The sequence below is a fragment of the Equus quagga genome, chromosome 10 (assembly GCF_021613505.1).
Source record: "Equus quagga isolate Etosha38 chromosome 10, UCLA_HA_Equagga_1.0, whole genome shotgun sequence".
Taxonomy (NCBI): domain Eukaryota; kingdom Metazoa; phylum Chordata; class Mammalia; order Perissodactyla; family Equidae; genus Equus; species Equus quagga.
Genome location: NC_060276.1, coordinates 82256142 through 82544499, shown reverse-complemented (window position 1 = coordinate 82544499; position 288358 = coordinate 82256142). Strand labels below are relative to the sequence as shown.

Sequence of the window (288358 nt, the reverse complement as noted above, 5' to 3'; positions counted from 1 at the left end):
GTGAGAGGTTTTGATTATCGTTCCTGGGGACACCCAAACGAGGTGTCCAGGGTAGGGATGTGAGTCAGGACTTTCCGGTAAGAGTCACCTATTTCTCCCTCACTCCTTTTTTTGCAGGCTTCTCAAAGTCAACCTACCCAGCCCAAGAAGGAAGCCAATAAGGAGTTTGTTAAAGATGTTTCCAAGAAGATAAACAAGAATACACCTGCTCTTGGGTTGGCCAAAAACAGTGAGATGAATGTGAAAAGGTGAGTAAGAAGGGGCTCAGATGGCATTGTTTTATACGGTAAAGGAGAGCACGATACCATCCTTTGGATGGTAAAGGATGCATGACATCCTTTTGACTCCCTTTTGTCTCCATTGAGAACATGTTTAGTGAGCCACAGTGGTGATTACTACATTAACCCTGGTTGCTGAGGTGGGCCCAGCTGTGGTTGCTGAAGTGTTACAGGCCTCCCCTCTCTCTCTTTTTCTATAGTGTGTGTTGTCATTGAAGAATTTGCCAAAAGATCTTGTGCTCATCTTTTCTTTCTTTTAGTAGTAATTGTCTCTGTTTGAGCTATCTGTGCTTGAGAGTGTGGGGGCAACTTAACTTTTCTGGGGGATTCTCAGCGCTGGTTGATAGCTTGTCAATCTGCTTATTCCGTTAGAAGCTTTAGGGGAGATTTGTTCCTTGTTACTGGAGAGGATTACTATCTCCCTAGGCCAAAGACATGTGTTTTCCAGCTGTTGCAGGAAACTGTTCACAGGTTCTGCAAGCAGATATGAGTATTCTCATCTAGGATTGGAAAAAGGATTTACCCCTAGGAAAACTTTTGTTGGAAGAAGAGTTAGAAAGTGGAGTGAGACCTTTCTATATCCTCTCTTTATTCCAGTGGGAATTACTTCTTAATGGAAGAATAAAATAGACTGGATAGGTAGCTATAGCAGGGCTAAGCATGGGTTCCAAAGGGTAAGGGGAAAAAGTTGGAGGACTCCAGAAAATTTACATGCCAGATCCACAAGATATTTTGCTAATTACCCAGCAGAAAGAAATCAAAACAGAAGATTAGCATTTAACCCTACTTGATTTCTAGCTGAAATGGAATTCCTGGGATTTGCATGTATATTTTAACCTTAATTCCATGCATTATTTTCATTTGAATTTCTTTCATCATTTTGACTTTAGCAGGGAAATCCTCACAAAATGCCATAAACATTCTTGCCTTCATTCAGGGTTCAGTGGAATGAACCCTAATAATAGCACTAGAACTAGTAGCTAACATTTCTTTAGAGCTCACTATAATCACACATTATTCTAAGTGAGTTTTTCGGTAACAGCTTTATTGAAATATAATTCACATACGATACAATTCACCCATTTAAAGTGTACAATTCAATGGCTTTTAGTGTATTTGCAGAGTTATGTAGCCATCGCTACGATCAATTTTAGAACATCTTCATCAACCCCAAAAGAAACCCTGTACCTTTAGCTATCACCTCTCAACTCCCTCATCCTCTTCAGCTCGAGGCAACCAGTAATATGCCTTCTGTCTCTCTAGATTTGCCTATTCTGGACATTTCATATAAATGGAATTATACAATGTGTGGTCTTTTGTATCTTCACTTAGCATAATGTTTTCAAGGTTCATCCATGTTGTAAGTAGATATCAATACTTCATTCCTTTTTATTGCCAAATAATATTCTGTTGTGTGGATATATGATGCTTTGTTTATCCATTCATCAGTTGATAGACATTTGGGTGGTTTCCACCTTTTGGTTATTGTGAATAGTGCTGCTATGAACATCTGTGTACAAGTTTTTGTTTGAGCACCTATTTTCAATTCTTTTGCATATATACCTAGCAATGTAATTGCTGGGTCACATGGTAATTTTATGTTGAACTCATTGAGAAACTGCCAAACTGTGTTCCACAGTGGTTGTGTTATTTTACGTTCCTACCAGTAATGTATTAGAGTTTCCAATTTTCCACATCCTTGGCCACTCTGGCTATTTTCTTTTTTTGTGCTGGCTATCCTAGGGGGTGTGACATCCTTGTCCTCCAAGAATTGAGTGACCAACTTATTCTTGTTTCCTAGTACTTACCCAGTTTTAATACTGAAAGTCTTACATCCCAGGAGCCCTCTCAGTCTCAGACAAATAAGGACAGTTGGTCACTTTATCAAGGAAGCCTACTCTGATCACCTCAGGCTTATAAGAAGCACAGAGAGTTAACTTGCCCGAGGTCACCCAGCCAGTAAGTGGAGGAGCCAGGATTTGAATCCAGGTAGTCTAGCTCTAGAATGCATGCCATTTATCATAACTAGACTATCTTTATCATAACTAGACAATCTAAAAGTTCTCATCAGGAGGGACCTGGAACCTATCTGGTCAGGAGGACTCTTTTGAGGCACTTCCTTTTTTTTTTCAACCATTCAGTGGGTTTTAAAATTATATTCATAGAGTTGTACAGCCATCACCACTACCTAGTTTTAGATTAGATACCCCTCACAGAGAAACTTGTACCCACCAGCAGTCCCTTCCCTTTCCCAGTCCCCCTTTTTACCCTCCTCCTTGCCCCTCCCCAGCCCACCACCAATCTACTTTCTGTTATGGATGTACCTCTATTCATATGTCTATTCTGGATGTTTCACATAAGTGGAATAATGTGATATCCAGTCTTCTGGAGGCACGTACTCTGTTCAGACTGATGATTGTATTTGCCTTCAGTCTTCTCTCTCTTCTTATTCTGACTTTTAGTTTTCCAGTGATTTGGTCACACTAGGTTAGTTGCTCTACTTGGACATGAAATCCCATTCAAAACAAAGCTTGCATCTGATGCATGTGAACAAATGTCTGTTTTAGTCTTTTCTTTACCTTCACCAGGAAAGTATCTCATGAGTAGCCTGGGTAAAGGGAATGTGGTTAGATATCACCAATATTAAGTACTAGCTCACCTTTCTTTTATAAGCCTCTTATAAGCCTTTCTTATAATCCTCTCTCATAAGCCTTCAAACAGTATTAATTTAAACCTGCATTTTACCAGATGCCTGGTTCTGATAGACAAAGACGAATAAATGCATCTAGTGAGGGAGACTGATATATAAGCAGATAACTTATACAATGTGGTAAGTATTATAATAAAAGCCTTTGTATATAAATAAAGGTAATAAGTCATATATGAGAAAGCATATCATGAATTTCAGGGGAAATTTTTCAGAAAAGTATTGGAACCTAGGCCATAGAAACCATATAGTGTGCTACTTAGTTGATTCACTATGGTACCCATTGATTTTTACCCTCTAATCTGTCTCCTGGGGTTGAAGCCCCTTTCACTTCCAAGCCTTTGGTAAATATAGCAACAAGGTGAGATGGTAGGTGAGGATTCTAGGAACTACATTCTTCTTACTCAGACATTGTTTCCTTTACAGGTATAAGCTGGAACCCTCACCACTAGTCATCTCTACTACCTTGGTACCAAACGTTATGCAGAAACAGCTCATTCTGGAAACATCCACCATCTCCAAAACACCCACTACTGAAGAGGCATCTCTTTTCAAAAAGCCATTTGTTGTAAAAGAGGAACCCACTACTGAGGATACAGCCCTCATCAAGAGGTCATTATCTTTAAAAAAGTGCACAAATGAGGGGGAGGTGTCTCTCTTGGAGAAGCCACTATCCTTGCAGGAGGAGACTGACAGTGATGATGAGTTTGTTTTAGAGCCAAAGACTTTTGGGAAAAAGCATAAAACTGAAGAGGCAGCCATCACCAAAAGGACATTATCCTTAAAGAAGATGCGCACATATCAGAAGGAGGAGTTGGTCTCGCAGGACATCAGCGTTGAAGAGGATTCCTCTGTGGAGCTGATGAACTTTAGGAAGAAGCCAAAAATGGAGGAGGCAACCTCCACCAAGAAGCTGTTATCTTTAAAGAAGAAGTGTACCACTCAGGGGAAAGTGTCCCATATGAAGAAACCACTAGTATTGCAGAAGACCACCTCTGAAGAGAAGTCAGTCATTAAGGAGCTGTTGTCCTTTAAGAGAAAGCCTACCAGTGAGAAGGAGCCCCTTTTCCAGGAGCCATCTGCATTGCAAGAGAAGCACACCACTGAGCAAGAAGTATCCATCTTGCGGAAATCATTGGCCTGGCAGGAGAAGATGGACACTGAAGAAGAGCCCCTCTTTACGGAGCCATTGGCTTTCAAGAAACCTACCACTGAGGAGCCAAACCTCATCAAGAGGCTATTATCTTTAAAAAATAAGTGCACTAGTCAGGGGAAGATGGCCTACTTGAAGAAGCCATTGGTATTGCAGAACACCGCCTCTGGAGAGAAAGCACTCATTAAGGAGTCATTGTCTTTTAAAAAAAAGGCTACCACTAAGGAGGAGTCCCTCTTCCAGGAGCAGTTTGTGTTGCAAGAGAAACACACCACAGATGGGGGGATGGCCCTGTTGATGAAGCCATCGGCATTGCAGGAGAAAAACGACAGTGAAGAGGCATTTCTTATGGAGCCAATTTCCCTTAGGAAGAAGCATACTACCAAGGGGACAACCCCCACCAAAAAGCCATTACCTTTAAAGAAGAAGTGTGCCATTCAGGGGAAGATGTACCACTTGAAGAAGCCACTAGTATTGCAGAAGACCACCTCTGGAGAGAAGTCATTCATTAAGGAGCCATTGTCCTTTAAGAAGAAGCCTACCACTAAGGAGTCCCTTTTCCAAGAGCCATCTGTATTGCAAGAGAAGTGCACCTCTCCAGAGGAGGTGTCCATCTTGAAGAAGCCCTTGGCCTTGCAAAAGACTCCAGCTGAGGAAGAGTCACTTTTTAAGGAGCCTTTGGCTTTGAAGAAGAAGCATACCATTGAGGAGGGAACCCCAACCAAGAAAATATTATCTTTAAAAAAGAAATGTACCACTCAGGGTAAGATGTCCTGCTTGAGGAGGAGGAGTCCACTTCAGGGCACCAGTGAAGAGGAGATCCTCTTCCAGGAATCATCTGTGTTGCAAGAGAAGCACACCACTCAGGGGGAGGTGGCCCTCTTGAAGAAGCCATGGGCATGGCAGGAGAATATTGACAGTGAAGATGAATTTCTTATGAAGCCGGTTTCCTTTAGGAAGAAACATACCACAAATGAGGCAACCTCTACCAAGGAGCTGTTATCTTTAAAGAAAAAATGCACCACTCAAACAGTCTGCCAAGAACTGCTGGACTTGCAGGATATGACTGGCAAAAATAAGGATTCTTTCTTTATGGAGGCAATGTCATTTAGGAAGGAGTCTTCAACTGCGGAGGCTGTCCTCACCAAGACACCATTATCTTTAATGAAGAAGCAAATTACTCAGGGGAAGATGTTCCCTTTAAAGAAGCCCCTGGTCTTGGAGAAGACCACCTCTGAAGAGGAGTCACTCTTTGAGAAGCTGTTACCTTTTAAGAAAAAGCCTACAACTGAGGAGGAATTCCTCTTCCAGGATCCATCTGTATTGAAAGAGAAGCACATTACCCTTCAGGAGGTATCCCTCTCGAAGAAGCCATTGGCCTTGCAGGAGAAGACCACCACTGAAGAAGAATCATATATTAAAGAACCATTGACCTTGGAGGAGAAGCCTACCACTGAGGAGGAATTCCTCTTCCAGGAGCCATTTTCATTGCATATAAAACCTTCCAACAAAGATGAGTCCCTCTTCTGGAAGGCTTTGGCCTTGCAGAAGAAGACTGATACCAAAGAGGACTCAGTGAAGAACCTGTTGGCTTTGCAGGAGAAATGCACCACTGAAGAGGAATTGCTTTTCAAGAAACCATTGATTCTGAAGGAGCTCCCCACTGAGGCAGCAACAAGCATGGAGAGAGAATTATCTTTAAAGAAGAAGCCCACTGCTCAGGGGGAGGTGTTCCTCTTTGAGAAGCAGTTGGCCTTGCAAGAGAACATTTCCAATGAAGAGGAATCCCTTATTAAACAGCCACTGACCTTGCAGGAGAAGCCTAGCTTTGAAAAGGAGACCATCCTGAGGGAGTCCTTGGCCTTGCAGGAGAATCCCACAATTGAGGAGGAGGCTATGCTGAAGGAGCCCTTGGCCTTGCAGGAGAATCCCAGCAGTGAGAAGGGGACTCTCTTCAGGGGGTCCTTGGCCTTGCAGGAGAAACCCAGCAGTGAGATGGAGGCCCTTTTCGAGGAGCCAGTAGCCTTTCAGGAGAAGCCTACCATCAATGAGACATCCAATTTCAGGGAGATATTTTCCTTGAATGAAACACTCACCACTGGGAAGGAGTTGTCTTTCAAAGAGCCATTGGCCTTGCAAGAGAATCCCACCCACAAGGAAGACGCCTTTCTCAAAGATTTCCCGATCCTTCAAGTTGAGACCAGCCCACATGTGTCCAGCACTGCCCCTGAAACCAGACTAGGCATGTCCAGCACTGCCACTATGTCTAGTGTGGGCAAGTTCAGTAGCACAAGCAAGTCCAGTGCTTGTGAATCCAGTTCCAATAAACCTTTCTCATCTCAGGGCAAGAGATCACAGAAGGAGGTATTCTGCTCTCTTTTTTCTTACATTAGATGATGTATTCTTTGTTGTCCTGGAGGTGGCTGCTAGCAAAGAGATTTATTTTGCCTTCCTAAGCAACTGAGCTAAACATAGTAAGCTACAGTAAATCAAATTGGCCTTGTAGAATATCTTGACTTCCTGATAGGCATAGTGATACATCCAAGCAATGAGAAAGTATTTATTCCAGGAATACCCGCAAGAGTCTGGAATACTGTATACATATATTTGGGCTTTGCAGTAATGGTTAGACAATGTCTTTCAGGAAACTGCCTTTCTTAGTAATTGCAATCTGTATTACAGTAGGCTTCAACCAATAAAGCTCACAGAGATATCTCCCAAGGAAGATGGTCTTTAAGTTGTAAATTGGAAGGACAAAGGAATGAGATTTGGCAGGAAGGAGGAGAAATACCCTCTTGTAGGCAAAACAACCTGGGTAATGAGGTAGAAGGGAGGAAAAGGCTACCAAGAAGATGAATTGGGCCAGATCAAAGCATTGGGACAGAACAAGGGACCAAAGAAGACAGGTGATATGTGCTGAAATAGTAAAATAAGATTTTCTTGGAGAGTCTTTAGGTTACCTGTAAAAATGGTGCCTGTTTCCTAGGGCAGAGCAGGAGTACGAGGACTAAGCATTTCTTGGCCACTCAGCAGTATGAGGATTGCAGGGCCAAGGGGTGCTCTGTTGTGACCTAGGATATATGAAGCTCGAGGAACCTTAGCAGAAGACGACAGTCAGAAGAAAGGAATCATCCTTTATGTGAATGTGCTAAGCTTTCCTTGGAATCTTTCTCCTCCTAATGTGTCTTTTTGGTGATTTCCAAGCAGATGACCCCAGTGGAAGATATTGACAAGGACCACAATGATCCATTTTTCAACTCAATATATGCCAAGGATATCTTCAGTTACATGAAGGAGAGAGAGGTATGTAGGTGGCTGGGAGTGGGCAATGATTTCTAGTTCTCATTTCTTCGTCACTCCATCCTACAAATGCAAGTTGAAAGGGGAGGTAATAACGATGATGAAAATAATAGCAGCAACAACTGATGTCTACTGGTAGCTTACTGTGAGTTATACATTGTGCTAAGAGATTAATAGACATTATCTTAATTCTCCCAATAACTTCATGATGGTAGGTATTATTATCTCCTTTGAATAGTTGGAGGAAACTGCTCAGAGTCACACAACTAGTGTGTGGTAGAACTGAGATCTGGACTACAGTCTGATTACCTTGAAGACCATAAGCCTGCTGCACCTCTAATTGCTGAGGAGACAGTCTCAGACGCAAAAATGATCAAGTAGTCTCTTTCTGAGTGGCTACTCTTAGAGATCTTTTCCCTTCTCTATGTAAGTTTCTGGCACCGTATGTAGAATCACACCCTTTCTTTCAGCTCTCCAACCTGGCGAAATTTTCTTGCTCCTTTGAAATCTGCTAGTCTCCTTTACCAGTAATATTCATCATTCCAAAATTTCTGTCTCTTTCAATGGAACAGATGGGACCAAGATTATCTAACAACTAGAATTTTAGCAGGCCATGTTTAGTGGAGAGAATATCTCATCGTCTCTCTAGAGACATAGCATTTGATTAGCTGACTCCAGAGCCCATACTCTCTCTAGTATACTTTGGAGGAAGTAAGAGAGAACTTTGATGTAGTAAAAGTGTGGGCCTTAGCTCCGCAGTATCAGATTCACTTGGGATCCTGTTAGAAATACAGAAATGTAGCCCTACCCCAGACCTTCTAAATTAGATTGTGAATTTTAAAGATCTCCAAGTAGTGCATATGCATGTTAAAGTTTGAGAAGCACTGCTCTACATAGCATGGTATTGTGCTTTAGATGGAATTGTAAAGGAGGGGCAGAACCTCTTTGGTATTCGGCTATAGTCATATGTATGTTCCTGCCCATATTCCGTATTCCCCCTGGACTCCTCAGCATCCACCCTGACACTTGAATATCATGTGTGTCCATTTCCCAAGAATAACTGGAACTTGTCCGGAAAAGGATAAGGATACTTTGATCTGCTCCTATCTGATACTATTGTCTGAAAATAATGAGTTAGAACTGTTAAGAAGTTAATTATGTCGTTACATTTTTTTTTCTGAGATATTAGTTGCAAATAGTTTTTCTTAAGTTACAGCTTTTGAACTACAAGGAGAGTTTATTTGTTAACATTTCTTTCTTATTACTGCCAGGAAAAGTTCATACTTAAAAAATACATGAATAGGCAGACTGACATCAGCAGTGACATGAGGGCCATTCTTGTGGACTGGTTGGTGGAGGTACAGGTAAGCCCGGCAACTGCAGCTTTAAGGAGCTGCTGTTCTCTCTTGATTATTCACAGAGCATCTCCGGGTGCCAAACACGGTAAAAATTTACTGGGTCTACAGAACTGAATAAACCATGTTCCTGCTTTCAGGGAGCTTGTGATCTAGGGGGCAAGATAAGACATACAGACAGATAAGTACGATACAAAGTAGAATACACTAAGTGCCATAAAAATGATATAAATAAGATACTGTGAGAACCCAGTGGAAAGAGAGATTATTTCTAGAAAAGGCAGTGATGGTATGGTAGTTTAATCATTTTCAAAATCTTCTAAAAGTCTACCTACTGATTTGGATAGGGGCCAGTGACAGTCTTCCAAGCTTTGGGTGGGATGGGTAATAAGAAGGACAGTGTGGCACCAGATATGGCAGTGGCTATTTGTCCAGAGTTGGATGTTGAGGGAATACTGCTATGAATACTTAATTATCACTTTACACTAAGGAAAGATAGCCCAAAATAGTACCTGGCACATAGTAGGGAGTCAGTGGATATTTGTCGAATGAATGGAATTGAATGGATTGCTATGGAGTTAGCAAGGAAATACAAGGCATAGTCTATGCCCAGCAGAGTCTTACTATATAATTGGGAAGAAAAGGTAATCTAGTTTAATATCCTTTAGGTACCAGAGGAGTGGTTCAGGCCCACTTTGGAGTGACAGACCAGAGAAATGTCATAGAAGTGGTATATTTGGATATCAGCAAAGCATGAAAATGTCCCTCATCTTATGGAAATGATGAGGAATAGTAAATTAGATAAGAGTAGAATTTGGCTAGATCTTAAGTAAGTGAAACTGATCCCAAAGATTGCTGATCATTACCAAGCTAGAAGGAGATTTCTAGTGGACTACCAGCAGACTTTGTCCTGATCAATGTTTTTATTAGTCATGTAGATGAGAACAGAGAAGATCTACTCATCAAATTCACAGATGGCATGAAACTGGGAGTAGGGATAGGAAATAAATGGATAACAGAGATGAAATATTTCTACCAGCTGGAATGATGAACGAATCTTTTTGAAAAAAGCTTTTGTTATTTTTATTGCACAAAAATTCACATTTATTTATTTATTTAAAAAAAAATTTTTTTTTTGAGGAAGATTAGCCCTGAGCTAACATCTGCTGCCAATCCTCCTCTTTTTGCTGAGGAAGACTGGCCCTGGGCTAACATCCGTGCCCATCTTCCTTCACTTTATATGTGGGACGCCTACCACAGCATGGCTTGCCAAGCAGTGCCATGTCCACACCCGGCATCCAAACTGGCAAACCCCGGGCCGCTGAGAAGTGGAACATGCGCACTTAACTGCTGTGCCACTGGGCCTGTCCCAAATTCACATTTATTACAGTAAAGTAAGAAATTATAGTTACCCATGATCCCACAACCCACAACCACTGTTAACATTTGTGTGTGTATATGATCTCCCTGCTTTTAAAGTGGTGGTTATCTACCAGGGGTACAATTCTAAAGCAAAGATGACACAATCACAGATGCCCAAGTCCCATCCCAGACTTATCAAATCAGAATGTGGGGTTGTGGCCCTGGCACACATATTTTTATAAAGCTCCACAAGCCATGCTAATGTATACCTTTTGATAAAGAATCACAGTTCTAGAAAATATATATAGTGTTGTTACAGCTTTAATTTTTAAATAATCAGACAGTAAAATTGACTTTTGATATACAGTTTTATGAAATTTTAACATTTGTTTTGAAAAATACGTTCACAAGAAGTTGCCAAAAATAGTATAGAGAGGTCCTGTGTACCCTTTACCTAGTTTCTCCCAATGGGAACATTTTGCATAATTGTAATATATCACAATCAAGGTCCATAGACCTTATTTAAATTTCCCCAGTTTTAAATGCACTTACTTGTGTATGCATTTAGTCTGTATAATTTTGTCACACATGTAAGTTTTGTAAGCACCGCCACCACCACCACAGTTACGACACAGAACTGTTCCATCCCCAGAAAGATCCCTCGTGTTACCCTTTTATAGCCATAGCCATCCCCCCTCACCTCACCTTCCTGTCTCTGGAAACTCCTAATTCTCCATCTCTATAATTTGGTAATTTCACAAATGTTATATAAATGGAATCATATAGTATGTAAGCTTTTGAGATTGACTTTCATCACTCATCATCATTCCCTTGCAATCTATCCAAGTTGTTGCTTGTGTCAATAGTTCATTCTTTTTAATTGCTGAGTAGTATCCCATCGTATGGATGTGCCACATTTGTTTAACCATTCACCCATTGGAGGACATCTGGATTGTTTCCAGTATTTTTTTTTTTGAGGTAGCATTGTTTTATAACATTATATAAATTTCAGGTGTACATCATTATGTTTCAACTTCTGTGTAGATTACATCCTATTCACCACTGAAAGTCTAGTTTCCATCTGTCACTGTACAAATATCCCCCTTTATTGCTTGCACACTCCCCCCACCCACATTCCTCTCTGGTAACCACCAATCTGTTCTCTTCTGTCTATGTGTATGGTTGTTGTTGTTTTATCTTCCACATATGAGTGAGATCATATGGTATTTGTCTCTCTTCGTCTGACTTATTTCACTTAGCATAATACCCTCGAGGTCCAACTGTGTTGTTGTAAATGGCAAGATTTTGTCTTTTTTATGACTGAGCAGTATGCCATTGCCTATATATATTCACACATACCACACCTTCTTTATCTATTGATCCCTTTAGAGGCACTTAGGTTGTTTCCAGGTCTTGGCTATTGTGAATAATGCTACAGTGAACATACGGGTGCATATATCTTTTTGAATTAGTGTTTTCGTGTTCTTTGGATAAATACCCAGAAGTAGAATAGCTAGATCATATGGTCGCTCTATTTTTAATTTTTTGAGGACTCTCCATACTGTTTACCGTAGCGGCTGCACCAATTTGCATTCCCACCAGCGGTGTATGAGGGTTCCTTTTCCTCCACATCCTTTCTAACACTTGTTATTTCTTGTCTTTTTAACATTAGCCATTCTGACGGGCATAAGGTGATATCTCATTGTAGTTTTGATTTGCATTTCCCTAATAATTAGTGATGTTGAACATCTTTTCATATGCATGTTGGCCATCTGTATATCTTTGGAAAAATGTCTGTTCATATCCTCTTCTTTTTTTGACCGAGTTGTGTTTTTCTTGTTGAGTTGTATGAATTCTTTACATATTTTGCATATTAACCCCTTATCAGATATATGATTTCCAAATATCTTCTCCCAATCAGTAGATTGTCAGTTGGGATGTCAGAGTTGTGTTCATGCTTTTGCTGCTGCTACCAGGCTCTGAGCCGTGGCCGGGTGCCCAGGATCATGGGGCTCTACCTCTGCTGCTGCTCTGCTCCCCATGGCCACAGGTGCTGCCATGGCTGGCTGGCTGGAGTTGCACATGCACCTCTTCTGCTACCCACTGGGTTCTCTGGGACTGGCAGCAGCTAGCTCACCGTGGCCTGGGGTCCAGAGTCCTGGGCACTGCCTCTACTGTTCCCGTATTTTGCCTCCTCTTGTGCTCCAATCCACCCATCTTCGTATGTACCAATGTGTGGATCTCTCTGGAGTCCTGATGCCTTGGGCAGTGTAGCCTTTGTTTGGTTATGGATGTTTTATTCTGTGTAGATTGAAGAGGAGAGAGAAAAGGATCCTCTCATGCCACCATGATAATGATGTCACCATTTCTAGTGTTTGAGGCTGTGAAAAGAACTGCTATAAACACTCATGGACAGGTTTTTATGTAAATACAGTAGTCCCCCCTTATCCACGGTTTCGCTTCCTGTGGTTTCAGTTATCCAACAATATTCAGTTATTCAGTTGGTCAGCCATGGTCCAAAAATATTAAATTGAAGATTTCAGAAATAAACAATTCATAAGTTTTAAACTGTACACTGTTATGAGTAGTGTGATGAAATTTCACACTGTCCTACTTCATCCCACCTGGGACATGAAACATCTTTTTATCCAGCATATCCACGCTATATATGCTGCCTGCCCGTTAGTCACTTAGTAGCTGTCTTGGTTATCAGATGGACTGTCATGATATTGCAGTGCTTGTGTTAAAGTAACCTTTATTTTACTTAATAATGGCCCCAAAGCACAAGAATAGTGATGCTGGTGATTGAGATATGCCAAAAAGAAGCCATAAAGTGCTTTCTTTAAGTGAAAAGGTAAAAGTTCTCAATAAGGAAAGAAAAAAAATTATATGCTAAGGTTGCTGAGATCCATGGTAAGAACAAATCTTCCTTCTGTGAAATTGTGAAGAAAGAAAAAGAAATTTGTGCTAGTTTTGCTGTTGCACCTCAAATATGTATATAGGAAAAAAACATGGTATCCATAGTGTTCAGTACTATCTGTGGTTTCAGGCATCCACTGGGAGTCTTGGAACATATCCCCTGTGGATAAGGGGGGACTACTGTATAAGTTTGCGTTTCTAACATCAATACCCAGGAGCGGGCTTGCTGGGTTATGATAAATGTATGTTTAACTTAATGAGAAACTGCTACAGAGTGACTTACCATCTTGTGTTCTCACCTGGAATGTATGAGAGCTTCAGTTTCTCTGCATCTTTGCCAGCACTTGGTATTGTTAGTATTTTCTGTTTATTTTAGCCATCTAATAGGTGTGAAGAGGAATGTCACCATAGTTTTAATTTGCATTTCCTCCAGGGCTAATAATGTTGGACATCATACTTATTTGTCATTTATAAATCCTCTTTGGTGAAGTTTCTGTTTAAGTCTTCTGCCCAATTTTAAATTGAGTAGTTTATTTTCTAAGTGTCAAGTTATGAGAGTTCTTCATATGTTCTGGGTAAAAATCCTTTATTGGATGTGTGATTTACAAGTATGTCCTACCAGTTTGTAACTTTTTTATTCTAACCTGTGTCTTTCAAAATCTTTTTAATTTTGATAAAGTCCAGTTTTTCAGTGTTTTCTTTGTGCATTATGTGTTTGGTGTCATGTCGAAGAACTTTGCCTAAACCTAGGTCATGAATATTTTCCACTGTATACATATTTTTAAAGATTTCTCTTTTAATTTTTTGGGGGGAAGATGAGCCCTGAGCTAACATCTGCTGCCAACCCTCCTCTTTTTGCTGAGGAAGACTGGCCCTGAGCTAACATCTGTGCCCATCTTCCTCTACTTTCTATGTGGGACGCCTACCACAGCATGGCTTGACAAGCAGTGTGTAGGTCCACACCTGGAACGCGAACTGGCGAACCCCAGGCCACCGAAGCAGAACATGTGAACTTGAGTGCTGCACCACTGGGCCGGCCCCTATTTTCTACTACATTTTATCTACAAGTTTTATAGTTTTAACATTAAATTCATAATCCATTATGAGTTAATTTTTGTACAACTGGTGAGGTTTTTCAAGTCACAGCTCATTTTTCTGCATATGAATGTCTAACTGTTCTGACCCCAATTTGTGGAAAAATATACTTTCTCCACTAAGTTGCTTTTGCACCTTTGCCAAAAATCATCTGGTCTTATTCGTGTGGGTCTATTTCTCTATATTCTGTTTTGTTCTGTGTCTATCCCTTTGCCAATATTGCACTGTCTTTATTTCTATCGTTTTATGGTAAGTCTTAAAACTAGGTACCATGATTCTCCCAACTCTGTTCTGTCTTTTCTTTTTCAAAATTGTTTTAGCTATTCTAGTTCCCTTGCCTTTCTATGTAAATTTTAGAATCGATTTGTCTATATCTACAAAAAACTCCTGCTGGGAGTTTGATTGGGATTGAGTTACATTTTGTGCAGAAAAAAGTTAACATAACAAGCCTCAGACTGCTATCCTTAGACAGACCTGTTTGCAAGGCTGGCCCTTGGCTGGCATCTGGGAACTTGACTGGTAAACAGTTCCCTAAACTGCTGTAAAACCCTCCCTAAGTGATAACTGTGCCTCAACTCTTAGTGCAAACGATGTGGTTTATCCTGAACACCTGCTTTCCTTCTGGGAGTCTGGAAGGTTGGTACACACTAGGCAGAGAGTGTTTACATGACCAACCTTGGGCACCAAGTCATTTAATGAGCTTCCCTGGTAGACAACACTTTACCTGTGTTGTCACAACTCATTGTGGGAGGAATTAAGTGCATCCTGAGGACTCTACTGGGATAGGACTCTTCGAAGCTTGCTTCTGGTTTTCTTCAAACTTTGCCCATGCTTGTTTTCCCTTCACTGATTTTGCTTTATATCGTCTGCTCTAATACAATAATACAGGGGCTGTTCTAAAGGAGAGTCCATTGGGGGAAAATAACAGTTCAGGTTGGCAACGGCTTCTCATTGGCTGAGCTGCAGCATTTCTCATTGGCTGGGATGTCACCAGGTAGGCAACATCATAGCCATGAGTATGACTATATGCTGAGTCTTGTGAGTCCTCCTAGGAATCACTATACGTGGAGGTGGTCTTGGGGACCCCCAAAACACATCTATAGGTGAATTTGAATAGAATTGACATCTCTTCTGTGTTGAGTCTTCCAACTCCTGAATGTGGTATGTCTCTCCATTTATTTAGGTTTTCTTCGATTTCTTTCTTTTACTATATGGATCCTGTATATATTTTGTTAGGTTGATACCAAAATACTTTCTTTTTTTGGAGCTATTGTAAATGGTATTTTTTTTAAATTTAGGTTTCCATTTTTACATTGCTACTATGAAATATTGGTATTTGTGTGTTGACCTTGTATTCTATGAACTTGCTAAAACTCACTTATTCTTAGGAGTTCTTTTTTTTTGGTAGATTTCTTGGTGTTACCTACATAGACAATTATGTCATTGTGCATTTATTTTTTCCTTTCAAATCTGTTTTCCTTTAATTTCATTTTCATGTTTTATTGTACTGCCTAGGACTTCCATTATGATGTTGAATAGAAGCAGTATGAGTGGACAGCCTTGCCTTGTTCCTGATCTTAGGAAGAAAGCAGTTAGTCTTTCACTATTAGTATGATTTTAACTGTAGAGTTTTTGTAGACACCCTTGTCAACTTAAAAAGCAAATTCGCCTATTTTACCCTCAAAGTGAGTTTGTTCAGGAATAGCCAAAAGAATTGCAATTCAGGATGTACACCCTATGGTGAACCATAGGCAAATCTGGAACTCAAAGTAGGGGAGCTTGCTTTTATAGAGAAAAGGGGGAAGTGGGGAGGGGCTGTTCTAAAGGAAAGTCCATTAGGGGAAAGTAACACTTCAGGGTGGCAACGGCTTCTCATTGGCTGAGCTGCAGCACTTCTCATTGGCTGGGCTGTTACCAGGAAATCTTCCCTCAGTAGTAAAGTAGTTGTACTTCCCATAAAAGATGCAAGTGTACATCTCTTCCTGTTTGGTGTAATTGACAATGTATGATAAGGCATGAGAGCTCCCCCTATAGGCCTTCCCAATTCCAATTTAGTTAAGATTTCTTTTGTTAATTTCCACATTTTCCCCATTGATCAAGATCTTTCTCCAAAAGCATCTCTGATCAATAGGCAGGTTCTCTGTGCATAGTGGTCTTGTCCCTAAGTGCCAGGAAGGATCTTTCCTGGTTGAAATGTTTCACATTGGAAGGGAATTACATAATGATTGGAAACTATATAGGCCACATTTTGGTAACAAGGAAGGTTAGGAAGGAGAACTCTCAGGCATTTTCCATCTAAAGTCTATATTTCTCCAAGGTTGTAGGCATTGGAGATCATCTCAAAGTGCTGAGCCAGCATCACCTTATTGGGCATGTCATTTTTACAGAGGTTCAACAGGCAATAGGCACAGAACTTCACAGCGAGTATACAGAATAAGATTAAAAGTAATACTATAAGCCCAGTTTGCAGGATGGTTCTAAACCAGGAACCCAGACCTGAAGGTAACCAGATGAACAAATCAAAAGACAGTGGATTGTTAGATGCAATTTGTTGTAGCCAATGTGCTTTCTCTCTAATCTTATGTAATTGGGTTTCTACTTCCCCAGAGGCATTTATCCATGTGCCACAGGAGGTGTTTGCCACTGCACAGACACCTCCTTGTTCAGCAAGTATATAATCAAGGGCTATATGACTATTCAAGACACCCTGATAAATGAGTTAAGTGACCATTGCTAAGCTGAAATTGCTTTGGCTGTGGAGTTGGCCAACTCTTCTAGAATCAGGGAGAGATTCCTGATTATTTGTTTGTTGGCACTCACTCCAATCCATGGGAAGAAAGCTCTTCCCATGGAGGCAAACCCAGAGTCATGTATGCCTCCTGGAAGTTCTTGTTTGGAGTGACTGCAGGGATTCAGTGGGAGAGACCAGTGAGAGGTAGATTCTTGTTTATACAGAGACAGTGAGTACAGCAAGGGCACACTGTCCTTGTATTCTCCAGCTATCAAGGCAATGACTTGCCCAAGCATAAAGGCCATTACTGAAACCTCCACAAATGAAAATGTAATCAAGGTTGTACATAAGGCTCCTGCATAAGTGATACAATCGATGGACTTGTTCATCGGAATAGAGGCATTAGCATGATATAACCAAAGCTCACATACTATGTTGTTACATACCAAGAGGTTGCCTAAATATATGGGTATATGGAGAAATTTACAGATGGCCTGGGTTATGTTGGCTGCCCCACAGAATTTTTCATACAAATATTCAAAAGATCTTATTTTCCCCTCCCAAGGCTGGGTTAAATTAAAACAAGAAATGAGTTTAGGTGGACTTAGCACCCTGAGTTGGTAAAATGGGCCCAGCAGAGCAATTTAGACAAAACAGCATCTGGAATCCCAGTGAAACTACTTATAGGGTTAACTAAGGGATCATTACTGTCTTTGACAGATGGAGGTTTCTGATGGCAAATCCAGTAATCAGAGGGGTTTCCCCCTTATGCAAGGGACTGGGAAATCTGGACAAGGGCATTGTCCTTCCAGGAAAGAGAGGGAGAAAATAAAGTAAGAAACAACAGTGGGAAGAGGGTATACAGGCCTGGTCCAGTCATCTTGGGAAAGCTGTCTGCCTCAGAGGTCAGCTGCTTCTCTTCCTAGTCAATTTGGTTTGGAGGTCTCCAGCATTTGTTCAGGACCAGATGTCAGATGGAGCCTTCTTTGCCTGTGAGAGGTGTACCCAAGGCTCGAATCCCTGAAGTTTGACTGCCATCTAGGTAGTGAGGAGGGCCTAGTATAGTCCCTTCCAAGAGATTTCAAGGGCAGTAAAATTGGAAACATCAGTTTGGAGTATTGTATTCAGACATTTAAGGAAACTGGAAGAATTTAGGATCCAGTCCAGCTTTCAGGTATAACAAAAGCTTAAAGACAATTAATGGATTAGAATTTAATATCTACAAAGGTGCAAACATAATTTCTCTCTCTACAATAACCCCCTTTTTAAAATAAAGATAATCATAGTAAAACTAATTTGTTTTTATTAAACTTGGCCTGATTATTTATATACATCCAGCCAGAATAGTGATTGACCATATAAGCTCTTTTAAAAGATTCCTTTGCTGAAACCTTGTAAACAGGGCACTAGGCCAGTTTTTCAAGCAGTTCCTTAAAGCCGTCTGGTCATTTCTGAGTCTATGTACATCTTTCATGAATATAACATTCTAGCCAAAGCCTTGGTAATGTAGCCAATATTTCCAATTGTGTCCTGCTACAAGGAGAACAGACCCTCACTGAACCCATGCAAATACATACAAATGTTATCATGAAAAGAATACTTAGGAGTTGCTGAATTCCGAAGGGGTCAGGCAAAGAGAAAAAGATAAATGTTTCAACCCTTATTGCAAAGATACACTTTAAAAAATTGCTGTAAATTATAGAATAGCTTAAAGGGGAGGAAATAAAGGGGTCCTTTACATCTGGAAAACAAAACATTGAAGCAATGAGTCCTTCATTTGAGTTCCCAAAACTCCCACCCAGTTCAGTGTTATGATCTTAAAGTTATCAAACCTGTGTTCCAGAGTACTTGTCAAAGTCTTTTTCATGAATCTCTTTGAAAAAGAAACATATTTTTAAAAGCATCAGAGTAAAACAATAACTGTTTGTAACTGACAAAAGGCTTTTTTTTTAAAAAGGCAATGGGTAGGGGCCGAGTGGCTAAGTTCGCACCCTCCACTTCTGCTATCCAGGGTTTTGCTGGTTTGGATCCTGGGCGTGGGCATGGTGCCTCTCCTCAAGCCATGCTGAGGCAGCATCCCACATGGCACAACCAGAAGGACCTACAACTAGAGTGTACAACTATCTACTGGGGGACTTTGGGGAGAAGAAGAAGAAAAAACAAAAGATTGGTAACAGATGTTAGTTCAGGTGCCAATCTTTTTTTTAAAAAAGGCAATGGGTAGGGGCTGGCCCCGTGGCCGAGTGGTTAAGTTCGCGCGCTCCACTGCAGGCGGCCCAGTGTTTCGTTAGTTCGAATCCTGGGCGCGGACATGGCACTGCTCATCAGACCACGCTGAGGCAGCGTCCCACATGCCACAACTAGAAGAACCCACAACGAAGAATACACAACTATGTACCGGGGGGCTTTGGGGAGAAAAAGGAAAAAATAAAATCTTTAAAAAAAAAAAAAAAAAAAAAAAAAAGGCAATGGGTAAATACAATTGACAAGAAGAATTTGGGTATTTTTGTGACACATTTTAGACAGTAACTGGAATCACAGGTTATAAAATTATATTAGGACATACCAGATTTTTAGGAATTTAATACAATTTCTAGAACACATGTTAGTAACATTCATCCATACAGTATAACCTAAAAAGGTTTATCACTTATTCAACCAAGCTTCTTATGTAATTTGACATACCAAATAAGCCTAATTAATGTAATATCTCTTTTTTTATAAGGAGAGGGAGTAAATCTTTTGAAATGTCCAGGTGCCCTCTGGAAAATCCCAAAGTTACATCCAGGTCGAAAAGATGTCATTTAGAATTTGAATATTTTAGGAAGCTTGTCAAAAATATCAAAAGGTTTAGACACTTGACCAAATAGGATCACAGAGCATTAGGAAATAATACTTAGGTATCTACTTAACCAAAGTAACGATAACAGGTTTCAAAGGCAAATACAAAAGGTTACATAGTTGTAAGCAAAACTTAACTCCTTCAATACGAAGATGATTGCATTTTCCTGAGTAATTAAAGACCTGGTAAAGTTATAAAAAACAACACAGGAAATTATTTTGATAAAACATAAAATCTCTGTTTTCTAGGTGTATTGCTTAAAGGCAAAGAAGCTTTCACAGTCTGTTTTACCAGCAGACTGATAGCCCAGGAAACCTTGTCCTTTCTTCAGAGAAGAAAGCTAGATTTTAATTTTGCATTGGCTTATTTTGATATTAAAATTTATTCATTCCAATCTTAGCCAGAACTGACCACTCATAAAATTCTTTTCCTAAGATTCTTTTCTTCTACAACTTTCTTTTTACAACCAGATTTTGTCCTATGTTTTCTTCTTTCCTATTTTGAAATAACCAGCCTCCCTTTAGGGCAACTGTCCCTCTGAAGTGTTATGCCCATTTGTACTTTTACCATACTGAATGAAAGTGATTATCTTCTATAATCTTAGCAGCATAGGATGTTATATTTTTTGCCATCTGATAATTGAAAATTTTTACTGTGTTATTTTAGGTTGATGTACAGGAACATTTGCATTTAAGTGGTCAGGTCTATCTATTCTTTCCTTTATGGTTTTAAGATTTGTTTCTTGCTTAGAAAAGTCTTCTCCAGTCATAATTATATAAATGTTCCTCTGAACTTTTTTCTAGAACATTTATAGTTTCGTGTTCACATTTAAATCTTTATCTGGAATTTGTTTTGGTGTCAGCAACAATACACCTTCCCCCAATCATTATCCGCTTATTCTAATACCATTTATTGGTTTTCATTATCCACTGGTTTGAAATGATATCTTTAATCACATATACTTGGGTTTGTTTATGGTCTTTCGAATTCTATTCTTCGGTGTGTTTGTCTATTTTAACATCGGTAGTATGCTGTTTTTATTATTATGGCTTTGTAATACATTTATTGCCTCTTTTTACAAAATATTTATGATTGTCCTTACACATTAATTCTTCCAGGTGAGCTGTAGAATAATTTTGTCAAGTTTTCAAAAATAGCCCAATGGGATTAGTTCAGGGAGAACTCATGGATTTCGCAGTGTTGAACTTTTCAAGCCAGTTGTATTGTGTTTGTGTAGTTACTACATCTTCTTTTATAATTTTAAGTTTTAAAAGATTCTCTTTATATTGGTCTGACTGACTTAAAAAGGTTTTTCTTGGGGATTGAAGAAATTTTTTTAATGTTATAGGTGTTATCCTTTTTCCTTTAATTTTTAATTTATTGCTGATATATTGGGAAAGCAATTGATTTTTTTTTCTGTATTTACTTTGTATTCATCTACTTTGCTGAACTTAGTTATGGTTTATTTAATTTACTCTTGAATTTGATGTGCTTATACTTTATTTAGAATTTTTGCTTCTGTATTCATAAGTAAGGTTCCTTTCTAAGTCTTTGGTGAAGGGTGCTGTCTTTATTAAGTTGTGGTACCAGGGTTACCCTAGCTTATTGATATAATTAGGGAAATTTTCCTACAGTACTAAGTTTAACACAGGAATTATATTTTCCTTGAAGAACTTGCCTATGAACCCATAGATGCCATTTATATGTGTCATTCTTTGATAACTTTTCTAATAACATTGATGGCTATTGGTCTACTAAGGTTTGAGTCATTTTTATAGTTATATTTTTCTAAAAAATTATCCATTTCATGGATATTTTCATAATTATCTTACATTTTACATGATATTCTGTTATGATCCTTTGTAATTATTTCTTTTCTCATTCATAGTGTTGTGTGTGATGTGTTACCTTGCTCCCGTGTGCTTGAGTGCATGTACATGCTCTCTTTTCCTCAATTTTACTTGCAAAAGATTCTTTCAGTCCTCTGGTCAAAGAACCAACCCATGGAAAAATGTGTAACTTTTTCTTTTTAAAAAATTCATCAACATCTGCTTTCATCGTTATTATTTTACTAAGATTTATTTTGAATTGTTTCTGACTTCATAATAAAAGTTCCAAAGCTATAAATATTCTTCTAAGTAAAAGTTCTGACCTTATCCCATTAGTTTTGAAAATTGTGTTGTAGTTATTTTTTCTCAATAATCTGTAATTGCAATTTTTATTTCCTCTTTGACCTAGGTTTTATTTTTTTCTTTAAGAATAGTGCTTAGTATGTTTTTCAAATGCTTTGCTTTTCTTTAGTTGTTTGGTTTATCCTTTTATTGCCAACTTCTAGATTTATTGTATTGTGTATGAAGAATGTGACCTGAAAGATAATTTCTGCTTTTCTTAAATTAATGAGATTTTCTTCATGGGTTCAGATATAATGGGTTTTTATAGATGATTCACTCGTGTTTGAAGAAAATATGTATTCTCTATAGGGCACAAAGATCATTATAGCAATTAATTTTGTCTTAATAATTATATAATTTATATGCTAATTTATTTTTTCTGCTTAACTTATCAAAGTCTAAGCAGTGTGGTAACCATTCACAATCATTGTTATTTAGTTAATTTCTCCTGCCATTTTTTCACCCCCTCCATCCCGACTTAACATCTCTGCCCCATACAATTTTTTTGAACTACAAAATTAATATGTTTATAATATGTGTGTATGTATTCATATATATTTGTGTATGTGTGTTTGTGTATGTATATGTATAAAATCAATAACTCTTTTCCTCTATTCTTATTGTTCAGAAGTAACAACTACAAATAGTTTAGGATATATCCTTCCTGGTCTTTTTGTGTGTGTCTTATCACTTTTATTAAGTTTTTGACTATCATTTAAAAAAAATCTTAAATTATATGAGTAATATATGAATGCAGACACATACATGCATATATTCACATATAAAAATACAGCTTTATAATGAGTGTGGGCTTTATGATACTTTTGTTATATGAATAGGTCATGCTGTACACACTGTGGTGCAACATGCTCTTTTCTCTTAAGTCTTAGTAATCTTTCTATATAAGTATAGACCTACCTCATTCTTTTAGACTGCTGCATAATATTCTATTATATGGATATAGTTATTATTTAATTACCCATCCCCTTTGGTGGACCTGATCTACTAATTGCCCCTCAAATAAGATAACTTGCATACTTTTAGTTTATTTCTTCCTCTATTTTTAGTCAAATAATCTAAACTTTTAGATCCAGATTATTATTGTTTAATATATTTTGTTGTTAGTGCTGTTGAGTCAATTCTGACTCCTGGTGACTCTGTGTACAACAGGGCCTGGTCTTTTTGCTCCATCCTCTCACCTTCCCATGTTATATCAGATAATGCTCCACTGCTGTTCATAGGGTTTTCATGGCCAATTTTTTCAGAAGTAGGGGGCCAGATCCTTCTTCATAGTCTGTCTTAGTCTGGAAGCTCCACTGAAACCTGTCCACAATGGGTGACCCTGCTGGTGTTTGAAATATCGATGACATAGCTTTCAGCATCACAGCAACCTGCAGCCGCCACAGTATGAAAACTGACAGACAGGTGGTGTGGTTTCCTGACTGGAAAATGAACCCAGGCCGTGGCAGTGAGAGCACTGAATCTTAACGACTAGACCACCAGGGCTGGTCATTTAGTACGTTATGTTCCCTATGAATAACTATTTTTTACATTTCTTGATGTAGCTCTGTTTTCCTTAATTTGGTCCAGTATATTGTGGGTCCTTTCAATCTGAAGGTTCAATCTTTCCTTGCCTCAGAGAAATTTTTATCTATTATTTCTTTATTATTTCTCTTCTGCCTTCTTTCATTTAGATTGCCTGTGTGTGTGTGTGTGTGTGTGTGTGTGTGTGTGTGTGTGTGTATCTCCAGAATCTATTCTCCTTGTGTCTCAAGTTTTATATTCAACTCTCTTTTACCTCTCAGTTCTGGGAGAATTTCTTAAAGTAGCCTTTGGAATCATTGGTTTTTATCACAATCTGATATACTGTTCACTGCCTCTATTACTTTTTTAATTAAGTAATTGCTTTTTCATCAGAAACCAATCTTTCTGGATCCCAAAGTGTTCTCTTTTCATAGATTCAGTGTCCTCTCAGATCTTGTTGAGAGTATACTTTTTGAAAAGTTTATTCCAGTTCTTTGGAGTGAAAAGGTTTCATAAGTAGGTGCTTGCTCTGGTCCCTCGGAACATTTCTCCTTGAAAAATCACTTGTTCTTTTTCATACACCTGGTTGATTTTCTGTTTATTCATCTTTGTGGAGGGTGGTCTTTGAGTTTTGGACTTTGAGATGGGTTTTGTCAGATTTGTCTCTTAGTCTGAAAATAAGAGTAATCTTTATGTTTTCTTTATTTTTGACTTATTTATCACTTTCCTTTTGTTTATTCTTACCCACCTCCAGATAAGGAGAATAGTTGTTATGATGAATTGGAAGAGCGTACTAGCCAAAGGCAGTCATGATGGAGAGAACTTTGCTACTATACTGAAAAGCCTCTTGTCCACATTTGGTCTAACTGCTTAAAGTCACCTGGAGCGCTGCCACTCTTCTCTAACTGGCACAAAGATAGGCTCTTCATTTGGTGCCTGATGGACAGAAAACCATATCATATGAAGAACAGTTAGAGGAAGTCAAGATATTTGTTCTAGAATGGAGATTTATAGGAGACATAATAACTGTCTTCAGTGGCTGAAGGGCTGTCACAAGAAGGATTAAACTTGTTCCAAATAGTCCCAAGTGGTGAATTCTGTTGGAAGAGTACTGTCTTAAATTCAAGGAAAGAGGATTGCTATAACTGACACAGCTGCTGATTTAAACATTTATTGACTCCATATGTCAACCATTCATTCAGATATTACCCGCACTTTTAGATGTTACCGTTTGATAATAATGTGCTGCGTGGGTGGCCGAGTGCCTATGGGAGATTCTGGAAGGAGGCTGTACAAGCACTGGCTTTGTCATTTGCTCACAGAGGCATCATCCTCAGAGAACTGCTGCTTTCCCTTCCTAGCCTCATGTTTTTTGGTAATTATTTGCCCTCAATTTCTTGATACTTAAGGTGGTAGTCATTACCTTTCATCTGCGTGAACTCTCCCCATCCGTTTCTTGTGACATTCCTTTGGAAAATCTAGTAGGCAGAATAGAATGTCCATATCCTAATCCCCAGAACCTGTGAATATATTACCTTACATGGCAAAGGGAAATTAGACTATGGAATTAAGATTGCAATCAGCTGAATCTAAGATAGGGCGATTATCCTGGATTATCTAAGTGGGCCCAATTTAATCACAAGGGTCCTTAAATGTGGAAGAGTGAGGAAGATAGTAATACAATGTGAGAAAGGCTCGGCTGGCCCTTGCTGGCTTTGAAGATGGAAGGGACCGCAAACCAAGGAATGGAGGCAGCTTCTAAAAGCTAAAATCACAATTCTCCACTAGAAACTCCAGAAAGAAACATAGCCGTGCTAACACCTTGATTTTTTTTAGCCCAGTGAGTACTATTTTGGACTTCTGACCTCCAGATCTGTAAGATAATATGTGTTGTTTTAAGCCTCTAAGTGTGTTGTAATGTATTACAGCAGCAATAGGAAACAAATAAAGACAGATTTGTAAGATCCAAGGCCGTATCCCAGGAACAGGAAGAACAGCTTCTTGATATTTCTGTTATTCAGAAACTTAATGTATTTATGCTGAACCAATATCTTCAACCATCTTTTGATAATAATTTGCCTATGCAAATATACATCCATTTCTCTAATGCTCCTTATTGATCTACTTTTTGGTCATCTAGGCTCCAGTCAGTAAAATTAGCCTTATTGTAGTAGTAGCCTTCTATACACAGGGAGGCCCAATGAAGTAAGTGGAGCTTACAGGGAGCATGATTTCCACTCATTAGGGAAGAATTTTCTGTTAAAACCACTCAAAGAGAGACTGGGCTGGCTGTATTTGAAGGTTGTGTGTCAGAAATCGAACAACTATGTGGTGGAGACATTAAAGGGGGGATTCGTGCGTTTGTTGAGGTGTTGAACTAGAATCCTAAGAACCTAAGGGGCTGTGAGGAAGAAGCATCACTGAGGACTGGGTAGGACCTCTGTGTACAGTGCAAATTGTGCCTACACTCGGCCTCCAGCCAAGGCAAAACCAGGCAATGGAATCCAGTTCATAGTCTGTTTGCCAAGCTGTGCATTCTGGCTATGAGGCTGCTATGCCCTGAGGCAGGGGCACCTTTTGCTAGTTCATATAAAGGTATTGTCCACTTGATAAGATGTGTGCTTGTAACACTGCATTCACCCGAAGAAGGCAACTTTTTTCTTATTTACCCCAAGATGCTATATGGGCCAGCACTAACTCTGGGACTAGGGCTATAGGAGATGGTTTCTTGGAGTTGGTGAAGGCAAGACAAGGATAAATAAGAGAGAGAAGGGAAGAAGAGTTATACTACTAATGCTTTAATCTCATTCTGGCTTCTCTAACCCCTCAGCTCACTTCCAAATAGTGCTATTGGTACTTGATTCCAGTCCATATATTCTAATAGCATATCTAGTTGGGAAGATAAACTAATGAATGAATAAACTAATAAGCAAGTCTCTGTATAAGGTAGTAGTGTTTTGTGCCAGTCTCAGCCTACTGATAACCAACGTTGTGGCTGGACCGGCCCTTGTGGTTCTCATTATGATTGCAAGACACCCTTCAGCAATAACCATCTGGAAACTTTGAAAAAATAAAGGTTTGTTACTTACAGGACATGGAAATTACACAGCACACTTGAGGCCACACAGTGAGGTTGCAGGTACAGAGAGAGAGAGAGAGAACGAGCTTGGGCTTTTGCTTTTATTGGGGTCAAGGGTGAGGGCCTAGGGTTTCATGGGCTCACTCTTTATTGATAAATTTAAGGCATAAGAGTGGGAATTTAAAGCCTGGAAAGAGAAAAAACAATATACCCAAATGATCAGTTATGAAAACCGACCAAGATCTCTAGAACAAAGGAGCTTCATTGGTGGGAGTTGGCCTAGCTCTTTACCTAGTTGTGTGGCTGGCAACGTGTTTACTTGAGATAGCCATGTTTGAAGTGGATGCCTTGGCAATCAAAGCTTAAGTCAGGCACTTGTGTTACAAAAAGAAAAAAGCCAGCTGTCAGGGTTTACACTACAAGTAGCAAATGGGGAAAGCAAGAATCTAAGTATTGGAGATCAAAGTGAGAGGGTGTGTTTACTCAAGGTACTCACAGAGAAGCTGGAGAATCTCTCTCTGGTTTCTAAGACTGGTTACCCATGGAAATATGTAGGGCTAGATAATACCAGGGTCTTAGCTGAAGCAGTTCCCGTATTCATGGAAGAGTCCCAGCTGTCCAGGTCTGGTAGCTCCTCTGTCCTTAATGTCACAGACCAGGTAGTTAGATCTATCTGGATGTGGCTTTGGAGCTGAACAATGTGTAGATTCCTTTCTTGTTTGTGTATTCTTCCAGATGACCTTTGAGATGAGTCATGAGACCCTGTACTTGGCAGTGAAGCTGGTGGATCACTACCTTATGGAGGTGATGTGCAAGAAAGACAAACTACAACTCCTTGGTTCCACTGCTTTTCTGATTGCAGCAAAATTTGAGGTGAGCCTGAGACCATGGGACCTGGAGAGAACTAACCAATCAGGTTTCTAGCTAAGCTGGATATATATGTGTATGTATATCTGTGTGCGTATATGTATGCAGGTATATATGCATGTATGTACACAAATATATGTATATAAACGCATATACACATACATGTGTATATACGTTTGCATATATGTGTACCTATGTGTGTGTATACAATTACATACGTACATGCGCACAAATAATTTTTCCTACCAATTGTTGGTCTTCCCCAGCAAGAAAGTTGGTGGTGGGTGGCAGTGGTGGTGTGTTTGTTTCCTGGCATCAACAAGGTTCTTCCCTTTCCTCTTTGAAGATGTGTGTATGTGGGCATGTGCCTAATTAAATGGGTCGTTCTTTTTAAAGCTTCCTTCTGGTCCATAATTCTTTGTCTTGGCCCCCTTTTTTTGTCCACTAGCTCCATCTGGTGGTCTTGAACTACATATATAAGAAAGCATCTCCAAACCTGGGCACTGGAGACATTTAAGAGAAACTGGCCAGGTGTAGATGGTAGTGAGTTCAGGTGAAATAGTTATTTCTGCAGTATCAGTATAAAAGCAGGTAGCTGGCCTTTCCTTCCTAACTATAATCCATCTAATTTCTCTTATTCTTTCCTCTTGCTTAGATGTTAAATGATCTTGTTCAACTCTCATTTTTCCTTCTGATAGGCTAGCTGTATGAAACTTTAGGGTTTAGGAGCAGAGAAGTAGCAACTTTTACTGAGTTCAAAGAGATTTAGAACTGTGGGTTTGTTCTGTGCTCCCTCGTTAGCTCCCTCCCCAGCTCCCAGCTCTATCCCTACATCGCATTTGGCCTCTGTCCCTCCTTCACTCACTTGGCGCCTACCGCGGTCCTGAACCTCTCTCCCTAACTCCAACTCTCCCTCCTTTGGTCCCTATTTGCCTCCCTCTCTCCCTCCCTCTCCTGCTGCCCTTGCTTCACTTTCACAAATTGCTCCCTAGCTCCTCTTTTCCCTCCAGCCTTCTCTCATCCCTCCCTCCGTCTTCCATCCTTGCTTTGTTCACTCGCTCACTCCATGCTGGGCTTCCTCCCTTTCTCACTCCTTCTCTCCCTCCCTCCCTTCTTCACTTGCTCTCTCGTTCATTCCCCTGCTCAATCCCTTCCTCCTTCACTCACTGGTACCCTTCCTCCCTCCTTTCCACCTTTGTTCCATCCCTCGCTCCTTCTGTGCCTCCCTTCCTCATGATCCCGACCCCCCTCCCCTTGCTCCTGTCTGTCCCACTCCATCCTCCTCCTTCCCACCTTCCCTCCTTTCCTCCCTCCCTCACTTTCTCTCCCCTTCCCTTGCTTACTCTCTTTTTTCCTTCTCTTCTTAACTCTTTTCCCTCTGTCCCTCTGTCCTACCGTTTCTCCCTCTCTCCTTTACTCTTCCCTCCCTCCTCCCCTTGCTCTTCTCATGCTGTGCTCCTTCCCTCCTCCTTTGCTTCTCCCTACCCACCCTCTGTCCCTCCCTGCCCTTTTATGCTCATTCCTTCTCTCCCCTTCTTCTTGTTCCTTCCCTCCCTCCCTCCCATCCTGGCTTCCTGGTACCCTGGCATCGATGACTCCCTCCCACCCTAGCTCCCTCCCACCCTCCTTCCCTCATCTCCTTTTTCCCTTGCTCCCTCTCTCTCCTACCTCCCTCCCTCTCCTGCCCTCTCCCTCACTGTTTTCCTCTCTGGCTCACTTCCTTTCCTACTCACTTGCTCCCTGGTTCCCTTGCTCCCCTCCCTCCCTCTCTTGAGAGATCCCTCTCTTGCTTGCTCCCTTCCATCCTTCCTTGCTCCCTCTCTTCCTGGCTCTCTCCCTCCTTCTCACCCTCCCTCCTTCCCTTCCACGCTCCCTAGCCTCCTCCTTCCCTTTCTCCCTCTCTCCGTTCTTCCCTCCCTCCCTCACTCCCTCTGTCCCTGGCTTATTTCCTTCCCTGCTCACTTGCTACCTGGTTCATTCTCTTGCTTTCATTCCCTCTCTCTTCTTCCCTCTCTCTTCCCCCAGCTCCTCCCTCCGCTTACCTAGGACCATCCTTGTAGCTTGAGCAAGTAATCCATGCCTCAGCCTCAAGGGGGCTTAAAAAGCAGCTGGGGGGCCCCTGGACAACGGAGAGCAGGAGGGAGGAGAAGAATGTGAGGGGCACTTCTTAGCAAATCTTGGAACAGGGAGCACCTCTCCTCTAGTTGCCAGGACACTAAGCTTTTTGGAGAAGGGGTGTCTTCCCCTCACAGGATTAAGAAGTATAGAAAGACTTTGCAAGGGGAAGTGTCGGGGTGGTATGAGAAGAGGAGAAAGGAAGGAGCCTCTGGTGAGTAGAGCAATGGAAGGGAGAGTTTCTTGCCCTGGTGTTGCCACTAGGTTGCTGTGTGAACTTGAACAAGTTACTTCCTCTCTCTGAGCCTCAATTTCCTTGCCTGCAAACCAGAGGGTTTTCCAGTCTGTGATCTGAAAATAGAGAGAGAGAGAAAGGTGTGGGAAGAAGGCTGAGGTGGGCAGTTAGATGCAGCTAGAGACAAGATTTAGGGGTCTTCCTGCCTCCTTGTCCTCTTCCCAAAACCAAGGTTTAACCTGCAGAGGGCAGGACATGAGAAGATGCTTCCAAAGAGGGGTTCTTCTCCCCCTTGGCCTGGCCTGGATCTTCCTAGTCTAGCCCCCATGCACATTCACCCACCCCCTGCAGTCCTCTTTCTCTGCTTGAGTTCCCTCTGTGCCTGTCTGCTTCTCTCTCACTGCCTGTTACCCCAGCAGTGCCCCCACCCAAACATTCTCCTTCATTCCATTGACTAGGACACAAAGTATAGGCTTATTTTCTATCTCTACTCCCCTTTCCGTGGTCTCCTTCCCTCCTTTCCCCTAGAGCAGACCTTAGATTTCCCCACTGCTCCCAGTGCCTGTGCCACTTATGCTGCTTTCAATGCTGTAAGAATCCACCCCGAGAGGCTGTATCCTCTCTCCAGTGGTGCAGTTTTTAGACAGATCTTTCCTGTCTTTCTGATTTTGTTTTCCAGATGGGCCACTCAAATCAATGAGAAGCCAGCTCTCAGAGCTACTCTGAAGGTTTATGCCAGGAAATGTTATTGCCTCCTAACCTTCACCCCTCTCCCCCTCTGCCTTTCGTCTCTAAGCAGAGAGGAGTGGGCTGTCTTTGCCTGGTTTTCACTGCCTTTCCTCTCCACCCATAGGAGCCCTGTCCACCTTGTGTGGATGACTTCCTGTATATCTGCGATGATATTTATCAGCGAAATGAGATGCTCACCATGGAAATCAGCATCCTGCAAACCCTCAAATTTGATATCAACATTCCTATCGCCTATCATTTTCTGCGCAGATATGCTAGGGTAAGAGGGAGGAGGTGTATCTTCATTCTCCCACTGCTGGGTTAGTCCCTTCCATCCCCAGAGTAGCTGCCTGAGTGGTGGGAAAAGGGAAAGCAACAGCTGGGCACAGGGGAATTTCTTTTTCAATCCACCCTCCTATATTGGCAATCTTTCTGAAGCATGGAGGGAAGAAAATTGCAGATTTCCATGGTGTATCTATGAAGTTTTGAGGTGAGGGCAGAGTAGGGGAGGGGAAGAAGATTCTTTGATTAGGAAGGACAGTTGGGAAGTTTGAGAGGGATGCTGGCAAAGTTCTCTTCCTTCGCCTGAGTATTGGTTACAGGGGAGGTTCCTTTATAATTATTCATTGTGTTCTACAAGTGTGTGTTGTGTACTTTTCTCTATGTGTGTGTTATAGGTTATAATTTAAAAAAAGATTCAAATCAGAAAAGGGAAGGAGTTCTTTTGGAGCATGAAACACCTCCTAGGGCAGAACCAGGTGCAAAGTTAACAGTTGCAGGGCTGTGGCTCTTCAAAGAAAGGGGAGATGGGAGGGTACCATAAGCATACTTGATACCTTGGTTAAAAACCCTAAAGGTGGCAAATCCCATTGCCAATTTCAGAATGCCCCCTAAAGATTCTGTGCTTTTGTGGGTAGGGTCCTTAGTGTGAGTCATGGTGGCAGGAGAGGTTCATTGTTCAGGGACAGAGTCATTTAAGCCTGAGGTGAGATAACTGGAGAGAGTGGGTGCAGGGGATCTTCTGCTTAATGCCGGTTTTCTGAATTGATTGCTGAGCCAGTCTTGCTGCCTTTAGTGTGTCCGTACCAGCATGAAGACACTGACCTTGTCCCGCTTCATCTGCGAGATGACCCTGCAGGAGTACGACTATATCCAGGAGAGGGCTTCCAAGCTAGCTGCTGGCTCCTTCCTCCTGGCCCTCTACATGAAGAAGCTCGGACACTTGGTAAACACTTGCTGAGGGCATGGGGCAGGGATTTAAAAGCACAGGGTTGACTCAGGAGGAAGGTGTAAATTACAGCCATGCGAAACTTAGTAACAAAACTGCCTGTACCCACAGTTGTGAATTCTTTGACATCTTGACATCTTAGGGGCCTGGCTGCCAAAAGAGTTTCTACAGCAATGGTTTTGAAGTATTTTATTTCATTTTTCTTAGTCACATTACCCTTTATTCCAAAGAAAGCTTACCTGAAAGACCAATGTTACAAAACAGACTAATGTAGAATTATTCTGGTTGCAGCAGGGAGTCGGGTAGGCCCACTTCTTACCTGACCCCATGTCACTCCGGCCCCTTGCAGTCCCCTCAGCAAGATTGCCCCCTGAGGGAGCTCATTGGAACAGCGTTTGAAAAGCACTGACCCAGAGAACAGAGTAGTGGAAACAACTGTCCACATATATAATGGGGGACTCAGAGGTATACTGTAGTGCTCTTCTCTGAAGAGAAAGGCTCCCAAAGCCCCCTTCCCCAATACAAATAAAACTCCTATTTGATGCCTTTTCAATTTTATGAAAAATTGTGAATAAAAGCAACTTTAGAGAACTATGAATTTTTACTGATGTGTAACATGCAATCCAAGAAGAAAAAGTATGCTCACAAATGAGCATATTCTTTCCAACTGCTCCTAAGCCCCTCCAGTGTAGAAATCTCATAGACCCACTATTGATGGGGAAAGCTCTGTGTGCTGAGAAAGAATCCTATAAACAGTTGTGTGAACTTGAACAAGTCATACTGAAATTTCTTGGAGAAGAGAAAGCATTCAGTAAATGGCAGTGGTGATGATGAAAAAGAATAAATAATAATAATGGCTAGCATTTATTGAGTGCTTCGACAGTGGCCTAAGCACTTTGTGTATTAACTCGTTTAATCTTCACAACATCCCTATAAGATCAGTACTATTATCCCTATTTTACAGATGAGAAATAACTGCCCATATTTTGCTAATGAGAGACAGGGCTAGTCTTTGGGAACTAGGAGTGGTGGTCAAAGTATATACTTACTATATAATCAGAATCGATGCGGGCCATAGCTCTGAAGCCATGGTTTTGGAGGCCCCATGCTGAGTCAAGTTTTGACCCTTGGATCCTGGAAGAGTCTTTTTAGGTTCTGAGGGGGACAATTGAGAGGCTTGGGGCAGCAAACTGCTTGCTAACCAGTATAGAAATATTTCAATGTTTTAACACTTGGCATGGCTGTACCAGTGAGTATCGGCTAAATATTGGCCCTGATCTGAACCCAAGTTCTGGCTCTACAGTCCTCTATGCTATATATACTGCTTCTATAGATAAGAAAGTCTTCACAGAGGAGGTGACTTTTGAGTTGGGTCTTAAAAGATGAATAGGAACCTGTGAGAGGAGACATTCTAGGTAGAGGCAACAATAATTGAAAAGACGTGAAGGCAATAAGTAAAGAATGTGATGTATTTGGGGCAGAATAAGGCATTTCCTGTAGTAAAGCAGAGGATATATTAATGGAGAGTGATGAGAGATGAGACTAGAATGGAAGGGTATGGTCAGATTGTGAGAGACCTTTGATGCCAGGCTAAGGGACCCACTTTATACTAAGGCATTGGAAGTTTTTTAGGCATTGGAAGTATACTAAAGCATTGGAAGTCTTTTAGGAAACCCACAAACATACTCCTGTTTGTGGGTTTTGGAAATAGTATTGGTATAGCGGTATAGAAGGTGTATTAGATGAAAGAGAGTGTTAAGGTGGGAACACCAGCAAGTAGGCTTTCATAACAGTCAATGTGAAGCATTGAGGCCTGAACCTATGCAGTGACAATGGGGCTGTTAATCTTATTTAATGCACTCAATATAACGTGTTACCCCACGTGATACTCCCCTGCTCAGCATGCCAATGACAGCCCTTTGCCTGTGGCAGTAGTTTCCAGTTTTCGTTAGAGCCCTGGGATTCCTGCAAAAGTATTTCAGAGGCCTTGTAAAAGGTAAAGGGACCCAAATTGATGGGCTTCTAGCCACTACCCTCAATTCCAGGTAAGATATTTGAAAAAAAGGTGTTCAGGGAAAATAAGACATCTTTAGAAAACCACTGCCTTATAGAATAAATCTCCCTTTGTCTACCTGTGGAGCTCCCACTTGACTTTCTCCACCCATTTCAGATGTTCCCTCCTCTACGAAGCTTTCTGTGACTCTCCGAACCAAAGGTCATGGGTCCTGCTGCTCTGTTTCTCCAGTGTCCCATGCTGTCTTCCATCATAGCACTTTCCACACATTTTTTTAGTTATCTCTGTGTATGTCTGTCTCCCCCAACTAGACTAAAGACTCCTCAAGGGCGGGAGACTTAGCCTTCTTTGTATTCCCAGCATCCTACACAGGGCTAACTCATTTAATCCTATCATGTAATTACTGTAATGATCCACATTTGGCAGATTGTGAAACTAAGGCACCAAGAGATTAAATAACTGGCTCAAGGCTGGAATTTGAACCCAAGCAGTTTGCTTCCAGAACCGTTGCTCTTAAACATGCTGCTCTATTGCTTCTGCTATATAACAGGCATCCTTAAAGTCGAATGAAAAAATAAATGTATGGAATGATAGCTGTTAGAGCCAGAGAGGAGGAGCAGTCTTAAGTCCCTGTTGGCTGTTGAGTTGGGACCTCAAGTTTGGTCTGATGTTTGCCTGGACATTGGCGCTTGACCTGAGAGTGAGTAAATTACAAAGTCAGTCCTGTTCCTTAGATTTTTTGGTGGACTTCAGCTTATGTGAATACCTACAGCCAGGGCTAATATCCAACTGGTACATATAGATATAGCCATACCACTAGTTTGCAGCTGGAACCTAATCTAGGTAGTACCCTATAATCATTTGTCAGTGTCTATGCTGTCTAAGTCTTTAAGATGTTTGACTACCTGCCCTACCTATACCATGGGTACGAAGTTTGGATATAGGATGGTAGAGACAGAAGAAGGGTCTGCTTTCTGTTGTAAAAGTCACTGTTAATGTTACTTCTTCCAGGCTCCTACCCTGGAGTATTACAGTGGCTACAAGACCTCTGATCTTCACCCTTTGGTCAAGCAGCTCAACACTCTGCTGACTTTCCGTTCTTGTGATAGACTCAAGACTGTGCATTCCAAGTATTCTCATCAGTAAGTACCAAGCTCCAGGTGAGGCTGGGTTTGTTCTCAGTCATGGGGAAGTGCAGACTAGCCTCACTTAACAGAAAAGGAAGATTCAGGTACTTTTCACCTTACTTTCTGCTCCAGGGTTAAAACAAGATAGGGAACCAAGAGCTCTACGTCCCACTTGCATGGAGCCTGCTTGCTTTAGCCTATTTTACACTGAGCAGACGCCTCTTCTTTTTACAGGGTCTTCTTTGAAGTCACCAAAATTCCCCCCTTGGACATATTGAAGCTGGAGGAGATTTTGAACTACTGCTAATTCTGAGGCTGAGGGCCTGGCACTCTGGCAGCAACCACCAGAGCCAGGCAGGCATGTAAATAGACTGTATTTATTCTGTCCTTGAATTTGCCTTTTAATCACTTTTCTTCATTTTTACTCTCTGTTTGTCTTTTCCTAAACCCTAATGTTGTAAATATTTGGTTTTTTATGAAAGAGAAAAAAATTATTGTATTTAATTAGAAATTTAATAAAAATTTAATGTTTATTGTTAAAATGGCTCACCTCCCCTCTAATTGCTCAGGATCCCCATGCATAGCCCAAAGATGTTTTTTCCTGCCTAGTAAAGGCTGTGCCTCAGAGTCTAGCTTATCCAATTTCCTCTTTGTTTGGAGGCTTTCTCTTCACAGAAGAGGAATAGGGCTAGGTATGAATTGATGGATGAGTCTGTACAAGGAGCATCGTTGCAGGGGGTGGGGTGCCTACTCCAAGGAGAGAGAGCCCTACTTGACAGACAGGCCTCACTGTTCAGATCTGGGGCAGCTGGGAGCGTGGGCCAATACCCTTTAGTCCCCATCTCAGGTTGCTTGCTTTCTTTGCCTTTTCCTAGATGGCGAATAGGTGGGGATGAGGATTTTTAAAAATTAAAAAAAATTTTTTAATGGTTTTTTGGTGAGGAAGATTGGCTCTGAGCTAACATCTGTTGCCAATCTTCTTTTTTTTTTTTCTCTCCAAAGCCCCAGTACATAGCTGTATATCCGAGTTGTAAGCCCGTCTAGTTCTTCTGTGTGGGATGCCACCACAGCATGGCTTGATGAATAATGTTTAGGTCCACACTCAGGATCCGAACCAGCGAACCCTGGGCTGCCGAAGCAGAGCACACAAACTTAACTACTATGACCCTGGGCCAGCTCCCAGGGATCGGGAATTTAACCCAAATGTAGCCCTACTTTCATAGTTACTTGGTTGTCTAGAATCTAAATTTGAAAAAACTGCTTGGAGTGGTGTGCTGAAATCTCCTTTGGCACTTATCTTCTGTCAAGAGGAGAAATTTCCATCTGTGAAATCAGTGACATGTCCCGTGAGTGCAAGCATCAATCACTTGCCCACTCTTTCATTCATAAAGCCTTAAGGAGGTTCTACTCTCTCTCTCTATCCTATCATTGGGATGATGTGTACTAGTACAGCTATCTCAATTGTTAACAGAGGGCTTGAACATCCTCTGTGCCAGTTGATGAAGAGCCACTGCCTTAATCTTGCTTCTAGGACCTCCCCACAATCTAGCAACTGAAGCAAGTAATGTCTGTCACAGCAGACCTCTAGGACTTTAGTCTAGTACTGGGGCTGGCAACTGTTCTGATTGGTCACTGGCCTTTTGTTACCACTTGTCAAATATTTTGAATATCAGTCCTGAGGGTGGATATCTGGTGGAAGGGACAGTCAATGGAGAAGTTATGGGGAAAATACCTCCCCAATTCTGGCCCGAGACTCTCCATGCTAGTCTGGTCACATCACCTTTTCTGACTGGGGACAGGAGGGAGAGTATGCCAAGGCTTTAGATTTCTTAGTGCTTTCTTTCTCTTTGTGTCACTTTCCCATTCCCCCCTCCCAACTTGCTTTGCCTTGACAACCAGACATCAATGGGTTCCTTCCTGCCCCATTCCACTGCTTTGCAAGATGACTAAAAGGTACAGCCAGCGAGGTCCAAGCTGCTTGGCAGTGTTTTGGCTGGCACAGCCAACTTTGCATAAACATGCTAAAAGCACTGGGCTGGAATCCCTCTTGCTGAAAGGAAGTGTCCTGTACCTGCTTTTTAATTCTGGAGCTTCATCAGGGGAAAAAAGTAACTAGTTTGATAATCCGCCACCCCCTCTTTTCCAACCCTGTTGTTCTTTAGAGATGCTAACGGAATTGTCAATCATTTTTGTTATTGTTGCATATGTCTAAAAATTTATTTTACACTCATCATTACTTCAAAATTGATAGCTATTAGATGTGGATCTTGTTATTTAGTGCCTTATTAAGGAAGCACCTCTATTTCTATCAAGAATTTATATTTTGATGACTCTAGTTCAAAATAACTGGGTTTCTTTGTAACCTTATGCGTTTTTAACAGTTTTATTGAGATATAATTCACATACCATACAATGCATGCATTCAATTGAATTGCACACTTTGAATGGGTGCCTTGTTTGGTATGTGCTTATATGTTCACAGAGTTGTACATCTATCACCACAATCTACTTTTGTAACATTTTCATCACCCCAAAAAGAAAACCCATACCCGTTAGCAGTCAGTCCCAGTCTCACCCACCCCCTCAGCCCTAGGCAACCACTAATTTACTTTCTGTCAGTATAGACTTGCCTATTCTGGACATTTCATGTAAATTAAATCATACAATATAGAGGCTTTTGTGTCTGGCTTCTTTCTCTTTCAAGGTTCGTCCATATTGTAGTATGTGTCATTACTTCATTTCGTTTTATTGCTGAATAATATTCTATTGTATGGATATACCACATTTTGTTTATCCAATCATCAGTTGATGAAAATCTGGGTTGTTTCCTCTTCTCTGCTATTATGAATAGTTCTGCTATGAACATTTATGTATAAGTTTTTGTGTGGACATATGTTTTCATTTCTCTTGTATATATCCTTAGGAGTAGAATTGCTGGATCATGCCCTATTTTACATTCCCACCAGTATATGAGGGTTCCAGTTTCTCTGCATTCTCTCTAACACTTATCATCATCTGTCTTTTTAATTAGAGCCATCCTAGTGGGTGTGAAGTTATATCATGTTGTGGTTTTGATTTGCATTTGCCTGATGGCTAATGATGTTGAGCATTTTTTTCATGTGCTTTTTCACCATTTGTGTATCCTCTTTAGAGAGATGTCTATTCAGATTCTTTGCCCATTTTTAATTGGGTTGTCTTTTTATTATTGGTTGGTAAGAGCTCTTTATATATTCTGGATCATATATATGATTTGCAAATATTTTCTCTGATTTTATGGATTGTCTTTTCACTTTCTTGATAGTGTTATTTGAAGCATAAAAGTTTTTAATTTTGATGAAGTCTAATTTATCTATTTTTTGGATACTTTTTTGTGTCATATCTAAGAAACCAATGCCTAATCCAAGGTCATGAAGATTTACCCTCATGTTTTCTTCTAGAAATTTTATAGTTTTAGCTCTTACATTTAGGTTTTAAATCTATTTTGAATTAATTTTTGTATGTGATGTGATGTGGTGGTCTAACTTTATTTTCTTGACTGTGGATATCCAATTGCCCCAGCAGCATTTGTTGAAAAAAAGTTTACTTTCTTGGGGCCGGCCCCGTGGCTGAATGGTTAAGTTTGCACCCTCTGCTTTGGTGGCCCAGGGTTTCACTGGTTCAGATCCTGGGTGCAGACCTGGCACCACTCATCAGGCCATGCTGAGGTGGCATCCCACATGCCACAACCAGAAGGACCCACAACTAGAATATACAACTATGTACTGGGGACTTTGGGGAGAAGAAGAAAAGAGAAAAGGGAAAGATTGGCAACAGATGTTAGCTCAGGTGCCAATCTTTAAAAAAGAAAATCTTTTAATTAAAAAAAACTATACTTTCTCCACTTAATTGTCTTGGCACCCTTGTTGACGATTAATTAGCTGTAAATGTGAGAGCTTGTTTCTGGACTGTCAATTCTATTCCATTTACCTATATGCCAGCTCCACACTATTTTGGTTATTGTAGTTTTCTAGTGAGTTTTGAAATCAGGAAATGTGAGTTCTCAAACTTTGTTCCTCTTTTTCAAAATTGTTGTAGTTATTCTGGGTCCTTCACATTTCTATGTGAATGTTAGCATCAGCTTGTCAATTTCTAAAAAGAAACCTGGAATTCTGATAGAGATTGTATTGAATGTATAGGTCAATTTGGGGAGTATTGCCGTCTTAACCATATTAAATCTTCTACTATAAACGTGTGTTTTGTGTTGTCTCAGCCTGCTGATAACCACTGTTGTAGCTGGACTGGCCACTTAAGAACCTTCTGGTTCTTATTATGATTGTAAGATGCCCTCAGCAATAACCATCAGGAAACTCTGAAAGAGACAAGGTTGATTACTTAGGTTCTGGAAATTACACAGCACACCTGGGGCCACCCAGCAAGGTTGAGGGGAGAGAGTGTGTGCAGGTGGGCCTGGGGTTTTGCTTTTATTGAGGTTGAGGGTGGGGACCCAGTGTTTCATGGGCTTTACTGGCGAATTTAAAACATAAGAGCAGGAATTTAAAGCACAGGAAGGGAAAAAGCAGTGGGCCCAAACGGTCAGTTATCAAAATCAACCAAGATCTCTGAAACAAAGTTAGGGGGGAGGGGAGTGGCTAGCAATGTGTTTATTTAAGATAGCCATATTTTAAGTGGGTAAATCAGACACTTGCATTACAAAAAAGAGAAAAACCAAGTGTCAGAGGCTTACACTACAACATGGTATGTCTTTCCTTTTATTTAGGTCTTTAATTCTTTTCAACAATGTTTTATAGTTATCAGAGTATACGTTTTGTATTTCTGTTGTTAAATTTATTCCTAAGTACTTTATTTTTTTTAAACGGAGCCATCAGTCTTGATCATTTTCAGTTTCTTTTTTTTATTTTATTGCAGTAACATTGGCTTATAACATTATATAGCTTTCAGATGTACACTGTAATATATTTTGAATTCTGTGTAGATTACATCATGTTCACCACCCAAAGACTAATTATAGTCCATCACCACACATGTCAGCCTAATCATGCCTTTTGCCCTACCCCCTTCCCCTCTGGTAACCACCAATCCAATCTCCATTGCTATGTGTTTGTTTGCCATTGTTTTTATCTTCTACTTATGAGTGAGATCATACAGTATTTGACATTCTCCCTCTGACTTATTTCACTTAGTATAATACCCTCCAGATCCATCCATGTTGTCGCAAATGGCCAGATTTCATCATTTCTTATGGCTGAGTAGTATTCCATTGTGTATATATATATATACCACATCTTCTTTATCCATTCGTTCCTTGATGGGCGCCTAGGTTGCTTCCAAGTCTTAGCTATTGTGAATAATGCTGCAGTGAACATAGGGGTGCACATATCTTTATGCATTTGTGTTTTCAAGTTCTTTGGATAAATACCCAGCAGTGGGATAGCTGGATCATATGGTAGATCTATTCTTAATTTTCTGAGGCTACTCCATACTGCTTTCCATAGTGGCTGTACCAGTTTGCACTCCCCCAGCAGTGTACGAGGGTTCCCTTCTCTCCACATCCTCTCCAACACTTGTTTCCTGTGTTGTTAATTATAGCCATTCTGACCGGAGTGAGGTGATCCCTCATTGTAGTTTTGATTTGCATTTCCCCGATAGCTAATGATGTTGAGCATCTTTTCATATGCCTGTTGGCCATCCGTATATCTTCTTTGGAGAAATCTCTGTTCAGATCTTTTGCCCATTTTTTAATTGGGTTGTTGCTTTTTTTGTTGTTGAGATGTATGAGTTCTTTGTATATTTTTGATATTAACCCCTTATCTGATATATGGTTTGCAAATATCTTCTCCCAATTGTCAGGTTGTCTTTTCGTTTTGTCGATGGTTTCCTTTGCTGTGCAGAAGCTTTTTAGTTTGATATAGTCCCATTTGTTCATTTTTTCTTTTGTTTCCCTTGCCCAGTCAGACCTGGTACTTGAAAATATGCTACTAAGACTGATGTCAAAGAGTGTACCACTTATGTTTTCTTCTAGAAGTTTCATGGTTTCAGGTCTTACATTCAAGTCTTTAATCCATTTTAGTTGATTTTTGTGCATGGTGTAAGGTAATGGTCTACTCTCATCCTTTTGCATGTGGCTGTCCAGTTCTCCCAACACTATTTATTGAAGAGACTCTCCTTTCTCCATTGTTTGCTTTTGGCTCCCTTGTCAAATATTAGCTGTCCATAAATGTGTGGGTTTACTTCTGGGCTCTCAATTCTGTTCCATTGATCTGTGTGTCTGTTTTTGTGCCAGTACCATGCTGTTTTGGTTACTGTGGCTTTGTAGTATATTCTGAAATCAGGGACTGTGATATCTCCAGCTTTGTTCTTTTTTCTCAGGAATCCTTTGGCTATTCGGGGTCTTTTGTTGTTCCATATAAATTTTAGGATTCTTTGTTCTATTTCTGTGAAAAATGTTGTTGGACCTTTGATAGTGATTGCATTGAATCTATAGATTGCTTTAGGAAGTATGGACATTTTGACGATGTTAATTCTTCCAATCCAGGAGCACGGAATATCTTTCCATTTCTTTGTGTCTTCTTCGATTTCTTTCAACAATGTTTTATAGTTTCCAGTGTACAGATCTTTCACCTCTTTGGCTGAGTTTATTCCTAGGTAGTTTATTCTTTTTGTTTCAATTGTAAATGGAATTGTATTCTTAATTTCTCTTTCTGCTACTTTGTTGTTAGTGTATAGAAATGCAACCCATTTTTGTATGTTGATTTTGTATCCTGGGACTTGACTGTATTCCTTTATTTTTTCTAAAAGTTTTTTAGTAGATTCCTTAGGGTTTTCTATATATAAAATCCTGTCTCCTGCAAAGAGTGACAGTTTTACTTCTTCTTTTCCTTTTTTTCTTTTTTTTCTTTTTTCTTTTTTATTTTTTATTTTTATTTTTTTAAAGATTTTATTTTTTTCTTTCTCTCCCCAAAGCCCCCCGGTACACAGCTGTGTATTCTTCGTTGTGGGTTCTTCTAGTTGTGGCATGTGGGACGCTGCCTCAGCGTGGTCCGATGAGCAGTGCCATGTCCGCGCCCAGGATTCGAACCAATGAAACACTGGGCCGCCTGCAGCGGAGCGCGCGAACCCAACCACTCGGCCACGGGGCCAGCCCCTCTTCTTTTCCAATATCGATCCCTTTTATTTCTTTTTCTTGCCTGATGGTTCTGGCTAGGACTTCCAATACTATGTTAAATAAGAGTGGTGACAGTGGGCATCCTTGTCTGGTTCCTGTTCTTAGAGGGATAGCTTTCAGTTTTTCTCCATTGAGAATGATACTTGCTGTGGGTTTGTCATATATGGCCTTTATTATGTTGAGGTATTTTCCTTCTATACCCATTTTATTTAGAGTTTTTATCATAAATGGATGCTGTATCTTGTCAAATGCTTTCTCTGCATCTATTGAGATGATCATGTGATTTTTATTCTTCATTTTGTTAATGTGGTGTATATCACGTTGATAGATTTGTAGATGTTGAACCATCCCTGCATCCCTGGAATGAAACCCACTTGATCATGATGTATGATCTTTTTAATGTATTGTTGTATTCGATTTGCTAGTATTTTGTTGAGGATTTTTGCATTGATGTTCATGAGTGAAATTGGCCTGTAATTTTCTTTTTTTGTGTTGTCCTTGTCTGGTTTTGGTATCAGGATAATGTTGGCTTCATAGAATGAGTTAGGAAGCCTCCCCTCTTCAATTTTTTGGAAGAGTTTGGGAAGGATAGATATTATGTCTCCTTTGAACATTTGGTGGAATTCACCAGGGAAGCCGTCTGGTCCTGGACTTTTATTTTTTGGGAGGTTTTTGATTGCTGTTTCGATCTCCTTACTGGTGATCGGTTTAATCAAATTCTCTACTTCTCCTTGGTCCAGTTTTGGAAGGTTGTATGTTCCTAAGAATTTATCCATTTCTTCTAGATTATCCAATTTGTTGGCATATAGCTTTTCATACTATTCTCTTATTATCTTTTGTATTTCTGAGGTGTCCTTTGTAATTTCTCCTCTTCATTTCTGATTTTATTTATTTGAGCCTTCTCTCTTTTTTCTTGGGGAGTCTAGCTAAGGTTTTGTCAATTTTGTTTATCTTTTCAAAGAACTAGCTCTTGGTTTTATTAATTTTTCTATTTGTTTTTAGTCTCTATTTTGTTTATGTCTGCTCTGATTTTTATTATTTCCTTCCTTCTGCTGATTTTGGGATTTGTTTGTTCTTCTTTTTCCAGTACCTTTAGATTTACTGTTAGATTGTCTATTTGGGATTTTTCTTCTTTGTTGAGGTAGGCCTGAATTGCTATAAACTTCCCTCTTAGAACCGCTTTTGCTGTATCCCACAGATTGTGGCATGTCGTATTTTCATTTTCATTTTCATTTGTCTCCAGGAATTTTTTTGATTTCTCCTTTGATTTCTTCATTGATCCAATTGTTGTTCAGTAGCATTTTGTTTAATCTCCACATTTTTCTGGCTTTTCTGGTTTTCTTCCTGTAGTTGATTTCTAGTTTCATACCTTTGTGGTCAGAAAAGATGGATGGTATTATTTCGATCTTCTTAAATTTATTGAGACTTGTTTTATGGCCTAATATGTGATCAATCCTGAAGAATGTTCCGTGTATAATTGAAAAGAATGTATATTTTGTGTTTTTTGGATAGAATGTTCTATATATATCAACTAAGTCCATCTGGTCAAGTGTGTCACTTAAGGCCAATGTTTCTTTACTGATCTTCTGTTTGAATGATCTATCCATTGGTGTAAGTGGAGTATTAAAGTTCCCTACTATTATTGTGTTACTGTCTATTTCTCCTTTTATGTCTGTTAATAATTCCTTTATGTATTTGGGTGTTTCCATGTTGGGTGCATAGATATTTATAAGTATTATATCTTCTTGTTGGATTGTTCCCTTTATGATTATGTAGAGCCCTTCTTTGTCTCTTGTTAGTTTTCATTTTAATGTCTATTTTGTCTGATATAAGTATTGCTACCTCTGCTTTCTTTTCTTTGCTATTTGCATGGAATATCCTTGTCCATCCTTTCACCTTCAGTTTGTGAGTGTCTTTAGGTCTGAAGTGTGTCTCTTGTGTGCAGCATATATGTGGGTCTTGTTTTTTTATCTAGTTGGCCACCCTATGCCTTTTGATTGGAGCATTTAGTCCATTGACATTTAAAGTAGCTATTGATAAATATGTATTTATTGCCACTTTGTTACTTTTTTTTCCCAGTTGTTTTAGTAGTCCTTCTCTGTCCTTTTCTTTTTCTCTCTTCCCTCGTGGTTTGTTGGCCTTCTTTAGTAATATGTTTGATTTCTTTTGTCTTACTTATTTGCTTACTTATTATAGGTTTCTGATTTGTGATTACCATGAGGTTCCTATATAATGTTCTATGTATATAACAGTCTATATTGAGTTAGTAGACTCTTTAGCTTGACCTCTTTCTAAAAGTTCTACTTTTTCATTCCCACATTTTATGTTTTTGAAATCATATCTAATCTCTTGCTTTGTGTGTGTCTATCCATTACCCTCTTATCATTGAAATAGGTAATTTTAGTACTTTTGTCTTGTAACCTTATTATCTTCACAGGTGGTTGATCTGCTATCTCTACTATATCTTTACCTTTACCAATGATTTTTTGCCTGTTTTTTTTGATAATTTTTTTATCCCTATTTGTCATCATCACTTTCCCACTTAAATAAGTCCCTTCAGCATTTCTTGTAGAACTGGTTTCTTGGTGATAAACTCCTTTAATTTTTGCTTGTCTGGGAAGCTCTTTATCTCTTCTTCCATTCTGAATGACAACCTTGATGGATAGAGTATTTTCTGCTGTAGGTTTTTTCCTTTTAGCACTTTAAATATGTCATGCCATTCTCTTCTTGCCTGTAGGGTTTCGGCTGAAAAGTCTGCTGATAGCCTTATGGGCTTTCCTTTGTATGTTACTTGTTGCCCTTCTCTTGCTGCTTTTAGGATTCTCTCTTTATCTTTAATTTTGGACATTTTAATTATGTGTCTTGGTGTGGGCCTCTTTGGGAATATCTTTTTTGGAGCTCTCTGTGCTTCCTGTACTTGGATGTCTGTTTCCTTCCTTAGGTTTGGAAAATTTTCATTTATTGTTTCTTCAAATAAATTTTCTGCCCCTTTGTCTCTCTCTTGTCCTTCTAGGACACCTATAATACGATTGTTAGTGTGCTTGATATTGTCCCAGAGTTCCCTTAGACTGTTCTAATTCTGTCTAATTCTGTTTTCTTTTTTCTGTTCAGCTTGGCTGATTTCCTCTAGTCTTTCATTTAGCTCACTGGTCCGTTCTTCTGTATCCTGTATTCTGTTATTGAGTCCCTCTAGATAATTTTTCATTTCCAGTATTGTATTCTTTATTTCTGATTGGTTCTTTTTTATATTTTCCAGTTCTTTGTTGATGAGCTCACTGTGTTCATCCAGTCTTCTCCCAATATCTGTGAGCATCCTTATGAGATTTTGTTTGAACTCTTTGTCGGGTAGGTCACTCATTTCTGTTTCATTTAGTCCATTTTCTGGGGTTTTGTCCTGTTCCCTTGCTTGGAATGTATTCTTTTGTCTCCTCATTATGCCTCTTTCTCTGTGCTTATTTCTATGTATTAGGTGAGTCAGCTGTGTCTCCTGATCTTGGAGAAGTGGCCTTATGTAAAAGATGCCTTTTGAGGCCCAGCATTGTGCTTCCCTCTGGTCACCAGTCCAAATGATCCAGGAGTGACCCCTTTGTGTTTTACTTGTGTCCTTCTGCTGTGGCAGGGTTGCTCTTACTGCAGGTACCAAGGGAGTCTATTCTTTCCTTCCCTGGCCAGCTGTTTGTAAATCCAGTTTGGGGAGCCTCAGCACCATTTACTACAAGGTCTAAGAGCACACTCCTGTTGGAGTTTTCCTGTTAATTGGGTAGGTACCCATTGTAGCTGGTTGGTAGGCTCAGGGGCTTACAGTTGCTATAGGCCTCAGGCCTACAAGGCTGTTGTAAGTTCTCTTAGGAGTGCAGCTGAGTGGGCCTGGCCCTAGGCACAGGAGCACTCAATTGTTTCAGGCTTTGGAAGGTGGGGCTGATCCTTTTTCTGGCTATTTGTGAAGCACAGGTCTTCTGCTGCTGCTAAGCTTCACCCCCTACAGGTCCACACACACCGTCAACACAGTCCTGGTCCATGCACACTTCCCAACCCCCTGGAGCATACCCCAAGGCCCCACTGCAGAGGCTCCCACCTCTCCACCAGTGCCCCACACAGTTCACCTGGTCCTCACACAGGCCCTGCCCCACAGAGGAGGACACACTTCCCTGCCTGTAGAGGATCAAGGCACCCAGTCAATGCAGGCCGACAAGTAGCCTGAGGGCTTGCTGTTGGGTGGGGCCAGTTCCTAGGGTGGGCTGCCTGCCCTGGCTGAACTGGATTAAATCTGCACTCTAGTGGGTGTGGCAGACCCCTGGGCTAACAGGCCAGGGGAAGAACCTCAGTGGCATCCACCTGGGGTCTGTCAGCACGCCTGTAGCAGGTCAGAACAATGGCCCTCCCTAATGTCTCAGTCTCTGGAGAGGCCCCTCCTCTCACCAAGATGCCCCCAGAGCCCACCAGGTGAATCTCTTTTCACCAAAGGACTGTCAGCCTTCTCTCTGGTGATTTTAGGTTGCTGAGATGGGTGAGTTTGTGCATGGGTCCTTTAAGCCCCAGGTCTTTTTGGCTTTCATCCAATAGCTTTTCTGGGGGTATCCCCACTGCAGTTAATAGCCAGTGAAGCCAGGTAGTAAGACCCTCGTCTCAGTTGTGCTGAGTCTGAAGGATGCTCATAGCAGTATTGGCACCCGCTCCAGACCTCACTCCTCCAGGGAGGGCTGCCCACCTTAGGCTGGCTTCCACCTGCCTGGCTGAGAATCTCTGCCTCTCCTAAAGGTGGCTTTTTTTCTCTACAGCAGGAATTTCTGCCTCTTCTGCCTTAGTCAGGACGGTCCCTTGTTGTGGGGGTTGTTTTTATCCAGTTTTCAGTTTTCTTTTTTTCTTTTTTCTGTTGTTTAATCTCCCAGTATTTTGGGGTTTTCCAGCAATCTTTCTGTTATTGATTGATAGTTTAGTTTCATTGTGGTTTGAGAGTAGACATTGTATGATTTCTATTCTCTTAAGCTTTTTTAAATTTTTTTAAAGATTGGCACCTGAGCTAACAACTGTTGCCAATCTTCTTCTATTTTTTTTTAAAGATTGGCACCTGAGCTAACAACTGTTGCCAATCTTTTTTTTTTCTGCTTTTTCTCTCCAAATCCCCCAAGTACATAGTTATATATTTTAGTTGTGGGTCCTTCTAGTTGTGGTATGTGGGATGCTGCCTCAAAGTGGCCTAATGAGCAGTGCCATGTCCATGCCCAGGATCTGAACCAGTGAAACCCTGGGCCGCTGAAGCAGAGCACGTGAACTTAACCACTCGGCCACGGGGCCAGCCCTGTTTTCAGTTTTCTATCCAGGGTAGTTTTTCAAAAAGTATCTGTAACCTGGTTGTGTTCATGGGAGATGAGTTCAGAGTCTGCTTACACTGCCATTTTGATGAGATCCCCTCACTTTCAATTTCTTGCTTACATATTTCAATTATGGCCTTATAAGAGGGTGACCTCATTAATTCTTGGTGATTTTACCTCCCAAATATTTCTTGATTTGGCATTCTCATCATAATCTCTACCACCTTTGCTCAGGTTTGAGATCTCATCTATTGCCTAGATCTCTACAGTATTTTCTTAACTGGTCTCCCTGTCTTCAATCATGTTCCCTTCAAATCCATCCTCCATACAACCACCAGAATGATTTATTTAAAATTCAATTCTAGATTACAGTCCTGGGTAAGATGGTTAAGTGCCTGACAGTCTTTGTTTCTTACTGAACACAATCATTAAACCTGGACAGAATGCATGGCCCAGCTATTTGAGAATTCTGAAAAGTAAATAGCTGCAGGAAGATTGGAGAAGAACACCAGAATCGGAGGAACAAACAAACCAGTGGTGAGTTTCCTACTTTTTCCCCCACGTCTTGGATTCCTCAACCTGAACTTAATGCAGCTGGAAACCTGGAAGTGAGCAGTGTGGTACAGACAGAGAGGTCTAGGAGAAGCCCTCTTGTTCTGGCTTAAGAAGTGAGATGGTGGAAAGTCCCCCATTTTTTCTTTATTCCTCTCTTATCTCACATCCCAATCCCTGGGCAGTCAGGCAGTGGCAGCAACAGTGGTAGTAATGGGAGCCTTCAGGAACCAATACTCTTGGGAGAGGATCCTTAATCTCTATTTGATGGAACTGTGGCCACAAGAGGGCACAGCTACCACTGTTGCATTTTTGTCTCTCTCTCCTCCCACTGCTTGCCTCCAGTGTGACACAATTGCAGAAGTGAACAATTTCCACTGAGAGGAGTGAAAGGGAAGTCCCAGGAATTAGGAGTGTAATGGGGAGGATGTGAGGTAGGGGCTCAGGAAAGTGACCCCATGAAGTTTTTTTATGAGTTCCTGGATATGCACCACTAACCTGTGCATGTGTTGATCAGATCCTAATTAGCATACCAAGAATTTGAGAACTGAGCTAACAGGCATCCATCTAGTTTTCAGATTGACCACTTAGTGAAACACACACCAGACGGATCTGAATAACACTGCAAAGTCTTTAAAAACTGAACTGACATTGGACCATCAGCCCATAGAAGGTTGGTGGGAATGTGTGGCCTGAACTTAATCAGATTGACTGGTAAAGCAAAAATATGTTTTCCATACAATTTAAGCAAGACCTAGAGCTTTATAATGTCATATTCAAAATGTCCAAGATATACTCCAGAATTACCAGGCATTCAAAGAACCAAACATCTCAACTTGCATAGCAAAAGACAAGATATCAGTGACAGAAGGATGTGGATGTTGCAGTTATCTGACAATGACTTTACATCAGCTACTGTTAAAATCTCAAATGAACAGTCGCAAACACTCTTGGGACAAATGTTAAAATACAAAGTCTCATCAAATAAATAGAAGATATAAAGAAGTAGAAACCAAGTCGCAACTTCAGAATTGAAAAATACAAGTGAAATTTAAAAAAAGAAATTCGCCGGATGGACTTAATAGCAGAAGTGAAATGTCAGAAGCAAGAGTCAGTAAACTTGAAGGTAGGTAAATAGAAATTATGCAATATGAACAACAGAGAAAAAAGATTGGAGGAAAAATAAACAGTGCCTCAGGTACATGTGGGACAACAATAAAAGGTCTATCAGTCGTGCCATTGGCATTCCATCAGGAGAGGAGAAAGCAGTGCTGAAAAAAATCTCTGAAGAAATATGGCTGAAAAATTCCCAAGTTTGATGAAAGACACCAACTTATAGATTCAAGAAAATGAGTAAATCCCAACCAGGATAAACCAAAAGAAACCCATAGATAGATGCATCATAATCAAACTGTTGAAAAATAAAGACAAAGAAAAAACTTGAAAGTATCCAGAAAGAAAGGGGAACAACAATTTGAATGACTGCAGATTTCTCATCAGAAACTGTAGATCAGGAGGAGGCAACACAAAGTTTTTCAAGTGCTGAAAGATTCATCAACCTAGAATTCAATATCTAGAAAAAATATGCTTCAGAAATGAAAGTAAAATTTAAAACACAATTTCAGATGAAGGAAAACTAAGAAAATTCATCGTAAGCAGACCTGCTGAAAAAGAATTGCTAGAGGAATTTCTTCATATGGAAATGAAATGATACCAGAAGGGAAATTGGAATATTTGGAATGAAGGAAGAACAACAAAACTGGTGAATACTTGGGTAAATATAATAGACTATTTTTCTTCTCTTGAGTTTTGATTGAAAACAAAAATTACAACATTTTCTGTTGAGATTTTCATTGTATGTAGATATAATACATAAGACAATGACAGCATAAAGTGGAGAGGGTTAAGGGCCCCATATGCTGATAAGGTTTTTACAGTGCAATTCAATTGGTAAAATACTGATTCTAAATAGGCTACAAAAAGTATGTATTTTGTATCCCTAGAGTGACTACTAAAAAAATTATACAAAGTGATGTCAAAGTCACAATAGATAAATTAAAATTATATATTAAAGTGTTCAAATAATCCAAAAGAAGGCAGGAAAAGGGAAAGAGGAATAAAAATCAGAGAGACCAAACAGAAAAGAAATAGTACAATGGAAAACCTAAATCATGTCATATCAATATTATATTAAGTGCTATAAACACATCAATGAAAAAACAGAGATTGTCAGAATGGATTAAAAACACGACTCAACCATATGCCACCTATAGAAACTTCAAATATAATTATATAGATAGGTTAAAAGCAATAAGATGGAAACAGATACCATTCAAAAACTAATCAAAAGAAAGTCGGATTGGCTATATTAACATCAGACAAATTTGACTTCAGAGCAAAAAAATTGCCAGGGTTAATGAGGGACATTATATATTGATGAAAGTGTCAATTCACCAAGAAGACATAACAATCCTAAATGTGTTTGCTCCTAATGACAGAGACCCAAAATAGAAGAAGCAAAAACTGACAGAGCTGAAGGAAGAAATGAACAAATCTACAATTATAGCTTCAGTAATTGATGGAAACTAGCTGACAAAATTAGAAAGGATGTTGAAGAAATGAACAAGCCCATCAATTGACTGAATCCAAGCGACGTTTATAGAATACCCAACAACAGCAGGAGTACACATTCTTCTCAAGTACACATGGAACATTCCCCAAGATAGACCGTATCCTAGGTCATAAAACAAGGCTTAACCAATGAAAAATCATTGAAATCATATAGAGCGTGTTCTCTGACCACAATGGAATTAAACTAGAAATCAATAACAGAAGAATAATCGTAAAATCGCCAAACACTTGGAAATTAAGTAATACGCTTCTAAATAATCCATAGGTCAAAGAGATATCCCGAGTGATTAGAAATATTTTGAACAGAGTGAAAATGAAAATATAGTATATCAAAATTAGTTGAATACAGCAAAAAGCAGTGACTTGAGGGAAATTTACAGCATTAACTGCTGTTATTAGAAAACAAGAAAGATCTGAAATCAATAACTTAAGCTTCCACCTTAAACTAGAAAAAGAACAAAAGAAACTCAAATCAAGCAGAAGGAAAAAATGATAAACAGCAACAATCAATGAAATTAAAAAAAAAGAACAGAGAACAGAGAAAAACAACAAAACCCAAAACCGGTTCTTTGAAAAGATCAGTGCAATTGATAAATTTCTAGCCAGGCTAAACACATTAATATGAGAGAAGATTCAAATTGCCAATATCAGGAATGAAAGAGGGGAAATCAATATAGACCTCACATTCATTAAAAGGTTATTAAGGCAATACTAAGACTAACTTTATGCACATACATTTAACAACTTAGATGAAATGGACCAGTTTCCTGAAAACCACGAACTACCAAATGTCATCCAAAATAAAATAGATAACCTGAGTAGTTCTATAGCTAATATAGAAATTGAATTCATAGTTAAAAACCTCCCCTAAAGGAAATCTCCATTACCAGGTGCTTTCACTGGAGAATTCTACCAAACATTTAAGGAAGAATTAACACCAATTCTACACAATCTCTTCTAGAAAATAGAAAACACTTTTCAACTTATTTTATGAGGCTAGCTTTACCGTCATACCAAAATCAGACAAAGACAGTATGAAAAAAGAAAATTGCAGTGCAATATCCCTCATAAACGTAGGTTCAAAGATCTTTTGCAAATCCAATCCAGAAATAACATACCACAAACAAGTGAGGTTTGTCCTGGGAATGCTAGACTGGTTCTATATTTGAAAATCAATCAATGTAATCAACCGTATTAACAGTTCAAAGAAGAAAAATCATGTATCAATGGACACAAAAAAAGCATTTGACAAAATTCAACATTCGGCCATGATAAAAATGATCAACAAACTAAGAATAGACGGAAGCTTCCTCAACCTGATGAAGGTTGTCTCCAAAAATCTACGTTGTAACGTCATATTTAATGGTGAAAGACTGAATACTTTTCCCCTAAGATTAAGAGAAAGGCAAAGATGTCCATTCTCACCAGTTCTGTTCAATGTTTTACCAGAAGTTTTATCCAGTGCAATGAGACAAGAAAAAGAAATAAAAAGAGTACAGATTGGAAAGAAAGAAATAAAACTGACTTTTTTTGCAGATGATATGATTATATGTGTAGAAAATCTCAAAGAATCTACAAAAAGCTCCTAGAACTAATGTGCTTATTTAGCAAGGTCACAGAACACAAGGTCAACACACAAAAATCAATCATATTTCTATATCGTAGCAATGTAGAAGAAAATTAAAACTTTAAAATACTATTTATAATAACTCCCCAAAATGAAATGCTTAGACATAAATCTAATAAAACATTGACAAAATCTGTGTGGTGGAAACTACAAAACTCTAATAAAAGAAATCGTAAATTGAAAGACACTGTATTCATGGAATGGAAGTGTCAATTGAGTAAAGATGTCACTTCTCAAATTGATCTGTAGATATAACTCAATATCAATCAAAATCCAAGCAGGATTTTTTTGTAAATATAGGTAGACTGATTCTAAAATTTACATGGGCAAATGAACTAGAATAGCTAAGACGATTTTGAAAAAGAATAAGGTTGGAGGAATCACACCACCCCATTTGAAAACTAACTATAAAGCTACAGTAATAAATATGGTTTGGTATTGGGAAAGAGAAGGAGAACAATGTAATAGAATAGAGAGTTCAGAAATAGACCTACACATTTAGGGCTGTTTGATTTTTGAGAAAGGTGCAAAAGCAATTCAGTGATAAAAGCGGTCTTTTTAGTACATGGTCTATTGAACATTTGGACATCCTTATGCTAAAGCATGAACCTTCATCTAAACCTCATTCGTTATACAAAAATTAACTCAAAATGAGTCATCGATCTAAAATTAAAACATAAAACTATAAAATCTTTAGAGGTCAACATAAAAGAAAATCTTTGTGACCTGAGGTTAAATTAGGGTTTCTGAGCAGCAGCACTATTGACATTTTGGGCCAGATAATTCTTTATTGTGGGAAGTGCATTGTAGGATATTTAGCAGCATCCCTGGCCTTTACCCATTAGATCCCAGTAAGCACTGCTCCTCCAAGTTGTGACAACCAAAATGTGTCCAGACATTGCCCAATGTCGCTGGATGGCAAAGTCACCCTGGTTGAGAACCACTAAGTTAGAGGAAGAATTCTTAGATGTGACATGAAAAGCACCCTCCATAGAAGAAAAAAAATGATGAATTGTTTTTATAAAAATGTAAAACTTTTCCTCTGAAAGAAATTGAGAGAATGAGAAGACAAACTATGGACTGGGAGAAGATATTTGTAAATCATATATCTGACAAAGAACTTGGATCTGAGATATGTAAAGAATTCTGAACACTCAACTAGTGAGTAAATGAAAAACACAATTACAAAAACTTCACCAAAGAGGATTTAAGTATGACAAATAAGCACATAAAAAGATGTTAAGGGGTCAGCCTGGTGGCACAGCAGTTAAGTGCGCGTGTTCTGCTTCAGTGGCCCGGGGTTTGCCAGTTCGGATCCCGGGTGTGGACATGGCACCACTTGGCACGCCATGCTGTGGTGGGCGTCCCACATATAAAGTAGAGGAAGATGGGCATGGATGTTGGCTCAGGGCCAACATTCCTTAGCAAAAGGAGGAGGATTGGCAGCAGTTAGCTCAGGGCTAATCTTCCTCCAAAAAAAAAAAAAAGTTCAACATCATTAGCTGTTATGGAAATGCTATGATGAGATGCCACTAAACACCCGTTAGAATGGCTAAAATAAAAATTACTGAATTTCAAGAGCTATTAAGGATGTGGAGCAAGTGGAACTCTGAAACTTTGCTGTTTGGGATGTAAAATGGCACAGCTACTCTGGAAGATAGTTTGGAAGTTTCTTATCAAGTTAAACATGCATTTACCATATAGCCCAGCAATCCCACTTCTGGGTATTTGTCCCAGAGTAGTGAATACAATAACCTGTAAATGAATGTTTATAACAGCTCTATTCATGGTTGCCCAAAACTGGAAACCTAAAGATCCTTCAATGGGTAAATGGATAAACAAACTGGTAGAGTCATGCAATGGAATCCTGTTCAGCAATACAAAGAAACAGTATCGATTCACATGACAACTTGAAAGAATCCGAAAGGCATGCTGAGTTAAAGAAGCTGGTCTCAAAAGGTTACGTATTCTATGGCATTCTTGAAAGGACTAAACTGAAGGGATGGAAAATAGATCTGTGGTTAGAGGTAGAGTTAAGGTGTGGCTAGAAAGGAATGATAGAAAGGAGATTTATGTTCTGGGTCCTGAAGTGGCGGTGGTTACACGAATGTCTACCTTCACTGAATTATACATCAAAAGAAAAAAAAAGATTTTATTTTATGATAATTTAAAAAACAGACACATTCAATTCTGATGGTCTTTCATTCGCTTACAGGATGGAGTGTAAACTTCCTAACATGAATTAGAGGGCCCACCCCGGTGGTAGCTCCTCAACAGCAAGTCTGCTTCCCTCATAAAGCCTAAGAATGTAGTTTTTATGGGCGTAGGCTGAAATGTGGTTCTGAAGGTCACAACTGTTTTGTCTCTAAGTTAGAGACAGTTTTTAGTATTTGAAAGGCAAGGATACAGAAGATCTGAGTTCTCACTTTGGTGTTGCATTTTTTGGAATCCTGATCTAGTACAGTCTCATTTGCCCACCTATTAAATGTGACTAATAACTGCCTCTCCCAGTCACTGTTAGGGCAGAAATTGAACCTTTTTTTTTTTTTTTAAAGATTTTATTTTTTCCTTTTTCTCCCCAAAGCTCCCCGGTACATAGTTGTGTATTTTGAGTTGTGGGTCCTTCTAGGTGTGGCATGTGGGACGCCGTCTCAGTGTGGCCTGATGAGTGGTGCCATGTCCGCACCCAGGATTCGAACCGGTGAAACCCTGGGCTGCCGAAGCAGAGCACGCGAACTTAACCACTTGGCCACGAGGCCGGCCCAGAAATTGAACCATTTTTGATCCCAGGCATCACCAATTTTGTCTCTGAACGGAATACTCCTTCCCACCTCAAAACCTTCTGGAGGGAGGAGGAGTATGTGATGTGTTAGGGGAGCAGTTTATATTGTCAAAAGTTTCTCAAGGTGCTTTTTGCATTTATGCATCTATTTTTTTTTTAAGATTGGCACCCGAGCTAACAGCTGTTGCCAATCTTCTTTTTCTTTCCCTTCTTCTTCTTCTTCGCCCCAAAACCCCCCAGTTCATAGTTGTATATTCTAGTTGTAGGTCCTTCTGGTTGTGCTATGTGGGACGCTGCCTCAGCATGGCTTGATGAGTGATGCCATGTCTGTGCCCAGGATTTGAACCAGCAAAACCCTGGGCCACCGGAGTGGAGCGTGCGAAGTTAACCACTCGGCCGCAGGGCCGGCACCTATGCACCTATTTGGCAGTCTGGGCTGTACTCTTCTACCTCACTTCACCTCCCTAGTAACTAATTCATTTTGTTGAATCTGAATCCTGCAGAGAATTGGCTTCTAGAACAAGTGCAATGGCAGGTATTTCCTAAAAGGATTGTCCTGAGTTGCAGGTAAGTTTTAGAGCTTTTTGTGGCAGCCCTTTTAGTGTTATAATCACCCTGATGAAGAGCCTTGGCTTGTGCTGCTGCTGTCCTCCCTCGCCTGCCATCCCTACATGCATGTGGCTTGTTTAGAGCTTGGATGACCACCCAAGCCCACCCCTTATTTCCACCACCATTCAACTCCCTCCATGCCAAGTTAAATGATGAGACATTGGTGTTGATTACATTTATCTATTTATTAAAATATTTTAAGAAGCAAAACTTTATTAACTTTGAGGACCGGTGTTCCATTTTGGGGGGGAGGAGGAATAGGCACACTTTGTGGACCTTTTCTTTCGGCTTTTTTCTATTACCCCATAACTGCCCCAGCTTCCTCCCCCAACCAGCCCCTGGCCCTGCCGCTTATTTGCAGGGGCCTCTGAGGAAACAAAAGAAACACAGAACAGAAAACAACATGGATTACGGATTAGCAAATAGACAAATGCAATTCCACAAACCATATAGCCAATTGAGGTTCTTTACAGGATGGAATGGTGCTAAGGGGTTTGGTTGCTTTGATATTAGTTTCTATCTTTTATGAAACTAAAATTCTTCTGCTTGTGTCCTGAGGGAGGATGATGTTGACCCCAACTGTTTCTTCTGATCAACATTTAACCTAATTTATTAAGTTGAAAATCTTTTCCATATTCTTCCCCTGCGCTTTTGGACACAGCACAGGTCTTTTTTGGAGAGGGGACTGATAACTGCTGACCTGTATTAACACCAGAAGCAGTTGGTGGCAGTCCAAGTCCACTGGTGTTCTCCTTCCCCACTGTTCTTCTGGCCAGGAATTGCCCACCTAATCAATTCCTCAGAAAGTGCTACCAAAGATGCAACCAAACCCCAGAACTTTGGCTCTTAATGGCATCTCTGAACATAATTGAAATGGATATTTGGTGTCTGGTCCCATCACCTGAGCACTGGTATTACTGCAAGTACTTAACAATGATGTCCTGAAAGGAGCTTATGCTTCTAGAGGCTAAGCCAACTCCTTTGAGAAAGAGATTCCCCACATCTTGCTTTATTTCCAAGCTAGTACATGCAAGAACAGGTGCTAAGCAAGCTGTCTTTCTTTTTGGGAAGCAACTGGTACATAAGCAATTTAGGAGGTAACCAAGTGACTTAGCAAACCACACCTGCTCCTGGGCCTTATTACTTATCAATTCCATAAGTTGACTCCAGCCCCAATCCTAGTGGTTTCATTCAATATCATTCTGACTCAGGGTGGGACGACAGGGTGGGTGAAAGGGAATACAGATGGTACAACAGAGCAACAGTAGCATTACAATGTACAAAGATGTATAGCAAGTCAGCAAAGAAAGCACAAAAGATGGAGTCCTATTACAGTTTACTATCATTGGTGATAAAAATAATTACAAGACACAGCCCTGCTTAGGCACTGCCAAGATAAGGCTACCTACCCTCTCCCAGGACTTCCTTCTGTTTCCTTAAATTTGCTCATTTAGAAATTTTCCATTTTGGAAAATGTTCTACTGAGGAAAATGCAACTTGGTTCCCAACTCTGTGAGTGTGCGTGCAGCCGCAGAAGAGCCAAGTCGGGCTGCCATGATGACCTTGCTGATTTGATCTAATACCTCCTCCTGGGAAGAAAGAGTGATGCAAAGAAAGCCAAAGTACATAGCAACAGCACACTCCCCACTTAGATACGTAGAAAAAGTTAACATATGCTGATGCTTAATTAAATTGTAAATGTTTTCTCTCATCTTTTTCCATTAACTTTCTTCCCTAGTTGTAGAGCTAGGACTTCTTTGTTTGTTTGGCATAACAACCAGACGTTTGGGGACTATCCCCTTGTTAGTATTTTTCTCCTCACCCCTGCAGAGGTGGAACACAGGTGGCTGGTTTAAGTGGGCTAGGCTGGTGGAGTTCCAGAGTTGAGAACCAGTGATTGAAGTCTGGATTGTGCACCTCGATGGACCAGCCATTGGACTGAGTCAGGTAACTGAGCACGCTGAGTTTGTCTGAGAAGTAGGGAGAGGCCAGTTTTCTGGCTTTCTGTTAATAAGTGGGAAGGGACACTTACCCAAAGGAATGAGTTGGGGGTAAGCGGTGGGGATACAAGGCAGACCAGAGAGAACCTGTCTGGACACTGGAGTTTGATTAGATTTCCCTGACTGGGAGCAGGCATTCCAAAAAAAATGCTAATTGGGATTTGGAGCAATTTTGGCCTAGTTTGTTTTCATGAGAAATTTGGAAGAAGAACCAGGGGAAAAGCAGAGGCTTTTAGCCTCCATTTTCCCAGGCCCATGTTCTTTCTGGTCACTTTCAATGTCCCTCTGTACTCAAAGGAAAGGAGCAAGATGGGAGATTCAAAGGTGATTTGGGGACTGACCCAACCGCTTGTCCAGAAGATGCAGGCCAAGATGGGGCTTGTGGGGAAGGGCCTGGGCTGTGACTTGCATCTAAGTCACAGAGTTCAAGGCCTGATTGCTCCATATAGTCTTTTTACTGGGGAAGGGGACAGCACAGGCCGGGGCAGTTGCTGATGTAGAGTCCAGGACAAATAGAGCAAAAAGGGCAGCATGCCAGCTTAGCTCCTTTCTCTAGGGCATTGGTGTTTTTGTTCCCCTTTCCATGGCCTGGCTCAGAATTTTAAGGGGGCGTCAGAATCAGCTGGGCTATAGGTGGATCCCAACCACTTCTAAGACACTGAAAATGCACCAAAAGATTAGAAGCTCCACCAAGAACTAGGGCAGTTGGTAGAGGCATATGTTTGTATGTGTAGGGTAATGGGGGTGGGGGATGGGATAAGGGTGGGGAGGGATTCCTTGGTTAGCACAATAAATTATAGGGTCACTTAGATGTCGAGTTGTATTTTCAGTTCTTAAAAAATATATATATTTATATATACATCTTTATGTCTCTATACATAATCTATACTGCAGCACAGCGGCAAAACATTTAGTTAAAAAATCCAGCAAGAATTCAGGCAAACACTCCATGGAGGCATGCAGGCTAGGATCAAGGCAGTAGGAGCCTATATGGTTGCCATAGGAGTGAGTTCCAACCAATGGGCCCACCCAGCCACCAGAGCACCACCTGGACATATGCGAAGACATACATGGACACATGGAAACACATGGAAAAACAAAGGGTTTGCAGAGAGAGCGGTCATCCCGTGTACAAGAAAAAATTTCACATGGTGATGATTGTAACAGATAAGTGGATAAGCCCCCAAGACCTAGTTCTCATCTTAATAAGCCAACTAGAAGAGACCTCCTGAAGTTGCAAGTTGCAACTGGCAGGGATTAGGGGAGAAACACAACCAAGCTTGGCTGCCCTGACCCTCTTCTCATCTCCCTGAGAGTATTTCTTTCTTTCATTCATTCCCAAGCATCAACAGTTTCTCTGCCCGTCAGAGAAAACCATTCACAAACTCCCTAAAGAGGTGAACTTCCTTGAATCCTTTGTAGATCCCAGGCCATTCATAAAGAGCTTATCCCAATTAAATACTGTGGTTGCTCAAGATGCACAAAGAGAAGAAGAACTGAACAAGACAACTCGAAACAAGAATCTTTGGCCAATGAGAAAATGTAAACCTCTAAGGAGACCTGATTGAGTCCAGGAAAAATGCATTAGTGTAAAGAATTGGAGGATCTTTCTTGGTGGTGCTCATTTTTTTCTGAAATAATGTAGTCTAGCCTGTATTGAGGTTTCAAGAGTTTCTAAACATTTTGAGTTCTCCTTCCAGCTTTCAAGGGCTACAGTTGAGATCTTGATGACATTGGAGGTTCATCATCTTTTGCTTCATCTTCACGATTTCTGCGATGCCACAAATTTCCTTCAGAGAGAAAACAAGTATAGACATAATGAGGTCAGCACATTGCCAGATGCCCAAATGTATGGACCCTAAAGAGAGCAAACAAACAGTCCGTTAGAGGACAGACTGGTTTGTTCCTATTGTACCAACCATTTCTGAACCATCCGAGAAAACTAGCTGTCACTATGTGAGCCAAACACAAATGAGATGAGTTCTCAGAACCTGATAATCCATGGAACTGCTATTGATCCCTTTAGAATCTTCAGAAAATGTCTCAAATACCATGGTCTCCCACCTGGCAGAATCTTAGGGAATCAAACCAGTTGAAGCAAACTTGAGGAAACACAGCTTGGTCCAGGAGATTCTCTTTTGGCATCTGTGCAAACTCTCACTTCCTCAAAAACAAAACAAACCACCACCCTCCATCCCTTTTCCCCCATGTCCACTATTGCTATATCTCTCAAGTTTCCAGGTTGTCTAGGCCCAAAATTTAGGAGAGCCCATTGACATCAGAATTGGCATAACTGACAACTCTAGGAGAACCTTTTGAGCCCCACTGACATATCAGTAATGCTTAAGTCCAATTCTGAAGAAGGGATGGAACCAAAAGTCAAATAATGAAACATAGAAATTTTGCATTTCCAGGGACTTACTATAACAGATAGGGAATAAACGTGTTTAGATAAGTCACGTAACCTGTTTCTGAGCCTGTAGGTGCTCAGCACTGACACCCCCAACCCATCTCAAATAATACTGCTTTCTGGAGCAGGGCCAAAAGCTTGTAGTTGAATTTGACTGGGAGAGAGATCTAAGGATCACTATTTTCTTATACCTTATCAACTAAGGACAAGAGTGGGTCAGGCAGAAAAAAAGTAACTGCCTGTTCTCATTTTTCTCTTCAGCTGTCTATATCAGAGACCACACAGCAAGGTTCCTTCTCAGGTTCTCCCCATACCAACGTCCATATCACTTTCTAACTCACACTCTGTCCTAGAGACTGCTTGGCATTGCTTAAGGTTAGCTCCCAGCTTGCCTCCTCCTCCCTCCATCGCCACCATACCTGGGAACATTTCTAACGGGAGCTTTAGGTCTCTAGGAGGTACCCAGGCTGCTGGGGAAATCTTCATGACCCCTATCCCTGTGGAGGTGACTTACCAATAAAACTCCGAACTCTTTGGCCTGATTTAGGCTTGTCTTCCTTTTCTAGCTTCTTCTTCCCCAATTTGGGGAACTTAACTTTCAATTTTCTACTGTCAGTGTCTGAAGACTTTTCCTGGAAAACCACAGCAAGAGGAAGGTCACAATGTTAGTTGCCTAACATTCAGAAACAATTCCTAGAGGCCTGGCAAGATGGTGAACAAGGATGACTGCAGAAAACAGGCAGATCTGCTATCTATCCAGCTGTGGGAGACACCCCTAATCACTAGCCCTGTGACCTAGAATGGTAACTAATCTTTATCAAGATCTGTGCTAGGTGCGTTGCTAGATGCTTTAATAAATGCTCGCATATAAGCCCCAAGACAACCTTGGAAGGTGGCTATTATCCTCTCTACTTTAGAAATGAGGAAGCCGAGGTTCAGAGAGTTCAATTATGTCACCTGAGGTCATGTGGCTAGGGATTAGGGTGAGATTGCTAGGGTCACTGCTAGCCCATATAGCACCTCTGCATGAGTTAGAAAAAAGCACCCCTTCCTTTAGACATACGGTTTGGTGAGCCCCAACTCACTCCCTTGGCCAAATACCTTCAAATAGGGAAGAACCTGCCTCCCAGGCCACCTGTTTCCCTATCTGAAATGCAAAGAGGCTTCTCTACACATTGCTGTTGATTATGGATGTGGGTGGGTTCTCTGCTATACAAATCATGCAGGCTCTTTAATTCCAGCTGAGCCTCCCAGTCCTCTCGCTCATTCTAAAGTGTCTTGTTTTACTACTGGTCTCAGTAAAACATAATTCCAAGATGAACTTCATTGCCAGAAAGCCCAGCCAAACACATTCCAAGAAACTTTGGGCTTTTCTTCTCTTCAAGATGATTTATCCCTCCGATCTCTTCCATTAGAAGAAGGGTGTAAACCTGTCCTCCTCCTCTTCCTGCTCTGACTCCCACTTACCCTCTCTCCTCTATGCTACGTACACTGGCCTTCAGAATCGCCTTTCAGAAGAAACCTAAAGGAAGGGCACAGGACCTTCTTGCTCAGCCTAAGCCTTGGAAAGTCCAATGAACAATTGATTTCCAAACTGCTTTTCCCCACCAAAGTGGATCTGAATCTTCTGTGGCCTTAAGATGAGCAAGTTTGGTGTCAAGTGAATGAGCAACATCTTCCTGGCTTTCTTTGAATCCACTCTGCCCTTCTTTAGAGCCTCAGTCCTTCATCTTTATGGATATACTGAAGTCCAGAAAAGAGATTATGCCCTAGGTCAGGCAGACTCATATATTGAGACCTCAGGGCATGAACTGTTTGTCTCATTTCTCTCAATATCCAGCCCATTCACGTAGCTCAGGAGCTTGATGAGATATAGCTGAACTGAGTAATAATAGAAAGGGGGTACTACAAGAGTTTGCTTCCTTTTCTGCATAACAGCACGTTTTCCTTCCCCAGAGGGCTACTGATCAAGATCAGCAAAGGTATATGAGAAAGTTATTAAATCCTTTAAGACCTGAATTTGTATACGGCTGTTTTTCTTAAATGGTAGCCTGATTGGTGCACTAGTCCAAACATGCCTGTAAGGCTTACTCACGTGCATATAAGTGGTGTATGGAGCCAGAAAACAGGTATAATGAGTAAGGGAACCAGAGATTCCTACAGGTTGGAATGAGAAGTTCCATGGTGGAGAGAGATAAAGAAAAACGCTGTCAGACCATAGGGGAATAATTTACCTAGTGACAGGTGGACATCTTTGGGTCATTCGATTTATGAAATGAGATTATGTTTTGATCACAGGAAAGCACTCAGAGTTGTCCACAAATGACAGCGTCCCTACAGCTGCATTGGAGCCACTGCTTCCATGCTTGATTTTCTTTTAAGCCACATACCTGCTAGGGGAAGGCACTGAGAGAGCCTGATATCCTCCCAGGGGGGTGGGAGGGGCAGGAAGCAGCAGGGAGAGGTGATATTTGGAAGATTTAACCACCAGTATGGTCTGGGCACCAACCATTAAGAACAGATGTTGGCTGTAAACAACTGGTATGGCCATAATGGTAGTTACCAAATGAAATTCAGTCCTGGCAGCAGATACTGAGAAGGGAAGGGGAATTGTGGCCAGGAGAACAGCACAAAAAAAAAAACAATCTTGCTCATTCTTTCCCAATCATCTCCTGCCACGGAGTGTTCTTCTTTCTGGTTACTTTCCCATGGCCATCTAATTTTTCAGTGTGCTTTCTTCCTTGTCCTGTCTACTTATGATGAGGACATGGGAAGAGAAGTCTCCATCAAGCTCAAGCTGAAAGCCACTACTGGACTCCCTCTGTTACGTCAGTCACTATGTCCTGGCCCACACTGGAAGGTAAAGCACCAAGGAAGAATCCCTCTTCCCCTTTATTTTTCAATCCCCAGGTCACATACCTCTGGAACAAGGATTGAACTCATCCAGTCAATCTTGGATAGCTTTTCAAACTCCTTATTCATGGCATCCAGGGCGGTTTGTAGTGTGGCCTCATCCTCAGCATTTCTCAGCTGGTGAAGACAGGAAAAAGAGTGAGTGTCCAACACCTAGCACCCTGCCTTCATAGATTCTTGCCTTCTCCCCTAATCCCAGTCCCTGCTAGAGGCCATGAGATCACAGGGGGCCAATTTGCATCTCCTTTGACCTTGGGGTCATAGGAAAGTGTAGCCAGCTCTTTTCTTTCCAACAGGCAGACCCAGGAAACAACCAGATGGTGAGGCTTTCCTTGGGGCTGGGTGTGCTCATAGTTTGGCCAGCAGAAAGGCCCTTTGACCAGTGTCAACTAACACTGAGTTATACCCCTACAGCTTAGGGTCCAGGACAAGGGTCCTACCCTTGACCCTCAAGTCCCTGCCGGCATCTAAGTGCCCCCCCCCCTAAATAACAGCTACCAATTTTCGAGCACATACTTTATGCTAGGCACTGTGCGTAAATGATTTCATCCCATCTTCCCAATAAGTTTTCAGTACCTTACAAGGTACTGTTGTTCTCATTTTATAGGTGAGAAAACGGACTTAAAGAAATTTAGTGCTCAAGATCACATGGCTAGACAGAACTCATATGTTTAATTCTATAGCTAGCCTCTAAACCACATTGTCGCAGAAAGGATATGTGGGGTGGCCAGATGCTGGGGAGATCTTTACTACACAGTTAGCATAATTCAAAGGCTGCTTTGTGAAGCAAGGAGAGGGCTAGAGAGAGAGTGGCTCAAAATTTCCCTTCCTGGCAAAGAGGGGTTGCCTCCCCAGGCTGTGCGTTAGCCCCTAGTTATTCACTCATTAAGAAATGAGTTCCAGATGACTTGTCTCACAGGTTCAGGAAACATAGCTTAAGCATTCCCTAGTAACTCCCAGCACCCACAGGATGAACTATCTATAGTCCATGGGAGGCTTAAAATAGATTCTTCTGGCACCATCTCCAACTCAGACAAACCAAGTCCTAGACCAACAACATAGGTGAGATAGTTCATGTTCCAGTAAATACTGAGCTTGGAAAATAGATGCATGCTGATATCTTGAGCCCTAACTTGGCCCACCTAACTTGGCCTCACTTCTCCTCCATGGCATGCATTCTACTTTCAATCTGGCACTTATATGGCTTCTTGCTGTGCATGGGCCACTTGGTACTCCAGCCGTAAATGAAGCCTTGCCAACTGTCACAAACGGGTGGCGGGTGGATAAGGTTAGAAGTTATGTCCAGTCGGGTTTGGATATGAGAGAGAAATAAGTCAGTGCTGACGAATAATCTCTTACTTTTGTTTTACAACTAATGATTTAGGACAGTACAGAGTAGCCCAGATGCACAGGACATTTGTGTGCACATGGCGATGGGATGGGGGAGAGCGGATGTCAGGTAGAAATGACCATCACTTCAAGGTAAGAAAGGAAGAGCAGGAAGTCCTTAGGGGCATAATTGCCAGCAATGCTCAAAAGGGGTTTGGTAGTCAAACCCAAAGCCACAGAGAAGAAAGAGCAAATTGGTGCCCTGGAAAATGATTCCTAATCATAAAAGGAGAGGAATAAAATGGATTCCTAATGACTTCCTATTTGGCATCTGGAGACTCAGGCTCTGAAAAATAGTAGGTTGGTGGGCCTGAGTCTCATGCTCTATTCTCTTGTCCTGGCTCCAATAAAGACCTTGTCCAGGACTCTTATCTGAGGTAAATGTGCAAATCGACTCAGAGGATTTTGTTGCTCATTTCTTGGTTTCTGTCCCAACATATCACTGTCCCAGCATATTTATTTGGCAATGAGATTGCCAAATAAGGAAAGCGGAAGTTACTGGGTGGGATTTCCTTCATCATAAGTCTACATCCCTCTGCCAACAGTAAACTTCTTACTGTCCCCCTCCTTCAAGAGGAGGAATAACAACACCCAAATGAAAGAAAACTTATCTCCATGCCACCTCCGTGACATAGCCTTTCTGGTCATTATTAGTTAGCTGCTGTCTGCCCCCTGGCCTCATTTGGACATGTGCATGTGTGTGGGGTTCCTTATCATGTCCTATATTGTGTGGTGTGTACTCAATTTGGGTTGTTGGCTGGTATGAATCAATATTCAGGCCATGAGCCTCAAGAAATCTTGAGTGGCAATGAGAGGCCAAGCTCTTATATTTCCTGCTGCCCAAACCAGCAAGGCCATTGAGCTCTGCCTATATATAGAAGGTACTTCTGTTGCTGTTGTCTGAGGCTGAAAGACTCTAGCTTGGGGCTCAGATGCTGGGACAGCCTGGCCTGATTGCCTTAGCCACTCTGCTGCCTGTGCAAGTGGAAAAGGGGAGTAGATGCACTTCTCGCAATGTCAACTCAGAAGCCTCTCTTCAAATAAAACTTAATTAGATGAGAGGCAAGACTAACACCTGCCTCAGGGCCTTAGCAGCCAATCCAAGAGTGGGGTGGTCATGGTCAGTTGACTCATCAGAGCACTCACCAAGTGTGCCTATGGGCTTTGCATTATGAAGAACATGCAACTATTTTTGTAGCTCGAAAACTGAGCCTCCGTCCATTTTCCCTACCACTAATAAAATCTACCATCTATCGAGTTGCTACTGTGTGCCAGCCACAGCTAGGCACTTACCATACAATAGTTTGTTAATCCTCACAACAACCTGGAGAGGTAGAGATTACAATTCCTCTTTTGTAGATAGGGAAACTACACTCAGCAAGGTGAAGTTACTACACACAGCTAGTATTATGGATTCAATTGTACCTCCCTCCCAAAATAAAGATATATTGAAATCCTAACCCCAAGCACCTCAGAATCTGACTTTACTTGGAAATAGGGTCATTGCAGATGTAATTAGTTATTAAACTGAGGTCATACTGGAGTAGGGCAGGCCCTTGATCTAGTATGACTGGTGTCCTTATAAGAAGATGGCCATGTGAAGACAGAGAGACACAGACAGAACACCACGCGAAGATGGAGGGTTGGAGTAGTGCATCTACAAGCCAAGGAACACCAAATATTGCCAGCAAGCCACCAGAAGCGAGGGAGAGTCAAGGAAGGATTCTTCTACAGGTGTCAGAGGGAGCGTGGCCCTGCTGACACCTGGGTTTCAGGCTTCTGGCCTACAGAATTGTGAAACAATACATTTCTGTTGTAAGTCATCCAGGCTTTAGTACTTTGTTACAGCAGCCTTAGGAAACTAATACAGCAAGTAAGTGGCACATTTGGGATTTGAATGTAGCGGTCTCCAACTTTTCTCACTATTTCATACTGTCTTCCCACATGGTGAGAGAGGTATGTGGAAACTTGGGAGATACAAAGCAGTCAAAAGAGCCCATCCTTTTCTTCTGAAGCTGTATTAGGTATGATGAGAACATCCTACTTTTGATTAGCCTGGTCTTGACCCAGGAGACATTTGCCAACGGAGAGGGAGAGACTTTTCTTCAAGGATATGGTAGTCCCTATGGATTAGCATAACCTATGAAGCAATACAGTTAATGACAACCCTGGGTGAGGATGACACAGCGGGGACTGGCAGGTAAGCACCTGGCCAAAATGCTCCTACATGTCTTCCAATGCCCTAGAACCAAGCATAGATCATGACCATCTTCAGATGGGATACGTTGCCCTCCCTTGTTCCAACCCCCTCCACTCACCAAGTTTTCATCCAGGAAAGCTTTGGTGTCATCGTAGAGCCCTTTAAGACTAAATGTAACATCTACTGCGTCATTTCTGTTTAGAGTCTGAGAGGAGACGAAAGGAAAAGAAAGGAAGGGAAAGACAAAGACAGAGGAGTTTTTGGTTAGTAAGCATGCAGCTGGCTTCTCCATGGGAAGGTAGGAGCAGGCTAGTAGGATGTGGCTGTAGGTGAAAAAGTAATATTCAAAATATAGCACGACTCGTACAGCATGGGCATCAACCAATCAGAACTGATGCCAGCTGTCAACTACTGGTACAGTTGTATTGGTGTGTCCTATGAAGTGGCACAGCACAACTTGGCATTTGGCATCATTGATTGAATGCTGTGGGTATAGGGAAATAAGAAATATGCAAACCAGAGAGTAAATTTGAGGCTACTTGCTGCCACTAAGCTAAAACCACCTTTCCCATGGTAGGTGGCATTAGGCCCAATTATCTTCTTCTTGAAACTCCAGGCCTCCTTGAGCTCCAGATCTCCTCCAACTAAGATCAGGCCCAGAATAAATAAGTAACCCATATTCTAGGAGACCCTGACCCTGTATGCGGCCCTTTTGTATCGTTTGCTTAGTATTAAAGTTAGTTTATAACAGCATCACTTAAAGCTTGTGGCAGTGAGTAAAGTCAGGGGACGGCACATTTAACATCAAGTATCCTAATCTGGACTTTTTTCTCAAGAGGGAAACCAAGGCAGCTTGGAGCTCAGGTTTCAATTAATAGGTGTCACCTTAACAGGTTATACAGGGATCCACCTGGGATGAGGAAGGGCCTAGGCCAAGTTTCTCTCCATTCACTGGCTATTTCTCCCCCGAGGCCAGTGTGGTAGATGGCTATCAGAGAAGAGAGCTAGCTCTCAGGCTGATGAAATCTGCTATGGGATTCCCCCCGTAGCTACTCTGGACCTGTAACAAGTCAAGGAATACCTGCCTTCCCCTCCACTCTATCCATTAGTTTCCTGCCATGTCATTTTCCCAGTTTCTCCACCCAGCCTCTGGCTCCCCTTCCTTCTCTTTTATCCCCTTTCCTATTTGATTTGACTCTTTTCCTTTATTTGCCCCTTCTCCCTTTACCTCAATAGGAGTGCAGGAAGCTGCACCTGCCTCATTGCCACTGTCTTGGCTGTGAAATATATCATTCAAGATGTTAGCACTGGCATTCACAGAATCCATGAGGACAGACACATGCTGGTGGACCTTGCTCAGGTCAGTAAGTCTGTAATAAAGCAAGGACGATAGATGAGTCTGGAGTTCTGAAGGACTTCTGGCCTAGGGTGCTGGTGAGGGTTGGAGTAAAGGTAGAAATGAAAACCCTGGGTCCCTGAATTGGATTCTTTACTCCCTCCTGTTATTTATACTTGTCTCTAGGTAGCCACTTATGCCAGAAAATGTTTCTACTCTTCTCTAGGTATTCACCTTTGTCCATCCTTGTCTCACCTGAATTAGATACTGTGTGCTTCGGGAGAGTGGGAGGCCAGAATAGAGGAGGGCAGCTAACTCCAGGAACTCCAAGGCCCTCCTGATATTTAAGGGCAAGGATAAACATTCTCAGTCCTGTTGGGTCACGGGCAGCAGGAGGACATCAAAGTTCATCTCTGGGCCTAATGGGAAAGATCCAAGCTGCCTTATTGCTGAGCACAAAGACTATTTCCGGCCTGGATTGCCAGGGTCCCTTTTAATCTTTAGGGCTCTGGGCAAGACTCCTTTCTGAGGCAGAGCTCCCCAGTAGCCAATAGACACAAATCGGCTTCTCTCTATCTCTTCTTGGGATTCTCAGCCCTGTATCTGGGCCAGTCTACTTACCTGCTGATGAGATTTTCTGCAAGCTGAGCTAAGTGCTGCATCTGGGCATACTCCTCATCAGAGAGGCTATATTGAGATTCCTTGGAGTCCAGCTGGGGTTGAGAGGCAGCTTGAATTTCAGTATGCTTGTACTCCCACATTTTCATTGAGTTCTCAAAGTCCTGGAGGTGAAAATAGTGGCAGATTCCAATGATTGCTGTAGCATTGTTGTAGCTAAGAGGGCATGTGACAGATCTGTCTATGAGTCTGATATTTGCAGGTATAGTGAGTAAAGGGGAAAGATGGCCCCATCCATCCCCCCATACATCCATCTACACACCTATACATCTATCCATCATTTTATTCAATGTCCCTTTCATACTAGGCACTTTTAGTTTTAGTTTTAGTTGTTGTTACTGTGCTGAGTCTTGGGACAATGTGCTTGAATCAGACAGATGTCTGCCTCCCAGAAGCTCCTACATGAGGGCATCATGATCAGTAAGAGAATGGACACCTTTCATACTCCTTTCTTTGCCAAATTTAGGCAATATGTTGTGATGGATTTTAGAGCCAGACATATCTAGTTTTATTTTGAATCATGCTTCTGTCATTTACTAGTTATGTGACCTTGAGCAAATTATTTAACCTCTCTGGTCCTCCTTTTCCTCACCTGTAAAGTGGGAATAAGTGTATCTACCTCATAGGATTGGTGGGAGGACCTACTTGAGAGAATATATGTAAAGTGCCCAGCATAAAGTAGGCAGTTTATAAACTAGACTCCCTCTCCCCTCTCTGTTGCTGTTTCTATGGACTGTCCACAGGTCAGAGTGGAAGAAAGTCTCCAAGACTGAGCATTTGATCAATAATGTCTCCTTTCTAGCTTTAAATGGTTTAGCTGAAGTGGATGAGATTTGTGAATGCAGCATTTTAGGAACCTTAGAGGAACCTAAAGACCATATTCAGTGAAGAATCTCTTGTTGAAGGAGCAGATTTACCCATAACCACCTGAGGCCTTTAGCTCACTGTGCAGTGGCGGGAGGAGGACAACTCTGTTCAAAACCACAGGAGAGAGCTCTTTGTCTCACTCTCTTGGACAATGGTTTGCAAATGTCAGTATATATCAGAATGTCTCAGGGAGCTTGTTTACAAATGCAAGTTCCCAGGAACTACCCATCCCCAATCTGATTCAGTGAGCCTGATGTGAGACCCAGGAATGTGCATTTCTAACAAGCATTCAAGGTGACTCTGATATAAGTAGCATGCACACCTCCCTCTGAGGAATTCTGCTTGACTGGAAGTATTCAGTACTCAAGTGACAGCAGTAGATGAGACAATGTAGGAGCCCAAGATGAGACTTCCCCTTCTTACCCGATCTCTTGTCAGCATCTGGGCAACATTCTTGTATCTAATCTTGATAAGGCCTGGCCTCTGAACCCAGGCCTCCCCATCCACCTGCACTGGGATACCTTCTTCACCATCAATGGTTATCATCACCTCACGGCACTGCCAGAGAAGAGGAGGAGGCAGAATGGGGGAGAAAAATGAGGCAACTACTCTAGACCAATCTGATAATCTCTCAGTCATGGCCTTAATGTATATCTGAAGCAGGACTGGCAGACTGTGAATGAGATTATCCCAGAGAGGAAACACCTGTTTCCTATGGGCTTTTTGCTCCTTTGGTACCTACTGCTTCTTACTCCAACCTCAGCCAGCACCTTGCTGCCCACCAGATAGCCTCCCCCCTCTGCCCTGCCACTCTTATACCCAGTTACTTCCTGAGACTACCCCACATCCTGGATTGTAGCCACAGTGCTCAGCCTCTTTCTCGTGCCCACCCAGCCCTTGCCTACCTGGGCAATGCGATGATGATGCAGGTTGATGATACGGGACATTGCCATCTGTACGGAACCAAAGATTGCCACTACCTCCAGCTTCCCATCATCTATCGCAGGAGCCTCATATTCCTGAGGAGGAAGAACTGTGTCATATATCCCACCCTTGAGAAGCCACACCTTGTCCATCACAAGCGAGTATGCTTTGGAGGCTCCTGGTGAGAATTTTTTAGCTCATGAAGAGTGGAGAAACTACATATTAAAAGCGGAAAGATGAGGCCAGGAAGACAATCTGGGAAAAGGGCACTGAGATCACAACTCTTAGCTGGTTCCCTCCCTGACCAATCCAGCATCATAAATCCCCAAGGCCAGTCCCACTGGCCTCATGGCCTTCTTGGGTGAGCTCAGAGAAAAGGGGCCATGGCCAATTTTCCAGGAGATTTTATTGACAGACCTCTTTGGAGAAAAAAGCCTGGCCTGGGTAACCTTTCAAGGATCTGTCAGGCCTGAGGAGTGTAAACTTCCAAGTCCAGGCAATACCTAAGAATTGATCTGATCCCTCAGGTCTTTGGTTGATTCTTATGATCTGGGATGGTAATTGCCTTAAAAAACCTGATCATATAGCTGCTGCTAATAAAGGTTCCCAGTCCACCTCCTCTTCTCCCATTGTCCACTTCCTACTCCAGCCAGTCCAGCTCTCCTTTCTGAGAGACCTTAGAGGGGTCAAGCCTTTCTCTTTCCCTGTCCTCTGTTCCATACTCACTGTGGTTGCTGTGCTGCTTCCCCAAAAGTTGACACCTCCAGCGTAGCTGGTAATGTTGAGCACTACAATGCCTTGCAGGTTCGGCAAGGAGATGGCTTCTCCATCACACTGAAAAAAAGAGTAGTTCTCATTGGCTGGCTCTTCAGATACCAGTGTGAAGGGACATTTGCAGAGATGGGGGAAGGGCTCTGGCTTCTCTTCATGCTATCATTTTCTTATCCATAAAATAGAAATCTATCTTCATGCCTTCCTCCTATGTGCTTTCAATGAGGATCAGAGTTAAAGCTCGAGGAGAACCAAGGATGTAGGGGAAAGTTGATTCCCAAACTCATCCAGCTACGTTGGTAATGTCTCAGGAAAGATTACCCTCTTTTCCACTAACCTCCAGGCGCACTCGTTCTTCCAGTTTCCTGTAAGAGCGATGGAAAAGTTCCTTGCTTCCCAGAAGGCCATACCACATCTTGTTCTTGATGCGGCTACTACAGGGAAATAAAGGTAAAAAAAAAAGGTAGTCAGAGGGTGAATAATATAAAGATAAATGGATGAGGGAAAGCAAGAGGAACACCATCTTATTCCTCAAGTGCCTTCTTATAGAGAGGAGTTATGTTGAATGGTAACTGGACACAAGAGAGGATGCTAAGATAGTGCAATTGGTATCCCCATGCAAACATCTGCTGAAATGGGTTCCTGGGCCCCCTAGAAGCTTCAGTGTCCCATCGCTTTGCCACTTTTCCTTACTGCTTATATTGGTTCAGACTTGGAAGAGAGAGGCTATATTCAGAAAGCAATGCTTATAAAAAGCTGTGAGCACAACTGACTGGTACATGCCAGCTACCTTGGCAAGTGCTACTCCAGGAGCACAAGATTTCAGATGCTTGGAATCAATTTCATTTGAAACATAAGACTCTCAGACTGCAATTTCTTTCTTATTTTTTTTAAAGATTGGCACCTGAGCAAACATCTGTTGCCAATCTTTTTTTGTTTTCTTCTTCTTCTTCTCCCCAAAGCCCCCCAGTACATAGTTGTATATTTTAGTTGTAGGTCCTTCTTGTTGTGCTATGTGGGACGCTGTGTAAGTGCGGCCTGATGAGCGGTGTCATATCAATGCCCAGGATCCGAACTGGTGAAACCCTGGGCCACTGAAGTGGAGCACGTGAACTTAACCACTCGGTGACGGGGCCGGCCCCAAGACTGCAATTTCTTTGAAGCATAACTTTTCTGCCAAAGTGGAGGGATTTTCCAAGACCTCTATATCAAACACTTAATTCAGTGCTATAGAACAGAGGTAAGCTTCCCTGGTAGATTGTAGAGGAGGAGCCAGTGGAGAGAATATGAGACAGGCAAGGATATCAGGAGACTTGAGGTGGAAGTGAGAAGGACAAGGTCCTGCTGACTGTAGGATCTCTGATAAAAACAGGCAGGGGGCTTACAATCACAGGCTGAATAGAGTTTACTATGAGCTTTTAAAGTACAGCCATAGAAATGAGTCGCCACAGGGCATGAGTTTTGAAATGTAAAAAGGCTAGCACAAAATTATTTGGACCCTGTTTGAAACCGTGAGTTTTCTGGGCACTTTAGTTTCCTCATCTATAGAAATAGTTTAGTTATATGGAAATGCAAAATATGTAGAACAACCAAAACAATTCCAAAAAAGAAGAAAGTCGGAAGACTTTCATCTCCCAATTTCAAAACCTACTGTAACGCTACAGTTATCAAGACAATGTGGAACTTGCATAAGATAGATACATAGATCAATGGGACAGAAGTGGAAGTCTAGAAAAAGATCTTTACATTTATGGTAATTGATTTTTGACAAGGTTCCAACACAATTCATTGGGGGAAAGGATAGCTTAAAAAATGGTGCTGTGATGGACAGCTAACCTTTGACAAAGGAGCCAAGAACATACACTGGAGTAGGGGAAGCCTCTTTAATAAATGGTGCTGGGAAAACTGGACAGACACATGCAAAAGAATGAAAGTAGACCATTATCTTTCCCCATGCACGCACATAGACTCAAAATGGACCAAAGACTTGAAGGTAAGACCTGAAACCATAAAACTTCTGGAAGAGAATATAGGCAGTACACTCTTTAATATCAGACTTAAAAGGATCTTTTCTAATGCCATGTCTACTCAGACAAGGGAAACAAAAGAAAAAATAAATAAGTGGGACTTCATCAGACTAAAGAGCTTCTGGAAGGCAAAGGAAACCAAGATCAAAATGAGAAAACAACCCACCAACTGGAAGAAAATATTTGCAAATCATATATCCGATAAGGGGTTAATCTCCATTATATATAAAGAGCTCACACAAATGAACTACAAAAAAACAAACAACTCAATCAAAAAGTGGGCAGAAGATAGGAACAGACATTTTTCCAAAGAAGACAGACAGGTGACCAATAGTCACATGAAAAGATGCTCAACATCACTAATCATCAGGGAAATGCAAATCAAAACTACACTTAGATACAATCTTACACCCATTAGAATGGCTATAATCACCAAGACAAAAAACAACAAATGTTGGAGAAGTTGTGGAGAAAAGGGAACCCTCATCCACTGCTGGTGGGAATGCAAACTGGTGCAGCCACTGTGGAAAACAGCATGGAGATTTCTCAAAAAATTAAAAATAGAACTACCATATGACCCAACTATCTCACAACTGGGTGTTTACCCAAAGAACTGGAAATCAATAATTCAAAGAGACTTATGCACCCCTATGTTCATTGCAGCATTATTCACAATAGCCAAGATGTGGAAGCAGCCCAAGTGCCCATCGATGGATGATTGGATAAAGATGTGGTATACATATACAATGGAATACTACTCAGCCATAAAAAAGACAAAATCATCCCATTTGCAACCACATGGATGAACCTTGAGGGCATCAGGTTAAGCAAAATAAGCCAGACAGAGAAAGACAAACACCATATGATTTCACTTATATGTGGAATATAAACAAACTTACGGACAAAGAGAATAAATTAGTGGTTACAGGGGGAAGGGGGGTGGAGGGTGGGCACAAGGGGTGAAGGGGCATACTTATATGGTGTATGACAAACAATAATGTACAACTGAAATCTCACTATGTTATAAGCTATTACGATCGCAATAAAAAAAATGGTGCTGTGGCAATTGGATATCCACATGCGAAAAGAAGAACTTAGCCCCTTATCTCATACAATACACAAAAATTAACTCAAAGCAGATCATAAACTTAAATCTAAGAGCAAAAACAACAAAAATTTTAGAAGAAAACCTAGGAGCAAATTTTTAAGACCTTGGGTTACGCAAAGATTTCTTAGATATGGCATCAAAAGCATGATTCATAAAAGAAAAAAAAATGATCAATTGGAACTCAACAAAATTCAAAAGATATTTTGTATTTCAAAAGATATCATTAAGAAAATGAAAAGACAAGCAACAACAAAAAAAGACAAGCAACTGGGAAACAATATTTGAAAACCACATATTTGGTAAAGTACTTGTTCCTCAGCCTAGGTCTGCTTTGAGAAAGAGGTTCTGGTGGTAGGTGGTAGGCCAGGGGTAGTGGTGAGGGGGAAGGGCGTGGGGTCATGCTTCCTTTTACTTGTAGTTTCAATTTACCACAAGAACTCTGAGGTTGCCTCAGGGTATGTCTGTAATACAAAAGTACCAGAAGGGGCCAAGCAGGCCAACACTGGATGGGATAAAATCAATGGGTTCAGGGGAACCAGGTTAGGAACACCGAGAACCAGTAGGACGATCTTTGATATTTTGCAGCCTTGCCAAGCAAAAACAGACCTGAAACCACTACTAGGACCTGGTCAAGCTTTCACAGGCAGTACAAAGATAGGTAATTTGCTGAATCGAGTCAATGTAATCTGTTTTCCATAAGAGTAACAATTAACTGTGTTTATACAGCAATCCACAGTTCTCGCTATGAAGGCAGCTCCAAGTTCAGGATGCCAGTGCAGAGTCATCACAGACCAAGTCAATATTTGGGGCAAGCCATCCCAGTAGGCTAACATTGGGATCGATGTATTTTACTTCTAAAGGACCTCTTTCTTTCTGTTGCTTGTCTGAGAGTTAGGGGATGTAGGAATACATATGTGTATTGTGATTGTGTGTTTGTATGTAGGGAGGGAAGTTTCTTTTCCTTACTTGTATTGTCCTGGGTGTTCATCTCTTCTGGTGTTGAATTCCAGAGAAATTTTAGCATCCAGTCCAATTCCAAAATAATTGTTCATGACACACCTTTCTTTGAAGCGTCTGAAATTAGCCAAAGAGAAGAAGAGGACAGACATTGGTGCAGGAAAGAAGTGCTGTTAACATTGGGCTGCAGACTTCATCTGCAAGATCGAAAACCACTGAGAGAAGCCTCTTCTACGTTGGGCAAAGCCTTTATATTCTTGAGAAGCACATGTAGATATCCTATTGTGTTAACAACTAGCTTGTTAGCTGTAAGAGAGGGCACCCAGTCAGTTGTGAAGCTTCAGTGGGATTGGGACTCATAATAAAGAAGTTATCTTTGGAGGCCCTCAGATATGAGTGGCCAATATTTTCTCCACATATGGAAAACAGAGTCACTGACTCTAAAAGAACTTTTAAGTATCTCAGATAAAACATATGATGAGAGTAAAGTCTTCACTACTGTTTTCAGAGATGTCTGAACTCCTTTGTAGCACTAAGGGAAAAGATTGATAAAAAGAAGGTAAACATATATATACAAGAAAAAAAAGTGCCAAGCAATTTTTTTTTATTCTTTTGCATGCATCTTGGGTGTCAACATCAAAACCAGTGGTGTGCTGGAGCCAGTTCACACGAGTTCATGTAAGCTGATTATGTCTATCACTTCCAAAGTCTGCATTCAATGGCATTATATCAGCAGCTTGAAATAGGCCGTGGTGGAAAGGTTTACACCAGGAATAAATCAGAGCTTTCCCCCCACCAGACAGCTGGCTGTTAAATTTTTGCCAGCACACCATTGATCAAAACTCCTTAGGTAGGTTCATGGGACCTCAGACATGATCTTAAGCCAATGACGAAGTGGAGGGGAGTGGGGGTTGGAGATAAGAATGAATGAGAAGCTGCAGAAAACTTAATTTCTAGTTGTGCCCTTCTTTTGAGAAACTGAAAATGGGTACAGTTTAGCTACTCAATCACAGGTAATTTTTTTCATTCATTACTAAACTGATCCTACATCTCTCACATGAGATTTGCCTCCCTTGACCACAGTCCAGAAATTGGGTTTTCTCTAACTGATGTCCAAACTGATCTTTTTAATGGAACTCAAAATGAGTTAAAGTGGTGGAACTTGGCTGCTGGAAATATTCTAAAGAGGTAGGGCTAATGAGCCAGACTTCTTTAAATTTACTACCTAGTCGTTTAAATGCCCGTTTATTTTTTAGCACCTGCAATCATTTACTGTTAAAGGCAACCGTGGAAAAACAGGTCCTTTGAAATAACAACAGCCAACATTTATTAAGTGCTTATAATAATAATGACAACAACAATAACTGTTAACACATATAGCATTTTACTGTGGGTGCCCAGAACTGCTCAGTGCAAGTACTTTGCATATATAAACTCAATAAATACAACAAACCTATGTGCCAAGTTCTACAATTATCTCCATTTTATACGTGAGGAAACTGAGGCTCACATTGATTGAATTATTTGTGTAAGGTCACACAACTAGTAAGTAGAGTCAGGATTTGGCTCTGGGTATCCTTAGACTATTCTCTTAACCAAAGAAAAGAAGAAGCCATACAAAGGTGATAGCGCTAAATACTTACATAGTTTCAGGTGTAAAATGTAAGTGCTCTAAATTGAGGTTATCTAGGTCCTCCCTTTTAAGAGAAGATATAGAAGTCATAGTGCCACAACGAGAACCTAGACACAAAAGAAATCACCTTGATGTCAGATACAGACAAGAATGCCCTTCTCCCCCACTTGTATTTCACCCTATTTTCTCTATGGAAGCAGGGTCAAGCTCAATGACTTTCTCCTAGATAATATTCAGTGTTCTCATTCCAAAGAGGGATCATCTTGGATGACAGGAACTTCCAGTAAGAGAATAGTAAGGCTGGGCTGCTTACTTGCTGGCAGTGAAAACAGCTTCAAATCTTGGATTTCATCAGGCCAGCCTTTCCAAAGGACCTAATGGGGTCATTACTCCTGGACATTGGCATGGGATCACGAGGTCTCTGGGAAAGAGGAAGGGATATCTACCACAGAGTAGGATTATGGCTAAAGGAAAACGCATGAAAACACACCTTTATTCTCTGGGAACTAGAAGACAGTGATGAAGGCTAAAATAAGAGAAGAAGAGAAAGATCCTTACCATGTTTTGGGCTCGTCTGGTTAGTATCTTCTGAGTCACTTTCCAGGAATAAAGTTGAAGTAAAGTTCTTAACCGATATTGTCTGTCGACTTTGCTCATCTAGAACTATAGAGAAAAAGAGGTAGGAAGGAAGGAAGGGAAGGAAGGAAGGAAAGGAAGGAGGATTGGTCACATTTATTGAGCATTTCTTGAGCATCTCTTTTGTTTAGTTAATGCCGTTCAGTGTGTGGGTAGACAATGGAGACAATTTGACCATCACTTCCCCTCCATGATGCTGTTTGTAGTCTCAGCTTTTTTACAGTTTTGCCCCCATGTCTCTTCATATCTGTGTCTGAACTTTCTCTATTTTACTGGTTACTCTTTTTCTTTCACCCAGTAAATGTGCTTATGGGTTGAAACTCAGGGCCAGGGTAGGGGGAGCAGGGTGGGAAATCCTCTGCTCTTCTACCTCCATTCTCATCTCTTTGTTAATTCATTTACTCACACGACTTTTGTTCCAAACTTGAGCCTCTAGGACCGTGCCATTCTTTCACTCAAATGTCTCAGCCATACCCAGAATATTTGAGAAGTCTCCTTCCTTTCACCAGTTCTCATATGTTGTATAACTCAGGTTCTCAGCATGTGCCAAAGCTCATAGGTTCAATCTCTATCCTACCAAGGATGCCTTTCTCTGTAACCATGACACAAGCTGCACTTCCAAATTTGACTTATGTATTGATGGAGCAGGCTGAGGGTTGGTTATAACAAGGTTATGGCTACATCAGATTAATCTGATCCCCACTATTTGGAAACTAACTACAGAAATTGAGGCAAATTGACTGTTTAATTCTTCCACAGTGCAGAAGGGAAGTTTCCTTTCTTTCTTGGAAATTTGGCTGAGGTTATACCTAAAGGTACCAAGGCAGGAGAAGGTACCATGGCTAAAAGTCATGCTGTATGGACTTCTTCTCAATTCCAATAGCTCATGCCAAACATACTTGGTCTTATACCATCTTCTGATCTGTTTTTCAAAGAAGCACTGTGGGGAAGAAGTGGGGACCAAAATGTTAAATTAAGAAGTTGGAGGAGTTGAAAGAGTTTTTTTTTTTTTTTTTAAAGATTGGCACCTGGGCTAACAACTGTTGCCCATCTTCCTTTCTTTTTTTTTTTTTAAGGATTGGCACCTGGGCTAACAACTGTTGCCAATCTTTTTTTTTTTTCTGCTTCATCTCCCCAACCCCACCCTGTACACAGTTGTATATCTTAGTTGCATGTCCTTCTAGTTGTGGGATGTGGGACACCATCTCAATGTGGCCTGACGAGCGGTGCCATGTCCGCGCCCAGGACCCGAACCCAGGGCTGCTGCAGCGGAGTACGCGAACTTAACCACTCAGCCACGGAGCCGGCCCCAGTTGAAAGAGTTTTCATACTGAATTAGAAGCTTGCAGATTGTCATGAGTTGTGGGAAATGGCAATCAATTCTGAAGCTGCCAGGACCACTCTCTGGGCCCTTGTGCCTGATTAATACTGTGCAAGACATGCAGAGACGAACATGATTTTCTTTCTAAAATAGTCACAGGCTTGGTGGTTGGAAGGAAACAGGAGCAGGTAGAAAAAATTCCATGGCTGGTGGTGGAAGCTGACAAATCTTTGAGCCAGGCCACTTAGCAGCTATAATTGTTTAGGATGAGTGTTAGTTCCAAAACTAAATGAGTAGCAAGAATTGAGCGCCTGGGATGTAGGAAGAGTCAAAGGGGAAGTTTATCAGGACTGAGGCTTTTCAAATCAGCAGAATCTGAGGACTGACTTTGGATGCCATATGAATGCAGGATCTTGTCAAGTTTTGGTAGTGAAGTTAAATAGCAAACCCAGAGTAAGGGAGACCAGTAAACCATCCACTGGAACCTTCTCTTTCCCTTGCCTCGATCACCACAACCCTGGGACTCTTACCTTGTTCAACTTGGAATATGATGAGCTTCAAGGATTTCTGGAGATTCTGGGCCTTTGTGGCCAGCTCCAACTTGCACTTGGCTATGTGGTCTATTTGAGGGACGAAGGGCTCTCCATCTGCCTTGCCACTGTCTGCACTTCCTGTAGCACTCTTCTCAACTGCTGCCTCATCAGCCAGGACATCAATCAGGACACTGAGTTTATCATACATTAAGTCACTCTATACAGGGAGGAGGGAAACAGGGCATTGTTATGAGGGGCCAGTGCCTGAGAGGACAGAATGAGGAGCCTGGGTGGTATGGGGAAAGGGGGAGAGGGGTAGTGGTTGGCCAGGAACACTGAGCATAGAAAACTACATTGTGGGAGATGAAAGTCTGGGGAAAGAAGTACTTGGGCAGATGTGATGAGATAATCAAAAGGTGTTAGAGGATCAAATAGACATTTGTTTCTGGGCAGCTGCAGGCATCAATGTATATTGCCGAGTCTTTCTTGTCAGACTGGCTTGTAAAATGATATGCAACATGGAAAACTTGAGGAAAGAAACATTTCTGGATTGGCATTTTCATGGGCATGCTCCTATGGATGCGGATGTGCCTCTGCATGGGTGCCTGGTGTCTATTTTTGTATGTGTGTATGTTTGGGGATATACTGCATGATTATGGCTTGATTCCCAGCTCCATCACTTAATAGTTTGTGTCCTGAGGCAAGTCAATTAATGTTTTGTACTTCTATATTCTAGGGCAGTTGTGAGGATTAAATAAATTAATATATTAGAAGTACTTGGAAAATTCCCAGCACAAAGTAAGTGCTATGCAAGTGTCAGCTGTTGTTGCTCTTGTTATAGAGGCGAATATGAGTGTATTTCTAGCATACGTTTGTTTGTACATATTTTCAAGCATGTTCTGGTACACAATCATGTGTGTATATCCTTGGTGTACCCTTGTGTCTAGGTGTAGGCAGATGCTTAGGTACATGGTACGTGTATATGCATGCATGATGCCACTCTCATTTGGGGAAAGATGGAAATTCGATGAGGTTGGACTTTCCCCATCAGGGAGGCTTACCAGCTTCTCCTCCTTGCCTTTCTTTCACAATGCCCAGTGAGAGACACATTTGCTTTTATTAAAAAGAGGGCCCTGGCTCCACAAAGAGCACAAGACAAAAAGGAATGGAAACTTACTTTCAAAATCACAGACTCTATTGCTGTATTGTTCTGTTTTATCTGACTCCAGGCCTTTACAATATCAACCACAAAATCTTCCACTGCTGAGCACAGGAATCTGGAAAGATAAGACAGATGGCACAACATGACACGGACTGTTGAGGTCCAGAGCCTTCTCTCTTATAACGTCATCAGTCTCCATATTTCTCTGCCTCATTCTCTCTGTCTCTTTCCTGATCTCTCCTCTCTCCCTTTCCTTCTCCCTCTCCTCCCACTCCTTCTCCCCTCTCTTTGTTTTTTTCTGCTTTTTCATGTACATATGGTGAAATATGCATGTACTCAAGGGAGTTTAACTACAACTTCTTAGTCCTAATTCTGAATTTCCAGAAAAGAGAATTCAATTGATTCAGCTTGGGTCAGGATTTTACCCTGGGTCAAATCAGCTATGGTTCAATGGCCCAGCTAAGTTAGTACAAATATAATGACATTGGGAGGACTGTCCCCGTGGGGAGAGTTTCTCAAAGGAGAGTGTGGTAGACTTGGCAGGAGAGTCCCAGAAGGGATGAATAAACCCACATATTGAGAAGGGGAGAATATGTTGCTCAGGCTATGAGAAAGCAACTGTAGTAGGCACTACAGAGAGCTTTCCCGGTATCAGATGGAAACCAAGGTGTCCCTCCTGTAGGGAGCTATGCTATGCTATTGAACGGTGTGGAATGTTGTGTTTCCCTTCTGTAACCCTTCTTCCAAATCTCTGGCTTGCAATTTTGTTTTTTTGGAGCCCTCACCCCAATCTCATCTTCTTTTCCTAAACTTTCATTCAGGAGGTTTGAGTTGGGAGAAATACAATTTGGGAAAGTAAACATATACTTTCCTTGGCCTCAACACCTCAAGCTATCAAAATGAACCCCATCTCTGACTGAGGAGCCGCACGTGAGGGGTAAAAACACACCTCGAAGTTTGAGAGCCAAAGGAAGACTGACCTGGTTGCAATAATCATCTCTGTGGGGTACTTGGCCTTCAGGATTTTGTCCAACTCAATGGTTGCAGATTCTAAGTGCTGGATGGCAGCAGCCTAAGGGGAAAAAGAGTGTTTCAGCTCTGGAATCTTAGCACCGTAACATAGTGTGCCGCCCATTCTCACTCCTTCATTATTTGCTACTAACTCTTTATGAGAACTCAACTGTCTCTCAGGAAATAATCACAATCAAAGAATTCTTGCTGAAGATCCCCATAGATAATCTTAGATCTGTGGTCATTCTAAAAATAAGAGCTGTCTATTGTTTCCTCTCATTTAAATTATTACTCGAAAACATATGAAGGAGGTACTGTTTGTTCCATGTTTCAAATGAATGAACAATCTCATATTACACGGCCAGTAAATAATAGATCTGGGATTCAAACCCACATCTTTCCAATGCCAGAGTGTCACCTCTTATATAATAATATTAGTAATAATAATAATAGCATCCACTTATATAGTACTTACTATGTGCCAGGCTCTATTCTAAGCTAAAAATACATACATATATATATATATATATATATCATGTAGTCCTTATAACAACCCTATGAGATAAGAATTGTTATTATCCCCATTTCACAGAACAGAAAACTGAGGCACAGAAAAGGGGGAGCTGATAAGTGGCAGAGCCTGGACTCAATTCCAGGTTGTCTGGCTCTTGAGTCTGTACTCTTAACTAGGACTTCTACTCCTCCCTCTCCATCACCTCCTACATTCAAACATCTACCAAGTCCTGATGATTCTCTCTTCAGCGTGTACCAAATATGTCCACTTCTCCTTATCCCTGTTAGCACTTCACCAGTCCAAATCACCATCATCTTTTGTCTAGACAATTACAATATCTCCTATCTTTTCTCCTTGCCTCTAGTCTTTATTCCTTCAATTGTTTCTCCACATACCATGGAACTCCTCTGCTTAAAACCTTCCTATTAGGTAGCAGAACAGAGAGATGGATAGATACATGATTTTAAAAAATAGACTGAAATATTAATGGTAGAATCTACCATGTAAAATTTCCTATATGTTTGAGGATTTTCATAATAAAATAAGAAAATAAACCTTCTACAATTCTCATTGCTCTTAGGATAAATGTTCAAACTTCCTACCACGGTTTACCAGGTCCTTCCTGGCTTGGCCCTGATTACTTCTGTAGCCTCATCTTTAGTCACTCTCCCTGCAGACCACCTCCTTGGCCACTTTGCCTCAGACATTATGAATGTATTTCAGTTCTGTGACTATTCCATGTTCTCTCCTGCCTTTGGAACAACACACACTGCTTCAACTGTCTGGAACAGGCCTCCTCTTTCTTATTATCCTTGTTAACTCCCTCTGATCCTTAAATCTCTTCTAAAATGGGGCGTCTTCTGAGAAGCTTTCCCTGATTTCCCCCACACTGAGTTAGGCACATCTGCCAGGTGTTCCCACCCCCACCCTACTTCCTTATATACTAACGCTCATACTACTTTGTTAAGACTATTTTTCTACCAGTGCAACTAGACTATGAGCTCCATGACGGCAGGGACTATGTCATTCTTCTTTACCAACTAGCATATAAGAACCACTCCTACGACAGTCACATAGTAGTTAATCTATAAATATTTTCCATAAATCTTTTGAGTGAATGAATAAGTAAATGGCTGAATGAATTATATCCCCAGTACTTAACACACTGCTTGGTAAATAGCTGCTGACTGACATGTCCCAAGTCCTCAGTTATCTCAGTCTCATCAAGCCCATGGACAATACAAAAGCTTCTCTCTGGGTTTGGCTATTATTTCACTGTGTAATAAAGATGTTGGCCTGAATTACAGCTGGGTGGTAGTTACCTCAAATCGGGGTACATCCATTTCAACTTGTCCTCTTAGCAATGGGGTTTGTCTGGGAGTCTCACGGATCATCACACTCCATCTGAAATAAAGTTAGAAGACAGATATTTAGGGCTCTGTTTCATCATAGGCTGGCTTCAAATGTCAAAAAAGAGCTCAAATGTTTATGCTGTGGAGAAAGATACGTTGTAGGGGATGCCTAAGCTATCTCAGGCCACCTGATCTCAAGGTATACTACAAGAGGTGTCTCTGCTTCACGACTTCTCCAGGCCAGTGTGATGGAAAGAATCCCACCACAGGGTTCTCAGAGAGCAGTGCTTCTCAACCAGAGGTAACTCTCAAGATCACCTGAAGTGCTTTTGTAAAATACACAGACCAGGGCCGCACCCAAGACCTACTGAATAGGAATCTTTGTGGTAGGGCCCAGCTTGGTAACTTGAAAAACCTTCCAAGGATAGCCTTATGGGCTTCCATAAATCAAATACTATGCCCCAGCATAGAAAATCTTTCTTCTCAGAAGACAGGATGGCAATACTTTCTCTTCTCTAGAGCAGAGATAATCTAGGCTAATTGTTTATGAACCTTCATATTTTTGAGTTTCCTTGAGAACCTGATAAAGCTATAGAACAGTTTCTATACTATTCTAGAATAGAATAGAAAGATAGAAACTTTCTCAGGAAAAAAATATGCTTACATAGACTATTAGCTATGCAATTTGAAGGAGGTTCACAGGACCCTTGAAATTTACTCATGAGGCACCTGCTCTAGGATCTTTTAAGTTTGAAGAGGGGCTTCAGTGATGTTTGAAGGATACATGGTAGACCCTGGATTCCTAATAGACAAGGGCCCCTAAACCACCCTGCACTAAAGCCATAAAGGCAATGAGGCTCTGTGAGGGAGGTTAGAACATTCCTGATTGAGGAGATGAAACTGGGAGTAATGGATGTGGGACTGGAAGAGGCACAACGGCCTGATCTTTTAGCCACTCACCTGTCCAGAATCCTCACACTAGCCTGCTCCACTCTGCTGAGGATGTTCAGAGGCGACTTGTTTTTGTTCCAGGATGCACCCCAGCCTAGGACACGGGCCAGATCATTGCCGGTTCCAAGAGGGATGACTGCCAGCTGACACTGCAAGAACAAACCAGGCACTCATTCCAGACAGTCCTACCAAGATCCATCCATAAAAGAACCCAGATGGTGCTCTTTGGGAAAGATTGTGGTCTCAAAGCCAGTGGCAATAAGGGACTTCTGATCTTAGGAAGTGTAATAGGAAGATGTTTGAAGTTGAGTGAAATTTTCCCTAAGGTGTTGGGCCCCATTCCTGGCAATACAGAACCTACTCACTAAAGAGAAAAGTTGCTGGAGTATGCCAATATTTATAGCCATGCTTATAAAAGAGAAATATAGCCACAAATTTCTATCTAGGCTTGGCCAAGGAGGTGAGGTGCCTCAGGAGACAAAACTACTGGAATCAGAAGAGCTGGGGGCTACCTAGGTAGAGGCGAGAGAAGTAGAGGAAAGTTTCTGCTACTCTTGAGATTCAGGGAAGAAAAGCAATGGCCTCGGGAGGGATAGGAAATTGAGGGCTGAATGCTGCCTGAGGCTACTTCTTCTTTGCTTGCTTCTATCCCCTTCAAATCTTCACTTTAGGGCTTGGGGAATAGAACGCTGGTCATTTTTTCTGCTAACTCCCTCATTTCTCCTTTCCACAGATAGACAACCAGAAAATGGTCTAGGTGAGCAGGGTTAGATTGGGAATCTACCAGTCAGGTTGACTATGAAACCAGTGGGAAACATGTATTTTACAGACAAGGATAGTGAAGACCAGGGACTTCTTGGGATGAGTAGCTACACATCACCAGTCTCCCTAGCAACGGCTAAACTGAGTCAGCTAGGGACTCACCCTTTCATGTAATCCGAAGGCATCAATCAGAGATAAGACCCAGCTCACGCTGCCATCTCCACCACAAACCACAATGCGAAAGCGAGCAAAGTTCTTGAACATGCACAGCCTGGAAGGAAGAGGGGGAAAGGGAGTCATTTAATGAACTCCTGGGTTTTACAACTCTTTCCTACAATGTTCCAGGACCCAAGGACTGCTGCTTCTGTACCCTGCTAACAGGCTATACCTACTTTCTTTCCTTTAGCCCCTATCTCTCTGTGTACCTAACATCACAAGCAATGTTCCCACAGGCAATCCTGGAGATGAGAACCTGCCTCAACCCACACTCTTCTGTGCTCAACCTTGCTGTGCAGTCTACTAGTAACCTAGCCAAATCTACTTGTTGAGGCCTGGGAAGAATGCCTTGCATGGTGGCCAGTGGGCTCACAGAAACCAGGGCTGAACATCCAGATGGTTCCCAAATAAAACAGGCCTGTAGTAGAGCTATATCTGCTTGGCCCCAGAAAAAAGAAAGGGTAAGTGACAAGAAAGGTGGACAGAATTATTCATTTGCCTCCTCCTCTGAGGTCAGGAGACATAATTTTACCTCTTCCAACCTGAAAAAGTAGAGCAAATCTGGGCTTGAAAGGATACCTGGGAGAGGGCTAAAAGTCCTTCAACAAGCCAACCCAAAATGCTCTGGAGTTGTCTGTCTGTGTCCTGACTTAAGAAAATAGATCTTTCCTGCCCAGGTACTAGAACTAATTCCAGGAAGCCTATCTTTGTCTAGAAAGTATAGAGGGAGAAGTCCCTTCTACATACCCAACTATATCCTTTACCCCATGCTTACCCCGCTTCAGGTCCGCCCTTCGACAGGTCAAACACTTGAGATGGGTTAAGGTATTGCTTGAATTTTCGGAGGAAGACGATCCCTTGATGATCGCCACTTTTGGAGTTAATGAAGATGAGAAGGGGACATGAACAGGCTGATGACCAATCGAGACTCCAGAAGTCTGAAGATACTACTAATTGGCCTGATACATGCACACGACAAACAGAAAAAGAAGGAAAAAAAGAAAAGGGCCATTGAGATGGAAACAAGACATGACTTATCATCAAATTTTGCAAAGATTTTTTTAACCAGTTTTATTGAGGTATAAATGCTATACAATGAACTGTACATATTTAATATGTGCAATTTAATGAGTTTAGACATTTGCAAACACCCATGATACCATCATCACAATCAAGGTAATAGACATATCCAACACCTCCCAGAGTTTCCTTGTGTGCCAGACTCCTGAGACTGAGGAACAGAGGGGAAGTCAGGACAAAACCCAAAGGAGCTTTTATTTTTAAAAATCAGCTGGCCTTTGCCCAGCTATTGCCAGGCAACCAACATTTGCTTAGCAACTACTACCTGCTGCTACTACTGCTGAGCAACTACTACTGCTAAGGGTATAGCTGCTGCCCTCAAGCTGGGGAGACAGACTCATACACAAGAGTATGTTGGAACACAAGGAATAAGGAAATTGGTGCCACAACCAAGGATGAATAAAATGCTGAGTGGAAATTGAGCAAGGAGAAGGTTGAGAGCCCAGGAGGAGGATCAGCACACCAATTAGTCCTCTCTGCCGGGGATACCTCAGTTCTCACAATGAGAAGATACCAGGTCTTTAGCCAGGAGCTAATGACTAAACGTATCAATGTGGGGTGAAGCAGGGAGCTTTAATAACTCCTTTAAGGCTCTGGCAGAGCAATCCAAGTTATCACACCAACTTTCAGGGGAAACAAGACTATCGGGAAATTGTCTGAACAAGAGAGAGGCTTTTAATAATCCCCGACACTTAAGTTCCCCATAGAGAAGTGGAGTTAAAGCAGTCTAAACTGCCAAAGCATGTCAGCTTGTGCTGAGTCTTAAAGTCTGTTGGCAGGGAGACAAGCAGTGAGCAATGGCCCCCTAGGAGATGCTAGACAAATTGTGAGCCCCTAAACCTTGTGAGCTTGTGGCTTGCCAGGATGTCCCAGCAAAAATAAATGCAAAGGGCAAAAGGTATGTGGTTTGCTCCTGAATGGTGTGGGTCAAGGGAGGGAGGTGGGTTGAAATGTCCCATTTGTTGTAGCCTGAGTGAAAGGGAGCCTGAAGGAAGACCGCTTACTTGAGCAGATTTCATGGCTGTTTTGCCTGGAAAAATCTAAAGCAGGCTTCCTCTATGGGCCAATTTCTACTCATTGGTCATTAAAGCTTGAAGGCATCCTAAGCCAGCTAGCCAGTGATGCACCAAATCTTCAGGGCTTGCCAGGACTCAGAGCTACAATGGGAGCCTGCTGTGTCCCTTCCGTAGCATTGCTTGGAAGTAGTTACTCTCCCTGAACACATTAACCAAAAGTAGTACCCTTTTCAACATTTTTTTTTTACAAAAGGTAATATGTTAACACAATGGTAGTTAAGACACATTAATTAATTCATTCAACAAATATGTATTGAGGGCATTCTCTGTGCCTGTCCTTGTTATGTTCTGAGAACACAGTGGTGGACAAGATAGAAACAATCTCTGCTCTTGTGGAATTTATATTCTAATGGAGGCAGGAAGACTATAATAAATAAATAAATACAATAATATGATATGAAGAAAAATAAAGCAGGGAAAGGGGACAGAGACTGAAGGGGATGTTATTTTAGGGTGGTCAGGGACAGCTTCTCTGGGGAGGTGATGTTTGAGGTGAGATTTGAATGAAGTGAGGAAGTGAACTGTACAGATATTTTGGGGAAGAGTTTTTTGGGGCAGGAGGAAGAATAAGTGCTGGGACCCAAAGAAGGGAGGCTGTCCGGGGTGTCTGAGGACCAGTGAAGAGAATAATATGTCTGTTGTGGAGTGAGGGAGAGTGGCAGAAGATGGAGTCAGAGAGATGGCAGGGACGAGATAAATGAGAAGATGTTAGAGGAAGCAGTTCAAAAATTAGGGTGAGGGGGCCGGCCCCATGGCTGAGTGGTTAAGTTCGTGCGTTCTGCTTCAGGGGCCCAGGGTTTCGACGGTTTGGAACATGGGCGCGGACATGTCACCGCTCATCAGGCCATGTTGAGGCGGCGTCCCCAATGCCACAACTAGAAGGATCCGCAACTAAAATATACAACTATGTACTTGGGGGATTTGGGGAGACAAAGCAAAAAAAAATGATTGGCAACAGTCATCAGCTCATTAGCTCAGGTGCCAATCTTTAAGAAAAAAAAAATTAGGGTGAGACTGTTCAGTATGGAATTGAAACATTAGGTAGGGGTCAGGCCATAAGATATATGAAGAAAATAGTCAAAAGGTGGTATCTTTTTACGTGCTTGCTCCCCTCCCAACCGACAATGCAGGCCCCAACTCATGGCCTGGCCCTCGTCTTATGTCCCCTCGTCTTATGCCTCCTTTGTTTCAGAACTCGATTCTGCTCTGCTTCACTTCCTTACTCGGCAACCTCCTGTTGACACCCTGTAGGTGAGCATGCGACTTTGAGTATGTAGCCCAATTAAAAGATTCATGGAAACGGCTTTCTGCCAACATCTGGTGGACCTGTGAGGTTTGCTTGGAAGCAAGGACTCCCCCTGCCAGAGGTCCTGGAATAGACCTGTCCATGCCCTTAATGTTTTTTTAACAGTGTCAAAGGCCCTTTGGGTTAGTCCCTTTCTAAAGGTGAGGGAGCAGTAGCAGTGAGACCAACTACTGTGAGCTATCTGGGCTCCAGTTTCCTTTCCTGGCTGCCCTCCAGGTTTATTCACTAACCTAGAGCAAACATCTTCACTGCTTTGGGTATCTGCAAAATGGGCTATTCAAAAAACTAACTTGTTTCCCAGTGTTAGATAAAAATAAACTAGGTGTTACGCTGATGAGAAAAGGAAATGTAAATTGGCTCTTAAAGGTGAGCAAACTTAGTCAAAATAAGAAAGATACTAATTAAAACTAGACCATGGTACCATTTTTTCTTGTCTAGAAGATTGGCAAAAACAGAAAAAAATAGATAACACATTTGATTGAGGAGGCCATGGGGAAATATGCACTCTCATACACTGAGGATGGAAGTGCAAAGTGACAGAAGCCCTATAGTGGGCAATTTGACAGTATCTATGAAAATTATGAAGGCATATGCATTTTGACCCAGTAATTACACTGCTGGGAATTTCTCCTATAGATGTATATGTAAAATCATACGTATGAGGTTGTTCATTGCAGCACTGTTTGTAACAGCAAAAGACTGAAAACTACCAAATTATCCAACAATAGGCGACTGGTTAAATGAATTATGGTGTATCTATATAATGGGATATTTTTTAGCTGTAAAAAAGAGTGAGGAAGCACTCTATTGTTGACACAAAAAGATATCCAAAATATGCTGAGAAGGCGGGAAAAAAAAGCAAAGTGCAGGACAATGTGTACAGTGTTAAAAAGAGGAGGGATAAGAATATATATTTATATATCCTAGTATATAGATGAAGAAATACTAGAAGGTATTCGATAAACGGCAGTAGTCAACTGTTTGTGAGTGGGGATAGGGTGGGGCTGTAGGAGATTAAGAAGATCAGAGAAAAGATAGCAGAAAGCTTTTTTAAATAAATACTGTGGGCCTATGTGTGTTTCTATTTTTTTTTAAAATTTGAACCATGTGAATATGTTAACTAGTCAGGAATTGAATTAATAAATAGGGAAAATTATGCTAATGCTATCTGTAAGTTAAGGAGCCATGAGGATGTAGCTGAAATAATTTCTAGATCTATTTGGAAGCTTGGAGCGTGGGCTGCTTTCTGCAGTGTAGTTCTACAAAAAAATGCAGCTGTGTGCCACAGCTCGTTGTCCTTTAGGTGTATTCACTGACCTAGAACAAACATCCAACTTCTTTGGGTGTTCATTTATTCACATGTATAATAGCATCATGTTGCAATGATAAATAAAATAAACCAGGGTGGGGAGAAAGCTGCTGGATAAAAAGAAAATTCTGTCATTAAGGCAACTTGAACTTCAGTGTCAAACCTAATTTTGTCACAGATGAGAAGACTAGGGGAAGCAGTGCTGGCAGAAGCCATTCCCAGGAGAATACAAGGGCAGCCCCATCTAGCATTTCCCCCAGAATCAGAGAACATCTGAATTTGAGTAGGGCCAAGTTTGTCAAGAGAATCTTATCAACAAGGTGACAAAAATGGGTGGCATTGTGGGCTGGAATGTAGTAATATTAGGCAGATTTATAACCAGATAAGTAATCGTGCCTACAAAGTTGTTTTGAATAGGCTGGTGTTACCTGTACGGGAGTGTCCTGTACCATGCAATTATTTTAATCAATTCAAATGGAAACACAGAAGGCTAGCTTGTCAACTTTGAAGCACCTAAAGCTGGAAGGAGAGCTACCGGATGACAGAATCGAGATTGAAAAAGGACCTCAGTGGGCAGATGGGCCAAAGTCAACAAGACGAAAAGAGGATAAATGTGAAGCTTGGCCTTTAGGCTCAAGGACATAAATTGCAGCCGAACAGGACAATAGGAACTTGGCTTGGCAGCATCAAGTGTGAAAGGGGCTTAGGGGATTTAGTTGACTTTAAGCTCCAGATGAGTCAACAGCCTGAAAGAGCCTTTCAAAAAAAGCTCATGCTTCTTTGAGCTGCATTAATATAGCCACAGTGCCCAAAACTAGGGAGTCAACAGTCCCTCTCGAATTTGTTTAGTTCATACCACAGAAATGCTGCATAAGGTTGGCTTACTGTTCCCTCTCCTGTATTTTAAAATCCTCTTTTACAAATATTAACTCATTTAACCCTCATAACGCACCTGGTACAACTATTATTCCTATTGGCAGAAAACAAATGATAGATGAGGCACAGAGAGGTTAAGTAACTTGTCCAAAGTCACACAGCATCAGCATCATCATCTGGGGATTTGTTAGAAATGCAAATTCTTGTGCCCTAACCAGGGCACTGATTCTGTTGAATCAAAAGTTCTAGGGGGTAGGGCCTAAAAATCTGTGTTTTAACAAGTCTTCCAGATGATTCTGATGCATTCTTACATTTGTCAACCACTGCAATACACTATTTTGCTTTCATATGAATCAGGGATGTTGTCTTAGTCATCTCTTATTCTCTAGATTGCTCATCACTGAGCCTTACATATAGGCAGTATTCAGTAAATGTATTAATGAATTCATATAACAAATCTTGACTATGCATATACCATGTACCCAGGTCTGAGTTAAGTGCTAGGGGTACAGAGAGTTCACAGTCTGGAATAGGAGACAGACATGTGATGAGCTATAATATGGTGTGTTAGGTGCTCTGAGATATGTGTTCTAGGTTTATAGCAAAGTAAGTAAGTAATTTGTCTGGGGAAGTGGGGAGGGGCAATTACAGAAGCCTTCAAATAAGAGATAATGTTTCATTTTGTTCTCACCCTATAGGATGAGAGAAGGAATTTACCAAGCAGACTGGGCAGGAAAAAGGGGTAATTAGAAGGCATTCTCAGAAATTAGATTCTGTGGACTTAATAAATGAATGAGTTAATGGATGAGTGCTATTCAACAATGGCAAGTGCTTCCTCGGAAAGTCATCAGCTGGATGACTCCACTCTGGATGCTGGAGAAGGGATTTCCTAGCTTGGCCAGAGGGCTTGGACCAGATCATCTTTAAGGACCTTATCATCTCCAAGATGAGGTGGGACATCCCAACAGGGAAACTATCCATTAAACAGCATATTTGCCTAGGCCAAGAAGCCAGAAAGAGTCAAGAAGATAGGAAGGTCTTAGAAAACTTTCTTAAGAAATCACAGGGCAAGTAATGCACGATAGAAAGGAAGGGCTCGCAAAAGTGAGATTCAATTGGATCAAGATTGCAGATGATTAGGAGGAAAGACTAAAAGCTAACTCATGGCACATTCGATGAGACACTACACAAAAAGAATGGCTTAGCTCAGGTGCTTCTGAGCAATAATGTTATGTCATTGGTAGAAAGCAAAAGAAAGGAGCAGTGCCATTAGTTGACAATCTATAACAAGAATAAGAAGTGATATAGGATAGGAGAAGATAAACTGAAAACAAAAACCAAAATTCCACAAGGACAGGAAGCACAAGAACTTGTCCAATTACAAAGGAGAGGTGGCAGACCCTTAACACCTATTTGGGTTGATTTGTGAGATGCTGAGGTAGGCATCCTTCAGTTTACTCAAAGACATCTTCCCCCTGAGGGGGTGAGAAAAGTCTCAGATTTAAGACTAGGTTGACTTTCATTAGTAGTCTGAGTTTGCTCGACTGACTAGCTTGCTGTTTTTCCTCTTCTACCAACCCCATCTTCCCCCTAGTCCCTTCCTTCGCCTATCCAGTCAAGAATCTCTTATTTACCACATCATCAATCTCATCATCTCTTTAGTCAACTATCTGGTAGGTAGCTATATGTGGATAAATATTTGAGTATATCTGAGTATAATATATGTATGCATCCGTGAGTGAGGTTAGCTTTGTGTCTGTGCATGTCATTATGGGGACATATGAGTATGCTTGCCTGCAGAAACCTATGTGATGGCTCATTCCATGTACCAATGTCTGTATCTGTGTTAGGGTTGCAAAATGAACTGGAAGAGACTAGAGTGGCTCTGAGTGTGTGTACATATGTGCACACATGTACACATGTGCTATGTCTAATTCTAAAACCATGTTTTAACAGCTAGAGGAGTCATCATCTCCTTCTGTTCTCTGAGAAAGGAAACTTTATATTCTTCTTTTTTTTCCTTTCTTTGCTTCCAGCTAACACTGGCAATGAAGTGGGCAGCAAGCATCCATTTGGGAATAATTTTTAAGTCAATGAAATGTTGGTTCTCAAATCACTTCTGGGCCAGTGGACATCTCATATGTCAGAGATGGATACATTAGCATACTAGCAAAATATAGATTAAACATTCCAAGAAGCGTTTGAACTTTCCTCCAGTAAGTGAAACTGGTCATAAACAGAGTGAAGCTAACACAAACTGAAATTAGCAGGCATTGTATCTCTTCACTGGCTTAGTGAAACGGTAGCATGTCAGTTGGTAAACATATTAGATCTCTAAATTTCTTACTGTTAGTGAAATAGGCCAGGTCTTTTTAGCTGTGCTATGTGATTTTGATCTTGACAGCTCTCATTCTTTAATAATGAATAATGGGAGAAGAAAATGAACAACTCAATGGTAGAAAGGAGAGTCTCAGAAGAAGCAAAGAAAAAGTGGAGAAGGAGATATGAACTAAAAAAGGCATCATTAGCAAGTGCTAAAGAGTGAATTATCCCTGTGGGGGTCTACAGTTTTCATTATGCTAGAAGACTTGGGATTTAGTTCTGTGGTCCTTTTGGGTCTATGTTTCTGGATAGTTAGGCCCTTTACATATTATCACTTACCCTCACAATGTACAGTATCATTCTCATTTATAGATGGGGAAAGTAACGCTCAGAGAATGTAAGTGACTTACCCAAGGTCACCTAGCTGGTAAGTAACTAAAATTCATGGTTTCCTAGACCTTGTTTTTTTCCTTACACGATGCTGCCTCCATGTCTTATCCATTCTTAAAAAACAAACACAAAACTAAACAATACGTCTCTCTCCTTTGCCCCTGCTTCCTCTTTTCTAATATCTCTAGACCTCCTCATAGAAGACTCCATACAAAGTTTACTCTTACTGCCTTGATTTTATTACTACCTCCTTTCTGTGCAACCTCCTACATACAATTGGTTGACACTCCTAACATTTTCTGATCTCCAAGTATCTCTATCACTCCTTTTGTACTTATCATATGCTACTTTAATTTGTCTTGCCATATTATATCAATATCCTGGGTCCACAATAACCATAAGTTCTGGCAATGCTCTTGGATCTTTCTGTAACCTTCAAACACCTTATGAATAGAGTTCTCAATAAATCACTGCTGTCCAGGAATTGACAAAGCATCAATGGGGTGTATTGGGGCAATGATCATGTTAGTTTCAGATTTGGTGGCAAGCTTGGTGTTAGTTTCTATTCTAAAAGTAACATGACTTGGGTCTTCATGCAGTAAACAAACATTTCATAGATTATCTAGTGTCTGAAAATCAAGAAAAAGCTGAAATTAATTCTGATCATTCAGAAACAATTGTGACAGAAGCTACAGAGAACATGCCCACATACATATACACCATAAACATCAACATTCACCATCCCAAAGCTCTAATGAGAAAGATGAGCTCTCTCTACACAGATGCATACTCCTACTTCCCAGAAATGTTGATTGTGGAGGAGAATAATTTAATCACAGTCCTTTTCTCCAGTCTTTGCACCTTCCCCCCCTCCTCAGTGTATTTGTGAGGTTACAGTTTAGCAACTCACCATCTCCTTTAGGGTCGCTGAGGGCAGTGGGAGGAATGACTGATGTTCGATGACTTCCAAAGCAGCATTCCTTGGAAAACCGTCTTCGGCAGTCATCATGCACCTGAAACGACAGAGAAGAAAAGAGAAAAAAAGGAGGGGAGAGAGAAAAGGATAACATTGGTTAGTCTTGGGTTCCAATTCCAAGACTTGAGTACTCAGTGTTCAAATCTCCCTTTCTGAGATTTGATGCCATACACATCCCCCTTACTCAAACTGGACACACTCTCTCCACCTTGAGCCTACACCATCCCTGAGTGTGGTCTCTGAACTCTGTTCCTTTCAAAGGTGGTTTTCAGAAGATACTCATCACAGGCACTGAGAAGACACCAGTCCTAAGGCACAATCTTAGTGGCCTACAGAACAGAGAATTTACTTGCAGTAGAAGAGTGCTAATCCTCATAACATGCTATTTTATACTTCAGTCCTTACAAGAATTGTGTGTGGTAGGGAAGACGAGTTCATTTTAGAAATGAGGATATCAAAGCTCAGAGAAGTAAGAGATCTTGCTCAAGGTCAAACAGCTAGGAAGTGACAGAGCTGAGACTCTGCTGCCTTCTCCACTAGTGGCCATTCTTCCCAGATTTCTGACATCCTCAAACAACACTTCCTGGACAAGTACGCAGTTTTTAAAGGACATGAACCTTGCCTAATTATGCAAAAGCAATTAAAAGAGAGCCAGAGGACAACCAGAGTCTTCTTTTTTTTTTATTGAGATGTAATTGACATACAACATTATGTTAGTTTCAGGTGTACAACATAATAATTCTACATTTCTATATATTGCAAAGTGATCACCACAATAAGACTAGTTAACATTTGCCACCATACATAGTTACAATATATAGTTATATGATAGTTCTTGTGATGAGCACTTTTAAGATTTACTCTCTTGGCAACTTTCAAATATGCCATAGAGTATTATCAACTACAGTCACCATGCTGTATATTACATACCCAGGACTTATTTATTTTATAACTGGAAGCTGGTATATTTGGACCCTCTTCATTCATTTTGCCCACTCTCACCCCCCACCTCTGGCAATCACCAATCTGTTCTCTGTATCTATGAGCTCAGTTTTTTCTAATAAGTAAGATCGTATGGTATTTGTCTTTCTCTGTCCGACTTAGTTCACTTAGCGTAATGCCCTCAAGGTCCATCCATGTTGTCACAAATGGCAAGATTTCTTTTTTTATGGCTGAATAATACTGTGTTGTGTATACATATATACACCACATTTTCTTTATCCATTCATCCATTAGTGGAAACTTGGGTTGTTTCCATATCTTGGCTATTGCAAACAATGCTGCAATGAACATGAGGGTGCATATATCTTTTCTAGTTAGTGTTTTCATTTTATTCAGATAAATACCCAGAAGTGGAATTGCTGAATCACATGGTAGTTCTATTTTTAATTTTTTTTATCCATATTGGCTGTACCAACTTACATTCCCTCCAACATGCACAAGGGTTCCCTTTTCAACATATCCTCACCAACACTTGTTATTTCTTGTTTTTGGTAATAGCCATTCTAACATGTGTGAGGTGATATCTCATTGTGGTTTTGATTTGCATTTCCCTGATGATTAGTGACATGAAGCACCTTTTCACGTACCTGTTGGCCATTTGTACGTCTTCATTGGAAAAATATCTATTCAGATCCTCTCCCCTTTTTTTAATTGGATTGTTTGGGTTTTTGCTATTGAGTTGTATGAGTTCTTTATATATTTTTGATATTAACCCCTCATCAGATATATGATTTACAAATAATTTTCCCCATTCAGTAGGTTGCCTTTTCATTTTGCTAATGAATTCCTTTGCTGTGCAGAAGATTTTAGTTTGATGTAGTCCACTTGTTTATTTTTGCTTTAGCTGCCTTTGCTTGTACTGTCAAATTCAAAAAATCATCACCAAGACTGATGTCAAGAAACTTACTGCCTATGTTTTCTTCTAGGAGTTTTATGGTTTCAGGTCTTACACTCAAGTCTTTAATTCATTTTGAGTTAATTTTTGCATATGGTGTAAGATAGTGGTCAAATTTCATTCTTTCACATGTGGCTATCCAGTTTTCCCAGCATCATTTATTGAAGAGACTGTTCTTTCTGCATTGTATATTCTTGGCTTGTCATAAATTAATTTACCATATATGCATGGGTTTATTTCTGGGCTCTCTATTCTGTTTCATTGATCTAAGCGTCTGTTTTTATACCGACACCATACTGTCCTGATGACTATGGCTTTGTAATATAGTTTGACATTAGGGAGTGTGATGCCTCCAGCTTCCTTCTTATTTCTTAAGCTTTAGCTATTCAAGGTCTTTTGTGGTTCCACACAAATTTTAGGATTGTTTGTTCTACTTCTGTAAAAAATGCCATTGGAATTTTGACAGGGATTGCATTGAATCTGTAGATTGTTTTGGGTAGAATGCACATTTTAACAATATTCATTCTCCAATCCATGAGCATGGAATAATTTTCCAATTACTTTTGTCATCTTCAATTTCTTTCATCAATGTCTTATAGTTTTCAGTGTAGCAGTCTTTCACTTCCTTGGTTAAATTTATTCATCAGTATTTTTTTCTATTTTATGCAATTGTAAATGGGATTGTTTTCTTTTTTTGTTTAAAGATTCTATTTTTTCCTTTTTCTCCCCAAAGCCCCCTGGTACATAGTTGTATATTCTTCGTTGTGGGTCCTTCTAGTTGTGGTATGTGGGATGCTGCCTTAGCGTGGTTTGATGAGCAGTGCCATGTCCGCGCCCAGGATTCGAACCAACGAAACACTGGGCTGCGTGCAGCAGAGCACGCAAACTTAACCACTCGGTCACGGGGCCAGCCACGGGGCCAGCCCCGGGATTGTTTTCTTAATTTCTCTTTTAGATAGTCTGTTATTAGTGTCTAAAAATGAAACAGGTTTTTTGTATCTGATTTTGAATCCTCTGACTGTATTGACTTTGTTTATTAGTTCTAACAGTTTTTTGGTGGATGTCTTTAGGGTTTTCTATATATAATATCATGTCGTCTGTAAATAGTGACAGTTTTACTCCTTCCTTTCTGATTTGGATGCCTTGTATTTCTTTTTCTTGCCTAATTTCTCTGGCTAGGACTTCTAATACTCTGTTGAATAAAAGTGGTAAGAGTGGGCATCCTCGTATTGTTCCTGATCTTAGAGTAATAGCTTTCAGCTTTTCACCATTGAGTATGGTGCTAGTTGTGGGCTTGTCATATATGGCCTTTATTATATTTAGGTACTTTCGCTCTATACCCACTTTGTTGAGTTTTTATCATAAATGGATATTGAATTTTGTCAAATGCTTTTTCTATGTTTATTGAAATGATCATATGATTTTTATCTTTCATTTTGTTAGTGTATTGTATCACATTGATTGACTTGTGGATAATGAACCATCCTTGCATCCTTGGAATAAATCTCACTTGAACATGGTGTATGATCCTTTTAATGTATTATTGAATTTGGTTTGCTAATATTTTGTTGAGAATTTTTGCATCTATCTTCATCAGGGATATTGGTCTGCAATTTTCTTTCCTTGTAGTGTCCTTGTGTGGTTTTGGTATCAGGGTAATGTTGGCCTCGTAAAATGAGTTTGGAAGTATTCCTTCCACTTCAATTTTTGGAAGAGTTTGAGAAGGATTGGTATTAATTCTTCTTTGACTGCTTGATGGACTTCAACAGTGAAGCCACCTGGTGCTGGACTTTTGTTTGTTGGAAGGTTTTTGACTATTGACTCAATTTCCCTACTAGTAATTGGTCTGTTCAGACTTTCTATTTCTTTGTGATTCAGTCTTTGTAGGTTATGTCTTTCCAGGAACTTATCCATTTTTCTAGGTTGTCCAATTTGTTGGCATATAATTGTTTATAGTCTCTTATGATCCTTTCTGTTTCTGTGGTATCAGTTGTAATGTCTCCTCTTTCATTTGTGATTTTATCTATTTGAGTCCTCTTTTTTTTTGCTTGGTTAGTCTAACTAAAGGCTTTTCAATTTTGTTTATCTTTTCAAAAAAAACAGGTTTAGTTTTATTGATCTTTTCTATTGTCCTTTTAGTCTCTGTTTCATTTATTTTCACTCTGGTCTTTGTTATTTCATTCCTTCTACTAACTTTGGCCTCCATTTGTTCTTCTTTTTATAGTTCCTTGAGTTAGGTTGTTTATTTGAGATGTCTCTTGTTTCTTGATGTAGGCGTTTATCGCTACAAACTTCCCTCTCAGAACTGCTTTTGCTGCATCCCGTAAGTTTTGATATATTGCATTTCCATTTTCATTTGTCTCACTGTATTTTTTGATTTCTTTGTTGATCCATTGGTTGTTCAGTAGCATGTTGTTTAATCTCCACATATCTGTGCATTTTCCAGTTTTCTTCCTGTAATTGATTTCTAGTTTCATATTATTGTGATTGAAAAAGATGCTTGATATGACTTCAATCTTTTAAAATGTATTAATATTTGTTTGTTGCCTAACATATTACTTATCCTGGAGAATGTTCCATGTGCACTTGAGAAGAATGTGTATTCTGTTGCTTTTGGATGGAATGTTCTGTAAATGTCTGTTAAGTCCATCTGGTCTAATGTGTCATTTAAGGCCAATGTTTCCTTACTGACTTTCTGTCTGGATTATCTATCCACTGATGAAAGTGGGGTATTAAAGTTCCCTACTATTATTGTATTGTTGTGTATTCCTCCCTTCAGGTCTATTAGTATTTGCTTTATATATTTAGGTGTTCCTATGTGGAGTGCATAAATATTTACAAATATTATATCCTCTTGTAGGATTATTCCCTTTTCATTATGTAATGACTTTGTCACTTACTACAGTCTTTGTTTTAAATCGATTTTGTCTGATATAAGCATAGCTACCTCAGTTTTTTTTTTTTTTTTGGTTTCCATTTGTATGGAATATCTTCTTCCATTCTTTCACTTTCAGTCTGTGTGCATCCTTATACAGTCACGCATCACTTAACAACAGGGATACATCCCGAGAAATGCATTGTTAGGTGATTTTGTTGTTGTACAAAAATCATAGAGTGTATTTACACAAACTTAGATGGTATAGCATACTACATACCTAGGCTACATGGTATAGCCTATTGCTCCTAGGCTACAAATTTGTACAGCGTGTTACTGTACTGAATACTCTAGGCAATGTAACACAATGCTAAGTATTTGTGTATTTAAACATATCTAAACAGAAAAGTTACAGTAAAAATATGGTATAAAAGATAAAAAATGATACACCTGTATAGGGCACTTAACATGAATGGAGCTTGCAGGACTGGAAGTTGCTTTGGGTGAGTCAGTGAGTTTGTGATGAGTGAATGTGAAGGCCTAGGACATTACTGTACATTATTGTAGACTTTATAAACACTGTACCCATAGGCTACACTAAATTTATAAAAAATATTTTTCTTTCTTCAATAATGAATTAACCTTAGCTTACTATCACATTTTTACTTTAGAAACTTTTTAATTTTTTAAAAATGTTTTGACTCTTTTGTAGTAACGCTTAGCTTAAAACACAAACACATTGTACAGCTGTACAAAAATATTTTCTTTCTTTATATCTTTATTATATAAGCTTTTTTATATTTTTAAAATTAATTTCTTTTTGCTTTTTAAACTTTTTTATTAAAAACTAAGAGACAAACACACACTACATCCTAGGCCTACATGGGGTCAGGATCATCAATATCACTGTCTTCCACTTCCACATCTTGTCCCCCTGGAAGGTCTTCAGGAGAAATAACATGCATAGAGCAGTCATCTCCTATGTTAACAATGCTGCACTCTTCTGGAATACCTCCTGAAGGACCTGCTTGACACTCTTGAGGAAGTGTCACTCTTTTCAGAAATATGTCCATGGTGGTTTGCTTTGTATGTTTCTTTTTTCATAATAGATTTGTTTGTAAGCAGATAATGCACCATGAACATTCCTCTCTATTAATGAAAACCTTTCAGCATTGGGGACCACGTTTTCAAACTTTTTAAGGAGCTTGTTGAGGTCTGCAAAAGCTTCTGCTAAACCCTTCATTGTGATTTTTCTTGTAGGTTCTTCTTTTTCTGTTCCTGAAGTTTCCTTTTCTCTTCCCTTACAATTTCCTTTTCTCCTGCCTCTTCTTCAACTTTGCATTCCTGTTCCAGTTCCAACAACTCCTCATTAGTCAATTCCACAGAAACCACCTGTAGGAGTTCCTCAATGTCATCCTCATCCACACCCGAGTTAAAGATTTTTGCCATCTACCACAGCCTTGTTGATTTTTTGCAACCTCCTCATTCTTGGCAAGCCCTTTGAAGTCATGGATGAACCTCTTGAGTATCTTCTTCCAAATGCCATACATACAGTCTTTGGTGACATCACCCCAAGCCCAAGCAAGGTTCTCAATGCAGTCATAGATACTGTTATACTTCCAGAGTTGCATCAGTGTCTTCTTGGTGTCTTCCTCAGTTGCAGCAATAACCAGAGCAAAAGTCCTTCTCAGGTAGTAGGCCTTAAAAGCTGCCGCAACTCCTTGATCCATTGTTTGGAGGGAGAAACACGATTTTGATATTGGGTGAAGATCATCAATTAAAGGAAAACGTCTGGGAGCATTAACAACAATAAGCAAAATCTTGAAAGTTACGTCAGTCTCCAAGCAGCAGTTCTCTATTTCATTGGTATGGCAATACAGGAGGGCATCTTGGAAGAGGAGCTGTGTCATCCCTGACTTCTTATTGCTCCTGTAGTACACTGGAAGTGTGTGCTTATTGATATGCTTGAAGGCCATGAGATTCTCACTGTGCCAGATCACAAAGAGTTTCCATTTGTAGCCTGCAACATTGCGCCCAAGCAAAATTGTTATCTTCTCCTTAAAAGCCTTGAAACTTGGCATTGACTTGGCCTCCTTATAGATGAAAGTCATTTCAGGCATCTGTTTCCAGAATAGGGAGGTTTTATCTATGTTGAATATTTGCTCTGGCAAGTAATTTTCCTCACAATCAGCTTTTCTAGAGTTTCCAAAAATTTTTCAGCTGACTTCACATCAGCACTTGCAAACTTACCACTCACTTTCCCATTATGTAATGAATAATGATTCTCAAATTGTTTAAACTACCCAGAGCTAGCAGTAAATTCAACATTATAGTCAGGTCCAGTCTTTTCTTTCAACATTTCAATAAACTTTTTGCTTTGGCCATTATCATCATGGTGCTGAGATTGATATGCTTCTGTGTCTGGTCTTTAATCCAGGTCATTAGAAATTTCTCCACATCTAGAGAAGGGAACCCTTGTTCACTGCTGGTGGGAGTGCAAACTGGTGCAACCACTATGGAAAGCAGTATGGAGTATCCTCAGAAAATTAAGAATAGATCTACCATATGATCCAGCTATGCCACTGCTGGCTATTTATCCAAAGAAGTTGAAAACACAAAGGCATAAAGATACCTGCACCCCTATGTTCATTGCAGCATTATACACAATAGCCAAGACTTGGAAACAACCTAGGTGCCCATCAAGGGACGAATGGATAAAGAAGATGTGGTATTTATACACAATGGACTACTACTCAGCCATAAGAAATGATGAAATTCGGCCATTTGTGACAACATGGATGGACCTTGAGGGTATTATGCTGAGTGAAATAAGTCAGAGGGAGAAAGTCAAATACCATATGATCTCAATCATAAGTGGAAGATAAAAACAACGACAAACAAACACATAGCATTGGAGATTGGATTGGTGGTACCCTAGGGGAAGGGGGGAGGAGGGAGGGCAAAAGTGGTGATTAAGCTCACATGTGAGGGGATGGACTATAGTTAGTTTTCGGGTGGTGAACATGATGTAATCTACACAGAATTCAAAATATATTATGATGTACATCTGAAAACAAACAATAAATGAAAAAAAGAAAAAAATTATATTAAAAAAATAATAGAAGTTTCTCCACATCTGATAGAGGCCCTTCTCAAATTTTTGTTAGTCTCATTGCCTTCCAAAAAGCAGATCCTTTAACAGCTTCCGTCACTTTGTTCCTATTCTTCAAGATTGTAGCTTTGGTGGAATGGGACATGCCTGACTCACAAGCAATAAACCATTACTGATTTTCCACCTTTGTAATCCTTAATCACTATTAATTTTGCTTCCTGGTCAATCACTCAATATGGCCTCTTACTGGAAACGTTAACAGTGGATTTTGTACACTTAGGGGCCATGATGAATGAAACCACATAAGATTAAATCAAGCATAAGAGTAAATGATGCAATCAAGAGACATAGTAAACATGAGATGTATGAGCCTGCTGCCTTCATAACATGGCATACTATTTTATAGTAAACCTTTTTTATAAATAGAAAGAGTACATTCTAAGATAATAACAAAAAGTATAGTATAGCAAATACATAAACTAGCAACATAGTCATTTATTATCTTTATCAAGTATTATGTAGTTTACATAATTGCATGTGCTATACTTTTATATGACTGGCAGTGCACTAGGTTTGTTTACACCAGCATTACCAGAAACTCTTCAGTAATGCATTGCACTATGATGTTACAATAGCTACAACATCACTGGGTGATAGAAATTTTTCAGCTCCATTATAATCTTATAGACCACTGTCATATATACGGTCTGTTGTTCACTGAAATGTCATTATGTGGCTCAGGAATGTATCTGAAGTGAGTCTTTTGTTGGCAGCATTTATATAGGTCTTGCTTTTTTAACATTCAGCCACCCTATGTCTTTTGATTGGAGAAATTAGTCCATTTACATTTAAAGTAAATATTGATAGAAATGTACTTATTGCCATTTTGTTAATTGTTTTCTGGCTGTTTTGTGGTTCCTCTGTTCCTCTGTTCTTCTTCTCTTGCTCTCTTCCTTTCTGATTTCATGATTATCTGTAGTGATATGCTTAGATTCCTTTTTGTTTCTCTTGCGTTTACCATAAGCCTTACATATAACAACTTATATTTATGAGTATTTTAAATTTGATAACAACTTAACTTTGAGTGCATTCTAAAGCTCTACATTTTTACTCTCCCAACCACATTTTATGTTTTTGATTCCACAATTTACATCTTTTTATTTTGTGTATGCCTTAACAAATTATTGTAGTTATAGTTATTTTTACTGCTTTTATCTTTTTTTTAAAGATTTTTTTTTCCTTTTTCTCCCCAAAGCCCCCCAGTACATAGTTGTATATTCTTCATTGTGGGTCCTTCTAGTTGTGGCATGTGGGATGCTGCCTCAGCATGGTTTGATGAGCAGTGCCATGTCCACGCCCAGGATTCGAACCAATGAAACACTGGGCTGCCTGCAGCGGAGCGTTCGAACTTAACCACTCAGCCATGGGGCCAGCCCCCAACTGCTTTTATCTTTTAACCTTCATACTAGTGTTATAAGTGATTAGTCCACCATCTTTACAACATTAAATTATTCTGAATTTTACTATATGCTTATCTTTACCAGTGAGAATTATACTTTCACATGTTTTCCTGTTACTAATTAGTACCCTTTTATTTCGGCTTAAAGAAGTCCCTTTAACATCTTTTATAAGGCTAGTCTAGTACTGACGAACTCCTTTAGCTTTTATTTGTCTGGAAAACTCTTTACCTCTCCTTCAATTCTGAAGGACAACTTTGGCCTAGTCGAGTATTCTTTGTTGGAAGTTTTTTTCTTTCAGCACTTTGAATATATTGTGTCACTCCTTTCTGGCCTGCAAAGTTTCTGCCAAAAAGATCTGCTGATAGTCTTATTGGGGTTCCCTTGTACATAACAAGTTGTTTTTCTCTTGCTGCTTTTAAGATTCTCTCCTTGTCTTTAAGTTTTGACATTTTAATCATAATGTGTCTTGGTGTTGATCTTTTTAGGTTCCTCTTATTTGGAGCTCTCTGGGCTTCCTGGATCTAGATGTCTTTCCTTTTCTGGTTAGGAAATTTTTCAGTCACTATTTCTTCAAATAAGTTTTCTGCCTCTTTCTCTCTCTCTTCTCCTTCTGGGACCCCTATAATGCACATGTTAGTCTGCTTGATGTGGTCCCATAAGTCCCCTAAGCGATCTTCACTTTTTTTTATTCTTTTTTTCTATTTGCTGCTCTGATTGGATGAGTGCTATTGCCCTGTCTTCGAGTTCACTAATCCTTTTTCATGCTTCATCTAGTCTGCTTTTGATCCCCTCTAGTGTATTTTTCAGTTCAGTTATTATATTCTTCAGCAATCTGACATACTTGGTACTTTCTTATATTTTCTCTCTCTTTGTTGAAGTTCTCCCTGTGTTCATCCATTCTTCTCCCAAGCCCAATGAGCATCTTTATGACTGTTAAAGACGGTAAATCACTTATCTCTGTTTCATTAAGGACTTTTCCTAAGGTTTTATCTTGTTCTTTTTTGGGAACATATTCCTATGTTTCTTCATTTTACTTGACTTTCTGTGTTGATTTCTATGCCTTAGATGAAACAGCCACCTCTCCCAGTTTTGAGGGAGTGGCCTTGTATAGGGGATGAACCTTATCATTCAACCCTGCCCTAGCTTTTAGTTGCTTCTCAAACTTTTGTGATTGCCCAAGTGGCCTATTTTATTTTTAGTGGCTCCCAGTGTTTAGGGTGTCCCAAGACCTGTCAGCATCCCAAAGGGGAGGATCTCAGTCAGCACCTAGATACAGGCTGACTGGAAACAAGATGCTTAGGCAGCAACTTTTAAAGCATGCAAATATATACAGTCCTGTGGGACTGCAGGCATAAGTCCCACTGGCCACCAGAGCTGGGTGACCTAGAGTTGTGTGGCAGTCACAAAAACTGGGGCACCAGACAAGTGTACAAGTTCCTTTCTGAGAGATGCCAGTAACTTGGAGTGAGTCAGAGGGAGAGCACAAAGATGGGGTCTGCCAGCCTCTGTCTCCAGAGAGCACCTTAGTAGGCTCCTAGATGTGTGCCAGAACAGAAGCCTGCCCTTCAGGCTGAAGCTCCAGGACAAGCAAATAGGCCTCTTTCAAAGAAAGACTGGGGGTGTGTCTCAGTCTGCTGTGTGTGCTGTGCCCTGGGGGTGGTCACTGGCCAAGAACTGTCTCTCCAGTTGTTATGGTCCCATGGGAACCAGTAATGTAAGCCCTGCTGGGCAACATAGCCAGGCAATCAAGAATTGTCCCCTTGGGCAGTGGGCACACAAAATAAGGGCACCAGACATAAAAACCAGGGCACCACATGTGTGTGAGTCTCCCCTCCAGGAGTTACTGGCGCTCTGGAGCATGGCAGCAGGAGAGCACAAAGATAGCACCTGCTCTCTGAGGTCTCTGGAAAGGATTACAGTTGGCCCTTATATGTGTGTTTAATTAGAAAGCTGACCCTCAGGCTGCAGCTATGATGATAAGCTAATAGGCCTCTTTCACAGAAAGACTGGGCTTCTCAAACTATTGCTTCTTGCTGTGCCCTGGGGATGGTAGCCAATTAAGAACTCTTTCTCCATTGGTTACAGTCCGTGGGACATGTAAGCCTTAGTCCTGCTGGCCACCAGAGCCAGGCAATCTATAGGTGTTCCCTGTCAGCAGCTGCAAAAGTAGGGGTGCCAGTTGAAGGTACAACCTCCTTTCTGGAATATACCAGTAAGCTGGAGTGAGGCAGAGGGAAAGTGCAAAGATGATGTTCACTGGCCTCCATTCCCTGAGAGTATCTCCATAGGCCCCTACATGTGTGCCAAACCAGAAGCCTGTCCTTCAGGTCAAAGCTCCTGGACAAGCAAATAGGCCTCTTTCATAGAAAGACTAGAGATGTGTCTCAGCCTGCTGCCTGTGCAGTGCCCTGGAGGTGGTAGCTGGCCAAGTACTATCTCTCCAGTTGTTACAGTGTTGTGGGACTCAGAAACTCCAGCCCCAGTGGTCACCAGAGCTAGGTGATCAAGGAGTGTCTCCTGAGAGGCAGCCACAAAAACCAGGGCAACAGACATAAAAACCAGTGCACCAGATGCATGTAAAACTCCCTTCTGGAAGATACTGGTGCTCTGGAGTGTGGCAGAGAGCGAGTACAAAGATGGCACTTGCCCTCTGAGGTCTCTGGAAAGAATTACAGTTGGCCTTTAGATGTGTGTTTAATTAGAAGCCTGCTCTTTCAGGCTGCAGCTATGAAGATAAGCTAATAGGCCTCTTTCACAGAAAGACTGGGCTTCTTAGACTGTGCCCTAGGAGTGGTAACTGGTTAAGAACTCTTTCTCCATTGGTTTCAATTCTGTGAGACCCATGAGCATATGTCCCACTGGCCATCAGATCCAGGCAATCTAGAGGTGTACCCTGGGGGAAACTGGAAAAATCAGGGCACCCAAGGGTACAATCTCCTTTCCAGGAGATGCTGGTGAACTCAAGCAAAGCAGGAGAGTGAAAAGATGGTGACCACCTGCTGGAGTGAGGCAGAGGGAACCAGAATCTTCTAAGAAGAAGCTCATACTTTTGTTTCTTCTTGCCTAGAATAATCAGTTTGAGAAAAACATCTAAAAGGCTAGAAAGTCTAGATCAGGGTTTCTCAACATCTGCACTACTGATATTTTGGGCCAGATAGTTCTTTGTGCTATCCTGTGTATTGTAGAAGGTTTAGCAGAATCTGAAGCCTCTGCTTACTAGAAACCTGCAGCACAATCTCTCCCCCAAGTTGTAACAATCAAAAATGTCTCCAAGGCCAGCCCCATGGCCTAGTGGCTAAGTTCAGTGTGCTCTGCTTTGGCAGCCCAGGTTTGGTTCCTGGGTGTGGACCTATACCACTCGTCTGTCAGTGGCCTTGCTGTGGTGGCAGCTCACATACAAAAAGAGGAAGATTGGCAGCAGATGTTAGCTCAGATGAATCTTCCTCAGCAAAAAAAAAAAAAAAAAAAAGTCTCCAGATATTGTCAAATGTCTCCTGGGGGGCGGGGGAGGCAAAATCACCCCTAGTTGAGAACTGCTAGTTTAGAGGCATGGTTCTATTGTAGCTAAAGAGCATGGTTTTTGCAGAATTATGTATGAATCAAGACTTTTGTACTGGCTGCATGACCTTGGGCAAATCACTTCACTTTTCTGAACCTCACTTTCTTCATACGTAAATGGGGTCAGTGAGGCCTGGTTTAGTGTTGTTGGAAGGATTAAATGAGATCATGTATATAAAACACCCAATAAATAGTGGAAATAATAATGTGTTAATATTATTAACCATTATTAATTAACAAAGATTACAAATTCCTAGGAAATGATGAATGAGGAAGAGAGAAGTTTTCTTAAGGGTAGACTCAACTTATTTCTTTAATTGCCCGTACTGTCATAAGAGAGTTCAGCTTTTTCCATCTAGTAGGCCCCACCAATTAAGAACCATGAAAGAGTCTTAATTTTTTCTCTCAAAGACTCCATAGCCAGATTTGGAAAGGCAGGATACTGAGCTCTATAGAATTTGTGGAATGTGTATGATCTATTTTGGGGTAAGCGTCTCTGAGATTTCTGTCTATGTATATGCACAGTCAAGCATGAATCCACCCCTTAGAAGTCAAGTTCTCTAAGTTTCAAGAAGATGAGAAGAGTCTTACCGTAGAATTACACCAGAGACATCGGAAGTCTTGAAGTCTTTGGTAACTGCCACAGTTCTCATGACATACTGCACACTGAGAACTGATAGATATGTTTCCTTCTACCCATTGATGGGGCATAGTCTTCTGAAGGGAGAAAAAGATAAGAGGTACAAGTTAGAGATATAAGGAGAGGAAGGGCCAGCTGGAATAACTGTACTACCCAGTGGAGGCCATTAGGTAACCCCAAGGAAGTTCTTCATGGTCCTGCCCTCCCCTCTCCAATGCTAGTGACCAATGACAGGCGGGAGTGGGAGGCTTTCATTATTCTAGATTGGTTGGATCATGAGCCTGGGGAAGAAGCCTACTTGGGTTGTCTGGAGACAGGAAGAGGTCTTTCTTCTGCTGTCTGTCCTGGCTGAATGGGAAATGGAAAAGGGTGATTGTGAGAGAGCATGGTTGGTACTCACTACTTCATCTGCAGGCAGGAGAAGGTCATCAGTGATGGACAAGGTATTCCACTTGCAGTCTTTGCTTGCTCTCAAAGCACATAATTTGTGAGACTTAACTTTGCACACTGTGAAAAGAGGAATTAAAAAGATGGATGTGAAACCAGTGACAATAAAGATTACAATTCCCTTCTCAAAGCTGCTCTGAAAGTTAGAACCTAGATGCATCTAAAAAGTTCTGACCCACTTCCAAAGGCATCTTTTCCATATGATTCAGTTCCTTTTTATTCTTACTGGCTAAATTTCTTACTATCCAACTTGAACGGAAATTGATGGTAAGAATGAGGTGATTTCTGTTTTTCCAACCCTTGTTGCTGTATTGTTTGATCCTCCCAGACCCAAACCTCCATTTTGATTCACAAGAATTCCCCCTTATGCCAGTATCATCCCATCTCCTTTCCTCAGTTTATTGTGTGTCTGGGTTAACCTCACACTACAGTCAGTGACCTAGTATGAATCAGTGATACTAAAGCCACACGAGCTCCTTCGTCCCTATCTCCTCTCACTGAGCTCTACTTCATAAAGGAATCAGAAAGTTACCTTCACAGATGATAACATCTCTAGATAAGGCAGGAATGCCCTCCCGACAAACATTGCAGTGCTGGGTCTGAGGGCTGTAGCTGAAGTACCAATAGTGCATTCCAACAAGGAAAGGGTTGTTTTCTGCTGCAGGTATCTAAAATAAATCAAAGAGGAGAGAGAATAGAGAGTCAATCATAGAGACAGATTTGGGAAGGCCAGACAATCTGCTGCTAAGGCTGAAATGGCCACCTATATAGGTGTCAGAGCATATGAAGAGGAAGAATGAAAGTTGGAGCCAATAGCTAACAAATCTCCCACCTCTATTTTTTCCTAGTGGTTTGGAAAGGGAAAAAGAATAGGGGGATAGATCCTGGAATAGTAGCTTAAGGCAGGAGCAGTGATCTTTATATGGCTTGGCCAAACCCCTGCATTGGTTTAGTCTAAGCTAAACTAGTTCTGTTAGTCTTGGCCTTCGCTCTCTTTGAGTAGTCAGCAAAGAGTAACTTGGAAATTCAGTGATATCCAAGTCCTCTGGCCAGGCAAAAAAGAGAGGAGGCAGGGCACTGACTCTGGGCTAAGGAATGTTGTCAGGCTTTAGCTACCTCCTGGAGATATACATTCCCCTTCCTGGCCCTACTGCTGCCCGGTGAGCAGAGCATTGCATTACCCGGACAACAGTTACATCTCTGGGACTTCTTGCCCAAGCATTCTTTTCTGAATACCATGCTCTGGCTGCCTATAGCAGTTTCCTAGTTAATCAATTTAATTCATTCAAAATTCATTAAACAAATATACACTAAGTAACAACTATGTGCTCGGCACTTTTCAACCACTGAGGCTATAGTGATGAAAAAGACAGTCTTTGCCCTCACGGAATGGCATTCTGTTTGGTGTCTTTTTCATGGTATTGAATTTGACATTTACTGTTAACCTGCCTGTAAATGCTGCATTTGTTTATCACAGCCTGACTCTCATGACTGTGGAACAGGCACAGGGTACACCGGAAACTAGTTTGGGGACTGAAAGGAGAAGGGAAGGGGTGGGCACCAAAAACTCCACAGCTTGTTCTGGGTGTGCATTCCACAGGACTCTTCTACCTTTTCTCTAATTCCTGTGAATGTTTGATTTTTTTTCCTTCCCTGCACTCCTCTGGAGTGTATACATAGGTGTACACATTCAGCTTTTTATTCTTGATGTTATAATGGGTCGGTTGTGTAAAGGCATGATAAGATTTTAAAAAGAACTATATATCTTCCCTGAAGCCAGCTGACAGTGGTCCATTAGAGAGAGAGAGAACTGTTGAGGGCTCTGGCACATTAAGTGTTCAACTTTGATCAGTTTGCATGAATTAGCCATCTAAAACGTAGCCTGCACACAGCGCTCTCTGATCCCTTCTTCCCCCTCTGGCATGCTAGCTATGTGCTAAGCTGCTGTTGGATTGACCAGGAAGCTTCTGGAAGGAAAAGCTACTTTGATGAGCTAAAGGCTTACCTGGTCTGAGATCACTTTGTGATTGCAATGTTTATTGTATGCTGAGACCCTGGCAAAGTTCTAAGAAGATCAGAGTAGAGGGTGGAGGGTCCTTAGGGAGTGACAGAGTCTTGGCTTTGGCACTCTGAGCTCCTAGTACCTTTCTACTTCCCAAGCCACTGGATTATAACTCTACAAGTACCTTCCTTATAACCCCCTTCCGTCCTCCAATAATTACTAAGAACCTACTTTGTGTCATCTACGAAGTTAGATGGAGATACAGAGATGAAGAGGCATAGTTCTTCCCCTCAAGGAGCTCAGAGTCATAGCTCATGGAGGAGACAACTTTTTAAACAGATCATTCCAGTATAGAGCGACAAGTCAGCTCTCCTAGAATGTGCAAGGTTCTACAGGACAAATGGAAGAAATGAAGAACTCTGCCTGGGTAGAATATTGAATTTCATGGTCCACTTAGCTACAGAATATAAAAGAATATATAAAATGGACATTGTTCTGGTTCAGCAGTTGAGAAGATGGGATTTATATTTCTTACATGCATCCTATTCTATAAGGAAACTGATGCATCCAACCCTGGATGAGTATGTGTTATATGATGAATTGTGTTCCCCCCAAAAATATGGTCAAGTCCTAACCCTGGTACCTGTGAATATGACTTTATTTGAAAATAGGGTCTTTACAGATGTAGCCAACTTAAGATGAGGTCATAATGGATTAGAGTGGGTCCTAATCCAATGACTGGTGTCTTTATTAAGAAGGGGGAAATTTAGACACAGACACAGGGCAGAGTACCATATGGTGACAGAGGCAGAGATTAGAGTGATTTGTCTACAAGCCAAGGAATGCCTGCAATTACCAGAAGCTAAGAAGAGGCAAAGAAGGATCCTCCTCTAGAGCCTTCAGAAAGAGCATGGCCCTGCCGACACCTTGATTTTGGACTTCTAGACTCCAGAGCTATGAGAGAATAAGTGTCTGTTGTTTTAACTTAACCAGTTTGTCATAATTTGTTATGGCAGTCCTAGGAAACTAATACAGTATGTCATTACAGACCTGTCTAGTAGTTGACGCAGATTAAAAGTCCATTTCGAAGACAGATGGAAAGCTGTGGCATGTATATAAACCACTGATCTCTGAACGCTAAGGAAGGCAGTTTGACTTAAGGCTTTCAGTGTGTGGTTGTTGGGTTTTGTATTTGACTTTCATCCTCTCTAAACTACTTAGGTGAATACGTTCATGCAGAGACCATCACTCTAATCAGATTCTTTCCTGTTTTAGGGCAGCTAAGGCTATTTTCTGCATCTCCAGAATCTCTTTCAGGATAATCCAAAATCCAGATAGGCACATTAATTATTTGTATATTAGTTAAAGGAGATCTTGTTGGTCCAGGTGTTTTGTAAACTCTAAAGCATTATCCAAATGTGAGGACTTAATAATATTAAGTATTTGCAAAGGGCATAAAAGTCTCAGATGAAACATCTCATAAAGCATAAAATCTTCTAAAGCTGTATTCCCTTAAAGGTATCTTGTTTGTTGTGGCTTATGTGATGAAACGCTGTGTTTAGATAAAACAAATTCAGAGGTTTGTGCTGTAACTGGAACTCAATTGCTTTATTATATCAAGGTCTTGAGAATTACAGAATGTCAGGGCCTCCCAGGTTGGCCATCGGTAGGGTGACCATATCACCCAAATCAGGACACTTTCAACAGTGAAAGGGAAAGCTATTAGAAGGGAAAACCGTGTTCATCCCAGCGAATCACTATCCATGGAGATGCTATGCATGAGCTGGAGAGTCATTTAGCCAACTTGAATGTATTTGTTGACCTATAAATCTAGTTGTTTGGCTTAGTATCACTTAGTTGTCTGTCAGACTACCCCACAATCACAAGAGGTGAGGACTAGAGGAGAGAAAGAAGGTACTTAATTAGGCAGAATTTAAGATGTCTTTCCAAGGGCATGGATTAAAAGTTAAGAGATCTAAGATGTCAATTCTGCCACAATAAACTGTGTGATTTCAGGCAAGGCAACTGAACTCCTCTGAGGTTGAATTTTCTCATCCGCATAATGAAATCTTAGACTAATGAGCTTTTCAAGTTGAAAGGAATGCTAGACTTCATCTAGCCTACCCACTAAAAAAACTAATTTCTTTTTTTAAGTAAATTTTAAAAATTGAGGTATATTTGATAATTAAAAATTATATATATTTAGTTTGATGATTTGATATATGTATAGTGAAACAATCACCACACTTAAGCTAATTAATATATCCATCACCTCAGATAGTTACCACTTTCTTTTTTGTGTGTTGAGAGCACTTAAGATCTTCCCTCTTAGCAAATTTTAGTATGCAATAAATTATTGTTACTTATAGTTACAGTTTTGTACATTAGATCCCCAGAACTTATTCATCCTGCATAACTGAAACTTTGTACCCATTAACCAACATCTCCCCATTTTCCCCTCTCCTCAGCACTTGGTAACCACCATTCTACTCCCTGCTTCTATGAGTTTGACTATTTTAGATTCCACACATAAGTGTAATCAAGCAGTATTTGTCTTTCTGTGTCTAGCTTATTTAATTTAGCATAATGTCTTGCATGTTCATCCATGTGTTTGCAACTGGCAGGATTTCTTTCTTTTGTTTTTTTTTTGGTGAGAAAGATTTACCCTGAGGTAACATCTGTTGCCAATCTTTCCTCCTTTTTTTTTTTTGCCTGAGGAAAATTAGCCCTGAGCCAACATCTGTGCAAATCTTCCTCTATTTTTTGTATGTGGGATGCCTCCACAGCATGGGTAATGAGTGGAGCAGGTCTGCACCCAGGATCCGAACCGGCGAACCTGGGCCTCTGAAGAGGAGCATGCAGAACTTTAACCACTTGGCCACAGGGCCGGCCCCAGGATTTCTTTCTTTTTTAAGGCTGCACAACAATCCAGTGTGTGTGTGTATGTGTGTATGTATGTATGTGTATATATATATATATCTCTCACATTTTCTTCATCCATTCATCCATTGAGGAACATTTAAGTTGTTTCCATATTTTGGCTATTGTGAATAATGCTGAAATAAAAATGGGAGGACTGCTATCTCTTTGAGATCCTGATTTCATTTCCTTTGGATATATACCCAGAAGTAGGACTGCTGGATCATATGGTAGTTCTATTTTTAATATTTTGAGGAACCTCCATACTGTTTTCCATAATGGCTGTACCAATTTATGTTCCCACCAACAGTGCACCAGGGTTTCCTTTCTCTCCATCCTTGCCAGCACTTATCTCTTGTCTTTTTGATAACAGCCATTCTGAAAAGGGTGAGGTGATGTCTCATTGTTGTTTTGATTTGCATTTCTCTAATGATTAGTGATGCTGAGTACCTTTTCATGTAATTGCTAGCTATTTTTATGTCTTCTTTGGAAAAAAATGTCTATACAGGTCTTTTGCCCATTTATTTTCATTTTATTATTTTTTTTAGGAAGATTAGCCCTGAGCTAACATCTGCCACCAATCCTCCTCTTTTTTTGCTGAGGAAGACTGGTCCTGAGCTAACATCCGTGCCCATCTTCCTCTACTTTATATGTGGGACGCCTGCCACAGCATGGCTTGACAAGCAGTGCCTAGGTCTGCACCTGGGATCTGAACCAGCAAACACTGGGATGCTGAAGCACAATGTGTGAACTTCACCGCTGAGCCACCAGCCTGACCCCCAGGTCTTTTGCCCATTTAAAAATCAGATTATTTGTTTATTTGCTATTGAGTTGTAGGCATTCCTTATATATTTTGGATATTAACACATCAGATATATGATTTGCAAATATTTTCTCCCCTTCCCTAAGTTGCCTTTTCACTCTGTTGACTGTTTCCTTTGCTGTGCAGAAGCTTTTTAGTTTGATGTAGTCCCATTTGTTTATTTTTGCTTTTGTTTCTTGTGCTTTCGGTGTCATATCCAAGAAATTATTGCCCCAACCAATGTCAAGAAGCTTTTTCTCTGTTTTTTTTCCCCTAGTAGTTTTATAGTTTCAGGTCTTATGTTTAAGTCTTTAATCCAGTTTGAGTGGATTCTTGTATATGGTGTGAGATAAGGGTCCAACTTCATTCTTTTACGTATGGATATCCAATTTTCCCAATACCATTTATTGAAGAGACTATCCTTCCCCCATTTTGTGTTCTTGGTACCCTTGTGGAAATTCAGTTCACTGTAGAAGTGTGGGTTTATTTCTGTGCTCTCTACTTTGTTTCATTGGTCTATATGTCGGTTTTTATGCCAGCACAATACTGTTTTGATTACTATAGCTTTGTAATACATTTTGATATAAGGAAGTGTGATGCCTCCAGCTTTGTTCTTTCTCAAGATTGCTTTGGCTATTTGGGGTCTTTTGTGGTTCCATATGAATTTTAGGATTGTTTGTTCTATTTCTGTAAGGAATGTCATTGGGATTTTGATTGAGATTGCATTGAATCTGTAGCTCGCTTTGGGGAGTATGGACATTTTAACAACATTAATTCTTACAATCCATAAACAAGAGATACCCACCTATTTATCTATGTCTTCTTTAATTTCTTTCATCAATGTTTTATAATTTTCAGCATATAAGTCTTTTACCTCTTTGGTTAAGGTGATTCCTAAGTATTTTACTCTTTTTGTTGCTATTGTAAATGGGCTAGTTTTCTTAATTTCCCTTTGGAATAGTTTGTTGTTTGTGTATAGAAACCTGATTGATTTTTGTATGTTGATTTCGTATTCTACAACTTTACTGAATTCATTTGTTAGTTCTAACAACTATTTTGTTGAGTCTTTAGGTTTTTCTATGTGTATGATCATAACATCTGCAGAGACAATTTTACTTCTTCCTTTCTAATTTGGATGCCTTTTCTTTCTTTTTCTTGATTAATTGCTCTGGCTAGGATTTCCAGTACAATGTTGAAAACAAGAGGTGAGAGTAGGCATCTTGCCTTGTACCAGATCTTAGAGGGCAAGCTTTCAGTTTTTTTCCCATTGATTATGATGTTAGCTATGGCTTTTCATATATGGCCTTTATTATGTTGAGGTAAGATACTTTTATTCCTATTTTGTTGAAGGTTGTAATGATGAATGGGAGTTGAACTTTGCAAATGCTTTTTCTGAATTTATTGAGATGATCATGTGTGTTTTTCTTTCATTTTGTTAATGTGTTGTATCACATCGATTGATTTGCGTATGTTGAACCATCTTGCATCCCTGGGATAAATCCCTCTTTGTCACGGTGCATGATCCTTTTAACGTGTTATTGAATTTAGTTTGCTAGTATTTTATTAATGATTTTTGCATCATGTTTATCAGGGACACTGGCCTGTAGTTTCCTTTTCTTGTAGTGTCTTTGCCTGATTTTGGTATCAGGGCAGTGCTGGCCTCATAAAATGAGTTTGGAAGTGTTCTCTCATCTTCTATTTTTTGGAAGAGTTTGAGAAAGATTGGTATTAATTCTTTTTTAAATGTTTGGTAGAATTCACCCATGAAACCATCACGTCCTGGGCTTTTCTTTGTTGGGAGATTTTTGATTACTGATTCAATCTCCTTATCTGTTATTGGTCTGTTGAGGCTTTTTATTTCTTTCTGATTCAGTTTTAGTACTTTGTTTCTAGGAATTTATACACTTCTTCTATGTTACCTAGTTTGTTCACAATAGCTCCTCATGATCCTTTTTATTTTTGAGGCATCTGTTGTAATGTCTCCTCTTTCATTTGTGATTTTGTTTGAATCTTCTTTCCTTTTTCTTAGTTAGCCTAGCCAAGGGTTTGTCAATTTTGTTCATCTTTTCAAAAAAAAAACAACCTCTTAGTTTTGCTGACTTTTTATAATTTTTTTCTACTTGATTTAGTTCTGCTCTAATCTTTCTTATTTTCTTCCTTCTGATAACTTTGATCTTAGTTTGTTGTTTTTCTAGTTCTTTGAGGTGTAAAGTTAGGTTGTTTATTTGAGATCTTTCTTTTTTTTTTAAAGATTGTCACCTGAGCTAACATCTGTTGCCAGTCTTCTTTTTTTCTTGTTCTTGTTCTTCCCAAAACTCCCCAGTACATAGTTGTATATTCTAGTTGTAGATCCTTCTGGTTGTGCTATGTGGGACGCTGCCTCAGCGTGGCTTGATGGTGCTAGGTCCATGCCCAGGATCCGAACTGGTGAAACCCTGGGCCACCAAAGCAGAGTGTGTGAACTTAACCCCTCGGCCACGGGGCAGGCTCAGAGATCTTTCTTTTTTCAATGGAGGTGTTTATTGCTATAAACTTCCCTCTTATAACTGCTTTTGCTATATACCTAGGTTTTGATATATTGTGTTTTCATTTTTGTTTCTCTCAAGATACTTCTAAAACTCCCTTTGGATTTTCTCTTTGACCAAATGGTTGTTCAAGAGTATACTGTTTAGTTTCCACATATTTGTGAATTTTCCCATTTTCTTGCTGTTATTGATTTATGTTTCATTCCATTATGGTCAGAAGAGATACTTGGACTGATTTCCATTTTCTTAAATTTTTAAGACTCATTTTGTTACCTAACATGTTATCTATCCTGTAGGATGTTCCACATGTTATTGAGAAGAATTTGTCTTCTGTTGCTGTTGGGTAAAATTTTCTGTATATGTCAATTAGGTCCAGTTGTTCAATAGTGTTATTCAAGTCAGCTGTTTCTTTATTGATTTTCTATATGCATGTTCTATTCATTATTTTAAGTGGGGTATTGACGTCCCCTGCTGTTATTGTATTGATGTCAATTTCTGCCTTCAGATCTGGCATTATTTGCTTTATATGTTTGGATACTCTGATGTTGAGTGCATATATATTTATAATTGTTATATTTTTCTGTTCAATTGACACTTTTGTCATTATATAATGTCCTTCTTTGTCTCTAGAGACAGTTTTAGACTTAAAGTCTATTTTGTCTGATATAAGTATAGCCACCTCTGCTTTCTTTTGGTTACCATTTGCATCTTTTGGGGCCGGCCCCATGGCCGAGTGGTTAAGTTCACGCACTCTGCTTTGGTGGCCCAGGGTTTCACCAGTTCATATCCTGGGTGCGGACCTAGCATGGCTCATAAAGCCATGCTGAGGTTGTGTCCCACATAGCAGAACTAGAAGGACCTACAACTAGAATATACAACTATGTACTGGGGGGCTTTGGGGAGAAGAAGGGAAAAAAAAGATTGGCAACAGATGTTAGCTCAAGGCCAATCTTTAAAGAAAAAAGAAATATCTTTTTCTACCCCTTTACTTTCAGCCTATGATGTCTTTAATTCTAAAGTGAGTCTTTTGTAGACAGTATATTTCTGGATCTTGTTTTTTATCCATTCAGCCACTCTACACCTTTTGATTGATAAATTTAATCCATTTGCATTTAAGATAACTATTGGTAAGTGAGGACTTACTATTGCCATTTTGATAATCGTTTTCTGTATGTCTTGCAGTTGTTTTGATCCTCTCTTCCTCTCTTGCTGTCTTCCTTTGTTATTTGATTATTTTTTTTTATAGTGATTTGCTTTGGTTTTCTTCTCTTTATCTTTTGTGTATCTATTAGAGGTGTTTTTATTGTGGCTAGATTGAAGCTTGTGTAAAATATCTTGTAGTTATAACCTTCTATTTTAAGTTGTTAACAACTTAACTTCGATAGCATATAAAAATACAACATTCTTATTACTCCTTCCCAACATATATACTTTGTGTTCTTGTAGCCAGAGTTTGCTACTTTTTATATTGTGTGTCCATTGACAAATTTTTATCTACTAACTTTTATGTTAGGGTTAAAAGTAATTTATGCAGCACCTTAACCATTTTACATTAATCTGTATACATCCATATATTTACGTTTATCTGTGAGATTTATGCTTTCATATGCTTCCATGTTTAGCATATTTTTATTTCAATCTGAAGAACTCCCTTAAGCATTTCTTGTTAAGTAGGTCTAGTGTTGACAAACTCCCTCAGTTTTTGTTTGTTTGGGAAAGACTTTACCTCTCCTTCATTTTAAAGAATAATTATCAAGGTATAGTATTCTTGGATGTAAGTTTTTTTCTTTCAGTAATTTGATTATATCATCTCACTCTTTCCTGGTCTGTATGGTTTCTTTTGAGAAAACTGCTTATAGTCTATGGGGGTTCCCTTATATGTGATTAGTTGCCTATCTCTTGCTGCTTTCAAAATTCTCTCTTTGTTTTTGAATTTTGACAATTTAATTACAATGTGTCTCTGTATAGTCTTCTTTGAGTTGATCTCATTTGGAGATTTTTGAGCTTCACGAATCTGGATGTCCATTTTCCTCCCAAGATTTGAGAAGTTTTGAGCCACTATTTCTTTAAATAGCTTTCTGCCCCCTTTCTCTCTCTCTCTCTCTGTCTCTCTCTCTCTTCTCCTGGGACTCCCGTAATGCATATATTGGTTTGTTTTTCTTCACACATTTCTTTCTTTTTTTTCCATCTGACTGAATTTTCCCCCTCTCATCTGAATTTCAAATGACTTGTTTGCAGATTCTTTCTTCTGCTTGGCCAAGTCTGTTGTTGAAGATCTCTATTGCATTTTTCATTTCGTTCATTGCATTCTTCAGCTTCAGAATTTGTTTGGTTCTCTTTTATGATTTCTGTCTTTTTGTTGAACTTCTCATTTTGTTCATGTATTATTTTCCTGATTTCATTGAGTTCTCCATCTTTGTTGTCTTGTAGCTCACTAAGCTTCCTTAAAGCAATTAATTTGAATTCTTTTTCAGGAAATTAATAGATCTCTATTTCTTTGAGGTTAGATATAATAATTTCTAGAAAATTATTGTAATTCTTTGGTAGTGTCATGTTTCCTCAATTTTTTGTCTGTTTCTGGTAGCCTTGTGTTGATGTCTGCACATTTGAGGGAGCAGTCACCTTTTCCAGACTTTGTGGACTGTCTTCAGGGGTAAAAACTTTTACCTATAGGTAGATGTGAGGGTGCCAACTGAGTTGGATATGGCAGCTCCAGATCCAGGGTGTGTAGAAGCAGTTCTGGCTTCAGGGAGGGCACAGCAGCATAGTCTCTGTGGAACTTCATCAGCTGAGGCCAGTGCTGGCAAAGACTGAAGGGGACCCCAGTGGCCAAAGCTGTGGGTTTCCACAGTGGTGGTAAAGGCTGTTGGGTTCCTTGGTGGTGAAGGCTGCTTGGTCCTCCTGGTCTCCTTTTCCTTCACAGGTGGAAGTCATTGCTAAGGGCATCCCTCTTGTTGCTGGGTCCAGCACATGGGCACACGTGTGGTAGCAGTGGTGCCATGATCAGGGTTGCAAGTGCATTTTGGGGGGCAATGGTGTTGGTATCTGGGGTCTAGGCATTTGCAGAGTGGCCATAGCACCAGGGTTGGAGCTTGGGGGCATCTAGGAAAACTGCAGTACCTGGGACTTGGACACAGGTGCATTCATCACAATAGTGGCCCTAGTGTGTGAGGCATGGAGGTATGCTGAATGGCCATGGAGCTTGGGTCCAGGCTATGTGTATGGTTGCAGGAGGGGGGTTGTGGCTCTGGTCGGGGGGGGCAGGATGCAGTGGCAGGAGCATTGGTGGGGGGGCAGGCAGCAGCACGTCTCCAGTGAGAGTGCAACAGTGGCAGTTTCTCTGGAGGGTGCTGCGGCAGCTCTTTCACGGTGGGGTGGGTGGGGTGTCACAGCAGCATGGACTCCAGGCAGCTCCATTAGTTGGGTTCAGCATTAATGAAGACTTTAGGGCACCTCCACTGTGAAAGCTGCATGTGTCCACAACATTGACAAAGTTCTGCTTGAGTCCTCTTGCTCTCCTTTTCCATTGTGGGGGAAGGTCAGGCCAAGGGGATTTCTCTTGGCCTCAAGCTCTGCCAGTCTAGGGGACGGGGCAAGGCAGGTAAACTGTTTACTATACTTTTCTAGGTGGCCTTTCTGTCTCTGTGCTCCATAGAGTTTCTGCAGCTTCTTTATTTTATTTTGAAGCTCTCTCAGAGCTCTTCTAGTTGGCATGTAGCTGTTTATTTCTTGTTTTTATTTTTTTCTCGGGGAGGGGATGAGCGATGGGATCTCCTAGTGCACCATTTTGCTGATGTCACTATGAAAAATTAATTTTCTATACAACATTCTCAGAAGCAGTTGTTTAAATAGTTTGCTTTAAATATTTCCAATGATAGGGAGCTTTCTATCTCAAGAGGCAGCTGATGCCATTCTTGCAGCTCACACTAAATGTTAGAATGTTCTTCTACTAGGCCAGAGACTAAGACAAAACTTTCTGAAATTTAGAGCTTTAGGGACACTGAATGGACGTTTTTGCAAAAAAACTTAGTTCCCCATCTTTGGAAGCATTCAATATGGTCACGCACTGCATAATGATGTTTCGGTCAACAACAGACCACATATACAATGGTGGTTCTATCAGATTAGTACCATATAGCCTAGGTGTGTGGTAGGCTAGACCATGTAAGTTTGTGTAAGTACACTCTATGATGTTCACACAACGACAAAATTGTCTAATGATGCATTTCTCAGAATGTATCCCCATTATTAAGTGACACATAACTATAAAGTCTACATGACCTTATCTAAATATGTTTCAGAATCTAGAATCTGGAGTCTAGATGACTTTTAAGGTCCATTCCTGTTTCCATAGTCAGTGGTTTCATGGCAATTCATTAGAAAAAGCTAATATTTTAATCTAGTCTTCCAAGCAGCTCCTATATCCAATTTTCTCCTTTTTATTCTTTAATTCTCTCAGGCTGAAACCTTTCATCTGCCTATGACCCCTCTCTCTTCTTTGGCTCTTTCATATATTTAGGTTCTCTCCTACCCTCAACTCAGTATCTACTACTTGTCTTCCTGTCTTCCTTTTCTATCCTCATTCTGGGACTTAACGTTGTCTTGCCTGAATTAATTTATAGCCTACTCTATGATCTTCTGGCCTCCAGTTTTTCCCTTATCTAATCCAGCTTGTATTTCTAAAGTATCCCCTTGATAAACTCACTTAACTTTCAAATCCATAATTAAATTCTACTTTCATCATATTGCAGTTCTTCCCCACTCTTTATCCTGGCATCGATAATCCTCCACAATCAGGCCCAACCTACCTCTCCAGACACACTTATTTTAATGCACTTTCCCAAACTTTTTTAGTCAAATGCAGTCCCCCTTTCACTCTGTTCTGAAAAGCTTCTGTTTTTATGTTACTCAGCTTTTGCTTATATCAATTTCATTGCTCAGGACTTCCCCCTGCCCCTGATCAATTCTCTGCCACCAACAAAATCCTAATCATCTTTCAAGGCCAGTCTCAAGTCTCTGCTCTATTAACTCTTCCCAGAGGACTCCAGCCCATACTTATCTCTTCCTCCTCTGAACTCCCATACCACGTTACTGTCTGTTTCCTTCATTTGGCAATCAATCATGTACTGCCTTGTAACATCTCTGAAAGCTGTTATTTATCTTGAGTACTGTCATTTAACTTCTTCTTTTGTGTATATCTTGTCTCCCCAACTACCTAAAAAGCTTATTGAGGCCAGGAACCAAGGCTACACCTTCTTTTGTACTCTATGGAACAGTAGGGGCTCACTCTTTGACATGTACTGACTAGTTTCCAATAGTTTATCCAATTACTTTGTAGTGACTTTAATAGACCACTAATGCCATGATTAATCTTCCTTCACCCTATGTCAGGCATTGGTGGTGACAGAGGATAGAAGAGACCATTAAAGATAAGGTACATATGAGAGAAAGCATATTTGACTCTTTAAGCCTCAAGCAAGATGAATTGCTAAGATGTTGGTGGTAAGACATTTACTTATCAGCTAAAAGTATTCCTTAATAGATTTAGGTTCCTAGAGCAGCTCCACAGAGCTTGTGATTACAACCTGAAACTCACAACTTCTCCAAGAGAGTAAACAGGCAGATTATTATTTTTTTCCTTTCTAATTTGTGCTGGTAGTCAACACCAAGGTGTTCAGCTCAATTGAGTCAGGAATGGCACATAAATGATGTGATGGCTTTCTCTAGAAGTTTTTGCATTCCTGGACTAATAATTAAAATTCAAAATATCCTATGTGACCTTTCATGCCAAATTGAAAATGTGTGATTCATAAGAGGAGCTCCATTTTGGATAGAGATAAGCTAAAGGAAGGAAAGGGATGGGGCTACAGGGCGGGGATTGAGAGGAGCATAGAAGGGACAACTTTTTGTGGCTACCTCTAATTCTGTGCCATAGTGGCCTCATTATGGGTAGGTGAGAGGGACAGGATGTGCTTCCCCATCAGGAAAGGAAGAAGAAAGTAACAAATGAGTGAAATGCTGAGTGCTAAGTCATGTAAAGACCATCATCAGATTCTAAGCAAAAAATCTTTCAATTAAGCATATACAATGTGGGCCTGGGAGAGGCCTTAATGACATATGGAGAGGTACCTGGGCCCCAGTTCAGTCAACTTGTCATGTATTCATAACCATGAGTAGCAGAATGTTAGTTATGAGTTATGAAACTAAGTGGTCAAGAGCCTGAGAAGTCCTAGGAGAGTGAGGACAGTTGATTTTTCTCCATGGCATTGTTTTCACTTCTAAAACCCATTATTACCAAGCCACATTCTACACGGCTCCATCTCAAATGCCTATAACAATCCTCTATCCTTTGCTAATTATTTAAGACATCAGGATCTTTTTGAGGGTGGAGTCATCTTCCCCTTTATCTCCAAGACCTTCACAGCAGAACTTATCTTTAGGATGAACCATGTATCATTCCCTTTCTAAACCATGGCTCCAAGATTACCCTCAGATTCATTTATTCATTCAACAAATATTTATTGAGCCTTTACTATGTGACAGAACTGCTCTAAGTAAATAAATGACAAATATCCCTTTCCTCTTGAAACTTACATAACTTCTAACTGAGGTAGGTCTAAGAATAGTGGGCTGAAGGCACAGCCCAGAGTTTAAATGGTGGCACAGCTTGTTGCAAGGGGCAGTGGCCAGGGGTTTGGTATTGCTAAGGAGAAAAAGAACTCTGCTAAGTTTTTGGAGGATTGCTCCTTGCTCTTCCCTCTACACTTCTTTTGTGGTAGACAGTGAACAGAGAGGTAGAATTGCATAGTGGTTAAGGACATAGGCTTTGGAGTCACACAGCCTGGGTCCAAATCCTGGCTTTGCTACTGAGCAGTTATCTCATCTTGGTCTAGTTCCTTCTCCTTTGTGAGCCTCAGTTTCCTTAGCCGTTACTGTAGTCACTCAGCAGACCCAAGTCAAGACTGCTGATTGCAGCTTTGCTAGCACAAGAACATCTAAATTAGCTGCTCACATACATCTTAAGTGCCTCATCCATTGGGCATACAGTGCCGTATACATATCAAGTGGACATGTGCAGAGGTATCTAAACCACATACTTACCAAAGTCTGAATCTAAGTGAATTATTCCTATTTATAAATAGTTCTAAACAGGTTTCCTAATGATATTTATCTATAGCTCCTGACCAGATGGTCTCTGCTTCCATCTTATTATTTCCCTGTTTGAAAGGTGGCTTAACTAATGCAATCAATTAAGGGTTTACGCCTGAGAGTTGTGTGGATTCTCTATTATTTCCCTTACCTTACGAATTTCTCCCTGTTGGACAGTTTTTATGACGTTAATCCATTCTTCCATGTCTTTCCGGTTGGGTGCAGCCAGGGTAACTTTTCGTTGTGGTGTGATCACCTAAACAGAAAGTCACATTATTAGCTGGTTCGCACTCCACAACTTTGCCCCCAAACAGAGCCTGTGAACTCTCCATAAAATTAGACGGATCTACCAAGTACAATCCAATTCACTTCTTAAATGTAAGACAGAAGTTCCCAGAGCAACACGCAGCTCCTTAGATACCCACCCAAGATAATAACGATAATAGTAATAGATAACACTTTAATTGCACTTAGTATGTGCCGGACATTGTTCTATTGCACTTTGTGTATATTGTTATATTTCAATCCTCATTACAACCACATAGGATGGGGATTATTATTTTTCTCACGTCATAGGAAAACCAAGGCAAGGGAGTTAAATAACTTGCCCAGGGTCACCTAGCAGGTAAAAAGCTAATCAGAATTAAAATCCAGATTCTTCGGCTCCAGAATATATGCTCTTAAACACTAATCCATGCACCCACCTATTACTCAAGTGAGGTTGCCTGAAAATCCTACTTGCTTACTGCTACTCTGTCTACTTAAAAATGGTGAAAGGGTATGTGCTTCATCAGGGTGTGCCTCTTTCTGTTTGGAGGAGAGTGAGAATGGAAGGAGGAATCTAAAAATCCAGTTTTTTTTCTTTATATGGACAGGGACTACATGAAGAGAATTTTATCACCGTCTCTGTTAATGCTGCCTGGTGCAAGAACCTGGGCAGGAATAATGAGAAAACCATGCTGAGGGTCTAGCAGAGGTAGACCATGCTCAGGACTTGATCTTTTCCCAGAAGGTAGGAAGGAACATGGATAGCTATAGCATCAGTCATTGCTTCGATGGCCCTACTTGCCTTTACTACCAGCCCCCTAAAACTTGGAGCTAGAGCTCACCACACTAACAAGCAATTTCTTTCTCCTTTTGCATGCGGCACAGCATGATTCTGTGACAGATGGGAAGAGAAACTAATGGGAATTGTGATAACAGCTACTCCTTTGGTCTAAGCCCATTCTTGTGTGAGGCTGATGAACAGTACCTCTGTGTTGTAATTAGGCTAAGGGGCAACCCAGCCCTTGGGATTTCTTTGTAGAATGGAGACCAAAAACATTAGCCTGGATGCTCATCACCCAAAAGTTAAGCTTTTGGGGACTGGGTCAACAGAACCCCCAGTTTTACCCTGGGTCAGTGTGGTGTAATGAGAGAGAAATGAGAGTAGGGCCCCCTTTTTATATTCAGCTGCTCTCCTTTCAAAAGAGAATGGAGTGTGGATCAGCCACTGAAGCATGGTATTAGGCCTGTAGCTCTAGTCTGCTAAGTACAACCCTCTTCCTACCTGAAGAGGAACCCCAGTCTCCATAACCCACCCTTGAGGCTGAGAGAAGACAGTTCTGGGAGGAGGTGGGTAGGAGAATTCCTAGGCCAATGGACTTGCTATTTTTCAGTGAGCTTTTTGGTCTGGATTCACTTGAATGACCAAAGCCTTATGACATTTCAGTAGTGCCAAGCCCTTGAATACTTCCCTAGAAAATCTTCTGCTTTCTTTGAGCTACTCTCATCAGTAATCTCAGCACAGGGTAGCTTTCACTTTGGATTTAGGTTCTTTTCTACCTCATCAAAGGAAAGGAGGCCAAGCAGCTCAATTATCCTGATATTTTCTACAACATACTAGCAGTCTCTTGAAAGCCTTCCAATGATACTCTTCTAAGTCACCTTCACCAGGAGGATTGATTTTTGTAATAGTCACTCCTCCCACCATGAAATCAGTTTAGCTTTATATCAGGCTGGTAATAAGGAACAGAGCCATCACTTTTTTTCCCCATCAGCGGGCTGGTAGAAAATGTTTGCATGAATAATCTTTAGCACTCGTTTGCAATGCTGCTTTAAGTGGATTTCTATACATGCTTTGGAATCAAAGCAGACTTGGGAAAGCTGAACTCCAAAGAGGCAACATGTGGGTATGGCAACCCCCTTCCCAGCTAGCTTCCACCCCTGCCCATTCAGTCATTCCCAGTCTTACGTACACAAAAACTGTGGTAAAGGTTTCTACAGCTGCTTTCTGCCAAGGCGACCTGAGACAGATCAATTGTTTCAAAGCGTGCAAACTGGAAAGATATAAGAGGGAGAGGGAAAAGAAACCATTTGGTTAATGAGGCAAAGAGACACTAAAGGTACACACACACACACGCATGCACACTAATAGGCATTTTTGGCAGTCATGATCCAATCATTTCTTTGACTTGAGTGCTGGGACTTATTTAGCATCGTGATTTTTGATGATATATCACGTGACAAACAAAAAACAAACCAAACTAGGCCAAAACACGACTCTTCCCAAAACCTTTATGTGGATTTAGAGGAAGGCTTGGGTAGTTCAGAATTATTCAAAACTAAAGATCCATGCTGGCGAAGACAATGGGATGTAGTCTAGCTAGGGGCCTAGCGAAGCAGATAGGAGTTATTAGCTCCTATTTTATTGGCCAGCAGCCTTTGACTTTGGTACTAGGCCCATCCAATTTGCGGCCTGTGTTTTCCTAATACACTGGCTATAGGAGGTAACATCCAGCCAGCAGCAGGAAATCAGTACTGTGGATACAGACAGAACTGGCTTCGCCGCTACACAACCTGTGCAGTCATACAGGGCCCTATGTTCAGAAGGGCCCTACACTCGGTTTAATGCTCTGCTGTTGCAATCTTGAAATTCTTAATAATTTTATCTTTAAACATGTGTTTTGTAAGTAAAGTCCAGTGGGACAATGGATCATGAACATGAGCAGAGGACATATGCACAATATGCATGTCCATTCCATGTCCTGTCACTCCATTTGCACTCGGGATGCCCATGAGCATAGAATTCCAGTGGACTCATGATGTGTGGGAGTTCAGTGAGACTCAAAGCAAGTATAAAGTAAGCACGTTGCATCTATGACCGAGCAAGTAGGGGAGGTGACAGCCCTGAGAGGCCATACTTTATGCTGGAAACAGAACTTGCTTTAAACACGGGAAGAAAACAATGATGTTCTAAGAAACACGAACAACCAATGAACCCTAGTGTATTCTTTCTTACTTATGTTACTTCCATGTATTAGCCAGCTATTTATGCTGAAAATGATAACATTGGAGGAAAGAGAAAGATAGGGCAACCCATAGTTCCTTTTCCTTTCAGGGAGTGTTGGTAGAATGTGTAAGTATCAAGATGTGAATAAAAGCTGTCAAACCAGTCTTGTGTACTGCTGAGAACAAAATATATACACATGTATGAGCTACTAAATACAAATTATATGATTTTGGTGGTTTTTCATGAGTTAAATGCTCTTATATTTGCTTTTAAAACTGGCATTGTACAATATACGGATGAATGGCAAAATTGCTAATAACAAAATTTTATTTTTTCTTTACTTGAATGACATTTAATAGCAAATAAAAGATGTCACAGGGCCGGCCTGGTGGCGCAGCGGTTAAGTTTGCACGTTCTGCTTCGGCGGCCCGGGGTTTGCCGGTTCGGATCCCAGGCGCAGACGCCATGCTGTGGTAGACATCCCACGTATAAAGTAGAGGAAGATGGGCACGAATGTTAGCTCAGGTCCAGTCTTCCTCAGCAAAAAGAGGAAGATTGGTGGCAGATATTAGCTCAGGGCTAATCTTCCTCAAAAAAAAATAAGATGCCATGACAAATAACTGCTTTACATTTTAGTATCTTTCACTTTTTCCCTGCATTTTCATTTTGTACTGGGCCCCGCAAATTATGTAGTTCTGGGTGTTAGAAGCTAATTGAGGAATCTATGAAAGGGATGGTAAAGAGGAAGTGGAAAGGAGAGAAAAGTGTCTTTGGCCCAAAAGGGCAAATTAAAGGAAAAATAAAAGGTTTCAACTTCCACCTTAATATTTGCCAATGTGTCTTTACCTGTTGGCCCATCTCCCCACAAAACATTTCCTGGCACCCACTCACTAACTCAATTGACAAGATTATATATATGTCATATAATATATACATATATATGTATATATTCTCTTACCGCAGGATGGTGTGCAAAGCAGAGCCTTTGTCCTCGAACCAGAAAATATCTAAGCTTCCATCTCTTGAAGGAGTTACAGTTCTTCAGCAGAGGTCCTTCTTTCAGTATTTTCTGAAAGATAGAAGCATAGCAATGTGTAATTAGATCAATTTGCAAGACCATATCACTTGTTCTCTCAGTTGAGAAGATCAGATATCTGGAAGGTTCTCTTTCTGTCACATATCTGAGACATGGCCTGAGGGCCAGGCAGGAATACAAGGAAGTTAGCTCAATCAGAAAAGGCATTGGTTACCCTTGGATAACACATTCAGGATGAAACAGTCTCTAAGTTTCTTAGGATACATGGCCCAGGAACCATGGAGAACATCTCCATTGGTGGTAGGGGGTAGGAAGGAGGGACATGGACACAAATATAAGAACAACATTCTTAGGAAAGAACAAATGGTAGAGGGAGAGGCTGAGTCCCGTAGAGGCAGATATTTGGGAAGTCTCCAGGTTGTAGCTCTAGACAGGGCCTTCTTGTCAGCTCTTTCAGAGTGTTCCTTTCAGAATATTCAGTTGGATCATGTCCCTTCCCTGCTCATAAGCCTCCAATAACTTCCCAACACTTTTAGAACCACATCCAAAGCCTTTGCCACAGCCTCCAAAGGATTCGCAACCTGGGGAGGGAGCAAAAAGGGCACCAAAAAGGAACTACCTTCTGATTATTTTCTTTACATATCTCATAGCCTGACCACTGATTTTTCAGTTATTCGTCGAACAGACTGACTCTAACGAAGCATAGAGTCTACTTACCATTTTTACCATTGAGAATTGAGGAAGTTCTCAGTCACATTTATAGGATACAAACCAACATGCAAGACTGCCATTTGGGAGAAGTACTCACACCCACCAAGGTGGAACCAAACCCATACTAATTGGACAAAGAGCCAGACTTAGTTTAAGTCACCAAATCAAGGCTCTATCTACCATGAATTCCATTCATCATCTAAATTGGAATTCACCATTGAGTGGTTGTAGAAGTGTTTTGCTTGGCTCACCTAGCATTTTCCAAAGTTTTTAATTAGTTGATAATATTAAAAAGGCAAAAGATTTCATATAAAAATCCAAGTTTCCTATTTCTCTAAAAACAATCAGGGGGACAGCCTGGTGGCATACTGGTTAAGTTTGCAGGCTCCGCTTCAGTGGCTCAGGATTTGCAGGTTCAGATCCTAGGCATGGACCTACACACCACTCAGCAAGCCATGCTGTGGTGGCATCCCACATACAAACTAGAGGAAGACTGGCACAGATGTTAGCTCAGGGACAATCTTCCTCAAGCAAAAGGAGGAAGATTGGCAACAGAAGTTAGCTAAGGGCCAATCTTCCTCACCAAAAAAAAAAAAAAATCAGAACATCTGGTAACAGATCTATATACTCACATGGCAACAATCTGCTGGAATGAAGTAGCAGCAGCTCCCTTCAAACGGGGCACCTGACTCCAGAAGGCATTTGAGTCTGAGACCCTGACCTAACAGTCCTTTGCTACTCTCATTCTCCCAAATATACACACATCTATTACACTCTGTTCAGTTCTCTAACCAATAAGATAGTACTAATGGACAGAACCTCTGTATGTCAATTGAAAAGTCGGTTCACAAGCAATCAAAGTTTACCTGAGTCTTCTTCATAACTTATGGGAGTTTCAATTTTATTGTACCAACCTTGAGATGCTTACAAAAGAATGGTGCCAAGGAGTCAAGACAAAGAGTACAATAAGATCTTACGGGAAGGGGGAAGGTGGCAGGGAGAGTGAGAAATTATATTTAAATTGTTGAAATTGAGTCATCAATGAGAAAACAACTCTTGTCTAAGCATTGTGATTACATCACTCTTTCCTTTTTCTGGTCAAGTGGCCTATGGTATACATTTTCAATGATTTGATTTTCTCTTTCCTAACCTTCTCACATCTATGCCATGTATTCCATACTAAGTCTTCATGATACCTAGGCAGTCACATTTACCCCTTTCTGCTAAAGACTCAAGTTCAAAATTTCAACTGCTCCAACTTTGTATGACTGAAGCCACACCCATTACTTCTGCCCCTTTCCCAAGTTATTCTACTTTGTCAGTTACTAAACACTTCTCCTACTGGTCTTATCTTGTCATATCTGGTGTCCCGTGTAATAGCTCCTTTTACAGTTTTTGGCTGAATATTTTTCCCTTCCTTCCACTTTTAGCTTAAAGCTTCCCTTAACTTCAGCTCTCCTCTCTTGTTCCCTTCATGGGTGGGATAACGGGATGAGGCGGTAATTAACGATGAGATGAGGAGGGGGATTTGTTCCTCCAGAAAATTCCCAGAACTCTGGGCCTTCTGGTTCCTTCAGAAAATTCCTTTCCCCTGGTGATTTGAAATACTGAAATAAGTAGAATTCAGCCTCTTTTCCCAGATACTTCCTTCCATCAACCCTTAGTGATGATCACGCTTTAATTCCACTTCCTGGTACTTAAGAAATGTTCTCTTTTCTTCCCTTACCTGTGCCTTGCTAATAAATGACATCCCGTTATCCATTCAAGGATACAGCAAACCAATTAATTAATCTATTAATCTGAAGATACAGCAAATCATCAAAACTTTCAGTTCTCATTCCATGAACCTAGCATTTATCATAGTCAAGAAAAGAAAAGAAAGACTTCATGGTACATCTATCGTTGGACATAGTGCTTCATTCATATTTTCTGAGCTCCTACTATGGACTCTACCTTTTGCTAGGTGCTTTGGGACAGCTAAAGAAGTTATAGGCACATTTCCTATCTCAATGATATGGATAGTGGGAGTGGAGGGGGAGGGACTGGTAATTCATGTAGGTAAACACAAAGTCATGTGAGCTCAGAGAACTATTTGAAAGAGTGTTGGATCTTCATGTTCCATGCCCTAAATGTTTACCTTCTGGTTCAAATGCAGGCTTTTACCAAGACAGTGGCTAGCCACTCATGCATCCTGTCACTGGGTACACTAGCCACATCTCAATTATCTTGTCTCTGTCCCATGATATTAAACTAGACACTTTGAATACATTAGCTTTAAGTATAGGGCTGTTGACCCAATGCCAGTAGAAGGCTGGTTGGTAACAGAAGAGTCAACAAGTCCCGATAGGGAAACCGGAGAGCCTAAGTCCAGTTGCTACTAAGTTCTAGGTGATTGTTATGACTGAATGCTGACTAGTGTTATCGACTTATTCCATTTTTCAAGACAAGCTGGCAATCCAAGCTAAAATTTGTGTGAAGCTTTGTAACACTAAACTGTTAGCAAATAATTAATTAAAAAAAAAAAAAAACCTACGAGAGCCAAACAAAACATGTATGCAGGCCAAAGTCTGTCCACAGGCAACCAGTTTGCAGTTTCTGAACTATAGCTACTGTCACTTTCTCTAGACAACAAAGTGAGTGAGTGGTGGACTCCTAGCATCAGAGGAGGTTGAGTATATGAGTTCAGAGTTTGTGTGCGAGGAACCTGTACATCTGAGATAGATATTACCAAGTTGGGTTCAGATAAATGTTGATGTGATTTATGTATAGTAGGGAGAAAGGTTAGAAGGCCATATAACAGTTTCTTAAATTTTAAACACAGGCTCTATATCATCAACTCTGAACTTCTACAAATATCCAAACCTGGGTTGGGAGAAGGTAAAGTTCCTGTAGTTCCTTTCCTTTTAAACTCTGTCCTTCTTTGGGAGAAACTTACCTACTAACCCAATCACTATTTCTAAATAAACCATTGTTTCTTTAAAAACCCAATAAGCAGTCCCTAGAAGCCTGTTTGACCAAGCAGAAGCTAAAAATCACTCAATCAATGGGTTACCTCAAGTCGATAAAATATGTGCATGCAAACGAATCTTTACCTGCCTGAGGCCACTAAACTTAACAAGGACGTGAGACAAAAATTGGAAGAAACAAACACATCCTGCAAAGGGAAGCGTTGGAAGGAGAGCCCTTGCCTGTCCCGTAAGAGGATTTGCTTCATGCCTCTCAGTTCCTGGCTTCTTGCAGATAACATCATCTCATTGCCCCCTCACCACGACCATGCAGAGTATCACCCCCAATTTCTAGACCGAAAATCTGAGGCTTGAGCATTTGTCGTTGCTTTGCTCAAGGACTCACAATTACAAAATGCTGGTAGGCTCTGCACTTTTTCCACTACTCTACCCATGACAAGAAAACCGGGAGTGCCTGATTAATTAGTATGTACATCACAGAGTGAACACACTACCCCACAAACTTTGTCCTAAAAGACATGACCATAGATAGCTAAGAATTAAAAGATGTTCTGTGAACAGCTCTGAATACTCAGTACTAAAACTGTTAATGAGCTTCCCTCTAAGAGGCAAATGGTAATCCATGGTGGGCTAGAGGGGAATTCTCCTGTTTTTTTAAAGTGACTAAGATTGACTAGAAGAGTAATGAGAAAACACACGTATACAGCACTTTGCAATTGATAAAGTGCTTTTACTTTTGCTGTTGAATCCTCCCAGCAGCCCTCTGAAGTGAAAGGTAGCGAAAGGCCTCTAACTCAATTCTGCCCTATGAAAGACACACTGAACTTCAGGTCTTTGAGTAGCTTGCCCATAGATTTTTATTTCTAAAACATTATCAAGACGCTTGAAATTTTTCCTCTCAAATAAGATCATCAGTGTTTGTTCAGCAATTTTGAGATTTTGCAGCATCTTAGGGTTGAAATATTTGTTAGAAGAATGCATCCCTAATGTTATTATGAAAGGCAATAAGGAACAGGATTTTATACGGGAAATTGTGCTCGGTGGGCACCTTTACAGGCACGCAGCTGTTGTATTAAGTGGGCCACACCTGTAATCCTCTTGGTCCAAGCTGCCACTTTCTTGTAGCAATATTTGTGATGCTGCAGATAGGAAGAAGTTAGGACGGGTCATAGGAGCCTTGTACCTACTGAAATGCCATGTGACCCATCTGATGATTCTTAAACCAGAACATAACGCAGGCAGGCCTCCTAGTCCTTCCTGCCAGTTCTATCTGACATTAAAAAGCAAATAACACTGCAGTCTCTACTCTTAAACTCTCAAGGCTGGCTGTTTTGTAGTGAGACTGAGTGTGGTGCTGAGTTCAATCACCATAGAGATCAATGGGCTCCATTCAAATCCAAGAACGAAGGACTTATCGAAGCATAGGTAATTCAGGTCCTGAGTACAGCATTCACGCAAAATGTTTTTGCCTAAACTGTGGCAGCCTTTGCAGAGAAAGCTAGAGCTTTGGAAATCTCTGCTTCAGTTTCTTTTTGGATCCTCTTTGATAAGCCAATTGCCAAATCCATTACTCCGAGAAGCTCCTGCACCCAGCACAGGCGATCTCTCTCCCCCATGCTCTCCAACTCAGCATGTATAAATTAATGGCCAACAGTGAGGGTAAGCATTTCCCTTGCCCCCTATTTATAAAATATCTACTATAAAATATCTCAACAGGGTGTGCAAAGCACCCCAATTTCCTATATATAATTAACACCTGCCTGCTGCTTAATTGGGAAAGGGCAAATATAGCTGCTGCTGTGACCTTTTCCTATGCTCCTACAAAATCCCCAAAGATTCTACTATCTGCTACATCTGTTTTGCTACAGCTCAGTGGGTTTTTGATGGATGTGGCTTTGGGGGATGCTTTTACCCTTTCCTAGCAGAAGGAACTCCTATTGCATAGCCAAATCGAGTTCCACCCTTATCCAATCAAAAAGCAGGCTAGTATCATGACATGCTCCACTACCTGTTATTAGCTGGCTGCTCTTCTGTTTTACTTTCTCATACTGTTCTTGGGAGGGAGGCTGGATCAAGTTGGGGAAGGAGTAGGTGATCGCTCCTCAAGTGAGAACCAGACTCCCACTATGAGCACAGCAAGGGGAGCCAGCTTTCTGCCTATGTCTCCTTCAATCCAAAAACCTGAAACATTTATTCTCTTTGCTTTGGGGGCAGGGGTGATGAGAAGAAAGCCGTTTCCTAACACAGGCCTGCCAAAGTTGATTCAGAGCAACAATGTTTGATTTGGTTAAAATGCAACTCCGGGTGCTTTAGGCTTTAAGAAAGGCCAGGCCCGCCCCGCTTCACTGAAAGCTTTACATTCCCCAGGGTCCTGTTGACGTGGCAGGAGTCAGACAGACTGGCTCCAGCACTTACTAGCTGTGTGACCTTGGGCAAATCACTTAACCTCTCTGAGCCTCAATTTCCTTGTCTGTTAGATGAGGATATCTCACAGATCATGTACCTGCCACTCTGTAAGTGTGAGTCTCTTGTGAATTGTGGAGGCAGGGGCTTGTGCCACAGCTCCACTCATCCCACTACTGGGAGCTTCCCTTCCTGGCACTAGCAAGCCTGGCTGGCTAAGGGCTGCAGCAGGAGGGTGAGGAATACAGTGACCAACTGTCTCAATTTCCCCAGGACTTTCAGTGCTAAACCAGGAGAGTCATGGGCAAACTGAGACCTGTTGGTCACCCCAGCACTGAGGATCCAGGTCTTTCTACTGCTCAGGTTCGCAAGGGCTATAGCTGCAAATTTCTCCCACTGCTTCCTGTGCTTAGGAAGAACTATAAAGAATCATCCATGTCCCTACTTTCTGTTGGTGAAATGAAAGTTGAGAATGACACTACGTTTTTCTCTGAATTAGGAAAAAACTTTAACTAGTTTTTGTGTATCATTCTAAAGATATTTTATACACATACACATATATACACATATATTCTTTATTTTTCAGATAAATCATAGCATTCTATGCACCTTTTGTTTCTTCCTTTCTACACTTAATATATTATGGAGCTCTTTCAATACTGACACATACTGAGCGGTCTCATTTCTTTTTACAATTGCATAGCATTCCACTGTATGGAGGTAATGTGATTTATTTAAACAGTCCCCTATTGATGGACAGTGGTTTAAAATTTATTCTATTACAAACAATATCGCAATGACTCTCTGTATATACATGTCATTTTGCACCAGTGTGAGTACATTGATAAGATAAATATCAAGGGTTGGTGACTTTAAAACTAGTCCGCTGGGACCATAGGGCCTAAAAACATATGTTTTCTCAAATTTCTCTGCTTTCTCTCCCTTTCCTTTTTTATTATTGGAGTTTCCTAAGAAGGGTAAGGACCACTAATTGCTTGGGGGTTGGGGAAGAGCTGAACAATTTGGACCCAGCCTGACAAAGTGCAGAAAGCAGTAACCTGGCTCTTGGTAATTGCCCTGGGACTAGCAGCAGCCAGGAAGGGGGAAGAGCTCAGCTCTGTCCTCCCAGACTTACTCATAGGTTTGAATGCTGGTTTTGCTGCATTGAACTGTACAGCCTTAAACAAGCCATTTCACTGCTATGAGGGACCACTGGTAACTTGGTTCAGGGTAGGAATATAAGCTTTGGTCTATGTAGTTCAAAGTTTGTGCTCTTGCCAAAAAACTGCCTTTTAACTTTCAGAGCTAACCTTGACCTTAGCAATGAGTAATCTTCTCCCTCCCAACCCTATTAGAGATGATGAAAATAAGGCCCCAAGAGGGGCTATACTTACCCAAGTCAAACAGCAAATTAGTGGCAGAACCAGGACTGGGCCTCAAGCCATTCTATTTCAGTGGTGTGGAGAATCCTCACTGACCTCCTGAATGTGAGTGAAGGTGCCCTATAACCACAGCCATTGAGTTTGCTCTGTATTGGCAGTGCCTCCCGGAACATGCGTATAGTTTTGGGGACTCCAGCAGAACAGCAGGGAAAGAGATGTGAGGAGACTAGCAGGAAGATGGCTTGACTCCAAGAGTTGGATCAAGAGGACAGGCTTTGGAAGTCTGGGGAGAAAAGTGGCTTAGGGAAGGCTTCTTGCAGAAGGTTGGCTTTGCTCTGCAAATGCAGGGAAGATTAAAGGTGTCAACTAAGGGAAGGAGGATTGTGTTTGGGTCTTGAGGGAACCAAAAGCTTGGAAGAGGAAATCCAGTGAAAGAAATGGTGTAAGTAGAAGCTTAGCTGAAGACCCCTATCACTACAGCAGCAGTTACTGCTTGCGTAGGAAAGGAAGTTTCGTGGTCACATAGTCTCTAAAGGAAAGATACCAGGGAATCTTGGACCCTGGTCTTCAACTTAACCAAGATCACAGAGGCCAAGACACCAATTATCTTATCTAGTGCTATCAACTTAGAAAGAATGACAAAGCATGCGTGCTTCCAGCTGCCTTCTTCCGCACCCTTTCACCGGACCATCAGTTGCCAAAGATAGACAGCTTCTTCTAACATTCTGTGGATGTTCCTTCTCTCAGGGACAATCCCCCCCACTGCTTACAGCCCTGGGGTCCCACCACCAAGCCACATGCCTTCTTTATCCTAACCGCCTACTATGAGACCATTGGTTTCTGTTCTGACTCTGGTGATGTCCGCATAGAAGCAGCCAAGGCAGCAATTTCTTCTGTGAGTTTCTCTGCAACCATCCCTCTCCAAAGGAAGACAGTTGTTTCTAGCTGACAAATGTCTGCTATTTGCCCTTGGTTTACCTGCATTATCTCATTTAACACCCACAGCAATAATCTTGTGAGGGAGGTGGAGAATTTGAGGTTTAGAGAGGTTAAGTGACTAGCTCCAAGTCACAGTAAGTAGCAGAGCTGGGATTTAAATCTAGATCTGTTTGCCTGTACTGGCCGGCCCCTCCAAATACCAAGCATCTATAGGATGGTGGTTATCACAATGTGGCTTGGGTGTCAGATCCAACTTGGGGATCACTTTGGTCTGCTTATTTCTTCCCCCAGGGGCCACTATTTCACCCAGCAGGAAAAGCCATGGACCAGTAACGTCTGCAGATTTCTCACTAGTTTAGCTGAAGGAGACTATGTACTTCAAATGACTTCACAAACTCAAAGGAAAAAAAAATCACAGTTCTTTGGAGAGATGCCTGAAATGCCATAATCCCATGTTTTGTATATTTTGATACTTTGTAACGACATGCTCAATCATGTGTAGAAGCTCCTAAACCTGGGCACTTCAGCCTTTAGGGGTATTTTTTTTTGAGGGAGATTAGTCCTGAGCTAACATCTGCTGCCAATCCGTCTCTTTTTGCTGAGGAAAAGTGGCCCTGAGCTAACATCCGTGCCCATCTTCCTCTACTTTATATGTAGGACACCTGCCACAGCATGGCTTGACAAGCAGTGCATATGTCTGCACCCGGGATCCAAACCTGCGAACCCTGGGCCGCTGAAGCAGAATGTGCACACTTAACTGCTGCGCCACCGGGCTGGCCCCCTTTAGAGGTATTTTTAAATGCTAGCAACCTAAGGTCAAAAGGAACCTTGCAAATGTGCAAATATATAGCTCATTTGGCTATAACTCACTCAAAGAGCAAAGTGATAAAGACTCAATCTGTGCTTTCTGTGCTTTGGTCTTTAAAAATATCTGTCCCTTTCCATTCATGACTTCAATGCCTCTAATAATGTGGCTGTGGTGAGCCCAAATCATCTAACTGTGTGCACTTGAGGAGTTGGGAAGATTGTTTTATTGTCAAGTTGGCCTCCTACAGACAGCCATCTGAAGGCATGCACAGACCTAAGAACACTTTCACTAATAGGTCCTCTGCGGATGAAGTGGTTAGATAATAAAGAGTGGATGCATGAGTTTGCATTTTTATTTTTTCTCAGCCTTATGAAGTGGTGTTGACAAGAATCATGAGGTTGGTAGACAGAAACTGATGCTAGAACCAGTTGCTTCTGCTAACCTCTTGCAGCAATAGTGGTCTAGGGAACATGAAATTCACTAAATCACTAGAGTATGTAGGGCAATGAGAGACATGTGTGCGAGCAGGGTGTGTGTGTGTGTGTGTGTGTGTGTGTGTGTGTGTGTGTGTATGCTTGTCTGCCTTGTCCCAACACTGGTGGGTGAGAGCAGGAGCAAGGTCTCAGGTAAGGGCACCTCATGGGTGGGATTGTCTTGGGGATAGGGTGAGGGAAAAACCCATAGGAGATTCCATTCAACTCCTAAAGCTATGGGTGACCTTGCTGCCTTTGAGTGGAGGACTGTCCCTGGCTGAGCAAAAATTGCCTCACCTGGAGGCAGGAGGTGTGGTAGTTTGACAACCCCCCAAGCCAAGAGGGAAAATGGAGGGAAGAGATGTGATTGCAGGAAACACTGACCTGTCAAGGAAGAGACTGTGTTGTGGGCCTTTGTTCCAGAGAAATTACTGGCTGGGTAACAAAGCTGAAAAGCTGTGCCAATTAGTAAAAGGAGGTCCCCAGGGACAAGCTTCCTGGAGTAATAATAAGATGAATCGCTAAAAGCTGGTGAGTCTTTACTATGTGGGAAGCACTGTGTTAAATCATGTTACATGGGGTCTCTCATTTGATTCCAATAACAACTATAAAAGGTAGATGCCATAACAATTTTCATTTTATAGATGGGGAAACTGCGGCTTGGAGAGATTGGGTAACTTCCCTAATAGGTTAATAAAAGGCAGAGTTAAAATCTCTCTTGGAGTTTTATGGACATGGAAAACCAGTTATTCCCTCAGTGAAAGAAAAAAAGTCAGGTTTAAATCACTGGTCTTATTGCAAATTATACTCTACTCAATGTCAGTCAACAGAAGGAGGCAGGACTGGGGGGAGATTGGTGGTGTGAATCACAACTATTTGGTTCCGTTTTGTTTTTGTTATTAATATTAAATGCTAAAGTAATTACAGTAATAATCATTGTTTAATTTACATAGCACTTTCTCAGCTATAAAGATCTTGAAGATTCCCACCTGGCTCTGAAGGCAACACTGGGGAGTAGATGAGGTAGATAACACTATTTTTTCCAGATAAGAACACTGTGACTAAAGGAAGTGAAGTAAATGACTTGCCCAAGGTCACTATGTGATAAATCTGCTCTGGCCTCCTGACTTCTGGAACAAGGCTCTTTTCACTACATTTTATGTTTTCTGTGTTGTTTGATATCATTTTAATTCATAGTCTGTATCTTAAAAGCCTAATTTCCCCTTTTCGTCCATCTTGCAATATACTCTCTGCCACCACTGCTGGTAAAGAAGTATGGCATATTCAAGTGTGCCATTGGCAGGCATCCTCGCGGTTAATGAAGGTAATACCATGATGGGCCCAAAGGGAAATTCTTCTTTGACCTGAATGGATCCTAGTAACAATAATGAAAAATTAACTTGGCCATGCAGCTACTGCACAAAAACATTCTACAAGGATCTTACTAGGAAAGACTGAGAGCAGTGCTGCTACTGTTGCTTCCCCCTCCCAGGGGCTGCTTCCCACAGCTTCTTCAGATCCTTTACACTCAGACCAACCGATACCCTTTTCATACTTTTGGACCTTCGTTTATTTCCCTGTGGAAACACCATCCAGATCTGCATCCTTTTCCAACTTCTCCCTGCAGAAAAACACCTAGTAAAACTACACGCCCCTCTCTAGCCAGGGTATGTTTAAGGGATTAAGACTGCTCAACTCCTAAATAGCTACTAACTACAGCAATCAAATTCTAACACCCACTGGCCAGGGCTTAGAGCAAAGCTGACTGTTACCATCTGGATTTTGTGCTGCTCAACTCTTGATAGCCTATCTAGAAGGGGCCACCAGAAAAGTACAAATGCACTAAGGGAGAGGGAAAGAGAGAGAGAATGGAAGAGACCGGTGCTACTGTAACTCAAGCTGACAGGCCTGGAAGTGGGGAGAAGCAGAGGAGTAGAAAAGAATTAAGAATAGGATGAACACGTCACGTTGGAGGGGTGGCAGCAAACAGTCACACACTTGTAGATGACAGAAGATGCTCATTTTCCCACTGGTGACACATTGGATTTCCACTGGTTCTGGAATCATCTCTCAGTCACCATTTCATCGGCTCTGAGATTGTGCCCTAATCAACATGTGCGGTTATCTGTTCAAAGTTGCTGGAGAGAAGGCAGCTCTGACTAAAATGGGAAGAGAAAGATTGTCAGCTGAGATCTGGAAGACAGCTAGACCCGAATCACACAAAAAATAAACAGGAGGCAAAATTGTCCTCTGAGATTGGGAGGGGGCTGTCCTTTAATTTGAAGCGGGGCCTAAAACACTAGGATTGTTTAAGAAAGGGAAAGAGCAGGGGAGATGGCAGGGCAGAGTCCAGTGTGACACAGACTTACTAATAGCAATATAGGCACACCAAAATTGATACACAGAGAAATATGGAGACACAGCTAACACCTCTTGTCCCTTTCACCCCTCCACATATATGATAAAAAGTAATGTTCTGACAGACACAAGTTTGATTTCCACATCTTTTCTGAAATGTCCACTATGGTTAGGCATCCTGCTAGGCACATTCTCTACATTATTGCTAATACACACAACAATACTGTGAGGTAAGTATTACCAGCCTCACATGATAGATAAGGCACTAAAGCTCAGAACAGTCAATTGACTTCTCCAAGACCACACACAGTTACAAAGGGGATGACTTTGAACTGAAGTCTGTTTTATCCCAAATCCTAGATGCATTTCTCCTTATTATACCATACACATTGCCTCTCTCTCCTGGAAAGTGATGGTTGATTTGAGGTAAGAGATATGGTGGATAGTTTGCAAAACCACAAGAGATCTGAATGATCCAGCTTGTGAATTTTCACAAAAACATTTGTACCTTGGCGCAGTATGGGCAGCAATATAGCACCTGGGAGAGACAGTGGGCTTAACGGACTCTGAATTCCATGGCGTTGGGGCTCCAGCAGTAACCTGTTATGTTAGCAAGTCACGCCACTTCTCAAGCTACCATCTCCTTGCTAGAAACTGCAGATAAAGATGCTAAAATTTGGCACTTGCTTCATCAAGGGAAGACCAAGACATAATAGAAGAAATTATTAATATTGCTCAGGTCTGTTGTCGTAAAGTAGCCTCCCACCAAACTAAAGACCGCAGGGATAGGCTCTGGGCCCAGGAAAAGAATTTACTTCAAAACTGAACAGGTCAGAAAGACAAACTCAGCATAAAATTCTCTTGGTAAATCACAAATACGTGTCATAGCCGAGTTTTGTCTGATGGGCACAGTGCCCAGAGTGTCACAACTTACCCATAGTAGGTACTTGATGAATGTTTATAAAGTGAAATTGAGTAGGAGAAAAATTCACCTGGGGAGGACAATGAGAAAGGATGTCCTTAAATGTTCAGGGAAAGGGTGTTCTCAAATGTTCGTATCAATTGGCTCCTAAAAGCCAGTTGCTGTTGTAGGAAACAAACGAAGATTCTTGTATTTCCAAGTATATATATTTAGGCAAAAGCCAACTTAGTACAGTAAAAAGGAGTGCATTTTGGAGTCAGATAAATCTGGCTTTGAAACTCAGCTCCATCAGTTATTAGGTGTGTGTCCTTGGGCAAGTAATTTAACTCAGCATTTTTTTTTTTAAAAAGATTAGCCCTGAGCTAACATCTGCTGCCAATCCTCCTCTTTTTGATGAGGAAGACCGTCCCTGAGCTAACATCCATGCCCATCTTCCTCTACTTTATATGTGGGACACCTGCCACAGCATGGCTTGACAAGCGGTGTGTAGGTCCGCACCCAGGATCCGAACCAGCAAACCCTGGGCTGCTGAAGCAGAATGTGTGAACTCAACTGCTGTGCCACTGGGCTGGCCCCCAAACTTCAGCATTTTTATCTGCAAAAACATATATAGTAATGACACTCAACTCTTTAAGATCAAGAGAATGCATGAAAGTGTTTAGCGCCAAGTAGAAATTCAATACATATTTCTTCTTTCTTTCTGTGGATTTGGTGGCAATATTTTTTGATCCCTAAATTGGAACAAAAGGCTTGTTAAGTGTGAGTATATATGTAGTTGCAACAGGGTATTGAGGTGTCAATTTGAAATCACTGTTTTGCCTCAAATTTGTGAGCATAGGTTTCATACTAATAGTCCAAGCTCAGTGGGTCTTTACTACCAGAGGTTAGGGTGCTTTTGACTTTTGTGGATTAGTCCATACAAGCACAGACTCTCTCCTTCCCATGAGTAACAGAGCAGGGATCACTGGGAAAGGGAATAAAGACTATAAATAGAAAAGCAAATTTAATCTGTAGAAGAATTTGTGCCTGCTGTCCCCATAAAGATACTCAGTGCTGGGATTTTTGAACTCTTCTTCCCAGAACCAGAACCTAGAGCATCAAAAAGGCTTCTGATTATAGGTATGAAGATTTAAAGTTAAGGTAAGTTACAAGAAATGTTCTATTCCAGCCTGGAAAAGAAACCAGTGTTATAACAAGTGGTGATTAGAACAGTTAGGATTAGTGAATCCAGGTGTTTGTATCTCTTTAAACTTAGCACATAGACATTTCAAATCTAATCCTCTCCAATATTTATATTAAAACAGCAAGGCAATTCTTGAAGGACCAAAAGGATGGCTGAGTTGAAAACATCCTCTTCTGTTGTATTACATTAACCACACCTATGGGAAAGTTTCAAGAGCTGCCTTAATCTGCCATAACCAGGGCACCACCATTATCCTGGTGGCAACTTATTCTACTGACAGTATATCCTAATTCCAGGCCAATTATCGAGGAGATAATGATTAGCTTTTAGATGTCTAAACTTGCAAACTCAAAACCAGTTAGATGAAATAAAGGTAAATATCACAAGATCATTTTCCCACATAACAAACAACCAAGTGCAGGTTATTATCATACCAACTAACAAGACCTACAACTTTACTGGACAGAATCCAGAATACTACAACTATCTATATAACAACTTCTGCAAAAATTCCAACCCCTTCTTACTCTACTTTGCCATTCATGTGCTTGGGCTTTCAAGGGAACTCTAAATGTACAGATACACAACAAAAACTGGCAAACGCATCTTCTCATTTTATCTATGCACCTTTCAAAATGTTTACAGTGGACTTCATAGTCAACAAATCCATCTCCTTGCCCATGGTTGTATGAGATGACAATATACTTAAGCCATCCCCTCCAAATGGCTGTTCTTTTCTTAAATTTCCTTCTCCTCCTTTTACCCTCATTTTACCCCAGAGAAAGGAAATGCTCATTCTACCTAGCTCTCAATTCTGCAGCAGCAGCTGAAGATTTGCTCTACCAACATGAGACCAGTGGAAAACCAAGAGCGGAGAAGTGAATGTAGAGTAGGTGGAGATTGCCCATGCCAATGAACTCTCTCTGGTTATTACAGAGAAGTAAGCTATAAGGGAACTCCCTACAATCTCTGTGGTTTTTCAGATGGACAGAACTCCCACCTTGGCATTCCCAACTGATGGGCTTTTTGATTTCTCTAGGTCTTTCTCACCTAGAGACATACTAAGACTCTTCTCCAGGCTCATGATTCACTTAACTATTTTTTAGCCAGGAATAGCACCTTACATAATGAGAAATAACACAGGAAATGTGAACTGAAAACCTCATAAACCTTAAGTGTGAAAAGGGACAATCTTTCTGACCCCCGAATGTGTAAAGCATATGCACATACCATATCCTCATCCAAGGACCCAGAGGTGCCTTGGGATGCCCTTTGGTCTATCTCACTTTCCTAATTGAGTCCCACATATACATGTCCTCCAAAAGGCATGTTCAGAGCTAAGAGGACATGTTGATTGATGGCTTGAAACTAGGGTGGGTATATAGATATTTGGATGAAAGAAGGTAGTTCTGGAGTGAATGGACGGGAGAATCAAAGAGAGAAGTGGTAGTCAAAGGAAAAGATATCAGTGAAGGGATATCAGGAAGGCAGAATTCAGTACGTAAAACCTTTTCCTGTACGGAAAAAAGTGTCAAGCATACATTTTCCATGAAGTTTCAAATATTTTACACATTCTGCCTAATTTATCCTTTCAACATCCCACAAAGGCAATGAGGAAATAGGTTATCATCTTCATAACTCATTGCTTCAATAGGTACACTTAGAGAGTGCTTTTCCTTCTTCAAGCTTAAAGTACAGCAAAACCTCATATTTTCTCAATAGCATCTATTTCTAAGAATGCCAAAATGTGTTACAGATCATGTTCATTTTATATTATTGCCACTTACATGTTTTTTGCAGAATATATGTGTGGATATATATTAGCCTAGGTATAAACCTTTTAGTAAATTGATATAAATAAATAAAAATGATACTATTTTCCTGGGCCAAAATGCTTTCAGGGCCTCACTGAAACAATTCAACAAAGGATCTTGGTAAAGTCCATTGATAACATTCTTTATTCTCTTCTTGAGTTCTGAATTCTAATGTAACCTACAGCCCCAAAAGAGGCTTCTTGACTCAAAATGCTTAATTCCCTCAAGGTAAATGTCACAAGGCCATCTCTCCACATAATAAACAACCTAGAACAACTAAGAGCTAAGAAACATGTGAAATACACATTTTTCAAGTCTCAGGCCAGGCATTCTGCCTTAGTTGGATACTCTGCTTGAGTCTAAGATGTAATGCTATCTATTTTCGGAATGGAGTATGAATTCACTCAGGCTTATATAACCATATTTAAGTGAAAACATAAAACACATTATAAAAGCCAAATATAAGTGCATTTTGATTAGTCATGCCACAACTGCGGACTGATTGTCACAAAATCCTAAACAAACAACCCTATTAAATTTGTCAATTACAGGTGAACATTGTGCTATAAAACTCTGGGTTCAGGTGTGTTCAGGTACCTCCTCCCATTTCCACTATCACATCCCCACACCAGAGAATTGCCAATTTTTTACACTAAAGGTCGTACTTTTAAAAATAATATATTGTGCTATATTTAGGCACAAAAATACAGAAAATTATTTTTTAATACACAAGAATTATTTTTAATACACAAAATAAATTAATTATTCCCTACATATAAAACAAAATATAGAGCATCCAAAGAATGTTACTCTTGGTTTTTTAAAATTAAAAATTCTTTTTGAAATAATTATATATTCACAGGAATGTGCAAAGAAATGTACAGGGAAGTCCTGTGAACCCTTCATCCATCCTCCCCCAAAGTTAACATCTTGCATAACTATAGTACAATATCAGAAGTAGGAGACTGACTTTGGTACAATCCAGAGAGCTAATTCAGCTTTCACCAATTATATACGAACTCATTGTGTGTGTGTGTAGCTCTACGCAATTTTATTACATGTGTAGCTTTGAGTAAACATTACAACAATCAAGATAGTGAACTGTACCATCACTACGAGACTCTCTCATGTTACTCCTTTATGGCCACACCTATTCTCTCTGCCCTCTCCCATCCCTACCCCTGGCATCCAAAAATCTGTTCTCCATCTCTATAATTTGTTATTTCACAATCGTTACATAAATGGACTCATTCAGTATGTATACTTTCGAGATTGGCTTTTGACAGTCAGGATAATTTCCTTGAGGTTCATCAAAGTTGTACTGCTGAGCAGTATTCCATGGTATGCACGTACCACGATTTGTTTAACCATTAATCCACTGAAGGAATCTGGGTAGTTTCCAGTATTTGGCTGTTATGAATAAATCTGCTACGAACACATGTGTACGAACACATGTACATGTGTACATGTGTTATGAATAAATCTGCTACGAACACATGCGTAAAAATGAGTTTTCATTTCTCTGGAATATATGCCCAAGAGTGCAATTGCTGGGCCATATGGTAAATCCATTTTTAGTTTGAAAAGAAACTGTCAAACTATTTTCCAGAGTACCTGTAGCATTTCCCATTCCCACCAGCAATGTATGAGTAGTCTAGTTTCTCCACATCCTCTTTAGCATTTGATGGTGTCACTGCTTTTTTATCTTAGCCATTCTAATAGGTGTGTAGTGACATCTTATCATGGTCCTACTTTGCATTTCCCAAATGTGTAATGATATTGAACATCTTTTCATGTACTTATTTGCCATCTGTATATCCTCTTGGATGAAGTGTCTGTGTATGTCTTTTGCCCATTTTCCAATTGGATTTTTTGTTTTAAATGTTGAATTTTTAGGGTTCTTTATAATCTAGAAACAAATCCTTTGTCAGATATGTGATTTGAAAATATTTTCTCCCAGTCTGTAGTTTGCTTTTTCATCCTCTTAATAAGGTCTTTCACGGAGCAAAAGGTTTACATTTTGAAGAGCCCTAATTTATCAATTTTTACTTCTATGGATCATGCTTTTGGTATCATACTGTTATATGTCTGTACACCTTTGGAGAAACATTCTCCATGAAGTTCTTTCTGCTATCTTTCATGCCTTTGGAGGCTTTTACGTGTGTGTGTGTGTACTGCCTAGCCTAACTAGAAGAATTTGAGCTTGTTGCTTGTGCATAATTACTAATGCATATAAACTATAAAATTCATAGAAGCATAGCTCCTGGAGCTGAGTATAATACTACAAAATATATTATCTAGCGAAAGTTTATTTACCATGCCTGATGTGAGCAGGGGGACAATAGCTCGTAAAATTACAATTCCTCTTCAAATGTCTTCCATTTAGAAAAAATAAATAGAGAAGCATGACTAATGTATATATATGTCATATAAATCTGTGAAATTTCTACTTTGAAAATTACATGGTCATACACAGGCAAAAAATCTCAAATCTAAAGTTCTTTAGCTTCTAGGAGAAGCAGTATATACTTTTACAGAAATCAAGACCCAAGGCTACTGTACAACAAATGCTTGACACACCTGTTTTTGTAAGACACCAACATGAATTAAAATTCAGTAAAATGGAAATCACAGTAGGACATTGGTTTCAGGTGTTCCATAGGAGGACAATCAGATTCCATGAGTTTACGTTGGCAAGCACTGACTAGTTGTCATTATCAGCCCTTGCAACTTAATTTGGCTTAAGGTGGGGCTTAGATCTTTGATACCTTGCCTTTGTTTGTACCACTATTTGACCAATTCCAGTTATTTGCACAATAAACCTTTGAGATGAGGTAAAATGGAGACTCCAAGTGACTTGCCCAGATTCCCAGTGGGGAATACTCTCAGTCAGGAATGAGGGGGCAGTAATCCAGCTTTTCTGTATTCTTTTCGGAAATCCTTCAGGACATAAATGCTGCTTTCTTCCAAAGGAGTGACTTAAAGGTGATCTAAAAATAACTTAAGTGCTGAATAAACCACTTCTACCAGTCCACCCCCAGATAAATATGGTGGAAAGTTTATTTGGAACCCTTAAGCAAAAACAGCAGCAAAGATCCTTTGACCCTTGGTTAAATGCAAAATAAATAGATCTCCAGCCACCTAGACAACTCAAATGCAAGAGCTATTTGTGTGGTATTTCCAAACATTGAAAGAGAAATTAGGCATCTGGTAGGGGCTATATCCTTTTATGTTGTTGTTCTTTTTAACCTTTTACCAAGCCTCCTTTCTCCCCTTCTCTTTTTCTCTCCCTCCCTTGTACCTCCATCTTGCACACTCTAGCCCACTACTTTTCCCTAGATCCCAAATGGCTGATCTGAAATCAGGCTATCTGATCTTCTGGGAACTCCCCAAAGAGTTCTGATTTGAATTGGTCTTTTTTGTAATCAGCCCAGTCTGCTCAGGGACATCTGGGGGTGGGAAGTGCTCTTTCTAAACAAATTGCTCTATTAATTTTCCTGAGAATGCCCTTCACAGGACTTGACTGAAAAATACAATGCTATACTCCTACACAGAAACACTTACTCACACTGGTAGGAAGAGAAACATACATACATCAGCATGGGCAAATCCATATGAATGTGCATAAGTATACAGTGAGCCACAAATGGACTCAATAATGCATGTAGGGGGTGATGTAGGGGGTGGTGAGCTTCAAAATAGATTATCCTGTTCTTCTTAGGGTCCTTAAAGTCTGCTTAGCTATCAAGGGCTCATAAGGAGCACTGGATGACCAGCAACCCCTAATAGTGGTGACTCAGAAGATCAGGCACCTACTATGAGTCACTGTGGAAGGTGCCCCAACAGTGAACCAAGCTTCATTTCACAAAAGCTAAGGGCTCCATCCTGCTCCCTGATCTGGAACTCCCCCTGAAGAATTCCCTAGGAATAATGGTCTTCACTGCCCCAGAGGGACTGCAGGGACCTGTGAAGTTGGGAGGCATGGGGAGGTACCTCTGTAGTCACCCTGACAAAATAATTATCAGGATATTAGAATGAAATGAGTGGTAGCTTTACTTATAGCGAGTCTTTGTGGCTTTTCTCCTAGCACAGGGGCAGGGTGAGGTGGAGGTCATTGTTGTCAGTCCACAGCCTCAACAGCCTGCCCACACTAGCTTGGTTTCTCACAAAGAATATCAACTTCCTTCTTTGTTGAGGTCACCACTACACTGCTGCTGCTGATCAGGAAGTCCAAGCTCTGGAATGTGAGTAAAATGCTAAACCACATCATATCACCAAAACCCAAAACTATGTGCCCCTTAGAATGGCAGCCCAGGGAGTGGTGAGAAGGGAGAGGGGGGACGTAACGGTGACTGAGATATTCCCCACTTGGAGCTTCCTCTCCTCCCTCACTTCTCCCACTTTTCCCCTCCTCAAGTGGAAGCTGAGAAAGGCCCACCCAAAGGTGACGAAACACCCACATGCCCCACTAATGGCCATCCCACAAAGGAAGTGTCAGCCGTAGTGGAAGCTTTGATTAAAACAGCTAAGACAGGGTTCAATGGTGATAGGACTAGAAGACACTGAGGAGAGACAAGGCCAGCTACTACTTTGATTGTGTGTTTTTCCTCCCTCTACCCCGAGTTGAAAAGAAGCCACATGGCAGAGAACAGATATTCTGTACTGCCTCTGAGCAAAGAGTGCAGTGGGTCATGCACACACCCCAGTTACCAGGCTCCCTAGAGAGAGAAGCCAATAATAAAGTATTCTGGCCTTAAGGTCAGAACTGGCTCACAACCACCCCGGTGCTACCGTTTGTGCTATTGGTATGATGCCTGCCCTTGCTCGGACACACATAGTGTAGAATGATTCATCAGCTCCTACAGTGAGTTGAAGCTTTCATGCCTGACTTCTCCAGACACACAACTTTAACTTTTCCCATAAAACTCCCCCTGTCAACCAACAGTCAGTTCCTAGGATTGACTATAGCCTAAAAAGTATGGCTAGGTTTGTGTAGTGATTTTTCCTTTTCTTTTTCTTCCCCTCCCCCCAAATCATAGAAAATGTGTATATCAGACTTCTGAGATAGGGACTTGAAAAATAGGCACATATTGTGGTCCACCATGATGCAATGTGGTATAGGTGAGAGCGATAACTAGTCATGTATACACATGGCTGTAAATAGTTAGTGTGGGGGCAATCTCTTCCATGCTCTACACACAAACCCTAGTCTTGAGGCCAGCATTACGCACTACTCATGCCAGGTGTTTTTCATACCTTTGCCTTTGAGTTTTAGATTTGGCTCCATATGTAAAAAGATATCCTACTCCTGAGAGCTCCAGACTAGAACGGCCTGCACATACACTCTCATTTGCTAGAAGTCCAAGGCCAAGTCATGCTATGTTTCATTGTGTCTTGAAAGCTTCTCTTTATCCTCTAGGCTTCCAATGACTTCCACTTATAATCCACACAGTGCCAACTCAGATGAATGGTGGTATGATGGGAACTCAGATGTTGCTGCTCTGACATGTTGATACCGCCCACCTTGTTCCATTGGTGGGCTTTAAGTGGCAGCTTTCAACTGAGTGTCATCTGTGGACAGAACTGAATCCTGTTGCAGGATGACACATCAGTTGGATCTGCTTCATGCTTCCCAGAAGTGCAGTGCTGCCTCTATACTGCCATTCATAATCATTTGCCTGTCTTCTGAGGTGTGTGCTTAGCAAACACTACCATTTAACCACAGCAGCATCTAAATAACAATCCCTGGAATTCAAATGTTATTTTTAAACTACTGAGTCTAAAAACTCCCCAGAAGATAAGACATATGCCCCGCCATGAGCTTCCGCTATAACATTTCAAGGCTACTTGGCACCACGGATTAAATACCTAAATCTGTCTTCCTTTCACCTAGCGTAGTGATGGAGAGTTGCGTATACATGACATTGTCCACTATGAGGAGCCTCAAGATCTTGGAGACCTTGTCAAAGCAGCCAAAATTGACGTCAGAGCTTAGGTCCATTAATAGCAGCAAATGTTGTTGTAATATCAGTGCATAAACAGAATATCCTCTTTCCCTCCATTTCTTCTCATGGATATAAATCCATGCATTAGAGATTGTGTCGGCCAAGTTTGCTATGCTGCAACCTCAAGTTACAAGGCAATACTAGGAAAAGATCGTTATCAGTATTCTTTGGTAGCAGCTTCAGAACAACTCCAATCAAAAGGCTGGAGGAAAAGGCAACACAAAATAATTTTCTTCTCTTTCTAAGTGAAAAAATGATAACAGGAGCTTTGAAATCTGATGGCATTTATCTAGTCCTCCATCTAAGGGCAAAATTTCTATGTAGATATTGAATTAGTACCTCTCCTATCTGCTTGAAAAATCTCTGGAGAGCCTCCAAGTAAAAAGAGCCTCTTTCAGGACTTTGGTTTCTGCAGAACATCTTCAAAAGTTGGAATAAAGTTAACACTAGACTTTGTAAGTTCTCATTCCTTGATCGTGAAAGTTCATCATCATCCTTGATGAAGGAAGATCACTTAAGTGTTACTGACATTCTTGCTGGAGGCCAGTATAAATTAAATCGGTGCCAATTCTACGTACCCTGGAGCTTATTTTATATATATGTATATCTATAATCATATACATATAGATATGTATAATCTGCAACCGACCTGCAGAGACAGGGTTCCATAGCTGCATGATTTTTGTCTTGCAGCTTTTTGGGGGTTCCTTTCTCCTCTCTTTCACTCACATATAAAATTGCTTTCAAATTAAAATCGCTGCTTTTCTGTGAAAAAATCCTCCAAGAGATTGGTAGCTCCGATATCAAGAAGGATTGAAATAATTACTAACTGCAAACTTAGAATTCCATATTCAAATACATCTTAATGAAATATCTGCTCCCCACCAAAAAATTATGGCAAGAGGAGAGAACTTATTATGAAAGGAGTCAGAGGCACACCCTAAGCGCTCAAGAATACTTGTTGAATTGCAAGTCTCCCTCTTGACATGGCCCTTTAACCAGAAGAAGAAAAGTAAGCAAGTAAAGGCGATACATGACTCTGATGTTAAGATACATTGTTAAGAAGCGATGATAGCTACTCTTATTGTTTCCATGTTTTCCTTATTCTGTGTGGAGCACTTACTCTTTTCGAAAGGGAAGGGGAGCAGATGCAGTGAACAAGGATAGTAGTTTTGCTTGAAATGAAACATGTGTCTTTCACATGTTAACAGCTAGCATTTTTCAAAGAACAAACTAGGTACCATGCACTGAACTAAACACTTGATATGCCATTGATCCTTAGAACAACCTATAAGGTGGGAATTATTAGTCTCATATGATAAATGAGGAAAATGAGACTCAGAGAAGTGAGTGAGGGTCTTTGCCCAAGGTTACAGAGCTAGGAAATGACAGAGTTGGCATTTCAACCCAAATGTGTCTGACTCTGAAGCCCACTATATTACACTGCAACTCCCACGGTTGACCTCACACCATCCTCTCTGCAGGTAGAAGCAGGTCTTAATAACTCCATTTTATAGACAGGGACATTTAAGGCATAGGACAGAGAAGCATTATTCCAAAGAGTCTAAAACATTTTCCCTTCCACACAATACAGCCTTCATAGGGGGGAAATCAAATAAAGAATTAGCCTTCTTCACTAGGCTTCTACCTTAGAAAAATCCCTACCCAGGGATGTAAGTCTTAGTGACATACAACCCTGCAGGAGGTGGTATGCAAGATGACCCAACTTGCTGCGGCAACACCACATTGTGGTAGAGATAAAAGTGGAACACAGACCCGAGCTGCGCCTATTCAAAAGCAGTAGTAGGCAGGCAGAAATCTGGCTTTAACCCTGTCTCTATACACTTTACTTGTTTTTAAGGAACTAATTCCACCTTGTATTGACGTCAGAGTCTTTTTGAAGCTGTGCAAAGTGCTTTACAGAATTTGTAAGGCTTTAACATACCTTTGAGCCTCGAATTTTAAAGTGTTTCCCAGATATTCTATGGTGGGAAATATGCTTATTTACAAATGGATAAATAAGAAGTGAGAGGTTAAAGGATTTACCTCAAATCACAAAGGCACAGCTAGGAAGAGAATCAGCCTCTTAAATCTCAATTCTGGGCTGAAACCACTCGCCTGGTGTGTTTTTAATCTCTTAAGAATTGTGGAACCTTTTGAGAATTCTGATCTCAGGAAGTCCCAAATTATTTACATGATGGATCATCACTATAAAGCATCTAAAAGTGTTTTTTAGCTTCTTCTTCTTTTTTTTTTTTTTTTTAAAAACAACCATTACAACCACCTTAAAACTGTGTCTCATCTTAAGCTGGTGGATTTGGTTAGTTTTAAAGAAGGTGATTAGTCCTGAAATGAAGACAGGTGGCCCCCATTAGCCCACTTTGTTTAGAGGAACCTAGATCATTCCTGGGCTCCAGAGGGCTGCCTTGGGCACCTCGTACTAACCAGCCTGACGTGGATTGGGGATTGGTTTTGGAGTTGGGAGCCTTGGGCTTGAATCTCGATTCTGATCCTTAGTAGTGAAGTGTCCTTTAGCGTTAGTTTTCTCCTCCGCACAATGGGGATGAAATCGATATCACACACAGGGCTGTGGCGAGAATCCAAGGACATAGGACATGGGAAATGTGGAAGCATTTTAGAAGGCTGTAGAGTGTGATACAAAAATCAAATGGTAGTCTAGAAAGATCACTACACTTTTTGGCTATAATACGCCTGATTGGGAAGTGTCTCTGAAGGCTCAGTCTGAAATATCAATATTATACGCATATAGAGAAAACTGATTAGGAATAGTTCTCCTTATATGCATGACAAGGCCTTCCCAAGGTATGCCCAACAGGCATATACAGGCAGCAAAACTGAGACTGAAAGATGCTCTTGAATACAAAGACTGAATATGGATGCCACTTAGTGTAGAAACTGGCCCTGTATGAAATGCATGGGGGAATCAGTTCCTTTCTCAGACCAGGGCATCTCTGAACATCAGTCAGGCCCTCTACTCTCATGTCAGAGAAAGATGGTGCATAGAAGTGGGCAGGCCAGGAACGAAACAAAAGCATCCCAGACCCTCGGACGGCACCAAGAAAGAATCCAGACAGAGTTTGAGAAAAGGGTGAGTTGCAAAGTAGAAAAAAATTAAAAATTATTAATATCCTATGCTATCTCCCCTGACCATTTATTTCCCTTCTTACTTACCTTCCCCCATTCACTCATCCTACCCCCACCTTCTAGTTCTTCATTTCTGTCTGCATCTGTCAAGCTTCACATCCTCTGGTCTCAAACAACAGCAACAACAACAACAACAACAACAACAACAACAACAGTGTTTTCTCACTTGGGTTCCTTTGCTCACACTATTTTGCTTGCCTAGAATTCCCTTCTTATCACTTCTGGCATCTCCTCCCAAATAAGAAAAATTTTGGAATGTCCTTTTACTCATCTCTAAACCCAAGTCTTCCCCGTCCTGCTGGACTCTAATCAATTCTTATCTCCTTTGAACTCAGAGTTTCTCTTATGGCCGTTATCATTTTCTACTTGGAGTTTCAGTTATTTGGATACTTGGTCTTGTTTCCTTTACTTGGCTATAATTTCCTTCAGGCAAATTACAGTTGTTGGCACAGTGCCTGACACAGTGTCAGTGTTCGCTAAATGATTTTAGATGAATGAATAAATGGTCATCCTTGCTCGCAATAAGGAGGCCACCATCATCTCTCACCTGAATTTTTGCAACAGCCTAAGTAATCTCCCTGCCTCCTATCTTGTCGCCCTCCAATCTATCTTTCTCACTGTCACAATATACAGCTCACAAAAATTACTTTCATCATGTTACTCTTCTACTCAAGAACCTTAAATAATGCCCTGCTGTACAGAATAAAGTCCAAATCCCTCACCTTTCTCTCAAAGCTCTTTGATATCAGTTGAATTGAGTCATTGCTGCTTCCTAGTCTTTGTGTGTGTTGCTCCTAGATCTAGATTCAATGGATGTCCCCTCCATCAGGAAGCCTTCCCTCACTACTCCATCCCTTCTTGTTCCTCTTTCATAGTTCTGCGGCATTACTCTCGGGACTACACATGTTGTAATCTAATCATATCTTTCCTTGTATTGATATGTACCTATCTCTGGTGTACATGTTTTGTCTTCCAAATGAGATTGCAGATTTTACATCTACCCTTGTTCTCTCCACACCAACTAGCAAAGGGCTGGGGACCTTCCAGGCCTTCAGGTCACACTTTCAAACATTTATTGATTTATTCCCTGATGATTCTATCTGGCTTTTCCTTTGTTTCCTCCACTGAATGCAGCTATTTTAAGGGGCTTATTATTCACTTCATACCTAAAAGACAAAATTTACCTGGTAATAATAATTTTCTTTAAGAAAGTCCCCATTCCACTAAACATTTCAGAGCAAATCTTATAATGCCCTAAGTATATCTTAGCTTGCTGTCTTTGGAGATATTTTAATATTATATATATAAGACTGCTTTGTTATTCTTGTTAATTCAACAGTTATTAAGTGCCTACTCTGTGTGAAGAGCTTTAACACGGAATCTTTGATATAGACCACAATATATTCTTCTTAACACAAGAGAAATATCCTCATGCTCTTCCTATTAGTAACTATATAACAACCTTTCTTACTGGCTTCCCTAAACATAGTATATTCTTAGGCTTACAAATAAAGACTTGGGTAATGAGAGAAAAGCCACTCACATCCTGTCGAGGACAACACATTACGAATATTCCCTCTCCCTTTAAGGCTATTCAGAGAATTTTCATCAACAACGAGAAAATAGCCAAAGGAGAGGATAGAAAACTTATTGAAAAGAATTACTCAGGATCAACACTTTAAAAGAAAATGTTCCTTAAAAATATTACACAGTCTCTCCTTTCTCCCTTCTTTTCCAGTATTTCAATTTCTAAATCAGTACTTTTTCTCTGCCTATTTCCCCAAACATTATTTGTCCACATTCATCCCTCCACCATTATCTGATTCTATTGATTTTGTTTCATTGCTTTTAACTGGGAGGTGGGAGGGGGTAATAGACTTTTTCCCCTCTGCCTACTTTTCACGGCAAAACATACACACTTTGGTCCTTGAACCCTTAAGTTCTTGCCTTTCTCTAATCACTCTCTTGAGCTTAGGCCTCACCAACACCTCAAACTCAAATTTTGCAAAACTGAACTCATAATCTTCCTCTAGCTACTACATGAGCCTGCTCTTACTCCTGTCTTCTCTGTAATTTTAACAACTACAGGCTAGAAAGTTTAGAGTCACCTTCGATTCTTCTCTCTCCCCCATCATTCACACCCAGTTAGTTCTAAAACATCCTGTCAGCATCTCTTCTATCTACTTCTTTCCATACGGATTGCCTTAGGTCCTCAATATCTCCTACCTAGACTGATGTCCTTTTCTCTACAGTCTTTCTGTCCAACTCATCCTATGTATTGACAGTTTTCTTAAATGTAAACCTAGTTATGTTACTCTTAATCAAAAACCGTCCATGATTCTCTACTGCTTATGGAAGAGAGCACACATCCCTTCACCTGCTACACAAGGCCATCTGCAACTCGGCTCCCACTTAACTTTTCCAGCCTTTCTTCCTGACGCATTAAAAGTTCCAATTCTTTGTGGGATTCTTTGCAGGATTCTCACAGCATCACCATTTCTACCTCTTCCATGTCCATGCTTAAGATATTCCCTCTGCCTCCTATCTCTTTTCCTATGTTTGCCTATCAGAGTCCTACTTAATCTTCAGACATGGTTCAGATCTCACCTCCTTCGAACAACCTTCCAAGACTGAGTGGCTTCCTATATCTACTTAGCATAGTTCTTTGTCACCAGTAAGCCCTTAGAAAGGTTTGTTGAATTGAACTCACATAAGAGCATGTAAATTTTAGGGAACTCATTGTCTGTGGGAGTGAGACAACTGAAAATAGGTTAAATAGGAGAGCTGGGCAGGATGTTGACACCAGAGTGAGCAGCCAGAGCCTCCTCCTTTATATGCTTCAATGTCCAGCTAAATCTCTATTTATCAGTATGTGTGTGTTGTGTGTGTGTGTGTGTGTGTGTGTGTGTGTGTATGCCTGCCTACCAGGCTGTTCAGCTATTGGAGTATGGATCCTTGGGCATGTTCCTGGGAGTGAACCAGTGTACACCCATGGATGTATGCCTGCCTATGCCTTTGGCCCTATGAGTTCCTCTTTCAAACCCTTGTTACAGGTTTCTGTATTAAAATGATGCTCAGGTTAAATGTGATATGGAATAAAATAGGTACTTTTGGAAATCAGTTCTGAGCATATGGTTTATAGGCTTCTAGGGAGTTGCTAAGGGGGCAATTGTATTTAAATGTAAGGAATTAGAAGCCGGATCAGCCCGTAAGACACCTTTGGGCACATCAGGAAAAGGCATCATTTGCTAAATATGATTTACTTCTGTTTGTCAGAAAATTGTCATAATACACCCATTTCATTAGAGTGAGGCACTTGACTTCCACCTACAGGAAAATTGTTGGAATATGTATGTGTATAAATATATATATTACATGATACATATATATATGATGTCTACTTTGTGAAAGGCGTCCCCTTAGACATGGCAGCATCATATAGTGTACAGCCTGCACAACTTTAAGTGGTGATCCTGCCCAGTAGCTATTCTGAAAAAGGTAGAAGTTATCTATCTCATATAAAGGACAGGTTGTTCCTTCTGACTGGAAACAAGATGGCTGTTAGAGTGTCCTGCTGTCTAAGTAGAGACTCCCTATTCTCTTTGCTGATCAGACCGTTTTCAAGTTCAAGGTGCTGATCTGATCAGAGGCATTGGTGAAATAAGTTAAGGCTTTTCCTGTAACTGGTAGAAAGCTATTTTGGATAAAACTTGGACTGCCCAGAGGACGGCAAAGCTTAGTTGTTGCTTCTTCGTCCTCACAAGAAAGGGGGAATCTTGGACTAGTCATATTGACAGCTATCTCCAAATTCAAGTGCCAGCTACAGGAGAAATTTGACACCAAGATAATGAGTCAGGAGCTTTTCAATTACGGTGAAAAGAATACCATAAATGGATGCAATTCTGATTAACAGTTAGGATTAGTGAAAAGGGTACCAGGTGGGACCTAGTTACATGTTTAACCCTGCTCTCTATATACTATGCTTAAGTATAATATTCTTTAGTGTTGCTATACTTGAGTACTTTAATAAATTTGTGTTTTTTTAAAGAACTGACTAGATAACTCATTGTTCTCATTTTTATCAAAATTCACTGTTTATAGCCAAAGACTCGTAATTCAAGACTGCATGATCAATACAGAGCTGCTACTAATGCGTAGGGTCCCTCTGTGTGAGTTAGAAAAAACTGCAGTCCTCTGGGAGGAGACAAGGCAGCCCTGCCTACCGTCACCTACTGGTAATGCACCTGAATTGCTAAGACCATTTTTGAGGGGTGAATATATTAAAACTTATCTGCATACCTAAAGATGGAAAGTGATGACAGCAAATATCACTGCACATATACAGATGATACCAAAATGAGTTATCATTTGCATATTTCTTATTTTTAAAATAAGTTTTAACTCAATTTCTCGTTCAGCCTTTATGATTTTTTTTAATTTTTTTATTATTTTTTTTAAAGATTGGCACCTGGGCTAACAACTGTTGCCAATCTTTTTTTTTTTTTTTTTTGGTTTTTCTCCCTGGGCCCCCGCTGTACACAGTTGTATATCTTAGTTGCAGGTCTTTCTAGTTGTGGGATGTGGGACGCCGCCTCAACGTAGCCTGACGAGTGGCGCCATGTCCGTGCCCAGGATCCGAACCCTGGGCCGCCGCAGCGGAGCACGCGAACTTAACCACTCGGCCACGGAGCCGGCCCCTATGATATTTTTATAAAGTAGTTCAGCCACCATTTATTGAGTGGCAGGCAGTATATTAGGCCCTATGAGCTTTATCCTTATAGCCCTAATGTGATACGCAAGGTGACAATCTCAGTGTGTCTGGCAAATGAGAAGCACAGGTGTGTATAGGGTGCTATGGGAGCCCAGAGGAAGGACACCTAGCCCACATAGGATACCAGTGAAGACTTGCTGGAGGAGACTGCTGATCTGAGTCAGCAGCACGTTATTGGCTTCATCTAAGAGACACAAAAGCCAAGTCACAGAAAGATTAAGCAATTTACCCCAGATTGCACAGCTATGTAAAGTGGTATCATGACTAGAACCGACTTGAAGTAACACCCAATCTAAGAAAGAGTCCAAACTCTTGAACCCCTGGCTACAAGATACCATTTGCATTTATTTGAGAAATAAATTTTAATTGAAATAATATTTCATTTGAGAAAGTTCCATACTTGTATGCCTCACAGACACATGCATTAGAATATTAGAAAAATGCAGGCACACCAAAATAACCCAAGTCTGTAGCCTTCTAGGACAGCTAATTAACACCTATACCACAATCTTGGCAACCTTTAGTTCCTCATTTCGCGGTTGCTGTAGCTTCCTGTAGGAAGATGTATTGCCTGAAAATGAGACGTCAGCTCAAACTTCCTCGGATACCAACTTTCAGAGGCCTGAGGCATTCAAATCATTCCCCAAAGTTCTTCAACCACCCAACGCAGCAAACAAAAGCACTGCTAATTAAATGTGTAACTGGCATATATTAGTTTATTATAATAAGCATATATTAGTTTAAAGTCTCATTCACCACTGCTTTGAATTGGTTTTGTCCTGTTTTTATTTGTGCTTAATTGTTCTGTTTTCTATGTGTTTAATTTTGCAGGATACTTCATATCCTTTCTGGATGCAGGCAGAGCGCAAATTCTCAACAAATAATAACAATAGAATAAATTTATGTAGAACTGGCTCCTTTATGTGCAGCATGTGCACTTTATAGTACACTGGGGCCCCTTACAAAATCTATATGTATGGTACATTTATGCCCATTTTATAGGTCTTGGAACAATTTTGCTGTTTTAAATTATTACAGAGGCTTACAGTTATATATTAGCTTTTACTACACATTTTTAGATATATCTACAATTTACTTTGTATGGTGTTAGTCAGGAACACAATACCCAATAATAAAAATGTTCCTACAAGCAAAGACAGTGCACATTATGACAACCCACTTTATGAGATAGTGTAGCATATTCCTGGGGTGAGGAGGAGGGAGAGAAGAACTCTCTAGAATGGCCATGTTTCCAGGAGAGTATTATCTACTTTCTGGAATATTTTAGGCCAAATTTTAAACTACGACTTGCTTTTTGTTTTACCATCCAATGTGTTCCTATATCACCAACATCCTTGCTGAGAAGCAAATAATAAACAGGGAGTGCAAACTCACTTTCCTATTAGCTTAAAATAAACAATTGGGAAGGTACATCAGTTACAAACCCATTTTAGCACAGAAGACTAATGAAATATTTCTTGCATTTATGTTAAATATTGGGCTTTTGTTTAAGACTTCATTAAGAAAAACATAAAAAGATTCTACTGCTAAAAGGGTTTTAGAAACACTGGACTAGCTGATCCCCAAAGGACCTTTTCAGGACATTCTATGGGTCTACAATACTGAAGATAAAAGGTTTCACTGGATTCCCATCATAGTTTCTTACTTTTGCTGTAGAAAACCCTGTGATATGAAATAGGAAAAACATCATAGAGAAAGCAGACTGGACTCTTACAAAAGTGGAATGTGGGTCAAAGAAGGCCTAAAACAGTAGAAAAAGGACACTAGATAATGTAATTATTTCTTTCATTTTTAGCTTTAATAGTTTAATTTGGAATTTGGCATACAAATAAATTGAAAGTTAGTTTTTAATTATATGCCCCATCAGCCAACCCTCTGCTTTATCCAATGGTTGCACCTCATCAGTCGGATAATATACACAATTTTGTCAGTTGCCTTCAAAGTTTCGGTAGGACTTTCTTCATCTACTTTATTTTCCACAATATTTCAATCTGTACTCTTTGATTCTTTCAAAGTGGTCTTTTTTCTAACTCCATATACTAGGGCCTCACTCTTCTATCTGTAGGCCCTCGCCTCACCTGCCCAATTCAAGCATATTCTCACTTTTACTTGATACTTTTCACTGTCACTGCTTAATTTAACTCTGGTTTTCTCTAGGTTTGAGAAGGATATATCATTCCCACTTGCCTCAAACAACTTCTTCATTTATTTCCCCTAAATTTCTAATGTCGAAGCAAATTTGCTATCAGGCAGTCCCTGATAACTGAATCTAATCCAGCCCTGAAGACTTGTTGGATAGTGATTTTTGGATAGCAGAAAACTTTATTCCATTATTCTAAATTGGAAAAGTAATAATGCATTCCCATTCCATCTTAAAAACGCCAACCAATTTCTTCAAATATCACTAAAACACTCTAAAATACCCATGTGACAATTCTCCAAATATGCATTACATTGTAAAGCATTTAAAACACCAATTATCTAATTATTGAACACTTAATGAACTAATTAGCAGATATGTTTATATTATGTGTAGTTCACAATGATGCCATACTATACTGAATACAAACAAACCGGAAAAAAAAATGTTCAAGCTGCCTGAGAATGTCTATCTTTGTTTTCCACCATTAGAAGAAAAGATGGAGGAACTCTTAAAAAGTTTAGTGCTGATGAGGGACGATGGAAAGGCAAAGTAATGCTTTTCCAGGAATTTCTAGAAAGAGGACTCTCCAGTGAGAAGCAATATAATGAGAAAACCATGAAGAGAGCTACTAAATGGGTGCTTTGATTCCATGTGAAACCAAATGCCCTGGAGATTTTGTCACCAAGTTGAGTAAATTAAAGCAAAGGAGAGCGTAGCAATGCCAAAATTATTATTTTAATTAGTCTTAACAGTCAAGCAGAGTAAGGTGATGAAGTGAGAAAGCAACAGCGATATCCAACTTCTGGGTAAGAGAAAAGTTATGTTCTGCTCAAGCCTGGCAGGAGGGAAATTGTCAGAGTAAGCATTAATTGAAGTTAGTGAGAAGGGCACCAATTTGTTAATTTTCTGAAATCAATAATCTTGTTCTGTAGCCTTATTTACTTTCTTATTTACTGTTTATGCTTAGCTGTTTTAATAAAGCTACATCACATTTTCCTTTTAGACTGTAAGGAACATGTACAGTGATGTAAATCAGCCATGAAATAATATGCTCTCTCATAAGTAGAAGATAAAAACAATGACAAACAAACACATAGCAATGGAGATTGGACTGGTGGTTACCATAGGGAAAGCGGGGGAGGGCAAAAGGGGTGATTAGGTTCACATGTGAGGGGATGGACTATAATTAGTTTTTGGGTGGTGAACATGATGTAATCTACTCAGAATTCGAAATACATTACGATGTACATCTGAAAGCTAAAAAAAATTAAAAATTTTAAAAAAGGTACATAATAAATGCAAATGACACTTATTAAGGGAAAATCAGCAATTAAGGTAATTCTAAAATGGGACGCAAAGACTACTGTTAGAGTTGGGGTTCAGAGGATGGTGCTGTGATGCTGGAGCTGGCTTCAGGAGAGTAGGGACTCAATTGACAGAGCCCGGGGTTAATGAAAACTTTCCTGGTTTCAATTATCTCTACTAATAGCCAAGGAGATTAACAAATTTTACTCAGCGAGTACCTTTCATTTTCAGCCTCAAGCTGTGAAATCCCAGAAGAGAACAAGTAGAGGCATTAGCTGTAGGAGAAGGCAAATGAGTGAACATACGGGATTCTGAATGTTCTTAGTTGAGCCCTGCAAGCACTGCTTCCATTCCCCTCCTATTGCTGGAGGCAAGGACCAGGCTCAGTCCCCATGTCCATTGCCTCTTGTTTCAGAAGGACTTTGCAAAGCTCTGGCTAGGAGCATCACACATATATCTCGGCATCCCACAGTATCATGTGCCTCACCCTGTGCTATGACGGAAACAAGGGGGTGGGGATCCCTGTCCTCAGGGGCTAATATCTCTTTATAAGCTCTTTAAAGCAAAAGGTTTAAACAGCAAATGCCTATAACGCTTTGGAAGATGAAAATCTCTAAGTGCTACAAACAAGGCTGAAGATTCTGATCTTACTCAATACTGCATTACACTTGCCTTTTAAATTACTAATTCAACCTTAGTTGGATTATATACAGTTTATTAACTCTCTCAATTTTCTACCACATTTGATTAATGAAAGCTGGATGAATTGGATCATCTATCTCCTTATAATTGTTGATAATGTCCTTACACATACGTATTTCTCTTCTGGGTAGGAGGTACCTAGATGAGCATGATTTGGTAACTTTGTGTTAAAGAGACAAAGCCATCAGTACATTTTTGCATGCGGTTAAAGTGAAGAATCTCAGAAACTGAGATTTTCCTTTTGGGAATTTAACAGTGGGAAGAAGGTGGATTTTATTCTGGGTCTCCTTCTCCAAGCCCAAGTCACAAAAGCTAGCTAGACAAATGAGATCCGGATGACGTCCAAGAACTGCAGTTAGTAAAGGCAAGATCAGACTGCCGTTTGTATATGGAACATTTGTTTTTGTAGACACAATTATTGTGTCTACATAAAATGTATACTCTCATTGCTTTATGCTGCAAATACCTCCCTGAACAGTTCTATTTCAAGCACATGTTTATCAATCAGATCATAAAAGCGTTTGACTAAACTTTAAGCTAAAATTAACAAGTGTTTCTTAAATACAACGTAGAACAGTACACATGATCAGACCATTAAGTGGGGGAGGTAACTGGGGCAGGGGGAAGCCTGTGACACAACAGCACATTCTCTAAAGCCTTACTATTGGAGACTATAAGCACATATAAGCATATACTCAGAGAAAATAAACGAAAAAATAGATTAAAATATTAACAGTAATTATCTCTTGAGTGGTGGGGTGCTATATAATTTTTATTTACTTTTTGAAAGCTTTCTTGATTTTCTACATTCTCTGAAATTAACATATATGCCTTTATTTTATTAAAGTTTTGTTTAAGAAGTATGCTGAGAGAATTGACTACTTAAGTGAATGCCTCAGTAAAGCATCTGGTAAACAAATAATCACCCCCTGTGTATGTGTTTTGGTAACTGGGTCTCTCATTTACCAGCGTTACTTAAAGGAAGTCTCATCTATGTGATTTTGCCCACCATAGAATCCTCAGTGCTAAACACATGGGACATAGAGCAGGTACTCAATTTAATTTATAAATACGTAAATGAATTTAAAAATCTGGAAAACATTAATTGAGTCTTATTCTCTCCTTATAAATCTGACTTGCAAATTTTATGAATTTGTAAAAATCAAGCCCTTTATCTGTTTCTGAGAACAGACATTTAAGAGAGCACATAAGACAACCACTGTAAGAACCCCATTATTGGATTGGCTAAGAGTCCTTCTCTGCTAGGTAGGAGTGTGTGGCTAATTTGGAAATTAATTCTAAGAGTGTCACTGCTTTAGAGTTTATCATCAACTCTTGAGTTTCTATAGTATTAGAGGGGAGCAATGATGCAGCTAATCTCCAAATCATTTCTATTTGGTTTGGAAAAGATGTATATAACTTTTCCCCCAGAAGGTTTGCCTTCCTAATTCTGTTTTCTATGGACAGGGTTTGCCTTTCCTGAGTGCACAGCCTGACCGACTGAGGGGGAAGGTAACCACAAATGGGCTGGGGGGCAGAGGGAAGCCAGCCTGGGATTAAACATTTACTACCCTTCAGCCTCAGGTGCTGAATTTAAGGTTCACTGACACTGCACTAGAATGATATTACCTTTTCTTTGTATAATATTTTCTAGTCTTTAGAGTCGGGTGGGTGGAAAGGGTACTTTTTCTTAAAAGACAGGCTTTTCTCTCTCTTTTTTGCTCTTTAAAAAAATATCTTTAGGAGAATAAAGTTCAGTGGTTTTGGTGAGATTATGGCCAACTTGCGTTAGGTTAGGGGGATTTCTCTCTTTTTCCTCTTAAAATTCTTTTTTTTTCCTTTTGGATGTGGAGAGGAATAAGGTCTATTGATTTTAGTGAAGTTGAAGGAAGGTGCCTCTTATGACGGAAGGATTTTTCTTTAAAGAAATCTCTGGGGAAAAAGATTCCTTGGTTTTGATGGGGTTGGGGGAACGCCTCTCTTTGGGTTTGAAGGATTTCCTTTTTTAAAAAACTAGGTTTTGTGGAGAGGAGTTATAAGGGCCACTGGTTTTAACGAGGTTGGGGAGCCCTCCTCAGGAGGATTTCTCTTTCTTTCTTTTTCTTTAAAATAAATAATTTATTTGGAAGAAATAAGATTGGGAGCATCTTTGCTTGAAAGATTTTCTTTTCCTTTCCTTTTATTAAAAAAAAGAAATACTTGAAGGCTGGAAGATAAATAAAGTCCCTGGGTTTGGGTGAGATTGGGTGCAGCTTCCCTTGAAGAAGCTTTAGAAAGAGATTTTGTGGGTTTTTCTCCTTTTTGTAGTGGGTGGAGTGGGTTGATTATCAGGAATAATATGCATTGTCTTCAATAAGGAATTGCTGCACCTTCCCTGAGGAGAATTTATTCCTAATTAATTATCCCTTATATTTTTCTTCCTCTCTTCCCCCCTCCCTCTCTACTCCCTTCCCTTCCTCCCTCGCTCTCCCTCCACATCTTACTCCTCTTGCCCCTCCTCCTCCTTCTCTCCCTCTCTCTTTCCTTCTGTTTGAATGTCCAGGAACTTTGGTGAGTTTGGGGGCATCTTCCTTCCCTAAAAAGGAGGTTTCTCTTTTATTCGTTTTCTTCCTTCTTCCCCCTCAATTTTTAATGTATTTACTTGTTTTGAGAAAAAATGGGCTTTGTTGAGGCTGGAGATATCTTTCCTCAAGAGGACTTTCTTGGTTTTGTTTCTGTTTCTTTCCTACTTTTTCTATTTATCTTTCCAATTTTTAAATTTCCTATATTGAGAATAAAGCTTTTGAGTTTGCATGAATTCGGGTCACCTCCCATTAGAAGGATTTCATTTTAGTTTTTCTTCCTTAAAAAAATATTTGCCTTTGTTTTTGTTGTATTTTGGCAGAAAAGTTCATGTGTCTTTTCAAGGCTGAAGCACTTCTTGTTGAGAGGATCTGGTTTTCATTTCATTGATATCATCCCCTCCACCAACATACACGCCTTCCCATCATTAATTTTCTATTAAATCTTTAAAAATTCTATTTTGAGAATAAGGTTCGTGTGCTTTGGTGAGGATGGGGCATCTCCCCTTGGAGGAGATTTATTTCCTTTTTTCTTTGCCTGGGAATGAAAAATTCAGGAGATTTGGAAAGATCAGGGACCCTGTCCTGGAATATTTCTTTCTTTTAGTTAAAATATTTGTCTGTAACTGGGGTGGAGGGATTAGTAAGTTTCATTGACTTTGATGATTTTGAAAGTATCTGCCGTTAAAAAGATTTCCTTTTTTGTTTGTTTTTCTCAAAAGGGAAAAAGTTGAAGGGTGAATAAAGGTTATTTTCCTTGGTGAGATTGGAGGTCCTGCCCTTAAAAGGATCTCCCTTTCTTTTAGTTCCTTTTTTAAATTTCTTTTCTTCCTTATTTATTCATTTGTTCATTTGTTTACTTGTGGGAAGGTAGTAAGTTCATTATCTTGAAGTTGGAGTAACGATCACTTTCTTTTACTTATTTTTTTAAATTGAGATGTAATTCACATAGCATAAAATTCACCATTTTTAAGTGTACGAATCAGTGTTTTTTAGTGTATTCACAAGGTTGTGCACCCATTACCACTATCTAATTTCAGAACATTTTTATCATGCCCCAAGAAACCCTGTACCCTTTAGCTGTCACCTACACTTCTCCAGCCCCCAACCCCCCAGCCCCTGGCAACCACTAATCTACTTTCTGTCTCTAAGAATTCCTCTATTCTGGACAGTTCATATAATTGGAAGAAATAATGTTAGGGAGCTTTGGTGAGACTGGTGGAACCCTCCTTTGGAAGATTTATTTTTGTCCCCATAATTTTTGCAAGAGATTGGGCATGGGCCATGAGGTGCAAATAAAGTTTATAAATTTTGTGTATTTTTTTAAGGTTAGAAATATTGTTCATCTTGAGATGATTTCTCTTTCTTCTCATTTTAATTTTCCTCTTGGGGATATAAGTTTCATGGGCTTTGGTGAGGGCGAGGAGCACCTCCCCTTAGAATTTCTTCTTTTTCTTAAAGTAATTTTCAGGGGAGGGATAAGTTTCACTATCTGGGGTCACTGCCCCTTTCCTTTTTTAAAATTTTGATCTTGTTTTTCTATTTTGAGAATAAGGTCTGTTTGCTTTGGTGAAGGTGGCGCATCTCCATTTAGGAATGAATGCTTGCTTTCTTTAATCCTTAAAATTATTTTTTGTCCACTGAGGGAATTACAGTTGATGGGCCTTGGAAAATCTGGGTACGTCATCCCTAGCAGAATTTTTTCTTTATTTTATTTTTTCCCCCCACAAAAGGTCTTCTTTGGGAGAGATAGGTTCAGGGTCTTCTTCCTCTTCTCCTTCCTTCCCAGGCTCCTATTCTATGGTGGCCCCTCTGGGAGCATCAGATGCTTTGGGAAAAGTCAGGGCTGATGGAATGTCAGCTTAAAGATTGTTCTTAGACAAATTAGGATCTTATGTATCACAGAAAGCCGTATGTTGGATATTTTTAAAAATTATAATAGATAAATAGTTGTATCCTATTAGGTGTCAAGTTTTATTTTTGCCCTCTCCCATTCTGCTGCCTTCTTCAGGAGAATAAAAGAGTTAACAATGCAGAGGAAAGTATTCTGTAAACTGTAATGTGACAGACTAGCGAAAGGAATTATATAATCCTTATTATGATGCCCCTGAATGGTTTCCTGGCCTCTGTGGATTTTCCCCCTTTCCTTGGAAGCACTTTGGGTAATGGCTCAGCCTTTCCTTTTGGGCTAAAGATCTGCAGAAGCCCCAGTCTGAGATTTTAATAAACACATAAGAATTGTATTCTCAGAAAAGAAAGACCACTGACCAAATATCTCATTATCTTTTCTAGAACATCCTGCAGCAAATGCTCAGGAGCTCTCAGAATATAACAAATAAATCAGATGGTATTATCAAAACCCGGCAAGAAGCGGGGAAAGAACCTAAGAGGAAAGAAAGTAATTTCATCCTGACCTTCAACAGGTTAAACACTTGAATCCACAATTCTGAAGCTGTTTACAGTCACTGCAGATATTCTATTCACTTAGGATAAAAATTTATTACCCCTGAAAGCAACAAGATCATCATTAGTCTGCTGCTGCCGGGACTGCAGGGAATAAGGACACTTTCTAAACCTTTTTTTTTTTTTTTTGATTGTTAGTAATTTGCTTCTTAATTATGGTTCCAACATCCATTCTGAAAATGGAAAGATGGACTGTATTTCCTTAAGCGCTACATATTCCAGGCTATTTAAATAAGCATTTACTCCTCAGTCTGAAACCAATGAGAACATATTTTTATTCATGCACAGCAGCAGTCTCTACAGTGTTGCTGGAAATGGAATGGGCAGATTTCAAGCTTGAACAAGTGTTTATTGAGCAAAAATAGGGAGGGCTGAATTGTGTTAAGTACAAGTCGGGAAGAGAGACAGTATCTATTTTTGAGGAGCTCAGAAATAGGTAATAGGATAAAGTATTCAGGCAAGAATTATCAGATATCATTTAAGCAAATGCTCGATACTTTGCAAGAAAATGTGCAAAAAAAAAAAAAAAAAAAAACCAAACCAGGAAACTGTTGTGTTAGGCTTTGTGGTGTAATAGTAACTGCTGATCGTTATTAGGAGGTATATACATATGCTTCCCCATTGCAGAAATAAAAGCCACAAAAGTGTATTTCTTCTCAGATTGTCATCAATCACCTGTATGGTGTGATTATAATTTCATAGCTGGTCAAACTCAATGAATAAAAATATAAACTCTTATTTTTCCAACCTTAGTTGAGAGGAGAGAAACATATATGGTCCACTTCATTTAAGCCCCATTTCCCCCAAGAGAGTTATAGCATTGTTAAAGAACCAATTCACACATCCTTACTTACGCTTGCTGCCACCAGGTGGGAGACCACCACTCATTTCCTGGAAATGAAAACATTTTAGAAAGGAAAGAAATAGACAGATTTGGTTCACAGACTATCTTATCCTGGTATCTATTCAGAAGGAAAATGTGAGCCCCGTTTTCTCAGTCTCTACCCTCATGGTTGGCATAGATTTGCAACCAGCAGGTTCTGAAACCCCAAAAGAGAGCAGACTACACAGCGGAAGACATTGGTTTTTATGCTGCAACACCAGTTAGCAAAATTATCTGGGAGAAACCTGTAGTCACATCCAAACACTTGGTTTTGCTCATTTCATCCTTTGACTTATCAGGCTAGTTTCAAGCTACTGGTACTGACTGTGCCCTGACATGTAGGATTTCATCATACGATGAGAGCTGTGTTTTGTTTTGATCTCTGAAATTGTGTGTGTATATACATGTTTTTTCCCAAGCTTGCCTCCAGGAGGCAGTGTCTGAGAACAATGCCACCCCAGCTAAGATGGCAACCTGTTTGCCTTGAAATTTAAGATGGAAGTCAGCTGGTAGCAGGTGCTGTTTGCCTGAGGAGGATGCAGCAGAGAAGGGTCCTATCACTGAAGATCAGATGTTCCCGTATGCACCAGAGAGCAATTGCATAGCAACACATAGAGTGTTGGAGAAGGGTTAGGCTTCCAGCAATTTGAACATTTACCCAGATGCTTTGCATTCTTCAAAATCCTCTAGAGCCACTGACAGGTTCATCTACGTGGCCCTCTTAAAGGATGGTCAGGGTTCTTAACCCCATTCTACAAGATAACTGACTGAGCAAATGACCAGCTCTACCAAGAGCAGTCAAACCCCTGGGGGTCCTGGTCCCCTGCCAGGACTGTCAAGTGTCTGTGGGTCAGTTGGTCAGCACATCTGAGTGGGCACTACGTAGAAGAAGCTAACCTGATTCCCTTTACCTTTATCCTCCTTATCTGTCTGGAAACAAACGTTTTCCTGTCAAGCTGGTGGGAGATGCTTTCCCACTGTCACAGGGCTCACCTTAGGACCTCCTGGACTCCAGTCAGTCTTCCAGAGGCCAAAGGGACCATGTAGTTGCTGGCCATCTTGGTACTTAAGTCTTCAAGTGTCAGTTTGTCAGCCATGTTCCTGAAATCTCACTTAAGAAGGCCACAGTTCAGGTGGTCCTTTCTGGCCTCCCTCCCACCAGCGTCATGCAAACTTTTCCAAAAAGACAAGAGCAAGCACCCCGTTAGGGTTAGGGTAACCTCCCATGTCTAGCTGCCCTGCCCTTTCTTTTCTTGAGATCACTGCAGGGAAGGGCCATTGCAGGAAGGGGAGAGATCCACCCCCTGGTGAGAGCGGGGTTGTTGGATTTAAAAAAATTGTGTTAGTCTCAGACTGCCCTATTTTACTTATTTTTAAACCTCCGCACTTTTTTTCCCTGTGAAACTTTTCGCCTTAGCCTTCCTCTTTTTCAGTTGTTTATCATTGCAGTTATTTTGCAAACGCAAGCCTCCCTGCGCATAACTCAGGAAGCAACCAGCGCTTCCATTTCTATTTTGCGATGCCAACCTCTGCTCCCTCCCCTTTACATTCTACAAGTGTGTGGTCCACAGCAGAAGGATTCCAGAATGTCCCTACACCCTACTAGGCAGCAGGATGGACAGGCATTGTTGGTGTAGTGTAATATTTGTTTGTTTCTATCTGTTTTGTTTTGTTTTTCCTGCAGGGGAAGCTAAATACAGGTGTATGTGTGCATCATGATGATTTTCATAGTCTCGTACAACAAAGTTTACGGGAAAGGAAGAGTAGGGGGAGCACAGAGAAAGCAAGAAAGACAGACAGACTCTTGCTGAGGAACGGATGGGGTTTCAGGGGTCCAAGGCAAACACCAAAACCTTCTTCCTCCCCTCTCCCTCCTGGGAGGGTGCCTGAGAATCCTCCACTGTCTTCTCCCTGCTAAGTGCAACGGTTTACGAAGCCATCTCTGAAGACTGGAAGAGATGAGAGTTCCCATTCACACTCTCTCAAATGCCAACTCCTGTTTTCGTTTCTCTAAACCAGGACTCCCGTACCTTTCCAACTGGCCCCGGTGCGGAATGCCAGTCGCCCGCTTGTGACGCGGCCCATTACTGTGTTTGCACCTACCTGCCGGGAAATCCTGCAGATGGATGGAATGGTGGCTTCGACACACGCATGCTCTCCCCCTCCTCCTCGGTGAACCCTGCCCTTCCCCTGCAGTGCGCGTGGGCGCCGCCCATCCCCTCATCCCCACCCGGAGTGTCAGCGCCCAGCAACTGGCAGAGGAGCCGGACACCCCCCTGGAGCGCCGCCAGTCACGCCTCAGCTGAGGACCCCCTCCCCAGTGGCAGGGAGGGGGCCAAGCAGACAGCGGCGGCTCCGCAGCTTGGGCCTCTGCGGCAGTGACCGTGGCTGAGGTGTGTCCCACCGGCCCCACTCAATCCCATCCCTGTGTACCCCGAGCCAGTCCCAAACACCTCTCTAGGTCTGTTGCACTCCCTGGGGGCATCTTCCTCCTCTTTTTCAAGATACAGGCGCTCACCGCACTGTCACTTCCCCCCACGGGGAAAAGTGCTCCGACTCCCACCTGGTGCTGTTACCCCTCTTTCTAGCCCCAAACAGCCCACTCTCGCTTCCACATGTTGCTTCCCGCCTCCCAACTGCTTCCCACTCCCCCAGGCTCCCTCATGCCCGCATCTTTCTGAGCATCTTTGCCAGTCAGTGGCTGCCAAATGGGATGCTAAAGGTACCCAGAGTCCCGCGAGCTTGATAGCCATCCGGCTTCGCCTTGCTTTTCTCCCCTCTGCCCCAGGGTGTCTTTTTACCTTTATGCTGGACAACAGCACGGGCGTTCGGGGCGATGACGAGGTTCCCAGACTCCTCTCTGGAGCGACCACCGGACGTTGCAATAGACCTAGTGCTGGACTCGGCTCCGGACAGGACTCTGGAGCCGGCTCACGGCAGGACTCCGTGGCTGGTTCTGTGGCTGGTTCTGGGGCCGGCTCAGGGGCCGGTTCTATGGCTGGTACTGGGGTCGGCTCTGAGGCCGGTTTTGTGGCTGGTTCTGGGGCCGGTTCTGTGGCTGGTTCCGGAGCTGGTTCTGGGGCCGGTTTGGAGGCCGGTTTCTTGGCTGGTTCTGAGATCAGTTTTGTGTTTAATTCTGTGGCTGGTTCTGGGCTTGGCGCTGGGGCCGGTTGTGTATCTGGTTCTGGGATCGGTTCTGTGTCTAGTTCTGTGGCTGGTTTTGGGGTCGCCTCCGGACAGGGTTCTGGAGCAGGCTCTGGACAGAACTGTGGTGCGGGTTCTGGCGAAGGCGCGTGGAGCAGCGGAGGAGCCTGCGGCGGCGGTGGCTGCGGCGGCGGCCACGGCGGCGGCGGCTCTGGAGACTCCGCGGGCTGCTCTCCATCCTGAGGCGGGGCAGTGCCCTGGGCCGCGGCAGCTCCGCGGTCCATGGCCGCACACCTCCTCAGGTCGGGCAGCCTGCGCCCCAGAGCTCGGAGGGCTAAAGTATTCTCGGGCGCCCCGCCCACTCCAGTTCGACAACCCCTTGCAGGGTGCCAAACTTTCCCCCGCCCCACTCCATGGCTGGCTCGGCTCTGAGGTCTAACCCGGGGGCGCTCAGCGACTCTCAGGGCTGGAACACGCCCCTCGGTGAGCGCACACCTCTTCGTAAGCAGCCACGGGCCCGATGGGCGGGAAGCAGAGGGGCTTGCGAACGCGGACTGGACAGAGCGCTTGATGACCTCCTAACGACGCGCGGGAGGGGAGGGGGGAGACAAAAAGGGGAGGGGGAGTGGAGCAGCGTTGAGGGGGGTGGTTGGAGCCTGGCCGCGTTTAACCCTTTAGTGACGCAAATGCAGGGAAAAAAAAAAGCCTGAGGCAACTTGAGGGTCTTTGTAATCCCCCTAACCACTCAGCTGTGAGCTGCTGCTTATAACAGCTTCCATCCTGTGTCTGCTCTCTCACCTCAGCAGCAGGTGAGCCTAGCCTCGGACCAACCTCTTGCCCCCCATCTCCAAGCCTCTGTGGGCAAGTAATCTTTTTTTTTTTCCTAACCCGGGAAAAGAAATTAAGCGGCACGGTGTGTGTGTGTGTGTGTGTGATCCTTTAGATTGAAGTAAAATTTACCCTCCCTCTCAGTTTTGCATTTCTGAGCCTTGTCAGATCCGAGCGGTTTGCCGTTGGGTACAGGGTTTGGGGTGCTTCAGAAAGGTGTGTGATGAGGGAGGGCTGGAGCCCTGGCTTTCCGCAGTATGCAGATGTAGCCCAAGCGCAAGGCAAGAGTGCTGGGGAAGCGGCGGCTGCGCTGCGCGCTTCAAAGCCTCAAAGCCGAAGCTGCCCTGGTCTCCGCAGCGATCCGGCCGTCTGTCTGGCTCGCCTTTGCCGTGGGAGACTGCCTTTTGCTTTAGCTGGACTTCACAGGCATCAGCAGGACTTTTTACTGAACTTGTTAATGTGTGTGTATCTCGGATTGGGGGAAATTCTCAGCAACACCCACACCTCTTTCACCTCTTGAAACCTCCGAAGCACTTTGACGTTAGGGTTGGAAGATTCTCTTGCGAAAGAACGGCGGGTCCCTGCTGCAGCACCCTTCCACCACACAGGGAGACTTTAGAAGCTGTCTAGATTATTAGTCACGTACGCATACATACAAACCATCACCTCAGTCAGACCTAGACTTTAGACGCCCATATACTGCAAAATTGCAATTGAAAATTGAGAAGACCACCCTTTAAGCCGCTGTTGTGTGGGGGATGCCGGAAGGAGTACCTCTAAACCTAATTTGAAATATGACGAGTGAATTTATCTCTGATAGACATAATGCTGCAGTTGTGGATGGCAGCCCTTCTTCTGCAGCCCCTCCTCTCCCTCTCCTCCCAGACCATATCCTCCACTAATCTCTCTTCTTTTGCCAACTGACACTGACCCACCTGGATTTTTCTAGAACCTACAGCATTTTTCCGTTCCCTACACCACGTCCCAGCAGTTAATAATACCGCAGAAGACAGTCTCACCTAGCTCCCTCCAAAGACCAGAATCTCTGATGAAATCTGCATTTCCCAGATCCTCACTGCAGCGTCACAGCCTAAGCCCACCCTTCTGGAGAAGCATTACGCTGCTTGGCAGCTACCAAGCTAGTGTGGCAACCATCCCTAACCTCTGGAGCTGGGGAAGCCCAGGGGACTTGAGCACTGTCTATCAAGTCCCTCACTGATGGCGGGCCTCCTTCCTGTAAAATCCACACGAAAGGCTCATGGTCTTCACCCTCCTTGGGCTTTCTCTCCTCTCTCCTGTCCCACACTCAAGCAGCCAAGCTGCGTTTAACCCTAAAAGTTTAGGACTCAAACATCCAGATGCCAGATCTGACCAGCCAGTATGCCTACACTTGGAGCTCACTTCTCAGGCTTTCAGACTTTGGTGAACTCTGTCCTTAGAAGGGACCGATATCTCACATTTAAATCTTGTTTTCACTAAACCCTGGCATATTGTTAGAAGGGCTGAAGGCAGAAGAGTGACTGAGTAGGCTGGCCTCTTGGGTTAGAGAGCGATGAGGTGGCATCTGGCATAAGCCAGGTGTTGTCGAGCATGACACCACCAGGGGACAACTTGGAGCTATTGCTTTATATATGTTCATTGATACTCTTGTCTATAATTCTATACTTAATCACAAGGAGTCCAAAATTTATGATGTAAACTCTTGCTGCAAGGTCAGTTTGAGGTTGAATGCTAGAGTAGTTGTTTGTGCTGGCTTTTGCTTCGTTAGGGTGGGTTACTAAAGATATACTGCCTGTATTGTATTATGGTTAATTTAATTAAAAATTTCTCAGCACATCACAACCTGCCTTATTGCCTTATGTTGTAGCAAGGTTTTATTTTTCTTTTTAGTCTCTCCTCAGCCCAGCCTCGAATACAATGCTTTACATGAGACCATGGGACAGTGGTGGGGGGTGTTGGAGAATGGTTAGAATGGATTGGTTGGTGCCTGACTTAGGAGGCACATTTGCTGTATCTTATCTACACCTTCCTCTCCCCCATAGTCTGCTGGTCTTTTAACAGAGAAAGCTTTACTTAGATGCTTGCGTATTTTCCTCAAAACCTAACCTGGGGCTGAGGCCATAGTAAGGATTCGGGAAATGTCTGTTAAATGGATGATTCATTGCAGGTTACGGGTTAAGGTGTCTTTTTTTATTGCATTGCTTTTTAACAGTATTTGATATTTCAGATGATTGATGATCTCCAAAGAGGCTCTTTTCTAGTTGAACAATACTGATATACAAGCCAAGAGCTACATGAGAATAAGAAGGACAACCATCTCCACAGAGGCTTGAGGGGACATGGTTCTGGGTGTCTCAGGGCAGACATGGTTCTTAACCTGGAACTTTTGAGCATGTTATAGAAGTTACCCAATTGGGCTGTATGAAGGATTAATCATACAGTGGGCTCATATCTTTGGGTACGCAATGTGCTGCCTCACTCCACCCGCAGCATTTATCCTGATTCCATCCAAAATAAAATCCATTCAAGCTAGTATGGAGATCTTTTGATTCCAGGCATGCCAGGAGTTCTGGAGACGCAGAGGAGAGAACCTGAGAAGTGTAGCAAAATTAAAGCTTTTATTCCTCCTTTTTTAAAAAAAAAAAATTCTTTTCATTGTTGAATGAGAGTGACATTGCAGAGCTAGAGGGGAAGCCCTTTTTTCCTTGACCAACAGCATCAATTTTCTTAAACCCTTCCTTTTAGAACAATTTAAGGAAGAAATAGGTGTTTTCCTGAGTCTTAGCAGCTGCCGATCTCTCACACTCCTGCCACCTCAGGATTGTGCAAAGCCAAAATTGCAACCTTTATAATACTCTACTAAATAAAATAAAGAGTTGAGATGAAGAACAACATTTATGGAGAAGGTAAAGTATTCAGAGAATTAATTTAAATGGAATTAACATGTAAACCTGTTATCTGTCACTTGCTCTAGTCTCCTAGGATTTAACTGATACAAGATTGAGAGTTAGAAAGTTAATATCTTGCATTCATACAATGCTTTTTGATTTTTAAAGTACTTTCACATATCTCACTTGAGCCTCACCACAGATGTGTGAGGCAAAACAAGTCTGGACTTCCATCCCACGTCCCCGCCCCCTAACCTTTTACAGAGGAGACAACACAAGTCCAGTGAGATTAAGTGATATGTCTAGGTCACAGAGGTAATTAGTGGTGGAATAGACATTTAGAACTTGTGTCACTTAACTCCCAGCTGAGGGACACGAGAGCGTAGTACTGAGTTGGAGGTTGTGAGACAGCGGCTGTGTAAATCCTCCAGATCACGAACTGGGAAGTCTGCCTTAACACCCTTTTATTTCCTGAGCCCATAAGAAGAGCGGTGATTCTTACATTTGTACCTTGAGGTTTCTCCACTCTCAGTCTCTCTTTCTGGATGGGAGTTAATGATCTGTAACCGAGCTCACTATAGGAGGTCCCTGTTTAGAGGAACCTTTTTGAATATGTATGTAATATAATAATCCATCCAGAGCATACTCGTTTCATTGGTTTTGTTTTTATATTTTCTTGAAGTGAAGCACTCCACTGCTAAGATGCATTTACTACCAGTCTGAGGTGTATGCAGCTCTTTGAGTTGCCCTTGGGAAGGAGAAGAGGGGCCAGAAATATTATACATGATCTCTTCCCTCAATAATTACTAGAAGTTGGTGGTTGAGATAAGCCAAATACAGGTGAAAAACAATCCACCCACAGATGTCAGTTTATAATCATGACACCACACGTTGTACTTGTGTGTGTGGGGTGGGATGGTGGGGACAAAGTGTGACGGTGTGGAAAGGAAATTTCAAAGGGAGTCAGGACATCTGGCTTCAGATTAAGTTTCTACCACTAAACTCACAGCATGACCTTATACAAATCATTTAATATCTCTGGGCCTCAAGTTTTCTCATCTTAAAATTGAGGATGGGGGTAAAGTTGAACTTGATTAGCTAGCTTTAAAGTCTGTTCTAGCACAAAATATCAGTGATACTGTGAATGAATAAGCGAAAGTCTCTTGGAAGAGGGCATATCTTGAAGTGGGTCTTGAATGATGCAGTTAATATAGATCAGCAAGAAGGAAGTGGAAAGGCAATACAGGCAAGGAGAGGGGCAAGAATTAAAACCCGGATGTGAGAATACACCAGGCTGGTTGAGGTAGAAGGACCATACCAAGGATTAATGAAAAATGAGGTTAGAGCAGAGTAAGTGGTAGAAAGAAGGGGAGATGTAAAAAGGCTTTGAATGCCAGAGTGAAGCATTTGAAAAGTTGATTTTAAAGGTAATTGGGAGCCAGTGAAGGTTGTTTGAGTATAGGTATGACACGTTAAAACCAACCAGTGAGAAAAATTATACTTGACAGTGTACTTGGTCCTAGAAGCCTCTACATATCTACTTTGTTCCCCTTGAGCTGGCATCCAGTTAATTCAGGGCCATTTGTGAAATCATTTTTGTCTTGATTTTCACTGTAACCTCCAGTTTCAGGTCTGCATTGCCAAGGCTTGTGCCAAGGCTGCTGGCCTGACCTGCTTAACCACCTGTCTATACATTTGAATTCAGTCCATAATGGGTCATTTGGCTTCCATGGACTCAACATGCTAATGGAATTCCTAATTTGAAATTCTAAGCGATGATGAATGACCAAGGGAGTGGAAGAGATGAGAGAAATGTCATCTTAAGAAGGCAGGAGTGGGGTGTTTGTGGACCTGAAAGCAGATTAAGAGATCGAGGACAATTTGAAGGAGGACAAGAAAAAATGGATCTTTACCAAATCTTTGACTTAGTATGGCTTAGATATGGGGGAAAGCTGATGAGAAACAGCCATCCAGTCCTGAACTGCCAAGGGTCTAAACTGAGCTTGGATTAATAAGAGAAAAAAGATTGCTCTAATGCCATAGAAAAAGAAGTTGGTAGAATTTGGTGTGACAGGTCACAGGTGTGTGTGGGAGTAGGTAGGGGTAGGGGAGAGCTGATAGAATCCTTGAGGTGATGGCGTTTAGAGAGTGGAAAAGATTCTTAGAACCCACATGGTGTGGTGTCAATAATGGAAGCAGGCAGACAACTGCAGTACTCATTCTCAGCGTTTGAATGTGTGTGTGTGTCCTTATCTAAAAATTAAAAAGGATTATTTTACTAAGAATTGTCTCTGCACAAAATTCATTCACTACACCACCATTCTCCATAAACACTTCTTTCCGATACCAATGTAGAGTGGGAGAAGAGTTGTGGAGGAGGGAGAAACAGGTAGGAAAAGGAAATTAAGAAAAAGAGAAGTTGACAGGCAGAATTGCTGTGATGAAAATAGTTGGGGAGGAAGGTAGCTTTCCTTTCCTCCCAGGAATCACCTGCCATGTTCTTATATTCCCCTTTTTCTCTTCCCCTGTAGTTATCCTCCCTTACTGAGAGTTAGCTCAAAATGTACAATTCATTGGTTCTGTGGTAAGAGGAAATTTCAGGGAAGAGTCTTTACACAATTGAAGCGACTTGCAAGGACAAGGTGTCACATAACTTTGTCTTGAATGGAGATTAAAGTATTAAAAAAAAAGTCATTTCCAGGACTTCCCTGTCATCATTCACCTTTTAGCTTTAAGTTCCTATCCTCTGGTTGTAACCTTTAGGGTCACTGCCATTTCTGGTGGATCTTACTGTTTTTAACCACACTACGTATGCCAGAATGAGTTCCCTCTCTTTCTCTCTCAGCTTCACAGGTCTCTGCAATAATAAGACCTTTTCCCAATTGGGCCTCAGAGCCTTAACTTGGCTCTAGGGGCAAAATTGCAGCTGGCTGACCATTGTTTCTACCCAGGGTTTCTTGGGATTGCTTCATTCATTCAACCCACAGGTAATTATTGAACACCTACTATGTGCATGTGCAGGGCACTTGTTTGAATGCTGGGGATTCACTAGTAAACAAGACAGATATTATCTCTGCTCAAAAATCATTTATGGGATAGGTACTGGGGAAATACAGATATTAAACAGACAAGCAAATATATACATCGAAAATGTTTTAGAGGGGCTGGCCCTGTGGCTGAGTGGTTAAGTTTGTGTGCTCTGCTTTGGCGGCCCAGGATTTCTCCGGTTCAGATCCTGGGCGCAGACCTAGCATTGTTCATCACGCCACGCTAAGGCGGCGTCCCACATAGAAGAACTAGAAGGACCTATGTCTAGAATATATAACTATGTGCTGGGGGGCTTGGGAGAGAAGGAACAAAACAATTGGCAACAGATGTTAGCTCAGGGCCAATCTTTAAAAAAAAGGTCTTAGAAAATGATAAATGTAATGAAGAAAACAAAACAGGATGATGTGAAAGAAAGTGCCTGGAGGGCTACTTTGGTCAATATGTTTACTCATTTGCTTAATCCTATAACATATCCAAAATAGTTTGGAATTATTTCACCAGTACTATCAACAAACTTACTAAATAAAGTTCAAGATTTGTTTCCACCAACTTTCCTTCATTGACTTTTTTAAATTGGATTAACATCGGTTTATGACATTACATAAATTTAAGGTGTACATCAGTATATTTCAATTTCTGTAAAGAGTACTTTGTGTTCACCACCCAAAGTCTAATTGCCATCTGTCACCGTACATGTGTACCCTTTTACCCCTTTTTCCCTCCCCCCTTCCCCTCTGGTAACCACTAATCTATTCTCTGTGTCTATTTGTTTGTTCATTGTTGTGTTTTTTTAATCTTCCACATATGAGTGAAATCATATGGTATTTGGCTTTCTCCATCTGACTTGTTTCACTTAGTATAATGCCCACCAACTTTTGATTTGGAAAGTTTTCAACTTGTTTCACTTAGTATAATGCCCACCAACTTTTGATTTGGAAAGTTTTCAACCCTATAAAAAAAGTTGTAAGAATAATACATCGAACACATATTCTTTATCAATATCCACCAATTGTTAATATTTTGCCACATTTACTTGATATCTATAACTCTATTCCCTCTTCTCTCTTTCTGGCTAAAGCATCTGAAAGTTACTTGCAGACATCATGACACTCCACTCATAAGCATTTCATCATGTACCTCATAAGAACAAGGACATTGTTGTGCATACACAATATAATTATCATACTTGGGAAGTTTAACAATGATACATTAATATTGTCTAATATACAATACATACTAAAATTTCTCCAATTGTCCCAGTAAAGTTCTATATAGCTTTTAAAAAATATGAATAGAGGGTCAAATCATAGGCTGCATTCAGTTGTACTTGTCTCCTTTAATCTAGAATAGTCTCCAGCTTTTATTTGTCTTTCATGACACTGACATTTTTGAAGAGTACAGGTCAGTTGACTTTTAAACTGTCCCTCAATATGGGTTTGTCTGACTGTGGAAGGCATCTCTAAAGAAGCAACTTTCAGCTGAGTCCTGAATGAAAAGAAGGATCCAGCCATACAAAGATCTTGAGAGAGTGATTCCAGGCAGAGGGAACAGCAAGCCCAGTCTCTGAGATGGGAACAAGCTTGCTGTGTTTGAGGAAGAGAAAGTAGACCAGAGTGGCTGGAGCCTAGAGATCAAGGGGGAAGCATGGTATGAGATGAAGTAAGTTAGGCAAGATTCAGATCTTAATGAACCATACAAATCATGGGAAAGAATTAGGATTTTATTCTAATTGCAATGGTAAACCACTAGGAGTTTTAAGTAATTTGGTGACTTGATCTGATTTGAATTTTCTTTTAAAAGTAGTTTTAATTTTCTAAAATTTTTATGTTATGCATTTTAAAGAAACAGTTATTTGTGAAAGCTATCAGCTGCCGCACCCCCTGCCATTGTCTACTCCCAAGAGGCAACAACTTTGAACTCCTTTAGCTAAATGACATGCTTATAAAGCTAATTGATTATTTTCAGATTAAAGCATTCTATAGAAGAAGGGAGTTTAGCTCATGATAACCATCAACACCCCCCAAACACAAACTTCTCATTCCACCACTCTCCCACTACAGTTATGCCATTAAAAGACAGTTTTAAAATTGAAAGGGCCTACAGAATACCCAGCACAATGGAAGAAAATAGATATGGAACAGGGTACATCAACATGACACTGCACACTGAGGACAAAACGAAGAACATAACAACCTCCAAAAAAGGAAAACTAAAAACGATTACAATTCTGATTATATCAATATTCAGTGTTTATATTATTGTGACTATGGAAATCCTATTCATAGTTGAGTTATGTAGAATGCTATGATTCCTTTTCCTTTCTTGCACATCTGTTTGTTTTAATGGAGCTGATAATTGTCTAGTTTCTTCAGTTTCTTATTTTTCTATATAATTAATGTTACTTCATCTGTAACCTGTTGCCCAGCTGACTAAATCTTCTCCCAATATGTGAAGACTTATTGGCTCTTCTATCAATTTCACCTTCTGGGGGACATCCTTTTGATTTGTTCCAATATGGCCTAATTGCTCTCTAGATCTGTGGCACTGCTCTTATCCTGCGATATCCCTGATAATTTTGAAGGCATTGCTTCATTGTCTTCTAGCTCCTAACTGTTGAGAAGTCTGAAGCTATCTGATTCCCGATCCTTTGTAATCGTTTTTAGTTTTCCTTTTTTGGAGGTTGTTATGTTCTTCGTTTTGTCCTCAGTGTGCAGTGTCATGTTGATGTACCCTGTTCCATATCTATTTTCTTCCATTGTGCTGGGTATTCTGTAGGCCCTTTCAATTTTAAAACTGTCTTTTAATTCTGAGAAATTTTCTTGAATTATTTATTTCATGTTTTTCTCTCCAAATTTTCTGACCTCATATTATTTTTATGTTGTATTTCCTGGACTGACCCTGTAACTTGCTTATATTTTATCTTCTATTTCTCTTCTCTTTGTCTGTTTGCTCTACTTCTGGGAGGTTTCCTCAGTTTTATCTTCTAACCCTTCTGCAATACTGAAATGCAATTCTGACATTAAACATTAACTACCCAGAGTTAGTGCAGACTTCACTGGTTAAGTGCACAGTTCCCAACAAGATTGCTCTCATTTCAGGTGCTGACCATAAGTTCAAGGGTCCCCAGGCCATTCACATTTCTGACCTACTGGCTACAAATTCAGGGGTTCCCATGATCCCCTCAGGTTCGATAATTCTGTAGAACAACTCACAGAACTCAGGAAAGTGCTATGCTTACAATTATAGTTTTATTATAAGGATGCAATCAGGAGTAGTCAAATGAGGAGACCCATAGGGTGAGGTTTAGGAGGGCCCCCCAAATGGAGCTTCCATCCTCCCTCCACCCCACAGTGGGATTAGGATGCATCACTCTCCTGGCATATCATTGTATTCACCAACCAAGAAGACCACCCAAACCTTGGTATTCAGAGTTTTTATTATGGTTTCATTATGTAGACAAGACTGATTGAATACTGACCACGTGACTTAACTCAATCTCCAATCCTTCCTTCCCTCCTCAGAGGTCAAGTTGGGCTGATATCCTCTGGCTCAAAGCCCTAACCCTCAAATCAGACAGTTGGTCTTTTCAGCATGGTCAGCCCCCATCCCGAAACTTTCTAGGGGTCCACCATAAGTCACCTCATTAGCATAAATTCAAGCCTGGTCTCAGAGGCTCATCATGCATAACTAAGACACTCCCACTTCTGAAGAAATTCCAAAGGTTTAGAAGCTCCATCTCAGGAACCCGGGACAAAGACCAGACAGATTCCTTATTATACAACATTTTCTAATAAGAAATTCAAGAGCAAGAATTTTTAAGAGTAATTTTTTTGTTTTCTGAGTATCCTTCTATATATTACTCTGTTCTTGTTTGAAGCATTCAGTACCTTCTCTAATCTCTTTGAGAAGAATAATGATTATTTTTCATCTCTCTATTTCTTTTAAGTTTCTGGTGTATTTGTTGGTTTAGATCTCTGTTTTTGATATCAGAAGCTTTCCTTGGATAACCTCCTCATCCTTGGCTGTCTGCTCATATTTATGAGTAGATTCTTAAAAAACCTGATTAGATAGTTAGAGTACTTAGTGAGACTTGTACACTACGTGTGCACTAGTTTTCTATTGCTGTGTAACAAATTACCACAAACTTTGTGGCTTAAAATAACACACGTTGATTATCTCACAGTTTCTATGCAACAGTAATTCAAGGCTGGTGTATCTGGGTCCTCTACTCAGGGTCTCACAGGTTGCAATCCAGGTGTTGGTCAGGATGCATTCTCATCTGGAGATTTGACTGGGGAAGAATTTGCCTCCAAGCTCATTCAGGTTTTTGGCAGAATTTATTTCCTTGTGGCCATATGACTAAGGCCCTCATTTTTGCTGTTGGTTGAGGTTACTCTTAAGTCCTAGAGACCACTCACAGTTCCTTGAGGGCACTGGCAGTTCCTTGCCATGTGGGCTTCTCCAGCATGGATTAGGCCCACAAGAAGAGATCCTGGCTCTAGTCTGCTAAGGTAGAACCTTATATAATGTAACCTAATCATGGGACTGAATCCTATTACTTTTGCCATATCTTATTGGTTAGGAGCAAGTAACAAGTCCCAACAGCATTCAAGGGGAGAGAATTATGCAAAGTCATGAACACCAGGAGGTGGGACTCATTGGGGATGACCTTAGGGTCTGTCTACCACAACGGGCTTCACTGCAAGATTATCTGGCTGGGTCATTTCATTGGACAACCTCTTATGTCAGCATATTTAAGTCTTTTCTTGGGTTTCTCATATTCCCAAAGAAGAATATTCCAATACTTTGCCTGGAGGTTGTAAGTCTGACTGCCAGCATTCTCAGAACAAAGTGGGGGTAAGGGGCTAGGAGTCTCAACCATCAGTATGTAGACTTCTTTTAAAATGCCCTATTTTCCATATAGTCCGTTTGCCTCAACTGTGCTCAATGTTTCCCCAGTCCAGAGACCCTCTGTTTAACTCTCTCCAGAGAATAAACCTCACATCTTCTGGTGGAGAGGAGGGCAGAGACAATCACCAAACTGTGTGAAGTTGTTGAGGGGATCTTGGGATCTAGCTGCTTAATAAAAATTTCAACAAATACTCTCCTTTTCAGTCTCACTTTCACCCCCAATTCCACAAGTACTGGTACCACCAATTGCTGAGCCTTTGGAGGTTCTTTGCTGTGAATTGTATTGCTTATCAACTTTCCCCACTGACAGTTTTGGATTCAATTTCCTCAGGTCTGATAAGTCCGTTACCCCGGTATTTCTATTTTCTAGCTTCAAAAATTGTATTGTTATCATCACCTCTCCCCAAATTACTCTCATTTTACTGAGGTTTGGCAAGGGAGTGGAGGTAAAAAAAATGCATGTGTTCAAATTGTTATGGTCAATGGAATATCCTAATTTACATGTTAAGAAGATTACAGTGACCTTTCTGTGAAGAATAGACTATGAGGGAAGAATAAGAGAAGTTATTGAAAGAACAGTTAGGTAGCCAATCAAGAGATATTTAAAAGGAGAAATAAATAGAGCTTGGTGGTTGATTGAGAGTGGGGAGCAGAGAGAGAGGGGGAGATGTCACTGATGACTCTTAAGCTTGTGTATCAGGATGGATGGTGCATTTCATCTATTTCTTGATTTACTGTTTCTCAGATTATTTTCCAAGGCTACTATCAACCCACTTGTCTCCCCTCACTATCACAATTGATGTCACCACAAAATCGACTCAGAACAAACCTAGCATTGCCAGCAACACAATTAACACAATAAGGAAAACCTAATTTAACCAACAACAACAGCAACAATAAGAAGTACAACAAGAGTTCCCATTTATGGAGTGATTACTATAAGCCAAGGTCCATGCCAAACACTTTCAACATATTATTTCGTTGAATTTCCCCAACAGTCTTGTGAGGTAGATACCTCTGTAGTTTTATTGCCATTGAATTATTCAAGTGGATACTTTCCAAATCAATCAAATTCTGGGGAGGATGGTTCCATTACAAATTGTGTCAGGATCTCTAGAAGTGATAGGAGAGCACATTACATCAGCCATTGCCATTCCTACTCATTTGCTGTTCATTCCGAACCTGTGGTAAGAGGCATCTGCTCTTTATTCATACTGCTTCCCCCTCCCATTAGCCATTTACTCCCATTCTTGCCTAAGAATATTGTTTCCTTTCAACATCTTCTCTTGTACTTGCATTCTTTCCCAAGAATGTTGACTTTTATTCCCACTGCAGCACAGAACTGAGGCCTTATTCTACTCCATGACTTCTTCTTAATAGGAGAAATGGAGGCTTGGAGTGGAGATGACAAGAATGTTGTCCAATCTGCAAGATTCTGTGGAATTTTAGGAATAAAAGGCATAAGGATGGAATGTCTTGGGTTGTTCACATGAACATGGCCTACAGGAGGACAAACAAGAGAAGCAGGAAGAAGTGATTTCAATAAAGTTTGAGACTTTTCATCAGCTTTTTGAGGAATAGAAGAGTTGGGGCAACTGGGAGCAGACAGTGTACATTAAAATAACAAAATATCATAGACTGGGGGGGCTTAAACAATAGGATTTATTTTTTATAGTTCTGGAGGCTGGATGTCTCAGATCAGGATGGCTGGGTTCTAGTGAGAGCACTCTTCCTGGCTTGCAGATGGCCACATTCTCACTGTCCTCATATGGCAAAGAGAGAGTGAGAGAGCAAGCTCTCTGGTGTCTCTTTTTAAAAAGGTATTAATCCCATCTTGAGGGCCCACCCTCATGACCTCATCTAACCCTAATTACCTCTCAAAAGCCCCACCTGCACATATCTTCACATTGGGGGTTAGGGCTTCAACATATGAATTTTGGTGAGACACTCCAGTCCATAGCAGAGGATCCAACTCTGCTTTGCCATGTCCTCATTAAACCTTCTGCCTAGTGTTAATCAGTACAATGAGAACATGGGGCATCAACAAAGTCAGTCAGCAAACCTAGGTGAGATTTGTATGGACGTCCATGTTTTCCTTGATATCATTAGCTATGGTATTACCTCTAAAGCTGGCTCACTCTTGGCTTTTAACCACTTTCTGCTGAGTTCTGGTTGGATTTTCACTCTTTCTCTGTAAATCTCTTTTCTTTTGTGCTATATTAAGCTTAATCAAGACATACTTCTTGTATGATGATAAAAGAAGTGACTAGATTGACTGACTACATGCTGAAATATCATAGACTTTCCTCCTTTGATAAAGGTTCTTTTTTGTATGACTAGTGAAGGTGGGTGAGTGTAAGTCAGAGGATAGAGTTCTTAAAAGAGCTTTGACTTCTTTGGAGACAAGAGTGACGAGAGAAGATTTTGTAGTCTTGACGACATCACACGTGTACTCTCTCTCCTCCATGGAAACCAAAATGTATGAATGAGACTGAAGGAGTCAGCTAATCCTCGCTCCCTCCTCTACTCCTGCCTCTACCACTAGCCTAAGGGTTAGTGTTTTTTTCTTTAGTGCCAAGAATGAATGTACTAAAGAATAGAAAGGGATATCACAGTGACATAAGTAACTAAGTAATTTAGTTTCTTGGTTTTTCTAGTTCTGGTTGCAGCTATAGACTCTTCCCTTATTGCCCTAGGATCCTTCAGAATAGAGCTCATACAGCTATTCACCACGAACCCAGCCCCTTGAGCTCCAATTAGTCCATGGCTCTCAATGCATGTAACCCTGTGGGGTTTTTCGTTTGTTTGTTTTATTATGTTTGTTTTTGGTTTAATGCCTTTCTAGGCAGCCAACCATATTTATTTTTCCACCAAACATCTATTGAGCATCTACTGTGTGCCAGGCAGTGTAGTAGGTATTGAAGGTGTAAAGGCACATAAGACACAATTTCCTGCCTTTGATGCACTTACGGAGCCACACACAGATCTCTCTTCACAGCAAAGCCTGGCATAAATCATTGAAATACAGAGTAATAAGTGTGATGATTAGATGTCTGAACAAAATGCTAACTCAGAAGAGGAACAGTCTATCTTTGCTCCAGGGGAACCAAGGAAGTGTTCATAAAGGAGGTGACATTTGAGGTATGTCTCAAAGATAGATAAGAAGGGAAAAGTCGGGGCCGGCTCCGTGGCCGAGTGGTTAAGTTAGCACGCTCCGCTGTGGCGGCCCAGGGTTCGGATCCTGGGCGCGGACATGGCACCGCTTGTCAGGCCACGTTGAGGCAGCGTCCCACATCCCACAACTAGAAGGACCTGCAACTAAGATATACAACTGTGTACAGGAGGGGTTTGGGGAGATAACGCAGAAAAAAAAAAGATTGGCAACAGTTGTTAGCCCAGTTGCCAATCTGAAAAAAAAAAGAAGAGAAAAGTCATCTCAGGCATAAGGAATGCATTTGCAAAGACACAGAAATGTAAATGGGCATAGAGTTTTCAAGGATCTGCAAGAAGTTCAGTTTGACTGAAGCAATGTCAAGTGATCTTTCCAGAAAGGGAAATTAGGGTGATTATGAAGAACTTCCCTATGCCATGCTAAAGCACTTAGATTTAGCATTGAATGTTTTGGGGCAGAAGCATGACATAATATTATTGGCAATTTACAAAGTTTACTTCAACAACTACATGGAAGACACTTTGGAAGGAGGCAAGATGCAGGGAGAAGGATTAGAAGGCTGTTGCAACAATGCAAGTGAGAGACGATAAGGGTCAGAACAAAGACAGTGACTGGAAATACGAAGAGGGACTGTGATTAAGAGGAAATTCCAAAGAAGATTATAATAGTGTTTCATGGATAATTGAATGTAGTTACTGAGGTGAAGGAAAAGTTTTGTGTGACTCCCAGATTTCTAGTTTAGGTGACTTGATAGATGACAGTGCCATTAATAGAGGTCATTGTAGAGATACCGTAGGTAGTTGAATATACGGGTCTAGAGTAGAGGAGAGATGTGTAGATTGAAGATAAAAGTGTATGTATCATTAACATGGCAGTTGAAACCATGGAGTGGAGAAGATTTCTCTTGGAAAGTTTGCAGAAATATGAAAAGGGCATTATGAATAACACCTCTAGAAACAGCAACATCTAAGGGATAGGCACAGGAAGAGAAGTTGTTGAAGAAGTAGAATGAATAATCAGAGAGATAGGAGGAAAACCTGGAGAAATAGAAGGTCCAGTACACAGTGTCAAATACTGTAGAGAGGTCATGAAAGATGATGACAGGATCAGGGCCCGCTTGATTCAATACTTGGGGTATTGGTGACCTTGAAGAGAGCATATTCAGTAGAATGGTGCCGGAAGAAGGTCAGGCCAAGTGGGCTGAGACACAAATGGAAAGGAAGGAAGTGGAGACTGAGAGTGGAGCTTAGTTTTTTTTTTTTTTACTTTGAAATACAATTTATAAACATTCCGATAACAGTGAAACTGTCCCTAAGGGTCTGTTGTACCCTGAGGTAAAAAGCCAGTATGATTAGCAACAAATGCTTTTTATCTGTATCTAATATTTAGTATTTCTGTTTGTATATTGTACTGTTTTTATGTAATATATACATAAATAAAGATACATATATGAGAGTGTCTCATAGGGTGAGCAATCAGTTATGGTTTTGGAGATCCCTTCAGGAGAGTAAGGCCCGCAGACTTACTGACTCCCTTGGTTCTGAAAAAGCTCCTACCTGCCTAAAAGCAGCCCCATCCCCAGCCCAGAGGAAATGTTATCCTGTAGAGCATGAAGCCCTCCTGGAAGCATCTGAATTTATACATGCTGGGGACTCTCCTCTTTCTGTGTGCCTTTACTGGGCATGAAGGCTTTTCTGGAAATCAAGGCTGGGGAACACTCCTGAGTCCACCAGGGATCCTCAAGGCAGTTATGAAGACTAAACTCTAAAATCCATGGAGGCGCCATCTCAGACACTGGTGCTCAATCCTTTTTTCACTCTAGCACACCTAGGGTGGGGGTTTGACTTGCACTCTCAGTAACAGTAATTCATTGATAGTGAGCCAAGGAGTGAGATAATCATGATGGACCACTTTTATTAAATAGTCAGACACTGTACTCAACATTTTACATCAATTAAATAAATTACCGTGGATACAGATGTGGAAACTAAGTCAGAGAAGTTGAGTGACTTGCCCTGAAATACTACTTTTTTTTTTGCATTCTTTTTTTTTTTGAAGGTATGCTTTTTCTTTTGGTGAGGAAGATTGACCCTGGGTTAACATCTGTTGCCAATCTTCCTCTTTCTGTTTTTTCTGCTCAAACCCCAGTGCATAGTTGTATATCCTAGTTGTAGGTCATTCTAGTTCTTCTAGATGGGACGCTACCAGAGCATGGCTTGGTGAGTGGTGCTAGGTCCCTGCCCAGGATCTGAACCGGCAAACCCCGGGCTGCCAAAGCGGAGAGAGAACTTGACTACTCGGCCATGGGACTGGCCCCCATACCACTTTTTGAAGAAGTGTGGTGGTGAAGGAAGAGAGAACGTAAAAGGAACAGGCACAGAGAAGTCAGGTTTAGTTTGCCGTTCAACTGAATTCTTATCTGAACTCTGTCCTCTTCTCTGGAGAAGATATAGGCTGTGTGCCTGGCCTAGTGTTGGGGAAACATTGGGGAGGGATAGGAGATGAAAATGGCAGGTTCCCTAACTTTGAGTTGCTTATGGGCTGTTTGACAAGGCAAGAAATAAACAGAAAAATAAAGAACAGGTGGTGCTTTTAAAACTGGGTTGTAAGGCAGTTGCTTGGAACTTAGAGTGCATTTTACATCAGGAACTTGCTGAAGATGGGTATTTCTATAGGCGTATCCATGAATCCAATTTGTCCTATGACATAGGTGAAATGCTATACATTTTTTTGAAAGTTAGTATGAGAAATAATGTTGTTGTGGCACTAATAATTAAATAAAATGAACTATAAATTTAGTTGAGTAAGACTTTGGTTTTAACGCTGGTACATACTTGCAGAGAAGCTGGTTTAATTAGGAGTGAGATAAAGTAGATGAAGGCTAAAGTAGAGATTCTCAACAAGATGCTTTAGTTTTAAAGCATATGGCCCTTCATTCTTTTTTTTTCCTTTAATTTGGTTGCATCAGTACTACTCTTATATTCGTCAACCATAATTAGAGCTTTTGGTTGAATCACAAATGGAACAAAGAAGAAAATGTTAAGGCCACCGTAGATTCTTGGGTACCTAGGAGTGGTAACCTTTTTACCTCCTAAATACTTGGCCCTTAGTTTCCATCCAGCATATTTTCTCAATACAAGAACCCAGTCTCATATATGCCCTAATTGCTGCTTTGTTTTTTTTCCCTCCTCCAGACTGCCCAATCCTCTCCTTTCATCTAGAACCCTTGGGGTGACTTCTACCCATTTTTATTCCTAGCCTCTGCCCTGTCTTATGAAACTCCCAAGAGCTGCCCAACATGACCATAAGGTCTTTGCTGCTCCCACTTTCCTTAAAGTAGCAACAGTTGTACTTGTAACCTCCCACCCTTACCAATTCTGACCTTAATTTGGGCAAGAAAAGATGAGAGTCTTTTTGGGTCAGTGGAAAAGAGCCAGAAGAGAAAGAGCAACTGAGCTTGAGGATATGGGAATATTTATGGGGGGGGGGGGGGAAACAAAAGAAGAAGTACGAGTGGTGAAAGAGAGACAAAAGTGAGGTAGCACAGTACTCCTAAGTGGAAAGAAAAAAGTTGTATGGTAGAAGATCTCAGAACAGATAATGTCCTGAGGCAGGAAAGCTGTATTATTCTACAGAGAGGTCTTGGTGTGGGTGGCAGTATTAAACTGATTGTTCTAAAGTTTAAAGAGAGAATATCCATGAGCCAGATGAGGAAATAAAGGTGCTGAAGGAATTTGTGGACTTGGAGATTCTAGTGAGGTAAAAAGATCAGAAATGGTTTCATGAAAGAGAGGGTATAATCTTGGTCTTAAAAGATGAGTAGGACTCACATAAATAGAGAAGGGGACTAAGCAAAAGCAGCATTGCGAATATGGGCAGCAAATTCAGGTTGAAGGAAAGACAGGTCTGATTGAAATGGAATTTCTTTGGGGAAGTAACTGATGGTAAAGTTGGAAAGGTGGATGGGGCTAGATTGTGGTTTTCAGTGTCAAGTCAAGGAGTTTATACATTATCTCATATGGAGAAATGCTAGAGACATTACCAAGCAAAAATTACCAAAACTCTGTAACTAATGGGATGAGGAGGAGGGCAAAAAACAGGAGTAGTTAACAATGACCATGAAGCTTGAGCCAGAGAAAAGGATAAATTGTAAGAAATTTATCATAGGAAAACTACTGCACATGTGCACAAGTCATTCAATGTGGCATTATTTGAAATGGCAGAAATTTGGAAACAACCTAAAGGTCTGTGTTAGTCAGGATAAGCAACGATAGGTATTTTAATAAATAGTCCTAAAACCTCAGTGACTTAACACCATAAAGATATATTGCTAGCTCACATGGCAGCCCAGTTTGGTCACTGAGGAGAGGGAACAACTGCTTCTCACAGTCATTCAGAGATCAAGGTTCTCCCATCTTGTAATACCACCATCTTCCACACATGGCCCCCATGATTACTATAGAAGGCAAAGAGAGAGAGCAGAGGAATTTGTCATAGATTTTAGCACCCAGGCCTAGAAGTATAATGTACTACTTCCATCCACATTTTTTTTGGCCAGAACTAGTCATATTACCCACCTGTGGCTTTTTGTGTGCCCAGGAGGAAAATAGAGTGGTTCACTGAAAACGTAGCAGTGTCTCTGACACAAGGTCCCTCAACAGAAAATGGCTAAGATATGGATGTCTTTTCAATGGACTACTAATCAGCATTTTAAAAAAAGAAGGAGATGTATCTATGTGTGTTGACATGGAAAGCTCTACAGAATATTTTATCGATTGAAAAAAACAATTTTAGAATGATACATTACAATGTAATAATACTGAGACTTAAAGAAAACAAAAGAAAACAATGCCCTATGTTTTCTATAAGTACATATTCTGTACGTGTATGCAAATGTGTAGGAAAAGATCTAGAAGGATAGCAAAATCCAAACTATTCACAATAATTCTGAGGAGAAGAGGAGTGGACCTTGATGGTTGATGGTATGCAGATGGACCTTATCCGTAACTTTAAAAATTTTTACACGGAAAATGAATTCATGTATTATGTGTATAATTAAAATTTATATAAAAAATACATTTGGAGATGTCTAGATTATTTGTTTCCAAAAAGGATTTCAGATGTGAGTTTAGTTTTTGACTTGTTGAGTTTAAAGAGCTAATGGAATATCCAGGTTGTTGGTGGTGGTTGGAGTCTAGCAGGCAGCTAGAGATACAGGTTTGGAGCTCTGGGGAGAAGTTGGGGTTAGATATGTTGATTTGAATGAACTTTTTTGAATAGAGGTGAGTACTGTAGCCATAATAGTGTAAAGGACCTTAAAGTCAGTGCTCCTCAAAGCACCAGGCCATGATAAGAGGAGACACTTGTGGCAGAATGTAAATCAATGCACTGTTTCTTGAGAAAGACTTGTTACCCAAAAAAGCCAGCTGAACTAATCTATGTGCTTGATGATCTGAATTATCTACATTCTGGACAAGCCTCTTATCTCATTCTGGACCAGTTGTTAACAGTTTCCTGATGGACACTGGTACGTGGACTATGGTTTGAGTAGCAATGCTCTATGGAAGAGAGAATCTAGAGTGATAAGGGATTTTAGCTGTGAACCTTGGGATGTGACCACATTTAGAAAGGAAGAAAAGAGAGAGAAGTAGAAAGACACTACACTAATGTGTATAGTGTCCCTGGAGTCAAGTGAGAGAAACTTTTAGGAACGGAAGGAGAGTGGTCAACATGGTCAAATGCCATTAAAGAGGGAAAGAATGAGAGAGGAAAAACCATCGGAGTTGACTCTGTGTGTGTGTGTGTGTGTGTGCGCGCACATGTGTGGGTCTACACATGTGCTTGCTTACGTTTGGGAAGACCTACAATGTTATTGAGCAGTTATTCTGTGTTAGGTACTGTGCTATATGCTCTACAAGTATTTTTTCAATATTGGGGTTTACTGATAAAGTAGAAGAGTGTAGGGGAGTGGTGAGGATAGAAACCAGAGTGCTAGAGGTTAAGGAAAGGGCAAGTAGATGGATATAGGCAGTCATTGCAGAGAAGATAGGTGATACAAAGAAGGAAATAGAATGTTGGGTAAAAATGTAGGGAGAAAGGAATTCTAGGGAACTCACTTAGAATGACTTTGGTTTCAGTAAGACGGGAGGCAAGACTGAATAGAGGAGGCTTGAATGAGCAGAGAAGGTAAGTGATAGATACTATGGGGAATGTAATGGGGGAGCCAAAAGCTATGCATAAAATGTCTTTAGCATCATTTTATGACCTCTTCTATCAAGGCTCAGAAGGTCAGAAATTATGAATGTGGAAGGCAGGGGTTACTTCTGTATTGGCAGAAGGTTAAGATGGTTGGTGCTACCAATCCCCTAGCCATTTTTTCTTAATCTTGAATTTACAACAGCTTGATTTCTTTCAGGATCCTGCTTCTTTTTTTTTTAAGTAGTGTTTTGTTTTTGCAGGGAAATATTTGCCCTAAGCTACTATTTGTTGCCAATCTTCCTTTTTTATTCCTCCCCAAAGCCCCAGTACATGGTTGTATATCCTAATTGTAAGTCGTTGTAGTTCTTCTATGTGAGCCACCACCACAGCATGGCAACTGACAGATGGGTGGTGTGGTTCCGTGACTGGGAACCAAGCTCAAACTGCTGAAGAGGTGAGCACCAAACTTTAACCACTAGACCATCAGGGCTGGCTCTCAGGATCTTATTTCAAATAGATAATTGTGACAGCTGAAAAATCCCTCCTGTAGTTGGAATGTCACTGAGTGTTGGTGGAAAAAGCTCTGGAGGCTTCTACCTCCCTCTTCCCTGAAGAAATCGGAAAAGAAAAAGAAAACTAACTCATGTAAGTAGGTCCATAGGGACATTGTCTCTGCTCTTCCATAAGAGGCTTTAACACAGAAAGGATGGATAGGAGCCTTTCTGACCTGCAAAGAGACAGAAGATTGGGTAGTATTCAGTGTGGGGTGAAAGTGTCACATAGCACAGCCTGGGGCAAAAGACAATTGAAGAGATTATACTAGGGAATGGAAGACAAGGCCTCGCTGATAAATCGCAATACCAAGAGGACAGTAACTGAGCACAGGGATCATAAAATTCCCAATACTGTTTGCAGTGTGAGTCTCAAATAATTTCTGTGCAGATTCTGTCCAGCTAGTAAGCACTGGAAATTTCAGACCTTCGCAGGTTCTTATCCCCATCTAAGTCCTTGAATAGTTTGAAATCCATTGTTCATTCTTTTTCCCTCTCCCTGTTTCTCCTTTATTCCTTCTCTTTGTGTCCTTTCTTTTATAGATTTTGCTGGGTACATTTAAGTTTGTAAGCCACACAAAAAAAGAGCAGTTCTGGACAAAATTGTGAGTAAAGGCAATGAATTAACTATTTCAAGACTGGACTGGGGAATCAGTTCTGCCACTAACTGGCTGTGTAACCTTGGACAAGTGCCTTCCCTCCCTGGATGTCAGGTTCTACATCCTTAAAATGAAGAGTTTGAACTAGATCAACTAAGTGTGTGCATTAGAAGCAGCAGGAGGTATGTTTTTTGAAAATCTGAACGCCCAGGCCCCCTTGTTGGAGCCTCAATAGATATGGAGTAGGGGCCCAGGTATCTATGGTTTTAAAAAGTGACCTAGCTGATTCTAATGCATACTTCCAATTGAGAAACACTGGTAATAGATGATTGTTAAGGGATTTCTAGCCCTAAAATTATTTGAAGAGATGAGAGCGAGAGAATCTGTCACTCTCTGGAAAGGAAGCTATCTATTGTTTATAAAATTCAAAATTGGGGACCAGGGACAGTAATGTAAAATGTCTACATTTTCAGTATATGGATGTGTTTTGAAAGACTTTGAAGCTAATGCATATAGATCCTCAATTGCCTTTCCCAAAGAAATAGCAAAATATGAAAAGAAACAGGGAAAAATAAAAGCAGGACCTTCTGGGGGGGGATAAATATAGAGATGTGTTAGTCATAGGCTCAGCCCTCAAGAAGCTTGAGGTTTATGCCCCATCTTTTCCTAGCTTGCTGACACCTAGAAAGGACTCCCAGAATCTCTGACACTTAGGTATTAAGACTTACTGTGTTTTGAAGTGTTATTCTGCCAGGGATATTTGCATTTTGAGGAGCCTAGTCCAAAGAACTACATTTTGAAACAATGTTTATGGAAAATTTAGGGAGAGATTGCCTACCAGGAGATTGAAATCTGGTTTTTGGATGCCTATGATGGTGTGGGGGGAACTAAATAATTGAGAGTCTACAGTGGAAATGGAGACCTACTATGGGCATTAAGCATGGAGCAGAAGGCCTTAAGAAGCAGTGGGGAGAGGGACTTTGCACAACCTGTGTGTGGTGCATTGTTGCCTCTGATGGTAGCTAGGCTAGAGATAGGAGTTTAGGAAGATCAATATGGATGTTCCAGGGTGCAGAATTCCTAAGCATGGACTTTAGTTAGTGGGAGAACTGAGAATACTCGTGTATCCAAGTTCCATCCTTTTTGAAATGAATTGTTGGTGAGGTAGTATTTTGTAGTTGTTCCACTGAAAGGAAAAGTCCATCCCAGCCAAATGGACTCACTGTTAAAACACTCCTATAGGCTCCATGTCTTTCATTTAGCCCCCAAATCCCCAAGGTGTGAGCTTTGGCCTGATCCAGTGCCAACAATGTGGTTTGGACATTGCTAGAAAAGCCCAAAGTTCCTCCCAGGGTTGGCTGTTTGCCCTTGCGGCTCCAATGAGCAGTCAAGAGGAGATTCTCCCTTAGGGCCTTCTCATGTAGCACACAGTAGCTGCATAGTCTCTGGATGAAGAGCTGACTTACAGCTTTTTGTGACTGGATGGGCAAGTTCTTTGCTCTAAAACAGCAACCCTACTTTGTGCTTCTCTGTAGGCAGAGCTGTAGTCTCTCAGCTCCCATAATCCCCTATTTAAAATGCAGTTGCTCTTGAAGCATTCACACCTTATTATCATATAAAATCTCTTGAGCTGCTTTTAGTTGTTCTTGGAGAGTGAAGCTCTAGTTTAGGGGGTTTGTGCAGTGGTCCTTAGCATGGTCCCCAGATCAGCAACATCGGCATCACCTGGGAACTTGTTAGAAATGTAAATTCTCAGATTCCACCCAGACCTAAAACTCTAGGGCTGAACCTAGTAACCTGTGCTTTAGCAAGTGCTTTATGTCGTTCTGATGCATGCTAAGGTTTGAGAATCCCTGGTATAACGGAAGAAATTTGGGCTTTGGGGCCTGGCAGATGCAGCTTTGAATCTGGTCTCTACGCTACTTAGGTAGTGGATAATAACTTTGGATAATAACATCTAATATTTATTGAGCAATGATGTACTATTTACCAGATAATGTGCTAACCACTTTCAAGGGATTATTGTGTGTGTGTGTGTGTGTGTGTGTGTGTGTGTGTGTGTCTGTAACCCCCATGGAGTTATATATTATTTTTGCCCTCACTTTAGAGATGAGGAAGCTGAGGCTCTGGAAGGTTGAGTTGCCTGAGATCTCATAATGATGGAGCTCAGCTCAGGTAGTCTGGCTCCAGAGTCTGAGCTTTTAAACTTCTACTTAACTTGTCTCAGTTTTTTTTCATTTGTAAAATAGGGCTAGTATTATCCTACTTTGAAGAGTTTGGAGAAATAAAAGTAATATATCTTGGGACCAATTCTTAATAGGTAGTACGGCTCAGCAGTGCTGAGCCAGTGCCTTTAGAAAGAACATTTCTGTAGAATCTATAGTATAGATGGTGCTTTTCCATAAAGATGTTACCAATAGTGTAACTAGGGCAGCAGGAGAGAAACGCAGCTGTAGGAAGAGCTCCAGATGTGGCACAGGGCCTATCTCCTGCTTTACAAATTGCAACTTTAATTTAGGCTGGGGCTCTTCTCCCTTGCCATCCCCACCTTTCACCCAGGCCTAATGGAGCTAAGGGAAGCAGTCTTCTCCATGGAAACTCCTCCCCCGCGGTGATTCAAGTAGGCCCCAAGGGATCACCTTACTGGGAAAACTGACGCTGTGCTGCACTGCTCCATCAGTGAGCCCCAGTGGGAACAAGATTGATGGAGAGGCCCCTCCCTCAAACCTACGCTGCAAGCAGTTTGGAGATCCACACCCTCTTCGTGGAAAGGAGAGGTGACGCAGGCCTCAGAAAAAATGCCTCTCCTTTTTTCATCTTTCTTATAGCTCCAATTTGGCCTGGGGAAAAGGTGTAAGATAGATTCTTTCCTATGCTTTCTTTTGAAAGGTTGGCATGGAGACCAGACCCAGCCTCTGCCTTTGGCCTGTTGGTAGTCAACAGATGGCTCCTGGGCTGCTTTCCTCATTACTGTGGCCCCCTTTACCAGCGGCTATCTCTGTCTCAATGTTGCACACAGTGGATACACAGTTCATTTTTTCACTTAACCGTTGTTAGTTGAGCATCTACAATGTGCCAGTCACTTTTCCTAGTTTCTGAAGAACCAGAGGTGAATAAAACAAATAAATGCTTGTTGAACTAAATTAAATTAAATCAGATTGAATTGCTCAGCCCTGGGCAAGACACTGAACTAATTCACTACTTAAAAGGATCCCAACTGATTTTCACAATAATTTATTTCATGAATATTTAGTAAGCATTTACTCTGTATGAGGCACTATTCTAGCTGCTGAGGATAAAGCAGTGTATAAGGCCTTAGCTTCAATAGAACTTGCTTTCTTAAAGAGGGTGAAACACAATAAGCAAATATATAAATAAGATAATGATATTAGATGGTGGTAAGAAGGTAACGATTTACAAAAAGTGGCCAGTGTTGAGATGGAGGGTTACTTTAAATAGAATGACATTTGACTTGAGACCAGAAAGGTGAGAAGGAACCAACCCTGGAAAGACTAAAGGGAAGAGCATTCCAGTCAAAGGGAAGAGTATTTGCAAAGTCTTTAAGCTGGGAATAGCTTGGCTTGCTCAAGGAACTGAAAGAAAATCAGAGCAAGGTGGAGAATTGTTAAGAGAAGTGGGTAGGAGTTGAGTCATCTGGAGCCTACTAGGTTGTGGTAGGGAGTTTGGATTTTTGTTCTCATGTAATGTGAAGGCATTGGAGAGTTCTAAGCAGTGGACATCCATGATATGATTTGTGTTTTTGTGAGAACACTCTGGCAAGCTGTGTGGAAAATGGACTGTGCAAGGGAAAGTGTAGAAACTGGGAGACCAGTGGAGCAGAGATGGCAATGTTCCATTTAATTTTTTAAAGTTGTGACCAGAAAAGTATGCCATACAAGCAACAAATTACAATGACTGAACGTGCATGCCTTGAGTTTAAATTAGCGGCTTGCAAAAGTGTCAGGCTATGTTCATTATACTGCATCTCATCTCAGTTAACTGCAACTCTCTCAGGTTAGAGCTGAGACCAAAGAGGTCTCTCTAACTTACAACCCTTTTTCCATACGTCTATGTGTGCGACTATGACATCTCAGTGTCTTCTCATCTAGTTCTCTAAAATTAATTCTGACTCTACCTAATTTGTATATATAGTCCAAGGAGCAAAACCAGGAAAATTGCAAAATTTAAAGTAATCACAGAAGCATGTTTATGCTTGCATAAAAAAACCCCCAAAACCCTGTTTATGAAATCTTGGATTTGTGAACCAGATAAACTAGAAGATAATTATTCACATTACACATTATTCAAGTTTTTTTTTGCTTTCTCAAAACATTTGCTAACCTGTTCTTTTAAATAGCAATTTCTCTAGTGCAGTTAAGTTTTTGTTTACAGATCATGAACCAATCATTACTAATCATTAACTGTGTGACTGTGGGGCTAGAGGGCAGAGAAATTCAATTCATTTCAAAAAACATTTATTGAGGTCTACTTTGTACAAATAAGGAAGAAGGTAGGTCCTAGGGAAAATACAAAGATAAATAAGGTTAATTCCTTACCCCCTGGAAGTGTGAAACATTGTGAAGCAAGACATCTAGTACACAACTAGTTATAACATGAGACAGCCTAGAATAGAGGTCTGTAAAAGAGTGCTATAAACTATGGAAAGAGCAATTTGTTCTGACTGGGAGATATGGAGAAGGCTTCATAGAAATGAACTTTCTTTCATTTATTCATTCAACAGCCTTCATCAAGCACCCACTATGTGCCAGAAACTGTGATAAATGCTGCGACTACCCTGGTGAACAAGATCATAAACAAGCCATTATAATCTAGTGTGATCAGGACTACGAGAGGGAAAGTACAGGGTACTATGGGAGTGCAGGGGAATGACATCAAATCTAGCCTTCAGTAGCCTTGGATAGGCTTCTTGGAGGTGTCATCTAACCTGAGATAGAAGAGGAATACAGGTCAACTGAGTAAGAGCTGGGATGGCAATGGGGGACAGTGTTCTAGGGAGAGAAAGCAGCGTGTTGTAAGACTTGGAGGGTATACAGGGAGGGGAAGAGAAACACGGAGAGAATAGGATGAATGAAAATAATAATTTCCTGATATTGTATTGGATGAGCCATAGTTTGAATCTGCAGTGGGGGATTTTTTTATATCTGCTCCTTAACAATCAGATCTTTTTCCACTAGCCACTCTTAATGAATCATCTTTGATCAAGATAAAGAAATATCCAATAACCAACAGTTCAGTGGCTCTACCACCATTCTTATATTCCCAACTAGTCCTGGGTAGGTTTGGAAAGAGGGATGAGATGACCATTCTTGGGTGTTTGTTTTTTCCATGGCAGCATTGTATCTATTTAGTCGTTCAGCTTCAGATAATGTCAACAGGATCCTAGAGGACAGCAACACATAGAAATTTTTTTTCAGAGATTTGCATCCCAAACCAATCCTTGTGGATCTGCTAGAGGTGATTGCCTTCACTTGGTAGGGGCAAAGTAGCCCCTTCTCTGGGACTTTCAGAGTTAATGGGAGTCTTATCACTTATGATATATTGTTTCAGAGATAAGAAAGACAACCAATTACTTTTACATATTTCAAAAGCACTGTCTTATAATCATTTATTACTTTTTAATACTTCAAACAATCTCCACAAATATATAATTCACTTGTCAATTGGAAACAACAGAACTTTTTAAAAACTTTTTTTGTGAAATATAACAGACATACAGAAAAATTCATGAAACATAAATGTACAGTCTAACAATTCGTTTTTTTTCTTTTTTCTTTTTTTGCTGAGGAAGACTAGCCCTGAGCTGACATCTGTTGCCAATCTTCCTCTTTTTTCTTTTTTCACTTGAGGAAGATTAGCCCTGAACTAACATCTGTGCTGATGTTCCTCCACTTTTTATACGTGGGCCACTGCCACAGCATGGCCAATGAGCAGTGTAGGTCCATGCCTGGGATCCAAGCCCGTGAACCTGGGCTGCTGAAGTGGAGCGTGTGAAACTCAAGCACTAGACCACAGAGCCAGCCCCTGTACAGCTTAACAAATTATTTTAAAGTAAACAACTGGCTAACCCCCACCCAGTAAGCCATCGGAAATATGGGTTTGGAATGTGTGTTTGTGTGCACATGCATGTGTGCACTTGTGTATGTGTGTTTCTGTGTGTATGTGTCATATTTTCTTAAACGAAACATGGATGATCACATAATCTGACAATGACTGTTGTCATTGTTGTCAGCACCATGTTGGAAGATTGGCGGGCAATGTCACACTTTATCCTCATGACTACCCCATGGAGATGAAATGAGGCTCATAGTGGTTAAGTGGCTTGTTCATGTTTATCCAGCCAGACCTGACATAGGCCACTCAGCTGCAGCCAGGAGAAACAGTGGGCCCTCCAAAAGAAGGTTAGTGGGTGAGGGAGATAAGCCAAGCTGTGGCTCAGACTCCTCGTGGAAGGGTAGACCAATTCCCAAAGGAAGGAGTTTTAAATCATGGTTATCAGGAGGGCATGACAAGCTGCTCTTGCGAGTGGGACTGAGCAGCAAAAGTTTCTAGGCAGATTGATCCTTGCAATATATGCAGGTTCAAATTCTGCACCTACCATTTACCAGCAAGTCACTGCAGTTCTCCAAACCTCGGATTTTTTAATCTGTGAAATGGTAGACTAAACTGTACCTCACAGGATTGCTGTAAGGATTAAATGTGACAACTGATTTGAGGAACCTTTGCAAACTCGATTGTGTTACACAAATGTTAAGTGTCATTATCATCTCCCAGTCCTATTTCTGTTAAGGCACTTCTAAGGATTCTTTTTATTATGTGCAAGATGAGATTCATCCCTGAAAACTGCATATAAACTGTTCAACATAATACACAGAGATATATTTATTTTCTTGAAAAAATAATAAAAATATAAATGCCTTAAAATGGGCCTTTGTCCCAAAATGTGAGGTTACACTTTGCATGCAGCAGAGATGTTTTCATGCAGTAGGAACATATTAAGGGATATTTTTTCCCAGTAAGGTAGGTTGACTAGGAGCAGAGTATTCTGTTTCCCAATATGACCTTTGGGGTCAGGAAGCTTTCTGGGAAGGGAAGGTGGAGGGAGTGAGCAAGCAGCCCCATCTGCCATGCTCTCTGAAGCAATAAGCAACCTTCAGCCACCACTGCTGGGAAGTTGTAGCTCCCCTTTTCTATGTTAGAGCAGTTCCTTGGAGGGTAAGATCAATCTGCTATTTATCTGAAGAATATTGGGGTTTTCCACTTATTTAATTCATTCGCTCTGTACTTTTTTGAGCACCTACTATGTGTCTAGCTCTGTTCCATGTGGTGCTGTGGACAACTGCTCTCTACCCTCAATGAGCACACAGAAAAGGCAACAACCCATATAATCAGACTCTCGGAGCAAGATGGGTGCCATAAACAGGGCAATTGGGGTCCTGAGAAGAGGGAATTTACTAGGGCTTGATGTGATATGGAGGACAAAGTGTTAGTGGAGATAGAGGCAGGAATATACTCTGCTGTTTGTCACATCTCTGAAGAGAATATTATTTTTTAGGTCTCCCCCAACTTTCTCTAGGAGTATGCATGTGTATGAGCATGCACACGTGCACACATACATGTCCGGAATCACACAAAACCCTTGTGAACACTCCTAAGTGCCAGGCACTGAACTAGGCATTGAGGGCACAATGATGACTAAGGCTATGCCTCATTTGGCTTTTCACATCAGGCACCTCTTAAAATAGCTGGACCCCAAGTACTTTTTGGCTTGAATCTTCACCACATGCTTCTCTTTTTCCTAGTCTCAGCCGCCTTAGGCCTCCATTTTCTGGTTCTCCTTTTCCTCATCACTTCTTTTTAGCATTTTTCCCTACCTCTTGCTTATCCTTTTTATTTTGAGCCTGTTGAAAAACAAATGCAAATATCTATTGCTTATCCGTATAAACATCCCTGAGCTGCCCCTTGCTGGCTACAGTGCCTTCTAACCCAGAGTCCCCTTCGCTGCCCTAGTCCTGCAGCAGTGCTGATTTTCTTCTCCATCTTCATCATTATTACTATCAAACATCCCCAGGGTATCTACAAGTCCCTCTCTCATCCCTTTTTCTCTTTCCCCTCCTTTCCTCTACCTTTTTCCTTAGTTCTTCATCTCCCCACCCCCCATCTCTTTAGCATCTATAAATCTTTTATTTTCCAGGGTCAATGAGCTTTCAGGCCATTCCATTATTTTCCTCTTGGGCTTTATTTACTTTTCTGATTTCTAGTCTATTCTCAGCTAGATATCAAACGTGACCTACTTCTGGACAGCTAAAATATATATAGTGTCTATTTTCACTGCATGGATTTCATCAGATTACATGTTAGTGCCTCAGAGCGCCTTTAAAGAATCAAGGCCACTCTTAATTATATGCACTAATCGAGGTTATCATTGGTACTGGTAAGCTCTGAATTCTCTCCTTTTGGCTTAGAGATATATTTAATAATTTGTTTTATAGTCACCTCTGTTCCTGATTCTGTTTTTCTTGTGCTGATATTAGAATGAGTTTGCATTTCCTGAGCACACATGAATTGTTGGCAAAGGGAGGGGTGAGCCTGGTAGTTGGGGACGGAGGCGCCTGGATGCAGCCTCTGCAGTGATAGGAGGAGCAAACTAGGGCTCTAAATGACCACAGATAATTCACAAAATAAATGACCCACAGGCTCATAATCAAGTGGCGAATGTGCTTTAAACACTGCGGCAGGCTTCAAGCCATGATGAAGTGTTTTTTTGGAGCTGCTCTTGTCGCAGCTGTGATTGCTTTTCATAACACAGCAGAGCAGTACTGTGGACACTAGCTGGGCTGCGGATGCCAGCCTTTGAGGGGCCACCAGTGGGTCTAATGCATATTGCCCAAAGGATAGGGCAAGCCTCAGACCATCAGAAAAAACTGATTGAGGGTCAGAAGCCCAAGGGTTAAAGCAGTCCTCAAAGTCAGTAGCTTTTAGATAATTAACTTATGAAGAGTGGATTCCACTTGGGAGCTGGAAGGTTCAGAGATCTAGGTTCAGCCTCATCCACGTGGACTAAGATTTGGAGTAAGGCCTTAGCACCAGAGGAATAGAATCTTAAAAAGGAAAGGGAGACAGATAGACATCCTGTTGTACTGCCTGGACTAACATAAAGAAGTGGGAAAAGGGGGATAAATTTTAAGAAAGTGCTGTAATTCAGAGGTTATAAAAAAGCTTTGTATTTAGTCCTAGTATTGTCAATGGATTGCTAGTGAAGCTATTTTAGGTCCCACCAAGTGGTGGGGCTAAGGCTACAGATACTCATGTTTCATCAACTTTGAGATGCATGCTTTTCTTTTCTTTGAAGACAGGATGGGTCTTACAATCAATGGCAACTTACAAGGGCCCTCAGCCATTTTTCATTTTGATGTTTTTGAAATTTGGATGTAACTTTCACTTGATGCCATCTTAGATTTGAAATGCACTATGTGCCTTGCCTAGGTCAGGATTGGCTGATGATGAGGACTGAGATGTAGTGACTTTAGCTGTGAGAGGTTGCTATACCTTTAGATTTTTTGACAGCTACATCCCACTGTTGGCTGGAATGGGTGTCACTTTCAAACCACAAATCTATATGGCACTTACACAAGCTGGTGTGAAGACGCAGCTCCCCATCCTCTGTTGTATATCTGGTTCTTGGGACTGAAAGGAAGCCCCTTACATTCATTCCTGTTAAATTTCATTTTGTTTCACTCAACTCATCACCCCATTCACTCACTCAGCAAGCATTTGGTGGGTCAGGTCCTGTGCTGGGGGCTCGGATACAAAGACAGCCCCTGACCTCCATATGTTGTGGGAGGAACAGACAATAAAAAGACTGATAGATAAATGCTAAGTTAGAAGTGTGTTTAGAGTTATGTAGAAGCACATAAAAGGGGTACCCAGTCTAAGCTTGGGTTTGGGAGGAATGAGCCGAGAGTGATAGATTCATTTAGCCTCTTAACAGTTGTGTGATCCCTCTGTGCCTCATTCTTTTATCAATAAAATTGGGGATAATAATATCACTCACTTATGGAATTGTAAGGATAAAACGAGTTAATGCATGCAGATCTTCCTAGGGCATGGTAAGGGTCACGTAAGTGTTAAATAAATCAAGGACGGTTCTTCAGCAGCTTGAGCTTGAGTGTTTCAGCAGCTTCTTAAAAGATGAGAGGAGTTATGTTTACCATGGTAATAGGTTTGACTTGGATCCTAAAAGAGGAGAAAAGCCTTTGAAGAATTTTAAGTCATAATAATCCACCCTTCAACTTATGAGGTAGTTGCTACCCCACTTTACAGATGATAAAACTAGTGCACTGAAAAATCAAATAACTCGCTTGTAGCTAGTGATAAACTGAACTTGGATTTGAATCTAGGCTCCAGAGTGTGCATGCCTAACCACTATGTCGTACTACCTCTCCAAGAATCCAAGCAAAAGGTCAGGTTTAAGGCGAAAAATGATGAGTTTAATTTTTGACATGTTAAATTTGCAATACTTGTCAGGCATTCAAGTGCTTATGTCCTATAGGCAATTTGCTATATGGATGAGGATTTTGACAAAAAGATCTGAGCTTGATGTTTAGATCTGAGAGTCAATCATGATAAAATGTAGAGTGAAAAATTAGAAATCTGATGGTGAAACCTGGGGAACCCCAACATCTATCAGATTAGCAGGGGAAGAGGAGCCCATAATGTTGACTAAGAATGAACAGTAAGAAAATTAGGTAAAAAAGAAGATAGTGGGTTAACGATTAAAATAAAGAGAAGTTCAAGAAGGAAGATACAGTCAACAGAGTCAAATGCTGCAGGGAGGTCAAATAAGTCAAAGATATAAAATTATCATTGGGATTATGGGATTTCTACTTCCAGTAAGTTGGAGTAGATATACTTTTGCCTATTCTGCCCACTAAATATAGCTAAAATCCCTGTTAATTATCTGCCAAACAAAAACAAGACTCTGAAAGGTGGAGAGAAGAAGGCAGACCAGCTAGAGACCTCGGGCCCCAAGGAATGGAACAGAGGTGAATCCTCTGGATTTACTTTGTGCCTCATATATTCCACATTGGGTGCTGGAGAAGCCAGGAACAACAGGAGGCACAGCATCCCCCCTGCAAAAAAAAAAAAAAAAAACCAGAAAAGCCTGCTGTCTCCAGACAAAGGATAGGAAAAGGACGAAAGTAGGAAGACAGAAAATTACAACCAAACACCACAGAAAAATCTGTGGCCTCACTCCCAACACTGTCAGCAAAGACCAAATGGAGAGGCTAGACTTCCACACTGGCCAGGCTGTAGCAAGGCATCTGCTAGGGAGGTGTCAGGGAATGCTGAGTGGGGAGCTGAGATTTTCATTCTTACCAAGAGGTAACAAGACGCTGCCCCCTTCCATGGTGTCAGTGAAAATCACGTGGAGAGCTTGGACCTTCATTTCCACCTGGTGGTAATGAGGCACCCCACCCTCTACTTGCTGGAGTGATGCCAGAGGAAGCCTTGTGGAGAGTTGAGACTTTCAACAATACTCCCCATGAATATTAGTGGAGGCCTATGGAGAACATGGATTTTAATTCCAGTATGGCAGTAATGAGGCCACAACCACCACCGTTCTCACACCAGAGTGGCATCAGAGGAGGCCTGTAAAACAAAATATTTAAATAAGATCCAGAGTCTCATAATGAAGCACACAAAACATCCAGGTTTCAATAAAAAATGGCTCATCATACCAAGAACCAGGATGATCTCCACTTGAATGACAAAAGACTATCAATAGACACTAACAACAAGGTGACACAGATGCTAGAATTATCAAAAAAAGAATTTTAAAGTAGCGATCATAAAAGTGCTTTGGTGATCAATTACAAACATGCATAAAACAAATTACAAAATAGAAATTCTCAGCAAAGAAGTAGAAATTCTCAGGAAAGAAGTAGAAATTCTCAGGAAAAAAATGTAAGATATAAAGAAGAACCAAATGGAGATTTTAAAACTGAAAAATACAATAACCAAATTAAAAAACTCAATGGATGGACTCAATAGCAGAATGGAGAAGGCAGAGGAAATAATCTGTGGACTTCAGCATAGAACAATAGAAAATACCCAATGCGAATAGACTAAAAAAAAATAAAAAGAGCCTCATTAACTTTCATTCATTGGAGTTCCAGGACAGGATAAAAAGAGTGGGGCTGAAAAAGTATTTGGAGAAAAAATGGTCAAAATTTCCCCTAATGTGGCAGAAGACATAAACCCACAGATTCAAGATGCTAAATAAACTCAAAACATAATAAAAGAAATCCATGCCAAGACACATCATAGTCAAACTTCTGAAAACTAAAAACAAATAAAAACAGTCTTGACAGCAGCCATAGAAAAATGATGCATTTCCTATAGGGGAAAAACAATTAGAACAACAATGAATTTTGCATCAAAATCTGTGGATGCTGGAAGGAAATGGCACAAGAGCTGAAAGAAAATAACTGCCAAGTCAGAACTCTATACCTAGTGAAAATATCCTTTGGATATAATAGAGAAATGAAGACATTCTCACAGGAACGAAACTAAGAGAATTCATAGCTAGTAGACCTATTTACCTTTAAAAAATGGCAAAGGAAGTTCCCCAAACAGCAAGGACATTATAAAAGAGAAGATCTTGGAACATTAGGAAGGAAGAAAGAAGAGCAGAAAGAGCAAAAACATGGGCAAATACAATAAGCTTTTTGCTATGGATTGAATTGTGCCCCCCCCAAAATTTGTATGTTGAAGTCTTAACCACCAGAACCTCAGAATGTGACTTGGATTTGGAGGATTTGGAGATAGAACATTTAAAGAGGTAATTAAGGTAAAATGAGATCATATGGGTGAACACTGATGCAATATGACTGATGTCCTTTTAAGAAGAGGAGATTAGGACATAGATATGCATGTACACAAAGGAAAGACCATGTGAAGACACAGGGAGAATGCAATCATCTGCAAGCCAAGCAGAGATGCCTCAGAAGAAACTAAACCTGAAAATACCTTGATTTTGGACTTCTAGCCTCCAAAATTCTGAGTAAATAAGCCACCCAGTCCGTGGATTTTGTTATGGCAGTCCTAAATAAACTTATATGCTTGCTTTCCTGTTAGTTTATAAATTACATTTGATGGTTGAAGAAAAATGATAACACTGATGTTGTTCTCAATGTATATAGAGGAAATATTTAAGACAATTATGTTATAAATGGAGGAGAGCAAAGGAACATAAAGAGAGGTAAAGTTTCTACACTAAACTGTAAATGGAAAAATGTTGAAACCTGTAGAATGTGATAAGTTTTGCATGTATAGCAGAATACTAAGATCAGTCTCTAAAATGCTATACAAAGAGATAAATTAAAGACTAAATTAAACTACAAATGTCCAAGTAACCTACAGGGAAGCAAGGGGAAAAAAACAGAGAACCAGAAAACAGAACAACACAGAAGTAGATTTCTTTTCTTTTATTTAAATTGGCACTGAGCTAACATCTGTTGCCAATCTTCCTCTTTTTTCCCCGCAAAGCCCCGGGACATAGTTGTATATCCTAGTTGTATATCCTTCTATTTCTTCTATGTGGGACATTGCCACAGCATGGCTTGATGAGTGGTGCTAGGTCTGTGCCCAGGATCCAGACTGGTGAACCCAAGGCCACTGAAGTGGAGCACGCAAACTTAACCACTACGCCACCAGGCCAGCTCCCAAAATAGATTTCTTAAAAGTAAAATCATAGGCTTAAGCCCTAACATTTCAATAATTACATTAAATGCAGATGGTCTAAATACACCAATTCAAAGACAAAGATTAGCAGTGAATTAAAAAAGAAACATGACCTAACTAAATTCTGTCTATAAGAAACTCACTTCAAACATAGGATGAAAGCAAAAGTATGGAAGAAGATATACCATGCAAATATTAATAAAAAGAAAGCAGAAGTGGCTAAATTAATTTTAGATAAAGTAGACTTCAGAGCAAATAACCAGGGACAAAGAGGAATATTACATAATGATAGAATGATCAGTCCACCAAAAGACTCCTAAATGTGTATCAACGAACCAACAGAGCTATAAAATATGTGAAGCAAAAATGGGTAGAAGTGAAAGAATAAATGGACAAATCCAGAATTATAGTTGGAGACTTCAACACTCCTGTCTTACCAATCACTAGAACAACTTGTGAGAATATCAGCAAGGACATAGAAGAACTCAACAACAGCATAAACCAACAGGATCTAATTGATGTTTATAGAGAACTTCACCCCAAAACATCATGATACGCATTCTTTTTAAGTGCTCAAAGAACATATACCAAGAGAGCCCATATCCTGGGCTATAAAGCAAACCTCATAAAATTTAAAAGAAGTGATATTATACAGAGTGTGTTTTATGACTGCAATAGAATCAAACTAGAAATCACTAATGGAAAGACAAGTGTTTATTTCAGGGATGCAAGACTGCTTCAGTAGTTGAAAATCAACCAATGTCATCCACCACATTAAGAGGCTAAAGAACAAGATTCATGGGATCCTATCAATTGATGCAGAAATGCATTTGACAGAATTCAACACTCATTCATGATAAAAACTCTCAGCAAACTAAGAATAAGGGGAAACAACCTCAAGCTGATAAAGACATTTGCCAAAAGCCTACAATTAACATCATACTTAACAATTAAAGACTGAATATCCTCCTAACATCTAAGACAAGGAAAGGGTATCCATTTTCACCACTGCTATTCAACACAGTACTAGAAGTTCTTGCAAGTTCAATAAAGAAATAAAAGGCATACAGATAAAAAAGAAAAAAGGAAACTGTCTCTATTTGTAGAGGACATGATCATCTAAGTACAAAACCCCAAGGAAGCAACAAAAAACTCCTGGAAGTAATGAGTGAGTTCATCAAAGTTGCAGGATATGACATCAACTGCAAAAATCAATTATATTTCTATATGCTAGCAATAAGCATGTATAACCCAAAATGTAAAATACAATACTATTTACAAAATCACTCAAAAAATGAAAATTAAACACGTAGGTGTAAATCTAACAAAACATGTACAAGATTTGTATGTTGAAATTAGAAAATGCTGATGAAAGAAGTGAAAAAAAAGATTTAAGTAAATCAAGCTGCATACCATGTTCATGGATTGGAAGATTCAACATAGTAAAGATGACAATTCTTCCCAAAGTGTCCCCACAAAATATCTCCCCAAAGTGCATTAAATCCATAGGTTTAATGCAATCCCCATCAAAATCCCAGCAAGATTGTTTGTAGACATTAGACAAATTTATTATAAAATTTATATGGAAATGCACAGGCTCTAGAATAGTTAAAAAAAATCTTTGTTTTTAATACCCCCAAACTGGAAACAACAAAAATGTCCTACACAGGTGAATGGATAATTGTAGTATATTCATATCATGGAATACTATTCAGCAATGAAAATGAACTATTGATACTTGCAACAACTTGGAGGCATCTCAAAGGAATTAAGTGAAAAAAGTCAATCTCAAATGGTCACAGACTGTATAATTCCATTTATATAACTTTTAAAAATCACAAAATTATAGAGATGGAAAACAGTTTAGTGGTTACCAGGAGGTAGGGATAATGAGAGTAAGGAGGGTAATTGGACTATAAAGGGGTAGCACAAGGAAAATCCTTATGGTGATGTTACAGTTCTCTCTCTCTCTCTCTCTCTCACTTTTTTTTTTTTTTTTTTGCTGAGGAAGATCCACCCTGAGCTAAAATCTGTGTCAATCTTCTTCTATTTTTATGTGGGTCACTGCCACAGCATGGCTGATGAGTAGTGTAGGTCCACACCTGGGATCCAAACCCATGAACCCAGGCCACTGATGGGGAGCATGCCGACCTTAACAACTATGCCACAGGGCCAGCCCCTACAATTCAATATTTTGATTGCAGTGGTTGTTGCAGGAATCCATACATATGATAAAATGACATTAAAATATCTACACACACTGTACCAATGTCAATTTCCTGTTTTGATATTGTACTATAAGTAAGATGTAATCATTGGGGGAAACTCGGCAAATGGGATGTACATGGGGCCACTCTGTACAATCTTTGCAATTTCCTGTGAATCTATAATTATTTCAAAATAAGTTAAACAAATTTTGAAAAAAATGTGTCCAAGTAGTCATGGAGAGCTTCAAAAAGGCTGTTTCAGTAGAGAGGGAGATGTTGAAGGCACAGAAGAGAGAAAAGATAATGGAGCAAGGTTCTTAAGGAAACAGAGAGTATGTGATCAAGAGCACAGATGGAGGAATAAACCTTGGTTAGAAGGAGACACCTTTTTTCCTCTGAGGCATGAGAGATGAGGTGAGGGTAGTTGCAGATACAGATGAGTTTCTAGGTACAGGAATAAAGTTGGGAGAGTTCCTATCCTGATGACCTCTGCTTTCTTAGTGAAATAAGAGGCAAGGTCATCTACTGAATATGTTGGGAGATATAGTGGGTAGAAGACTTGAAGTGCTTGGTGAAAGTTTCAAATAGTCATTGAAGTCTCCCAGGGACGACAGCGAGGCTTGTGTGAGAGAGGGAGAACTTAGGAGTAGGTTCCAAAGTCTTTAATGAACGTGGAAGAATGACCAGGAGGTTTTTACATGGTATTGACTACCTGCTAAGGATATGAAATCTCAGAAGAGGAGGATTTTCACATGAGGAGTAATTCTTAGGAAGCAGCAGTGGAGAATTAGAAAGATACGTGATACTGTTGCCTGACTGTGGCACACTTCAAAAGGATTTAAGGAGGAGTGGTGTTCTAAGATGAGATTCATTCGTGCATTTGTTCAGTCATTCATTTGATAAATAATTATAGATCAAGGACCATATACCCTGGGGACAGTCCTGGTTTATATGTATTTTGCTGACATAATTGTTAAAAACGACCCCTGTCACTCACAAATGTTCCAGTTTGGATGATGAATTATATGGTCACTCTAGTTGTAGAGCACTTACAGCCTGGTTGAGAAGAAAGATCTTCCTGGCTCTTTATTCTGTTTTCCATCATATTTGATGTCCTGTCATTTGCATGTTTGGGGATGGTCATTCACCCAGTTGGGAATCCATCAAATTCTACTATCATCCAGCCTCATTTCTCCAGTTTTTGAAAAAGATATCAGGAGAGACTGCCTGGCACTCAGATATGCCCTAATTATAGCATTTCCCTGAGTTAGTAATCCCATAAACGAGGGAAATGAAGTTAGCTAACACTTGGTGAGCCCTGCTTTGTTTTTTTCTTTCTTTTTTTTAAGCATGTTTTTAAACCAGTCCATCAACAATACACTTAGAAATTTGGACCTGGGTTAACATCAAACACACTGGTTGATAGTTTGCACAATCCTTTTTTTTCCATTTTTTTGAAAGTCAAATTATATTTGCCAATTTCCGGTATTTTGGAATTTCTCCCAGTCTTTGTTACCACTCACCCTCTCCCACAAAAAAACCCTTTAATTTTGCCTCTTTCTGACCTTGTAATATACTTAATGTCTTCAACCCACAATTTAACACTTTATTAATCTTAAATAACTTCCGTATTTTGCTTTCTTGCCTTGGGGACTTTGCATATGCTATTCCCCTTGACAGGAATATCTTCCCATGCCTTCCTCACTCTCTCTTTTTGCCTTATTGATTCTTACTTGTCCTTCAGTCCTTACTTTAGCCATCACCTCCTCTCAGAAGTCGTTTCAGCTTCCAGGAGACATAAAAGTCTTCCCTCCTCTATGGTCCTGTAGCACTCTATGTTTCACTTCATGATAACCCTTATCCCATGACTGTAATTTTGTGTTTACTTGTCTGTGTCTTTCACTAGACTGTGAGCTTAATGAAGCTAGGAGCTGTGTTCATAGCTGTATCCCCAGCACCTTGTACAGTGCTTGCCACACAGCAGACACTCAATAAATATATGTTGAATGAATGAATGACCAAAATATCTAAAGTAAGTGGTTTAAGACATTGTTTTGCAGCTATGACTATATAAAGGAGCTCATGGAGCTGCATGTTTTAAATGAGGATTGACCTGGAAAATTCAAGCCTTTTGGTAGCCAAATTCACTTCCTGGAGCTGTTTTCCCAACCCACATGGAGATCTCCTTTGAGAGAGCAAATTAACATGCCTTACTTACATCTCTTACAGCCTCACATAGTATGGAACACATAGAAGCATCTCAAAAAGTACTTTTCGATTTATAGATGATGCTAGAGCATCATTTTGGCTGCATGATATTTGGTGCTGTTTCCATTTAATTAATTCAGATAATGAGATGAAGAGCCCATTTCTCTCTCGCTATGGTGGTCCAGCCTTTCTTACAGGCGTTTTTATTTTTTGTTCATCATCTATTTCATGATCTATCCACTTCCTGATTCTGGGAGATGGAGGTGGGGGTGGGGGATTGCATTTGTTTCTAGTTTTTCTTTGTCCCAGTTCTCCTTAGTTCTGGACTCACACAGATAGCATCAGTGACCAATTGTATAGGGATAAGCCTGAGCTTCTGGCCTAGAAGCCCAGATCCCACAGTAATTCACTGGGCAAATGCCTCTTTTTTCTGAATCAGTGTCTTCATCTGTCAAGGGGAGGATTCAATTAGCTGATTCCTTAGCTCTAAAATTTATCTGATTTTCTCCTTTGTAGCTTTATTTCTAACCCCACAGTATGCAGCTGTCCCTGGGGCCCCCATCTTACATCAAATTCTGTTGTGCTCAGATTTGAATTGTGACAAATAGATTACTGGGAAGCATCCCAATATATGAATTATTAATGTTCCCACCACACGGTCTCTGTGTGAATATTTACTTATATCACTGGGTATCTAATCCTGACAACAAATCATCATTTGAATGGCTTACTGATGTTTTCTCTTCCCCTCAGTGATTCTGCATGTGTCTTCATTTCACCTTGAAGATTGCACAATTCTTTCTTCTCCTATGAGACTCTGACATTGAACAGCAAAGAGATTGTCAACATCTGAATTCTACCTTTAATGTTTTTTCTTATTCCCTTACAGATTGTTACATTCTTCCTCGATTTTATGTACCTCCACCCCAGCTCCCTCAGGTCATTCCCACATCTAGGAGCTTGTCTTTTGCCCTCCCCACACCATAGCTCCAGCAGCTATAGCCACAGTTCTGCTCAATGAGGTCCTTAATATGCTTGATGATCTGGTTATTTACCAGGAAAAAACCCAGACATCTCAGCTCTCTCCTATGGGGCTTTATCAGTAGCTGTTGCATCCTTCATCTCTCTGGTGTTGGCTATCCAGTATTCAACTCACTCTCATCCTTCCACACGTGCCCCTTATCTCCCCTTCCCTTCTCCCTCTTTCCTTTCCCACAACAGTTGCTGCAGGCTTGGTTTCAGCCAATACTGTTCTCTTCCTGCAGGTTGGAGAAGACTTTTTTTCCCTCAGAAATCCTCTGAGCTAACCACACTTTCTCATTTCTATTGGAGGTGGGTGCCACAACATTGATTTAATTAAACGTGTAAAGTCAAGCTGCAGAAAACACTTAGATTGGTAGTTCTCTGGCTTGTTACAAACCACTCTCTGTACTGCCTTGCAGATTGGAAACTTGGGGAGGATCAAGTATATGCTTCATTTCTTATTCATGAAAGGATTGGGGCATGCCCACTTCAATTAGTGTATGCCTTTCTGCAAGCAGAGGTATCCCAACCAGCTCAGTGTGGGCTCTGGCATGATAAACTGAATTCCAAATATGTGGGGGATCCTGAGTTGAATGTCATTGTGTGGCATGCAGTGAGGTATTGGTATGTCAGATAGAGGTGTCTTTAGGAGATACAGTCTGGACCAGGCTCTTGTCTGCTCTACTTGGCTATTCACTAACATCGACTAACAGGCATTACTGAAACTCATTCACCAAAGTGACGTGACAAATATTGATGACATATAGTCAGCTACTTTGTCAAAAAACAAGGCAAGAGAAGTGAAAGGTAAGTTGGGTAATAGGGATTAAGAGGAGATATGTATTTTGACAACCTGTATCGGGACAAATCAACAGGCTCATTGCTGAAAGGACAGTGAATTCTCATGGGGCTTGATTTAGTCTAGAATGTTCTTTCACTCCTTACCTTGGGTCCCTGTAGCTCAGAGCTAGAAAATGTCATGCCTCCCTTCCCCTAGACCAGGCTCCAGCCCCTAACAAAGAGGAAACAGGAATCTAAACAAGTTCAAACTTCCTTAAAGGGAACTTCCCATCATAAGTTCACTCTGCTGTTCCTCTTTGGCATGGTACTTATCCTGGGTGGTAAATAGGGCAAATTGAAGGGAAATTTAAGGCTCTAGCATCAATCATTGTGCATTTCTCTAGGGTGAGGTTGAGGGGGTTAGTCATGGGATATCTCTGAAAAGATTGACTATGCCCTTGCTAGATTCAGGGACGCGGGTGATGAAGCAGTTTGTCACCTCTGTGACCCTAGGCTGCCACACACCGACCTCTCTGACCTTGGGGTAAAGCAGGGGAAGAAAAGAGATAGTTAGAAATGCTGATCTCCTCTGCTGACCCAGGATCTCTTATCCTACTCTCTATCATACCTACCCCAGTCAGTCATCTTCATAGGAAGAGTTTGTGCTAATGGCCTGGTAGAAATGGGAAGGCAAATGCCTCCTTCTAGCTAACTAGACCTTACATAGTAGAAGTAGCATAATGTACATGGTTTAAGAGACAGATGCCTTGTGTTTGAATTTTGGCTCCATCATTTTCTTTTCTGTATGATCTAGGGCTAATTCATTAATTTCCTTGTGTCTCAATTTCATTATCTATAAAATAATATGGTAATATTAGTACCTATCTCACTGGGGGTATTGAGAGGATTAAATAAGTTAATAAATGTAACACCCTAAGAAACATGTTTTGTAATTAATAAGCTCTATATGAGACTTTGCTACCAGTATTCGTGGAGCGAGCACTAAAACTGAAGTCAAACTAATCTTCACCACTTAGAAGTTATTTCACCTTCTAGTCCTCAGCATTGTTATCCTAAAATGGGAGGAAAGACTCGTCTTACATAATTCCTTTGGGGACTAAATGAAATAATATACATCAAACATCTGGCACTTAAGATATATTCAATACCTGGGGATTCTTTTTTTATTCCTCCATATTTTACTTATTACAAAGAACCTATGCTTTAAGGCCCGGCAAGTCCCACGTCCTTAAGCCTCAAGATCCTTTCTCTAACTTAGTTTGACTAAGAATTCTAAAGTCAAATGATCTCTGCCAACTTTATTCCATTTCCATTATTTATTTAGGTAATGGTATTATTACTGCTATTTATTATGCATCCACTTTTTAAAATGGTACTGCAGTGGCTGCTGAATGGGGCTATGTCGCCTTCTCTGAGAAACCTTCCCAAACACCCTCCCCTTGCTTAACTCACTCCTCTAGGTGGTTCTTTTCTCTATGCTCCTTATGCATGCTTTTACCTCTATTACAGTTTGTTGAATGAGTGAGTGATGAAAAAAGACAGAAAGTCAAAAAGAAGCTTATCTCAGTTCCAGAATACTCAGATATCACCCTGCCATTAATGACCAATGAAATTGATGATCAAGCCACACTACCTTGCCTAATTTCATCCATAAACATGATTCATGTTTGCTTTTGTTTGATTTTCAGGGTGAAATTGTGGATTAAGTTGGAAGCCGATTCTTATTAAATGGATATTTACGATACCTACTTCTTGCCAAGCACTATGCTACTAGGCACACTGGAACTATAAAGATAAATAAGACACGGTTGTTTCCCTCAGTGAGCTCAAAATCAAGCTGAGGGGTTGAGAGACGTGTGTGAAAAGAAGCCTAAGGACACCAATCAGTGGAATGTTGTGGGGAAGAGTATGGTCTTGGGGATCACATGGTCTGGATTGGAACCCTGTCTCCTCCACTTACTAACCATGAACAAATTACTTAGCCATGCTGAACCTCCGTTTCCTCAATAAAATGAGGCTGCTAAAAACAGTACTTAGCTCTGGGCTTTTTGAGAGGATTAAATGAGATCATGCATTTAACTGCTTAGCTTGATACCTAGGTACATACTACGCACTCAGTGTTAGCCACTAGTGGTAATGTCAAGGGTTTGATGTAGACACTGAGAATTCTCGAGTTGAAAGGCAAAGAGATCAGTGTGGAGATTAAGTTGGTGGGGCTCTGTATGTCAAGGTGGAATTTCATTTAGGCCTTGAGTAAGAGTGGTGAAAAGAAATGGGAAAGGTCATTCCAAGCAAGGGATAAGGTGTGTGCAAACATGTGTTGGGGCAAGGTACAGTTGAGAACCGGTGAATATACTACTCTGAAGGAGGCACTCCATGCAGGGGAGAGTTAGACAATAAGGGAAGGGAAAATAAACTCTAGGAAAAAAAGTACATTCAGACTGTGCTTAAATCCTGGATCCACCACTTCTAGCTGTAAGATTTTAGAGAAGTTACTTATCCTGAAGTCTTTGTATTCCAATTTCCTCATCTTTAAAACTGACTTTCTTTGGCTTTCTTCAGACTTGCCCAGTTGCCCTCAGTCCTTCTAGAAGGCATTATTTTAGGGATTTTATGTGAAATAACCCATTTAATCCTCACAATGACCTTATCATGGATGCTGTTATTATGCTCTTTTTGTAAGCAAAAAAAACTGAGAGAGGTTAAATACCTTAATGAATGACACACAGATATTAAGTTGTAGAGACACAATTTAAACATTTTTTTTAATTTGGAAGCCAAAGGGAAAGCAATCAAGATGCCAGTGTATTGAAAGAAAGCGGCTTACAAATCCGGGTTGTTTGATCTTAAGTTTAGGCCTAGTTTGACTTGGCTGATACAACTGACTAATTACTCTGCCCCTTAGCTAAATGAATAATAATAATAGCTACACTTTATTGAGCATCAGAGTCCTATGAGCTAGACACTGTATTAAATCCTTTATAAACATTTTTTTTTTGCAACAGACACTCTAGGAGGTAGGTACTGTTATTCTCCTCATTTTAGAGAGGAAAAAACAGAGACACAGAGAGCTAATTCATTTGCCCAAGGCTCACGTGGCAGAACTGAGGTTTGAATTGAAGCAGGCTTGTTCCAGATACCTAACTTAGTCATAAGATAGAATAGTTAACAAGACAGGGGTTGGACTTTGGGGATACTTTTGAAAAACAAAACAAAACAAAACAAAACAAAAACCAATATGAAAGATGACAAAGCTGGTTTCTTGTTTTATATGATTTTCTGGGTTCATAGTCTAATTCCCTTCCCTGATTACCCATATGACATTCCTTGTCCATATACCTGGGGGCATTTTAATATGTCTCACATGTCAAAACAGGCTTATAGGAGACTAATATGTGGGAGGAGGTCATCTTTATAGGAGATTGGAAGCTAAAAAAAAATAATTCACAATACCAAAGCTGGCCCCTTCCTGATACCTCTTTCATACCCATACATTAGGACCATTGTAAATGAGCCTGGTAAATTGAAGACTTTCAAGGGTAATATATTGAGGTATTTGGTTCTTTCCCTAGTGTAACTTCCTGTCGCCTCTATAAAGACAGCCTGGCAATGCTCAGTAGATGTCTTATCTTTATAAGAATAAAGGAAAAGACATCCACTGCCTTTCCTCTTATTGTTGGAATAACTAGGAAGAATAGTTGGGGGTGGTTTGAGGTTCATATTCACCTAAGAGCCTCAAAGTCTGGCTATTTGCATTTCTGTTATATTCTGTTTAATAAACTTGAAAGGACACACAACCCATGGAAGAGTAAATAGACAAAGAAAATCTTAAGTTTGTTAACTAGTAACCTTGGGAAAGCTGACAACTTTCTTTTAGTCAACTTCATATTTGTTCTCTGAGGTTTGAACCATACTCAGGGCCCCACGACACTGAGTAAGTGAATCCTACAGGCCTTTCTCTCAATGATGAGAGTTATAAGCCTTGCTGTAAAGTTGTGAATTGGTTCCATCATTTTTTTCCAGCAAATGATTTTAATTGTCATTTGGATCCATTGAGCAGAAGCTATAGTTCTTTAACTATATTAAGAAATACATCTCTATTCTATTTCTCTAATATACTAATTTTCCCACATGTGACAAAAACAGTATTTTTATTCATCTGAGAATACTCAGAGATTATTTATGCAGCAATCAATACAGCTCCCATCATCTCTCCCCATGATTTCAAGTATTTCTGGGGAAAGGTTTGAAAAAGGGGAGCACTGGTCCAAGCAGAAGCAAAGAGGAAGCTTCAAAAGCATTTCCCTAAATGAGGCCCACTCCATGTGTTTTGGCAACCATTGAGACTCTCCTGGAGACAAGAGAGAAATCTGGTCCCTTGCCTCAAGGAGTTTACATTCTATGGAAGTTGAGAAGATCAGACTAATCCCTATGAGAACAACTTTCAAGTCAATGCTAGGTAATTCTGGGATGAAGAGAATATAAGCTGAAAACTCACGTAAGTTCTCTCATATATTCTCAATATAAGCATACCCAAACTTGAGAGACTCTCTGAGAGACCTCATGATGTGGTCCCCATTAATAGAATTGAAATTCAAGAGAATCTCCAAGAACTGGTAAATCTGCCAACATTTACTTCTCACACAAATTTTTTCAGACAACTTCTCACTAATTCTCCAATGATATTCATTTTTCAATGATCTTTCAAATTGTCTTATTACATGCTATAGACAGTTTTGGTTAGGTGCCTAGAATAATTCATTTTTTCAGCAAATATTTGTTGAGTACCAACTGTATTTCAGGGGCTGTTCCAAGCATTGGGGATATAGCAGTGAACAAAACAGATCAAAATCCCTGCTGTCATAAAGCTTATATCCCACTGGGGCTATATTAATAATCCTCACCATCACCATATAGCAGCACTTTGTGCAGGAGTGCGCACTACAGATATTTGCTCAAGGAGGAGACGTTTGAGCAGAGTGCTGAATGATATGAGAGAGTGAGTTGGGGGAAGAGTTTTACAGGCAGAAGAACAGCAAATATCAAAGCTCCTGCATGGGAGTGTTCAAGGTGCAGATTAATGGAATAATAAGGAGGCTAGTACGGCTGTAGCGCAAGGGAGTAAAGAGATTGGATTCAAATTTCTCTTGAGCACTCACTGTATGTCTTCCACATACAGTGAAAGCATCAGAGATACAATGGAAAGCAAAACAAAAAAATCTGTCCCTGTCTCCCTGGAGCTTTTATCTAATGAGGGAGACAGACATTAATTAAGTAATCGCATAGGAAAATCTAAAGGTGCAACTTTGAAAAGTGCTAGGAAGGTAAACTTTCATGTGCTGTGAGAGAATAATATGAGGGCCTAATTTAGACTGACAGATCAGGTAAGACTTCTCAGGGGAATTGCTATGTAGTAGCAATATGAAGAATGAATAGGAGTTAAGTAGGTGAAAAGTAAAGAAAAGGAAGAATATTTCAGGCTGACAGAACAGAGTGTTCAAAGTCCCAATGACAGTAGAGACATGTAAAGGAGGAAGGATTGAAACAAGTGTGGCTTCTTCTAGTTTGGCTAAGTGTAGAGAGTAGGGGGCATATGCTTTGAGATATTATTGGAGATATAGTAGGGGACAAACTTTGAAAGGCCATGTTAAGAAATTTTGTTTCCTAAAAGCAATGGGAAACCACTGAGGAGTTTAAAGCATGTGTAACACAATCATTGGCTTTCTGTAAAGGTCATGCTGACTGCAGTGTGGAGTCGACTGATTGAAGGTAGCAAGTATGGATGTGAGGGGGATATTGAGGTAGTCCAGATGAAAGATGTTGGTGGCTTGGACTATGAAAGTGGCAGTGGAGGCTCGTATGGCTGAAGAGAAGTGGGTGAATTCAGGATATGTTTGTAGGGTAGAGCTTACAGGATTTGCTGATGGCTAATATGTGGGAATGAAGAGGTAGGATGTGTCAAGAAAAATTTCCTAGATTTTTACCTGGTGCAGATGAGTGAACGGTGGTGTCATTCACTAAAATTAGGAGTACAGTAAAAGGATAGATCATAATTTGGAGGGGAAGGTAATGATTTCCATACACACATATGTAGAACTGTGTATTGCTCTGTGTTCAAGTTGGTTGAGAATGCTAACAGAGATCACATAAATTCTGTAGACTTCTACTACTTGCTGTAATAGTCTCTCACACATCTCTATAATCTGCCTCCATCCAACATTTTTCTTCCAAGCCATTTACTCCAGCAATGATCCTTAAATATACCATGGGCAATTCTTACTTTAATGCCCCAGCTCCTACTGTTTTACCTGCCTAGGATGCTTTCTTGTTTGTAAAACCCTTCCCAGAATCTTTAATACAGATGGCTCTCTCCATCTGTATTCTAATAGCATTTATTAACTGCAACATTCTTCTGACATTTATGAATTACAAACAGGTCATCACTAATTTACAAATAGTCTGAGTTGCAAAGTTCATTTGTATGTCAGTTGTCTGAAGTACAGATTTCATTTTCTTACAGAAAACCTTTTATAAACAAAATAATTATCTTGAAGAGATGTCTGTACTTCCACATTCATAGCAGCATTATTCACAATAGCCAAGGTATGGAAACAACACAATGTTGGTCAAAGGATGAATGGATAAAGAAAATGTGGTGTATATATAAACAACAGAATATTATTCAGCCATGAGCAAGAAGAAAATCCGGCCATTTGTGACATGGATGGACCTTGATGAGATTATGCTAAGTGAAATAAGTCAGACAGAGAAAGACAAATACTGCATGGTATCACTTATATGTGGAATCTAAAAAAATGTTAAACTCGTAGAAAAAAAGAGTAGAATGGTGGTTTCCAGGGGATAGAGGGTTGCTTAAATGGGCAGAAGCTGTAAAATGGTACAAACTTCAGTTATAAGATGAATAAGGTCTGAAGATCCAATGTATAAGGTGGTGACTATAGTTGATAACATTGTATTGTATAATTGAATTTTACTGATAGGGTAGAACTTAAATGTTCTCATTTTTAAAAAGCTAAATATATGAGGTGATGGATGTGTTAATTAACTAGATGAGGGAATCCTTTTACAATGTAAATGTATATAAAGTCGTCATGTTGTACACTTATCTTACAATTTTGTCAATTATACCTCAATAAAGCTAGGGGGAACTAAAAGTATTGAAACTCAAAATCCATTATGAGAAAGAATATTCTAAAATATTTCTTTAATTATATAGTAATAAATGTGAAAAAAAAGAAAGAAAATTTTAAAAAAATGGTTGCTAGGTTCCAAAGCTTGCCCATCAAAGCAATTTAGTTCATAATGTAGATGAAGTATGGAGACATTTGTGATACTTACACAAGAAAACAAAGTGATGCTCTTTAAGTGAGTAAATGAGAAAACAATAGAATTGAATAAGAAATTATTTTATGTATTTGGAATGCTAGTGCTTGAGGAAAATCAGGTTTAATCAGAGGAGAATTAAGAGGTAGATTGAGAGTTTTGTGGAAATTCTGAAGAGACTTGTGGAAAGTTTCAAGGACATTAGAGCTTGATGATGCTAGCTCGTTGTTATGTTTAATTTCACTTCAAAACTTATTCAAAAGTTGTCCTGGTGTGGGTGTGTTTTAACACTACACTTCTGTATATCAGCTATGATTAGGGTTGCTTTATTTTTCAGTTTGAATTTTTTCTTGGCTCACAAACACAGCAAATGCATGCAGTTTTTTTAATTCAGGAGGTTATAAAATTTCTATAACCTAGAAAGTACAATTATTCACATTCTATATCTTTCTATCTGCCCGTGGTCCTTCTCTCAGTTTACCTTTTTCTGGCTACTCTGACAGCATCATGTACTCTTGGTTTTACAGTCCCATAGCAAGGTACCTCTTAGGAGTAAGTAACTAACCAACCAGAGTCAGAATTCAGATCCATCCCCTACCTTCTGGCCTGTCTTCACACTCACTAGCTTCTCTTATCTGGCATGACCTTTGGCCAACACATTGGGACACTCAGGACCTTCCTTTGAGGCTAGTACAGGCTGAGAGGCCTATTTCATAAAGTGGAGTCAACATTCATTTCTTTTCTTTTCTTTGGGGGGGAGGTGAGGAAGATTGGTCCTGAGCCAACATCTGTGCCAATCTTCCTCTATTTTGTATGTGGGACGCTGCCACAGCATGGCTTGATGATTGGTATGTAGGTCTGCACCTGGGAGCCAAACCTGCAAACCCCAGGCCACCAAAGCAGAGCACACGAACTTAACCACTATGCCACTGGGCTGGCCCCTACATTCATTTCTTAATGCATCCTGATCCCCTAAAGTCAGCCTTAAGGAGAAGAAGGATGGGGAGTCAGGAGCTAATGCAGAAAGGGAAGAATCTTGGGGGTGGAAGCGGCTCCCTGATGTTGATATAGAGATGCCTATAAGGGAATTTAAATCAGCTGTCCAAGAGTCAGACACAGCTTGTACAAGTGAAACCATAGACATCATTCACAAATGGATCCCGCTCTTGCAACCATTTAAAAATTTTAATGGCCATTTTCAATGCAATTACTAAAATGTAAGTTCTGTAAGAGGAGAGACTGTTTTGTTTACTATATCACCAGAACCTATAATAGGGCATGGCATGGAACAGGAACCCAATAAAATGTTTTGAGTAAATCAATGAATGAATACTACTTTTCATTTAAAACCAGAGCTTTTTCTTACAGCTCTTCTGGTCACTCAGTAAATAAGGCCCTTTCTGTACAATTCTAAATATTGCAGGTTCCTCGGATGCTGTCTACAGAATCACCTAGAACAGAGATCCTTTCCTATGTACCCAACTCTTGAAGTAACTATACCTGAACTGGTCACGTTTTAAAGTTTTCATCATTACTTTCAGAACCCACATGTTCTCCAACAGCTCTCATCTCTCAGTCGCCTCCTTATCAGCCTTTCTAGGTGTCACTGAGGCAAGGTTCCTTACTTCCACAGAACTTGGTCTTCACACACAGGTATTTGCCTGAACTAGAACACATTTACATATTAATTTCACTTTTGTAACTTTAGTACAAGGTGAAAGGGAGACTATTTTCAACCACAGTAGATTGAAGGAGACGTAGAATGCTTTTTGCTGTCAAGGATCAATTTTCTTACACCATCAACTCATGCACAGCCCAACACTCAAATCATCAAGGTATGAAACAGAAACTTACCAATCACATCCCTTTGTGCATTTCTTTGGCTGTTTCTTTTAACAAGTAGGATTTAGCAATTTTTTTCTAAAATCAAAAATTTGGGAGTGATGATTTGTCTTGAAAATGTTGAAGCATTTCTTCTCTCACTCTGCTATTTCATGATTACCTTAGCCTTACTTTGAATGTTAAAGGTGGCTTTGATTTGTTTTATTTCTAATTTGGAGGTGAGTAATAAATAGCATTTGAGTGTTGTTAAAGCAGAAATGTTTATAATCAAGTTGTGAATTTCTGTTTATTTTACATTTATACACACTGAAGAGAAGACTGTCACCAAAGTTGCTGGTTGACTGAATCTGAATAAGTTGATGCACATTTAATCAACAGATTGGATAGAAATGGATTGTCACTTGCTAATTGAATGGAATAACAGAGGAAGACAATTTTAAAATTCACCTCTTTTTTGCAAAGGGGTAAATCTGAAGAAAGCTTTTTTTATTTCTTTTTTCAGGCTGAAATAACAATTTCCAACTCATTGCTTTTGTGGCAAGTGACATGAAAATGCATTTTTGTGTCCAATTCTTCTTCATTGTTTTGCTGCCACAAAGCTTCTGGGTGCCAACTGGGATGTCTTCTTGCCAAGAGAATAAGGAGTTCTTGTCTGATACAGAATATCAGTTGGGCAGCTATCATTTTGATCTGCTTATTTGGAAAGTCTAAGTTTGCCTGCATTACCTGCATACCTCTTGCCAAACAAAGAAATTCAGTAAAAGGAAGGTGAGGATTAAGAGGGACAAGCATCCTGTAAGATACTTAAGTTCTGCACTGGATTTTTCTCCCAATAGTAGAGTTTCAACTGTTTCCAGAAGTGTCCAGCCACTCTTTACTCAACGCCCCAAACCTTCCAGCCTCTTTTAGCTACATGATGTGTTTTTTCTATATTATTGAATTTATTTTTTTGCTTTACACCATTCTATTCCGAATCTCCATTTAATTGGGGGAGTGCCTTTTACTCAACTTCTACCAACGGCCTGGACCCAAGTGAGTCAGGAAGATACTTTACCAACACTGCACTGACTGGGTAAAAAACACAGAGTCCTCATTTGTGCAGTCGACAGAGAGTCAGCAAAGGGATTGTGTGGGCAGTAATCTATCAAGTGACCACTCAAGCCTCTGGCCAAGGCTACCCTCAAACTACCCTAGGAATGCTCCTACTTTTAATTCTTAAAATGTTTATTTTTTCTAACTATAAAGGCAATTACTGATCATTATAAAAGAAAAAATGTTGGAAAATACAAAATAAACAAAAACTAAAAAGGACAAAATAATTTATGCAGCTTTGGCTTAACACATTATCTTACTTTTGGTCTTTCACAGATGTAAGGACATATTTCAGTCACTGCTGTAAAACTTAGTGGCTTAAAGCAACAATAGTATATTATTTTTCATGATTTTGTGTGTAGACTTGGCAGTTCTCCTTCATGTGCTATCAGCTGAAGTGCTGGGATGGCTGGAAAGTCCAAAATGGCTTCATTCACGTAACTGATTTGTTGCTGCTAGCTGTTGGCTGGGAGCTCAGCTGGACTGTTTGCTGAGGGCTTAGCTTTCCTTCATGCAGGCCTCCTCACATGGCTGCTTGGGCTTCCTCACAGCAAGGCAGCTGGGTTCAAGAAAAAGTATACTAAGTGATGAAAACAGAAACTTCAGATTCCTTAAGACTCAACTTCAGAAGTTACAAAGCACCATTTCTGCCACATAGTATTGGCGAAAAGGAGTCACAGGCCAGCTCAGAGTCAATGTAGCAGGGGATTATGCAGGGGTGTGAACACTGGAAAGTATGGTTCATTGGGGTTCATCTCTGGAGACTAGCTAACACAGAGCCCTTCCTACCCCCTGATCCCAGCAGCCTTTGCTCCTCTGCAGCCATAACTGGGCAGATTTGTGGGAATGGGGGTCATGATGGTGGTGGCATGTATATGTATGGGAGTTGGTTTGAGAGGATCAGTTGGACATGCAGCTGAGCTCCCCAACATTGAATGATTAATTTATTTTTTTGGCCCTATTTCTAAGTAACTGGCTATTAAGAAGATTGATGAAAATCAAAGTCTCAGCTTAAATATCACTGCCTCAAAGAATTCTTGAGAAATTGCCCCTAATTATTCTACTTTTATATCATCATGGTTTTCATAATTTCCAGTTTATGATTTATTTTATACATTCATATGATTATTTGTTTTATGGTATTTTGTTCACAATTCCATGCATCACATGAAGGCAGGTACTTAATCTGTCTTGTTCAGAGCAGCACCTAGCACAGAGTCTGGTAGAGAGTAGGTGCTTGCTGAATATTTGTTAAAAGAATGGATGACTGAAAGGGAACCTGAATGTCTGTCCTGATCACTCATTCACTCACACACATGCAACCACAGTGATCTAGTCCTGGCTTGTAAATACGAAGCTCACCAATCTGTGGGACATAAGAAAGTGATGCAGGGAAATTTTAATCAAACTAAGTCCTGTTATAACATCTGTTTTCTATAAGAGAAGGCCATTTCCAGGTTCTATACTGGAAACCTCAACTTCATTTCCAAGCTTTATACCTCTATTTGCAATGGCTCCAAATTGCTACCTGGATGTCTCATGTTTGCATTCAATATAACCAGTCCTTGTTCAGCACTTTTGCTTCAATCTTGTTAGCTTTCCATTCTCTGCCATTGATACCAACAGCCCCAATTAACTTTGCTACTTCGTTCATCTTCTCTTTTCCGTATCCAGCCAAGGCCTATTCTTTCTTCTATTTTATATTCTTATGGTTGCTATCATAGGTTGGATATCTGCTATTTTATATATGGACAAAGTTGACAGCCTCATTCATTCATTCTTTAAGTTCAACAAACATCCATTGAGCACCTACTATGTACCAGGTACTCAAAACACAAAAATATTTATGATCCAGTTTTTATCTTTGAGGAATTGACAATCTCATTGGAGCATATGATTGTTATTGGAATCTTTAGTGCTTTTAGAGGTACTGTGTTGAAATGGAGGTCAGAGCAACAAACTGTGTCTGGGGGATTGGGACATCCTCTTGGCAGGAATGGAGAGGTTACAGGGAGGTGAGTCAGGAATGGTAGAACAAAGGAAATTACATTTGAATTGAGTCTTGGAGGAAGAGAAGTTCAACCAGCGACCAAGGAGAAGAAATGTTTGGAACAGAGGGAGCAAAGCACATGTAAAGGCATGAAGGTATGAGAAAACAAGGCATTCAGTATGGCTGGAACACAGGGTGTGCAGTAAGGAGAGGGGGAAAATAAGGCTAGAAGTCTAAAGAAGGGACATAGTTCTATAAGAACCATGTACAACATGCTCTGTAGTTCTGTATTTGAACTGAAGGATTTCAAGCAGGGCAATAACAGGGTTAGATTTACAATTTAGAAAGTTCACTCTTATTGCCTGTGTGGAGAATGGATTAGAGATTGTAAGAGTGGAGAAAGGAGATTTATCCAGATAAGCAATAATGGGGATCTGAAGCAAAGTAGTGATCTGGAAACTGAGAATAGAGGACACAGTGGAAGAGAGACAAGGAGGAGAAGACTGGAAACAGAGAAACTAGGTAATATTATAACTGAAATAGGATTTATCAATTTGGTGGTTTTAGCAAAAGTAATTTCATGTAGTGGCAGCGATTGAAATGAGATTTCAGTGTGGGAGGCGAGGAAGTAGAAAGAGGGTAGAAAAATATTTACAGACATGTGGAAAAAAAATATAAACTAGGATGATGTTTATAGAGAAAAAATGAATGAAATGACCTCTTTTGTTGGCTTGATATTGTGTTTTAGTAGATGAGACTTTAGGGTATATATTCACTGAGAGGAAAAAGTCCATGGAAATAGAGAGGCTGACTTTACAAGAGAAAGATGGAGGATAGTTGCTGGAAGACCCCAAGGAGATGGATGGAATGGAGCGCAAGAGGAGAGTGGTGCAGATACTTCTCACTCTCAGACTGTAGTAGTTATAAGGTGATCTTGGAATCAAATAGCTTTAGGATGAAATCTCAAATCTGCCACTTGCTATCTGGGTGAACTTGACAAGCACTTAACCACTCCCAAGCCTCAATTTTCTCAGTTATAAATTGAGGATGACTAAAGCTTTCTCACGGTGTTGTTGTAAGGATTACATGAGACAGTAAGTGCTCAAAATAGTAGCTATTATTATTAAGGAGGATAGTGTGGGGGCAAGCTAGAGATACATTTGGCAGTAGAGAGTCAAGAGTGAAAGGCCTTCCTACCTAAGTCCTCTGACTCTCTCTCAGCAAAGGTCAGTTGCTGAAAGTGCAAGCAACAAGTGTGGATAAGGGGCTGAAGAAAAGTTACAAAGCTTGGAACATGCTGAGAGGAAGGAGAGAGGGAAGTGCAGAGGAACACGATTGCTGAGCAGCATCAAGGGCCCTGACTTGTCTCCTGTCCTTCAGTCTCTTGCCCTCAAATCCATCTTGCACAGTGGCACTCGATAAATATTCTCAAAAAGACACATTTATCATGGCATTCCTATATATGTCTGCTGAATGAAGTCCATTCTTCTCTGTTTAGCCTTTCGGGCCATCTGCATTCAGAAGTCTATCTACTATGCCAGCTTCTGCAAATCCACAAACTAGCTGCACTTTTTATGGCTTCCCATATATGAATTCTACCTTCTCAATTCTGCACCTTTGTTTATGCTGTTCACTATACCCACAACCTGAGGTTCATTCCAGAAATTTATAAAGTGAGGCTTCAGAGTCCTGAAGAACTGAGTTCCAATTCAGACTCTGCCACTGACTATCCATATGACCTTGGGCAAGGGGCTTTGCTTTCTCTGTGCCTCAGTTTCCTTATGCATAAAACAGGGATAATAATCATACAAATTGTATGGGATTATTGACAGGGTTGGACCAATAGATGTAAAAAAAAGCAATAGTAGAGCACCCTGCACATAATGGAAACTTAGCAAGTGGTAGCTATCTTTCACGTATTTATTAAACATTTACAGAACACATGTTATATGCTAGACATTGTGCTAGACCTCATAGATGCAGAGATGAACAATGCACTTCAAAACCTATAGATCTAGTGAAGGAGAAAATGCCTAATTTAGTATAGGGGTGTCAAAGATAGCCTCATGGAGTGGTTGGTATTAGAAATGAATCTTAAAGAATTTGTAGATATTGTCAGGCAGTCAGGATATGTAAGTGGGAGAGCTTGTGAAAAGATGAGGAAACAAACAAAAGCTTGGTTCATTTGCTGAGTAACACAAAGAGATCATGAATTGGTTGAAATTGTTATTGTAAGCAACAGAGACCTAATTTAAAGCAGAAAAGATGTTTATTAAAAGAGTATTGAGTAGCTTTGGGTACATCATGGGAAGGGATAAAGGAGGGCAGGAACTGGTAAGAGATGCAACCAGATAAGTGGTCAGGGGACAGGTCATGAAGGGCTTTATAGGATACAACAAATTTGAACAATATCCTGTTAGTGATGAGGAGCTGTCATAGAGTTTTTACAAAGGTAATGACAACATTGTTTGTGTGTTATAGTAACATCATTCTGGCTGCTGTGTGAAGGATGGGGAGATGGTGGGGCTGTACTAGAGTATGGAGACCATCAAGTCAAGGCCAGACATGTCAGTTGCTGAATTAAGGCAGGGACAGTAAGGCTAGAGGCCAAAGGATGAATTTGAGAGCTATTTGGGGGATAAAATCAATAGGCTAGTGACTTGATTGGATTGGGGAAGATATGGGGAGAGAAATTAAGGATGACTTAGAGATTTCTGTCTTGGGGGGCTAGGTGGATATTGGTGCAATTCCTTGAAACTGAGAATACAGAAGAAAGAATAAGTTTGAGGATAGGTAGATGATAAGGCCTGTTTTGTAGATGTTGAATTTGAAGAGCCCAAGAAACAACTGTGTGAAGAATTTTAGCAGGCTTTTGGATACACAAGTATTAAGTCCCAGGCAAGGTAATATAGATGTAAATTTGAGAGGCACTTTAATTGGGTTGTACTTGAAACCAAGAGAGTGAGTTTGATTACTTATGGGGAGTTTACAGAGGAAGAAGCAACAAGGAGGGAATTCTGGGTAAACACAACATTTAAGGGGCAAGTAGATAAAGAAGAGTCTAAAAGAATATCAAAGCATAGTTTGAGAAGTAGGAGGAGACTCAGGAGAGAAAGGCATTGTGAAAACCAAGGTGGGAGAGAGTTTCAAGAGGGGATTGGTCCACAATGTTAAGTTCTGCTAAGAATTTCGAGTGAAATTAGGACTAAAGAGTATCTGTTGATTCGACAGATAGGAGGTCATTAGAATCCTTAACACATGGGATTAGCAGGGACAGAAGCCAGACTTCAATAGGTTGAGGAGGGAATGAAAGGATGAAGTGGAGAGGCTAAGTGTGAACAACTCATTCTACAAAAGTGGCTATAAATGGAAAGATAAAAATTTTCCAACTTTCAGAATGGCTAAGTAAGAAGCTCAAGGAAACCTCTCCCCCAGACAAACATCTAGTAAGCTGGTTAAAATGAACAAAGTCTCTAGAGATTGATCAAAGGGCTTACAAAAAGTTGAGAACCATTTATTTTTAAAATGTATAGAAACTCAATAAGAAGAGTGGGAGGCTGTGGCATTTGAGCTAGAAACTACAGCCACTCTAACAGTTCTGTTATGCAGAAGAACTATTTCAGCAGACTTGGTTGCCAAGTGGCAATTCCTATCTCCCCAGATCCCTGGGGTGTAAAAATTATTTTGTGTGCTTTTGGCAGTTGCTAAACATCATCAGGTTCCATTTTCCACAGCTGTTACATGGAAGGCCTATATAGAGTGGGTGGCAGTAGCCAGGAGGCAATTTCCCACCTCCCAACTCCCACTATGTAGTGAGGGTCCAGGGAAGGCAGCTGGTGAAGAAGACAGTCCCCCTTTCCTGTACAGCTATGTGTCATGGGAGAGCTGCTCCAATGCACTTGGCAGTTGAGTGGTAGCTTCCATATTTCCAGGTCAAGATTTCCAGGGTGGAAGACCTAGTACAAGTAGAATCAGTGGCCAGTGAACATTGCAGATCCAATCCTTCCCAGTTCTGAGCTGCAGAAGATTCATACTAAGTAGTGTTAGCAGCTGGGGATGGCACTACTGCCTCCTGCATGCACACACACGTGCATACATACACATCATCTGATCCAGAGGGAAGATCTAGGTGGGACATGCAGTGAGTAATGGGTTTCCCAGCCCCCATTCCCACCCCACCCCCTAGCTCCTGATCTGTAACGTGGAGGTTCTTCCCAGAAGCAGGTCTGAGGAAGCCTAAAAGACTGGTAACACTGTGTCCCTGTTAAGAAACCCAACTACAGTTGGATCAGACTGTGGAGCAATTTATGCTGCAGAGCATTGTTGAAAACAACAGAGAAATCAGCTAGCAATTAATAGAGGCTAATACAGCTGGGTATAATACTAATAGAAGCAATCAGAAGGTTAACAAGAACATCAGGGAAAGAGTCAAAGAGAGACAGGCGAAAACCACAGTCTTGCCTGATGGTCAGGAAAATGGTGTGCATAGCTAAGGTTTTACCCTCTGAGGAGCAACAGCAGCTCTGCATCAAGGGGGAAATAGAATTCACTGAACTAGTCTAGCCAAGTCACAAAACAAACAATCAAGAAACCAATAAAAACCTGGAAGGGAGAGGGGGATTCTGTATCCAGAGTTGTTTCAATATATTATTTAAAATGTCCATTTTAACAAAAACTTGTGACATGCAAAGAAATAGGAAAGTACGACCCATATACAAAAAACAAACAAACAAACAAACAAACAGAAACTTCCTTTGAGGGGACCCAGACATTGACTTAGTAGACAAAGACTTCAAAGCAGCTATTATAAATATGTTCAAAGAACTAATGGAAACTTTGCCTAAAGAATTAAAAGAAAGTATGATGACAATATCTAATAAAATAAATCAATAAAGAGAAATTATAAAAAAGAACCAAATAGAATTTCTGGAGTTGAAAAGTATAACGACCAAAATGAAAAAAATCACTAGAAGGGCTCAACAATATATTCTTCCCAACTTGACCTATAGATTCAATGCAATTCAATAAAAAACCTGGCAAGTTATTTTGTAGTTATCAACAAATTGATTCTAACGTTTATGTGAAAAGGCGAAAGACCCAGAATAGCCAATACAATACTGAAAAAGAACAGTTAGAGGACTGAAACCATCTGACTTAAAGGTTTACTATAAAGCTAGTAATCAAAACAGCATGGTATTGGCAAATGAATAGATAAATTGATCAATGGGACAGAATATAGAGAATTACTGTAATGCTATAGTAATCAAGGCAGTGTGAAAGTGTCAAAGCAATAGACAGGTATGAATAGAAAGGGAGTCAAGAAATAACATTCACAGAAATATGGCCAATTTTTTGCAAAGACACAAGAGCAATTCAATGGAGAAAGGATAGCCTTTTCAACAAACACTGTTGGTATAATTGGACATCCATAGACCAATAAATGGACCTTCATCTAAACCTTATATAAAAATTAATTTAAAGTAGATAATAGATCACCTATAAAACTTTAAGGAATCATAGGTAAAAATATTGGTGACTTGGGATTAGATGAAAAGTTCCTAGACATGATACCAAAAGTAAGCTCTGTAAAAGAAAATGTATACAAATTGGAATGCTTCAAAATTAAAAACTTTTTCTGTGTAGAAGACACTATTAAAAGTATGAAAAGGCAAGCTACAGACTGGGAAAATATATTTGCAAATCACGTATGCAACAAAGGACTTGTATCTAGAATATATAAAGAACTTTCTAGCTCAACAATAAATCAAACAACCTAACTTTAAAAAAAGGGGAAAAAGAACAAACACTTCACCAAAGTGGATATGAGGATGTCAAATAAGCACATGAAAAGATGTTCAATATCATTAGCCATTAGTAAAATTCAAGTTAAAACCATAATGAGATGCTACTACATACCTAATAGGATGGCTAAAATAAAAATTAGCAACAACATCAATTGTTGGTAAGGATGGCAAGTAACTGAAGCTCTTATACAATTCTTATGAGAATGTAAAATGATACAGCCACTCTGGAAAATGGTTTGGCAGGTTTTCATAAAGTTAAACATAGATTTACCACATGACTTAACAATCCTATTCTTGGAGAAATGAAAAGAAAACTATGTTCACATAAAAAACTGTGCGTGAATGTTTATAGCAGCTCTATTGATAATTGCCAAAAATGGGAAACAACTTAGACGGCCTCCCACAGGCGAATAGATGAAAAACTGTTGTACATCCAAACAATGGAATATAACTCAGCAATCAAAAGGAATTAACTATTGATATATGCAACAACTTGGATAAGTCTCAAAGACGTCATGCTGAGTGAAATAAGATGAGTCTCAAAAGGTCACATATTGTATGAACCATTTAGATGACATTTTTGAAAAGACAAAACTATACCAATAAAAAATAGATCAGTGGTTTCTAGGGGTTAGGATTGTGTGTGTGTGTGTGTGTGTGTGTGTGTGTGTGTGTGACCATATTAAATGCATAGCCTGAATTTATTTTTGATGGTAATTGAACTGTTTAATATCCTGATTGTGGCAGTGGTAGCTGAAGAACTTTTTAAAAAGTAAGTGAATAAAGATGTCAATTAATTTTTTAAAAATGAAACAAAAAAAAAACCCCTCAAAACAAAAATAAGATCCTCTGGCTGCTGTTTGAAGGTTTGATTATAAGAGTCAAGTATAGAAGTAAAGAGACCAGTTGGGAAGCTTCTAAAATAAATAGTCCAAACTAAAAATATTGATGAATTGTACTAGGGTAGTAGCAGAGGAGGGCTAAGTAAAATCTGATTGGACTTGAGATGTATTTTAGAGGAGGAGCCAGTAGGACAAGATGATGGATTTCATGAGGTGATGAGAAAAGAGCATATTTCCCTTTATTACCCTCCTTGGAACTGCGTTACAGAGATTGACTGACATCATTATTTCATTCAACAATTATCCATTGGGCAAACTTTCTGTCCAGGGTGTTGAAGGTCCAGAAATTACCAGTATAGAGATGGTTCCCCCACAGTTCCTCTCTCCAAAAGCTTACAGTTTAGCAGAAGACAGACATATAAACGGAGATTTATAGCGTTGTGTGAAAAGATTTTATATGATGGAGTTAAGCCCAGGTGGCTGTGAAAGCACTGAACAGGGACACTTATTCTATGCCTCACTCATTTGGGGCTTCTCAGAGAAGGCTTACTGTTTACCTATCAGGGGAAGATAATAGCATCAGCTGTACAGGATTTTTTTTATTGCAGTAACATTGGTTTATAGCATTATGTACATTTCGGGTGTACATCATGACATTTCGATTTCTGTGTAGATGACATCATGTTCACCACCCAAAGACTAATTACAGTCCATCACCGCACACACGTGCCCTTTCACCCTCCTCCCTCCCCCTTTCCTCTCTGGTAACCCCCCAATCCAAGCTCTGTCTCTATGTGTTTGTTTGTTGTTTTTATCTTCTATTTATGAGTGAGATCTTACAGTATTTGACTTTCTCCCTCTGACTTATTTCGCTTAGCATAATACCCTCAAGGTCCATCCATATTGTCACAAATGGCCAGATTTCATTGTTTTTTATGGCTGAGCAGTATTCCATTGTGTATATATACCACATCTGCTTTATCCGTACATCCCTTGATGGGTTCCTAGGTTGCTTCCAAGTCTTGGCTATTGTGAATAAGGCTGCAATGAACATGAAGGTGCATATATTTTTACGTGTTCGTGTTTTCACGTTCTTTGGATAAATACCCAGCAGTGGCACAGCTGGATTATATTGTAGTTCTATTCTTAACATTTTGAGGAATCTCCATACTGTTTTCCAGAGTGGCTGCACCAGTTTGCACTCCCACCAGCAGTGTATGAGAGTTCCCTTTTCTCTGCATCCTCTCCAACACTTGTTATTTCCTGTCTTGTTAATTTTAGCCATTCTGACGGGAGTGAGGTGATATGTCAATATGTCATTGTAGTTTTGATTTGCATTTCCCTGATAATTAGTGATGTTGAACATCTCTTCATGTGCCTGTTGGCCATCTGTATATCTTCTTTGGAGAAATGTCTGTTCAGATCTGTTGCCCACTTTTTTTCCCAAGGAAGATTAGCCCTGAGCTAAAATCTGTGCCCATCTTCCTCTATTTTATATATGGGAAACCCACCACAGCATGGCTTCAGAAGCAGTTCATAGGTCCACGCCCTGGATCCAAACTGGGGATCCCCGGGCTGCCAAAACAGCACACGAACTTAACCACTGCACCACTGGGGGAGCCCTTCGTTTGCCCATTTTTAAATTAAGTTGTTACGGTTTTCTTGTTGAGATGGATTTCTTTATATATTTTGGATATTAACCCCTTATCAGATTTATAGTTTGCAGGTATCTTCTCCCAATTGTTAGGTTGTCTTTTGGTTTTGTTAATGGTTTCCTTTGCTGTGCAGAAGCTTCTCAGTTTGATGTAGATACATTTGTTTATTTTTTCTATTGTTTCTAGTGCAGGGTCAGACATGGTACTTGAAAATATGCTGGTAAGACCAGTGGCAAAGACCATACTGCCTAGGTTTTCTTCTACAAGTTTCATGGTTTCAGGTCTTACATTCACTTCTTTAATCCATTTCGAGTTGATTTTTGTGCATGGTGTAAGATAATGGTCTACTTTCATTCTTTTGCATGTGGCTGTCCAGTTTTTCCAACACCGTTTATTGAAGAGACTTTCCTTTCTCCATTGTATGTTCTTGGCTCCATTGTCGAAAATTAGCTGTCCATAGATGTGTGGGTTTATTTTTGGGCTCTTGATTCTGTTCCATTGATCTGTGTGTCTGTTTTTGTGCCAGCACCATGCTGTTTTGGTTACTATAGCTTTGTAGTATATTTTGAAATCAGGGAGTTTGATACCTATAGCTGTGTTCTTTTTTCTTAGTGTTCCTTTAGCTATTCGGGGCCTTTTGTTGTTCCATATAAATTTTGGGATTCTTTGATTTATTTCTGTGAAAAATGTCATTGGAACTATGATAGGGATTGCATTGAATCTGTAGCTTGCTTTAGGAAGTATGGACATGTCAACTATGTTAACTCTTCTAGTCCAAGAGCATGGAATGTCTTTCCATTTCTCTGTATCTTCTACAATTTCTTTCAACACTGTTCTATAGTTTTCAGTGTACAGATCTTTCACCTCTTTGGTTAAGATTATTCCTAGGTATTTTATTCTTTTTCTTACAAAGGTAAGTGGGATTGTATTTTTAATTTCTCTTCCCACTAGTTTGTCATTAATGTATGGAAGCACAGCTGTTTTTGTATGTTGATTTTGTATCCTGCAACTTTACCACATTCATCTATAATTTCTAAGAGTTTTTTTGGTGGATTCCTTAGGATTTTCTATATATAAAATAGTCATCTGCAAATAGTGACAGTTTCCCTTCTTTCTTTCCAATTTGGATGCCTTTTATTTCTTTTTCTTGCCTGATTGCTGTGGCTAGCACTTCCAATACTATGTTAAATAAGAGTGGTGAAAGAGGGCATTATCTGGTTCCTGTTCTTAGAGGGATAGCTTTCAGTTTTTCTCCAGTGAGAATGATATTAGCTATGAGTTTCTCATATATGGCCTTTATTATGTTGAGGTACTTGCCTTTTATACCAATTTTATTCAGAGTTTTTATCATAAATGGATGCTGTATCTTGTCAAGTGCTTTCTCTGCCTCTATTGAGATGATCATGTGATTTATATTCTGCATTTTGTTAATATGGTGTATCTTGTTGATTGATTTGTGGATGTTGAACCATCCCTGCATCCCTGGAATAAATCCAACTTGATCATGGTATATGATCTTTTTAATGTGTTATTGTATTCAATTTGCTAGTATTTTGTTGAGGATTTTTGCATTGATGTCCACCAGTGATATTGGCCCGTAATTTTCTTTTGTTGTGTTGTCCTTGTCTCGTTTTGGTATCAGGATAACATGGGCTTTGCAGAATAAGTTAGGAAATTTCCTGTCCTATTGAATTTTTTTAGAATAGTTCGAGAAGGATAGGTATTAAGTCTTCTTTGATTGTTTGGTAGAATTCACCAAGGATGCTGTCTGGTCCTGGACTTTTATTTTTTGATTACTGTTTTGATCTCATTACTGGTGATTGTTCTATTCAAATTCTCTACTTCTTGATAATGTTTTGGAATGTTGTGTGATTCTAAGAATTTATCCGTTTCTTCTAGATTATCCAATTTGTTGGTGTATAACATTTTGTGGTATTCTCTTCTAATGTTTTGCATTTCTGAGTTGTCCATTGTAATTTCTCCTCTTCCATTTCTGATTTTATTTATTTGAGCCTTCTCTCCTTTTTTCCTGGTGAGTCTAGCTAAAGGTTTGTCAATTTTGTTAATCTTTTCAAAAAGCCAGCTGTTCATTTCATTGATTTTTTTTCTATATTTTTTTTAGTCTCTAGTTCATTTATTTCTGCTCTGATTTTTATTATTTTCTTCCTTCTACTGATTTTGGGCTTTGTTTGTTTTTCTTTTTCCAGTTCCTTTAGGTGCACTGTTAGATCGTTTGAGATTTTTCTTGTTTGTTGAGTTTGCCGTGTATTGCTGTAAACTTCCCTCTTAGGACTTCTTTTTGGTGTGTCATATCCTTTTTCATTTGTCTCCAGATGTTTTTTGCTTTCTATTTTAATTCCTTCACTGACCCAATTGTTGTTAAGTAGCATTTTGTTTAATCTCCAGATATTTGTGGCTTTTCTGATTTTCTTCCTATAGTTGATTTGTAGTTTCATACCATTGTGGTCAGAAAAGATGTTTGGTGTTATTTCAAACTTCCTAAATTTCTGGAGATGTGTTTTGTGGCCTAATATGTGATCTACCCTGGAAAATATTCCATGTGCATTTGAATAGAATATGTATTATATAGTTTGGGGATGGAATGTTCTGTATATATCTACTAAGTCTATCTGATCTAATGTGTTATTTAAGGCCAATGTTACCTTATTGATCTCCTGCTTGGCGATCTATCCATTGGTGTAAGCGGAGTGTTAAAGTCCCTACTATTATTGTGTTGCTGTCTATTTCCCCTTTTATATCTGCTAATAATTACTTTATATATTTAGGTGCTCCTATGTTGGGTGCATAGATATTTACAAGTGTTATATTTTCTTATTGGATTGTTCCCTTTATCATTAGGTAGTGCCCTTTTTTGTGTCTTGTTACAGTTTTGCTTTAAAGTCTATTTTGTCTGATATCAGTATTGCTACCTCACCTTTGTTTTCATTGCTATTTGCATGGAGTATCTTTTTCCATCCCTTTGCTTTCAGATTTTGAGTGTCTTTAGGTCTGAAGTGTGTCTCTTATATGCAGCATATATGGGTTTTGTTTTTTCATCCAGTCAGCCACACTATGCCTTTTGATTGGAGCATTTAGTCCATTGACATTTAAAGTAGCTATTGATAAGAATGTACTTATTGTCATTTCGTTACTTTTTTCTGGGTGTTTTAGTAGTTCTTGTCTGTTTCTTTCTTCTTTTGTTTTCTTCCCTTATGGCTTGATGGTTTTCTTTAGTATTGTGTTTGGGTTCCTTTCTCTTAATTTTTTATTTATTATAGGTTTCTGGTTTGTGATTACCATGAAGTTCATATATAATAACCTACGTATATAGCAAACTATGCTAAGTCGATGGCCTCTTTAGTTTGACCTCTTGCTAAAAGCTCTACTCTTTTACTCCCCTCCTCCCACATTTTATGTTTTTGATATCATATCTATCCTCTTTTTCGTATGTGTATCCATTACCCTCTTATCATGGAAATAGATAGTTTTAGTACCTTTGTCTTTTGACCTTCATATTAGCTTCATAGGTGATTGATATGCTACCTTTACTGTATATTTGCCTTGACCAGTGATTTTATTGCCTTTTTTTCTGATAATTTTCTTGCTCCTATTTGTGGTCTTCTCTTTTCCACTTAAATAAGTCCCTTTAGCATTTCTTATAAGGCTGGTTTCTTGGTGATAAACTCCTTTAGGTTTTGCTTGTCTGGGAAACTCTTCATGTCTCCTTCCAATCTGAATTATAACCTTGCCAGGCAGAGTATTTCTGGCTGTAGGTTTTTTCCTTTCAGCACTTTAAATATATCATGCCACTCCCTTCTAGCTTGTAAGTTTTCTGCTGAGAAGTCAGCTGATAGCCTTATGGGATTTCCTTTATATGTAACTTGTTGCCTTTCTCTTGCAGCTTTTTGGATTCTCTCTTTATCTTTAATTCTTGCCATTTTAATTATAATGTATCTTGATGTGGGCTTCTTTGGGTTTATCTTGTTTGGTGCCTGCCATGCTTCCTGTACATGAATGTTTGTTTCCTTCCTTAGGTTAGGAAAGTTTTCAGTTTTTATTCTTCAAGATTCCCTGCCCCTTTGTCTCTCTCTTCTTCTGGGACACCTATAATACAGATGTTAGTGCATTTGATGTTGTCCCAGAGGTGCCTTAGACTGTGCTCATTCTTTTTAAGCTCCTTTTTCTTTTATCTCTTCAGCTTGAGTGATCTCCTCTAATCTTTCATTCAACTTGCTGATCCCTTCTTCTCTATCATCTAGTCTGAATTGAGTCCCTCCAATGAATTTTTCATTTCTGGTATTGTATTCTTCATTTATGATTAGTTCTTTATTATATTTTCCAAATCTTTGTTGAAGTTCTCACTGAGTTCTTCCATTCTTCTTCCAAGATCAGTGAGCATCCTTATGACTATTAGTTTGTACTCTTTGTCAGGTAGATTTTTTTCCTCTGTTTCATTTAGTTCTTTTTCTAGGGTTTTGTTCTGTTGTCTTACTTGGAACATATTCCTTCGTCTCCTCATTTTGCCTCTTTCTCTGTGCTTTTATCTATATATTAAGTAGGTCAGCTATGTCTCCCGATCTTAGAGTGGTGGACTTATGTAAGAGATGCATTATTAGGCCCAACAGTGTGCTTCCCTCTAGTCACCAGTTCCAGATGTTCCAGGAGTGTCTCTTGTGTCAGCTACATGTGTCCTTCTGTTGTGGCAGGGTTGCTTTTGCTTCAGGTGCCCAAGGAGGCTAGGCTGTCCCCCTGTCTGGCTGGTTGTAATTGTCAGCTGTGCGTGGCTGCTGTGGACACTTCAGTCACTTTATTGGGGATGGGGAGCCCCAGCATAATTGACTTTAAGGTCTTATAGCACATTCTTGTTTCAGTTTTTCTGTTAAGTGAGTAGGACCCTAGCATGGCTGGTTGCTAGGCTCAGGGGCTTACATTTGCTTTAGGCCTCTGGCCTGAAAGGCTGTTGTCAGCTCTCTCAGGATTGTAGCTTAGTGGGGCCAGCCCCAGGCATGGGAGCACACAATTGTTTCAGGCTTTGGAAGGTGGTGCAAATCCCTTATGTAGCTGTTTGAGAAGCACAAGTTCTGCTTCAGTTGACAAGCGCCACCACCTGCAGGGCCACACACCCTGTCACCAGAGTCCTGCCCCATGCTTGTGTCTGACCATCTGATGCAGACCCAGTCACCCCACTGCAGAGGCCCCACACACTCTGCCAATGCAGGCCTGCTCCTTGTACATGCCTTTCCTCACAGAGGCAGACCCACTCTCCGAGCTGCAGAGGTTGCAGACACCCCACCTTTGAGGGCTCACAAGCTGCCACAGGGCTTTCTGTTGCATGGGGCCAGTCCCTTGAGGGGCTACCTGTCCTGGCTGAGGTAGATTAAATTGGTGCTCTTGTGAGTGGGGCAGACCCCTGCACTAACAGGCCAGGGGAAGAACTCCAATGGTGTTTGCCAGCCTCTGTGTCAGCACACCTGTACTAGTTCACAATAATGGCTGCCATCAATGTCTCAGTCCCTGGGGAGGTTTCACCTCTCACCAAGATGTGCCTAGAGCCTATCAGGTGAGTCTCTTTTCACCAAAGGACTGTGCACCTTTCTTTCTGGCGATTTTAAGTTGCTTTCTAAAACAGGTGAATTTGTGCATGGGCCGTTTAAGAGTAGGCATTTTTTTCCCTTATATCTAATAGCTTTCTGGGGGTAGTCCCCGTTGTTGTTAATAGCCAGCAAAGCCAGATATTATGACACTCTTCTCAGTTGTGCTGAGTCCAAAAGCTGCTTATATTGGTAAAACTACCCCACTCACATTCCTCACTCCTCCAAGGAAGGTTTCATACCTTAAGATTGCTCCTGGCTAGCCATGAAGTGCCACAGTTAGAAGGTGACTTTTTTCTCTCCAGAAAGAATTTCTGCCTCTTCTATCTTAGCCAGCATTGTCCCTTCTTGTAGGAATTCTTTTTATCCAGTTTTCAGTTCTCTCTCAGGGACAATTGATGCAAGAGTAGTTGTAAATTTTTTGTGTCTATGGGAGGTGGTGAGTTCAGAGTCCCTCTATGTTGCCATATTGCACCATCTTTGTACAGTATTTTTTATATTATGGACTTTATTGTGACCATAAATTCATTCATTCATTCAACAAACATTTCAGTTTTGACTATAACACTTACCTGTTAGGCAAGGCAAAACATCCAAATATGAATAAGATATTATTCCTTCATTCAAGAAGCTTGCAATCTAGTGGAAATAATGGCATACATACATAAATAAATGTAATTAGGGCATAAAGTGAAGAACTGTATAAAAGAGAGAAGATGGTAAAGTGGAAATCCATGTTTCTTCACTTTTTATTTTTTTGACTTTGGACCAGTGAGTTAATTTCATAAAACAATAGTTTCTCCAACTTTAAAATGAGAATAAGACTACTTACCATGCAGGATCATTGGGATCATTTAATGTGATAATACCTATTATAGTGCATGCCATAATGTTGAGGTAGGTATCTAGCAAATGTCAGTTTGCAATGAAGAAAAGTTTTGTGGATAGGGTGACATAGAGGTTATGGCATTGGAGCTAGTCATCAACAAGTAGAGAGAATATTAGGAAGCAGAAATAGAGGCTGTGACTCCCTTGAAATTTACTCTAGGATAAGCTGAATCACCTCATTTATCCCTCTAGCTACTGAACTACTTCCTCACTTCTTTTTATTTTTGTTTTGTTTTTCATTTTTAAAAAATTTTATAGAGATATAATTCACATGCCATGAAATCACCTATTGAAAATGTACAATTCAATGGCGTTTAGTATATGTAGAGTTTAAAACTTTTCATCACCCCAGAAAGTAATGCCTTTTTTTATACTTCAGGAAAGATAGAGTAGACATACATTACCATATGCCTCTAAGTACAGATAAAGACCCTGGACGTTATAGGTAAAATAAAAATTAGAAGTATTGAAAAGATGGAGTAAAGAAAGTAGAGCAGTTAGGAACTCTTGGGGCCCAAGGAATAATGTTATGCCATTGAACTCCCACCTCCACCTAGAAGTTGACCCTTCCCACCAGGTGTCAACATAAGCCAATTGGGAAACCTGGACTTCCATACCCACTTAGTAGTAATGAGGTGACACAAGAAAAGTGATGTCAGAGGAGACCTTCTAAAGCACAAGATTTAAATAAGATCCAGACTATCATAACAGAATACCCTAAATTTCCCTCAGTTTAAAATCACCAACATAACAAGAACCAAGAAAATTTCAACTTGAATGACAAAAACCAATCAATGGATGCTAACAACAAGATGACACAGATGTTAGAATTATCTGACAAACATTTTCAAGCAACTATCATAAAAATGCTTCAATGGGCAGTCATGAGCATACTTGAGAAAAATGAAAACAAAAGAATATCTCAACAAAGAGACAGAAATTCTGAGGAAAGAAATAGAATATATATAAAAGAACCAAGTGGGAATTTTAGAACTAAAAAATATGATGACCAAATTCAAAATCTCAATGGATGGGCACAACAGAAAAATGGAAAGGACAAGAGGAAAGAATAAGTGAACTTGAAGATAGAACAATAGAAATCATGGATCTGGATAAGAGAAAATAGTTGGAAAAAAAATGAAGTGAGTCTCAGGGACCTGTGGGCTAATAACAAAAGACAAAACATTCGTGTCATATGAGTTCCAGAAGAAGAGAAGAAAGAGAGAAGGGCTGAAAAGTATTCAAGGAAATATTTTCCAAAATTTGGCAAAAGACATATTCTACAAATTTCAGAACCTACGTGAACCCCAAACATAATAAACCCATTAAATCCATGCCAAGACACATCATAGTCAAACTTCTGAAAACTAAAGACAAAAACAAAAGTCTTGAAAGCAGCCAAAGAGAAACAATACTTTGCCTAAAGGGTAAAAACAATTTGAAAGACAGTAGATTTCTTATCAAAAACCACGGTGGCCAGAAGGAAGTGCGTACAACATTTTTCAACAGCTGAAAAGAAAGAACTGTCAACCTCAAATTATATATCTCCAGCAAAAATATCCTTTAGGAATGATGGAAAAAAATTTCAGAGGAAGGAAAACTAAGAGAACTTTTTATCAGCAGATCTACATAACCCAAAAGAATTGCTAAAGGATATTCTTGAAACAGAAAGAAAATGATAAAATAAGTAATCTAGGAACATCAGGAAGGAAAAAGAACAGTGGGAGAAGCAAAAATGTGGGTAAACACAATAGATTTTGCTTTTTCACTGGAATGTTCTAAATTATGATTTATGGTTGAAGCAAAAATGATAGCATTGTCTGATGTTCTCAGTATATATAGAGGAAATATTTAAGACAATTATGTCATAAATGGTAGGAGGGTAAAATGACATAAAGGGAGATAAAAGTTTATCTACTTCACTCAAACTTGTAACATATCAACATCTTTATAACTTTATAAATTATATAAGTATAACGTAGTACTTGGTGCAACCACCAAAAAAACTATACAAGATATGCATTCAAAATACCATAGATAAATAAATACAGACTTCTAAAAAAGTGTTCAAGTAACACATAGGAAGGAAGGAAAAAGAAAACAGAAAAATGAAAAACAGAGAGAACAAACAGAGAACAAAAAATAAAATAACAGGCTTAAGCCCTGAATGTCAATAATTACATTAAATGTAAATGATCTAGATAGATCAATTAAAAGACAGATTGGCAAAATGGATTTAAAAATAGACTCTACATATTGTCTACAAGAAAATCACTTCATGATATATGTAGGTGAAAACTAAAAGGATGTAAAAATGTATACCATGCACACATTAATCAAAAGAAAGCTGTATTGGGGGGCTGGCCCCGTGGCCGAGTGGTTAAGTCTGTGCACTCCGCTGCAGGCAGCCCAGTGTTTCGTTGGTTCAAATCCTGGGCACGGACATGGCACTGCTCATCAAACCATGCTGAGGCAGCGTCCCACATGCTACAGCTAGAAGGACCCACAACGAAGAATATACAACTATGTATTGGGGGGCTTTGGGGAGAAAAAGGAAAAAATAAAATCTTTAAAAAAAAAAAAGAAAGCTGTATTGGCTAAATTAATTTTAGATAAAGTATATGTCAGAGCAAAGAAAATAATGAGGAACAGAGAGGGACATTATGTAATGATAAAAGGGTAAATCCACCAAGAAGACATTGCCATCCTAAACGTATATGCAACAAGCAACAGAACTGCCAGATATGTGAAGCAAAAACTGCTGGAACTGAAAGAGGAATTTGATAAATCCACAATTATAATTAGAGACTTTAACAGCCTTCTTTCCACAAGTACTTCGGCATTTTAAAAAATACTAAACATACAGTTACCATATGACCCACAAATTTCATTCCTGAGTATTTATTCCAGAGAAATAAAAATGTTTACCCACACAAAAACCTGTACACAATTGCTCATACTAGCTTTATTTGTAATGACAAAAAAAATTGGTGGTAAATCAAATGCCAAAATGGGTGAATGGTGAAACAAACTGTGATACAATCAATAACATGGAATACTGTATGGTAACAAAAAGTAATGAACTGCTAATATATGCAACAACTTGGATGGATCTCAAGGATATTCCACTGAGTAAAAAAATGATTGTTTCAAAAGGTGGCATACTGTGTTATTCCATTTATACAACATTCTTGAAATGACAAAACTATAGAGACGGAAAACAGATTATTGGTTACCAGTGAATAAGGATTTGGAGGATAGAGGGAGTGAGTATAATCATAAAGGGGTAACACACGGGAGATATTTATAGTGGTGGAATAGTTTTGTATTTTTATTGTGGTGATTTTTACAGGAATCTACACATGTGATAAAATGACACAGAAGTATACATCTACTTTGTATCAATGTTAACTTCCTGGTTTTGATATTGCATGATAATTACGTAAGATGTAAACATCAGGGAAAACTGGGTGAAGGGTACATGGGACATCTTTGTACTATCTTTACAACTTCCTGTGAATCTATAATTTTTTAAAGTTTTACAGAAAAAAAAGTAATCCCCATACACATTATCAGTCGCTTCCCAACTGCCAATCCACCATCCCTCCAGCCGTAGGCAATCATTACTTTCTCTCTCTATAGATTTGACTATTTGGGACACTTCATATGAATGGAATCATAAAATACCTGGTCTTTTGTGACTAGCTTCTTTCACATAGCCTAATGTTTTTAAGGTTCATCCATGCAGTACCATGTACCAATAGCTCATTCTCTTTTATTGCCAAATATTATTCCATTGCAGAGATATATAATTTTTTTTCATTCACCAGTTGATGGAAGTTGCGGTTGTTTCCACTTTTTGTCTATTATTAATAATGCTTCTATGAACATTCATGTACAAAATTTTGTGTGGACTTAAGTTTTCAGTTCTTTTAGGTAAATATCTAGGATTAGGTTTGCTTGGTCACAGAGTAACTCTATATTTAACATTTTGAGGAACTGTCAAAATGTTTTTCAAAGTGACTGAACCATTTTACGTTCTTACAGGAATGTAAGGTTTCCAATTTCTCACATTCTCACCAAGACTTATTATTTTTTGTCTTTTTGATTATAAGCACCTGGTGGGTGAGAAGTGGTATCTCATTGTAGCTTTGATTTGCATTTACTTAATAACTAATGATGATGAACATCTTTTTATATGCTTATTGGACATTTGTATATCTTCTTTGGAGAAATGTCTATTCAAATCCTTTGCCCATTTTAAAGTTGGGTTATTTGTTTTTTTATTGTTGCATTCTAAGAATGTATTATGTATTCTCCATACAAGTCCTTTCTCAGGTATATGATTTGCAAATGCTTTCTCCCATTCTGTGGGTTGTCTTTTCACTTTGTTGATGATGTCCTTTGGTGCATGTAGATCACTCACGTTTAAAGTGCTTATTTATATAGTTAGATTAATATCCACCACATTTGTAACTCTTGTATTTGTTGCACCTGTTCTTTGTTTCTTTTTTAGTGAATGTGTTTCTTCATTGTCACTTTGCTGACCATGGGATAAAATTAAGAATCTCAGCCCAACACCCAAGGCGCTTGACCATCTAACCCTACTACTAACTTTTGAAAGTTTTCATTTAAAGCAAAGTAGCATATTCTGCCAGCCTCTTAACTACAAATTCAACTTTTTCTGCACCCATGCCATCTTTCGTACTCCCTCTACAGCCTCCCTTCCACTGCAACTTAAAATATGCCATACACAATATACCATGTCTCATTTTCTCCCTTTATTTAAACAATAACTAATTTTGAAGGCACTGCCTAGAATATATTTAATGTATATTTATATTAAGACTTAATAATAGCAGCTACCCTATATTTAGTGTTTCCTACATGTCAAACACTATGCTTAATACTTTGCATGCATTATATAATCTTTAGTGTATGTTTTCAAACACCAGTTCTACTGCGGCATTTCACAAAAGGTCTTTGAGTGCTTAGAAGGTTATGGTTAAATAACTCAAGCCATCCTAAATTCAAAGTGGGAGTGATAGAAAAAATAAATGTCAGAGTGGGTGCTAGCACATAAAAAATTATCAAGAAATATTTGTTGAAGGAATGAATGAGTCTCTCTCAAGTGTCATCTCTTTCATGAGGCTTTCCAAGACCACTCCAGGTCACAGGGTTCTATTCCTTGTGCAACTTTCCATGGAATTATGTCTGAGGTCACTTGCTCAACAGCCACCTATTTCTCCTTGGGAAAGCTCTTGTCTCATTCCTGTGGTTTTATTTTAGTTTCACCATATTTGTTTCTCCCTTCCCCCTTCTACTTGAAATCAGAGGCCCTATCATATGAATAGCAAATATTCGTATTTGTTGATATTCTTTTTGTAATTGGGGTTGATATTGATATACATGAAATGAAGTTTCTGTTTGTTCCTACACTGCATCCTGGAAAACCAGCTGGATGGATTGTCACTACATTTTAGAAGTATACGTTTTAAATTTATTCTAAGTGTGATGGGTTGAGAGCATAGGAATGACACAATCTGATTTCTGTGTCAAAAATTTTCCTCAAGAGTTCTGATTCCAGGTAGGATGGAGTAAATATATGCCAACCTTTCTCTCCCGCTGAATGTGATCATAAAACCTGGAAAGAACTCATGTGCATCTACTTGAGAACTATAAAAAGTAAATATCAGCAGATGAAGAATGCCAGAAATCAAAGTACCACTGAACCAGCTATGAGTTTACCATTTTTCCTCCTCTGGAATCCTCTGGCCTAAAGTCAATGCCACTCAAAACCTGAAAGTCAGCAGTGTAGTACAGACAGAGAGAGATATAGGAAAAAACATTATATTTCTGGATCAAAGAAAGAAAAGAGAAACTCTTTGAGCTCAGAGAGAGTAGAAAAAATCCTCTTGTTTTTTTTTTCTTTTATTTTTCTCCCTTTTCTCATGCCCCAGCCCACAGTGGTTCCTCAGTAGGAGAGGAGGTAGCAATGAATGTGAATGGCAGCAGGAAACTGTAGGAACCAAATCCATGAAGGAGAGAAACTTTCCACTCTGCTTAGTGGAGCTGTGGCTCTAAGACAGCCAGACCAAACGCCACTGCTTATTTTACACTCTCTCTTGATCCTCCTGTTGCTTGGACTCTGGATGCAGCACAATCACAGAAGTGGGCAGTTTTCAGATGGAAGACAGAAAAGGGGAGGCCCAGGGAACCAGAAGGTACCAGGGAGATAGCAGAGAAGGAGCAAGGAAAAATAATCCCATAAAGATGTTTATGAACTCCTGGGCTCAATCCTGACTTGTGCATGTGTGAGTCTGATGTTCATTAGCATAACAAACATTTCGAGAATTGAGATGATGGACAGACCTCAGTCCAGATCCTAGACTTACCACTGGGTGGTGCACACACAGGGCAGATCCAAATAGCACTGCAAAGGTTTTGAAAATTGAACTGACATTGGAACCGCAGCCTATAGAAAGTGGATTGGAACTTGTGGCTTGAACTAAGAAACGTCAAGTGTCTGCTAAAAGAAAATATCAATCTTTAAAAAAATTTTTTTTTTGAGGAAGATTAGCCCTGAGCTAACTACTGCCAATCATCCTCTTTTTGCTGAGGAAGACTGGCCCTGAGCTAACATCCGTGCCCATCTTCCTCTACTTTACATGTGGGATGCCTGCCACAGCATGGCTCGATGACAAGCCAGGATCCGAACCAGTGAACCCTGGGCCACCAAAGTGGAATGGGCGAACTTAACTGCTGTGTCACTGGGCTGGCCCCCCAAATATCAAACTTTTCCATAGGATTTACACAAGATCCAGAGTCCTAGAAGAGAATATTCAAAATGTCCAGAATAATCCAAAATTACTAACATACGAAGAACCATGAAAATCTCATCTCACATGGGAAAAGAGGCAAACAAGATGGCACAGATGTTGGAATTATGTGATAAAGCGTATATTATAAAAATGCTTAAATGGAGGACTTCTGGTTTCAGGTCTAACACGTAAAGAGCTTAGAAGGCGTCACTCCCACCCTCATGACAAGAAAAGAATTGAACAGACTGAAAATCAATGACTTTTAGATCCATCAGAGAGTTAAGGTGATAGGACAAACTGCAACCCCAAAAGCTGAAAAGATATGGAAAGACAGAGAAGCGTAGCTTACCAGGAGCAGACGCCACTGGAGCAGAGAAATGGGAGGAACACTTAAATGGTAACGTCAATGAGTTGCTACAGGCTCAGTGTGGACTATCTTAAGAGTTAAAAACTCCTACAGTATATCCAAAACATAGAAAGAACTGTTAAAACTCAACAATAAGAAAATAAACAACTTGATTAAAATATGGGCTGAAGACCTTATCAGACACCTCACCAAAGAAGATAAACAGATGGCAAATAAGCATATGAAAACGAGCTCCACATCCTATGTCATCAGGAAAATGCAAATTAACACAACAAGGAGATACCACTAAACACCTATTAGAATGGCCAAAATCCAGACCACTGATAACACCAAATGCTGGAGGGGAAGTGGAGCAACAAGAACTCTCACTCATTGCTAGTGGGAATGCAAAATAGTACAGCTACTTTGGAAAACAGTTTGGTGGATTTTCATAAAACTAAACATACTCTTACCATGTGACCCAGCAATTGTGCTCCTTGGTATTTATCCAAAGGATCTGAAAACTATGTCCACACAAAAACGTGCGCATAGATGTATATAACAGCTTTATTCATAATTGCCAAAACTTAGAAGCATCAAGCCGTCTTTCAGTAGGTGAATGGATAAATACACTGAGGTACATCCAGACAATGGAATACTATTCAAGGTAGATATTATTACTCCCATTTTACAGATGAGGAAACTGAGGATAGGTGCAATGACATGTCACAATTATCTGGAAAAGTTGGGATTCTAATTCAGATCTGTCAAATGCAAAAAACCTGTGCTCATTCTATTATACCTAGCTCAGAAAGAGAGTGATACAATCAGATTTATTTAAAGATTTACTGACCCCAGAATTCTCTTGTTTTTTTAAACATATTTATTAAACTATAATGTGTATACAGAAAAGCACATGGGTAACAGGTCAATAAATAATCACAAACTGAACACACCCATATAACCAAAACTCATATCAAGAAACAAAACATCTTCCTTGCATCCCCCATCCCCAGAAGGCCTCTTGTGTCCCTTTCCAGGCACTATTACTGACCAAGGAAAACCACTGTCCACTTTGATCACCATATATTAATTTTGCCCATTAAAACTTTATACAAAGAGAATTACATAATATGTATTCTTTTACATCTTGTAGCTTTTAATCAACATTTTGTTTTTGAGGTCCATCCATTTGTTGCATGCAGGTGTAGTTACTTCATTTTCATAAGCAGTATAGTATTAAATTGTATGGCTATATAGCAACTTATGTATCCATTCTACGATTGATAGATTGTATCAAGGTATTGGAGCTATTACAAATACACTGCTATGAACATTCTTATACATGTCTTTTGGTAAATGTGATTACATATTTGTCTGAGTAATCTTCATTGGGTAGTTGGAACTGGTGACAGGGTAGAGAGGGATTGAGGCAGAGAGAGCAGGTGGAAGGCTGTTGAAAAAGTTGAAACATATGGTATTGAGGGTAAAGAAAAGTGTGGTAAAAGTGGGACTGGAGAGAAGGAGGCAGAGAGGAAAGAGATTAAAATGTTTAGGTATAGAGATCAATTGGTGATAGGGAAAGGTGGTAGAGAAGTCAAAGATGACATAAAAATTTTTAATCCATCTAAAGAGGAAAGAAAGTTGGACTGACATGTTCATTGCCAGGAGGAGCTTACAAGTTTGGTCCTGAAATGTTCAGAGGATGAAGAAAAAGTGAGTATTCTACATGGGAACGTCTATCGAAATTTGGAATCAGAGAAACAAAGCTCAGAGGAGGATGGGGGAAGGAAACAAAACCATAAGAGAGAAAAATTTTCTAGATGGTGATGATTATGGTGCAGCTGGCCAAGATCAGAATCGGGGAATCACCACCAATGGCAGGAGAGGCCAAAAAGATAGCAATGAAGAGAACAAAGAAGCCATGTCCTGAATCATTTGGATAGGGTCTTGTCACAGAAGACCAGAAAGGAGAGAATTTGGGAAACTGATGTGTAGGGAGAGGGTGTGTTATATTATATTCAGGATAGACTAAATGAGAACAGGCTTCTGAGAAAAGGCCCTTGAATTTGGCAGTAGGGAAGCTTTTAAAAGAACAGATTCCATAGAGTACTGGTAACCTTGCAGAAATCTGAAAGGAATGAGTGTTGAGAGAATGCCTATGGGGACTCCAAAGACTCATTTAAGAAGGGTGGCAAGAGAGAGTGTCAGTAGGCTGAGGGAAAGAGTCAATGGAAAGAGAGAATGAATGATATGTGTGGGGTCTGAGAAGGTTAAGGTAACTGACAGAGCAAGGTCTCTGATACACATATATTGAGATGGGAGATGAAAGTAGAGAAGCGGCTGATTCATTCATTCAACAAATATTTACTAAATATGTCTTGTAAGACAGGCACTGTACTAGGAGCTGGGGATAGAGATTACGAAATGCTGTCTCTAGCTTCAAGTTACTTGTACAGTGGAGGAAACACTTGATTAGAATATAGTCTGATAAGTACAAAGTAGGAGCAGAGGATGATGTAGAAATTTACATAAAAGTCATAGGCCTGTCTAAGAAGAATTCTTGGATGTGCAGACATCTAAGCTGATGCTTGAAATTGGCAAAAGAAGAAGATGCGGAAATGGCATTCTAAGAGAAGGCAGTAGCTTGTGCAAAAACAGAATTTTGAGAAAGTTCTTCATAACTAGGGAAGTGCAAGGATTTCAGTATGGATTAAGGGTAAAGTTCCAGAGAGTAGTGCCATGAGAAGTGTGGGCAGGAGCTGAGAAGGTAGGCAGGAGCCAGATTTTGGAGAATCTCAGAAGCCAGGCTATTCTATGTGTCTTTGGACTTAGCTTGTGTAGGCATTTGTGAGCTACTGAGGAGCTACTTTTTAGCCTTTACTGAACTTTATTGAGATATAATTCACCTATCATACAATTCACCCATTTAAAGTATACAAATCAATAGTTTTTAGTATATTCAAAGATTTGTGCAACCATCACCACAGTCAATTTTAGAATATTTTTATCACCTTAAAAAGAAACTTTGCACAATTTGGCTATAACCACCCTCTCCCTCCCTCTCCCCCATACTCTGAAGCCTAAGCAACAGCTAATATGCTTCCTGTATAGATGTCCCTATTCTGAAATTTCATACAAATGGAATGATATAATATGTGGTATTTTGTGACTGACTTCTTTCACACAGCATTACGGCTTCAATCTTCATCTGTGTTGTAGCATGTATCAGTACTTCATTCCTTTTTATGGTTGAATAATATTCTATTTTATGGCTATACCACATTTTGCTTATTCATTAATCAATTAATGGACATTTGGGTTTTTTCCACCTTTGGCTATTATAGGTAATACTGAGATTCATGTTCAAGTTCTTGTGTGGACATACGTGGTAACTCTATGTTTAATTTGAGGAACTACCAGACTGACTTCCAAAGTGGCTGCACCATTTTACATACCTACCAGCAGTGTATAAGGGTTCCAATTTCTCCACATCCTCACCAATACTAGCTTTTATCTTTCTGATTCCAGCCATCCTATTGGGTATGAAGTGGCATTTCATTGTGTGTGCGTGGTTTTCTTTCTTTCTTTCTTTCTTTTTGCATTTTCCCTGACTAAAGATGTCAAGCATCTTTTCATGTTCTTATTGGCCATTCGAATATCCTCCTTGGAGAAATGTTTATTCAGATCACTTGCCCATTTTTAATCAAGTAATTTGTCTTTTTATTATGGTGTGGTGGAGTTCTTTATATATTCCAGATACAGGTCCCTTATCAGATATATAATTTGCAAATATTTCCTCCCATTCTCTGGGATCTCTTTTTACTTTCTTCATGATGTCCTTTGAAGCATGAAAGTTTTTAATTTTGATGAAGTCTCTTTTTTCTTTTATTGTTCATGCATTTGGTGTCTTATCTAAGAATCTTTTGCCAAATCCAAGGTCATGAAGATTTCCCCTGTGTTTTCTTCTAAAAGTTTTGTAGTTTTATTTGTTATATTTAGGTCTTTGATCCATTTTGAATTATTTTTGTATACAGTGTAAGTGTCCAACACCATTCCTTTGCATGTGGCTATCCAGTTGTTCCAGTACCATTTGTTGAAAAGACTATTTTTTCCCCATGGAATGCTTTTGGAACTCTTGTCAAAAATCAGTCAACCATGGATATATGGGTTTACTTCTGGATTCTTGCTTCTATTCCATTCATCTATGTGTCCACCGTTGCACCAGCACCACACTGCCTTGGTTACCATTGCTTTATAGTAAATTTAAAATTGGGAGGTATGAGTCCTCCTACCTTGTTCTTTTTCAAGATTGCTGAAAAATCTTCTGGGTCTCTTGTGATTCCACAAGAATTTTAGAATCAGATTCTCAATTTCTGCAAAGAAGTCAGCTGAGATTCTGATAGAGATTGCACTGAACCTGCAGATCGATTTGAGAGTATTGCTATCTTAATGCTAACATAGGATGTTTTAGATATTCTTTCAAAGATTATCAAAATATAAGTTTTGTAGTTTTCAAAATATGTTTTGTTCTTCTTTCATTAAATTTATTCCTAAGTATTTTATTCTTTTTGGTGCTATTGTAAATGAAATTCTTTCTTTCTATCTCTTTCTTTCTTTCTTTCTTTCTTTCTTTCTTTCTTTCTTTCTTTCTTTCTCTCTCTCTTTCTTTCCTTCTTTCTTTCTTTCTTTCTCTCTTTCTCTCTCTCTTTCTTTCTTTCTCTTTTTTTTTTTGCTGAGGAACATTCGCCCTGAACTAACATCTGTGCCAATCTTCCTCTATTGTTTAGTATATGGGCCACCAGCACAGCATGGCCCCTAGCAGAGTGGTGTAGGTCCACACTCAGGAACCGAATCCTAGCTGGTGAAGTGGAGCACACTGAACTTAACCACTAGGCCACCAGAGCTGGCCCTGAAGTTGTTTCTTTAATTCTGCTTTTGGAATGTTCATTTCAGCTGTAGTAGAAATGCAACTGATTTTTCTATATCAGTCTTGTATCTTTCATCTTTGCTGAACACATTTATTTGTTCTAATAGTTTCTTAGTAGATTCCTTAGGATTTTCTATATACAAGATCATGTCATCTGTGAATAGAGATAGTATTGTGTCTTCTTTTTCAATTTAAGTACCTTTTATTTCTTTTGCTTGCCTAATTGCCCTGGATAGAATCTCTAGTAAATTTTGAATAAAAGCTGTGAGAGCAAACATCCTTGTCTTGTTCTTGATCTTAGAGGGAAAGAGTCCAGCCTTTCATCATTAAGTATAATGTTAGCTGTGGAAGACATTTATTAGGTTGGGAAAACTTCTATTTTCAGAATTCCTGTTTGTTGAGGGTATTGGATTTTATCAAATGCTTTTCTGCATCTACTGGGAAGATAGTGTGAATTTTGTTTTTTATTCTATTGATAAGATGTAGTATATTAATTGACTTTTGGATGTTAAACTTACCTGTATTCCTGGGATAAATTCTACTTGGTCATGGTTTATTATTCTTTTTATACATTTCTGGATTCAGTTTGCTACTATTTTGTTAAAAACTTTTGTATCCATATTCATAAGAGATATCGGGCTGTAGTTTTCTTTGATTTTTTTTTTTTTGGTTTTGGAATCAGGGTAAACTGGCCTTGTAAAATGAGTTGAGGTGTGCTACCTCTTTTTCTATTTTTTTTAGAAGAGTTTGTGAATAATTAGCATTTTCTTTAAATGTTTGGCCAAATGTAACAGTAAAGCCATCTCAGACTGGGATTTTCTTGGTAGGTAATTTTTTTTATTACTAATTCAGTCTCTTCACTTGCTATAGGTCTATTCAGGTTGTCTATTTCCTCTTCAGTCAGTTTCCGTAGTTTGTGTTTTTCTAGGAATTTTTCTGTCTAATCTGTTATGGGTGGAATTGTGTCCTGCAAAGAAATATTAAAATAACTCCCAGAACCTGAGAATGTTACCTTATTTGTACATAGGGTCTCTACAGATGTAATCAATTAGGATGAGGTAGTACTGGATTAAGGTGAGCAATAATTCAATGACTGACATCCTTATAAAAAGGAAATGTGCACAAAGACACACAGGGAGAATGCCATGTGATGACAGAGGTAGAGATTGGAGTGATGTATCTATATGCCAAGAGACATCAAGGGTTGCTGGCAACAAGAAGTTAGGAAGAGGCAAGTAAGGATGCTCCTCCTCAAGCCTTAGAGAAAGCATGGCCTTACTGACACCTTGATTTCAGGCTTCTATCCTCCAAAAATGTGAGAGAACAAATTTTTGTTGTTTTAATCCACTCAATTTGTAATACCTTGTTACAGCAGCCCTAGGACTATAACACATCATCTAAGTTGTCTAATTTCTTGATGTTCATAGTATTCCTTTATAATCCTTTTTATTTCTGTAAGATCTTTGATAATCTCTCCTCCATCATTTCTGGTTCTAGTAATTTGAGTTTTCTCTTTTTTCTTGGTTAATCTAGCTAAAGTTTTGTTAATTTTGTTGAAATTTTCTAAAAAGCAGCTTCTGGCTTCATTGATTTTCTCTATCATTTTTCTATTCTATATTTTATTATTCTTTCTGCAGATCATTATTATTTCCTTCCTTTTTCTTGCATTAGGTTTACTTTGCTTTTCTTTTTCCAGTGTCTTAAGGTGAAAAGTTAGGGTATTGATTGGAGATTTTTTTCTTTCTTGATATAGGAATTTAGAGCTATAAGTTTCTCTCTAAGCACTGTTTTAGCTGTATCCCATAACTTTTGGCATGTTATGTATTCATTTTGATACATCTAAAAGAATAATCTGATTTCCATTTTGATTTCTTCTTTGACAAATTGGTTATTTAAAAGTGTAGTGTTTAATTTTCACAGATTTGTGAGTTTTCCAAATTTTTTCTTGCTATCAGTGTCTCATTTCATTCCATTGTGGTTGGAGAACATACTTTGTCTTATTTCTATCCTTTTAAATTTGTTGAAGTTTGCAATATGGATTAACGTATGGTTTATCCCGAAGAATGTTCTTCAGCAGAAGTGCTCTTGAGAAAAATACATATACTGTTGTTGAGTGGAGTGTTCAATAGATGTCTATTAGGTCTAGCTGGTTTATAGTATTGTTCAAGTGATCTATTTTCTTGTTGATACTCTCTTTAGTTGTTCTACCCATTATTGAATGTGAGGTATTGAAGTCTCCAACTATTACTGTTGAGTTGTCTATTTCCCCCTTCATTTCTGTCAGTTTTTGCTTCATGTATTTTGATGGTCTATTATTACATGCATATATGTTTATAATTGTTATCTCTTACTGATGGATTCACCCTCTTATCATTATAAAATGCCTTTATTTCTAGTGCAATTTTTGTTTTAAAATCTATCTTGTCTGATATTAATATAACCACTCCAGCTTTCTTGCGATTACTGTTTCCATGATGTGTCTTTTCCATCCTTTTACTGTCTTTTTTTTTTTTTTTTTGGTGAGGAAGATTGGTCCTGAGCTAACATCTGTTGCCAATCTTCCTCTTTTTGCTTGAGGAAGATTGTTGCTGAGCTAATATCTGTGCCAATCTTCCTCCAGTTTGTATGTGGGACACTGCCACAGCATGGCTTGATGAGCAGTGTGTATGCCTTCCCCTGGGATCTAAACCTACAAACCTCAGACTGCTGAAGCGGAGTGCATGAAATTAACTACTACACCATTGTGCCGGCCCCTCCTCTTTTCTTTTGATTAGTGTTAGCATGGTATATTTTTCTCCATTCATTTACTTTTAATCAATATGTATCTTTATATTTAAAGTGGATTTCTTGTAGACAACATATAGTTGTGTTTGTTTCTTGATTCACTCTGACTACTCTGTCTTAATTAATGCATTTAGACCATTGATATTCAGAGTGATTATTGGCATAGTTGTATTAATATCTGCCATATTCATTACTATTTTCTATCTATTGCCTCTGTTCTTTGTTCCTATTTTTGTCTTCCACTCTTTTTCTGCCTTTTGTTGTTTTGAGCATTTTATGATTCCATTTTCTCTCCTTTCTTAGCATATTAGCTACACTTCTTTCTTTACGTTTTTTAGTGACTGCCTAGAGTTTGCAATATACAATTAATCCAAGTCTACTTTCAAACAACATTATGCCACTTTATAGGTAGTATGAGCATCTTATAATAACAAAGTAATCCTAATTCCTTCCTCTTGTCCCTTGTGTCATTGTTGTCACTCATTTCACTTATATATAAGCATATAAGTACATAAGATATATACATAAGCTACATAACTGAATACATTGTAGCTATTTTTATTTTGAATAAACTGTTACCTGTTAGATCAATTAAGAAAAGTAAATGTTTTAATTTTACCTTCACACATTCCTTCTTCAGGGCTTTTCCTTTATTTATGTAGATCCAAATTTCTGACCTATATTATTTACCTTCTCTCCATATAACTTATTTTAACATTTCTTGCAAGGTAGGTATACTGGTAACAAATTCCCTCAATTTTTCTTTGTCTGAGAAAGGATTTCTCCTTCACTTTTGAAGCATAATTTTACAAGGTACAGAATTCTAGGTTGGTGGTTATTTTCTCTCAACATCTTAAATATTTCACTTGTGTCTTGCTTGCATGGCTTCTGAAGAGAATTGGATGTAATTTTTATCTTTGTTCCTCTATAGGTAAGGTGGTTTTTTTCCTTTGGCTTCTTTCAGGATTTTTTCTTTATCTTTGATTTGCTTGAATTTCAAAATGATATGCCTAGGCACAGCTTTTTGGACATTTATCTTGTTTGGTGTTCTCTGAGCTTCCTGGATCTGTGGTTTGATTCCTGACATTAATTTGGGGAAATTCTCAGTTATTATAGTTTTAAATATTTCTTGTATTTATTTCTCATTTTCTTCTTCTGGTATTCCCATTACTCATATGTTACACCTTTTGTAGTTGTCCCACAGTTCTTGGATAGTCTTTTCTGTTTTGTTCAGTCTTTGTTTTATTTTCTTTTAGGTTTTTGAGGATTCTCCTGATATATCCTCTAGCACAGAGATCCTTTCCTCAGCTGTGTCAAGTCTACCAACAAGCCTATCAAAGGCATTCTTCATTTCTATTCTAGTTTTTTCTTATCTCTAGCATTCCTTTTTGGTTCTTTCTTAGGATTTCCATTTCTCTGCTTACATTGCCCATGTGTTCTTGCATGTTGTCTACTTTATCCATTAAAGCCTTCAGCATATTAATTGTAGTTGTTTTAAATTCTTGGTCTGATAATTCCAACATCCTTGCTATGTGTGGTTTTGTTGCTTGCTCTGTCTCTTCAAATTGTGTTTTTTGCTTTTGGATATGCCTTTTAATTTTTTCCTGATAGCTGGACATGATGTACCAGGTAAAAGAAACTGCTGCAAATAGGCCTTTAGTAATATGGTGATGAGGTGTGAGGGAGGGGAAGCAGCTATAGTCCTATGATTAAGTCTCAGTCTTTTAGTGAGCCTATGCTTCTAAACTTTGAACTTCACAAGTGTTTCTCAGCCTTTTTCTCCCTTCTTAGGTAGGAAATGATGTCTAGAGACAGCTATATTGGATACTTTCCTTCTTTTGAAAAGCTTAGCTTTCAGTTAAGCTCTGATAATACTCCAGCAGGTTAGGCTCTGGTTAACTAGGTTTCCCTGAGGGCAGGCTTTGTTAAGATGAATAGAATAGTCTGGTGTATTTCAAAATGGTTTTTTTCCCCTCCCCTTGCCAGAAGCCTGACAGGATTTCTCTCTAATACTATGGGAAACTGGTTGAGCTCCTGGAGGTAAATTTCACAAAATTGTGGGACCCCTCTGTAACGGTTCCCCATGGAGTTTTTAACTCTGAGTTTTCTGCACTCAGCCTCCAGCAATTTGTTAATTACAGTTCAGAATTTCCTACCCCAGCACTGGTTCCCCGGTAGTTTCTGCTCCTGAGTCTCCGCTCCAGTGAGCTGTGATAAACTTTATTTGCCTGTCTGTTTCTCTAACCTTGGGGATGGCAGTTTGCCCTGTGTCTTCATTTCTCTTATGGCTCCAAGAAGATTTTTTTGTTTTTCAGTCTGTTCAGGTTTTTACTTGTTAGGATGAAGTGGCAACTTCCCACCTCTTTATCAGAAACCAGAAACAAATAGGCCTTTAGTCCAATTATTATACTTTTAAACTTCAGAATTTCCAACTTCTCAGAAGCAACAGTTTCTGACTTCAGTGTTTGATATTTGTTCTGACCCTAGGAAGGCTCCTCCCAGCTGTCTTATTCCCCAGTTCTCTTTGTAAGGTAGCCTGCCCACAGTCTAGACTGACCAGATCTTTACTAAATCCATGAACCCCTCCTAGTCACTTTTCACCACAACGTCCACTGTTCTTGAGGGTTTCCTTAGGCTTGTATCTCTTCAAGGTCTGTTGAAAATAGAGTTAGTTTCTTTGGTAAGAGATTAGGATTGTCAACGAAAATAATCCATATCCAATCCATAAATGAAAATTTGGGTGAGTTTATTCTGAGCTTAAATCTGAGGATTATAACCTGGGAGAGTCTTTCCACAAAGGAACAGAGCACTCCAAAGAAGTGGGGGTATAAGGGTGGTTATATACCCTCAAAGAGGATGCTTCACATAGGATTGAAATGTCCCTTTTACAATAGTCGCGAGACTGCTCTGTCGGCACAGCGATTGATGGAAATAGCAGGTAGGTCTTCTGTCTCTGTGAACACAGCAGGGTGGCAGTCTGTTGTCTCCAGCTGGGTGGTCACAGGTGAGCTGGGAGGTGAGTGCAGCAATCAGTTCCTAGCCTAAGGAAAAATGCTTATCCCTAAGGAAATGCTAATGTGGGGGGGAAGTTGCACCTTTATCTCAAGGGCCTTTGTTCTGGCCATAGGAAATGTCTAAGCAGATATGCAATGCGTGCACAATGTCCACAGTCAGGCCCTTTTGAAAAAAAAAAGTCAGGCAGAATTAGGTTTATACCAAATGGCTTCCTCATATACTCCAATATATCCCATTGCTTGCCATTTTTATTTGTCAGGATCTATCTGTTTTATGATTTGCTTCTCCTCCAGCTCCCCCCGAACTCCCTCGCCCCTCCATTCCCCCGCCAGGCAAAATCTCTGAGCCAAAGCTCTGGACCTGGGGTTGAGGAAATGGCAGCTTCTCTCTGAGTAACACTCCCACTCTAGGAGCTGATCTCTTAGTAGAGGGGGGCAGTTAGTAATCTGAGGCCTCTCAGCTTTCCTCTTCTGTCATGTAACTACCACCTCATGAGGCAGAGAAAGGGTGATCAAGGCCCCAGTATTCTCAGCATGCCTCACCCAAGGCAGAGTCTCCATTCCATGAGTGGGGCCTAGGTGGAAGAAGGGAGACATCACCTCTTGACTACAGTCACCCAAGGACTTAGCTTTAGCAACAGGTAGCTGGGGGTAGGATGAGAAATGCTGAAGTCCTGATTCTCATGGGAAGAAAGCCCTCTGATTAGGAGCTGGGGAACAGGGTGCCCTGTGTTCTCAGCTGCAGTAGTCTAGAGTGGATTTCCCCCCCTTGCTTAGCTTGGAAAAGGGTGGAGGGAGCAGTCTTGGTTCAAATACCACAGACTCTCACCTTTCTTACTGAATCTTTGCTTTTCTTGAATAGATGTCTTTTCATTTGCTGTTTGCTCTTGGGATCATTTTCAGAGGTTTAACTGGTTGTTTTAAAAATATTTTTTACCAGTTTCACTGGGGAATGGGTCAGTAGAGCTCCACTCACTGTCATGCTGAAAGTTGATCCCCACTGAGGAATTTTAAGCTTGATAATGACATGGTGATGTTTGAATTTCATTCTATTTTGTGTTAGACAGATTAGTAGGGAGTTAGGATGGAAATACAGGGAGACCAGTTAGGAGATTGTTGTTGTGTTCTAGGCCTGAGATGAAGAAGCCTAAACGAAGGCCACAGAGGGGAAGGAACCAATACGTCAGAATTGAAAGGGCTCAGGGATATTGGGTAGCTTAGAAAGAGACAGAAGCCAAAGATGATTCCCAGGTTTCTGGCTTGAGGGACTAGGTGACTAGTCATGCCATTTACTGAGATAGGAAGATAAAGTATGAAGTAGACTTCAGACAGTGGGAACTGATGGAAAATATAGTTGTTGAAATGTGTTAGAGGTGCCTGTTGAACATCTAAGTAGAGTCGAATTGTTGTCATTTGTGTACATAGGTCTGGAATTTAGGAGAGCAGTCTGGGCTGGAGACATACATTTGTGAGACAGTCCCATGGGAGCAATGGTGTGCTGGAGCCTGCTTATAATAGCTCATGAGAGACTGCTAAATTTTCAGAGATTTAGTGAGCTGGCTGTTAACACAGCAGTTATTAAAAATTAAATTATATAAACTTACAATTAAATAAATTATATTAAAAACAAAGATAAATACTCAAAACTCATTACTTCCTATTTATTTTATTATTATCTGTGCTCTTGAGGTTATTTACACGTACTGTATTGTAAGGTGGAAATGTTATATAATGGTATGCAACTGTGCATATCTTCCCATCTCTGTGTTCAGTGATGTCATGGTGGTAACTTGAAATCTGCCGTGGTGGAAGTATTTACACAAGGGAAATTAGCAAACACTACATAAAAATCAGGAAGTTTTTTTCCTCAGCGAGCCAGTGGTTAAATATTTACCAGAACACCACTTCATGGGAGCCATTAACGTAAAGGTGGTAATTAAAATTATGTGAATCGGGCCAGCCTGGTGATGCAGTGGTTAAGTTCGCATGTTCTGCTTTGGTGGCCTGGAGTTCGCTGGTTCAGATCCTGGGTGCAGACCTACGCACCACTTGTGAAGCCATGCTGTGGCAGGCGTCCCACATATAAAGTAGAGGAAGATGGGCACGGATGTTAGCTCAGGGCCAATCTTCCTCAAAAGAAATTAAAAAAAAAATTATGTGAATGGATGTGATCACCCAGGTAGAGTACAGAGTGGCATGAGAACAGGGTCCAGGAACTAGTCTAGGAAGAGAAATTTCAAAACTTCAAATCAGAATCCCTCAGTTGTCTTCAGACCAGTAAAAAGAAGGAAAGTTACACTTTTTTCACTATATAGCTAAGGCACCTAGTCAGGAATGCAAAGTGTTAGCAAGTTAGTTTAATCTGTCTCCTGGAGACCAGTCGGAGGGAGAAATGAGCAAGTTGTCTGGGCAAAAAAATCCCACCCTGAAATCCAAGTCTTGTTAAGTTAAGCTATAAAAGAACAGGAATGTCTGCATTGCTTAATTGGGCAGGAGGAGGGAGGGCAGCTAAGAGTTTTTCACATATGAAAAACAGCTAGCAAAAGAATTCCTTTATTCACACATTTGTGCATCTCCACAAAGATTTACTGAGCACCTTCTAGGTCCCAAGCATAGGCTAGGGACTGTGAACACAGAGTGGGTAATACATCCAGACAGTAAGTACTGAAAAGTTGTGGTGGTCAGAGAAATCTTGGAGGACATGGGGTTTGAGTTGGGCTTTGAAGATTAACTAAAAAGTACCTGGATGGACAGAAGAAAATGGGCACTGTTCTTCAAGTAAAGTGTAGCAGAAATAGGAAAGGCCCAGAGCCTGGAATAATAATACTTAACTCTTAAATTATTCTTACTATATGCCAAACACAATTCTAAGAGTTTTGTGTGCACAATCTCATTTAATCCTCAAAACAACCCTATGAGGTAGAGACTATTTTTATCTCAATTTTACAGATAGGGAAACTGAGGCCACACCGCAGGAAGTGACAGAAATGGCATTATGAACCCAAACAGTCTGGCTCCAGAGCCTACAGTTTTAACTAATACCCTTCCTCCCTCCTGGAGTGTGCACGATGTCTTCACGAGGGTGTGTGCTGTTAGAGGCCCAACCAGAATACGGAGATCAGGGAGCCATGAAACAGGAGAGGAGATAGGTAAGGAGGGAGACAACTTCAAAGGATCTTGAATTCTAGAGACACTCATATCAATTGTAGAACAAGCATGACAGACCCAGCTTTGAATCCTGACTGTGCCATTGTTTGGTTATGTGACATGAGACGAAGTCAGTGGTGGCCTCCATTTTCTCACCTTTCAAAAGGGTATATCAATGCCAATTCTGTAAGATTGCTATGAGGATTAAATGCATAGAAAAGTATACTGTATCCAGCACAGAGTAGGTCACCATAAATGGAGGCTATGACTATTATTACTTGTAGAGTTCTCAGCACAGCCTTCTGAATAATTAGTTTAATGTTCTTAGTGATTCCTCAAAGGCCCATCTAAGTGGAATGCCTGGTGAAAACACATTTACCTTTTCAAAAAATCATTTCTCTCTTGGTAGCTTGTGGTTTAGACTACTAGACACTCTACAGCCTTGAGTTGCTTGTGCCTTCCACTTGGCGAGTATGACCAGACTGGCTTGGGTTAGGGAAACTGCCCCACTTGTGTCCACAATCCTTAGGGGGTAGTGATCCCTTTGGTGGTGCTACCATTGGGGTGAGGACAGGTAAAGAGGAAGGAGACTATATCTCGATTTCTATTCTTGATTTTGGTTCATATGTTACCGCTAGACTCTGGAGATGTCTGCATTGCCCTGTCCCTTTCATCTACACCAGTCCAGTTCTGTGAAGACAGCAGTGAATAACTGGAAACAATGGTCTGGGCGCCCTGATGGGTCTCTAACCTCTCCCTATTTCCTAGTACTCAGTCTTCCCTCTCTAAAGAAGTGTCATTTTATTTTTTGGATCTGCTCAGGAAACTCTTAACCTGCCTGATGTCTTCCTGAAAATGCAGTTGTCAGAGGCACATAATTGAAAGCATGACTAGGATTAGCTGCTATTCTCAAGAATCTTGACACTGTAAATCCTGGTAGTCAGGACTCAAAAATCAGGCGGGGAGGAGGAGCAAAACCTCGTGCTTTTCACATGCTTGCAAATATCTTAATGTACAGCTGTCACCCAAATTGGAAAACCAAAGAGTTTTCTCTCTTCTAGTTTCTAAATATATGCCACAGGATCTGAGGTACTTGCTAAAGGTGACCTATAACTGGAATAGAGTGGATTTCTCCCCCTGGGGTTCTGTCTGCAAGCCGTCCAGTAGGCCTCTGCTGACCGTTTGCAGTGGGGAGCCAGGGAAGTCACACAATTCCTGCTCAGGCCGTAATGACTGCTTCACCCAGCAGGCAAATGAGCACAAATGGCCTCAAAGTTCAGAATATTCTGTTTTCTTTGCAGTGGTCCTGAGGCAGGTAATCCGGATTGGGATAGGGCACATCAGGCCGAGTTGCATCCCCTTCGCTACAGTGGCTCAGTGATTCTGCTGGGCTCAGCTCTTTCCCATGATTCCCTAGAGGGCAGTAGACTCCCTAGAGTTTCCTTGGAGTTGGATTAAAAGTGGGACAGGAGGAGAGGATGAGAATTAATAGCCACTGCTTGGTCAAAACAATTCTTGGGCCCAAGAGGGAGTGGGATGGAAGAGTCTGAAACAGACATTCTTGACTCTCTCACACCTCGCAATTGGTCTTCCCTTATAACCAGATCTACTTTCAACATTTACTTAGAAGTTGACCACTTTTTCATCCTTTACTCTGCTGCCACTTTGTTCTAATCCACCATTCACTCACTGTACCTTCTGTACTCATCCCCCTCTTTCTACCTTTGCCCCTCTACAGTCTATTTTTCTTACAGCGATCAGAGGGATGCTTTCAATTCCCAAGTCTGATCATATCTCTCCTCTGCTCCAAATCCTCCAATGACTTACTATCTCATTCACAGTAAAAGTCGAAGGTCTCACAGTGGCCTCCAAATCCCCACATGATCTGTCCCCTCTTTAGCTCTACAACATCATGTTCTACTGCTTTGCCTCATGCTCACTCTGTTCCAGCCACACTGGTTCCCTTGCTGGTCTTTGGACATACTAAGTACGCCCCTACCACAGGGGCTTTGCACTAGCTGTTTCCTCTGCCTGGAAAAATCTCCCAAATACCCAAATAATTCACTCCCTCATCTCCTTAAGACCTTAGTGAAAATAATGCCTTTTTCAGTGAGATCTTCTCTGACTGCTCTATTTAAAGTTGCAGCTACTCCTATACTCTTTTTCCCTCTTCTCTGTTTTATTTTTCTTATAGTACTTATCAGCTTCTAATATACTACATTTATTTCATTTATAGTCTGTCTCTCCCCTACAATATAAGTTTTATCAGGGCAAGGATTTTTGCTTTTTACTTTTTTCTTTTGGCACCTGAGCTAAGATCTGTTTCCAATCTTCTTTTTCCCCCTAAAACCCCTCAGTACATAGTTGTATATTCTAGTTGTGAGTGCCTCTGGTTGTGCTGTGTGGGATGCCGCCTCAGCATGGCCTGATGAGTGGTGCCATGTCCGCACCCAGGATCCGAATCAGTGAAACCCTGGGCCGCCAAAGCAGAGAGTGTGGACTTAACCACTCGGCCACCCGGATTTTTGCTTTTTTTAAAAAAAGTATATCTCCAGCACCTAGCACAGCGCCTAGCACTAACACGTGCTCAATAAATATTTGTTAAATGCATTTTCTTAGAAGATGCTCATGGTTTAGGAAAATGTTCCTTTCTCTGGCTGGATCTCAGCTTCCCTCATTGACGACATAAAGGGGTTGGGTTGGGTGATCTCTCAGTTATTTTGCATCTCCAGGACTAAGCCTAGAGATCTGGGTAAAAGCACAGTCTCTGGATCCAGAGACCTGCTATTTTGAGACAAGTTACTTCATCTGTCTGGGACTCTCAGTTTTCTTACCTGAAAAATAAAGATGATAAAAATAGACCCTGTTTCCAAGGGTTGCTCTGGATATTAAAAAAGATCATCCATATATGAGCGCTTTAACACAGTGCATGGCATTCAATAAACATTAACTGTTGCTTTCAGGGTGATCATTAGCAAGTAGCCATGTTAGCAGCCTTCCTTAGTCTCAAAACCAGCTTCCGTGGCTGATGGTGGAAAGAAAAGCAAAACACCCTCCATAATAAACTCACCTGAGGTTCATATGCAGCTCATATGCGACTCATATGCATACAGCTGGCCTCTTCCCCTTCCCCCATCCCATTACTAAGACAGAAGAACAGCTTGTTCTCTTGTAACCTGATGTCCCTGGATAAGAGGGAGGGGGAGAGAGACAACGTGTGATTGCCATGGCCACCCGTCGCATCTCAGATTCCACAGAGAAGCAGGGCATGGGGGCTTATTCACAATCAGTCACAAACCTGGCCTTGGGTGGCTTCAACGAAGGTGTGTGGAATACATGTGGTCCCAGTGGCAGGGGCTCATCACAGAGGTTCTGCTAGGAGGGCAAAGGATGATGTTCAAAGCCATCATCAGCAAACATGATTCAGACAGCTGGCCTGGTCTTTGGGGCCGGAGATGTGGGCTTGCCAGAGTAAGGCAGGTTGTGGATAGGCTACCAGAATGGAAACTAGAAAAGATAACCAATGAACAAGCCTAATAGTAATGATAATAATATTAATAATAGCTTACATTTCTTGTGTATTTATTGTGTACCAGATGCTTTATACATGCTTACATTTAATTCTCCAATGAATTCAGTAATTCTTAACCTTAGCTGCACACTGGAGAACTTGAAAAACAATATCAGTGCCCAAGCTCTGCTGTACCGATTAAGTCAGAATTTCTGGCAAAAAAATATTTTTTAAAATCTCCCCAGATAATTATAATGTACAGCCAAGGTTGAGAACCACTGCGTGAGGTATATATATAACATCTACATTTTACAGATGAGAAAAATTAAGTTCAGAAAATTTGCTCCAGGTCTTCCAGTTAAGAATCAGCACTAGGCTATACTGCCTTATGTTCAATACTATACAGTGCTACAAGGGGAAAGCTTGAATTCAGGATTCTGGGCCAGGACCCAATTTTAACAAAACAGGTGCATCATGATGGGGCCAGGTATGGCTTGGGCTGAATCCCTTGCACCTTACAGGCATCCTGGGGTTAAGTCTGGGATGCCATATTCCAGAGACTGGTCAAACAGTACCTTGGGCCATTGCTGCTGTTTAGGGACTTCCTGCCTCAGTCAAAATAGTCTCAGTATTGACTGACTCACCTGTCCTAGTGATAATTATTACAAAGATATCCAGCTGCCATTCACCCTTCCCAGCTTCCTCTGCCCATCAGATCTAGGCTTCATGCGACAGCAACAGTGGCATTAGATGATTATTTTCTTAAGTGTGGTATGCGTACCACTGGAGGTTCGTAAGATGATTTAGGAGGTAAACAGATGAGCATATGTATTCATCTTAATGTATGTTAGAAATATATATATCTCTCTCTCCAATACTTACAGCCCATGATTTCACAAATATTGCTTAGAACAAAGTTAAATTGATTTAAAATATTGAAAAGTGACTTGATTAAAGAAAAATACTAAGTAAATAATAACAGTAGAGGTCGTTGGCAGAAGAATATGGCCCCAAAAGTCAGAACAGGATAGATGAATGGCTGAAGAGGAAAAACACTGCTTAGAATCATTCATTTGTTCACTCAATCATTTATTCATTCAATAAGCATTTACTGAATAATAAGCATGTGCCAGGAATCAGGTTATATATAATATAAGTGAATAAAAAATGGCTCTTGCCTTCAAGGAGCTCACATAAAAGTAAATATACAATTACAATTCAATATAAATAAGCACAGGGCATAGTGGGAGTATATGGGAGTGGGAAGATTATGGAGGCAGGGATAGTGGGACTTTGGGAAGATTGCCAAGAAGAGATGACTTAGCCATGTAAATGGCAGAGGGAGATGGAGAGGATGCCAAGCTGAGGGCAGAAGGAACAAAGCACAGAAGTGAGACACAGCAGGGTGTAAATGTGTAATAGTTGGTTGAGAGGGCAAAGGATGAGGGAATGAGTATTCAGTTACTAGAGCATAATACAAGGTGGAGAAGAGGAGAGAGAAGGCTGGGAAGATCTGCTGGGATTGGATTATTGCACTCCATGAAAAAGGGTTGGAGCCTTATTCTTTGTACAGGCTTGGCTTTGTATCTGGGCTAGAAGGTAGATATTCAAATCTTAGTTCTGACACTTTTTTTTTTTACTGTGTATCAGTGAGCAAATTGCCCTAATCTTTCTGTGCTTCAGTGTTTTCATCTGTCAAGTGGGAAAAGTAATAGTACCTTTTTCTTAGCATTAATTGTAGAAGGTTAAATGAGACATCATTTCTAAATCACTTTTCATGGTGCTTGGCACACAAAGTCAGTTCTACTCCTTGACTGTTCTTCTCTGGTTTTCCTCTTCAGAGATGTCAACAGCATGTGTTTATAATATGAGCTGGTCTGTATTATCCTCTCATTTCATCTCCATATTCAACAAACTTTTAAAGAACATCTGTCATGGAGCAGACCGTTTACCTATTTTATTTCACTTAATTTGCACAACAGTCCTGATGACGGGATGACTGTGTGGTGAAAAGACAAGTGAAAAGGGCAGGGCTGCTACACAACCCTGACTTAAAATAGAGCAGCAGTGCTTTGCTTTTTCCACAACATGTATGGTTCAACAGATGCCACGTTTCTTTATTTTTTTCCATAGATGAAAAACCATCAAGAACTGTTTTCCAGAATATGTGCGAAGAAAAGGAGCTGAAGACATAGGGTCTATGTGCTAGGAATTTGCTCTAGTGACATCTGCTAGCCTGTAGTCTGGAGGCATTGTCAGTATTTTTCACAATTTAGCTGTTTTGTCTCCCCAAGATTCTTTTTTTATTTGGTAAAAAGCATATAACATAAAATTTACCATCTTAACCATTTTTAAGTATACAGTTCAGTAGTGTTAAGTATATTCACATTTTTGTGAAATAGCTCTCCAGATGCTTTATTTTTTTTAGTCAAAAGAAATAATATATGTGTGTTCATTTTGAGATAATTTGTTGGTATGTAAATTTAAGATTCGTTTATTTTTCTGTATTTATGTTACACTTCAAAAAATAGTTTTTCTTGTTTTAGGTGATAATATTGAATAAAACACCAGCGACTGTCTCAGTTAATTTATTGGTGAATAATCCAGGTGGCTGTGGAAATGAGAGATGATGTTAAGTTTCTTAAATGTAAAGCAAGAACAATATTTTTTTAAAAAGTGCTCTATACAATTGAGAAGAGGGAAAAGATTAGTTCAATACTAAGACAACTTAACTAGCATAAAAGAGAATAAAGAGGTCATCTGGTCCGGAGAAGATGGCATAGACTCATTCTCCCTGCTCCTCCCCACTAGGTATAACTATAAATCCTGGAAATAAACCCCATTTGTCCCTATGATTCTTGAGATTCCCCTCCTCACTGAGAGGCACTGAGTGGCCAGGGAGTCTCCTGCAAGCAGGATCCCTCCAGAACAAGTGACCCAGCCTGGAAGCTTCTTTGTGTCCATGGGCCTGAGAATCCCCTCTGCCACTCAGGCTGGCTAGGCTGCCCTGGGAGGAGGGATCCTGCCACAATAAGTGGCTGAGTGCAGAAAGTGTTCTCCTTCTTCCTGGAGACTCCCTTTCCCCACCTAGAGGAACCACACAACTTAGCCTGGGGAAGCACCTTCTGCCTCCACAGGTAGAACCAGCAGAGACTAGTGGGAGCTCCACAGGCACCAGATAATACAAGCAGATCAAAGACTCTGAAAATTAAACCACAGCCCACAAAAACAAGGCAGGACCTACATGCTAAACCTAAACAAGGAGACGGCCTGCTAAAATAGAGAATTTACATAGGACTAGAATTTCTTAACACAATAGCCAAAATATCCAGGCTACATTAGAAAAAAATCATCGGTCATACCAAGGACCAGGAAAATAACTTGAATTAGAAAAGACAATAGGATGACGCTAACACTGAGATGAATCATATGTCAGAACTATCTGACAAAGATTTTAAAGAAGCCATTATAAAAATGCTTAAATGAGCTATTATGAACATGCTAGAAACAAATGAAAAATAGAAAATCTCAGCAAAGAGGCAGAAGTTATAAAAATGAACCAAATGCAAACTGAAAATATATTAATAGAAAAAAAACTCCAGGCAATTATGCTGAATGAAAAAAAAGCCAATCTTCAAAAAGTTATATATTTTATGATTTTATTCATTTAAAATTTTTGAGAAACAGTGTCAAGATGGTGGCATAAGCAGACTCTGAACTCACCTCCTCCCAAAGACACAACAAATCTACAACTCTTGGAACAATTACCCCTGAGATAAAACTGAAAACTGGCTAAAAAGATTCTCTACAACAAGGAACAGTGCTGATTGAGGTGGAAGAGGCAGAAATTCCCTTCTGGAGAGAAAAAGGTCACCTTCATGAGCCATGGTGCTTCATGGCCATCTGGGAGAAATCCTAAGGTATGAAGCCTTCCCTGGAGAAGTGGGGGATGTGACTGGGGGACCATTACTACTATAAGCAGCTTTTGGACTCAGCACAACCAAGAGGAGTGTCATAATATCTGGCTTTGTTAGCTACTAACAACAAAGGGGGATACACCCAGAAGAGCTATTGGACATAAGGGAATATAAGCCAGCTCTTAAAGGGCCCAACAAAATTTTTCCCATTTTGGAAAGCAACCTAAAATCACCAGAAAGAAAGGTGCACAGTCCTTTGGTGAGAAGAGACTCACCTGATAGGCTCTGGATCTATCAGTGAGACCTCTCCAGGGACTGAGACATTGGCAGCAGCCATTATTGTGACCTAGTACAGGCATGCTGACAGAGAAGCTGGCAGACACCACTGGAGTTCTTCCCTGGCCTGTTAGCCCGGAGTCTGCCCCACCCACTAGAACACCAATTTAATCCAGCTTAGCCAGGGCAGGCAGCCCACCCTAGGGACTGGCCCCACCCAACAGCAAGCCCTTGGGCAAATTGTGGGCCCACATAGGCAGGATTCCTAGAATGTCAGCAGCCAGGTGAGTGGGTCCACCTCTGTGGGGCAAAGTGTGTGTGAGGGGCGAGCCTGCATTGGTAGAATGTGTGGGGACTCTGCAGTAGGGCGACTGGGTCTACCTCAGTGGGTTGAGGCATGCACATGGGGCAAGATTGTGTTGACGAGGTGTGTGGCCCTGTGGGAGGTGGGGCTTTTCAACTGTAGCAGACTTGTACTTTCCAAACAGCCACATAGGGAACTGGACTAACCTTCCAAAGCCTGAAACAATTGTGTTCTCCCATGACTGAAGCCAGCCCAACTCAGCTGTAATTCTGAGAGAGTTGACAACAGCCTTGCAGGCTGGAGGCCTACAGCAATTGTAAGCCCCTGAGACTAGCAACCATCCACACGGGGGGCCTACTCACTTAACAGAAAAACTGAAAGAAAAATGTGCTATAAGACCTTGCAGGCTTGGGCTCCCCATACCTGATAAAGTGACTGAAGGGTCCATAGCAGTGACACAAAACTGAACATTACAACCAGCCATCCAGGGGGACAGCCTAGCCTCCCTGGGCATGTGCAGCAAGAGCAACCCTGCCACAACAGAAAGACACATGTAGCCTCCATGGTAGACACTACTGGAACATTTGGAACTGGTGATGAGAGGGAAGCACACTGCTGGGCCTCATAGGGCATCTCTTACATGAGGTCACTTCTCCAAGATTGGGAAATGTAGCTCACCCACCTAATATATAGATATAAGCACAGAGAAAGAGGCAAAATGAGGAGACAAAAGAATAAGTTCCAAGTAACGAAACAGGACAAAGTTCCAGCAAAGGAACTAAAGGAAATAGAAATAAACAATCTACCTGACAAAGAGTTCAAATGAAAAGTCATAAGGATGCACACTGAGCTTGGGAGAAGAATGGCTGAACACAGTGAGAACTTCAACAAAGAGTTGGAAATATAAAAAAGAAGCAATCAGAAATTAAGAATACAATACTGGAAATAAAAAATCCACTAGAGGGATTCAATAGCAGAGTAGATGATACAGAAGAACAGATCAGTGAGCTGGATGAAAGACTAGAGGAAATTACCCAAGTGGAACAGATAAAAGAAAAACAAATTAAAAAAAATGAGGACAGTCTAAGGGACCTCTGGGACAACATCAAGTGCACTAACATCTGTATAATAGGTGTCCCAGAAGGAGAAGAGACAGATAAAGCGGCAGAGAATCTATTTGAAGAAATAATAGCTGAAAACTTTCTTAACCTAAGGAAGGAAACAGACATCCATGTAAAGGAAGCACAGAGAGCACCAAACAAGATAAACCCAAAGAAGCCCACACAAAGAAACATTATAATCAAAATGTCCAAAATTAAAGATAAAGAGAGAGTCCTAAAAGCCACAAGAGAAAGGCAGCAAGTTACATACAAAGGAAACCCCTTAAGGTTATCAGCTCACTTCTCAGCCAAAGCCTTGCAGGCTAGAAGAGAGTGGCATGATATATTTAAAGTGCTGAAAGGAAAAAACCTACAGCCAGAAATACTCTACCTGGCAAGGTTATCATTCAGAATGGAAGGAGGCATAAAGAGTTTCCCAGACAAGCAAAACGTAGAGGAGTTTATCACCAAGAAACCAGCCTTACAAGAAATGCTAAAGGGACTTGTTTAAGTGGAAGAGAGAAGACCACAAATAGGAATAAGAAAATTATCAGAAAAAAACAATAAAATCACTGGTCAAGGCAAATATACAGTAAAGGTAGCAGACCAACCACCTATGAAGCTAATATGAAGGTCAAAAGACAAAAGTACTAAAATTATCTATTTTCATGATAGGGTAACAGATACAAACATACAAAAAAGAGGTTAGATATGATATCAAAAGCATAAAATATGGGAGGAGGGGAGTAAAAGAGTATAGCTTTTAGCAAGAGGTCAAACTAAAGAGACCATCAACTTAACATAGATTGCAATAATGTGGATTATTATATATGAACCTCATAGTAATCACAAACCAGAAACCTATAATAAATACACAAAAAAGTAAGAGAAAGGAATCAAAACATAATACTAAAGAAAGCCATCAAACCACAAGGGAAGAGAACAAGAGAAGAAGAAAAGAAGAGAGAAGAACTATTAAAACACCCCCCAAAAATGTAACAAAATGGCAATAAGTACATATCAATTGCTACTTTAAATATCAATAGACTAAACACTTGAATCAAAAGGCATAGGTTGGCCAATTGGATTAAAAAAACAAGACCCATATATGTTGCTGCATAAAGAGACACACTTCAGACTTAAGAACACTCACAAACTGAAAGCAAAGGGATGGAAAAAGATATTCCATGAAACTGACAATGAAAGGAAAGCTGGATTAACAATACTTATATCAAACAAAATAGACAAATTTTTATTTTAAAACAAACAATTTTTATTTTAAAATAAAAGCTATAATAAGAGACAAAGAAGGGCACTACATAATGATAAAGGGAACAATCCAACAAGAGGATATAACACTTGTAAATATCTATGCACCCAACATAGGAGCAGCTAAATATATAAAGCAATTGTTAACAGACATAAAAGGAGAAATAGAGAGCAACAAAATAATAGCAGGGGACTTTAACACTCCACTTACAGCAATGGATAGATCATCCAAACAGAAGATCAATGAGGAAACATTGGCTTTAAATGACACATTAGACCAGATGAACTTAGTAGAGATATATATATATAGAACATTCCATTCCAAAACCACAGAATACACATTCTTTTCAAAAGCACATGGAACATTCTCCAGGATTGATCACATATTAGGCCACAAAACAAACCTCAATAAATTTAACAAGATTTAAATAATACCACACACCTTTTCTGACCGCAATGGTATGAAACTAGAAATCAACTATAGGAAGAAAACTGGAAAAGATAAAAATATGTGGAGATTAAAAAAATGTTACTGAACAACGATTGGGTCAATGAATAAATCAAAGGAGAAATAAAAAAATACCTGGAGACAAATGAAAATGAACATATGACATGCCAAAATTTATGGGATACAGCAAAAGCAGTTCTAAGAGGGAAGTTTATAGCAATAGAGGCCTACCTCAACAAACAAGAAAAATCTCGAATAAACGATCTAACAGTGCACCTAAATGAACTGGAAAAAGAGGAACAAACAAAACCTCAAATCAGTAGAAGGAAGGAAATAATAAAAATTAGAGCAGAAACAAATGAAATAGAGATTAAAATAACAATAGAAAAAATCAATGAAATGAACAGCTGGTTCTTCGAAAAGATAAACAAAATTGACGAACCTTTAGCTAGACTCACCAGGAAAAAAAGAGAGAAGGCTCAAATAAATAAAATCAGAAATGAAAGAGGACAAATTATAATGGACCTCTCAGAAATACAAAAGATTGCAAGAGAATACTATGAAAAGCTGTATGCCAACAAATTGAATAATCTAGAAGAAATGGATAAATTCTTGAATTATGCAATCTTCCAAAACTGAATCAACAAGAATTAGAGAATTTGAATAGACCAATCACCAGTAAGGAGATTGAAATAGTAATGAAAAATCTCCCCAAAAAGAAAAGTCCATGACCAGACGGCTTCCTGGGTGAATTCTACCAACCATTAAAAAGAGTTAATACCTCTCCTTGTCAAGGTCTTCCAAAATATTGAAGAGGAGAGGGAGCCTCCTAACTCATTCTATGAAGCCAACATTACCCTGATACCAAAATCAGACAAGGAAAACGCAAAAAGATTACAGGTCAATATCACTGATGAACATTGATGAAAAAATCCTCAACAAAATATTAACAAATCGAATACAACAATACATTAAAAAGATCATACACCGTGATCAAGCAGGATTTATTCCAGGGATGCAGGGATGGTTCAATATCTGCAAATCAATCAACATGATACACCACATTAACAAAATGAAGTATAAAAATCACACAATCATCTCAATAGATTCAGAGAAAGCATTTGAAAAGATACAACACCTATTTATGATAAAAACTCTGAATAAAATGTGTATAGAAGGAAAGTACCTCAATATAATAAATGCTATATATGAGAAACCCACAGCTAATATCATTATCAATGGAGAAAAACTGAAAACTATCCCTCTAAGAATAGGAACCAGGTGAAGATGCGTACTTTCACCACTCTTATTTGACATAGTATTGGAAGTCCTAGCCAGAGCAATCAGGCCAGAGAAAGAAATAAATGGGATCCAAATTGGGGAGGAAGAAGTGAAACTGGCACCATTTGCAGATGACATGATTTTATATACAGAAAACCCTAAGGAATCCACCAAAAGACTTCTAGAAATAATAAATGAATATGGTAAAGTTGCAGGATACAAAATCAACATACCAAAACCAGTTGTGTTTCTACACACTAACAACGAAGTAGCAGAAAGAGAAGTTAAGAATACAATCCCATTTATAATTGCAACAAAAAGAATAAACTACCTAGGAATAAACTTAACCAAAGAGGTAAAAGATCTGTACACTGAAAACTATAAACATTGTCAAAAGAAATCAAAGAAGACACAAAGAAATGGAAAGATATTCTATGCTCTTGCATTGGAAGAATTAACATAGTTAAAATCTGCATACTTTCTAATTCAAGCTACAGATTCAATGCAATCCCTATTAACACTCCAACAACATTTTTCACAGAAATAGAACAAAGACTCCTAAAATTTCTATGGAACAACAAAAGGCCTTGAATAGCTAAAGGAACTCTGAGAAAAAAGAACAAGCTTGAGGTATCACACTCCCTGATTTCAAAATATACTACCAAGCTTTAGTAACCAAAACAGCATGGTGCTGGCACAAAAAAAGACACATAGATCAATGGAACAGAATAAATAGCCTAGAAATTAACCCACACATCTATGGACAGCTAATTTTTGACAAGGGAGACAAGAGCATAAAATGGAGAAAGGAAAGTCTCTTCAATAAATGATGTTTGGCAAACTGGACAGCCACATGCAAAAGAATGAAAGTAGACCATGATCTTGCACCATACCCAAAAATTAACTCAACATGGATTAAAGACTTGAATGTAAGACCTGAAACCATGAAACTTTTTGAAGAAAACATAGGCAGTACACTCTTCAACGTTGGTCTTAGCAGCATATTTTCAAGTAGCATGTCTGACTGGGCAAGGGAAACAATAGAAAAAATAAACAAATGGGTCTACAACAAACTAAAAAGCTTCTGCACAGCAAAGGAAATAATCAGCAAAACGAAAAGACAACCTAACAATTGGGAGAAGATAAGGGGTTAATATTAATCTGATAAGGGGTTAATATTAAAAATATATATAAAGAACTCATACACCTCAACAAAGAAAAAACTAACAACCTAATTAAAAAATGGGCAAAATATCTGAACAGACATTTCTCCAAAGAAGATATACAGATGGTCAACAAGCACATGAAAAGATGTTCAACATCACTAATTATCAGGGAAATGCAAATCAAAACTACAATGAGATATCACCTCACTCCCGTCAGAATGGCTATAATTAACAAGACAGGTAATAACAAGTGTTGGAGAGGATGTGGAGAGAAGGGAACTCTCATACACTGCCAGTGGGAGTGCAAACTGGTGCAGCCACTCTGGAAAATAGTGTGGAGATTCCTCAAAGTTGAGAATAGAACTACAATATGATCCAGCTGTTCCACTGCTGGGTATTTATCCAAAGAACATGAAAGGACGAATGCATAAAGATATATGCACCCCTATGTGCATTGCAGCATTACTCACAATAGCCAAGACTTGGAAGCAACCTAGGCACCCATCAAGGGATGCATAGATAAAGAAGATGTGTTATATATACACAATGGACTACTGCTCAGCCATAGGAAATGATGAAATCTGGCCATTTGTGACAACATGGATGGACCTTGAGGGTATTATGCTAAGTGAAATAAGTCAGAGGGAGAAAGTCAAATACCATATGATCTCACTCATAAATAGAAGATAAAAACAACCACGAACAATCACACAGAAGCAGAGATTGGATTTTTGGTTACCAGAGGGGAAGGGGGGAGGAAGAAGGGCGAAAGGGGTGATTAGGCACATGTGTGTGGTGATGGATTGTAACTAGTCTTGGGTGGTGAACATGATGTGTAATCTACACTGAAATCGAAATATAATGTCGTACAGCTGAAATTTATATAATGTTATAAAATAATGCTACCACAATAAAAATATTAAAATAAATAAAAAATAAAATTTTTGAAATGACAAAATCATAGAAATTGAGAACAGTTTAGTGGTTGTCAGAACTTATCGTTTTGGTTTGGATTGTAGGAGGGAAGTGGGTGTGATTATAAAAGGACAAAGCAAGAGATTGTTAGGATGATGGAACTGTTCTGATTCTTGACTATGGTGGTGGGTACACAAATCCACACAGGTGATAAATTCTATAAAATTAACATACACATAAATAGTGCAAGTAATACTGGAGAAATCTGAGTGAAATCAGTGGATTGCATCAATGTCAATATCGTGATTGTGATGTTATACTATAGTTACCATTGGGAGAAACTGAATGAGGGGTCCACAGGATGTCTCTGGATTATTTCTTAAATCTCTGTATGAATCTGTAATTATCTCAAATTAAAAGTTTAATTAAAAATAAGATAACTTGTTTTAAATGTTTAATTAAAATAGATTCTCTGATTTATGAAATAGAATTTTATTGTAACTATGATTTTGCTTCGTTTTATGTTACTGCTAGTGTTGAGATAAACTTTGAATACAGGAACTTTGTTAATATAATTTTGAAAGTTGCAATTTTGAGGTATAGAACCTGAAGATTTGTTGCAGAAGTTAGCGTAGCTTCAGAGTTAGTATTATATTTAGCAGTAAAACAATATTGTTTTTTAGCTCCATATAGTTGTCCTGCCCATTATTAGAAATGAACTGCAATGTATATCCATTTTTAAAAGTGAAATAGAATTCTGCGTGGATTAAATTAGAAGAACAAATAAATCCTATATTAGCTCCCACTCAGCAGTGCTGGCCAGAGTCCAATATCAATTGTTTTATGGGATCCTTTCACCTCCCTTCGATTATTTCAGAATCTTGGGATCTAGGCAGTCTAGGGAAAGAACAGGAGGGCCCTAGTTATGAAACTCTGCAATAAAGATCTCATTGCTCTTCCTCCAGGCCAGTGTGATCCATTTAAAGGTGAGCTCTACCATTCCCTGCACTCTTTCAACACCAAGGTCTGCTATACAGCCTTTCACTGAGGCTCTTAGGCCTAATATCCAAATCTTCACACAGCTACCACCATCCCAGGCCCTGTCACTACTTAGGTGCTCTTTGTGAAGAGAGGTAGAACCAGAAATCTAGCGGTTCTAATTCATTTCTTACCCTGAAGGAAGCTGTAGAACTTATAACTCCTTCTCTGTGTTGGCAACTCATGCCATCTCCATGATGAGTTTAGTTGAAACTTCAGTGTGCACTGGGATCATCAGAGCTTCTTACATAATGCTGCAACCTGGGGACCTGCTTCAAACCTCCTGGTTCCTTGTTTTGTTTGTTAATCCATGAAAAGATAAAAGAGCAAGGTATTTGGACATTAACTTAGTTGTGTATCACCCTGCCATATACACAGAAATTTTATTTGAATAAAGGGAAGGGATTCAATGCCAGAGAAGTCTTAAAAAACATCAGTCCTGATGACTCTAAATATTCCTTTTGACTTTACTCTTTCTAGAGGATACTAGGCTGTTTAGCTTATAGTCTAAGCTGAGCAACCAGGGTCCCCAGGACCCTGAAACATAAAGATAAGCTTAAAATGTTGTTGGAAGAAGTGCTGCACAATTGGAGAGGAGTAAATTCAGAGGTAATCTTTAAAATATTTAACAAGTGGCTTAGCTTTGGCACTAATCAATCAGAAGAGACATTAGGGGGCCGGCCCTGTGGCCGAGTGGTTAAGTCTGCATGCTCCGGTTTGGCAGCCCAGGGTTTCACTGGTTTGGAACCTGGGCGCAGACATGGCACTACTCATCAAGCCATGCTGAGGCAGCGTCCCACATAGCACAACCAGAAGGACCTACACCTAAAATATACAACTATGTACTGGGGGGCTTTGGGGAGAAGAAAAAGAAAAAGAAGAGACATTAAATTCTAGAGCAGGGCTCTACAAGCCCCTGTTGGGCCAGATCATGGAGAGGCCTGGCAGAGTCTTAGGGGAAGGCCTAGAATAGTGGTGGAGACAGTTGGAGAGCTTGAATATTAAATAGCTGTTTACTGGCTGGTATGAAAATACTTCAACACTTTTACAATCAGTATGGCTGAAATACTGCATACTACCTTCATATAAGCCCTGGATATATTTATCCTTTTCTTCCTCTCTGCTGGAGCTACTTGCTAAATATACTCTTTGCCATTATGAACAGTCCTAAGAGAATTTCTGAAAAATCGTCTCCTATCCTGAGGTTAGGGTAGAGTTCACCTTTTGTTTGGGTCAATTCAGCCCAGACAGGCACTTTGCTAGGTGCTGAGGTCACTGAGTATCTGTCCTTAAGGAGATTGTACTCAGAGGGGGAGACTGACATATAAACAAACAATGACCATAAAGTTTTATAAGTGCTATGATAGAGGGAGGGATTCCTAGACTATCCTGGGGTTGAGGGTCAAGCTTTAGAGTAAGCTTCCGGAAGCAGATTGTTTGAACTGAGTTCTGAAGCAGAAATAGAAATGATTCAGATGAGAAGAATTAAGGAGTAGGAGGCTGGGGAGAAGACATTCCAGGCAGAGAAAAAAGCATGGTGTGAACAGGGAATTCTGAGTATAGGTCTGTATTGATAGAACTTGAGATAAAGGACAGGAAGGTTGTTGGCGCCTGGGTCATGGAGTCCTTGAATGGAATGCTAAGGAGCTTGGAATTTATCCTGTAGTTGATGGGGTGCCATTGAAGAGTTTTAAGTAGGATATTAACATAACAATATTTGCATTTAAGAAAAATCAGTCATGTTAGTAGGGCCACTACATTGTACCATGTTAGTGATATTATGTGGAGTTATGCAAGGTGGCAGCCGTGCTTGGCAGCATTATGAAGGATGGGTTTAAAAGGGATAAGCCTGGAAGAAACACAACCTTTTAAAGAGGACTATTGCAATATTCCAGACAAAGGATAATTAGGATCTGAACTAGGGCAGCAGTAATGGAGAGGAAAAGATAATTCTAGGGAAAGGTAGAAAATTAAGGTAGCAGGACTTGGCAGGATTGGATGTAGAGAGTGAGTGAGAGGGAGAAATAAAGGATGGCTCTCAGGTTTCTGTGTTGAGTGACTGGATATTGCCATCAACTAAAGATAGGATATCAGACAGAATATTAGAAAGGCTGAGATAGGAAGGATATGAGTGCAGATTTAGATAGAGAAAGGTGGAGGTGCTCAGTGGGCAGCTGCATATATGTCAGATACTTAGGCAGGACCAGCTACATAGTTTGTGAGGCCTAGTGCAAAGTAAAATGTGGGGCCACTTGTTCAAATACTATTAAGAATTTCAAGGCTGTGATGGCAGAGCATTAAACCAAGCACAGGGTCTTTCTAAGCATTGGGCCCTGTGAGCCTGCACAGGGTAGATGCTCATGAGGCCAATCCTGAACTTAGCAGAGAAATCAGAGTAGTAGCTATGGATTTGGGAATCAGTGGCATATAGATGGTCTTTAAAATCGTGAGAGTGGACAAGTTTATCTAAAGAGAACTTTTGGAATGAGAAGAGCAGAGGGTTGAGGGTAAACACCAAGGAACACCAATAGTCAAATAATGGACAGAGGAAAGAAAGCCCTTGATGGCGACTGTGTAGGCAAAAGAGGTAGAAGTTAAGAGAACAGATTTTGGATCCAGACTGCCTGGGTTCAGATTCCACCTCTGTCACTTATCTTGGTGACCTCAGGAGCCTCCATTTCTTTATTTGTAAATAGGCATGATAGCAATAGAATCTATTGTATAGAGTTGTATGAAGATTAAACAAGTTAATATATGTAAATGCTTAGAATGTTGCCAAGGACATAAAAAAAATATATATGACTGTTAACTATAAAATATATTTCTTCTTAATAGTAGTAGTAACAGAAGCAAAAGGAAACCCAGGAAAGAACAGTGTCCTGGAAGTCAAAGGAGGAGAGGATTTCAAAGGATTGCTAATACCATGTACAATAGAAAGGGCCAAAAAAGATGACACCTGAAACTTAGCCGTTGGACTTGACAGTTAGGAAGGAAGTCATTGTTGAACTTACAGACAGAGGAGGCAGTGAGACAAAGTGTGGAAACCAGATTTTGATTGATTGAAGAGTAAAATGGAGACACTGTGTGTGTGTGTAAATTAACATTTTAAAGTTTGATTGTGAAAGGAGGCACGGAGGTGGAAGGGGGGAAAGAAGGAAAGAAAGAGGTGGAGCATACTAGATTGTTTTAGCATATTTACAGGACGAAGCAGTGGAATGCGAGGTGGAAGATGTTGGAGAAAGGATAATTAGTGGTGAAAGGTTCTTTATATCTTTACCACCTAGTTGCACATCCCTAAACATTACAGTTAATTTTTATCTGTTTTGAAATTTATAGGATGGGAATAGTATACTCTGTTTTCTTTTGTGTCTGGCTTCTCTTGTGCAAGATTATGTTTCTGAGACTTATCCATGTTGTTTCACGTGCTGTAATATCTTTATTTTCACAGTCATATAATAGTTTATTATATGAATACAGAAAAACTTATCCTTCCAAAGTGAAGGAAATTTAGATTGTGTCTAGTTATAGAGTTCTGCAACTATCACCAAATCCAATTTTAGAACATTTCCCACCAGCCCCCAACCCCAATTCCTTGAATCCATTTGTAGTCGAGTGCTGCTCCCATCCCCAATCCCAGGCAACCTGCTTTCTTCTCTAACAATTTGCCTTTTCCTGAATATTTTATATAAGAAGTAGAAGACTGCCTGTACTTCCTGTATTTGGCTACTTGTGGTGATGGGATTCCCCCCTCTCAGTGCTGCCAAGCCTGTCAGTGTCTCTAGGCAGGCAAAGGGAGTCTCCAACCTAGAGAGTACAAAGAATGTTTTCCAAGCTTGGCCTCTTGTTGTTCTGGGATCACCCCTGCTGGTGCCATTGGGGCCAGTGGGCATCTATAGGTGAGGGAAGGAACTCTCTTGCCCACAGAAATGAAGAGCACATCCTCTGGACACTTATTATTATTGAAGCTCCCACTTGATCACTCTTGCCAGTGCCACTGGGCCCAAAGAGAGTTGTTAGCAGGACTCCCATTTGAACTGGGGAAGGCGTGAAGATGCTCAGCTGCTGTGTTTTCCCTCCAGTACTGGGGTTTCCTGCCAGTCCACTTTCTTCTCTCCACCATTCAGAGTTCTCCTATGGTTGCCTATTGTGTTATATTATAGTTGTACTTAGCAGGGAGAAGCGGGGAGAGATCAGTCTATGCCATCCTGTCTGAATCAAAGTACCTAGACTATTTACATTTAATGTAACTATTGATATGTTAGGGCTTAAGTCCTTCATTTTGTTTGTGTGTGTGTGTGTGTGTGTGTTTGTGTGTTCTCTTTGTTCCCTCTGCTCTTCATATCTTTTCCTGTCCCTGCTTTCCTGCAGGTTACTTCAAGAATTTTTAGAATTTCATTTGGATTTATCTAGTGTTCTTGAGTGTGTCTCTTCATATAGATAGTTTTAGTGGTTGCTGTAGGTATTACATTATACATACACAACTTATTAAAGTCTACATGATGTGTAGACATTTGATTAGTTCAAGAGAGGTATAGAAACCTTATTTCTCCTTAAATTCCTATACCTTCCTCCATTTATAATATAATTTTATCAAATATTTCCTCTATATACATTGAGAATCACATAAGACAATATTATAACTTTTATTTCAACCATCAAACATAATTTAGAAAACTCAAGAGGAGAAGGAAAGTCTATTGCATTTACCCATAATTTTGTTCTTCCATTGTCCTTTCTTCCTTTCTGACGTTCCAAGATTCCTTTTTTATCATACCTTTTATGCTTTAAGAACTTCCTTTAGGCACAGCATAGGTCTACTAGTGAAAAATTCTCTTAGTTTTCCTTTGTCTGAGAATGTCTTGATTCCTACTTCATTCCTGAAGGATATGTTCACTGGATATAGAGATTGGCCTGTGATTTTCCTTTCTTGTCATTTCATTGTTCTCATTTTCCTTTGAAGTAGGACTCAAAGTCCTTGCAGGGTTGCAGTTTAGCATAAGCAGAGGTATAATTTTCACTGTATTCGATGTTGTGTTCTAGGACTGCCAGTTGCATGTGAGAGGGTGCCTCTGGAGTTGTGCAAGGTGCTGTTTCTCATCCTGTTGCTGAAAAGAAGAAGGATTGGAAGGGTTTGATGAGTATGGTAGAAATTTGAATAGGCACTGAAGAAATGGGAGAGGAAACTGACAAGTAAAGAGATAGCTGAGTGTTGAGGGCCCAGCTGAGAAAAGAAGCCATCTGTTTGTGGTGGCTTCAGTCTGCATAGCTGTGTGGTTTTCCTTAGCAGCCTGGAATGGAGGGTAGTTGGAAGGAGGAGTGAGAGGATAAGTTTAAGGAAAGCTTTTCAAGTTTTGCTCTTGTATTTCCTTTAATTGCCACGGTATCTACATTATTTCCCCATCACTATAGAAATCAGTGGAAACATCCAAAACCACAGTTACCAGTCACTGTGGATATATCAGGGCAGCAAAAAAGCCTGCTTGGTTAAGCAAGAGGTTGTTGAAACAGATGGGGACTACCTCGTTGGGCAGTCACTCTTCTATCTCTTTCAGATCCCCAAGGCTGGTGGATTACAACCTGGGGACAACAACTCCTCACAGTGCTGTTTCTTTCAAAGTTACAAGACGAAGTCTTCATCAGAGCAGTTGCCTATCGAGTGGCAGCAAATGGGAATGATCAACAGGTTCTGTGGTACCTGGGGCTTTCTTCTCCCTACTCCTCAAATACATTGTAGCTGACACAGACTAGGAGAGATAAGGTAAAACTATATATGTATATGTATGTACTCACACACACACACACACACACACACACACACATTATAATGGAATTTAAGAATACCAAAGACTTCTCAAAGCTTCCAGATAGAAAAATAAAATTGTCTACAAAGGAAAGAATTAAATTGATAACAGACTTCTTGTTAGCAAAATTGAATACAAGAAGACAAATAATATTTTTAAAGGACTGGACCTATAATGTTTAAAAAGACTTTGAACCTATAATTTTATATTCAGCCACTTTTCATTCAAATGTAGTAGAGTAATAAAAATATTCCAGGGCATACAATGTCTCAGAAGTTTTGCCACACAAAGATCTTTATTGAAGACAATTTTGGAGGAGGTCTTCAAATGAGAAGAGAAATAAATAGATGCTGCAAGAGATATGTGAAATAAAGATGATTAAATATCTCGGTATAGTTTATTGTTAATATGAAAATTAAAAAACACTGAGCAGAGAAGAAGAAAAAGCATAGCCATAGTAAGCCAGAAGTAAATTTTTAAACCTTCTCAAAATGATGGGGAAGGTATGACGGGACCCAAAGGACAGGAGAACATTTTCAAATATTTGTATTGTTAAGAGGAAAATACAGATATCGATAAATTAATAGGGTAAAATAAACATGGATGTTATGGGAAACCACAATAAAAACAAAAATATAATGTATAACTTTTAAGCAGAAGACGAAAATTCCATCTTTCCTACAGAAAGCAGGAAAGAAGAAAAAGATAAATGAGTCAAAAAAGATTTCCAATGTGGATTTCCTCTAGGTGTTGAAAACATCCACTGTGTGGTCGTGGGTGACAGTGGCTGAAGTGCGATAGAATTGAGGCATTCAACAGAACTGAGAAGCTAAGGTGCTGGGTGACATATCTGCATGGATCCCATTGCCAGAGATGAGAAAATTTTATTCTCCTTTGAGACTTCTCTTTTTGGGCTTTCCCATCCTCTACCTTCTTTGTCAAACCCTATAATTTATGGAGAATAAAATAATTAACAAATTTCACCAGAGAGGGCTGTATGGAAAGTAGACTCTTCAGGAGAGTACCAGGTCTCAGTTAAGGAAGGATCAATAAAGAGCAACATCAATATTTCTATCTATTTCCATGGGCTAAGCTTGCCTTACTGTGCAACAGGAATGCAGAGAGAACTGTGTAAAGATCTTAAAAGAAGGATACCAATGATGGGAAGAGAATTGCATAAGAAGTTAATGATTAGAGTATGAGTGTAGGAAGAGGGTAGGTGATGGTGTGAGGAGGTGCTTGCCTTTGGGTGGTGTCTGGGTATTAGAAGAATGAAAAGCATAGACAAAATTAGTTGTCCACAAACTCTCCAACATTGGTGCACATTGATTTGTGCACCAAACAGAATGAGCTGAATTGTTAGATGGAAAACAACCTGATACCAGCACCCCCAGCACCACTTCTTCTCCATCACCCCGGCTTACTTGCTGGTGTTCAAAGCAGAGATAAAGCCCCTTCCAGCCCTATTCTTCATCCCATCTCTTTCCTTCCTCTCTCATATCCCACTTCTCTCTCACATCCCGATATCACATCACTACTTACTACCTTTTGGATAGTTAGGTGACTAGACCAGATACACTTACTGTAACCATTGGTCAACTCATAGGACTTTAGACAAATGTTGCCACCTTGTGGTTGGAGACCAAAATAACCAAGATAGGACTTGGGTAAAACAGATGTAAAACTTGAATTTGGGGTCTCATACTTGAGCATGGATCAAAAGCACCTGGAGGGCTAGTTAAAACAGAGTGCTGGGTCCCATCCCCATAGATTCTGATTCAGTAGGTTTGGGTTGAGACTGGAAAACTTGCATTTCCAATGTGTTCCCAAGTGCTGCTGCTGTTGCTGACCACAGTTTGAAAATCACTGCTTCAGACAAACTTTATTCAGGATAGGCAGACCTCCATTTGACAATCCAAGATTGGCAGAATTAGAATTTGAACTTAGGTCTGCTCAACTCTAAAGTACGTTACTTTTTTGTTACACTATTATTAGGAAAGGCAGGTGGTACTGCTTGGGCAGAGGTCTTTTTATATTCTGTGTCTCTCGAAAGGGTAACTGCATAATCGAGGAAGGAACATCCATTCTTCCTGCATGGATTAAGATGTATCACGATATAATTAACAATTTCCCTACTGTTGGACATTTAGGTTGCTTCCAAGTTTTCATAATTAGTAAAAATTTTACAGCGAATTTTCTTGTTCATAAACCCCTCTCTTGCTATTTACTGATCACCTCTAATAGAATAACTCTGAAGCATTTTTATGATGCTAACAGTCTTTCTTCCAATGAGGGGTGAGGATAGATAGGGATGTGGGAGCAAGGAACCGTATTCCACCAAAAGTACTACTATGAGCAAAACTGGACACAGGCTCCTGTTCTTCTGGGGATTACAGTCTAGCAAAAGACTCAAATATTAATCAAATAGTCATACAAATAAATGTAAAGTTGTGGCTGTAAAAATGCTATTAAGGAGAGGTGAACATTATGGTAGGCAGTGTGACAGTGCTTGGAAATTTTATTCCCAGATTATAATGATAAATTTTTAAAAACTGACTACTAACATTTTAATAATAAATTTGTTATGATTAATATTTCGATGTAATTTTAAATTTATTGTTGTATACTAGAATATTAATATATAATGAAGATTTTTGGATTTGGCCTTAGCTTTGGCTGAATATTGATTTTGATACCTGGCCAAGCAGCATTTGGCCAAACTGTAGGTTAGGTCAACCTCTACCTGACACCACCATGACTCTTTTTATTTTTTATTGAATAAATTTGATGTGTAACATTGTATAAATTTAAGGTGTACAACATATTACCTTGATATATTTAGATATTGTAATATGATTGCTGATGTAGCAATATTTATCACATTGTATCATTATAGTACAATACTATTGTCTATATTCATTATACTGTGCGTTAGATCTTTATGGCTTATTTACTACTAGTTACAAGTTTGTATCCTTAAACACCATCACTCTTATCCCCTTGCATTTCCTGGTAGACACCATTTTACTCTCCACTTTTTCCAGGTTTAACTTTTTTAGATTCTACCTGTAAGTGATATACCACCATGCCTCTCTATGGTGGACAGATTTTCATGTGGTCCCTTATGATCCCCATCTCCTGGTTTTCACACCTCTCCCCTCCCCTTGAATGTGGGCAGAACCTGTGACTTTCTTCTAACCAATCAAATACAGCAAAAGTGACGGGATGTCACTCTTGTGAATACATGACATTATATAAGACTCTGTCTTGCTAGCCAACTTATTTAGCACTTTCCTCTTTCCATTGCTGGCTTGCAAGAAGCAACCTGCCCTGATCCCTAAGGCCACAAGGAAAGGAACTCTGCCAACAACTGGAGTGAACTTGGAAGTGGACCTTCCCCAGTCGAGCCTCTAGATTAGAGCCCAGTCCTGACTAAGCTCTTGATTGCAGCCTTTCAGAGAATCCAACTAAACTTTGCCAGGATTTTCTACACTTAGAAACTGAGATTAATAAATGTGTGATGTTTTAAGTGATTAAGTTGTGGTAGCATAGTAAACTACTATGCTTTCCCTGCAGCACTTCAACCCCTCTGACATTCATTCAGCCTTCTCATTCTTTTATATGCCACTCCATCTACCTGGAATCTTTCTCTACCTTTTTCACTCCACTTTTGCCTGGCTGACTCCTTCAGGTTTTAGGTGATTTGTCACTTCCTTTGGAAAGATTTCCTTGACCTCTGCTTTGGAGATTTTTCTTCCTTGAAAAATTTGAGGTGGCAAAGTTGACATACTGGTTTTAAGCCATCCTGATAAGATGTGAAAAATTACAAAATAAGATTTTTTTCTGGAAAGAATAATGAAATTAATAACTAAAAATTAAACACATACTTAAAGGTTATTTTGTTTACTGTTATGAATGCCAATACCTCAAACAAGTCTGTAGTTTAGAATTGTAATATAAGTGGATCTCTGTGATTTAAAATTTTTAAAGATGTATTGGCTCAAAATTTATACAGTATTCTTCCTAAGGTTATCTAGTGAGTGCACTCTCTCAAAATTTATATTAGCTATCAATCTACTTTCCTATTTAAATATTTGAAAGCTCTTAAGTTTTATGGAGGTAAAATGAACAGTTCTCACAATTGGCATTAATTTTTGTTGTACTTTGCTTTTGCAATAATAGATATACATTTATCTTTTAACTGATTAATAGAATTAAAACATATAGAACATATGGCATTTTCTCTTCAAGTTACATCTAGAATACTTATCTATGTTTAAAAGTGAATATTAAGATATTAACACTAAGTCCAAATGACTTCCCTTGTTAATACTACTGTCATTATTATGCTAATGAATATGATAGCAGCCAAGGTGATTGCATGATCATTGATCACACATAGGCTTAAGAATGCCAGAAATTAAGGTTTTGGTAGATTGTTTTATATGTTCAAAATTATTCATTCTTTCTCCACCCTGGAGGCAGAATATACCTTACTGTCCCATTGTCCTTGGGATTGGCCAGCCATGTGATTTACTTCTAAAAATCAATAGAATGTAAGCAGATGTGGCATACAGACTCTAGAATGGCCTCCATGGTCCTCACATCTGGGTATTCATGCCCTTGTGTAATCTCTTCCCCTTGAGTGTGGATGGGACTTGTGACATGCTTCTAACTGATAGAATATGGCAAAGGTGATGAAATGTCACTTCCAAGATTATATTACATTATATAAGATTTAGTCTTACTAGCAGATTCACTTTAGAGACTCTTCTTTCTAGCTTCATGAAGTAATCAGCCCTGTTTCCACATTGCAAGGAACTGCAGGGAGGCCTCCAGGAACTACAAGTAGCATCTAGAACTGTAGGCAGCCTCTAGGAGCTGACGGCAAACTTTAGGAGACAAGGGCAGCCTTCAGCTGACAGCCAGCAAGTAACTGGTGAAATCCTAAGCAGAGGACCAAGGTAAGCCACGCCCAGACTCCTGACCCACAGAAAATATGAGATAATAAAATATGTATTGATGGAAGCTGCTAAGTTTCTAGTAATTTGTTACATAGCAATAGATAACTAATATAGTGGACATGATACACCCCACATCAGAGCAGAAGTTTTAAATACCCTTTCATTGTTTGACTCTGTCTCCCTTGAGCTTTAACTTCCAAGAGAAGAGTGTACCCAAGAGAGTGACAACTCCTTTAGCTCAGGTCCCTGAATGAGAAGATTTGTGAAGCAACTTGAACCCAGCCAAATCCAGCAAAGCTGTAGCTCACCATTAGCCTTCATGTAAGATGAACGGGAAATGTCTATTGTTGTAAGCCACTGAAATTTGAGAGTGTTTTGTTGCTACAACAAAGCTAAGTAATTCAAAGTTGAAGAAGGCATTTGGCTATTCAGCTTTCAAATATCAAACCCAAAGCTGAGAAGTGATGTCACCAAGATGGCAAAGTAAGAGACCCCACCTCTGTTCTCCCACAGAGATCAACAATTAGACAACTATTCATGAACAAAAACAGCTCTGGGAGACCACAGGAGTCCACTTAAGAAACTTCAGCAATGCAGTGGAACAAAAAACCTGCGAATAACCACACAAAAAGGGAAGGAAGAGCAGCTTAATTTTGCCTCCACCATCCCATCCCCAAAGCTAGCATTGATAAGTGCCAAGAGGGAACTCCCCAGCTACAAAAAATCACATCACAAGGAAAAGGAGAATGGGCT

At 40.1% G+C, this 288358-nt stretch overlaps 2 protein-coding genes across 4 annotated transcripts in view; one reads left to right on the top strand and one right to left on the bottom strand.

Moving 5' to 3' along the window:
* CCNB3 (cyclin B3) overlaps positions 1 to 35275 on the top strand; it is a 46951-nt gene extending 11676 nt beyond the window's left edge. The window contains exons 4-12 of one of the 3 annotated variants that reach the window (XM_046673500.1): positions 118 to 248; positions 3412 to 6502; positions 7346 to 7441; positions 8710 to 8802; positions 27252 to 27389; positions 30587 to 30742; positions 31538 to 31687; positions 34716 to 34846; positions 35066 to 35275. In XM_046673500.1, coding sequence (XP_046529456.1) covers positions 118 to 248; positions 3412 to 6502; positions 7346 to 7441; positions 8710 to 8802; positions 27252 to 27389; positions 30587 to 30742; positions 31538 to 31687; positions 34716 to 34846; positions 35066 to 35138 — 4059 coding nt within the window. In that variant the 3' untranslated portion in view covers positions 35139 to 35275. Of the gene's footprint in view, positions 1 to 117; positions 249 to 3411; positions 6503 to 7342; positions 7442 to 8709; positions 8803 to 27251; positions 27390 to 30586; positions 30743 to 31537; positions 31688 to 34715; positions 34847 to 35065 lie in introns of all 3 variants that reach the window. The other 2 variants (XM_046673499.1, XM_046673501.1) reach the window with 2 other exon arrangements.
* A 23941-nt stretch (positions 35276 to 59216) lies between these two features.
* On the bottom strand, positions 59217 to 171611 carry DGKK (diacylglycerol kinase kappa). Its single transcript, XM_046672625.1, has 28 exons — positions 170985 to 171611; positions 128128 to 128238; positions 126136 to 126216; positions 124050 to 124154; positions 109034 to 109169; positions 108455 to 108561; positions 108006 to 108128; positions 94447 to 94549; positions 85953 to 86136; positions 85124 to 85232; positions 84209 to 84348; positions 83219 to 83300; positions 81352 to 81443; positions 80387 to 80486; positions 79207 to 79426; positions 77278 to 77382; positions 76730 to 76826; positions 75096 to 75203; positions 71332 to 71428; positions 70950 to 71057; positions 70205 to 70318; positions 69723 to 69857; positions 68376 to 68536; positions 67647 to 67788; positions 66537 to 66623; positions 62836 to 62946; positions 60431 to 60548; positions 59217 to 59296 (listed from the first exon to the last, which is right to left on the bottom strand). The coding sequence occupies exons 1-28, from the start codon at positions 171609 to 171611 to the stop codon at positions 59217 to 59219; spliced, it is 3783 nt and encodes a 1260-aa protein (XP_046528581.1).
* Between the last annotated feature and the right edge of the window lie 116747 nt (positions 171612 to 288358).

What these genes read in the sequence shown, in the direction of transcription:
- DGKK (XM_046672625.1), bottom strand. Translation starts at nt 171,611, where the DNA reads ATGGACCGCGGAGCTGCCGCGGCCCAGGGCACTGCCCCGCCTCAGGAT. An exon ending in CAGCGACCCTAAAGGAGATG is followed by an intron (nt 86,137 to 94,446) that starts GTGAGTTGCTAA and finishes TGCATGTATCAG; the next exon opens with GCCAATTAGTAGTATCTTCA. An exon ending in AGTGTGAGGATTCTGGACAG is followed by an intron (nt 83,301 to 84,208) that starts GTGAGTGGCTAA and finishes ACTTTATTTCAG; the next exon opens with ATGGAGTGTGATGATCCGTG.